We start from the raw sequence: 250,068 nt of genomic DNA on the forward strand, positions 1-250,068 counted from the left end.
GCTTTTGGTGCTGCCCACAAATAGAATGCGCCCCCTGAAAGCTTCTCAAAAATTTAATCTGGCCCCCTGGCTGGAAGAGGGACTCCACCCCCAATTTAGGCCTTGCAGATCAGTGGAGTGTAAAGTGACCAGATGGAAAGGAGGACTGAGCTCCTATACCTTTAACAGTTGTGGAGAAAAGGGGATTTCAGCAGGTGACATTTGTATACATGCATCACCTGGTGAAATTCCCTCTTCATCACAACATTTTAAGGTGCAGGAGCCCTGCCCTATTGATCAGATACAAAAGAGGGCAGGGCTCCTGCTGCTTTACCTGTTGTGATGAAGAGAGAATCTCACCAGGTGCTGCATGCATGCGAATGACACCTGCTGAAAGTCCCTTTTCTAGACAACTGTTAAAGATACAGGAGCCCATTCCTCCTTTCCATAAGGTCACCCTAGTGGAGTGTCACCACTTCGGTGGACAGAAGCTCCATTCTTTTTGCTGCATTGCAGGCAAGAATGGATCTCAAATTTCTTCTGGGCTAGAGAAGCAGTGATGGGAACAGCTTCTCCTGTTGGATTTCTGCCCGTTTTGCAGCCCTTAAAAGGCACCTGGCCTTAACCATCAAAAGCTGGCAATGAAATTAGTGATGGTGGTGGGTGAGGGAAGAAGGCAGCCTTTTTCCCAGGGAGCTGCAGTCTACACATCTCCTTCGTGGAACGAAGCCAAGCGAGTCAATATTTGAAAAACTGAACTGGTGGTTAAGCAAAGTCGGAATGGATTCTGAATCTCCTTTCAGAGAGAACGTTCTGGGAGATAAAGGCAGTAAACTCTGTCGCTCCATCCTATACTCAAGCCTCTGTCTTTCGCCCTCGAGCTGCGTCTCCCACGTTGGACTATCCCTGCAACTCAGCCATTCATGGCAGAGAAGTAAAATAAATACTACAAATTAGTGCTGGTCTCTCTTTGGCACCCAAAAGCGGAAAACTGATTTGCTGGATCGAACCAAGGTCCATCTAGTCCGGCCTGCGCCAACCTGGTGCCTTCCAGCTGTGCTGCACTACAACTCCCAGCATCCTCCAGCCAGGTCCAATCTGGCACACCTGGAGGCCAAATCCAGCATATCTGGGTTCTGCCACTGGCCCCACCCCCTTCCCCACCAATCACTTATCATTGGGTGGTTTCCTGGCTTATGTACAGGTCCACCCTCCCCATTCTAAAAAGTTGAAATGCCTCTCTCAATAGTTACTGCCAGCTAGAGCTTTAAGTTAAAATAGGCTGGTGTTGCAGGTATTTCTGGGGATATCTACCTGGGCCTTTTACTCCGGTTCAGCTGCACTCTGAAGGTGAGCATGGCAGATGACGTATACTCCTCTCCATGGCTAGTGTGCTTTTTCTTGCTGTAGAATCCGGGTTTCTTTAAACTGACTTTCTGACAGGTTTTTCCATCATGGGGGTTTTCAGTGCAGCTTGGTAGTCTATGCCCTGAACTGCCCTTGGTACAGACTGTTGGGAACAGCACTGCCTGGGGGAACAGGAAAGTTTCACAGTTACAAGATGGGGGATATTTGGCTCAGCAATACTACAAACGAGAAGGATCTTGGAATTGTTGTAGATCGCAAGCTGAATAGGAGCCAACAGTGCGATATGGCAGCAAGAAAGGCCAATGCTATTTTGGGCTGCATTCATAGAAGTATAGCTTCCAAATCACGTGAGGTCCTGGTTCCTCTCTATTCGGCCCTGGTTAGGCCTCATCTAGAGTATTGCGTCCAGTTCTGGGCTCCACAATTCAAGAAGGACGCAGACAAGCTGGAGCGTGTTCAGGGGAGGGCAACCAGGATGATCAGGGGTCTGGAAACAAAGCCCTATGAGGAGAGACTGAAAGAACTGGGCAGGTTTAGCCTGGAGAAGAGAAGATTGAGGGGAGACATGATAGCACTCTTCAAATACTTGAAAGGTTGTCACACAGAGGAGGGCCAGGATCTCTTCATGATCCTCCCAGAGTGCAGGACACGGAATAATGGGCTCAAGTTACAGGAAGCCAGATTCTGGCTGGACATCAGGAAAAACTTCCTGACTATTAGAGCAGTACGGCAATGAAATCAGTCACCTAGGGAGGTGGTGGGCTCTCCCACACTAGAGGCCTTCAAGAGGCAGCTGGACAGCCATCTGTCAGGGATGCTTTGAGGTGGATTCCTGCATAGAGCAGGAGGTCGGACTCGATGGCCTTGTAGGCCCCTTCCAACTCTGCTATTCTATGATTCTATGTGTACCCAGAAGTCAATTAAACTTGGCCGAGTACAGGGGCAGAGGGGGTGGGAGCATTCCCTCGCCTGTTGTTTTAAATATTCCTTGAGCATGGGAGTGGGGAGCCAGCCCTGTTGCTTTGAAACTGCGCTGCTGCAAACCTGTGCATAACTTCAACAGTTCTTAAAAGGGATCGCCTGCAAATGACCCTTGTTCTACCTGAGAGTAGGTAGCTGGTGGTAGTGGGAAGAGGCACTGGATAAACATGTATATTCCAAAGTCACTCTCCAATTGCACATCACTGACTGCGAAAGGCGGGGCGGGGGCGGGCAGCCAGCCCCCGCTCATTCGCTGCCCCACACCTTCACAGTTGATGACCTTCATCTCTACTCGAGACTCCGTCCACACCATGCCAAGCTTCCGCACCTTGGAGAGGCCCTTTAGAGTTCTAACTGGTTCTGCCTGAAACTTGGGAGCGCATTCACTGCCCCGTGGACATCGCAACCGCCAACCTTCATTGAGCCTGCTTGGTAGGAAGGAAGAGAATGAGAGTGAAAATAGGGCGTCGGAGAGAGACAAAAGGGGTGACCTACCCACTTTTTGGCTCTGGCCATGCTCAGCGCCAAGTTCCATATGCGACGACCCACATGGCGCCCAAGATGGGGCGGGGGGAAAAGAACAGCCCTGATCTACTGTGATGGCAGGAGTTCTCCAGGTCCCTACTAGAGAGAGGGTTTTCACATCTGCTGCTACCTGCTCCTTTTAATACTGGATACACCAATGACTAAGCAAAGCACATGTGCCACCAGTGACCTAAGGGCTCTCCCTTCTGAACATGGCAGTTCTGTTGAAGTCGCCCCTTCATTTTCAGTCGCTGCAGTAATTTATTTATTTACAACATTTATATACCGCTCCCCATTGAAAATTCAAAATGTACAGTGAACCGCAGCTGGTTATTAAGGAAAAGCTTTCTGGAACAATGACCTAAAGCTTCATCCCACGTACCTGCTTCCCTCGGATTATCCCCGTAGCGCTAAACTTTTGTGGTTGTAGTTTTTGCTACCGGGCGACAGCAATCCTTTGCATACCAGGAAGTGAGTTTAAGGGGGGAAATGTAAAAAAAAATCATAAAAAATCAATGGACGACCCAATTCAATTCAAATTTGGTATGCTTAAAGCTCTCCCTAATATCTATTACTGCGCCAATTTTGGTGTCTTTATCTTTAAAGCTTACTCAGATGTAAGCATTTCTTTAAAATCCTGCTCCTGTGCCCCGCTGGCGGCTCGGAAGATACGCTCAAAAAGTAGGGGCTAAATACGGCAAGTCTTTTGGTTTTATAGCACAATTAAGGCAAGATGCATGCATTCACAATCAAAGCAGATTATAAGGTGGAAAACTTCTGAGTCCTTTGCATGCAATTCACAGTGACTGCACAGTATAGCGCTGGTGTGATAAAGCTCATTTTCAGGAGGCACCGAAAGGAATACAAAGTTGGTGCCTGCCTGAACTCCAGAGGCAGGGAATTCCCTAGGAGGGGGCCCACCAAGCTGAAGGCTCTTCCCCTGGTGGACTCCAATCGGAGGATGGATCTATGTGAAACCACCAGGAGCAGGCCCTCGGATGACCTCAGTGACCGGGCAGGTTGGTAGGGGAGAAGGCGCTCTCTCAGGTATCTTGGTCCCAAGTTGTTTAGGGCTTTGTACACAACATTCTAGACTGCTTCTAGGATGTTTTAATCATGTATACTTTGTTTGGGAATAGTATGTGTTTTATATTCACTGTTGTTCCCCGCTTCGATCCAAGTGGAGAGGCAGGTAAGAAATTGATGATGATGATGTACAAGAACCTTCAACCTGGCCCGGTAGCAGATAGGCAGCCAGTGCAGTTCCCTCAGCAGAGGAGTTACATGCTGGAAAGGGGCAGCTCCAGACAACAGGGGGAGATCTGGAAATGGGGACCTTCCATCTGATGTCTCCTGTACATTCCAGTCATTTATGTATTTATTTATTTATTACATTTCTATACTGCCCCATAGCCGAAGCTCTCTGGGCGGTTCACAACAATTAAAACCACAATAAAACAACCAACAGGTTAAAAGCACAAATACAAAATGCAGTATCAAAAGCACAACCAGGATAAAAACCACGCAGCAAAATTGATATAAGATTAAAATACGGAGTTAGAACAGTAAAATTTAAATTTAAGTTAAAGTTAAGTGTTAAAATACTGAGAGAATAAAAAGGTCTTCACGAAAGGAGTACAGTGTAGGCGCCGGGTGGACCCATCTGGGGAGCTCATTCCACAGCCGGGGTGCCACAGCGGAGAAGGCCCTCCTCCTAGTAGCCACCTGCCTCACTTCCTTTGGCAGGGGCTCACGGAGAAGGACCCCTGAAGATGAACTTAAGGTCCGGGCAGGTACATATGGGAGGAGGCGTACCTTCAGATAACCTGGCCCCAAACCGTTTAGGGCTTTAAATGTCAATACCAGCACTTTGAAAGTCCTTGGAAGGAAGTGGGCTTGATTCACCAGGTCAGCTTCTCGCCGCAGCCTCGCCTGTTCCGTCTGGGCGACGTTGCAAAGAGCCTGACCTTCTGACCTTGGAAGAAGCCTGCATGGAGGGCCCGGAAGACCAGGTGAGAGCATGTGGATCAGGACCTGGGTGCCACTCATTGCCTCCTGTGGCTCCATTTGCTTCATTGCAAAGCTCTCAGACAACCGATCACAAGGAAGAGCTTTCGGCCCAGAGGGGAGAAGCTCCAGTTTGGCCTGAGCGCCGGGACGTCATGGAGCAAACAATAGAAAACGGCATTCAGTGAAGACTAGCAACAGCAAAAACTAATTTTAGGAATTGTGCGGTGGGATGAGCTAAGGAAGGGGGTTCTCCAGTAAGCGGACCGTTGGTGCTTCAACCTATCCGCCTCGCAACAAAATCGCCTTTCACAAGCTGGATAAAAAAGAGGCCCTTGTCTAGGAAAGGTAAACCTGGGAGTGAAGGAGCTGCACGTGTGTTTGAGAAAGGGGGAGATCTGGAAGTGGAGACGTTCCATCTGATGTCTCCCGTACATTCCAGCCTCCGCTCCAGGGCTGGTTTGGCTGCTCAACCATCCTTATAAGGATTCATAGAATAGCAGAGTTGGAAGGGGCCTACAAGGCCATCGAGTCCAACCCCCTGCTCAGTGCAGGAATTCACCCTAAAGCATCCCTGACAGAGGGTTGTCCAGCTGCCTCTTGAAGGCCTCTAGGGTGGGAGAGCTCACCACCTCCCTAGGTAACTGATTCCATTGTCGTACTGCTCTAACAGTCAGGAAGTTTTTCCTGATGTCCAGCTGGAATCTGGCTTCCTTTAACTTGAGCCCGTTATTCCGTGTCCTGCACTCTGGGAGGATCAAGAAGAGATCCTGGCCCTCCTCTGTGTGACAACCTTTCAAGGATTTGAAGAGTGCTATCATGTCTCCCCTCAATCTTCTCTTCTCCAGGCTCAACATGCCCAGTTCTTTCAGTCTCTCCTCATAGGGCTTTGGGGAGGAGCATGAAAATTCCCCAAAGAGCATCACATCGCAAGACAGATAAGTTCTCTTATTCCAGCAGCTGCAGGTAGTGGGTGGAAGAAGCCGAGCAGAATGAGAAGCGGGGTCCCTCAGCAACAACGGTGACAAAGCAAGAAAGGCAGCAGCTAAGCGCTAACGCAATTGCAACGGAGAAAGGCGAGTCTCTTCTCTTTAAAGCTGGGTTTGCCCCAATGACATATAAGACACAGAGCTACGAGAACTGAGCTTTCTCTGCCAAATCCTTCACCATTGCTTCTTTCGCCTAGGACAAAAAATAGGAAAAACATAGGCCAAGACCTCTGGGTGATTGGAAGTAGACCGGCAAAGATTTCACATTCCCAATTGCTTAACGGTAGCCCAATGAAAATAAATACATCTGCTTCGTTCTCAGCCTCAGTGTTCCACATCTGTAAAATAGGAAGATTAATAACCAAAGCTGTCTTTGATTGGATCTTTGTGAAGCTCTGCTGGTCCAGTATTAAAGTTGGGAGTTGGGATGCTTCTAGACAAGCCTTTATTCTGTAATTGCCCCACCTCATTCACAGAATTTTATGGGAGGGAAGGGGACCAACCAACATTGTCCTCAATCCATAAGCTGTGTTTCCCTCTTTTTTCTTTAGATGCACACACAGAGAGACTTAAAGAAGAAGAAGAAAGCAGTAGCTGCTAGGGGTGTGCAGAGTGGTTCTTCTTTGCCCCGAATTTCAGGGTGGAGCTCTGCTGAGTGAGCTCACTGCTGTGATTTCTGGAAGTGGTCCATCTCTCTGCACCGCCAAATCACTTATCAAAAAACCACTCCGTTTTCAAAGAACCATGCTATTTTCAGCAATGGGAATTAACAAAAATGCACACATCTCCATCATTTTTAGATAAAGAGATTATTAGTATTTATTGCATTTTTATACCGCCCAACAGCCGAAGCTCCCTGGGCGGTTCACAAAAACGAAAACCATTCAGAGTATAAAACAAACAGTATAAAAACATGATATATAAGATAAAACGTGGCACCCTGGTAGCTCTTAAGTAGGGCTTTAGTTGTGCCAACTTTAAAGCAGATCCCTTCATGCCTTGATTTTTAGGAATTTTTAAATTCCTAACACCTAATAGCTGTCATTTCCTTTGACTGGTAGCGCTCAGGAGCCTTCTGCCTGGGAGCAACCTTAGAATCCCTGATCTGTAATAACTCAGATGAAGAGTTGTAATTATACATATAAATACTGGTTAGGCCTCATCTTGAGTATTGCGTCCAGTTCTGGGCACCACACTTCAAGAAGGGTGCAGACAAGCTGGAGCGTGTTCAGAGGAGGGCAACCAGGATGATGATGAGGATGAGGATGAGGATGAGGATGATGATGATGATTTCCTGCCTCTCCCTCTGGATTGAGGTGGGGAACAACACTAAATAAAATATAATACATAAAACTATTTATTTATGTATTTGTTATTTATTTATTAATTACAGTTCTCTACCGCCCAATAGCCAGAGCTCTCTGGGCGGTTCACAAAAATTAAAAACATTCAAAGTATAAAACAACAGTATAAAACCATAATGTAAAATACAATATAAAAGCTCAACCAGATAAAAACAGCAGCAATGCAAAATTACAAATTTAAAACACCGAGTTAAAATTTATTTATAGACTGTTAAAATGCTGGGAGAATGAAAAGGTCTTCACCTGGCATCTGAAAGAATATAGTGTAGGTGCCAAGCGAACCTCCTTAGGGAGCTCATTCCACAGCCGGGGTGCCACAGCAGAGAAGGCCCTCCTCCTGGTAGCCACCTGCCTCAATGTCTTTGGCAGGGGCTCGTGGAGAAGGACCCCTGAGGATGACCTTAGGGTCTGGGCAGGTACATACGGGAGGAGGCGTTTATTTATTTATTTATTTATTACATTTTTATACCGCCCAATAGCCGAAGCTCTCTGGGCGGTTCACAAAAATTAAAACCACAAAAAACATCCAACAGGTTAAAAACACAATTACGAAATACAGTATAAAAAGCGCAACCAGGATAAAACCACACAGCAAAGTTGAATATAAGATTAAAATACAGAGTTAAAACAGTATAATTTAAATTTAAGTTAAAATTAAGTGTTAAAATACTGAGTGAATAAAAAGGTCTTCAGCTGGCGATGAAAGCAGTACAGTGTAGGCGCCAGGCGGACCTCTCTGGGGAGCTCGTTCCACAACCAGGGTGCCACAGCGGAGAAAGCCCTCCTCCTAGCCCTCCTCCTAGGCGTTCCTTCAGATAGCCTGGCCCCAAGCCGTTTAGGGCTTTAAATGTTAGTACCAGCACTTTGAATCGGGCCCGGACCTGGACTGGCAGCCAATGAAGCTGGAAAAGGACTGGCGTAATGTGGTCTCGTCGACCAGTCCCTGTTAGTAAACGGGCTGCCCTGTTTTGTACCAGCTGAAGTTTCCGGACCGTTTTCAAAGGCAGCCCCACGTATAACGCATTGCAGTAATCCAAACGAGAGGTTATCAGAGCATGGATAACTGTAGCTAGGCTGTATCTGTCCAGATAAGGGCATAGTTGGTATATCAGCCTAAGCTGATAAAAGGTGCTCTTTGCCACTGAGTTCACCTGTGCCTAGTTAAAAGAGCATATAAAACAAATACAATATTAAAGTAACAATCACAGCATCTTAAAATTCTTAGGTTTGAAATTCATCTGGGTAGGCCTGCCGGAAGAGACTAGTCTTAACGGCTGTCTTAAACTCAGAGAGAGCATTAAGCTGACGAATCTCCTCCGACAGGCCGTTCCACAGTCTGGGGATAGCAGAAGTAAAGGTCCTCTGGGTAACAGTTGCCAGCCTAGTTGTGGCTGACTGGAGTAAACCCTTCCCAGAGGACCTGAGTGTGTGGGGCAGATTGTATGGGAGAAGGCAATCCCACAGGTAACCTGGACTCAAACCATGTAAGGCTTTAAATGTAATAAACAACATTTTATACTTCGTCCGGAAACTAATTGGCAGCCAGTGAAGTGATTTTAAAGTTAGTGTAATATGGGCAGCCAGTGCAATTCCTTTAAGACTGGTGCTGTATGGTCTCTGTGAGATGTCAGAGATGCTTTAGGGTGGATTCCTGCATTGAGCAGGGGGTTGGACTAGATGGCCTTGTAGGTCCCTTCCAACTCTGCGATTCTATGATTCTATGATTGCTGGACATCAGGAAAAACTTCCTGCCTGTTAGAGCAGTACGACAATGGAACCAATGACCTAGGGAGGTTGTGGGCTCTCCCACCCTAGAGGCCTTCAAGAGGCAGCTGGACAACCATCGGTCAGGGATGCTGTAGGGTGGATTCCTGCATTGAGCAGGGGGTTGGACTCGATGGCCTTGTAGGCCCCTTCCAACTCTGCGATTCTATGATTCTATGATTCTATCTACTGGCCAGCAGTCTAGCTGCTGCATTTTGCAGTAGTCGTCTTCAAGGGCAGCCCCATGTAGAGTGCATTGCAGTAGTCTAATTGGGACGTCACCAGTGCGTGCACTACTGTGGCTAGGTTGTCCCTGTCCAGGAAAGGCCAAAGCTGGTGGATCAGCCGAAGCTATCCCCAATTACACAGGGCCATGGAGTCCATCTGGGCCTCCAGAGACAAGGATGGCTCTAGGAGTACTTCCAAACTATGCACCTGCTCCTTCATAGGAAGCGCCACTTCATCCAGAACAGGCTGCTAACCCAATTAACAAACTCGGGAACCACCAATCAGCTTGGGACCTCGATATTTGAGGGACCGCCTCTCCCTATCTATGCCTGCCTGAGACTTGAGATCTGTTGGAGGAGGCCTCCGTGTCCCACCGACACAAGACAATACGCTATGGTGGGACGAGGGAGAGGGCCTTCTCTGTTGTGGCACCCCGGCTGTGGAATGCCCTCCCCCTGGAGGCCCGACTGGCGCTGGCACTGGTTTCATTTCAGCGCCAAGTTAAGATACGGCTTTTTAACAAAGCCTTTGATGGCTAAATTCACCAAACCGGTACATAGTTTTAATTGCTTTTACTGCTTTTAAATTCTATACTGGTTTTAGCTTATGAATGATTTAATTTGTTTTTAGCTGTGTATATTTATTGTTTTATATTGTTTGTATTTATCGGTATGCTGCGCTGAGATCCTTGTGATATAGGGTGAGAGAGAGAGAGAGAGAGAGAGAGAGAGAGAGAGATTGATTCTGATAGGTGCTGCCTGCTGTTCCTTCTGCGGTTTCCTTGCCTGATTAACCATTGCATCATCGATCTTATTTCCCCCTTCAAAAACGTTTTGCCTGATAATTCCTCAATGTGTAGTCAACTAATAAGTTCTAACTGCCTGATGCCCTGGAGTTCCTACACAAGGTTGGAGGTTTCTCTAAAACAGCCTTCCTCAACCTGGGGCACTCCAGATGTGTTGGACTACAACTCCCAGAATGCCCCAGCCAGCTGGGGCATTCTGGGAGATGCAGTCCAACACATCTGGAGCGCCCCAGGTTGAGGAAGGCTGCTCTAAAAAAAACTGGGCAGAGCCAGCCTAGACTCGCTTTACAGCTGTACTGGTGGGATGGCTGGCTGTATCCCATGTGTGCTCTCCGAAGAGGGGAGGAGGGAAACGCTCCAACGTCTTAATCACCCACATGTTTATTTTAACGGTTTTTAATGCTTCATGTATGTATGTTCTGTGTTTTAGGATTTTAAATTTTGTGTACTTGTTTTTATCTCATTTTAGAATTTCTGTAAACAGCCCAGAGAGCTCTGGCTATGGGAGCGGTATATAAATTAAATAAATAAATAAATAAATAAATATTCCCATAGTACATAGGCACAGTTTCAAAGCAACAGGGCCGGCTCCCCACTCCCATGCTCAAGGAATATTTAAAACAACAGGCGAGGGAATGCTAACCCTTTCCATACTAATTTTTTTTAAAAAAACCAAAAGACAAAGAGGGGAATTATTGGAGGCGTCCTTTAACTAAAGCTCACCCAGAAATCTGCTTGGGAAGAACAGGTACCAACATGCTCTGGCCCTGGAAGCAAGGGTTTAAGAAAAAATGTAGGAAAATGGTTTAATAAATCCAAGAGGCTAGGAGGTACTGCCACCAAGTGGTCTCTTCTTGGAGGAGAGAGAGAAAGGAAAGGAAAAGGAAAAGGAAAAGACAGGAAAAAAGAGAGAGAGAGAGAGAGTGTACATTATGGACTTACATTATGGTAAGTCTCAAACCATGCCTCTTGACTATAAGAAAACAGAAACTGTTTCGCAGAACTAGCTGTTCCAGGCAAGTCTTTAATTCTAGTAAGTACTTGTGGTTAACCCTAAGTGTCAGCCTGTCAAAAGCAATCACTTTCAACACACGAAGCCTTTGGCAGAAAACGTTAGATCTGATTTAACAAAAATGCAGTTGCCCTGTGGGGGCTCGGTAAATGCTACGAAAATAGCCACTTCCATCCCACTGGGTTGCCCAAACACGCTCACGGAAATTGTCCGGTTGCTACGACAGAGTTGTGGACCCCATGCTTCTAGTCCCCTAAGCCAAGCTGCCTTTAAACCGGCCTTCCCCTGCCGGGCACCGTCCAGATGTGTTGGGACTGCAAGCTCCATTATCCCCAGCCAGCATGGTCCAACACAACTGGCAGGTGCTGCTGGTTCAGAAAGGCTGGTTTAACCAATTGCACAGAGATACATCAGTGCGCTCCGCGAGTCTCCAAAAGCATTAATGACATTTGATTAATTTAATTTCTTATAGAATGTAGAAACCATTCCACATCGACAGATATTGGTACGGTGTGTAAGAAACCGAAAAGCAAAATATAAAGTGTTACAGTAAAAGCAAATCGATGCTGTTTATCAAACTGCTTTGGTTTCATTGAACAGCTGGAGAGATCCGGCCTGGAAAATGGAAATTTTGGACGCGGTTTGCAGTTCGCACCAAAACGTCATCTCAGGAGGGATCCCCTCAATAAGTCACAGGAACCGTTCAGCGTTGGACGGCAAGCAAGGGACGCGATTTAGCTTTCCGATGCAACTTCAGAGCTTCTGAAATTACACCTCCCACTCTGCCTGGGTCACAAATCATTCCATTTCTAAATTTCTAATTGCTCAGGAGTAAGACAGCCCAGGACGGTGTGGGGGTGGCATGAGCTATGATTATTTATTTATTTATTTATTTAAAACATTTATATCCTGCCCTATATCATTAAGATCTCAGAGCAGCGTACAGATAAAAACATACAGTATTAAACAGTAAATATGCACAGTTAAAAACAAATTAAACCATGATTAAACATGGTTAAACCATGAGCTACTGGAATAAAATGAATCAGAATAAAACTTCCTGTTCAAGGGGAGCGGGAGCGTGCCTGCTTTGCATGTAGGTCAAACCCTGGCAGCATCTTCAGTTGAAAGGAAAAAGGAAAGGAACCTCTCGTGCAAGCACTGACTCTTGGAAGGACGCCAGCTTTTGCTGACATTTTCTTGGCAGGCCTTATAGCGGGGTGGTTTGCCGTTGCCTTCCCCGGCCGTGATTACCTTTCCCCCAGCTAACTGGGTACTCATTTTACCGACCTCGGGAGGATGGAAGGCTGAGTCGACCCGAGCCGGCTGCCTGAAACCAGCTTCCGCTGTGATCGAACTCAGGCCATGAGGAGAGTTTCAGCTGCAGAAACTGCTGCTTTACTGCTCTGCGCCACACGAGACTCTCCTTCAGTTGAAAAGGATCATGTAACTCCTGGCTCCAGGTGGATGAATAAGTCAGACTGGTATAAAATGATTTCCCTGTGTTCTGATCCCTCTCCAGCATGACCCAGGATTGGGAAAGTGGCTTGCGCAACTCCCGTGGAATCGCTTTCACCTTCGTTCTTGAATGGCTGAACCATGCACACACGGCACCCTGGCATGCACCTCTTTTGAAATGAAGGACGCTCCCAAAGCTGTCCGTTGGGCATTTGGAGGGGCAGGCGAAGAGCGACCATTCAAGAGACAGAAGCCTCCGGAGCTCATTAAACTAGGTCCATGATGCCTTGGAGCCTAGCCATGGGATCCAACTACATTCATTTATTTATTGCATTTACCTACCGCCCCATAGCCGAAGCAATCTGGGTGGTTTACAAAAGTTAAAAACAGTAAACATTAAAAACAAATATACACAGTTTAAAAACATAAAAAGCATAAAAACAACAGCATCCTTACAAAAACAGCTATTCTGGGGTCTGTTAAAAACAAACTCAGCATATGTTGTTAAAAGCTGTTAAATGCCTGGGAGAAAAGTCTTGAGCTGGTGCCGAAAAGATAACGACGTTGGCACCAGGCAAGCCTCGTCGGGGAGATCATTCCAAAATTGGGGGGCCACCACTGAAAAGGCCCTCTCCCTTGTTGCCATCCTTCGAGCTTCCCTCAGAGTAGGCACTCAGAGGAGGGCCTTAGATATAGAGTGTGGTGTCAGGAGAGGCGTTCCGTCAAGTATACATCTGTCTAGCCCAGCCTTCTCCAACCTGGTGCTCACCAGGTGTTTTGGATGTCAGCCCCATCCAGCATGGTCAATTGCAAGGAATTCTGAGAGTTGCAGCCCCAAACATTTAGAAGGTACCAAGACAGGGAAGGCGGCTATAGCCCACGCATTTCCTACACTGCACCTTCCTGATTTATTAACATAACAAGTGCCATGTTGGATCAGACCAAGGGTCCATCTAATCCAGCACTCTGTTCACACAGTGGCCAACCAGCTGTCAGCCAGGGACCAACGAAGCAGAACACGGTGCCACAGCAGCCTCCCGCACATGTTCCCCAGCAACTGGTGCACACAGGCTTACTGTTATGAATACGGGACATAGCACACAACCATCAAGGCTAGTAGCCATGGATAGGGATAAATGCCAAGTTCGACATTTAGGAAATAGAAACCAAAGGCACAGTTACAAGATGGGGGATACTTGGCTCAGCAATACTACAAACGAGAAGGATCTTGGAATTGTTGTAGATCGCAAGCTGAATAGGAGCCAACAGTGCGATATGGCTGCAAGAAAAGCCAATGCTATTTTGGGCTGCATAGAAGTATAGCTTCCAAATCACGTGAGGTACTGGTTCCTCTCTATTCGGCCCTGGTTAGGCCGCATCTAGAGTATTGCGTCCAGTTCTGGGCTCCACAATTCAAGAAGGACGCAGACAAGCTGGAGCGTGTTCAGAGGAGGGCAACCAGGATGATCAGGGGTCTGGAAACAAAGCCCTATGAAGAGAGACTGAAAGAACTGGGCATGTTTAGCCTGGAGAAGAGAAGATTGAGGGGAGACATGATAGCACTCTTCATATACTTAAAACGTTGTCACTCAGAGGAGAGCCAGGATCTCTTCTCGATCCTCCCAGAGTGCAGGACCCAGAATAACGGGCTCAAGTTAAAGGAAGCCAGATTCCAGCTGGACATCAGGAAAAACTTCCTGACTGTTAGAGCAGTACGACAATGGAACCAGTTACCTAGGGAGGTGGTGGGCTCTCCCACCCTAGAGGCCTTCAAGAGGCAGCTGGACAACCATCTGTCAGGGATGCTTTAGGGTGGATTCCTGCATTGAGCAGGGGGTTGGACTCGATGGCCTTGTAGGCCCCTTCCAACTCTGCTATTCTATGATTCTATAGCCTTCGCCTCCAGGAATTTATCCAACCCCCTTTTAAAGCCATCCAAATTGGTGGCCATCACTACACCTTGTGATAGCGTGTTCCATAATTCAACTATGCGCTGTGTGAAAAAGCCCTTCCTTTTAATTGTCCTGGATCTCCCACCAGTCAGCTTCATGGGACGACCCCCTTGGGTTCTAGCATTTTGAGAAAGGGAGAAAAATGTCTCCCTCTCCCATTCTCCATACCGTGCCTAATTTTGTACACCACTATCACGTCTCCCCTTAGCCTTGTTTTTCCAGGCTGAACAATCCCACCTGTTGTAACTGTCTCTCATAGGGGAGATGCTCCAGCCCATTCATCATTTCTGTACTTTTCCAGCTCTATAATACCATTTTTTAGGTGTGGTGACCAGAACTGTACACAGTATTTCGAAGTGTGGTCTTGTGGTAGTGAAGTCCATAGTTTAACTCTGCAATGCGTGAAGCCCTTCCTTTTCTCTGTCCTGAATCTCGCACCCACCAGCTTCATGGGTTGACCCTATTGAGTTCTAGTATTATGGGAGAGGGAGAAAAATGCCTCCCTCTCCGCATTCTCCACACCAGGCATCATTTTGTACACCTCTATCACGTCTCCCAGTAGCCTCTTTTTCCCAAGCTAAACAATCCCCAGTTGTTGCAGTACAGCTCCCCTATGAGGGAAGGTTACCATTTCCACTCCAGCCAGCACACCACTGCCCATGTTGGCTGAGGATGATGGGAGTTGCAATCTGGAGGGCACTGGCTTGGGAAAGAATGGGCTAGTCCTGCGGTGTGCTGCCCTACCTTCTCCTACTACCAGATTTCCCAAATGAATTGAATGGCCCGGATCCAGATTTCGGCTCAGACAAGCTGCACGGCTGGTCACTGTGGCGTTACACCCCACAAGTGAGTTCCCAAATGTATGTCTGCAGTTTGTAAGTCTGTGGGTTTTAGAATGTTGGCCTGAGTGGGCGGAGTTAGAATGTCTTGGGAGGGGGAGGAGTGATATATAAGGGAAGGACTGAGGGGATCGTGAGGGACTTTTTGAGGTCCTCTTAGAGCAGCCTTCCTCAACCTGGGGCACTCCAGATGTGTTGGACTGCATCTCCCAGAATGCCCCAGCCAGAGCTGGCTGGGGCATTCTGGGAGTTGCAGTCCAACACATCTGGAACACCCCAGGTTGAGGAAGGCTGTCTTAAGAGTCTTTAGTGCTCTCTGTGTTTAGGGTACTTAAGTTCTGGGAAATTTGAGGTTCAGGGTAGAGAGTGGTGTCTTTGGAGTGTGGTGTGCACGTAGCTGACATATATTAATCCATACAGATAATAAAGAAAGCTCAAGAGTGATTGCGTGAGAGAAAGGAAAGCGTGTATGCGAAAGGATTGGATGAAAGGTTTCAAAAACGTTTTTGAATGTTTTATTTTGAAACAAAGCTTGTGAACTTTTAAAAATAAATTGTAATTATTTTGTTTTTAACTACCACGAAAATCCCACGTGTGTTTGGCATTTATCATCTGACGTTTACACATTTAGCACCCACTCTGACAATCATTCACCTCAGCACATATAACTCACAGTGTTTTATTTTATATATTGAAATCCTTCTCCATTTTAAACCCCTTTTTCCACATAGTTTGGAGGAAGGTGGTTTTTATCCCTGGCCTCAGGCGTATCAAGCGGTGGTGCTTGGCTTGAGCAGGGAGTGTCCGTGGCCGGGTCTGGTGTTCAGAGCCTGTGTCGTGGCGGTCTCCCCTCCGCCACAACCAGCATCACTCCCGTGAACAAATGTGGGGCGCAACTGCGCTAGCAATGGGCCTCAACACTTCACAAAACCGCTTCCTCGCCCGCCTCCTTCACCCGTCCACCGCTGCCCACCTGGCAGCTCCCACAAAAGACAGCAACACCACGCAGCAGGTAGCGAAATATTTAATTCTCATAAAACAAGGGTTGGCATCAGCAGCAGGGCAGAACGAAACGAATCCTGAACCGCCCCCAATCCCAGGAGCCAACAGTGCAGAATGTGGGAAACGGTACACGGCGTGTGTGGTGGGAAGGGGCCAGGACTCAAGTGGAGACTCCGGTCTTTGTGGAACCAGCGAGAGGCAGGGCTCCCGCAGCGGGCGGGGAGGGAGGAAATTATGCTGGAGATCAGCTGGGGGGTAGCAAGGGGGGGGGACCGAGGAGAGCCGCCCAGGCCCCAAACGCAACACGTCACATCGAGATCAAAGGGGTTAACGAACAGGGGCCGCTGGCTGGCACTGCAGCCGCTGGTGTCTGTCCGTCCGCCCGTCCGCTGTGCTACCAAACCCAGGCAGTGTTCGAGGGGTGGGGGTGGGGGGGCTACAGGCGGGCCGCAGAAGTTTCAAGACAGCTTCACTACATATATACACACGCATAGACATAACTGGGGGAAGGGGAGGTAGGGGGAAAAAAAGGTAAGCTTTCATTTTCAAATCAGAAAAACTGAACTCAGTTTAAAGAAAATCATCAAATGAAGATGGGGGGGGAATTTGACATTTCTCACCCCACCGTGCCCTCCCCTCCCCTCGGTCAGGCCCTCGAGTCCAGGGCAGCTCAGTCCGTCCGTCCAGCAGATGCCTGAAGAACAGGGAAATAGATCTCCATCACCCACAGAAGCACAAATAGCCTAAACATCTACAGCTAGTCTTCCCCAACCTCATGCTCTCCAGATGTGTTGGACTATGACACATCTGGAGAGGCGGCGGCGGCTGGGGGCGGCTGATTGAAGCAAGCGCAGGAGCCCAGGGGAGGAAGGAAGGACCCAAAGAGGAGGCAGGCCGCCCCGAGGTCATCGTTGACCTGTTCAACTCCTAGAGGGGCCTTTAAATTTGGGACGCTCCCCATGACGACAGCATCTGGCCACTTCGGGGGGGGGGGCAGGCAGTGTCTTGATGCCGCTGCCAGCAGCCGCAACGGAAAAAGAGGAGCCCGCTAGGACGTGGGGCTGGAAACCCTGCTGGAGGCAAGTGCCCTTGGCCTGCTGCACAGCTCATCTGGCGGCGGCAACTGTGAGAGACCCAAGTTTGGGGTTCCTCCCCTTGACCCCCTGGAGTGGAAGGCAGCCACAGAGACATGGGGGCTTCCTCCCTAGGTGGCAAAGGCGCTGGCGGCCATAGTGGCACAGAAGATAAAAGGTCACTGGGGCACACCCAAGGACTGGTCCAAACAGGTATTGCCCCCCCACCCGAAGGGATTTTGCAGGAAAGGGCTGGGAACGAATGATTCCTGGCCAGAAAACCAGCGATAAAAAAGGGTGCCCAGATCGCTCGAACTTCAACCTGCCTTATCTGGTTCTTGCTCTGTGGCAGGGGTGGGCGACTTGTGGCTCTCCAGATGTTTTGGCCTGCAGTGCCCATCACCCCTAGTCAGCACAGCCAGTGGCGGGGAACATGGGAGTCGTAGACCAAAACATCTGGAGGGCCACAAGTCGCCCAACCTTTGATGCCACAGGAATGATTCCAAATCACAACTATGGAGAGAAAGGAGTCAGAAGTCCTCCTCAGTGTGAGAAACGGACCTGGCATCCCACCATGGGTTCTACTTTGGTGGATCTCATAGGACTCAGTCCGCTGGGCTGTTTTCTTGCCAAAACCCTGCAGAAGCGAACGGGCCGGGGGGTGTTTGCAAGCGAACATCCCGGGGGGCTTGGCCACTGGAATGCATCACCACCGTGTTCCTTCTTTTCCCCAGAGGGCTTTTACAAGGCAGGATGGAGAAAGAGGCAACTGCAGCCCCCGGGACTCTCGCGCGGCCACCAAATTCCAACACAAACACATTTTTTCTCCCAACAGTTATCGCAAAACCACTTCGCGGGGAAGTTGCCCTAATTCTCCAGACTTGGTGGGCCGTGCCGCGTCGTAGCGCCATGCGCAAACGCCCTCCTTCGCTGGGTTCCTCCACGTTTCCCCTTGCCAACCGACCGAGTCAGAACCAGTGCTTTGATTCGAGCGGGTGGCCAAATTTAACGGAAGAACGCAAGCCTGCCTGTCACGGCTAAAGACACATCAGCAGCAAAGGTCTTCTCTGGGGCCTGGAAGCCAAATGAAGGAATGGCTTTAAATTCAGCAACCGGGCCTAAATGAGGTTCTCCCTCACCCCCACCTCCCAAGTGTCTCCCTCCCTTCTGACTGCCTGTTGTTGGTTTGTGAAATTGTGCAATGATGCCTGGAATCGAAAAGCCAAATTTGTCCGCTGTTTCCCAGCCAACCGTCAGCCGCAGGCGCTAGGGAACATCTGGAAATCCTAGCAGGCTGGTGCTTGAACATCTGGCAGGGAAAGCACCAGCAGCTTAAGGCCCAATTCCTGGACCTTCACATCTGCGCTCCCTTTTGAGATGAACTTTAGCCCGGCAACTGGTGAGCTGCCGAGCCAAAGACCACCGCAGTCTCTGGTTGTTGCCGCTTCTGAATGCGTTGACAGATTCCCGAAGCGGTTGGCCCTGCACTGCTGCGAACTCATTTTTCTACTTTCAGGAGAAAGCGGTGGTGGTGGGGAGGTCTAGCTGAATCAATCTTGCCTTCTCTCAAAACACAAGAGACGGAGAAAATCAGGACGGACAAAATCGAGGCCATCCAAAATGGCAGCATCCCACATGCTAAAGAAAAACCAAACGAAACATTGGGGGCTGAGGCAGAGATGCTTTTTTCCCCCCAAGCAAAAGGTGTACAACTTTCGAGTTTGGCTGCCGACGCCTGGCGCTCGTCCGTGATTTCACAAAGAGCCGCTTGGAATGCCACAGCACGCTTCCCCGCCACGCTCAGCCCCGATCCAGGCAACGCGAGAGCTGCAGCCAGACGAAGGTGGGGAAGACGTAGGAGATCTCGCTTCGGACGAGTCTTGCGCCGATCAGTGGGAGTTGGATACCGAACCGGGTGCATGAGAAGGATACAGAAGACGCCGCGGTGGCCTCGGGGGCAGTTTTATTTACAACGGGAGTCGGTGCTGGGGGACCCTCGGGTTATTAACAAGCTGGGAAAACACTGCCGAGGGAGAGAAGGGAAAAGAAGGAGGGGGGGAAAGAAACAGAGACTGTCCAGGAAACTCTCAATAGAATTGTAGCGGCGCACCGCTGGAGTCCACCCTTTTCCGTGCATGATGCTCATGTCAACCGGGAAACATCTGCCCTGCCAGAGGCTCCCTCCCGCTACTGGAAGGACACAGTTGGACGCAACCCTTGGGGGCCTCCTCCTCCTCCTCCCCGGGCAATTTACATCACTGGGTCCCTGCTTCAGGGGGAGAAACGCTGTTCCAACCAAGTTACTTTTTTTCCCTTATCTGCTCTTTTTTGGCTGTACATTTGCATTTTGTATATTTTTGAATATTACTGTGATATTGATTAGTATATCGTTAAATATTGTTGTAGTTTTAATTTCTGTAAACCGCCCAGAGCACTTCGGCTATCAGGCGGTATAAAAATGTAATGAACAAATGAATGGTAAGAAGGCTGGCCCAAGGCAGAGAGACCACGATCCGTGGGAGGTGGCAGGACCTCCATCCCTCTCCAACAGCCATGCGATGCTTGAGCTGGTGCCCGTTTCTTGCCGAGCTGCTTCTGCAGTTCCTAGGTCAGGCATGCCAAACCCCTTCCGCCCGGGGGGCCTAATTCTATTTTGGGGGAGCGCTTGGCAGCCGCATTCCAACATTCCTTCAAATCTGCTCCAAGAGGTTCGGAGCAAATCTGGGGCACACGTGGGGCACATGTGTTCAGAGGGCAACAGGGATAGTCAGGGGTCTGGAAACAAAGCCCTATGAAGAGAGACTGAAAGAACTGGGCATGTTTAGCCTGGAGAAGAGGAGATTGAGGGGAGACATGAGAGCACTCTTCAAATACTTAAAAGGTTGTCATGCAGAGGAGGGCCAGGATCTCTTCTCAATCCTCCCAGAGGGCAGGACATGGAAGAACGGGCTCAAGTTACAGGAAGCCAGATTCTGGCTGGACATCAGGAAAAACCTCCTGACTGTTAGAGCTGTACGACAATGGAATCAGTTACCTGGGGAGGTGGTGGGCTCTCCCACACTAGAGGCCTTCAAGAGGCAGCTGGACAACCCTCTGTCAGGGATGCTTTAGGGTGGATTCCTGCATTGAGCAGGGGGTTGGACTCGATGGCCTTGTAGGCCCCTTCCAACTCTATGATTCTATGCAGGGGAGGAGGAGAGGGGAGTCCACCTGCGTAAGTGAACGTTCCCATGTCAACCACAGGGTTTTGAAGGCCTTGGGCAAGGCACACCCACCCACACCCATGGGCGCGCTCATTCAGTGGGTCTACCTTCTCAGCGCCACGGTCACCAGCTGCCTTCCTCCTCCTCCTCCTCACTGCTCCCACTTTGCTGCTTGGCAGCCAGAGAGCCAGCAGGCCAGGGCGCCTCCCACTCCTCCTTCCCACCACCTCCATGGTTTAGGCCAGAGCGAGAGGCAGGGTGACAAGCAGGCTGCAACAGCCAAGAGGAGGAGGAGCAAATGCCGGTGGGCCATTGGCCCTGCTGACCCTTGACCCTATCCCAGAAAAGGCGGCTCGCGCGAGGACTGGATCCAAATCACAGCTCTCCCACACTAGAGGCCTTCAAGGGGCAGCTGGACAGCCCTCTGTCAGGGATGCTTTAGGGTGGATTCCTGCATTGAGCAGGGGGTTGGACTCGATGGCCTTGTAGGCCCCTTCCAACTCTGCTATTCTATGATTCTATGATATAAGCCTCACCATTGGAATCCACCGATGGGTTCTGTAAACCTGTGACGGATCAAGAAAGTTGCCACTGCTTCAGCAACCTGGAAGAGAAGGAAAAGTAGCTAGAGGTTAAGGAGAGACTCCTGCTCCTCAATACACTCTCTCATACATCGCCCCCCACACAGCCCTGTCGGGTTTACAAAGCTAAAATAGTGTCTCAGACTCTGTTTGGAGCTCCAATATGGTTTCCACACTTCAAAAGTTCTCTTGAAGGAGTGCAACATCTCTACCTCAGGCTTATATTTGGAGTCCCTAGATGTGTTTCCAGTGCTGCCCTCAACTTGGAGGCTGGACTAAGTACACTAAAATGCCAAGCTTGGATATTCACCATACATTACTGGCTCCGCTGTCACCTAACGCTCACTTCCAACTCCTTGGTTACCAAAGTCCTGTTAGAACCCCCCGAATCTCACTGGTCTAGGGCAGTGGTGCAAAAAGTAACCTCAATAGGGCTATCCCCTTTTTTCCTGCTATCTCTGGACTTGGACAGCGCTAAACAGATCACCAAACAGAGACTACTGGATATAGACCACCAAGAGCTCCGGGGAACTGCCTGGGGACCATGTTCCCCCCAATCATTGGGTCTCCCAGTCCCTTCTTGCAAAGACGGAATGCCATACCTGGGTTGGTTAACCACTCCCAAATACAGGAAGGCATTCATCCTAGCAAGATTTAACGTCCTCCCCTCCAAGTTGCTGGAGGGCAGATATAAGAAAATTCCATCCAAAAACAGATACTGCCTAGGGGTGTGCATGGACCCCCCACTCCGCTTCACTTTCAGATCCGCCATTTTCGGATCGGGCCGCTCCGCCCCGCCCCCACTCTGCCTATGCTCACTCCGCTCCGGATCGGAGCTCCATTCCCCCCCCATAGGGGGGGGTTACCGGGCCCTGCTGCCATCACCTCCCATGCGGCGACGGCGGCAGAGCCGGGTAAGGGACCAAGGGAGAGGGGGACCTTACCTGCCTCCGTCCGCGGTCCGTCGCCGTCTTCAATTGAGCCCGCGGTTCAGACTTCCTGCTGGAACCACGGGCTCAATTGAAGACGCTGACGGACCGCGGATGGAGGCAGGTAAGGGAGAGGAGGGCGGGGGGGGGGGGGGTTACCGGGCCCTGTCGCTGTCGCCGCATGGGCGACAGCGACAGTGGCAGGGCCCGATAAACCCCACTTACCTTTCCAGCGGAGCTCCGGATCGAGGCGAAGGATCCGCCTTCACCTCGATCCTCTCCGCCATGCTCCGCTGGCCCCCCAATCCTCTTCGCCTCCGCCTTAAGGGCAGGCGAAGCCCCCCGCTCCGCTCCTGCTTCTCCGGTCCGATTAGAAGCGGAGCACATCCCTAATACTGCCCATGTAATAACATCGAGGTGGAATCCATTCTGCATGTGCTCTTCCATTGCAATTTTTACCAACAGGCAAGGAAGGACCTATTATGTCCTATTATGCAACGTCTCCCTGGACGATCCCCTGAGTCACTCCTGATTAGTCTACTTCAGGGCTCCAGTAAATCTACCACTGAGCAGGTGGCCAAATTCCTGAATTTGGCCATCCGCACCAGATCTCTTATGGATGTTGATTGCGCTTAAATCCACAGATTAGCAATTTTATTATCTATATATCCCTCCCTTTTTCACTATGCTAGGCCCCAATAACCCAATTCTGTTTCCTTTTCAGAAACCAACAAATAACAATCTAGTATCTTTAGTGGTTTTGTAACACTCCATCTTTTTTATCCCTACTTTGTACTGTTTTATATAATGGTGTATCTTCTTGTTTTATATTGGTCTGTTGACTGTAAATAAAGAAATACAATACACACAGCCCTGAGAATTTCTTGCTTTATATCTGAGACTAGAGCAGCCTTACCCATCCTAGAGGTGTTGGACTCCAACTCCCATTATTCCAATTGGCCATGGTGGCTGAGAATGATGGGAGTGGCAGTCCAACATACCTGGAGGGCGCCAGGTTGGGGAAGGCCGGACTACTGTATGTTCCCACGTGTTTGGGAACATGATCTTCAGCATTTCCTCAATCCTATAACTCCTCTTAGCGGAAGAGGAAATGTCTGTCGAGGCTGGTTAAGCAACGCTCCCCATGAAAGTGGCCGAGGTCCCCTTTGCATGGTCCAAACATGCGAAACACCCCCCCCCTTGGGTGTGCCCACCGCCACCACTCACTTTGTCCGGGGCGTCCTCATGGACAGCGTGGCCGCACTGCGGCAGGACTTGCATCTGGAATTTCCCTGAAAGTGGGAGAGAGAGAGAGAGAGAGCGCATGCCGTGACTCCCCAGAATCCTTTGCTCTAACGTTTTGGTTGGACCCCGTGGTGCACAGAAGCCTGGCAGGCAGCGTCCTGAGCTCAGGGCACTCTGAACACCAGGAGCAGCAAGAGTCCGCAAAGAAACCCACCAGTTGCTGATTTTGCAAGTTGTGGGAATTTGAACCATTTCTCCGACTTTTTTTCCAGCTTTTGCCAAAACACACCCGCAACCAAGGAACTTTGTAATCCAGGTTTCTCTCTGGCTTCTGAGATTCAGTAAACCAGCCTCCTTCCCCAACCCAGAGCTGATGCTGGCTGGGTGATGACGGAAGTTGTAGGCTATCTGTGCAGTCAAAGGGACCAGAACTTCCTTAAAGGATTTATTTATTTGCTGCTGATTATCCTCCTCCTCCTCTCCATTTTATCCTCACATCAACAACCTTGTGAGGTAGGCTGGGCTGAGAGTATGTGACTGGCCCAGAGCCACCCAGTGGGTTTCCATGGCCGAGTGGGGACTAGAACCCAGATCTCCCAACTCCCAGTCCAACACTGTAGCCCAGTGGTTCCCAAAGTGGGCGGTATTGCCCCCTTGGGGGCGGTGGGATTGCATAGGGGGGTGTTAAGAGGCAAAGGGGTGGCAGGGGGGTGCTAAGAGGCAAAGGGGTGGCAGGGGGGTGCTAAGAGGCAAAGGGGTGGCAGGGGGGCACTTGAGGTGGCCTTTTCCGAGAAGCGCCTCTCCAGAAGGTCTTAAAACCCAGGGACATTTTTATGGGAGAAGGTAGTTTGGTCCCAAGCCATATAGGGGAAGAATCCACACATGTATTAATACCGTTTAAGAAGAGTCCTTTTAACAGTGAATTGAAAAGTTTCAAAAGCACCAAAACGCTAATGAAAAGACATCCCCTGCTTGGTGTGCCCCGCCACGCCGGCTGCAAAACAGAGGCGTTCGCTCTCTTTTCCCTCCCTCCCTCGGCAAGCCTGCGGCAGGTGCTTCGGATTTTGAATAAATAGTCAATTAATTGTTACTGTTTTGAATTTTATTGTTATTATCTTCCTTAGTAAGTTGTTGAACACTGCTATTCTGAATAATGATTTTTATAATGTAGGGTAGGGGGCACTGGGCATGAGTTTGTGGAACCAAGGGGGCGGTGACCTGAAAAAGTTTGGGAACCACTGCTCTAGCCACTACGCCACTACGCCACACTGTACATGCACACTACACCATTTCTATAATGCCCAATAGCCAAAATTCTAACACACAACATGATAAAATGTAAGATAAAACCAGCCACAGTGGCATACTGGTTCGAGTGCTGGACTAGAACCTGGCAGACGCGGGTTCTAGTCCTCACCTATCCATGAAGCTCACTGGGTGACTTTGGGCCAGTCATTGACCCTCAGCTTAACCGACCTCACAGGGTTGTCGTGAGGATAAAATGAAGAGGATCATGTAAGCCGTGAATAAAACCAGAGTAAAAGCCAGCAGCTGTGTAAATATCTAAAAACACAGTGACGCATTTAAAAACAAAAACAAAGCGCTAAAAAGCGAAAATAAAAAAGGACTAAAAAAAATCCATTAAAAGGCGCTGAAACAACCACAACGTACGGTATCCACCAGCTACGGTGCCACCACCGAAAAGGCCTTCTCTTTAGTAGCCCCATTTGCTGGGGGCACCCAGAGGAGAGCCTTTGAAGGTCATCTTAAGAGTCCAGGACAGGATATATCAACCTTCCTCAACCTGGGGCGCTCCAGATGTGTTGGACTACAACTCCCAGAATGCCCCAGCCAGCAGATTCTGGGAGGTGCAGTCCAACACATCTGGAGCGCTCCAGGTTGAGGAAGGCTAGTATATATAAAAGAAGCCAAGGAGCTCAGCATGCATGACACATCAGGCAACTTTTCTACACTTCTACAGAATCACAATGCACACATGGGCCTATGGCTTAAAGACCTCTACCAGATAAGCAAAAGGCTCATCAGCCAGAGAGGACTGTAAATATATGAAAAACTAAAGGGCCCAGGACCAATTGCGATCATTTGAGCCTTGTGTTATATTCCTCTGAAACCCGTTGCAATCCAGAAAGATAACATGTTTTACCTTGCATTTGGCCAATGGTTAGATCCTTATCCAGTCTGTCAACGCCTAAAGATGATTTGGGGGGGAGGGGATAGAAGAAGGAGAAGGGGCAGATGGGGGTGAAAAACATATTAGTCTCAATTTCCTGCCTGGTGGGTGTCCTAAAAAGGGGTGCGGGCAGAGGAGAAACATCAAGAACTTACTGGCATTACACTATTATAATAAATACGGAGGGCAATGAGTGACAGAAGCGTCAGGGCCCAGATGTTTGTCCTTCGACTTCCAAATTAGAATAGAATCATAGAATAGCAGAGTTGGAAGGGTCCTACAAGGCCATCCAGTCCAACCCCCTGCTCCATGCAGGAATCCAGCCTAAAGCATCCCTGACAGAGGGTTGTCCAGCTGACTCTTGAAGGCCTCTAGTGTGGGAGAGCCCACAACCTCCTTAGGTCACTGGTTCCGTTGTCGTACTGCTCTAACAGTCAGGAAGTTTTTCCTGATCATAGAATCACAGAATAGCAGAGTTGGAAGGGGCCTACAAGGCCATCCAGTCCAACCCCCTGCTCAATGTAGGTGATCCTACTGCAAACCCCCACCCCTCCCTGTTTGTCGAAATCAACTTCCCAGATGGGCAGGGGGAGTGGAGTGACTCCCCCCGCCCCCGCCCTCTGCTGTGAGAACACCGACAGAGATCAGCTCACACAGATTCTGACGTTACTCAGGCCAAATAGGCCCAAAGACTTCCATTCTATTTCTAATTCAATCCTAGCTTAAAAACTGCGAGGTCCACTGAAGTGCCAAAACTATTCCCTGACAGTGCCGGAGGAAAGGCAGAACTCATTCCCCTGACATGGGGAGCGTGGGGTGGGTTTGACAGGGCAGAGCGTTTCCTGGACTTCATGCCAAGTGCTTGATGCTCCCTTGTTTGATTCTGCGGAGGTTCCGTATAAGCCTGTACAGCATCCCAGAGTGCAGGACAGGGAATAACGGGCTGAAGTTACAGGAAGCCAGATTCCGGCTGGACATCAGGAAAAACTCCCTGACTTTTAGAGCAGTACGACAATGGAACTCATGACCTAGGGAGGTTGTGGGCTCTCCCACCCTAGAGGCCTTCAAGAGGCAGCTGGACAACCACCTGTCAGGGATGCTTTTTCTGGAAGGCTGCTTTATAATATCATAGAATCAGAGAGTCATAGAATCGTAGAGTTGGATGAAACCTATAAGGCCATCGAGTCCAACCCCCTGCTCAATGCCGGAATCCATCCTAAAGCATACCTGACAGATGGCTGTCCAGCTGCCTCTTGAAGGCCTCTAGAGCTTTGTCAAAAGCTTTGCTGAACTCAAGAGATATTTATTTATTTATTTATTACATTTATATAGCGCCCCACAGCCGAAGCTCTCTGGGCGGTTTACAACAATTAAATATGACTTCCACAGCATTCCCACAGTCCACAAGGGAGGTTACCCGATCAGAACATGAGATCAGATTAGTCTGACTGGATTCGTTCTTGATAAATCCATGCTGGTTTCTAGTAATCACTGCATTGTTTCCAAGGTGCTTACAGACTGACTTCTTTATTATCTGCTCCAAAATCTTCCCAGGGATAGACGTTAGACTGACTGGTCTGTAGTTCCCAGGCTCCTCCTTTTTGCCCTTTTTGAAGATGGGGACAACGTTAGCCCTCCTCCAGTCGTCCGGCACCTCACCCATCTTCCATGATTTCGCAAAGGTAACAGAAGACGGGTGAGGTGCCGGACTGTTTCAAGATTCAGAGAGGAATCCATTAAAGATTTTGGATCCTAGCTATACACTGTAGTTCAGTACATGCTACACTGGATCAATAGTAGAGAAATCGACATGACCCCTTTGCTCTTACCAAAAAGGGGACTGGTACCCATTTTCAGAAATCAACCTGTAAAAACTCCTTTATTAAGGCCTATCCAATGGAATTTTAGGATGCTTTTAAGAATGTTTTTTAGGATGTTTTAACAATGTATACTATGTTTTTAATCAGTATTTTATGTATTTTATATTTACTCGATCAAAATGGAGAGGCGGGTAAGAAATAAATTTATTATTATTATTCCTCTGTCGACACAGGTGAGCAGAGAAGCCAGACCCAAAGAGCGAGACAAGCTCCCCGCAAGGAACAAGAACAAGGAGACACACCTACCGGCCAAAAGCAAGAGTTTGGGAACGGGGCAGTTGAGGAAGAGGTTGGACAGGCCCCGAAACCAGCCATCCCAGTACTTCTCCGTCTTCGCGAGTTCAATCCGCCACGTGTAGGCCACCTCCTTCTTGGTCTGCGAGGGGACAAAAAGATTCCTGCTTTGAGAGATGCAGCACAAAGAGCCACCGAGAAGCATCCTCGTTGGAATGTGCAGAAACACTAGCCTGGATCCCAGGGAAGAGAAGGGAAGAGCCTCAAAGAACAAAAAGCCCTACATGGCTACCTGCGGGATCCCCTTCTCCCGTACAATCTGCCCCGCACACTCAGGTCCATTGGGAAGAATCTACTTCAGTCAGCAAAGACTAGATTAACAACTGTTACCCAGAGGACCTTCTCTTCTGCTGCTCCCAGACTGTGGAATGGCCTGCAAGAGGAGACACGTCAACTTCACAGTCTATCAGCATTTAAAGAAAGCTACAAAGACTGATCTCTTCCGGCAGGCCTATCCAGTAGAATTTTAGGATACTTTTAGGATGTTTTTAGGATGCTTTTAGGATGTTTTAACAGTGTATGCTATGTTTTTAATCTGTACAGCACCATGTACATTGATGGTGCTATATAAATAAATAAATAAATAAATAAATAAATAATAATAATATTTTATGATTGCTGTTGTTCCCCGCCTCGATCCAATCAGAGAGGCGGGTAAGAAATAAATTATTATTATTATTAAAAACAAAAAAGGTGCAGAATCCACAAAAGTATTTATTATGGCCCAAAACCTCAATAGGTTTTCTGAGTACAATTCTCAGAAAAAAACTGCATGAAGCACACAAGCAAGAGTGCACACACACACACACACGCACACACACACATGGGAAGTAAGAAACGTAGCGAATGGGCCCTGAGGAAGCCCTGCCTTGGTCCATCACTCACAGCATTGTATTCTGGGCTCCTTTCACAGGCTCCATTCTTTTGCTTCTGGACGAGGCGCACAGGAAGTTGCCTTCGATCAAGGTCAGACCGTTTCGCCACTTTCATCCAAGGTTTTGGTAACCTGTGGCCCACCAGGTGTTTCATAGAATCATAGAATAGCAGAGTTGGAAGGGTCCTACAAGGCCATCGAGTCCAACCCCCTGCTCAATGCCGGAATCCACCCTAAAGCGTCCCTGACAGATGGTTGTCCAGCTGCCTCCTGAAGGCCTCTAGTGTGGGAGAGGCCACCACCTCCCTAGGTCACTGGTTCCATTGTCGTACTGCTCTAACAGTCAGGAAGTTTTTCCTGATGTCCAGCCGAAACCTGGCTTCCTTTAACTTGAGCCCGTTATTCCGTGTCCTGCACTCTGGGAGGATCAAGAAGAGATCCTGGCCCTCCTCTGTGTGACAACCTTTTAAGTATTTGAAGAGTCCTACCTGGCTGGGGAATGCCAGGAGTAGTAGGATTTTTTTCTGTCTAAACATGCAAGGGATTTCATCCTCACTTGTTCAAAAATACAATGGTCAACCAGGGCACATTTTTAGCCAATTAGAAGGCGTTGGAACACTCTAACAAAGAGAAAACCCTCTAAGGATTGCAGGCAAGTGCAAATGCACTGGAACAGAGCTGAGTCCAAGCCATGGCCTGACCCAAGGACAGGATCAGTCACAGAGGATGTATATTACCTCCATTATCAGAGGCAGTATATGCCTCTGAATCAGGGTGGATAAAAATCAATGATTTTTTAAAATTTAAATCAGTTTTTTTCTTAATAAAATGCTTTTTGAGGAAAAATCTATCTAAAGATAGTTTTCTATTTAAGATACATTATAGTCCAAAAGTGACTCATCATGAAAAAAGGATTAGTTTTTAATTATGTAGCATGAGACTATATATTCATGCAATGTTTAAATTCTTGGGTAAATGAATTCCATTAATCCATTCACAATGTCATGCTCTTCCAGAGGTTTCTGTAAGGTTATGGGGCAATTATTTCTATCTAGAAGATATTATCACAGCTGCTTGGCTTTACAGTTCTCAAAACGGTGAATTTGTGTCTGCAGGGATCACAATCCCATTGTTCCTTTGCAAATCTATGTACCCCTTGTAAGGAAGGGGCTAAGTGTACAAAGAATTGCTGTTTTTAAGAATTTTTATTCATTGTCTATTGTCTGTTATAGAATTGCAGAAGTACCGCTTATCTCTCCACCTGGCTGTGGGTGTGAGGCCATCTCCTGGCTCCGTCAAGGCGAGAGAAGTGGCCTTGGGGCAATTTGCATCTGTGAAGGGAAAAAATGGCCCATCCGGAGGGAGGGGGGGGGTAGAATAGCTGTGTGGCCATAAAAGTCTACCAAACGTGGGGCCTGGCGCCTGAGCTGAAGGACACCTGGCTGGGGAAGTATATTCTGTAACAATGTATTAGTTTTGCTGGTATTGGGGTTCAGGGTGTTATTTCTGTATCAATTTTAGTAGCTAATCTGATGAGATGCTTGCCTCTTACCCTTCCAATTTCAATAAAGGGTTGGGCCTAACCCTTTCAATTTGAGAGCTGTGTGCTTTATTCCAAGATCTGTGCAAAATCCAGTGGACAGCCGGTTTGGCTGAGTGTGGTTTCCTTTACACCCCTTACCCTAGGTTTCAAAAAATTCAATGAATAGAGTGCACTTTTTGGGGGGGGGGGAGGAAGTCACAAGATTAAATCGAGTCTTAATGAGTAGTGATACTCATAAAGACTCTGAACAAGCTGGAGCGTGTTCAGAGGAGGGCAACCAGGATGATCAGGGGTTTGGAAACAAAGCCCTATGAAGAGAGACTGAGAGAACTGGGCCTGTTTAGCCTGGAGAAGAGAAGATTGTGGGGAGACATGATAGCACTCTTCAAATAGTTAAAAGGTTGTCACACAGAGGAGGGCCAGGATCTCTTCTCAATCCTCCCAGAGTGCAGGACACAGAATAACCGGCTCAAGTTAAAGGAAGTCAGATTCCGGCTGGACAGCAGGAATAACTTCCTGACTGTTCGAGCACTACAACAATGGAATCAGTTACCTAGGGAGTTGGTGGCCTCTCCCACACCAGAGGCCTTCTAGAGGCAGCTGGACAGCCATCTGTCAGGGATGCTTTAGGGTGGATTCCTGCATTGAGCAGGGGGTTGGACTCAATGGCCTTGTAGGCCCCTTCCAACTCTGCTATTCTATGATTTAAATCAAATCCATCCTGCTCTGAATACTTTGTGGAACAGTAGCTGGAGGTTGCATATGTGGGCTTCCCGTGGGCAGCCGGCTGGCCACTGTGAGAACGGAATGCTGGACCAGACGGACCCTTGTGGTCTGATCCCGCAGGGCTCTTCTTACGTTCTTATCTTAACATGGTCTTGTTTGGCTCTGCATAAAAGGTGCAGGCACTAGAGAGATATTCAGACCACCCCCACAATGAAAACTACTGAAGCCACGAAGGTGGCCCACTTCTCCGCAAAGGCTCCTCACCTCTGCGTCATCGTCTTTCTTCCTCTTGTTCACAGACTCTCCGTTTTCATCTTCTTCCTCCTCCTCTTCCTCCTCCTCTATAATCCCCTCCACGATCGTCTTGGGGCCTCCGGGGCTTGCGGCTCCTTCACACCTGATATAAAAGTTAAAAAAAAAATTGATTCCTTTTCCATTTCAGTTGCAAAGCGAACCCCAGGCCATCACTTTGTGTGAGAACCCAACAGCCACAATGGGCTGCTCTCCTTCCCTCCTTCCACATCCGTGCCCAAAAACGGATGAGCTGTGGGGGTAGTTTAGAAGATGCAACCTACTCTTTGACTTGGCCCACCATGGAAACTCTGGCCGATTCAAGGTTTCGTATCTGTCCACTTTTCACGCTAGGGAGGGAGAGCGAGCGAGAGACAGAGAGAGAGAAAAGAGTTCATTCCGGGCTTCTCCTTTTGAGCAGAATTCAACAGTATTTATTTAGTGTGTTCACATCCCACCTTTCTGCCATCTCCCATTTAAGCACTGACTAGAACCCAGATCTGTTTAGCTACAGCAAGGTGGATGCCACCATATAACCGGTCACTGAGGTCATCCGAGGGCCTGCTCCAGGTGGTTCCACATAGATCCATCCTCCGATTGGAATCCACCAGGGGCAGAGCCTTCAGCGTGGTGGCCCCCCTCCTGTGGAACTCCCTGCCTCTGGAGGTCAGGCAGGCTCCGACCTTGTACTCCTTTCGGCGCCTCCTAAAAACATCGTTATTCCAAGAAGCCTTTCTTTAACATGCAGCCTTGGATTACTGTTATTGCTTCTTTTAAATTTTGTTTTAACTGTTTTTATTCTGTTTTCATTTTCATTTTACCTTGTACACCGCTCCGAAATTTTTCAATGGGGAGCGGTATATAAATATTCTAAATAAATAATAAATAATAAATAAATATAACTGTAGCAAATTTGATGGGTTCTATAAATTTGTTTCATACGTATTTATTACATTCCTATACCGCCCCATAGCTGAAGATGTGCACGAAGTTGCTGGTTACCTCCATTCAATGGCGTTCTCAATGGATTTGAATGTCTTGGGGCGACTCCGAAGGAAATTCTGCATGCTGTTCAAGGCATCCATGGCTGTACCTATAAACAAAAGTGGGGAGGGTCTGGCATTAAGCAAACCAGCATGTCCCAAGGGTCCTCTAAAAGCAAGGGGTGTAGAAATCTGCATAGCCGTGATGGTGAATGCACAACCTTGTTTACCTCAATCTTTGATTTATTTTTCTTTTTAAATCAAGGAGTTCCTAGTCCTCATGACTGAAGAGAAAAAAAAAACATCCTATGAACAAAGCTTTGGCTTCAGATGGAAGACAGTGTGAGGTTGAGTAGCCATTTCCAGTGACCCCTAATCAACATATTCAGTCTATGGCCTGATTCGCATGCAAAGACAACCCAGAGTACGGGTTGAATTGTGGGTTGTTGTTGAATTGTGGGTTATGTGTAAACCCTACACTATGGTTTAACTATGGGTTGTTAAGTAACAACCCATAGTTGTTACTTAACAACATTGTAACATCACACCAGTCCTTTTCCAGCTTCATTGGCTGCCAGTCCAGGTCTGGGCCTGATTCAAAGTGCTGGTATTAACATTTAAAGCCCTAAACAGCTTGGGGCCAGGCTATCTGTAGGAACGCCTCCTCCCATATGTACCTAAGTTCATCCTCAGGGGTCCTTCTCCGCGAGCCCCTGCCAAAGGAAGTGAGGCAGGTGGCTACCAGGAGCAGGGCCTTCTCTGCTGTGGCACCCCGGCTGTGGAACGAGCTCCCTAAGGAGGTTTGCTTGGCACCTACATTATATGCCTTTAGATGCCAAGTGAAGACCTTTTTATTCTCCCAGCATTTTAAGTCTATAAATAAATTTTAACTTGGTGTTTTAAATCTGTAATTTTGCATTGCTGCTGTTTTTATCTGGTTGAGCTTTTATATTGTATTTTATATTATGGTTTTATACTGTTGTTTTATACTTTGAATGTTTTTAATTGGGCGGTATAGAAATGTAATAAATAAATATATAAATAAATAAGTATGAACAATCCATAGTTCACAATCCAACAACAAACCATAGGTTCTCTTCCTGGGTTGTTTGTGGTCAACAACTCATAGTTAAAACATAGTGCAGGGTTTGCACAAAACAACAACCCATGATTCAAGCCATACTCTGGGTAGTCATTATGTGCAAACCAGACTATGGCTCTTGCATCTTGTTCTATTAAAAATATGCACACATATTTTCATGAATTAAGAGCAGCATACGTAGAACGGCAGCAGTGTCACTTGCGATTTTGGTAGAACCCCAAATCCCTTCCTACCACCAGGTACTCAATAAAGGGATTTGACATTTACCCCGAGCTGGAGGTGTTGGGGAAAGTGTTTTATGCTACAGCAGTTCACAAGTGCTTGCGAGTGATTCAGAGCATGACAGGCGCGTGGGTCAGAAACGGCAGAATTCTGTAAAACAGGATTTTACCAAGTCTCATACCCTTCCGTGATCAACTCTGAAAGTGGTGTAGGAGTGTCACCAGTGGATGTTGAAGCTCCACTGCACGTAGCAGAGAGCACTTCACAAAGTAACAGCAAAGCAGCCACCCACGCTTATGCTGAAAATTGCCCAGATATTACTGCAGAAGGCTAATGAAAAACAAGCCATTTAGGCTGCTATTCCATTCGTCCACTGCTGTTCTTCATGGATTTGATTGACTTTTTATGGCTGTTAAGTTTTTTATGATGGTTTTATATTGTAGGAGATTAAGCATTTTGGCTCACAAACCATCATGAGTGCCTGTTTCAGGACTGCAAGGCAGGACCTGCACCTTGAAAGAAAAACATTCATCCAATTTGTGAACCATCCATCCAAGAAAGCCGTAACGCTTCAAGCAAGCACGAGTAAAAAACCACCTTCCTAGAAACATATAACCAGAATGTCCTAGGTAAACCTTCCCCAAACTGGTACCCTGCAGATGTGTTGGGACTACAACTCCTATCATCCCAGCCAGCACGGCCATGTTGTCTAAGGATGATGAGAGCTGGTTTCCAACACATCTGCAAGGCGCCAGATTGGGAAAGGTTGGACAGTTGAGACAGAGAAAAATACTAGAACCCGGGGTCATCCCATGAAGCACTCAGGATACTAGAACCTGGGGTCATCCCATGAAGTTCTCATAATACTAGAACCCGGGGTCATCCCATGAAGCTCTCAGGATACTAGAACCCAGGGTCATGCCATGAAGCTCTCAGGATACTAGAACCCGGGGTCATCCCATGAAGCTCTCAGGATACTAGAACCCGGGGTCATCCCATGAAGCTCTCAGGATACTAGAACCCGGGGTCATCCCATGAAGCTCTCAGGATACTAGAACCCGGGGTCATCCCATGAAGCTCTCAGGATACTAGAACCCGGGGTCATCCCATGAAGCTCTCAGGGTACTAGAACCCGGGGTCATCCCATGAAGCTCTCAGGGTACTAGAACCCGGGGTCATCCCATGAAGCTCTCAGGATACTAGAACCCGGGGTCATCCCATGAAGTTCTCATAATACTAGAACCCGGGGTCATCCCATGAAGCTCTCAGGATACTAGAACCCGCGGTCATCCCATGAAGCTCTCAGGATACTAGAACCCGGGGTCATCCCATGAAGCTCTCAGGATACTAGAACCCGGGGTCATCCCATGAAGCTCTCAGGATACTAGAACCCGGGGTCATCCCATGAAGCTCTCAGGATACTAGAACCCGGGGTCATCCCATGAAGCTCTCAGGATACTAGAACCCGGGGTCATCCCATGAAGCTCTCAGGATACTAGAACCCGGGGTCATCCCATGAAACTCTCAGGATACTAGAACCCGGGGTCATCCCATGAAACTCTCAGGATACTAGAACCTGGGGTCATCCCATGAAAATGAACTTAAGAAGAGCCCTGATGCTGGATCTGACCAAGGGTCCATCTAGTCCAGCACTCTGTTCACACAGTGGTCAACCAGTCATCGGACAGGGATGAACAAGCAGGACATGGTGCAATGGCACCCTCCCACCCATGTTCCCCAGCTACTGGTGTATATAGGCTTAATGCCTCTGATACTAGCATTAAGATGATTGGTGGGAGATTCAGGATAGATAAAAGGAAGGACTACTTCACAGAGTGCAGAGTTAAACTACGGAATTTGCTACCACAAGATGTAGTGATGGCCACCAATTCGGATGTTTTTAGGCTGAGCGAAGGAAGATAGATGCTTTTGAACTGTGGTGTTGGAGGAAAATTCTGAGAGTGCCTTGGACTGCAAGAAGATCAAACCAGTCCGTACTCCAGGAAATAAAGCCAGACTGCTCACTTGAGGGAATGGTATTAAAGGCAAAACTGAAGTACTTTGGCCACATAATGAGAAGACAGGACACCCTGGAGAAGAGTCTGATGCTAGGGAAAGTGGAAGGCAAAAGGAAGAGGGGCCGACCAAAGGCAAGATGGATGGAGGATATTCTGGAGGTGACAGACTTGACCTTGGGGGAGCTGGGGGTGGCGACAGCTGACAGAAAGCTCTGGCGTGGGCTGGTCCATGAAGTCACAAAGAGTCGGAAACGACTGAACGAATAAACAAAAAGTGGTTTCAAATGTATGTGTATATTGCATTTTTTTGTGGTTTTTAATTTTTGTATATTGTTTTTGTGTTCTTATCTTATGTAAACTGCCCAGAGATCTTTGGCTATGGGCGATATACAAACTACTACTACTACTACTACTACTAATAATAATAATAATAATAGGGTTTAGAGGAGAAAGCTATCAATGGCTACTAGCCCTGATGGCTATGTGCCACCTCCACTAGCAGAGGCAGTAAGTTGCTGGGGAACATGGGTGGGAGGGTGCTGTTGCCCTCGTGTCTTGCTTGTGGGTCCCTGGTCAAGAGCTGGTTGGCCCCTGTGTGAAGAGAGTGCTGGACTAGATGGACCCTTGGTCCGATCCAGCATCAGGGCTCTTCTGATGTTCTTAAATGAGAGGGTCGACTGCTGAGTGACACTGAGACTTACCTTCCACTACATCAATCATGCACAGACCCAACAAACTGGGTATCAGATTGGATGCCGCTGTATGCACGGCGATGGCACCACCCATGCTGTGCCCAATCAGCATAATGGGCGGGGAGAGGTCTCCATACATCACTTCCACCACGTTTCCGACATCTCTACAAACAAAAGACACACAAGCAAGTTGACCCTTCCCATGTGTTTAAAGGTACAGGTCAGTACACGCATTGTATAATTTATGTTGCGTTGCATCTTTTATGCTGTAACTTTACTGCTTCAAACAATTTATTCTTCTTCTGGAAGCCCGAAGGCACCTGCGTTGGAAGTCAGATTTCGCACCCACTCCCCCCCCCCCCCACAACTCCTGAGACCTTGTAAGATGCCACCCACGCGCATCTACAGAGTTTACGGAATGCTCTTCCACAAGGGCTTCTCTGGCGCCCGCTGAGATCCATTTCAGTGCTAGGTAAATATCCTTTTATTCTGCCAGGTCTTTTAACAGTGAATTTTAATACCTGGTGATCGGATTTAGGCTGCATTTAAAGTTCATGATTTTTCTGTACTACACACACACACACACACACATACAGTATTTTGGCATCATTGTTATGACCCAACCTGTAGGGAAAGCTTTTGCAAGGGTGGAACAGAAATATCTAAAAATCCAAATAAATAAAACCTCCTGGCTCTAAGGATGAGGGATTTACTTTCTCCCCTGCCCCCCCCAACATGCAAAAGTTGTGATGATCAAGAAGCAGGTCTTTCCACATCGCTATCTTTTATCTGGAACAGAACTTCGAGTGTCGCCCAGTCTCTGGAACTGGTATGTTTGGATAATGCCTGTATCATGTGAATTACAGGTGAGCATTTCTGCATATCGCCAGCTGGTAGCCAGTGAGTGTGTGTGTGTGGTGGGGGAGCCTTTGCATATGGGATGTCCACAGGATCTCGGCACGTGCACAACGGAGGCAAGAGGAGAAGCGAGCAGGTAGTGGGTTTGCACAGATGGCCTCCCTAGGAAGAGAAGTGCCCCCTGCCTGCGTGAAGGACTCAGTCACCTTCACGCCTCAACCGTGTCAAACTGGAGAGCCCAGCTCTATATTGTGGACGGAAGGAAACATCTGGAGCGTGTTCAGAGGAGGGCAACCAGGATGATCAGGGGTCTGGAAACAAAGCCCTATGAAGAGAGACTGAAAGAACTGGGCAGGTTTAGCCTGGAGAAGAGAAGATGGAGGGGAGACATGAGAGCACTCTTCAAATCCTTAAAAGGTTGTCACACAGAGGAGGGCCAGGATCTCTTCTCGATCCTCCCAGAGTGCAGGACATGGAATAATGGGCTGAAGTTAAAGGAAGCCAGATTCCAGCTGGACATCAGGAAAAACCTCCTGACTGTTAGAGCAGTACGACAATGGAACCAGTTACCTAGGGAGGTTGTGGCCTCTCCCACACTAGAGGCCTTCAAGAGGCCGCTGGACAACCATTTGTCAGGGATGCTTTAGGGTGGATTCCTGCACTGAGCAGGGGGTTGGACTCGATGGCCTTGTAGGCCCCTTCCAACTCTGCTATTCTATGATTCTATGATCTTTAGGGGGGGTAGAACATTGCCTTCCAAACAGGCCGTCTCAAGGAGGGCTGGTCAACCCCAGAGCACGGCATTGAAGCTTAAAGTCTCAGACTCCTACATCCAACATTCAGACAATCCTGATGCAGCAGATTCACAAATGCGCGGTGAGTCATCCGCAGCCTTCGCCCACAGGCGAAGGAATAGCAGGGCAGAAGATCTCTCTCGGAATCAGTGAAGGAAGCTTGGATGCAATCCCCAAAAGCCCATTTAGGCAGCTATAAGCACTTCGATACACTTGTCGGGTCCACTCACTCAGCTTCACATCTACACACATGCGCACCGCAATCAGCACTCAATCAGCACCTCATGTGGCATCAGCGGTCGCTCTGAAAGTTTCCTCAAATTTCTCTGTGATGAAGGGCTTTCCTCAAAAACTCCACCGCACATCAGAACCCACCACATGGTTCTTGGGTTTTTTTTGGTGGGAGTTACGCAACAAATTAGTTAGAAGAACTTCAGTTCTAATTAAGGGGAGGGAAGGCGGGAGAGCACAGACACACACACACAGATGCCTGAGCTTAAAAAGACGCACATTTGGGAGGTTTCCTTAAAAGGGGAGAATGCAAGAGAAACCACTTCCCAGTAGCATCGCCAGGAGGCTAAGAGTGGGAGCAGCAAAGACCCCCGGCCAAACCCCACTTGGGTCAGAAGTTCACCCGCTTTAGGGGAGGCTGTTCTCTCAGATTCAGCCCCACGTCTCTACTATGGGGATAACTCTGGATGGGGAATGCTAGCAGATGCAGGACTTTTTCTGTCTAAACATGGACAGGATTGCACCCTAACGTGCACAGGACGGTTGTTAAGGATTCCTGCGATTATGTATGCAAAGCATTTGGAACACTTGACACTGGCTATATAATCCTACCACCAGTGAAAGACCCAGCAGGGACATAAGAAGAGCCCTGCTGGATCAGACTGAGGGATCCATCTAGTCCAGCACTCTGTTCACACGGCGGCCAACCAGCTGTTGACCAGAGACCAACAAAGCAGGACATAACATCATAGAATAGCAGAGCTGGAAGGGGCCTCTAAAGCCATTGAGTCCAACCCCCTGCTCAATGCAGGAATCCACCCTAAAGCATCCCTGACAGATGGCTGTCCAGCTGCCTCTTGAAGGCCTCTAGTGTGGGAGAGCCCACCGCCTCCCTAGGTAACTGGTTCCATTGTCGTACTGCTCTAACAGCCAGGAAGTTTTTCCTGGTGTCCCGCCGGAATCTGGCTTCCTGTAACTTGAGCCCGTTATTCCGTGTCCTGCACTCTGGGAGGATCGAGAAGAGATCCTGGCCCTCCTCTGTGTGGCAAACTTTCAAGTATTTGAAGAGTGCTCTCATGTCTCCCCTCCATCTTCTCCTCTCCAGGCTAAACATGCCCAGTTCTTTCAGTCTCTCCTCATAGGGCTTTGTTTCCAGACCCCTGATCATTCCTGTCAGGGATGCTTTAGGGTGGATTCCTGCATTGAGCAGGGGGTTGGACTCGATGGCCTTGTAGGCCCCTTCCAACTCTGCTATTCTATGATTCTATGATTCTATGATCCTGGTTGCCCTCCTCTGAACACGCTCCAGCTTGTCTGCATCCTTCCTGTATTGTGGAGCCCAGAACTGGACGTAATACTCTAGATGAGGCCTAACCAGGGCCGAATAGAGAGGAACCAGTACCTCGCGTGATTTGGAAGCTATACTTCTATGAATGCAGCCCAAAATAGCATTGGCCTTTCTTGCAGCCGTATCGCCCTGTTGGCTCCTATTCAGCTTGCGATCTACAACAATTCCAAGATCCTTTCCGTTCCCAGTCTCCAGTGGAGTCTCTCCACCAGATACAATCATCATACAGAGAGAAATGGGATCAGATGTGGGGCAAGAGACCCTGTAGACCATGCCGTCTTGGTCCCAAGCAGTCCAGTGGGTGGAAGAGAGAAAAAACACAACTCAGTCCTTATTGTAAAGCCAGATAACATATGCCCATACGCCCATCGAGGCAAATTCTCACCTTGACACAAGCACGGCAGGTTTGGACCAGCCAAAGACACGGCATCAAGATCCCAACCCTTAAACGCATCAAGTAAGGACAGGGGCCAGTTTACACAAGTGAAAAACTAATCCTTGGCATGTACCATTACAGTCGGCTGCAAAGCAGACATCTGAACGCTCTACTCTCAGATGGCTGGATCAGTATTCAGCACACAAAAGAAACCCTAACAAAGCAATCCGACAACTGCTTTACCACACAGGGAAGGCGTAACGACCAGCTCAGGGTCATGCGACTCGCCCCTCAAGCCTCACGGAAATCTTGCGAATTGAGGACCGGGGCGTGTCTAGGAGGCTTCCTTGTTGGACAGACCGAGCGCAACAAAGCAAGCATTGTGGAGGGACGTACTTGGACATCGTTTCTGCTGAGAGGTCATCAGGATTCCTCACTTTCGTCTCGCCTGCAAAGAGAAGCAGATCCGATCACACAGATGTAGAACGTTAACCGGCACACAAACCCACACCAGGACTTTTCTCTAGGTAGCCTGGAATTTATGGCTATGGGGTTTTTTTTTCTGCCCCGTACCCTGCAGGATGTGGCTCAACTAATACTAGGAAAGGCTGCACAAAGCTGCAATACCAACAGGCCCTTATCATCTATATTGCCTGGGAATGGATCACCTGCGTCCCATGGAAAGATCACAGCCCTGGCCGCTGTAGACCATGGAAACTGGTGTAACCTGGGCATTGTGAGCCATGCCTTGGCCACCTCCAGACGGAACAACAGCACTCCATGTGGGGCTGGCCCAAACCCTCCAGGAAGAATCCAACGGAGATTCTCAAGAGGCAGCTGGACAACCCTCTGTCAGGGATGCTTTAGGGTGGATTCCTGCATTGAGCAGGGGGTTGGACTCGATGGCCTTGTGGGCCCCTTCCAACTCTGCTATTCTATGATTCTTCAAATACTTGAAAAGATTGTCACACTGAGGAGGGCCACGATCTCTTCTCGATCCTCCCAGAGGATCGACACGGAATAATGGGCTCAAGTGACAGGAAGAGCCAGATTCTGGCTGGACATCAGGAAAAACTTCCTGACTGTTAGAGCAGTACGACAATGGAATCAGTTGCCTGGTGAGGTGGTGGCCTCTCCCACACTAGAGGCCTTCAAGAAGCAGCTGGACAACCATCTGTCAGGGATGCTTTAGGATGAACTCCTGCATTGAGCAGGGGGTTGGACTCGATGGCTTTGTGGTCACCTTCCAACTCTGCTATTCTATGATTCTATGTAGGGAGGGTACGAATCACCTCTGTTGAGAGCTCTGCACTGGTTCCCAAGGGGATCCCTGGCCAAACTCAAAGTGCTGGTTTTGAACTTTAAACCCCTAAATTGGGGATGGGGTCAATGTGCCCGTCCAGATGTTGCTGGCCTGCACCCCCCCTCCTCGCCCCTGGCTATGCTGGGCTGGGGCTGATGGGAATTAAAGTCCAATGACATCTGGAGGGCACACGTCACACACCCCTTCCCTGAATGGTCTGTTCAGCACTACGTTGTCCAGGACAGATGGAGGGTCTCCTTTGGCATGGCCCCATCACCACCCCCCACTTAGAACTCTCCATGAAGCGGTGCTCCAGGCACTGCCTCCCTCAGAGATGCAAAGCAGGGGAAGCAGCAGCCCATCTGCTCATCTAGCCTAGCATCGGCTACTCTTGTCTGGCAGCCGGGACTCTTCCACTGAGCTGTTGGTCCCTGTAAAGCAAGGGTGTTGAACCTCTTTCAGCCCACGGGCCGCATTCCATTTCGGAGAAGCTCTCGGGGGCCGCATTCCACTGGTGGGCGGGGCTGAAGGCAAAAAGGGCGGGGCCAAAACACCCGCATATTTCAGCTTAAAGCTCGTACGGCCAGTAACTTAGGAGATGCATTTCAGCTTTCTAGAATGGGGAAAAGGCTGCTTGGTCCCCTTCAGACGTTTTGACTTTAACTCCCATCCTCCCCAGCCAGCATGGCTATTGCTGGGGAAGGCTGCTGTAGAGCATATTTGCTTCACCATTACAACCTTCCTGTTTAGAAGGGCCATTGCTGGGACTTGCTTTACTGCTTTCCGTGTTTTGCAGTTTTAATGGGTGCTGCTTTTATTGAATTTTGTGCACATTTTAACTAGCTGTGTCTCAGGCACCACCAGGACCTGTGAGTGAATAGCAGCGGGAGAAGTATTTTTTTTGGGGGGGGGGGGATTTTAAGCCACGCTAGGTGGGGTTAAGACACCTCAAGATAGCGTCTTTCTCGTATCCATCGGAGAGAGCAATGGCATCATTCCGCAAACTCAAAATAGCGCTAGCGAAGTTCCACTGAACCTTTCTGTTGTGCAAATGGTTGTGCGGCAGAATCCAATTAAAATCCCATTTGCACAAGCGGGTGTGCATTATGCTTGTGCAACCTGTTACGCAAGCATAATGCACGACAGCTTGCACAAGCGTAACTTCAGCTCGATTCGTCTCTTGTGCACAGTTCAGAACTTAAGTTTCCACTAGCGCAACACCATTTGCACTAACAGGAGGACACAGCTGAATACGACCCTATGGTTTATATTCAAGATCAGCAGGGAGCCGGGGGGGGGGGGGCAGGGGGGGCACGCAAGTCTCCTGCACCAAAAAAGACTTGGGTTGTATCTGTTTTTTAAAAAACCTGCTTACCATGTCCTCTCAGATCCAGAGCCACGATCCTACACTGAACCCGGTTAATGATGGCGGACTGCAAGAGACAAAAACACACCGTTTGAAAAGTCTCTCTCTCTCTCTCTCTCTCTCTCTCTCTCTCTCTCTCATGCACACACACGCGAACCTTCACAGTCACCCAAGGGAGGGAGGAAGAGGCCACCATTCAGAGGGTGCTTAGGTCCTGTTGATCAGCTGAAAGAAGGGGACTCAAACAAAAGGCAAGAAGCTTAGAGCAGAATAGGGAGAAGGTTGTAAGGAATACGAATGAAGTAAGAGACCGGGACTGGGAGAAGGGCCAAGTCCCTCGGACGGCCTCCGGACTTTTAAGTGTCCAGGGTGGGGTGGGGGTGGGGGATGTCATGGGCTCTCTAAAAAGAAAAATGAGATGGAATGTGGGTTACCTTGCCCCAGTTTCAGAGACCAGAAAAACTAAGGAAGCATGCAAACCCACGTTTTCTCCCTGTATTTTTCGCATAACTTGTGCTGCAATTTTTACTACCGGGCTCGTTTTCCTGCTGCTGCTATAAAAAGGTAGCCAAGCACAGCTTCCAGGTTGCTGGAAAGCCTGTCGCACCCACGTCCACACACCCCTCCAGCTTCTGAGATTTCAGCAGACTTTGCCCAGGGCTTTTACTAAGCGTTTCTTCACAATCAGATGGGCTAGAAACTTTGGGGAAAGAAGATTAAGAGGAGGCTCTTCAGAAGAACATGAGAAGTGCCCTGATGCTGGATCAGACCAAGGGTCCGTCTAGTCCAGCACTCTGTTCACACAGGGGCCAAGCAGCCATCGGCCAGGGACCAACAAGCAGGACATGGTGCAACAGCAACCCCCTAACCCATGTTCCCCAGCAACTGGTGCACACAAGCTTATTGCCTCGAATACTGGAGATAGCACACAACCATCAGGGCTAGTAGCCATTGATAGCCTTCACCTCCAGGAATTTATCCAACCCCCTTTTAAATGTACATTGATGGTGCTATATAAATAAATAAATAAATAAATAAATAATAATAATAATAATGCCATCCAAACTGGTGGCCATCCCTACATCTTGTGGAAGTGAGTTCCATAGTTTAACTATGCGCTGTGTGTTAAGAAGGACTTCCTCTTATTTGTCCTGGATCTCCCGGGAATCAGCTTCATTCCCTGCCCAAGGAATACCACACACTGTAGGAGAGTTTGCGCTCCTATAGAGAAGTGCTGTACGTGCACAGCCCTGGTGTTAAGGTATTAGCACACAGCTCTAAAGGGGAGCATGGGGGTGGAATGAAAAGATGGTATATATCAGCTTTCCTCAGACCAGCACCATCCTGTCAGGGATGCGTTGAGGTGGGTTCTTGCACTGAGCAGGGGGTTGGACTTGCTGGCCTTAGAATCATAGAATGGTAGAGTTGCAAGGGGCCTCTAAGGCCATTGAGTCCAACCCCCTGCTCAACGCAGGAATCCACCCTAAAGCATCCCTGACAGATGGTTGTCCAGCTGCCTCTTGAAGGCCTCTTGACCACCACCTCCCTATGTCATGGGTTCCATTGTCGTACTGCCCTTATCGGCCCCTTCCAACTCTATGATTCTACATTTCTAAGGTCGGGGTGGGGTGGGGGAATACAGTAAATGCTGAACAATTTGGGGGGGGGTTTGGAAAAAAGGGACCCTACAGCTCCAGCAATGCGCGCTCTATGTCACAATGAGGCCCTTTTGAAAATAAACACACTGCTGAAAATGAGATCATGCTTTATTATTTGTTCCCGCCACCTAATAACATTTGCATAATGATGTTATTTTCAGCATCGCAGTGATTAAGTGGTAGTAATGCTGAAAGGCGGCTTTAAAAATAGGCCTTTTGTTCCAGGACAATCAACTGGGTTGCAAAAACAAGCGTTTCCAGCAGCGATGGGGAATACCTGCTGAAGGGCTCCAAAACTGAACAGCAGCCAAAAAGCTTCCAACGGAGAACGGCTGCTTTGACAGCCAAGACTACAATTGCGGGAGCAATTAGGGTTTTAAAACTTTGAAGTGTTCGAGTGCAAGGTACTAAACACTGTTGATGGAAAGGCAGGTCCTCAAGCGACTCAGGACTGCTCAATTAGCAAATGGGAGTATAAGGATTTCAGCAATACTGAGGAGCTGCAGGAATGTGTCCAAGGAGGCAATGAGAACCAGATGAATGGAATCTATGCAAGACATTTACAGTGTAATCCTATGCATGTCTACATAGAAAGTTGTCCCATTCAGTTGAATGGGGCTTATTCCCAGGTACAGGACTGCAGTCTTAGCTATTACAAGCAGCCCTACTGGATCAGGCCCCAAACCCACCCAATCCAGAGTGCCGTTCCCAGCATAAATCCTATGAAGAGAGACTGACAGAATTGGGCATGTTTAGCCTGGAGAAGAGAAGATTGAGGGGAGACATGAGAGCACTCTTCAAATACGTAAAAGGTTGTCACACAGAGGAGGGCCAGGATCTCTTCTCGAGCCTCCCAGAGTGCAGAACACGGAATAACGGGCTCAAGCTAATGGAAGCCAGATTCCAGCTGGACATCAGGAAAAACTTCCTGACTGTTAGAGCAGTACGACAACAGAATCAGTTACCTAGGGAAGTTGTGGGCTCTCCCACACTGGAGGCCTTCAAGAGGCAGCTGGACAACCATCTGTCAGGAATGCTTTAGGGTGGATTCCTGCATTGAGCAGGGGGTTGGACTCGATGGCCTTGTAGGCCCCTTCCAACTCTGCTATTCTATGATTCTAAGGTCGCTTTCTAATAAGTAGAGACTTGTCATTTGTAAAATGCCAGTGGTGGTGAGAATACATACCAAGTTGCTTCATTTAGTCAGACCATTCCGCCCAGCCTTCCTCAACCTGGTGCCCTCCAGATGCGTTGGAGTAAAACTCCCACCATCCCTGCTATGGTTGATGGGAGTTATAGTCAAACATATCTGGAGGACACCAGGTAAGATTAGCCTGAGACAGTCTTAACTTTGACAGTCAGGAACTTTCCAGGTTCTTTTCCAGCCCTGTCAACAGGTATCCTAACTCAAAGGGTGGGGGGCAACTTCTGGAACTCTGGGGAGGGATTTTCCCTGCCACCCTGCTCCACAGGCCTCAGTTTTACAACTTTTAAATAAAATTTTAAAAATGTAAAACTGCTGTTTTGCAACTGAATTCGGTGCCAAACCACTCCACATTGTTCAAAGCTTATATGCTAATTTATTTATTTATTTTTAAAATCCATTCTGTGGCACAGAGGTCAGCAGGGGCCGCGTGTTGCTCACCCCTGTTCTTACCGCAGATGCTGGTGGAGACCTTCTGCATTTAGAGCATGTGGCTCTACTCAATCCTGCCCAACGCATTTCCGCTGCCTTTAAAAACTAAGGCAGCTTTATCGTCCCGGCAAGTCACTCAACACACGTTGACATAATGATGTATTTCTTGGCGGTGATCAAGCCAAACGTGGATATTATTCCAAAAGAGAGTTTCCAGATTTAATTGGTTTCCATCACTGAGGATGTAAGCAGATTTACGACACTGGGGGAAAAGAAGTCCCTTCCATTCTGTCGCCTTTGTAAAAACTCTGGCCCACACCCTGGCTATCTTACCTGGTCTTCCATTGATCCACCTGGTCCCTCCCATTTCTCCAGCACTGTGTTGCCATAACCTCTTTTATTGCTCTGATCATGTGACGCCCATCCTTAAATCCCTGCGCTGGCTTCCTGTCTGCCCCCGGATCCAGCACCATCTCTGCTTCCTGACCTTCAGAGCCCTCCATGTGTCATGTTTCTCAAAAACCTCCTGCCTTCTTGGGAAATAATGAGGTTTGCTGAGTAATCTACAAAGCTTTATTCAAGCAAGAAACATCTCTTCCCACCTGAAGAGAGTCTAATCTCTAGGACCTTTCTTCTAGGCAAAACTATGCAAACTAAGCGAGACAATCAGAGAGACTAGTTCTGAGGCAGCTTCTGACGGGAGGCGAGCTAAGCTGACTTTCTCTCGCCTTCCTTTAGCTCCGCCTGTTTTAGCCTGCGGCGTACTCTAGGACTGGCTAGCCTCTCCGTGCTCTCTCCCCTTGGAAGAATGTTGGCTTCCCACTGACTGTGTATTATTTGCCTTGAGGAGATAAGCTCTGGAGAGAATTCACTCCCAGCTGGTGGAGCCCGTGAGAGCTTTCTCCCCCACTACAGGCTGGCCTGCTCCTGGCAACGACTCCTCTACTTCAGAGTCTGATTCTGATTGATCACCTGAAACACCTTATTCCAACCCAAAGGGAGCAGAGCTAGACATGACACTGTGGCCTTACCAGGCATACACACAGCTATCTCTCTCTGCCCTTATCTATCCCAATGCATCCCTGCCTGTGTTTTTTGCCCTCCCGGCTCCTCCACCGCCCAAAGGACTCTGCCCTTTTTCTCTTGCTGCCATGTCGGCTCGGAACAGCCTCCCAGAACACCTGCACAAGACCAGCTCTCTCCCTTCCATGAAGCCTGTGGCCCCACCTCCTCGCCCCCATGCCCTACTGTCACTCAGCCTGTTCCCAAGCCTGAGCTTGTGCAACTGCATATGTTTCCCCTTCCTATTGTTGCCTTAACTCCCCCCTCTCCATCCTCTGCTGTTTCCCGTGTGTCACATTATAGACGAGCCCTTTCGGGCAGGGCCTGTCCTCTTACACTCCGTGAAACACCAGGCACGCTGGCGGCTGTATATTGGGGATGGGCAACACAGAGGCCTGCGGATCACATGTAGCCCCCAGGGGGAGCTTTGCGGCCCCAGTGAGGTCACCTGCCTCTGTGGCACGGACCTCATTTGGCAGGCCAGGAGGGGTCAAATTGTGCTTGGAAACAAGGTGTCTGCCCCCCACTCATTTCTCAGTAGAATTGCTGGGAACACAGTTGTGGTTGGGGTGCAGTCGCAGAGGGGGTTGGGGTGCAGCCCCTCAAGGGTCCCAGGAATCCAATGCACACACCCCAAACCTCCAAAATGGCCCACTCTTGATCTACATAAAAAGCAGCAGCAATGACAAGGGAAACAGCATACTACTGGCAGCTTTACGTACAGTGAATACAGATTTACTTACAGTGAATACAGGTTTACTTATAGTGAATACAGATTTACTTACATTGAATACAGATTTACTTACAGTGAATACAGCCCAGGAGAGCGCGGAATGGCCTCCACCGTGTAGGAGCAGCAGGACGGGGCCCTCAGACCCACTCTTGTAAATTCGAAAAGTGTATGAACAGTTAAGGATATCGTAACCTTCGTCACGCAAGTCATTTCGAGTTCAGATGCAAATCACACTCTTGCAAAAAAGTATGGGCTCCACCCCTGAGCTGGGACCCCCATCTCTCACACAGCACGAGGCACACCGCAACAGCCAGGGCCAACACGTTCCCAGCCAACCCTCCATTCACAGTCCCCCAATCTCATCTTATTTATTTATACATTTTAAATCTTAAATCTATCTCCTGCTTTATCTTCAAAAAGAAACCAAAGTGGCTAATGAGAAGCGATTTTTAAAAAGTACTAAAAAAAACCAAACCCAAAAAGTAAAGACAGCAGCCAGCTAAAAAAAACCAAAAAACTAAGAACACTGAGAAGGCCATACCGTACATGCATTGGTGCAGGAGAGAGAGAGTGGATTCGGATAACACGATAACCAACAGTGGGTTAAATAGTCAATGATTGGCTATTGTATTGTCTGTCAGGACTTTTTCACACACCATGGTTGGTTATTTGGTCGAAATAACCAATGCAAATAACCAACGCTATGCAGAGATTATTGGAAGAACCGTTGGTTACCGTGTGATGTGTCGGGTACTGTTGACTGTTTCGTCACACACAGTTGGTTATTTTCGGTGACTACAGAATCCCCTGGCAAGAGTGACCAAAGTGGCAGCTGCCGCTCTAGTCCAGCCAGCAGAACTTGCAGTGGCTGATGGGATACCAACAGGAGGACTGTGGAGAGGAGAGAGGGCGAGGGATGTATCGATCAAACATACCGTTGACTAATAGTCAACTCGACGCTGGTCTTAATTTACACCACGGTTGATTATAACCATGTTGTGTGGGGAGCACACCCTCAAAAGTCAACTGTGGAGTTGACTATTAACCCATCATTGACTACTGAGTTTTCCGAACGCAGCCAAAGAGAGACTTTCCAAGCAGGTCAAAAGACTTGCTAGAATAGAAAAGCCTTCACTATTGGTGGAAGGCCGGTAGAGCGGGCGACAGTCAGGAGAGGGAATTCTAAACCCTGGGAGCAGCCACCTTCCATGTTCCCACCAAACATGCATCTAGAACTGGAGGGTCATGGAGGAGAAGACTGCCCTTATATGCGACCAGCATTTTTCACTGTAATCATTTCTGCAGCACGTCTACCATAGAGTGCTCTTTACAACGCCCATCCTTTCATTTGTGCTTTAGCACCGTTGAAAGAAATAACTCTAGAAGTCACGTCCCACAATCGCAACCAAATCTGTATCCCATAAGAACAAGACTATTTTCCACTCCTGCCTCATCATGAAGTCCGGTGGCCTTGTCTTCCTCCTCGTGGGGCTCCTTGCTGTCTGTACCATGATGCCCTCTGCCTCTGCCCAACGTGGGAAGCCTGGATGCTGCCCTTTCTATCCTGTGGTCATGCAACCACCTCGTCTAAAGCTCTGTACAAGTGATTCCAAGTACCAAGGTCGACAGAAGTGCGGCCCAGTCATGCGTTCAACGAAATGCGTAAATCCAGATCTATCATAGTGATGCAGAGCCTGAAACCCCCAAAGCATGTACAGTTTAGAGATCTAAACCAGGACCCAACATGTGAAGGCCAGCTCCATACACATTGACCCGCTCCAGCGCAACTCCCTCTCTGCAATAAAGTTATCCACACTTAAACAAAAACAGGACTATTTGATCACAAGGAAACACAGACATCTCTTCCCTAAAAACATGCCATCACCTAGAGATCGGACTAACAAGCCCCCAAATCTTTATCTTTGCAAAAACGCTGGGGAGAGCAAGGTTCCTCTGCATGAACCCTTAAAGAAAGGCATGGCCAGTCAACCGTGGCACAGGGAATACATTGGCTTCAGAGAATCTTAAATGCAGCTCTACAAATTCACAGTATTGCAAGCCCCGTTGCAGGAATGCTCAAACAAGAGGAGGGAAAGAGGATATATCCTTGCCGGAGTCGCTATCAACCACCACGTCCTCCATAGATTCGAAGTACTGGCTCCACGGGACTGGAGAATAGTCACGCTTCCTGCCAGGCCTGAAAAACAAGAATTGATGCTTCAATGTTAATAATAATAATAATAATAATAATAATAATAATAATAATAATTTATTTATTTCTTACCCGCCTCTCCCTTTGGATCGAGGCGGGGAACAACATTAGAACAGGAATCAATACATCTTAAAAATTCTTGATTTAACATTGATCTGGATAGGCCTACCGGAAAAGGATAGTCTTTAAAGCTGCCTTAAAATTACACAGAGAGAGTTAATTTTACGAATCTCCTCTGGCAGGCCATTCCACAATCTGGGGGCGACAGAAGAAAAGGTCCTCTGGGAAACTGATGTCAGCCTAGTCTTGGCTGACTGAAGTAAGTTCTCCCCAGAGGACCTGAGTGTGCGGGGCGGACTATATGGGAGAAGGCGATCCTGCAGGTAACCTGGACCCAAACCATTTAGGGATTTAAAGGTAATGACCAACACTTTGTACTTTGCCTGGAAACTAATTGGCAGCCAGTGGAGTGATTATGTCTCTCGAGGTACAAAAATAAAAATAAATAAATGCCTTTTGCTGAACGTAAGACAGCTCTTTAAAACAGGTTAGAATAGCAGCCTTGTGCTTGCCAGGAGCAAAAAGAAAAAGAAAAACCCAATGAGGAAGGAAGTGAGGGTCAACCCTCCCATTACAGATTTCATTCACCTGGGGGGTGCTTATGGTGAAGCCGTGGGATCTGTTGGGTCTAATGTCTGTGGGGTGGGCAATCCGCTCTGGGATTCAGTCAGAACTCTAAAATTGGATTGCTCCTTTTAGGGCCTGTTCAGACGACACGCTACGCCACAGTTAGGCCAATAACCCTTCTGCAGCAAATGGTTAGAGCACGTGTTTAAAATGCGGTTATGTAGCCACCACAATTGGGAATGGTTCACATGATACACTACGCCATCATGTTCAGCTCAAAACGCTTAACCACTGTGGCTTAGCATGTCGTCTGAACAGGGGCTTTGCATTTGATCTGAAGCCCAGAGTGGATTCATTGCTCCACTGAAATCACAGCCTCTAGGCCCCACTGCTGTGAAGTATATCATGCTCCATGTCAGTACAGCTTTTTCCTGCAAGGCAAAGCAGGTCCCCAGAAGGCTCCTAACATTTGTACTGCTGGACGGGCATGTCAAGCTGGCTTTTAAGTGGGCCTTTCATTTCCACTAGTTTTAAATTGCTGCCAGCTTTCAAATGGCATTCTGCCTTTAACAGACACAACTTAATCCTTTGTTTTCACACGGCAAATTCCAGAGGGGTAGTTGTGGTAAACAGTGGGGGCAAAAGCAACAGTCTCACGGGAACAGATTTATCGTGGCAGAAACTTCCGTGGGCCAGAGCCTCCGTTGTCACGTGCAAGAAAGCTGAGCCCTCAGTAGAACCGTCCTTCTTTTAAGGCACTTAAAAGTCACCGATGTCACTGAGAAGACACTGTCAACTCGCAAAAGAAATTCAGAACCACCGTCTGCTGTTACACATCAAATGGTCCTTAAAACCAACCTTTGCTCCAAAATGTCTGCTGCTATTAATCCCCTGATTATTTAAAATATTATAAAATAATAATAATAATAATAATAATAATAATAATAATATATTTATTTATTTATTACCTGCCTCGCCCCCTGGATTGAGGCAGGGGACAACATTACATACAAACACCACACAATACATAAAACTGATTAAAAACATATAAAACTGATTCAATATTAAAATAAGTCAAATATTTTAAAATTCGACAACGTAAGCCTGCAAGAAGAGATCCGCCTTTATAGCCTTCTTGAATTCGAAAAGACTATTAAGTCGACGAATCTTCTCCAGCAGGCCATTCCATAGTCTGGGGGCGACAGAAGAAAAGGTCCTCTAGGTAACAGTTGTCCACCTAACTTTGGCTGACTGTAGAAAATTCTTCCCAGAGGACCTGAGTGTGTGGGGCGGATTGTACGGGAGAAGGCGATCCCGCAGGTAAACAGGACCCAAACCATGTAGGGCTTTAAAGGTAATAACCAACACTTTATACTTCGCCCTGAAACTAACTGGCAGCCAGTGAAGAGATTTTAAGACTGGTGTGATGTGGTCACCCCTAGGTGTACCGGTGACCAAGATTTTGTTCGATTTATAACCAGAGGCTTATTCACAGCGCCTTGGGAGTCTTCCACAAACAACAACAAATCTATTTTCTAAATGCTTTACTCTACTAAAATTCCCCTTATTTAGACCTGCCACTAAATGCCTGCCCAATTCTCTGGAAGAATCATAGAATCATAGAATAGCAGAGTTGGAAGGGGCCTACAAGGCCATCGAGTCCAACCCCCTGCTCAATGCAGGAATCCACCCTAAAGCATCCCTGACAGATGGTTGTCCAGCTGCCTCTTGAATGCCTCTAGTGTGGGAGAGCCCACAACCTCCCTAGGTAGCTGATTCCACCGTCGCACTGCTCTAACAGTCAGGAAGTTTTTCCTGATGTCCAGCTGGAATCTGGCTTCCTTTAACTTGAGCCCGTTATTCCGTGTCCTGCACTCTGGGAGGATCGAGAAGAGATCCTGGCCCTCCTCTGTGTGACAACCTTTGAAGTATTTGAAGAGTGCTATCATGTCTCCCCTCAATCTTCTCTTCTCCAGGCTAAACATGCCCAGTTCTTTCAGTCTCTCTTCATAGGGCTTTGTTTCTAGACCTCTGATCATCCTGGTTGCCCTCTTCTGAACACGCTCCAGCTTGTCTGCGTCCTTCTTGAATTGTGGAGCCCAGAACTGGACGCAATACTCTAGATGAGGCCTAACCAGGGCCGAATAGAGAGGAACCAGTACCTCACGTGATTTGGAAGCTATACTTCTATTAATGCAGCCCAAAATAGCATTGGCCTTTCTTGCAGCCATATCGCACTGTTGGCTCCTATTCAGCTTGTGATCTACAACAATTCCAAGATCTTTCTCGTTTGTAGTATTGTTGAGCCAAGTGTCCCCCATCTTGGTTTCTATTCCCTAAATGTAGAACTTGGCATTTATCCCTATTAAATTTCATTCTGTTGTTTTCAGCCCAGCACTCCAGCCTATCAAGATCACTTTGAAGTTTGTTTTTGTCTTCCAGGGTATTAGCTATCCCACCCAATTTTGTGTCATCTGCAAATCTGATCAGCGTTCCCTGCACCTCCTCGTCCAAATCATTAATAAAAATGTTGAAGAGCACTGGGCCCAGGACTGAGCCCTGCGGCACCCCACTCGTTGCCTCTCCCCAGTTTGAGAAGGTTCCATTGATAAGTACTCTTTGAGTCCGATTCTGTAGCCAACTGTGGACCCACCTAATAGTTGTTCCATCTAGCCCACTTTTAGCTAGTTTGTTAATCAGAATGTCATGTGGTACTTTGTCAAAAGCTTTGCTGAAGTCAAGATATATGACATCCACAGCATTCCCACAGTCCACAAGGGAGGTTATCCTATCAAAAAATGAGATCAAATTAGTCTGACAGGATTTGTTCCTGACAAATCTATGTTGGCTTCTAGTAATCACTGCATTGATTTCAAGGTGTTTACAGATTGACTTCTTTATAATCTGCTCCAGAATTTTCCCAGGGATGGATGTCAGACTGACTGGTCTGTAGTTCCCAGGTTCCTCCTTTTTGAAGATAGGGACAACGTTAGCCTTCCTCCAGTCGTCCGGCACATCACCCGTCTTCCATGATTTTGCAAAGATAATAGACAAAGGTTCTGAGAGTTCTTCCGCTAGCTCCTTCATTACTCTTGGATGCAGTTCATCGGGCCCTGGAGATATGAACTCATTCAAGGAAATTAGGTGTTCTTTGACCATTTGTTTATCAATCTCAAACTGCAATCCTGCCCCCTCAACTTCTGCTTCACTTTTTCCAGGGGGGTCATAGACCCGCTTTTGGGAGAAGACCGAGGCAAAGTAGGAATTGAGCACTTCAGCCTTTTCTTTGTCGTCTGTTATCAATTTGCCATCCTCATTAAGCAGTTGAACCACTATTTCTTTCCTCTGTCTTTTACTACTCACGTATCTGAAGAAAGCCTTTTTATTGCTTTTAGCATCCCTCGCTAATCTCAGCTTATTCAAAGAAACACAAGAAACACAGGTTTGGGTTCTGGCAAAGCTTAACCCCAAAGGAATTCATTGCTGGAGACAAACGCCAAGACCCCATTTCCTGCATGCCCTCGGAGCCCTCACATTCCATGAACAGTATACTTACGGCAGCATCTTCCAACCAGGTACTGTCTTTAGGACTACAACTCCCATCATCCTCAACCTGCATGGCCAATGGTCAGGAATGCTGGGAACTGGGGTGGCACCCACCCTCTGGAGAACCCTCCCTCGTGCAGTTTGGGAGGCGGAAAACATTTATTTATTGCATTTTTTATACTGCCCAATAGCCAAAGCTCCCTGGCCAGTTCACAAAAATTATATCTTTAGATAATTATATCTATATAATATCTTTTAAACCTCTCCCGAAGACATACCTTTTTATACAGGCTTTCCTTGGTCTTTAAAGTAGCTGGTTTTATATTGCCTTTTAAACTTTTAATGTTTTAAATTTATACTTGTATTTTATGGTTTTTAATTCTGCACTGCCCAGAGAACTTCCGCTGATAGGCAGTATAAAAATGTAATAAATAAATAAATAAAGTGTAGTCCAAAACATCTGAACAGCAAAGGCCAACTTTAGTTATTGACTATTGACTATTTCTTCCCAACAGCTCTACTAATAACTTGCTTTGTCATAGAATCATAGAATAGCAGAGTTGGAAGGGACCTACAAGGCCATCGAGTCCAACCCCCTGCTCAATGCAGGAATCCACCCTAAAGCATCCCTGACAGATGGTTTGTCCAAAATGTTAAATCCAAGTATTTGGAGTCGAACATGTTTTTGTCTTTTGCAAAGCATTCTTTCACCGTTCTTTAAAGAGAAGAATAAGGATTTTAAATCCACCAGCCTGCACACTGTCTTGTTTTAATTGGCCTTTACTGTTTTAAAATTTCATATTGGTTTTAACATATTAACGGTTTAATTTGTTTTAGAATTGTATATTCTATTTTAAATGTATGATTTTATCTGTACGCCGCCCTGAGATCTTTGTGATATTGGGAGGGATATAAATGTTTTAATAAATAAAATTATCGTTCGTTCATTCATTCATTGATTATTATTGTAACATCCACATGCATCATCACAGTAATCCTTAACAGTGGCATAGCGATAGCACTTTTTTATGAGCAGGAACCCTGACATCATCCCCCACCCCCACCATACGCTTCCCTGCTTTCTCAGAGCTTAGTTGTGCAGTAGCTAGAGAGAAATGAATTTTTCCAGCAACAATATACTATTCCTTGTTGAAATGCAAAGTATTTTGGGATGGCTTGGTACCAAATGGGCAATTAAGACCCATTAGCTTTGCAAAAGACCTATTCCTCGCAGATGAAAGCTCCTAGAATTATTATTATTATTATTATTATTATTATTATTATTATTATTTATTTATTTATATAGCACCATCAATGTACATGGTGCTGTACAGATTACACAGTAAATAGCGAGACCCTGCCGCATAGGCTTACAATCTAATAAAATCATAGTAAAACAATAAGGAGGGGAAGAGAATGCAAACAGGCACAGGGAAGTGTAAACAGGCACTGGGTAGGGTGAAGCTAAACAGTATAGAACTGGTTGGTGTTATGGGTCAACACAGCTGGCTACAAATTTGGACTCTCCTTGGGCGTGGCTATGAGGACTGTCATGCTGATCACCTGCCTGCACTTCAACATCTACGCCACACTGATCCAAAAATAACCCTGAAAGGTAGACCAGTTATTACCCTTACATTGCAGGTGCAGATAAACAGCTGTGGCTGAAAAAGTGGTTTGCCTAAGCCACCTAGAGCAGTGGTTCCCAATTGGTGGTCTGTGGACTCCAGGGGGTCCGCATAACCCACCCAGGGGGTCCGTGGCACCATTCACATATTCACCATTCATTTCTGGAGTCCACTGACAACGAATTCCTACCAGAAGTAAAATATAACATCCCTGAGCACCTGCGTGATTTAGCGACTAGCTTCAGAGATTACTTCCCTGCACCTAATCCTGAAAACTCATGGAGAAGGAATCCTTTTGAATGTGGTGATGTACAACTAACAATCCTATCTGCGGAAGAGCGAGATGCACTTGTTGACGTGACTCGTGATGGTTCATTGAAATCATTTTTCAAAAAATATAGACTGGACCAATTCTGGGTGAAGGTTTTTCCTGATTATAAGAAGTTAGGTGAAAAAGCGTTGAAACATCAAGTTCCCTTTTGTTCCACATATCTTTGTGAACAAACATTTTCAACATTTTGTTATAAGAAGAACAAGCATAGAAATCGGCCCGATGTTGATCCAGATTTGAGATTAAAAGTAGGAAAGATTGAACCGGATGTGGAAGGGATTGTTTGGGACAAAAAGAGGCATGATTTCTCCCATCACATTTAGGTTTAGTAGCTGCTAGAGAGGTCATAATTTGTTCAATTGTAAACTAGACGTTAGTAAAATTGAATTCGTCTTTATATTCCTAACTAAATCATTGTCATTTTTGTGTGGTATATCACAAATATCACAATTCTTTTGGTCTGTTTTTTAGTATACCTAAAATCCTTTGCTTATTAGGGGCTACCCCTTATTTTCTCCAAAAAATTGCTTTGCACAGGTAACTACCATAGAGATAACAATTTTTGCAAAAGTAGGGGGGTCCATGGCCTGGCATTTGAAAAACAAGGGCCCCGCAGTATTTAGCTAATTGGGAACCACTGACCTAGAGAGTTCATGGCCAAGATGACATTTGAACCAGCTGCCACATAGACTCATTGGCTCAGTTCAGACAACACGTTTCTCTGTGCAGTGTGAAAACTCCACTCAACGGTTGAGTTTCTAGGCGACACACCCCACACAACCTGTTCTAACTCCACCATTGTGTGACTGTGGGCTACCTTAGAGTTGAGTAAAAGGCCACGCAACGGTTGATTGACAGTTCCTCCTCCCCTGGTCCTCCCAATGGTATCCCATCAAAAAAAAAGCAATGCCTGCGGATCTCCTAGAGTGGCGCTCCCTCCTTTTGCCGCTCCTGCCAGAGAACTCTGTAGCCAGTGGGAAAAGTCAACACAACGGAAAACTCCACGGAGCCCTCCACACAACACAATGGTTGTGCAGGAACTCTCCCCTGCACAGCGTGGATATTCTGCGTGGATTTTTTTTCCAAAAAAAAAGTTTTCCCGCCAGACAACACATTTCTCAACAGTGGTGTAAAGACTCCATCATGGAGTTCGAAAACCACCATAGAGAAAAGTGTTGTCTGAACTGAGCCATACTCTTAGCTACTCCAACTTCCCCCCCCAACTTTTAGGGTGGATTCCTGCACTGAGCAGGGGGTTGGACTCGATGGCCTTGTAGGCCCCTTCCGGCTCTGCTATTCTATGAACTCTTGAATTCCCCTGCCTCCCCCAGTTAATATCAGCCATTCTTGACTACTCTCGACAACAGGCTCACACAACACTCATCCACTCCTTGACATCGCATTGGGTTGTATCCAACGTTGAACTAACTTAAGGCCTGTTCTTTTCAACGACTCTACTCTAACCAGGATGAACCTTAGATACAACTCACTGTATTTGGCTAATAAGAGCTGGGCTCCCAGGACAGAGGCAACACAGCAAGCCGAGACGCCCCTGCAGTTAAGGGAGCCTAAAAGCAGAGGACACCAATAAATACACTTCTAAAAAAACACAAGATGCAGTTCTCAGGCAGATGCCGCACGTTAACAGAGAAACACTTAATAAGGAGTGCAGTGCCCAGAATAAGAGCCTTTCATGCCTGTGCTTGAATCAGACAATAGAAATAATGACAGATGGCAGCACAGAACTCCCACGGTCATCGTGGGACTGAACCCACAGAAGCCTAAAGCCGACGCGAACCTGTGCATGATTCTACTAGCCGAGGAGTGAGGAATCTGTGGTCCTCCAGCTGTGCCCCGTGCCCATGTTGGCTGGGCCAATCTGAGTTGGGAGCCCAGGTTGCCCATCCTGCACTAGCCACACAGCTCAAGTCTCCTAGACAGAGGGGTGTCCAGGGTAGAGTTGGGCGGGGCGAGCAGGGAATGATGGGAGATGCAGTCCAACACATCTGGAAGGCACCAGGTTGGGAGAAGGCTGAGCTAGGATTTCAGGGCGAGGATCTCGGCTTCTTGCAGCCAGATCTTCACAAACCTCGTCTGAAACAGCTTCAGCCACGAAGCCAGCTGCGCTGCCTACCTCAGGGTTTTCCCCTCCACAGCATCAACGGAACACGTTGGACAAGTCAGTGGCGCCTCAAGCAACAGTTTTACGACGCAGGCGAAGACCAGGATGAGACTAAGGCTGAGAGCAGCCCCGCCCTTGAAGGCGCCGCTCACTCCGGGAGATGCAGGAAGCCGGACGGACTGCACCCATCGCCAACCTGGTGCTCTCCAGAAGTGTTGGACTACAACTCCCATCACCCCCAGGCAGCACAGGCACTGTGGGACTGGCAGAAGCTAGCCAAGGCCTTGGATGGAGTTCTCTTCTGGTTCTGCTACCCAAGATCTCAGCTGGAGAGGACGGGGGGACGGAAACAGAGCGAGGGCCCAGCTTCTCCTGGGCTCACGTCTCCATCGTAGCCTGTTTCCTTCAGGGCCTCCATTCCTGCTGCTCTGGCAAACCACCAGCCAGGCACTCGCTGCGCGCCTCTCCTCCTAAACCTCCTGACACCCACACCCCTTCTTTTTCAAAGCGACCCACCCCACCCCTCCCATCCATGCTGACGCTGACTGAGCATCAGCGCCCACGACCTATGAAGGCATCTCCAACGTCAAACTCCCCCCCAGGCAGGGCCACCCCATATGCGTTGCCCTGGCAAAATCCCACCGCTGCACAGTGTGTGTGACTTGTACGTTTCTCTCTTTAGCTCTCTCGGTGACATACAAACACACACACACACAACCACTCTGCTGAGCTTTTATACGCTAGACAACACATTGTTACTACAAGGCATTCTTCAGGTTAATACTCTCACCCCTTCTCCTCTTCCCCCACCTTGACCGGGCAAGAAAGATGCCCTTGGCTTACACCTTCCGAAGTGAGGCTGGGAAAATAAGTCCCTGTGGCAGAGACAAGCCTCAACTTGAACTCCCTCCTGGGTGGCCTTCAGCAAGGGACTCTCCTTGCAACAGAGGGAGAGCAACATTTCTAGAGCACTTTACCTCATTCAAAGCACTTCACAAAGATGAGCTCAGTGATCCCCACAAGCCAACCAAAAAGAGAGCGCAGGGCCTTTCTGGTGATGGCACGAACCATGTGTTATCTCCAGTATTTGAGGCAGTAAGCTTGTGTGCACCAGTTGCTGGGGAACATGGGTGGCAGGGTGCTTTTGCACCATGTCCTGCTTGTTCATCCCTGGCCGACGGCTGGTTGGCCACTGTGTGAACAGAGTGCTGGACTTGATGGACCCTTGGTCTGATCCAGCATCAGGGCTCTTCTTACGTTTTTAACGCCCTCCCGGCTGAGACTCACCAACTGAGACTTTAAGGCGAAGCGTTTTGCCAAAACCTGGTTGTTTAGGGAGACCTTCAGCTCTCTTCATTTAGGAATGTGTTAAGCTAATTACCCTTTTTTTCTGGGCCTTCAATTTAGCTTCCGGGATTTTATGAATTCCTGTCTTGCTGACTTACGAAATTTGGGTGGGGGTGTTTGATGACATCAGTATTTTCTACCGATCGTTTAATGCATTTTGCAGGTTCGGTTTCGTTGTACAAGTATTTTATCGCCATGAGTCAGGTTTGAGTTCCTCTGGGTGGAGAGGTTATACGAACTTTTAAAATTAATAACAATATATAAATATGATAGCTTCAGAGTTATTTCTTTCTCTCTGTATTTCCATCTAAAAGAAGGGAAACACAATACTGGCCTACCTCGCAGGGTTGTTGTAAGCATATAACGTAGCCTTCCTCCAACCCAGTGGCCTCCAGCTGTGTTGGACTACAACTCCCAGAACGCCCCCCCCCCAGCTAGCCATATAGTCCAATACAATCTGGGGGGGGGGCAGCCGGTTGGCAAAGGCTGACGTAAAAGGATGGTGATATATGGAAAACGCTTCAAAGACGACCCTCCTTTGAAGGCTGTCCTCCCCACATAAAAGTCGGTGGAGGCCCCCACACTATTTAGGGTGGATTCCTGCATTGAGCAGGGGGTTGGACTCGATGGCCTTGTAGGCCCCTTCCAACTCTGCTATTCTATGATCCTATGGACCGATCTCCCTGACGAGGCTCGCCTGGCGCCAACGCTACTCACTTTCCGGCGCCAGGTTAAGACTTTCCTCTTTGCCCAGGGCAAATGGCAGCACGTTTTAATCACCCACATGTTTAGGGGTTTTTTTAATGGTTTTTAATGCTTTATGTGTGTATGTTCTGTGTTTTAAAATTTAATTTTTTTTATACTTGTTTTTTTATCTCAATTTTAGAATTTCTGTAAACCGCCCAGAGAGCTCTGGCTATGGGGGCGGTATATAAGTGTAATAAATAAATAAATAAATAAATAAATACGGGCTCTGTGACACAACCTCCCCCACCCACCCTTTTTTTGGGGGGGGATATCCCCCTACTCCCCCTCCCCCTCCCCTAGGTGCCCCCAGCCCCCCATTGAAGACAGAGACCCCTAAAAATACACCCAGTGAGGACCCCCGACCCCACCCCCCAAACCTCAATTCCACTCACACACCAATTCCCCTCATGGCTGCTTTGGAGCTACCCCCCCCAATAAGGACATCAAAGGAGCCCCCATTATTTTCCACAGTGACCCCCCCCAGCCCAGCCCAGCCCCGCCCCACCCCAACGTCCTGCCAGCCCCACCCCACTCCATATGGAGACCCCCTTGGGCGCCACCCCCTCCGCATGACGTCATCCCAGCTCTCTCCCCCGCGTCCGCATGACGTCATACCCTCACCCCCTCCCTCTCTGCCCCCCCTTTCCTACCCCATGCGCATCTTGGGCGGGGCCTGGCCGCTGCCCCCCGCAGGGCCCGGGGGTCGAGGGGGCAGGCGGCCCAGCTGCAGCTGCTTCTCCAAGGCGGACATGGCGAGGGAAACACGGGCCGGGAGAAGCGGGGCGGGGAGGACGCGAGCCCCGCCCTCCTCAGAAGGAGCCGCCAGCCTGCCGCTCCCAGCAGGCACTGCGCGCTCGCCGGAAGAGGCGCGGCACCACGGGAAATGGAGTCCTACGGGCCCACGAAAAGCATTGAACGGACGTTTACGGGTCTTTGGCGTAGACAGGAAGTGCTCGGAGAGCACTATGGGAAATGGAGTTCTCTTCAACTCCTGCTTGCCCGAAGGTATTTGAACTACGCGTGAGATGAGAGGCCGTGGTGACATAGAGATAGGAAACGTGTAGAGTTGCACCAAGCTTTCGTCAACCCCATATGTCAGACTAAAATTCTGGGGGATGCTGGGAGTTGTAGTCCAAGACATCTAGAGAACACCAGGCTGCTTCTTAAGTATAATTGGGGTGGGGGCGAACCTAAGGAGGGCAACCAGGATGATCAGGGGTCTGGAAATGAAGCCCTATGAAGACAGACTGAAAGAACTGGGCACGTTTAGCCTGGAGAAGATAAGATTGAGGGGAGACATGATAGGGTGGGCATTCCACAGTTGGGGTGCCACAACAGAGAAGGCCCTCTCCCATGTCCCACCATAGTGTATATGTGCTGTTCAATGACACCTGTTCCTCTTCCCCAGGTGCCTCCAGATGTGTTGGGACTACAATTCTCAGCATCCCCAACCACCACGGCCTACATTACAGGGCTGTGAAAGCCCACTCTTATACCCTGCGCTCTCCCGTCCCCCCACCGTCCCCCATGGGAATAATAACTTTGGACTGCATTTGCAAAATCACATATTTCCCCCACTCAAAAATAATACCTGAGCGTGAAACATCCCCTCCTGCCTTGGCTGCTTGATGGTGATGGTGGTGGTGGTGGTGTATTCGTTCAGTCGCTTCCGACTCTTCGTGACTTCGTGACATCATGGACCAGCCCATGATGGTGGAGGGAAACATAATCTTGGCCTCTGTCTATCCTAAGAGTGTTTAAATGTATATGTTTTAAATAATGCCACCTTGGGCAAAAGGCGGGATACAAAGGAAGTGAGGCAGGTGGCCACTATGAGGAGGACCGTCTCCGCTGTGGCATCCCAGTTGTGGAAAGAGCTCCTCAGAGAGGTCCGCCTGGTGCCTACACTGTACTCCTTTCATCGCCAGCTGAAGACCTTTTTATTCTCTCAGTATTTTAACACTTAATTTTAACTTAAATTTAAATTTTACTGTCCTAACTCTGTATTTTAATCTTATATCAATTTTGTTGCGTGGTTTTATCCTGGTTGTGCTTTTTATACGGTATTTTGTAATTGTGCTTTTAACCTGTTGGTTGTTTTATTATGGTTTTAATTGTTGTGAACCGCCCAGAGAGCTTCGGCTATTGGGCGGTACAAAAATGCAATAAATAAATAAATAAATAAATACAAAGAAATATAATAGTACTGTAATAATAATAATAATAATAATAATAATAATAATAATAATAATAATAATAATAATAAAAATTAAAAAAAAACATGGCTTCAAAAATAACCCGGAATTCTCGTATACAGATAAAAGAGATGCTCCTCTGCACTTTCAAGACCCACGATCTAACTTCTGACGGGCTTTCCGCCCACTGCTTCCCAACGTAAAGGAACTACCATAGTGATGCCAAGGGCTAGAGCGGCACTCCACGCTCCTCCCACGCAGAATCATAGCCTAAGGCGCTTACCAGTTTTTACCCGATGTTCTATACCCCTCTTCATTCTTCTATCTCTACGAAGCTGCCCGGAGGTTCGCAGCGCCTCGTGGGAGTCGTAGTTCCCAAGCGGCGTCTAGTCGGCCGGGCTTTCCTGCCGCGGTTGGCGCCGTTTTCCCAGAAGGCCGTGCGGTGGCGGCCGTTGCTAAGCAGCGGGAAGCGGAGCCGCTTTGGGCCTGGTGAGGAGGATGAAGCAGAAGAAGCTGAAGGGCGGCCCGGCCCGACCCGGCCCAGGCCGTAAACGGAAGGGTGAGTCACGGCGGGGCTGGGGGGCGCCCGGTGGAAGCCATGGGGCGCGGCGTGGGGTCATTCTTGCGGGACGGGGACGGAGAAGTGGGGCTGGAACCGGGCGGAGGGTTGTAAACACAAACAACAACAACGAAGCAACACACTACTAATATTCTGAAAAGTTTAACAGGGATATATAATGATAGGCAGGGCTATTATTAGGGTTTAATGCTTAATATTTAATAAAAAATATTTAAATAAAATAAATATTTATATAAAATAAAAATAATATATAAAAAGTAAATAAAAATCTTATATTTATTATTATTATTATTATTATTATTATTATTATTATTGCATATTAATAATCGTGCGTACAGTTGTAATGCTATGCCAAGTGACCTGGGAGTAATTTTATATTTATTTATTTATTGTTCCGCCCCATAGCCGAAGCTCTCTGGGCGGTTTGCAAAAGATTAAAACACTGAACAGTGAAACCGATATACAACAAGTAAAACCAGAAAAAGCATAAAAACAGATTAGATAATATCCATTTAATGCCATATTCAACTCAATGGGAGTTACTGCTGACTAAAATGTGGTTAGGATTGCACTGCTCATTATTGTTGCTGCTGTCACATGTATATCCCACCTTTTTTCCTGCACAACAACCACCCTGTGAGGAAGGTTGGGCTGAGAGCCTGTGACTGGCCCAAAGTCACCCAGTGGGTTTCCATGGCCGAGTGAGTGGGGGATTAGAACCCGGATCTCCTGGCTCCCAGTCAACACTCCAAGAGCGACTGCACCGTTCCAGCTGTTCACACAGTAGTTGCACGAAGGCTGTGGAATCCTCTTTCTTGGGAGGCTCGGATGACTCTCTCTCTTTCAGCCTTTAGGTCATAATCCTAGCACTCTTTTCTAGGTTTTGGGGGCTGTTTTAACTTGGTATTTTTTTTATTTATTTAAGCATTTTATGCCACCATTCAGCCAAAAAAGGCTCTCACAGCGGCGGCTTACAAAAGTATTTCTTGACAGTCCCTGCCCACAGGCTTACAATCTAAAAGACATGACACAAAAGGAAAGGGGATTGGGAGGGAGGAGGAGGAGGAGGAGGGGGGAAAGGAAAGCAAATTCAGGCACTACAATCTTAGTTGCAAAAGATTCTGCTGCTACAAACGGTTTTGTGCTGCTCTGGTTTTTAACTCGCAGTTCTTTTGTATTTTATTGTGATTATATTGTAAATGCTTTTAGTCTATAACGGTAAGCCGCTTCTGTGCTCTGCCACTTCTCTATAGGTCTCAGTGATATCTCGCCCTCGACCAGCTTGCCACCTCTTGTGGAAGGACAGCTGCGCTGCTTTCTGAAGCTGACTGTTAGCAAAATCTTGTGGATGGTTGCCAAGCCGCCCCCTTCCTGCCTCATCCGAGCCAGGTGGTGGGGAGAAACCTCAGACGGCACTGTCTTTGTCCCCCGGGATACCTCGCAAGCTGAGCAAAAGACACTTAAAACCACCACCCGCTACCCAGTTCGGTGCGGACCGAAACAGTTCTCCTCTTACCTGACAGGTATAGCTGGGTCTTTGATGTTTAAATATAGAGTTTATTAATTTACAGGTGGGCAAGAGACTGAAACATAAATGGTAGGAAAATGCCAGGAGCGTGTGCAGCTTCATAGAATCATAGAATAGCAGAGTTGGAAGGGGCCTACAAGGCCATCGAGTCCAACTCCTCCCCCCCCCCCCCCCATGACAACCAGTGTGCTTAACTTCGGGGAACAGGGCTCAAAGGATTCCTGGAGCTGCTTTATGCCAACAGTTTGTTCAGCCCACTGCTGCATACTCTGGCTGGCAGTGGCTCTCTGGTGTCTTCGTTCAGCAAATGTAGTGATGGCCACCAATTTGGATGGCTTTAAAAGGAGATTGGATAAATTCCTGAAGAAGAAGGTGATGAATGGCAATAAGACCTGATGGTTATGTACTACCTCCAGTATCCAAGGCTGCCTGTGTACACCAGTTGCTGGGGAACATGGGTGGGAGGGTGCTGTTGCTAGCCTAAATGGATCCTTGGTCTGATCCAGCAGGGCTCCTCTTTCTTTTTCTTTTTCTTTTTCTTTCCCACCCCTGCTACTTGAGAATCTGGAAGCTGCTGCATGAAATACATATCCAGTGCCCCTGACATCAAGCCCGTCTCCTTTAGATTGGGTCAGCTTTTCGAATGATGCAGAACAAACAACAAAATCATTTTGAATTGCTTGCAGATTGCTTCATTTCTATAGCTAATCAAAATTGCTTCTTATGGGAATGGCTGCTCTCAGCTTTTTATAAATTTCTAGCTCATTGCCTGTTAATTTGATGAGTGCAGCTGAGGGTCTGGAAACAAAGCCCTATGAAGAGAGACTGAAAGAACTGGGCATGGTTAGCCTGGAGAAGAGAAGATGGAGGAGAGACATGATAGCACTCTTCAAATACTTGAGAGGTTGTCACACAGAGGAGGGCCAGGATCTCTTCCCAATCCTCCCAGAGTGCAGGACACGGAATAACGGGCTCAAGTTAAAGGAAGCCAGATTCCAGCCGGACATCAGGAAAAACTTCCTGACTGTTAGAGCAGTACGACAATGGAACCAGTTACCTAGGGAGGTTGTGGGCTCTCCCACACTAGAGGCATTCAAGAGGCAGCTGGACAACCATCTGTCAGGGATGCTTTAGGGTGGATTCCTGCATTGAGCAGGGGGTTGGACTCGATGGCCTTGTAGGCCCCTTCCAACTCTGCTATTCTATGATTTCTTTGTGGGGGTGGGGAGGGCACATCCCTCCAATCCCGCCCATCACTTCTTGCTCCAGGCCCTGCATGGGGGTGGGTGGGGGGCAGCACCAGCTTCTTATTGCCATCATGTTGAATGTCAAGCATGCCAAAGAGATGGGGATTGAGGAATTAGCTTTTGCGTATAGGGTGACTTGAATAACTCTGCTGCTACTGCTTCTGTTGCATTTTGAGGTAAAAGTGTATACAATTTATTCATGTTTCGTTGCGAACTTGTCTAAGTCGGCCATTTTGTTGTTTGTTTCCTACAGATATGGGTGTTCTTATCCTGGAAGTCATGACCAAATCAGATCACCTCCCAATTGGACGGGTTCAAATCAGCGGGCTGGCACAGCTCTCTCCAAGCCACCCAACCAGTGGATTTTTCACCATTGTTTCACCAACTTCTGAAAAGATGGGGGAGCTGCAGGTAGCTCTGAAGACTTTTCCTGCTTCATGTTTATTCCTGGAGTCGTGCACGTGCTCCAAGCTCCACACATATTTTGGTGTGCTTGGATCACACACATTGTATGCAGATCACACAAATTGTACATAAATCCACCTGTGCCCGCAAGGGCAGCGGACACCCCTGTGTCCGGCCCTCTTGGGCACCAGGGGATACGCCCAGCAGATTTCAGCCCCATCTCTGGCTGCAGGACACAGGGGATGCAGATCCAGGCACAACTATTAACAGGGCTTTTAAGGGCCCCTTTCCCCCCTCCATTCTAATGGCCACCCAGAGCTGTGCGCATCTTTGTCCTTTCCCACGCTGCGCTAACAGTGCCTGCCATTAACGCAACGAGAAGAAATACACAATGTCCTTCTCTAACGGAAGGAGGAAATACACTGCTTCGGATACTGGAGATAGCACACAACCATCAGGGCTAGTAGCCACGGATAGCCTTCGCCTCCAGGAATTTCTCCAACCCCCTTTTAAAGCCATCCAAATTTGTGGCCGTCACTACATATTTTATTATTTATTGCATTTGTATACCGTTTGCTGCTTAGAAGCAGAAGCAGCCATTTACCCAGAAGCCTTTGCGGGCAGCCTTGATTTGCAAGCCTCCGGGCCGTACGCAGGTGTTTGCTGGTAATTTCCGGTACTGAAGTTGCAACATCGTTTATTGGAGTCAACTACAATAAAGTTGTTGCATGTTGTAATTGTCCGGTGGCTTTGAATGTGAGCTACAAATCCCCAATGCAATTCTCATTTGCCGCAAACTCACTAGAGGGGCTTAATTTATTTATTTATTACATTTTTATACCGCCCCATAGGCGAAGCTCTCTGGGGAGCTCATTCCACAGCTGGGGTGCCACAGCGGAGAAAGCCCTCCTAGTAGCCACCTGGCTCACTTCCTTTGGCAGGGGCTCACGGAGAAGGGCCCCTGTAGATGATCTTAAGGTCCGGGCAGGTACATATGGGAGGAGGTGTTCCTTCAAATAACCTGGCCCCAAGCCGTTTAGGGCTTTAACACCAAGTTAAAATTTATTTATAGACTGTTAAAATGCTGGGAGAATAAAAAGGTCTTCACCTGGCGTCTAAAAGCATATAATGTAGGTGCCAAGCGAACCTCCTTAGGGAGCTCATTCCACAGCCGGGGTGCCACAGCAGAGAAGGCCCTCCTCCTGGTAGCCACCTGCCTCACTTCCTTTGGCAGGGGCTCACGGAGAAGGGCCCCTGTAGATGATCTTAAGGTCCGGGCAGGTACATATGGGAGGAGGTGTTCCTTCAAATAACCTGGCCCCAAGCCATTTAGGGCTTTAAATGTTAATACCATCACTTTGAATCGGGCCTGGACCTGGACTGGCAGCCAATGAAGTTGTAGAAGGACTGGCGTAATATGATCTCGTCAGCCAGTCCCTGTTAATAGGCGGGCAGCCCTGTTTTGTACCAGCTGAAATTTCCGGACTGTTTTCAAAGGAAGCCCCACGTATAACGCATTGCAGTAATCAAACAAGAGGTTATCAGAGCATGGATAACTGTAGCTAGGCAATCTCTGTCCAGTTATCTCTGTCTCTGAGCTTCTCCCCATCTGCAATATGGGGACAATGGTACTGGCCTACCTTACAGGGTTACCGTAAGGATCACAGAATGAACACGTTCAAGCAATCTAAACACTCAGGTAAAACACTACGTAAATGCTAAATATTACAACCTTTTTTTCAGGTATCGCTGGTTTTGGAGCCTCTGTCTGAAACCTATGACAACAGTAGCTCCATCCCAAACACAGACGTGAGCTTCAATGTTGGTTTGTCAGCACAGGGAGCCAAAGAAGCAGCCGAAACTAGCCCATTTCTTGCCCCATCACAGCTCCACAGGCCACCCAGCACAAATATCATTGGAAGAGAGTCTTTGAACAGCAGCAGGGCCACTACACCAAGGTGATACAGTCTTCTTACGTTGATGTCATTGGGTCTTTTAAAAGCACAATCTGGCAGTGTTGTTTTTAAAAAGTTCAGGAATGCATTTATGCAGCAAGTCTGTCAGGAGAAGACATCCTGTTTTCACTTAAAAAGGCCTTTTGGGGGTGTTTTCAGCTGTTCTCATTTGGCGAGAAGGATAAATTCCACTCCGTTTCCCACCTTAAAGGGAAAGGAACTCAGCCATGGCCTTTTGGCTCTTTTGTACATGACACACATACCCTATTTTATTTATTTCTGTTTACAATATTTATATACCGCTCCCCATTCAAAATTTCAGAGTGGTGTACAAGGTAAAATAAAAACAGAATAAAACACCTTAAAATAGATTTTTAAAAGAAGCAAAATGAAAAATGTTGGTGGGGGCTACAAATAAGAAGTCTAAAGCTGTCATGGTTTCCATTGCCTCTCAACCTGTGAAGAATGAGCCTTGAAAAGAGTCCAAAACGCTTCCTGCTCATTTGTATTAATTTAATCTAAACAGAGGACAAGAATATGCCAAGTGGAGGTAAAGGCCAGGCTATCTGAGCGTAACCCTATATTGATGGAGACTAGATGACTCAGTGACAAGAGAAAGACATCTCCGCTCAAGATGGCAGGCTCAGAGCAAAACGTACACCCTTTGAGGAACAATGTGGAAGAAATATGTTCTATGGGTCCTTCATTTTTTAAAAAAATGTTGAGCTGGGAAAAGTGTAGAAAAGGGCAACTTAAATGATCAAGGGGCTGGAACAACTCCTCTACGAGGAAAGGTTACAACTGAGATTGTTTAGCTTGGGGGTGGGGAAAGGTAAGGGAAGATGTGATAACGGTGTTCAAAATTCTGCATGGTGTGAGGAATATGGATAGGGAGACATTTTTCTTCATAATACTAGAAGCTGTGGTCATCCCATGAAACTGAAAGCTTTAACTTTCAGTTACTGAAAGCCCCTGAAAGCTTTAATACTGTACCATATTCCCTATGTCTTTTGTCTGATTGCTCCCTTTGAAGAGACCAGGCCTTGATTACTAATCAATAAAGCGCTTTTGAACCCTCTGTCGCTGGAATGGTGGAGTCGTGCTTAAGGGCTGTTTGGATCTCGTCCTTGGGTGAAAAGAACATTGATCTAACAAAACTGATGGGTGAGAGATTCAGGACAGAAAAAAGGAAGGACTTCTTCACCCAGCGCAGAGTTAAGCAGTGGACTTCATTTCCATAAGATGCAGTGATGGCCACCATTTTGGATGGCTTTAAAAGGGGGGTTGGACAATTTCATGGAGGATAAGGCTATCAATGGCTACTAGTCTTGATGGGTATATTCAACCTCTATGAGAGGCAGTATGCTTATGTATACCAGTTGCTGGGGAACATGGGTGCTCTTGCAGTCATGTCCTGCTACTGTGTGAACAGAATGCTTCACTAGATAGGCCCTTGACTTGATCCAGTTCAGCTCTTCTTATGGTCTTATGTTCATTAACAGAATGGGACCAACTTGATTATGTTCCAGTATATCTGGATTGAAGAAGAGTAGCAGGTGCTAATATCTCAGAAAACACCTGCTCAGAATGCATTTAAAGCATGCCTTTGGGCTGGCTCGCATTATGGTCTGATTGCTTTCAGGTTTTGAACGTACAGATAGCCCATATTCCTCAGAAAAGTTTGTTTTACTCGGTGGACAAGGCCTGTGTCTGTCATGCATGGTGAAGCTCATCACTCCCCTTTCTAAGGGTCTTCATTTCACAGAAAGTTTTTTTTATTATTAATAATAATGCTTATATGCCACTTAATATGATCACATCTCTAAGCAGTTAAATGTAGCTTCAGCTACAATAACAATGCAAATCATATTTGCAAGGCATAGCTCCTCCCTCATTCACGCAAAGTCATGATTTCGATTCCACGAGGCTGGTCTCCCTGATAGAACTCTCTTTTCTTTAGCCCCAATGATGGCAGATGCTGTGGAAGCAGAGTGTGCACCTGAATGCAACTCAGGAGAGTGTCTTGACTCCAAAGCAGAGCGCCCAAGTGGTTCTGCAGTGGTTTCTGCTCAGTAGGGCCAAGGCGTCCTTGTTTCCTCTGCTCTGCAGTGCTTTGTGCTCTGAATGCACGGCTGCGTTTTCTGCCCCCAGCAGCTGTTGCTGCCTGTGTTTTCATTTCATCCATTTTGGGAGCTATTTCATAGAAGAGAGACTGAAAGAACTGGGCATGTTTAGCCTGGAGAAGAGAAGATTAAGGGGAGACATGATAGCACTCTTCAAATACTTAAAAGGTTGTCACACAGAGGAGGGCCAGGATCTCTTCTTGATCATCTCAGAGTGCAGGACATGGAACAATGGGCTCAAGTTACAGGAAGCCAGATTCCAGCTGGACATCAGGAAAAACTTCCTGACTGTTAGAGCAGTATGACAATGGAACCAGTTACCTAGGGAGGTCGTGGGCTCTCCCATGCTAGAGGCCTTCAGGAGGCAGCTGGACAACCATCTGTCAGGGATGCTGGAGGGTGGATTCCTGCATTGAGCAGGGGGTTGGACTCAATGACCTTATAGGCCCCTTCCAACACCCCTTGCCCATTGCAGGAATCCACCCTAAAGCATCCCTGATAGATGGTTGTCCAGCTGCCTCTTGAAGGCCTCTAGCGTGGGAGAGCCCATGAACTCCCTAGGTAACTGGTTCCATTGTCGTACTGCTCTAACAACCAGGAAGTTTTTCCTGATGTTTTTCCTGATTTCTGGCAAACTTGGAGGGGATGCCTTGATGTTTCAGCTAACTTACATCTTCTGTAATTTGATATTTCAGCAGTCGGTGTCCTAAACCGATAGCCAGATAAACCTGGTGCCAGGAAGGTGCCAGTTCCTTGCTTGAGAGATGTCATTTTACACTGCCAATTTTATTGTCCTCAATTGCCGCCGCCGCCAAAGTTTTTGCCTTCAGCTCTGCATGTTGTTCCTTCTCCGCTTCCAACACAATCATGCTTTAGAATAACGAATCAGGAAAATCAGCTTTGAATTAAGCGTTCTGGCATCGCTTGTCTTTTGAAATAGGGGAAAGGATCACTTGTACTTCCAAGAGAACTCCGAGAACGTAAAAGACTTTTCTGGGCCTCGGCATCACCTGATCCTGGGGCCGAGTGATTCCTTGACTGCAAATGATCCCAAGCAACAAGGATCGTTTCCCAGCAGCTCTGATCGTGAGGCTCAAGTTAGGTTAGCTGGGAGGAGTCCAAATCCAATCCGTGTTCTTTCTTGCAACAACCCAGCCACAAAAGATCTCCTTTCAGGTATGCATAGCTGCAGTTGTGTTTCATTTATTTATTATTATTTATTTATTTAGAATATTTATATACCGCTCCCCATTGAAAATTTTTGGAACGGTGTACAAGGTAAAATGAAAATAAAAACAGAATAAAACAGTTAAAACAAAATTTAAAAAGAAGCAAAAACAGAAATCCAAGGCTGCATGTTAAACAAAGGCTCCTTGGAATAAAGATGTTTTCAGGAGGCTCCGAAAGGAGTACAAGGTTGGTGCCTGCCTGACCTCCAGAGGCAGGGAGTTCCACAGGAGGGGGGCCACCACGCTGAAGGCTCTTCCCCTGGTGGATTCCAATCGGAGGAATCAAAATCTCAATTTCAATTTCAATGAAAGCTTTCCCAAAGACAACAGATGGATCTATGTGGAACCACCAGGCGCAGGCCCTCGGATGACCTCAGTGACCGGGCAGGTTGGGAAGGGAGAAGGCGCTCTCTCAGGTATCCTGGTCCCAAGTTGTTTAGGGCTTTGTACACAAGTACAAGAACCTTAAACCTGGCCCTGTAGCGAATAGGCAGCCAGTGCAGCTCCCTCAGCAGAGGAGTTACATGCTGGAAAGGGGCAGCTCCAGACAACAGCCGAGCTGCAGCATTCTGCACTAGCTCCAGCTTCCGGAGCAGCTTCAAGGGCGGCCCCACATAGAGCACGTTACAGTAATCCAATCTTGAGGTTACCAATGCCTGTACCACCGTGGCCAAGTTATCCCTGTCCAGGAGAGGCCGTAGTTGGCGAACCAACCGAAGATGGTAAAAGGCACTCTGAGCCGTGGCGGCTACTTGAGCCTCCAACGACAGAAATGGGTCTAAGAGTACCCCCAAACTACGAACCTGTTTAGGGCTGCTAAAAACCATTACTCCATTGCTGTCATGTTGCACTTCCTTGTATAAGACTGATTGAGGAATGAGTTGCCTGTAAACTGTTGTGCACAGTTTTGTTTTGAATTTTGGAGTTCACTCCTCGGCTCTCGTCCTCAGCCCTTTTGGATCAAGGCAACCGGCTCCGAGATGCCATGGCGGTGTCCGCAATGAAATCCTGTCTAGCGCCTGGTATGGAGCTGAACGCGGCTCATCCTCTGGCAAACCGAGACATCGGCAGACTAGCCGCGAAGTGAGTTGGGGTGGGTGGGAACGTTTGTGTCATAAACCGAGCGGTATTCAGCATGGATCAAATCACATTTTCCAGAGTAACTTCGTGCAGCAGTTCGATAAACAGACAAAGTAGTATCTCTTATTGGACCAACATCTGTTAGTGTAAGAATACACAAGCTGCCGGCATTATTATTATTTATTTATATAGCACCATCAATGTACATGGTGCTGTACAGAGTAGAACAGTAAATAGCAAGACCCTGCCGCATAGGCTTACATTCTAATAAAATCATAATGAAACAATAAGGAGGGGAAGAGAATGCAAACAGGCACAGGGTAGGGTAAACAGGCACTGGGTAGGGTAAAACTAACAGAGTCAATAAACTCTGCACTGGGCAGAATTCAAAGTGTGTGTGTTGGTACACACAACATTTCATTTCATACATGTGTGCATATAAGATTTAACTTAGGCCTTAGCTAGACCTAAGGTTTATCCCAGGATCATCCCTGTGCATCTAAATGACACACAGGAAATCCCGGGAACAGGCAGGGGCGACCCTGGGACGATCCCGGGATAAACCTTAGGTCTAGCTAAGGCCTTAGTGTGCATATGTACATTTATTATTTTATTTTATATATTTATTTATTTATTGCATTTATATACCGCCCCATAGCCAAAGCTCTCTGGGCGGTTCACGTAAGATAAAACATTTAAAAACAATATACAAAAATTAAAAAAACACAAAAACACGCAAAGTTCACATACCTTTAAATCCACTATATCAACTTTTGAAGCAATGAGCCAAAAAAAACAGACCCAGGTTCATTACATATTGCTAGACGCCTGGGAGGAAAGTCTTAACCTGGCGCCGAAAATATGGCAATGTCAGCGCCAGGTGGGCCTCGTCAGCAAGATTGTTCCACAGTTGGGGGGCCACCACAGAGAAGGCCCTCTCATTGCCACCCTCTGAGCTTCCCTTGGAGTAGGCACCCGGAGGAGGACCTTAGATGTTGAGCGCAGTGTTTGGGTAGGTTCATGTCGGAAGAGGTGTTCCGTCAGGTGTTGAGGTCCCAAGCCGTGTAAGACTTTATAGGTCAAAAACCAGCACCTTGAATTGGGCTCGGAAACGTACAGGCAACCAATGCAAGCTGGCCAGAGTGGGTCTTATATGCTCGAACTTTCTGGTCCCGGTTATCATACTATACTACCTGGCAGAGTCAGTTGATGGTCTGTAACCACCAGCTTGATTGATAACTAGCAAATAGAGGGAGAAAACGTGGAGGCAGTGACAGACTTTGTATTTCTGGGCGAAAAGATTACTGCAGACGCTGACTGCAGCCAGGAAAACAGAAGACATTTACTTCTTGGGAGGAGAGCAATGACAAATCTTGATAAAATAGTTAAGAGCAGAGACACCACACTGACAACAAAGGTCCACATAGTTAAAGCAATGGTATTCCCCGTAGTAACCTATGGCTGCGAGAGCTGGACCATAAGGAAGGCTGAGCGAAGGAAGATAGATGCTTTTGAACTGTGGTGTTGGAGGAAAATTCTGAGAGTGCCTTGGACTGCAAGAAGATCAAACCAGTCCATACTCCAGGAAATAAAGCCAGACTGCTCACTTGAGGGAATGGTATTAAAGGCAAAACTGAAGTACTTTGGCCACATAATGAGAAGACAGGATACCCTGGAGAAGAGGCTGATGCTAGGGAAAGTGGAAGGCAAAAGGAAGAAGGGCCGGCCAAGGGCAAGGTGGAGGGATGATATTCTGGAGGTGACGGACTTGATCTTGGGGGAGTTGGGGGTGGCAACAGCGGACAGAAAGTTCTGGCGTGGGCTGGTCCATGAAGTCACGAAGAGTCGGAAGCGACTGAACGAATAAACAACAACAACCACCTTTACTTATTTGGTACCATATTTTCAGAATGTTTCCTGAAATGGGAGAAACCCAAGGCCCATCTGCCTTGATATGAACTCAGGCTGCCTTTGAATTTTGATGGGAATCTCAGAACTAGCAAACTAAGCGGATAAATGTTTCCCCCCGCCCGCCTCGCCCCCCCCCCACAGCAAGTCCTGCAGTTTGTCCAGCCCACTGGCCCTATTGCTTGAATAAAAACTTGTAAATCTTGGTAATATATCTACTATTCTGTAGTAGACTTGGCGGGGAAAAGCAAAATGCTTAACAGCTAAGCCGTAGATCCTTTTTATTTATTTAAAACATCTTTATATATTACTCTTCAGGTGTCGGGATAGCATACAGCATAAAAACAAAACCAAGAAAATGCTAGGTGAAATGTTAAAACAAGCTGAAAGTTGCTCAATTAAATTAGTAGAATCTGTTAAAATGCCTTGGTAAATCAAAACATTTTTGCCTGGTAGAAAGGTTGGTGACCAGCAAACCTCTCCAGCTCTTGCACTTTAACTCTGCTTTTGCATTCTGTTGCCCCCACCCCTTGTCCTGGTTCATCTTTATTGGGATATCTGATCCAGGAATCTTAAAAACCTGAACCCCGTCCACGTGTCTGCTGTTCAAGACCCACTTCAGCCGCCGCTTGACTGCTCGGAATTTGATTTGCATGCTGAAAACAGAGCCATCCAGCTCTTGTTGGGCAGGTAACGTGAAATGTCGCTGCTGTAACCATTCTCAGACATCTCTGGAGGCGTTTTCTCTGTCTCTTTTCCTTTCTGAAAGGAGGCTGGCCGTATGCATGTTTAGTCAGGGGTAGGTCCCACTGAGTTCAAGGAGACTTACCTATTTATTATTTTCATGTATATGCCACCTTTTTTATTGCATTTATTTATAGAATCATAGAATAGCAGAGTTGGAAGGGGCCTACAAGGCCATCGAGTCCAACCCCCTGCTCAATGCAGGAATCCACCCTAAAGCATCCCTGACAGATGCTTGTCCAGCTGCCTCTTGAAGGCCTCTAGTGTGGGAGAGCCCACAACCTCCCTAGGTAACTGATTCCATTGTCGTACTGCTCTAACAGGCAGGAAGTTTTTCCTGATGTCCAGCTGGAATCTGGCTTCCTTTAACTTGAGCCTGTTATTCCGTGTCCTGCACTCTGGGAGGATCAAGAAGAGATCCTGGCCCTCCTTTGTGTGACAACCTTTTAAGTATTTGAAGACTGGTATCATGTCTCCCCTTAATCTTCTCTTCTCCAGGCTAAACATGCCCAGTTGTTTCAGTCTCTCCTCATAGGGCTTTGTTTCCAGACCCCTGATCATCCTTGTTGCCCTCCTCTGAACACGCTCCAGCTAGTCTGTGTCCTTCTTGTATTGTGGAGCCCAGAACTGGACGCAATACTCTAGATGACGCCTAACCATTGTCGTACTGCTCTAACAGTCAGGAAGTTTTATATCCCGCCTTTTTTCCTCCAAGGAACCCAAGGCGGCGTACGTAATTCTCCCCTCCTCCTCTCCTTTTTATCCTCACAACAACCACCCTGTGAGGTAGATTGGGCTGAGAGGCTGCAACTGGCCCAAAGTCACCCAGTGAGTTTCCATGGCCGAGTGGGGACTAGAACCTGGATCTCCCAGCTCCCAATCTGACACTTTAGCCACGACACCACACCTTTCAACCATAGAGTTCCCAAATTGGCATATGGTAGAACAACAAATAAACGTGGGAGTCTACAATGACAGCAAATTCTTTCGAAGTTATAAATAAACAGGTTAAGAAGAGAAAATTCAATATAAATCTCAGTGCAGAAAGGATCATAGAATCGTAGAGTTGGAAGGGGCCTACAAGGCCATCGAGTCCAACCCCCTGCTCCATGCAGGAATCCACCCTAAAGCATCCCTGACCGACGGTATAATCCACACAAACAAAAGATGAGGTGCCATCTTCTCAGATATAGGTCGTATATCTGAGAAGACTCAAAGTCAGCATTCATGTGATCAAGGCTTAATTTAAAGCCACACGTTGATCTTACCAAGCGTTTCAGCCCCATCTTACCTGGTCTTTAACTACTATCTGTCTTTGCACAACCTTATTCTTGCTACTTATTGTCATCCCCTGACCTCTGCCCACAATTCTGCCTTATCCATCTAACGCAGTGGTTCCCAAAGTGGGCGGTACTGCCCCCTTGGGGGTGGTGCGATTGCATAGGGGGGCAAAGGGGCAGCAGGGGTGTGCTCCAGGTGGTCTTTTCTGAGAAGCGCCTCTCCAGAAGGTCTTAAAACCCAGGGACATTTTTATGGGAGAAGGTGGTTTGGTCCCAAGCCATATAGGGGAAGAATCCACACATGTTTTAATACCGTTTAAGAAGAGTCCTTTTAACGGTGAATTGAACTGTTTCAAAAGCACAAAAATGCTAATGAAGAGACATACCCTGCTTGGTGTGCCCTGCTATCCTGCACTATGGAGAATGGTTCAGAAGCTCCTGGTTGCATTTCCAACATCATATTTGGTGGAATGTGGTTTTAGTGTGGTCTGCCTACTTCTTTCCAAGCAAAGAAATCCACTCCAGATTACTCAACGTGGTGATTTAAGACTCATGTTAAGTGACTTTAAACCAGACATTGGGAAACTGGTATCACTTCATCAAGCCCATCCATCCCATTAAGAATTTACAGAATAGTGAGGTACTCTACCCTGGTTACTAAATGGGATATCTAATATTCTTGCTAAATGACTATCAGACTTTGAAAAGATGATATCACTGGATCAAGTTTAATTGAATAAACTAAAATGAAATTGGATTTTGAATAAATACTTTTTTGAACGTTATTATTATCTTCCTTAGTGAGTCGTTGAAAACTGCTGTTCTGAATAATGATTTTTATAGGGTAGGGTAGGGGGCACTGGGCATGAGTTTCTGGAACCAAGGGGGCAGTGACCTGAAAAAGTTTGGGAACCACTGATCTAACGGATTGTAAGCACGCTGGACAGGGATTCGGTCCCTTTTTATGTTCTGTACAGCACCTAGCAGATTTGGTGCCAGATGGCTGGCAGGGTGGGTGGGAACTGAATGAAGTATTACTGCAGGTGTTTGCACACACACACACACACACACACACACACACACACGTTCGTGTGTGTCTATGTGTACGCACACATTTGCACATGTACATCTGTGTGTGCATGTATAATATGCACCTATAACTTTTTTCCCCTGTTTTTGCCCGCAGTTCTGATTTTTCTCCTGTACGGCTTTTGGATGGTACAGGCTCCCCTCCGGAATCTCTCTCTCTTGGGAGTGACATGTATGACAGTGAGCTGAATGACCCCCACTATGACCAAAGTCTGTTAGAGAATTTGTTCTACACAGCTCAAGTAAGTATCGGAGGCATGTGGAAGGTTTGGACGTGGTTTTATGATAAATCTTTCAGTGAATCAAACCCAGTTTACCACAGATCGACTTACTGGCATTTTTTACTAGCCTTTTTTTTTTTTACTAAGCTTATATTTATTTATTTATTTATTTATTTATTTATTTATTTATTTATTTATTACCTTTTTATACCACCCAATAGCCGAAGCTCTCTGGGCGGTTCACAAAAATTAAAATCATGAAGAATGTAAAAACAACCAACAATATTATTTATTCATGGCCTCTATGAAATGAACAACCATATTTTGTAAAGCTTCCTGCCCAGTCATCTCGAGAAGAACTTGCTCTCCAGTGGTGATCAGGGTAGTGACCATTTACAAGTCTGAGGTAGCCATAGCTGAAGGTCCCAGGTTCAATCCATGGCTTCTCCAGCTAGGAGAGAATCCTACCTGAAATTCCTGAAATTCTCTTCATTGGCTTCCAATTCACCTCAGAATCCAATATAAACTTCTCCTGTTGACCTACAAAGCTTTTCACTGTCTAGCTCCTTCCTATCTCTCCTCTCTCATCTCACACTATTGCCCCGCTCATGCTCTTCGCTCCTCTGATGCCATGTTTCTCACCTGCCCAAGGGTCTCTCCTTCCCTTGCTCAACTTCGTCCATTTTCTTCTGCTGCCCCTTATGCCTGGAACGCTCTTCCAGAACATTTGTGAACTACAAGTTCAATCGCAGTTTTTAAAGCTCAGCTAAAAACTTTTCTTTTTTCTAAAGCTTTTAAAACTTGATTTTGATCTGACTTTTATACTGTTCGTTTTACTCTCCCCTGTGCCTGTTTGGTGCATTCTCTTCCCCTTCTTATTGTTTTATTATGATTCTATTAGAATGTAAGCCTACGCGGCAGGGTCTTGCTATTTTATTGTTTTACTCTGTACAGCCCCATGTACACTGATGGTGCTATATAAATAAATAAATAAATAAATAAATAAATAGGGCTGCTGCCAGTCAGTGTCGACAATACTGGGCTAGATCGACCAATGGTCTGACCTAGTATAAGCAGTTTCCCATGTTCCTGTGACTTGTAAATGAATCGAGTCAGCACATGTCTTACCGAAATGCCTCAGGGCACCCTGCTTGTAGAGACAAGAACTGGGAGAGCCACTTGGTGATAACGGCACTGAAAGCATCCTTCGAATCCTGGTAATTGCACGTGCACAGTTTTAGATTGGTAAAACAGGCCATTGTGTGAGAGAAAGGGAGAGAAGATTAAAATCTTGCAGTGCTTGGAAGAAATTACTACCTCAAACCTTTACTGTCTCCATCTTGATTTCAGGGAAACTGTACCAGCCTAAATGGTAATTAAGTTGTCCGTTCTTTGAACGTTAAGTAGTTTTTTGTTTTTCTCAATCTCTTTTCTTAGAAGTCTGACAGCAGCTTAAGTGACTTCCTCAGCGAAGAGGAGGATGGTGTTTCTTCTGGGAAACTAAAGCGGTCACAGAACAGCAAACCTCAGAGGTCTCCAAAGGCTTTGGAGCCTAGCCCCTTGGGTCAGAAAGGGAAAGGCGTAGAGACGAAATCCAGGTAAAAGAATGAATATGGGCTCCATTTCATAGCACTGCCCTGAGCAGAGGGTTGGACTCGATGGCCTTAGAGGCCCCTTCCAACTCTACGATTCTATGATTTTTCTCTTGACACTAAAAAAGCTCTGTTCCAGTTCTGGCCTCATTCCCTAAATTAAGCCACACAGAATGTGCGTGTTTTTCAAAAACATGTGTTCCAAGTTTCACCAAGACGCTCCTTGTCAGTCTTTTCATCCGCTGGACGTTTCGCCAAACTTGGTTGAGAATTCCTGTTTCATTTCAGAAGCCATTTGGGAAAACAAAAAAGAGTTTGATCCTCTGACAGTACTGCAGGGCCCAGCCTTGTACCACAGTGAGTGATGTGCAGGCTGGGCCCTGCAGTACTATAAGGAGTTCAGTGCCACTGAACTCCTGCTTCTCTTCCCCATGTCCTGTTCCCACCATTACTTCCACTTTACTTGTTCCTGGCTGCTGCTGGGACTGTTTTTCCTTATGACGTTATGTATCGATAGGTGCTGAAGGAAATAATTCTCTTCTAAGAAGGCGTGGCAGTAAGAGGGCTGTAGATGCAGAGAGAAGAAGCAAAAGGGGGAATCTCTAGAACTTTGCATGGAAGCCTTTGCTTGGCAAAAGCTCCTTCTTGTCATTTTTGCTTTTCTGTTCTCCCTTTCAGCTGTGAAGTTTAGAAATATCCTTTTTTCAACACAGCGAAAGATGGTATTATTAACATGCCAAGCTCTGCGCTGGACAGTGAGCCCTGTATCATTATAACTATGATTCGTAGAAGATCACACTCGCATAGCATGGCTACTGCATGCGCAGATCTGTACAAGAAGGGAGCCTTGACTAGTGCAAGCAAACCCCTGTTGGCTGCAGCAATTAGAGAATCATAGACTAGTAGAGTTGGAAGGGGCCTACAAGGGGCCTACACCCTAAAGCATCCCTGACAGATAGTTGTCCAGCTGCCTCTTGAAGGCCTCTAGTGTGGGAGAGCCCACCACCTCCCTAAGTCACTGGTTCCATTGTCGTACTGCTCTAACAGTCAGGAAGTTTTTCCTGATGTCCAGCCGGAATCGGGCTTCCTTTAACTTGAGCCCGTTATTCCGTGTCCTGCACTCTGGGAGGATCCTGGCCCTCCTCTGTGTGACAACCTTTTAAGTCTTTGAAGAGTGCTCTCATGCCTCCCCTCAATCTTCTCTTCTCCAGGCTAAACAGGCCCAGTTCTTTCAGTCTCTCTTCATAGGGCTTTGTTTCCAGGCCCCTGATCATCCTGGTTGCCCTCCTCTGAACATGCTTGTGTCGCTCATAGGAATGCGTACCTATTTGTTTTGCTTTGCTGGAGCAAGGAATTCAAAATGGAGAGCAAAGTGACATGCAGGATTATGTTTTGTGTGCAACAATTTTAAATCAACCCTTCTTGGGGGGTGCATTTCTCCTTTTTGAGGATCTGCCTTAATAGAAGGTTATTTTAGCCTCTGCTCTTTTGTGTTTCTCTTCCCAGCAGTTCCCCTGGTAGACCCCTTGCTCTTCATGAGACTTCCATGGAGTCTACAGGGGAAACACAAGCAGTCAACTTGAGTCTCGACAGGCTGACAGTGTTGGGTCGGATCCATTTAGCGAGAGCAGTGGTCGAGAGCTTAAGGATCCCCCCTGAAGACGGCACTCAGAGCATCCCAGGCAAAAAAAGTTCCACCGGAAAACCACCTAGGCCAACATTGGCTAAAAAGAGGTACGGATTCCTACTTCTCTCACAGCAGGAGTCGTTGGGGTAGTTCTTTTCCTCTCAAGGCCTCAGGTTTTCACAAGAGGTAAGGTTTGATGGGCTTATAAACTCTCGTTTCTTTATTTATATTTTTATACTGCCCCATAGCCATGTCGAGGTAGCTAAGTTTCTCTTGTTAGACAGAAGACAGCTGGAAGATTTAATGTGCGGAGACACAGCCAAAGACAGCGAAGATAACCAGAAACCACAGAAGGCTTGAATTCTTCAATAACATTTACTGAGGTTTTAACTTAGGTTGATAAAAATATATTTACGGCATACATGGCACATAGCACAATACTCACAGCAACAGCACATACACAGGAGAGAAGAAAGGTATATTCAAACACTGGACATATATATACAACAGATTATCTGTACAACCAATTTAGCCACTAATTGGCAATCAAGTCACCCCACAAAATGGCCTGCCGAAGTCCAGGTGGTTGGCCTTGACATTTAACAGCATTCTGCATAATCTTCTTCTGTGGGCAAACCTAAAACTGTGGATAAAGGAAATCCTATCCCGGACAAGCCAAAACTTATCATAGAATCATAGAATAACAGAGTTGGAAGGGGCCTACAAGGCCATCGAGTCCAACCCCCTGCTCAATGCAGGAATCCACCCTAAAGCATCCCTGACAGATGCTTGTCCAGCTGCCTCTTGAAGGCCTCTAGTGTGGGAGAGCCCACAACCTCCCTAGGTAACTGATTCCATTCTCGTACTGCTCTAACAGTCAGGAAGTTTTTCCTGATGTCCAGCTGGAATCTGGATCCCTGTAACTTGAGCCCGTTATTCCGTGTCCTGCACTCTGGGAGGATCAAGAAGAGATCCTGGCCCTCCTTTGTGTGACAACCTTCCTGGGCGGTTCACAAAAATTAAGACCTCCAGGTACAGCTTAAAACAAGCCAAAGTGTAAAAGCTTAAACCTACAATATAAACGTTCCAGGTGAGATGCAGCCGTTAGTTCCGATTCTAGGCACCAATCCCCCTTCTCACTGAAGTCAGTAGTACAGTTCTTATGACCTTTCATGGAGCTGGAGTACACCCACTGTTTATTTGCATTAAACAACTTACCTTACAACTATCAAAGCTTAATACAATTAACCTATCTAATGTTTTAAACCCCTCCCTTATTCATAAGAGCCTCGTGTGGCGCAGAGCGGTAAAGCAGCAGTTTCTGCAGCTGAAACTCTCCCCACGGCCTGAGTTCGATCCCAGCAGAAGCTGGTTTCAGGCAGCCGGCTCGGGTCGACTCAGCCTTCCATCCTCCCGAGGTCGGTAAAATGAGTACCCAGTTAGCTGGGGGAAAGGTAATCACGGCCAGGGAAGGCAACGGCAAACCACCCCGCTATAAGGCCTGCCAAGAAAATGTCAGCAAAAGCTGGCGTCCCTCCAAGAGTCCGTAATGACTCAGTGCTTGCACGAGAGGTTCCTTTCCTTCTTTTCTTATTCATAAAGAACTTGTAATTATGCTCTTGGCACCAGTGCGCTCAGAATTAGCTGAGCGTTGGAAAGACTCAAAGGGCCCGACGGTTGCTGGATGGAAAGGGAAAGTGTGGGAGGTAGCCTGCTCTGAAAAATTAACTTACTATCGTAGAGTTTTTTCGGGCCAACTCAGCAACTACCCCTTTGTAAATATATGGTCTCCTTTTGTCAATTAATGGTACAGCAGGCTTACTTAACTCTCGTTTATTCGGTTTCCCTCTGACTGTAGATACTTGATAGAAATTTGTTTTGGTTTTGGCGAAATCGGATAGACAAATATTCTCTTTCTCTGTAATGCAAAATGTTATTTTTGTAGTTTAAAATAATTTTTTTTTAAAAAAGTAACCTATCAGCTTCAGACACGGATCTCGCCCAGCTGTATCTGGAGATACCAGGGACAGAACCTGGAATTTTTGCATGCAACGGCTGAGTAACTTGTGTTGATGCTCTGAGCACTAATTTCTAGTTGGATCAGTTTTGTTAAGAACAGTCGCTGAATCGCCCCATATGCTTTCTGCACTTCCTGTTCGTAGGACGTACTTTGTCGAGTATCACTTTCCAGTGGGAACCTCGAAGAATGGAATAGGACAGGTTGCCGTGACTACGGAAATAGTTCGGGTAGCTTCAAGTAAGATCTCCGGGGAAGGTAAGGCAGAATGGTAGAAAAGCTATTTGTCCTGAACCTTATTTCTATTGAATTTTAAAATGGTTTTCCTCAATTCCCGCCCCCCCCCCTTTTCTTCATCCTGGGAGTTGGGGGCAATGAGGAGAGGGAACATCACATTGGAGTGTTTTCATAAATTCACAACTAGAGCATCTTTTTAAGAATGTCCGACTTTTAATTATGGAAGTGTAGCAAAAAATAGCTCGTTCCCTGGTGTACCAAGTCCAATTCAGCACACAAGGAGGAGAGGAGAAGAAGTATGGGTCAAACGGCGTTTATTCTGCAGAATAAAGAGGCACCGGAGCTAATTGCTGCAAAGCATGTGCCTACCTCGCAAGGGAGGTAGCTAGGTGTTTATACACCAACTTCTCAGGCGCCACATACGTAGGCAGCCTTCTAACAGGAAATTTCTAGCTGTGGAAAGAAAGTACATGGAAATACATTTTCTTGGCAAGCATCTACAGTACTCACTGTTCCCTGGAGAACATTCACTTGATTTTGGTTATCTTAAGAATTTCATGGCTTCTCTTAGACATTTTGCAACATTTCCTTAGCAACTGAGCGTAGCAACTACCGTAGGTTACTCTGGTTCAGAGCTGGGTTCTTTTCCGACGTAAGTATTCTTTCATGAAAGATCCATTTTATTGTGAAATGCATGCCTCTCAAAGTAGTAACCTATGGCTGCGAGAGCTGGACCATAAGGAAGGCTGAGCAAAGGAAGATTTATTTATTTATTTATTTTATTTTATTACATTTTTATACCGCCCAATAGCTGAAGCTCTCTGGGCAGTTCACAAAAATTAAAACCATAATAAAACAACATAAATAAAACATAATAAAAAGATGCTTTTGAACTGTGGTGTTGGAGGAAAATTCTGAGAGTGCCGTGGACTGCAAGAAGATCAAACCAGTCCATACTCCAGGAAATAAAGTCAGACTGCTCACTTGAGGGAATGGTATTAAAGGCAAAACTGAAGTACTTTGGCCACATAATGAGAAGACAGGATACCCTGGAGAAGAGGCTGATGCTAGGGAAAGTGGAAGGCAAAAGGAAGAGGGGCCGACCAAGGGCAAGATGGATGGATGATATTCTGGAGGTGACAGACTTGACCTTGGGGGAGCTGGGGGGTGGCGACGGCCGACAGAAAGCTCTGGCGTGGGCTGGTCCATGAAGTCACGAAGAGTCGGAAGCGACTGAACGAATAAACAACAAATGCCTCTCAAAGATAACCAGACATTTTCATGACCCTTTTTTGTGAAATTTGACAAAGGGCACTGTGGCGTTACCCCACAATTGAGTATCCTGTATGCATCTGGATTAGTATGTCTGGTGTGTATGGGATGTTAGAACTGAGTGGGTGTGGTTTGTGATGTAATAGGTAGGGCGGGGGGGAAGGAGTATATAAAGGGGGAGGGTAGGGGAGGAGAGGGGATGTGAGAGTGTGTTGGGTGGTTGTTGGGAGCGGAGATTGGAATTGGTTGTGGAGTGAGAGGAGATTAATTGCTAGGGATTTAGGATTGGTGTGAGGGGAGAGAGAGAGAGAGAGAGAGAGAGATGGTTGGGGAGTTTGGATTAGGCAAGATTGGAAGCAGATTTTCATTTGAAGCTTTTAACATGACAATAAACTTATTAGTATTTTTTTAGCTGTCAATTACCACGTGTCAGCTTGGCATTACTGACCTGCCTCACAGTTATCAAACACCCTCACCAGAATATACCCACAGTACATTTAAAAACAGATCCTATGTTTAACCTGTTTCCCTCATAGCTAGGGGAAAGGTTTTGTTTAACCCACCTTCAGGTTTTCAAGTGGTGATGCTTGGCCTGAGAAGGGTTTATGCAGCGGGCCTGGTATAGGTATAACGTGGCAGGCACCTTTCAGATGACGTGGCATTTTTCCAGGTCCATAAACATTGTCCTCCTCAGGGCCAACGCTTTTCCGACCCCATTTCCGACAACTATTTTGAACGATAAGAAAATAGCCTATAGGTGGAGAAAGGTAGCAAAGCTTATAAAACCTCTGAAAAATATAGGAGACAGTCCGAAATAACTGGAATACATTTTTGTTGCAAAGTAAGGAAAGGCAGTTAAAGGATCGTGACATAGTTAAGAATAAGCCGTTATAATAAAGGTGAATAAAAATAGATTTTGAAGATGTGAGGAGAAGTAATAATTTGTTTAAGGGGAGTAAGGTAGTTAAATATTTAGCTAGAGAAAGAACTGATATGTATATTAATTTGTTAAATGGAAAAACAAAACAAAACTAGGGAAGGCATATTTTGCATCAAGTAAAAAAAACCCAATGCATCACTATTTTTGCCTCAAATAAGGTGCATTTGATGCAAAACAAGAATATAGAGCTACTGAAGGAAGTGACAGGACGAATAGGAGAGAATTAGCTATTAGCTTGTGTCCATGCTGTGAATATCAGCCAGATGCATTTTTTCAAGATGTTTCATGATATATTGTTTGAATTACAAGAGGAAAAATATGATCATTGGGGAGTTACTTCAATCATGTAACTAGTTCATGAATAGAAAGAATAGAGAATTGAATAGAAAACAAACAAATTTCCTATTGGGTTCCTGAATGCACTGAAGGCTTTTACAGAACGAGCTTCCAAATCGCGTGAGGTCCTGGTTCCTCTCTATTCGGCCCTGGTTAGGCCTCATCTAGAGTATTGCGTCCAGTTCTGGGCTCCACAATTCAAGAAGGACGAAGACAAGCTGGTGCGTGTTCAGAGGAGGGCAACCAGGATGATCAGGGGTCTGGAAACAAAGCCCTATGAAGAGAGACTGAAAGAACAGGGGCTGTTTAGCCTGGAGAAGAGAAGATTGAGGGGAGACATGATAGCACTCTTCAAATACTTAAAAGGTTGTCACACAGAGGAGGGCCAGGATCTCTTCTCGATCCTCCCAGAGTGCAGGACACAGGAAGCCAGATTCTGTCTGGACATCAGGAAAAACGTCCTGACTTTTAGAGCAGTACAACAATGGAACCAGTGACCTAGGGAGGTTGTGGGCTCTCCCACACTAGAGGCCTTCAAGAGGCAGCTGGACAACCGTCTGTCAGGGATGCTTTAGGGTGGATTCCTGCATTGAGCAGGGGGTTGGACTCGATGGCCTTGTAGGCCCCTTCCAACTCTGCTATTCTATGATTCTATGATGACTTTGGGTGGGTTTTGCACTCAATGTGAACAGATGTTAGTTATTTTTCAGCACTTCAGAACTGACAATTTATTTCTTCATGTGATGCTTCTCCTGTCCCGTTTTATTTCAATATTTCTTCTTTTGTGTAATTCCTTCTTGTGATGTCATAACAACTGTGAAATTCAAAGAATTTCTAGTTATGTTATTGTTGTTATTTAAAAAACCTGCCCCTTGACAAACAAATAGAAAGAAGCGTCTAAATTCAGATTTATTTGAATGTGGGCCAAAGCTCTGCCCTTCTGATGAAGGCTGCCATTTCCCCTTTTTCTTCACACACCTCCAGAAATCTTACACCCTTTCTTCTGTTGTTCCATCCTTGAAACATTGTCTGAAGGTCTCCTTTTCTCTCCCTTTATATCTGGCATCGATCCCTGTCAAATTCCGTTTACAGTGGTGAAATTTCAACAGCGGTACGTGTTCCCCGTTCACTTCAGTGGCTCAATGATAACACACTGGTGGAACTCGGACCTTGAGTTTAACATCTATGTGAAAAAAGGTGCACAAAGGAAGGTAATTATTAGACCCCCAAAAATGCTTTTCTGGATGAAGTAGATAATCTAGATCCATTTGAATCAGGCCTTCAACTTTATTATAGGTGTGAATCAGTTTTGGTTGTTGTTGTTCTTATTATTATTTATTATTTTATTCTCCCAGTATTTTAACACTTAATTTTAACTTAAATTTAAATTTTACTGTTTTAACTCTGTATTTTAATTTTATATCAATTTTGCTGCATGGTTTTAATTCTGGTTGTGCTTTTTATATTGTATTGTGTATTTGTGCTTTTAACCTGTTGGTTGTCTTACTATGATTTTAATTTTTGTGAACCGCCCAGAGAGCTTCGGCTATTGGGCGGTATAGAAATGTAATAAATAAATAAATAAATTACATTTATACCCCGCCTTTTTTCCTCCAAGGAACCCAAGGCGGCGTACATAATCCTCCTCCTCTCCATTTTATCCTCACAACAACAGCCCTGTGAGGTAGGCTGACCTGAGAGTGGGACTGGCCCAAAGTCACCCAGTGGGTTTCCATGGCCGAGTGGGGACTAGAACCCGGATCTCCCAACTCTGTCCAACACCTTAGCCACTACACCCCATGGGCTGCCTTAGTTTTAATTGTGTGCCTTCCTTCAATGATACTGGGCTGTAAACATGCTCTCAGCTTTGTTTTGTGAGCAGTTGGAATGTTTGAAAGATCCTGTACCAGCTCAGCCAGTTTTTGTCAAGGGGTTGTGGCGCAGAGCGGTAAAGCAGCAGTTCCTGTAGCCGAAACTCTCCCCACGGCCTGAGTTCGATCCCAGAGGAAGCTGGTTTCAGGCAGCCGGCTCGGGTCGACTCAGCCTTCCATCCTCCCGAGGTCGGTAAAATGAGTACCCAGTTAGCTGGGGGAAAGGTAATCACGGCCAGGGAAGGCAACGGCAAACCACCCCGCTATAAGGCCTGCCAAGAAAACGTCAGCGAAAGCTGGCATCCCTCCAAGAGTTAGTAATGACTCAGTGCTTGCACGAGAGGTTCTTTTCCTTTCCCTTAGCACCATGAACACAATACAATGCAGATCATGTAATGCTATTAATGGAAATGCATAACTCTTCCCCCGACCCTCCTTCCTTCCTCCGTCTGCAGCCTCAGCTGGCTGGCTCAGCAGCTTTTCCTCTCCGTGATGTAATTCAGTCTGAGCAACTAACGGTCAGCCACGAACTGCCTGTGAAAGAAGATGGTGTTCCAGCCCAGCTTGGGCCTTTAAAGGTACAGCACACACTTCTGTCCTGTTGTAAGTTTTGTCTCTCCTCTTGATGAAATACTTGGCTGTCTCTAGAGTCTTAAGAACATCAGAAGAGCCCTGAGGCTGGTTCTGAACGAGGATCCATCTGGTTCAACATCTTGTTCACATAGTGGCCAAACAGCTGCCTTAAGTGTGCAATGATCCCATATCATCGAACCATTCAGAATTTGTATCGATGTGGTTCTGGGTCAGAGGTGGGCCTCTAGATGATTTGGCCTGCAATTCCCATCATCCTTCACCTGCTGGCTAGAGTAGATGGCAGTTGTAGGTCGAAACATCAGGAGAGCCGCAGGTGGCCCAGCAAAGGAATTTACCTCAGTTTCATTGCTGGAATTACCGCTAGATGAATCCCTGCAGCTTTAGCGTTTGAACTTGGCTGGCAGCAGTTCATAGAATCATAGAATAGTAGAATTGGAAGGGGCCTCTAAGGCCATCGAGTCCAACCCCCCCCCCCCCTTGCTCAGTGCAGGAATCCACCTTAAAGCATCCCTGACAGATGGTTGTCCATCTGCCCCTTGAATGCCTCTAGTGTGGGAGAGCCCACATCCTCCCTAGGTAACTGGTTCCATTGTCGTACTGCTCTAACAGTCAGGAAGTTTTTCCTGATGTCCAGCCGGAATCTGACTTCCTTTAACTTGAGCCCGTTATTCCGTGTCCTGCACTCTGGGAGGATCCAGAAGAGATCCCGGCCCTCCTCTGTGTGACAACCTTTTAAGTATTTGAAGAGTGCTATCATGCCTCCCCTAAGTCTTCTCTTCTCCAGGCTAAACATACCCAGTTGGTTCAATTTCTACTCTAAGATGTAGCAGTAGCTTCACATTCTCCAGAACAGCTCTGCCAACCAGGGCCCCTGAACCTTTTGAAGCTGTGCTCCTCTCAGTTTTCTGAGTCATAGGGACATCAGCCCCACATGCATGAATCAAGGATGGGCACTTCCCATAAAGTTGTTCTCAGAGGTGGCTAAAGAATCAACCTGTCTCCTTACCTCCTATAATTGCTAGAAAAGCCTTGCATGTCTGACCCCTTCCACGGGATTCTGGAGCATCTTTCAGATTGCACACTCTGAACACACAGGCCACTGGCTAGCCTTGGAGGACCTCTCCTGCACTTCTAGTATATAGAGGTTTCAGCCTAGAGCACACCCAACACTCACCTGTGGGTACACAACAGAAAATAAGATCAGTAGTATTTAAATTTATTTATTTATTGCATTTCTATACCGCCCAATAGCCGAAGCTCTCTGGGCGGGTTTACAAAATTAAGTAACAGGCAAGCTCTTTTTCTGTGAAGCTTTTGTGTTGATCTTATAGAATCAAAGAATCATAGAATAGCAGAGTTGGAAGGGGCCTACAAGGCCATCGAGTCCAACCCCCTGCTCAATGCAGGAATCCACCCTAAAGCATCCCTGACAGAGGGTTGTCCAGCTGCCTCTTGAAGGCCTCTAGTGTGGGAGAGGCCACAACCTCACCAGGCAACTGATTCCATTGTTGTACTGCTCTAACAGTCAGGAAGTTTTTCCTGATGTCCAGCTGGAATCTGGCTTCCTTTAACTTGAGCCCATTATTCTGTGTCCTGCACTCTGGGAGGATCAAGAAGAGATCCTGGCCCTCCTCTGTGTGACAACCTTTTAAGTATGTGAAGAGGGCTATCATGTCTCCCCTCAATCTTCTCTTCTCCAGGCTAAACCTGCCCAGTTCTTTCAGTCTCTCTTCATAGAGCTTTGTTTCCAGACCCCTGATCATCCTCGTTGCCCTCCTCTGAACACGCTCCAGCTTGTCTGTGTCCTTCTTGAATTGTGGAGCCCAGAACTGGACGCAATACTCTAGATGAGGCCTTACCAGGGCCGAATAGAGAGGAACCAGTACCTCACGTGAACCAGTACCTTCTCGTTGAGTATCCCTTGCCAAGCTTCCAAGGCATTCCAGGGTTCTCCAGACCACAGTTTGGAAACCACATTTCTAGAAGGCTTATTTATTATTACGTTTTTATACCGCCCATCAGCCGAAGCTCCCTGGGCAGTGCACCATTAAAAACTATACAATACCATACAATAAATTTAAAACATTAAAAGTTTAAAAGGCAGTGTAAAAGTAGCTGCATTAAAAACCAGGGAAAGCCTGCGTATAAAGGTATGTCTTCAGGAGACGTTTAAAAGATAAGGTTGTCCTCTGAAGGGAGAGCAGGTAACCTGATCTGTCTACCTTCATGTGGCAGGTGGCATTGGAGCTTGCAGCTGACAACAAAGACTTCTCCAGCGCCCACGCCAGGGCAGTGAACGTGGCACTGCAGGCTCCTGTTTACTCGGTGAGGAGCCCTGGGGTGAAGTTTCCAGACGTTGGCAGGAGCAACGCCCCTGCTGAAAGCCCTCGTCTCTTGAAACAAAGCCATTGCCAGCTCTCAAAGAGAAGCCAAGAACCCAAGCTGGCAGCTTCAGAAAAACCCAGCCTGGATGTGGGTTGGGGGTCCATGCCGACCTCCGTGTCCCGTAACCTCCTGACCCAGTTGAGTGCATCTGAAGAGGAGGGCTTGCTGTTGCACGTCCTCCTGATGGTCCCGGAAGGGCGGGTCTTTGTTCCTCAAGACGCTGGGCTCCGCGGCTCTTGCAACGCGTATCTAAACTGCAAACTCTTCAGCACGGAAGAAGCCACGAGGTCTGCTGTCGTATGGGGAACCACGCAACCCACCTTCCATTTTTCCCAGGCAAGTGAAGGTTTTCCTTTTGGTGCCGTCAAAACCCATAGCTAAATTGTAAGAAACCGCCTGGTCATATTAGTCCTCACCACTTAAATTCCACTCTTTAAAATCACGAGATTGACCATCGTGAGGTCAGGGAACAAAATACAGATCCAGCACTTTGTATTTGCCTCCAGCTTTTAAGCAGAAAGCCCCCATATCTCTGTATTTCCAGGGGGCACCCAATTTTTCAGAGGCCAGAACACATCTTTGCTGCCCAAACCGTTCGCTTTGTGGCCAGCCAGATCCTCAAATAAGGTTGCCACTTCCTAGACGCAAAGGGCACTCAGGGTATGCCCAGGGGATTGTAAACAAAACCTAGAGAGTGATACAACATTAAGGTGTGAAATAGATCTTCTACAACTTACAGGGCAGCCTGCTACCTTTACTAAATATATAAAAAAACATTTAATTTTTGAAACCCATCAGCAAAGATTTTACTGCACCTCGATTAAAAGTGGGTAAGTGTGCTAGAGCAGGCTTCCCCAACCTTTTGCCTTCTAGATGGCTTGAACTACAACTCCCAGAATTCCTGACCATTGTCTATGATGGCTGGGATTCATGGGAGTTAAAGTCCAAATCCTCTGGAGGGCAGAAGGTTGGGGAAGGCTGTGCTAGAGGGTAGAATAAATTGGCTTGGTTGGGTCTACCTGGCCCAAAGGCCTCTGTTTTGCTGTGGGTTTTCTGTTTTATGTGTTGTCATCTTTATTTCAATCACTGTAGAGGCAAAACCAAGAACTTGGTCCCTGGGGGAGGTAATCTGGAGATGTGGACTGAGGTGTCATCAATATGCAGATGATACCTAGCTCTACCTTTCCTTTTCATCAAACCCAGATGAGGCAGTGGCTGTTCTGAACCAGTGCCTGGGCACTGTAATGGACTGGATGAGGTCTAATAAACTGAAACTCAATCCAGACAAGACAGAGGTACTGTTAGGGTGGTTCATCTGTCCGGCGAGGTGATGTTCGCCCTGTCCTGGACGGGGTTGCACTCTCCCTAAAGGATTGGGTCCGTAGTTTGGGGGTGCTCTTGAATCCAGAACTGTCACTTGAGGCACAGGTGAACTCAGCGGCAAAGAGCACCTTTTATCAGCTTAGGTTGATATACCAACTACGCCCTGATCTGGACAGAGATAGCCTAGCTACAGTTATCCATGCTCTGATAACCTCTCGTTTGGATTACTGCAATGCGTTATACGTGGGGCTGCCTTTGAAAACGGTCCGGAAGCTTCAGCTGGTACAAAACAGAGCAGCCCATTTACTAACAGGGATTGGCCGGCGAGATCACATTACGCCAGTCATTTTACAACTTCATTGGCTGCCAGTCCAGGTCCGGGCCCGATTCAAAGTGCTGATATTGACATTCAAAGCCCTAAACGATTTGGGGCCAGGTTATGTGAAGGAACGCCGCCTCCATATGTGCCTGCCCAGACCTTAAGTTCATCTACAGGGGCCCTTCTCCGTGATCCCCTGCCAAAGGAAGTGAGGCAGGTGGCTACTAGGAGGAGGGCCTTCTCTGCTGTGGCACCCCGGCTGTGGAACGAGCTCCCCAGAGAGGTCCGCCTGGCGCCTACACTGTACTCTTTTCGTCGCCACCTGAAGACCTTTTTATTCTTTCAGTATTTTAACACTTAATTTTAACTTAAATTTAAATTTTACTGTTCTAACTCTGTATTTTAATCTTATATCAATTTTTGCTGCGTGGTTTTATCCTGGTTGTGCTTTTTATACTGTATTTTGTGTTTGTGTTTTTAACCTGTTGGTTGTTTTATTATGGTTTTAATTTTTGTGAACTGCCCAGAGAGCTTCGGCTATTGGGCGGTATAAAAATATAATAAATAAATAAATAAATAAACTTTGTGTACAGGCTACTCTGCTAACAGTCTGATCAAATCTCTAGGTAACTCCTATTTCATTGACGTCTAAACATCTGGAGAGGCTGAAGAACAACGTCATGGTAATAGAGGCTTGGAATAAGGTGCACAGCCCTGGAGGGGACCGGCTGCTAGGACTGGTGAAACTCCCACTACATCAGTTCTATGTTTCATTCAGGTAAAGAGTCTTCCTTCATTTTAAATGTATTTATTTATTTATTCATTAGCCGAAGCTCTCTGGACGGTTTACCAAAAAAATACCTGTTTTTATGGCTTAAAATTTTGTATATTTGTTTTTAATGTTTGCTGGTTTTAATCTTTATAAACTGCCCAGAGAGCTTTGGCTATGGGGCGGTATATAAATGTTGCTGTTGTTGTTGTTGTTATATTTATAAACTGCCCCGTAGCCAAAGCTCTCTGGCCGATTTACAAAGATTAAAATGTTGAACATTGAAAATTGATATACAAAATTTAAAAACATAAAAGTATAAAACCAGACAACAGACAAGAACAATATACATTTAAAACAACTGTGAACTCTCAGCTAGGCCTAAATATAGATCTGGAGTCAATTAAGAAATTCAGCATATGTTGTTAAATGCCTGGCTAGTTTGTATATTTTCTTTTTCCAATGCTCTTGGAATTCTGATCATGCCCCCACAATTATATTGTTCCCCCCACCAGAGAGATTATGTACTTCCTATACTCTAGGGCTTTCTCTGTGGTGGCACCCCGACTGGAATGCCCTCCCCTTGGAGGCCCGATTGGCACCAACATTGATTTCATTTCGACGCCAAGTAAAAACATGGCTTTTTAACAAAGCCTTTGATGGTTTAACTCACTGGCACATTGTTTTAACTGCTTTTACTGCTTTTAAATTATATATTGTTTTAACTTGGATCATGGTTTAATTTGTTTTTAACTGTGCATATTTATTGTTTTATACTGTATATTTTTATCTGTACGCCGCCCTCAGATCTTAGTGATATAGGGCGGGATATAAATATTTTAAATAAAAAAATAATATACTGGTCCCAGTGACTCAGTTTAGGCTACAGCGCATCATCCTCAGTTCAGAGTCAGCAACGTGCCCAAAGCGCCATTCAGTTTGCATTCACGATTGGGTGGAGATTTAAACCCAGGTTTCTTGCGTCTGTTCACTGCATCACACAGGCTCTCCGTCAGATATTCACCACAACTCTGTTGAGTGCTAAAGCCTTGAAGACTCGCACCGCTCATCCCTATTAAAAGATACTGATTGCTTGGAAATAGTATGTCAATTTTGAAAAGAACATAGAATGAAAATATTCTGAAATGTCAAGTGCGCCACAGCCCCAAGAGCTGCTTGCCACGATACAGGCTCTGAACACCAGACCCGGCAGCAGCTACTCCCTGCTCAAGCCAAGCACCACCGCTTGATACGCCTGAGGCCAGGGATAAAAACCACCTTCCTCCAAACTATGTGGAGAAAGGGGTTTAAATGGAGAAGGAGTTCAATATATAACATATAAAACACTGTGAGTTATATGTGCTGAGGTGAATGATTGTCAGAGTGGGTGCTAAATGTGTAAACCTCAGATGATAAATGCCAAACAGACACGTGGGATTTTTGTGGTAGTTAAAAACAAAATAATTAAAATTTATTTTTAAAAGTTCACAAGCTTTGTTTCAAATAAAACATTTACAAACGTTTTTGAAACCTTTTATCCAATCCTTTCACCCATTCATATACACGCTTTCCTTTCTCTCACACAATCACTCTTGAACTTTCTTTATTATCAGTATTAATATATGTCAACTATGTGTACACCACACTCCAAAGACACCACTCTCTACCCTGACCCTCAAATTTCCCAGAACTTAAGTACTCTAAACCGAGAGTACTAAAGACTCTAAGAGGACCTCAAAAGTCCCCCTCAATCCCCTCAGTCCTTCCTTTATATATCACTCCTCCCCCTCCCAAGACATTCTAACTTCGCCCACTCAGGCCAACATGCTAACCTCACCACAGACTTACAAACTGCAGACATACATTTGGGAACTGACTTATGGGGTGTAACACCACACCGCTCTTGGTAGATCTGCCCTCCTTTCCCCCCATCTGTGTGTAGGATTTCCCTCGCTGCAGAAGATCCCCTGGAGCCGAAGGGCACGTGCTCCGTGGGGTGTTGGTTTGAACATACCATGAACCAGCCCTCTTATCCTGTCTCTGTCCCCTGCCTCTCCAGGGACCCCAAGATTTCCAACCTGTTGCTTCAGGCTCAGTACCCAGTGCTGGCCGTGGATGGCTCCGTGCCTGTGGTGGATGTCTTCACCGGCAGCAAAAGCGGGAGCCTGAAGGTCATTCTGGCCATGGGTTCCGCAGACCAGGTTGTGGCCCTGCAGAGGCTCAAGAACGAAGAAGGGGTGGCGCCTCCGGTTGGGCAGCGCCCTCCACATGCCCTGGACTCCCTTCCTGCGCCTCTTTCAAAGGTAATTCCAGGGAACTCTTGGCTGTCTCTTTGTCCCTGTAGAGAAGTGTTTGCTTTGGCTGCCTTCAAATACTAGAACTCCCTTTGGGTACAAATCACATAAATTGGGCTGTTTTGTGTATGGTGAGCAGGGGATTGGACTCAATGGCCTTGAGCAGGGGTTGGACTCGATGGCCTTATAGGCCCCTTCCAACTGTACTATTCTATTCTATTTATTTATTTATTACATTTCTATACCTCCCAATAGCTGGAGCTCTCTGGGCGGTTCACAAAAATGAAAAACATTCAAAGTATAAAACAACAGTATAAAACCATAATGTAAAATACAATATAAAAGCTCAACCAGATAAAAACAGCAGCAATGCAAAATTACAAATTTAAAACACCAAGTTAAAATTTATTTATAGACTGTTAAAATGCTGGGAGAATAAAAAGGTCTTCACCTGGCATCTAAAAACATATAATGTAGGTGCCAAGCGAACCTCCTTAGGGAGCTCATTCCACAGCCGGGGTGCCACAGCAGAGAAGGCCCTCCTCCTTGTAGCCACGTGCCTCACTTCCTTTGGCAGGGGCTCGCGGAGAAGGACCCCTGAGGATGACCTTAGGGTCCGGGCAAGTACATATGGGAGGAGGCGTTCCTTCAGATAACCTGGCCCCAAGCCGTTTAGGGCTTTAAATGATAACACCAGCACTTTGAATCAGGCCCGGACCTGGACTGGCAGCCAATGAAGCTGGAAAAGGACTGGTGTAATGTGGTCTCGTCGGCCAGTCCCTGCTAGTAACCGTGCTGCCCTGTTTTGTACCAGTTGGAGTTTCCGGACTGTTTTCAAAGGCAGCCCCACGTATAACGCATTGCAGTAATCCAAACGAGAGGCTATCAGAGCATGGATTACTGTAGCTAGGCTATCTCTGTCCAGATAAGGGCGCAGTTGGTATATCAGCCTGAGCTGATAAAAGGTGCTCTATGATTCTGTGTGTTGCTACTTGCCCCAAACATCTGAGATTGGGCAACCTAGTTGCTGTAGATGAGATTCCTGCCCTGCCTGCCTGCCCCCCACCATGCCTCCGTGCTTCCCTCTTCCACAGGGATTCCATTTTGTCTTAGATAGATAGTTTATTGCTCAGTAGCCAAACAGACTTTGCAAATAGATCAGACTCAAAACACAGAGCAACAGAGATATGTGTTTATGTGTCTTCTTTAGCCGTCAGACCGAGAACAGGAAGACCTGATGGAGCATGTCTTTGAGATCCACATTGAGAGTGTCAAAGGACTCACTCCCCTCCAGTCCACCGTCTGGGGAGAAGCTGACTGTTACGTGCAGTATCACTTTCCGGTTCAGGAGTTGGAATCCGACGTGCTGCGTGGGAAGGAGTTATATGAGAGCGGTAGGTTTGGTTTGTGGAAGCGCCGTTTGTCAGCCAGTCTGGTCATTGGTTCCTGAATGCCATTTCCAGCTTCTTAACTGAACTTGTGATGGTGATGATGGACAAATCTGTCCTTCAGCTTCATAAATAAATTGACAGTAACTGTCATGTCTAACCCTACTGCCCCTGTTTTGGGAGAAGATGTTTCAGGTAATCAATCGGAATCAGATTCAGAACTAGAAGACGGAGCGCCAGACACCAGCTAGCCTGTACCAGCGTGGGAGGAAGCTCTCACAGGCGATTCCCCAGCTTAGAGTCAGCCCTCTCCAGCGCTTATCTCCTCAAGGCCAAATCCTACACACTCAGTGGGAAGTGAGCCTTCTTCCGGAGGAGAGCGTCCCAACATTGATGGTGCTATATAAATAAATAATAATAATAATAATGCTAGGGTCCGCTGGAAGCTCAAATGCACGGGGTGGAAGGAAGGTGTGAGAAAGTCGGTTTGATTACACCAGAACCTGCCTCCGCACCAGGCTCTCTGAAGTTATGGGCGTTTGGGAAGAGGCTTCCTATTCTTCTTGAGCAGTTGTCTTGCTTAGTTTGCATAGTTTTGCCTAGGGGGACGTTTCCAAGAGGTTAGACTCTCTTCAAGGAGAAGAGACGTTTGTTACTTAATAAAAGCTTTGCAGATTACTTAGCAAACCTCATCATTTGCCTCCCATCGAAAGCAGGAGTTTTCCGAGAAACACGACAGTAACCATCAAGAACAGGAATAGACATGTACAATGTACACCATGTACATTGATGGTGCTATATAAATAAATAATAATAATAATAATAACATGGCTTATTAACCATTGGATGTGGAATTCCATAGGATGGAGTCACCCCCTTCCTATGGAATTCCCTGCCTCTGGAGGTCAGTCTCCTCCTGACAACGTCACTGTTCCAGGAAGCCTTCTGTTAATGACCAGTCGCGGTTTTATTTGGGCTTCGTTTCTTTTAAAAACATACTTTTAATGTGTTTTATTCTGTTTTTACTCTTTTAATCTATTTGTTCACTGCTGTGAAATTCTTGAATGCAGAGCGGTATATACCGTATTTCTTCGATTCTAAGACGCACTTTTTTCCCTAAAGTAACAGCTCTAAAAATTGGGTGCGCCTTAGATTCGATGGCGCCTTAGAATCGAAGAAATACGGTAATTACATTTGTCGAGTCTGCAGCGGGACAGGCGGGGAAAGAGGGTAGGGGGTGAAAAGCGAGAGAGAGAGAAGGGAGTGGAGAGAGAAGCGGGGGGGGAGAGGGGCAACGTCTCGGAGCATCTCAAACGTTGCCGCCGGGAGCCGGCTGGGAGGGACCCCAGCTCCAGCAGGCCAGCGAGCTTCCAAAGAGCTCGGCCTCACCTCTGTTAAGGAGATGGGAAGCGGAAGAATCACCTGAGCAGCGCTGGTTGGGCTCGCCCGCCCACCCCCTCCCGTCCGTGTGAATGGTGCAGACCAGCTTTTGAATGCATGTGTGGCTGTCCGTTCCCAGGCAGGGGACGATTGGTTCCTGCTTCCCATTCATGTAACCTGCCTCTATGCGTGTGCGTGTGGGTGCGCGCGTGTGTGTCTGTGTCTCGCTCGCTCCCTGTTCCTCTCCCCCTCCGCTGCGTGTATGTACCGTAAAATTGCTTTGCTGGCTGATTGGAGAAATTTATTTTTTCTTCGAATCAAAGATTTTTTTCCCGTTGGTGGCACTGAAATTAGTGTGCGCCTTAGATTCGATGGCGTCTTACAATCGAAGAAATACGGTAGATATTGTAAATAAATAAATAAATCCATGTTCTCATCAAGAAATTAAATGAAATCTCTATTGCTAAGAGCAATAAGCCATTACAATTTGATATAATTACCGTATTTCTTCGATTGTAAGACGCCATCGATTGTAAGACGCACACTAATTTCAGTACCACCAACAGAAAAAAAAAAAAAACCTATGACGCACCCCATTTTTAGAGATCTTTATATGGGGGGGGGGAAAGTGCGTCTTAGAATTGAAGAAATAGGGTAGAAAGGTAAAATACATCTAATTATATTAAACATGAGAATATAAAAATGCGGAGTCACGTTAGTATAAGTTAAGAGCTCCTTTATGGGGTACTAGACCAACATATATAAAGAGGGACAAATTTTTATCTCCAGATCGCCATTACAATACTTACAAATGACAACCAGCCATCTCATTGATGGTGGAATTGGAGTGTGGAATTTCTTCCCGAATAGCTTGTTGCCAAAACACTAGGTTGCCATCTTTCTGTTCCAGGGCACTGAGCTCTTTCACCTGAAGCACCGTGTGCCACACCTTTCTAGCTTTCCAGCTAAATTTAACCATGTAACCTTCACTTCCTGCACATCACTGTAAGCTCATCAAGAAACAAAGGGTTTTTTTGCTCCATTTCCTGAAGGGAAGGAAAATCAATGCTCCCGATGTTCCAAGGGGGTCGCGAAGAGATTCTCGATTCACAGGCAGGTCAGACCGTACCTAGAAACAAGCAAGGGGCCGATATGAATTGCCAAACGCAGATATAATGACCTGTTTCACACGACAGCTCACCGAGGCTTAATTTACCCACGGGATTTGTCGCGTTACTTATTTATTTATTTATTTATTTATTTAGAATATTTATATACCGCTCCCCATTGAGACATTTCGGAGCAGTGTACAAGATAAAATGAAAAATAAAAACAGAATAAAACAGCTAAAACAAAATTTAAAAGAAGCAAAAAACAGAGATTCAAGGCTGCATATTAAGGAAAGGCTTCTTGGAATGAAGATGTTTTCAGGAGACGCTGAAAGGAGTACAAGGTTGGTGCCTGCCTGACCTCCAGAGGCAGGGAGTTCCACAGGAGGGGGGCCACCACGCTGAAGGCTCTTCCCCTGGTGGATTCCAATCGGAGGATGGATCTAGGTGGAACCACCAGGAGCAGGCCCTCGGATGACCTCAGTGACCGGGCAGGTTGATAAGGAAGAAGGCGTTCTCTCAGGTATCCTGGTCCCAAGTTGTTTAGGGCTTTGTACACAAGTACAAGAACCTTCAACCTGGCCTGGTAGCGAATAGGCAGCCAGTGCAGTTCCCTCAGCAGAGGAGTTACATGCTGGAAAGGGGCAGCTCCAGACAACAGCCGAGCTGCAGCATTCTGCACTAGCTCCAGCTTCCGGAGCAGCTTCAAGGGCAGCCCCACATAGAGCGTGTTGCAGTAATCCAACCTTGAGGTTACCAATGCCTGTACCACTGTGGTTAAGCTATCCCTGTCCAGGAGAGGCCGTAGTTGGCGAACCAACCGAAGATGGTAAAAGGCACTCCGAGCCGTGGCGGCTACTTGAGCCTCCAACGACAGAAATGGGTCTAAGAGTACCCCCAAACTACGAACCTGTTCTTTCGGAGGCAGTGCAACCCCATCCAGAACAGGCAATGAGCCTGTCTCCCGGACTCAGGAACCACTCGCCCACAGGGCTTCTGTCTTGCCAGGACTCAGTCTCAGTTTATTGGCCCCCATCCAGCCCGTTACTGAGTCTAGGCACTGGTCCAGGACCCCCGTTGTGGCGGGTGTCTGCAGGCAACATATTTGCATAGCGCCTGTGGGCACCTAGCTTGTTGTGGCTTTTGTCGTGCGAACCTAAGCAGCAGGGGCTGTTTGAGGATTAGACAGCTTGGGCAGGTTTTGCTTTCCTTGAATCCACTGGCATTTGTCACTCTATAATCCTCCTTCTGCAAGTCGCCTGCTCTCGTCTTGTGGCCAGTGTAGTGCAGTAGATGAGATGTGGGACCGAGAACCCTATTAGTCATGAAGCTCACCGGATGCCTTTGGGCCAGTCACCCCCTCTCAGCCAAAGATGGGGATTGCTGCGAGGATGAGGTGGGGTGAATCCTCCATCTGAGCCACCCTGAACTCCTTGGAGGAATGGCAGCAGGAGATACATGTAAATAAATGTGGTGTCTGATGGCCTGTATTGCACGGTTTGATCTCTGCCCACCAGCCCCCAAAGTTTCCTTTGAGCCCTTCCTTAGGAAAAGGATTCTTGAAGAATGCCCAGGGCCTGTTGACACACTGGTACTAGGTCTGTTTTGGGTGTCGTGTGGGCTCTTGTCCCTTGCCCTGTGAATCTTTTACCAGTGTTGCTTTTCTTCCACAGGCCTTGAGTTAAAGCCTTTCCGCTCAGCAACTACCTTGTGCGTCCCTGACCCCACCTTCAACGACGAGCGTCATCACGCGTTGCTGATCCCTGCTGACGTCCCCGTCCAGCGGCTGCTGCTCAGCGCTTTCTCTGCACAAGGCTTAGCAGGAGGAGGAGGAGTCCAGTTTGAGATCTGGTGCAGGTATCGCCCACTGTGCTTCGCCACCTCCATCGGAAAGAGGGTGTGGCAATCTGGGAGGGCCAGACCGGGGCTCCAGGAGAGCTGAATTTGGCTCCTTGCCTGTGTTTCTGCGCCCCTGGTTTAGGACAACCTGGCTCCCCCACCCTCAGAAGTGTCAGTCCTGTAATCCTGGAGTGGAACTTTGAGAATTGCTGGTGGCTTATGGGGGTTGTAGTCCAACACATCTGGAGGACACCAGATGTTGGGGTAGGCTGGTCTAGCACTTGAGGGAGGGAATAGACTCTGCACACTTTGCATCCAGAAGGTTCCATTTCCCATCACTGGCATCTCTTGATAAAAGAGATCGGTGAGACAGACTGAGACTCAGGAGAAGCTGCTGCTCGCCAGAGTAGACAGCACTGGGTTAGAAGGAATCATAGAATAGTAGAGTTGGAAGGGGCCTATAAGGCCATTGAGTCCAACCCCCAGCTCCATGCAGGAATCCACCCTAAAGCATCCCTGACAGATGGCTGTCCAGCTGCCTCTTAAAGGCCTCTAGTGTGGGAGAGCCCACAACCTCCCTAGGGAACTGATTCCATTGTCGTACTGCTCTAACAGTCAGGAAGTTTTTCCTGATGTCCAGCCGGAAACTGGCTTCCTGTAACTTGAGCCTGTTATTCCGTGTCCTGCACTCTGGGAGGATCGAGAAGAGATCCCGGCCATCCTCTGCGTGAAAACCTTTCAAGTGCTTGAAGAGTGCTATCATGTCTCCCCTCAGCATTCTCTTCTCCAGGCTCAACATGCCCAGTTCTTTCAGTCTCTCCTCATAGGGCTTTGTTTCCAGACCCCTGATCATCCTCGTTGCCCTCCTCTGAACCCCCTCCGGCTTGTCTGCGTCCTTCTTGAATTGTGGAGCCCGGAACTGGACGCAGTACTCAAGATGAGGCCTAACCAGTGCTGAATAGAGGGGAACCAGGACCTCGCACCATTTGGAAGCTATACTTCTATTAATGCATCCCAAAATAAGACAACTAATATAACCTGGTATAAGCCAGGTTCCCTTGACTGGGGTTGTCAAGCACCCGGTGGACCACAGTCCCTGACTGCGGTGGGCTTGCTGCCACCCAGCAGAGCGGTCTAAGCCTTAAGAGAAGGCTTTTCCCTAACGTGTAAATGTGAATGCAGTTTACTTTCTTCCGTGTTCTTTCCTAACGACCCTTTGCGTCTCATCTCTTGCGCAGGTATTACTACCCTAATGTCCGGGATCAAATGGTCGCCAGGGGGACCTTGCCGCTGTCACGCCTGTGTGCCATGGTGACTATGCAGCAGCGGGAGGAAGTGGGGATCCAGACTTTTAGCCTGCCCTTAATCCCAAGAACTGAGGGCTCAGGGGAGCCCCATCCCCGGTCTTCAGGTAATTCAACATGTTGTCTTCTATGCTCTGGAGCCAGGAGCTTGTTTAGGAGGAGTTCCCTGTCAGGGTTGGATTTTCATTGTCCAGATTTTTGAGGCAACCAGAGCTGAAGCAAGTCTTGAGGAAGATTGCATGAAGCTAAGTCATTTCATCAGCCAGTGTCAAGGGTTAATTGACAGCTGGGGTATGGTGTGATTGATTGATTGATTCATGTGATCTGCTGAATCTGTACTTAAAGAGTGTCTGTACAGTATGTTTTTTCTCTCCTGTGTGATGTATTTCTGAACGTGTTACGTTTCGTGAGTATTGCCTATATGTCTTATTATTATTTATTTATTTATTTATTTATTTATATAGCACCATCAATGTACATGGTGCTGTACAGAGTAAAACAGTAAATAGCAAGGCCCTGCCGCATAGGCTTACATTCTAATAAAATCATAATAAAACAATAAGGAGGGGAAGAGAATGCAAACAGGCACAGGGTAGGGTAAGCAGGCACTGGGTAGGGTAAAGTTATATTCGTGTTTGCTAAACTTGCTGCAAGTGTATTATTCCTAATCCTGTGGAGCATTATTATTCCCGCTGTAAAGCTAACTCAGTATCCTGGAAACATCCGCTAAAAATCTGCTATCTGCAGGCTTTGCTTTCAACTGAGCTGTGTGAGCCAAAGAGGAGAAGTCAGTAGCTTCTAACAGTTTTTTCCAAGCTCAGTTTGTTTGCAATCCCTGACATTCCCAGTGGAGGGACGCGCCTGCAGGGCTCCATTTGGAACAAGAGGAATGACATGTTCAGGCCTTTTCCACCTCTGAGGCTCCCCCTTGAACGGGTAAACAAATTAGTGTTGAGGAGGCCTTCTCCTGGGAAAACTCGCAATACTTTGTAAAGAATAGCAGGCACAGAGAGGACTGGTAGAGCTGAGTAAGAGCCAGTGTAGTGTAGTGGCTAAAGTGTTGGACTGGGAGTTGGGAGATCCGGGTTCTAGTCCCCACTCACTCAGCCGTGGAAACCCCCTGGGTGACTTTGGGCCAGTCACAGACTCTCAGCCCAACCTACCTCACAGGGTTGTTGTTGTGAGGATAACGTGGAGAGGAGGAGGATTATGTACGCCACCTTGGTTTCCTTGGAGGAAAAAAGGCAGGATATAAATGTAATAAATAGAAATAGAATAAATAGTAAAATGTATCATCAACTCAGATGTTGCTGGGTGGTGGTTTTTTTTACTGGAGAACAGGATTCATGCAAAATTGGGTGACTGATCTTTTATAGGAACTGATTTCTGGCATTGCATCAGTATGCAAGGGGATGGATTTCACTGTACTTGATTTCAGGGTACTGTGAGTCTTCCTTTGTCTTCCTAGTGTTCCTGCACTGCGGGTCTTATTCCCATTTTACAGATGAGAAACAGAACGTCCACATTCCCATTATGTGTATTAATAGCCATTGGATTCCTATCTCAGTTGACTAACCTTGCTTGAGATTTCAAAGCAGAAAAGCTGAATATATATATATTTCTCTCTCCCCACCTCTCATCCCTTTCTCCAGGTTTGCTTGACGTGAGCATAAAGTACAGGCACTCCCTGAAAGTAGCTGAAGGCATCCTAGCGGCTCAGACGGTTTCAATTTCTGTTCAGATACACTTAGCAGCTGGTTTGCAGGCAGCAGCAAGGTAAGAAGGAACCAGAAATTATTTATTTATTTACTTACTTACTGCGTTTCTATACCGCCCAATAGCCGAAGCTCTCTGGGCAGTTTACAAAAATTATTTTTTTTTTTTAATTTTTATTCATTTTCAACACTATATAAACATAGATAAACATTTCCAAAATATAACTGAAACTAACACAATAAGAAAAAAAATACATCAAATATCTGCTGCATACATATTGAATAATTGTTGAGTACAAATATCAAAAACTATTACATATGCCTTATCACTCTACAACATCTTCATTCTTAACATAAATGTGCACCCCCCACCTCGGGATCATTCTTGAGTCCAAAATCTAATCATTTCTTCTGCTGGTGGTTTCCCACTTCCCTTAGTAAACACGAACACTAGGAACTGTTTCCAGATTCCTTCGAACTCATTTATTTTAGTTACGCCTTTTCTCCACTTAATATTACATGTCAGTTTATCATTAATGGCTATGTCCCATACTACTTTATACCATTCCTCAATAGAATATTCCCCTTGGATCTTCCAGTTCCTAGCTATCATCAATCGTGCTGCAACCAACAAACTCGATATCAGCTCTATAGTTCCTTTTCCACACTTTATATCTTCAAATAGTGACAGCAATGCTATTTTTGGTGTTTGTTCTATTTTCATTCCCACTATTTCTTCAATTTCTGAAAACACCATCTTCCATAATCTTTGTACATATTTGCATTGCCACCACATATGTAAATACGTTCCTTTTTCCCCACATCCTCTCCAACAATTTGCTGAATGTTGATCACTTATCTTATTCAATCTAACCGGGGTTAGGTACCACCTCCATAAAATTTTAAAATAATTCTCCTTTATTCTTACTGATAAACTTCTCAACACTCTTTGTTTCCATAGTCCCTCCCAGCTCTGTCGCCCTATTTGTATCTTCAAATCTGATTCCCAAATCATTTTCTCTGTATTCTCTCTAAACTCCTTCTCTAACAATATTTTATATATTTCACTCATTAATCCTTTTGAAACTATACTACTTCCTTTTCCTTTCTCCTTACTTACTACTAATTCTTCAAACCTCGTCATCTTTCTGCACATTCTATTATCTTTAATCCACTTTTTATTCCATTGCTCTAATTGACCATATTCTAGCCAAGATAGCTTCTTCTCCTTTAACAAATTTTCCATATCTTCTCTTGTTTTAATATCTCTTACCCAATCCTTTAATTTTATTTTATTTTTCTCTTTTAATATTTTACATAATCTACCCTTTAGATCCTCTGGGAAATTCTTTAACATTATTATCGGTGCTAAGGGAGAGTTGCTCGGAAGCAGCTTCCCTTTAAATTTACTCCAAATTTCCCATTGAGTCCTCAGGAGTGGATTATCTATACTTCCAACCCACTTTCTTCCTCCATCTTTAAAAAAAACATTCTCCAGATTCATCTCTACCTTACTTATAATTTTTTCTTCCATCCAATATAAATCTCCTACTCCCATAATTGCTTCTACAACATGTCTTAATCTATTTGCTACGTAGTATAATTTTATGTTTGGGAGACCCATTCCCCCCTTTTTTTGGCTTAGGTACCAATTATTTTTATTCACTCTTGCTCTCTTTTCTCCATTACAATATTTATTAATAATATTTTGCCAACTTTTTATCTCGGTTTCTGATATTTTTATAGGTAACATCCTAAATACAAAATTAATTTTAGCTAATATCTTCATTTTTATCAAAGCTATTCTCCCAAACCAAGATAAATTTAATCTTTTATATTTTTCCAATTTCTCTAGTACCTCCTTCTTTAACCTCGTTAAATTTTCCCTTTCTAAATTCTCTAGATTTTTTGTAATTTTAATTCCCAAATATTTAATCTCGTTCTTAACTTTCAATTCCATTCCCTTAACTTCCCAATCCTTTTCTTCCCTCTTAGTATAGTTAAACAACATCATCTCTGATTTAGACCAATTTATTTTTAACCCTGTAATTTCCTCAAATTCCCTCAACTGATATTTAATTCTTTCTAATTTTCTTAATGGATTCTTAATGGTCAATAAAGTATCATCCGCAAACATGTTTAGCTTTATTTCCCTTACCTCTCCAATTCCTTCTAATTCTTTATCCTCCCTTAGTGCCTTCGCCAAAACTTCCATAACCATTACAAAAAGGACCGGCGAGAGCGGACATCCTTGTCTTGTTCCTCTGGCTAGTCGTATCTTTTCAGTAAGTCCGTCATTTACCACCACTACCGCCGTATTTTGGGAATATAGCTGTTCTATTACATTTTTAAATTTATTTCCAAATCCCAATTTATCTATAATACTCTTTAGTGCCTGCCAGCTCACACAATCAAAAGCTTTAAAAATATCTAATGCCATAATACCTGCCTTAATATTTGCTTTTTTTATTACATTTATTACATTTAAAACTCTACCCACTAAATTATGCATATGTCTTCCTACCACAAACCCACATTGATCTGCTCCTATATATTCTGCCAAGAATTTATTTAATCGTTTGGCCATAATAGATGTAAAAATTTTAGCATCCTGATTTATTAAAGAAATAGGTCTATAAGAATCGGGATTAGTCAAATCTTTATCTGGTTTTGGGATCAGAATTATCACTGAATGTTCCCATGATTCAGGTATCTTCTCTCCTGATAATATCCTATTATAAAGTTCCATTAATTTTGGAACTAGACAATCTTTGAAGACCTTATAATATTCTGGACCCAAACCATCTGCTCTGGGCAGTTTACAAAAATTAAAACCATGAAAACCATTCAAAATATAAAACAAACAACAGTATAAAAGCATAGTATAAAATGCAATATAAAAGCACAACCAGGATAAAACCGAGCAGCAATGCAGAAATTGATACAGATTTTAAAACACTAATTTAAAACAGCAAAGTTAAAAACTAAGATGATAGAACTGTTGAAATACGGAGAGAATAAAAAGGTCTTCACTTGGCGTCTAAAAGAGTATAATGTAGGTGCCAGGCGAACCTCCTTAGGGAGCTCATTCCACAGCCGGGGTGCCACAGCAGAGAAGGCCCTGCTCCTGGTAGCCACCTGCCTCACTTCCTTTGGCAGGGGCTCGCGAAGAAGGACCCCTGAGGATGACTTAGGATTCGGGCAGGTACATGTGGGAGGAGGCGTTCCTTCAAATAACCTGGCCCCAAATAGTTTTGGGCTTTGAATGTTAATGCCAGCACTTTGAATCGGGCCCTGACCTGGACTAGCAGCCAGTGAAGCTGGAAAGGGACTGGCGTGATGCAGTCTCCCTGTTTGTCACCCTTCAATTTGTCGAATTTTGTTCTCTTTGCTAAGAGCTTTGGCCGACAAGAATCCTTCGCTCCAATATAGCGCAGAAATCGGAGTCAATGCCTACGTGTCGGTCCACGTCCCCTTCCTCCCCGAGGCAGAGAGGCGCAACACCCGCGCTGTGGCTCGTACGTTTTGCCCGGAATTCGAGCACCACACTGAATTCCCATGTAACCTCGTGGTCCAGAGAAGCAGCGGAGAAGCGCGTTGTCTTGGAGAGCTCTTGCAGCATTCGGAGATTGACTTCTCCATCTTCCACAAGAACCTGAATGCAGGTGTGTAAAATGGGTAGGTGGGGAATGTGATTTGGGCAGGAGACGTTCCCAGAATGTGTCCCATTTGACTGGCACAGCAGGGCCTTAGATGGCACCCTGACGGCACGCTCCAGGCCTTTCTATCCACCCAGTTGATGTCCTCTGCCACAGGTGGAAAAACAACTGCTTTTGAATGTTTGTTATAGCTTCTAGTGCAGTGCTTCTCAACCTTCCTAATGCCGCGACCCTTTAATACAGTTCCTCATGTTGTGGTGACCCCCAACCATAAAATTATTTTCGTTCTTCTCTACACGATCCATTGTCATGGGATGGTTTGCTAATGAAAATAATACATAACAATAGCTTTAATAATACAAAAGATGATACATGACATAGTTCAGTCAATACAGTTTCCTAAGACCATCGGAAATATGTGTTTTCCGATGGTCTTAGGCGACCCCTGCGAAAGGGTCATTCGACCCCCAAAGGGGTCCCGACCCACAGGTTGAGAACCGCTGTTCTAGTGTGTTAAGTGTCCAAGGAATGTCTTACTGTTTGAAGTGATTTGTTTTGCGACATAATCTGTTTAAAATAAATAAATGAAAGAATATTAATAACAGAAAACAACGTAGTGGTACGTCTACTAGGAGTTAAAAAGCAGCTAGGGTGGATGCTATTTTGGGCCTATTTTGCTATTTGGGGCTGCATTAACAGAAGTATAGCTTCCAAGTCATGTGAGGTACTGGTTCCTCTCTATTCAGCCCTGGTTAGGCCTCATCTAGAGTATTGCGTCCAGTTCTGGGCTCCACAATTCAAGAAGGACGCAGACAAGCTGGAGGGGGTTCAGAGGAGGGCAGCCAGGATGATCAGGGGTCTGGAAACAAAGCCCTATGAAGAGAGACTGAAAGAACTGGGCATGTTTAGCCTGGAGAAGAGAAGATTGAGGGGAGACATGATAGCATTCTTCAAATCCTTAAAAGGTTGTCACACAGAGGAGGGCCAGGATCTCTTCTCGATCCTCCCAGAGTGCAGGACATGGAATAACGGGCTCAAGTTAAAGGAAGCCAGATTCCAGCTGGACATCAGGAAAAACTTCCTGACTGTTAGAGCAGTATGACAATGGAACCAGTTACCTAGGGAGGTTGTGGGCTCTCCCACCCTAGAGGCAGCTGGACAACCATCTGTCAGGGATGCTTTAGGGTGGATTCGTGCATTGAGAAGGGGGTTGGACTCGATGGCCTTGTAGGCCCCTTCCAACTCTACTGTTCTAGGATTCTATGATCTCTTCTCGATCCTCCCAGAGTGCAGGACACAGAATAACAGGCTCAAGTTAAAGGAAGCCAGATTCCAGCTGGACATCAGGAAAAACTTCCTGACTGTTAGAGCAGTACGACAATGGAATGAGTTACCTAGGGAAGCTGTGGGCTCTCCCACACTAGAGGCCTTCAAGAGGCAGCTGGACAACCCTCTGTCAGGGATGCTGTAGGGTGGATTCCTGCATTGAGCAGGGGGTTGGACTCGATGGCCTTGTAGGCCCCTTCCAACTCTGCTATTCTATGATTCTGTGATTTGGGTCCAGTCTAGCAGTTACCATCTAACCAGCAACCAGCAACTTCTCAGAGCACCTTACAAATTTCCATTACTTTAAAAAAATATATGCATTTATTATATCCTGTTCTGTTGGTGGTCCAGTGAAATGATGTGTGTAGATTCAACTGCTGTATTAGGTCCTCCTGGTCCGTTCACTGGAGCCCTAGTTCCCACTGCTAAGGGATCAATATGTCCTTCATTACCTGGATTTTTATATGTAGTCACCTTGTAGCCTCTTCAGACGGAAGCATCTGGGTGGTTTGCTTGGCTCTGTTCAATAATGATAATAATATATTTATTTCTTACCCGCCTCTCCCTCTGGATCGAAGCGGAGAACAACATTAAATACAATAATACAATATAAATCAAATGCATAAAACTTATTAAAAGAGCATATAAAACCAATACAATATTAAAATAACAATCAGAACTTCTTAAAATTCTTAGGTTTAAAATTCATCTGGGTAGGCCTGCCGGAAGAGATTAGTCATAGAATCAAAGAATCATAGAATAGCAGAGTTGGAAGGGGCCTACAAGGCCATCGAGTCCAACCCCCTGCTCAATACCCTAAAGCATCCCTGACAGGTGGTTGTCCAGCTGCCTCTTGAAGGCCTCTAGTGTGGGAGAGCCCACAACCTCCCTACATAACTGGTTCCATTGTCATACTGCTCTAACAGTCAGGAAGCTTTTCCTGATGTCCAGCTGGAATCTGGCTTCCTGTAACTTGAGCCTGTTATTCCATTTCCTGCACTCTGGGAGGATCGAGAAGAGATCCTGGTCCTCCTCTGTGTGACACCTTTTAAGTATTTGAGTCTTTATGGCTGTCTTAAACTCGGAGAGAATTTTAAGTTGATGAGTCTCCTCCGGCAGGCCACTCCACAGCCTGGGGACGGCAGAAGAAAAGGTCCTCTGGGTCACAGTTGTCAGCCTAGTTTTGGCTAACTGGAGTAAACTATGACTATAGTTGCCAGATTGGAGCTTCAGCATGAGCTGTTGTACACCGTGTATGAACAAACAGCAGCAGAATAGCATACAATAGACAACCCCTGAGCATAGTGAATTACCTCCAGGAGTTGCCCTACAGTTCACTAGGGCAATCCTCTCCAATGCCATGAGATCAGGCAGAATGTATTTCACATAATTACGCAACTATTTGGGCGGGAAAGAAAAGACAGAAACGTACAACCATGTCAATAAAGTTTCAACGACTACAAGGACTGCTTCTAACTGTGCTTAGGGTAGTTTTCACCCATGTGGTTCCAATCTCTTGAATCCATCTTTAGAAAAGACCATTTCCACTAGTGCACAAAACTGCACCTTTTAAACCCCAGGCCGTTTTGATACAGTCGAATAGGATGGATCAAGATTTTATTTATTTTATTTATTTTATTTATTGCACTTATATACCGCTCCCATAGCCAGGGCTCTCTGGGTGGTTTACAGAAATTCTAAAATTAAGATAAAAACGAGTATACAAAATTTAAAATTCTAAAACACAGAACATACACACCTAAAGCATTAAAAACCGTTAAAAACCTAAACATGTGGGTGATTAAGATGTGCCGCCATACGCCTGGGCAAAGAGGAAAGTCTTAACCTGGCGCCAGAAAGAGAGCAGCGTTGGTGCCAGGCGAGCCTCGTCAGGGAGATCGTTCCATAGTCTGGGGGCCACCACCGAAAAGGCCCTGTCCCTCATTGCCACACTTCAAGCCTCTCTCGGAGTAGGCACCCGGAGGAGGACCTTAGATGTTGAACGTAGTGACCGGGTATATTCACGTCGGGAGAGGCGTTCCGTCAGGTATTGTGGTCCCAAGCCGTTTTAGATGTTAAAAACATTTAATGGAATGTTTATGTCATGCCCTCCATGTTGGTCTTACAGCTCCATATGCAACAAAAACTCAAAGTTCAAGGGACGAACTGCTTGGAGTTGTCAAGGTTCCAACCAGAGACCTGTTGATCAGAAGATCAGGTAAAGACACTGTGTTATTGTCCTGTAAAACTAACCCTCTCTATAATTCTTTCACGCCATTTTATTTATCTCTACCAAGTTATCTGGTGGATATACCCAACATTAAATTGAGGATAATCTTCACACAGGCAAGACTAAATGTTCTCCCTTTAGCAGTTCAGCTAGGACGATATAAGAGATTACCAATTAAAGATAGAGTGTGTGGATGTAGCGCAGTCTCTATCGAAGACTTGCTTCATGTTTTGCTTGAATGTCCTTTGTATAATGATCTTAGAAATATATACATTTCTCCTTTGCTAAAATCGCTGAAGGGCTCCTCATCACATGCTAAAGTTTGTCATTTGTTATCAGATGCAAAAAAAAATGTTTCTTTTAGACGCAGCCTTCCTCAACCTGGGGCGCTCCAGATGTGTTGGACTGCATCTCCCAGAATGCCCCAGCCAGCTGGCTGGGGCATTCTGGGAGATGTAGTCCAACACATCTGGAGCGCCCCAGGTTGAGGAAGGCTGTTAGAGTGTCGAAATTTTTAGCTAAGTCTATGCAGATACATTCTACACAATGCCTGAAGGGTTTGGATAGTGACCCCTTTTATGATGCTAGTTATTTTTATTGTAAACTGTTCTCTATTATTATTATTATTATTATTATTATTATTATTATTATTATTATTATTATTATTTAGAATATTTATATACCACTCCCCATTGAAAAATTTCAGAGCAGTGTACAAGGTAAAATGAAAGTAAAAACAGAATAAAACAGTTAAAACAAAATTTAAAAGAAGCAATAACAGTAATCCAAGGCTGCATGTTAAAGAAAGGCTTCTTGGAATAAAGATGTTTTCAGGAGGCGCCGTGTATAATGGCTAACTGCTTGTAACACAATAAATTGACTGACTGATTGACTGTTAACATTGGTGAACAGCTTCACCAAACAGCTTCATGATGAATTTTGTAAAAAATTAGGTTTCCCCCCCGCAGAACGTTAACACCTTTCTCTGTCTGTGCTCTATTAAAGGTATTAGAGGCTGGTACCCAATAACTCTTCCGGAGGATCTGGTGCCTTCTCGCTGTGAAAACGTCCTGCAGACTGTAGTTGGAGGTCTGGAGGTCTCTGTTACCTTTGCTCACCCTGGGGACCGAGAGCGCGTTCTGGATGCTGCTAAGCTTTTAGGCTGGAACTGGGAGGAAGCCCACGCTGAGAGTCTGCAGGACGACAACGAGGATGAAGGCCAACCTGCTCCAAAGCTTGTAACGGTTTCCGTTTCCATCCCTCGGCTGTGGCTGCCCGTGCAGTGCGTGTTACTTGCAGGACAGGCGCACTTAAATAAAAGTGTCTATTGCTACGTTCGCTATAAGTTGTACGATCAAGAAGCCACGTTGACATCCCTTAGCAGGCCCAGATTCGCCGAAGACCAGAAACACGTGACCGTGACCTTTAAGAAAACCGAACGAGTGGATCTTCATTGGAGCCAAGCGTTATTGTGGTACTTCGGAGAGGAGAGGTTGGAGCTCCAGGTGTGGCGAGCTTATGGGAACGAAAGCAGCACCGACAGACCGCTGGATTCGGACCGTCTGATTGGGTCGGCCTATGTGGACCTTGCGGTGCTTGGAGAGAGCTCAAGACGAAGGAGAACAGTGAGCGGTATGTTTACGAGCGACTTCAGAACCCGTCAGTAGCTGGCGGTCTTTGGCCCCGATCCAGTGGCTGCCATCCGCCCTGCTGTCTGTTCCGCTCTCCCCATCGCTGACCGTAGAATTTAATTGTAGCCCCGTTGGGCGTATTTATGTAGTGCACAATTGCCATCTGGAATTTGTTGCCATGCGTTTTGGTGATGGCTCCCTCCACAGATGGCTTTCCAAAAGCATTGGACCAATTCTTGGATGTCTGTGATACCTAAGAGTAGAACCAATCCGTCTTCAGAAGTTTGCTCTTCTGATTTATCCCATGCTGGGGCCAAACAAGCGCGATGACCATCTAGTAGGGTAGAAAGGGAACGGGGATACCGCCCACATCTTTCTATTATTATTATTATTATTTATTTATATAGCACCATCAATGTACATGGTGCTGTACAGAGTAAAACAGTAAATAACAAGGCCCTGCCGCATAGGCTTACAATCTAATAAAATCATAGTAAAACAATAAGGAGGGGAAGAGAATGCCAACAGGCACAGGGTAGGGTAAGCAGGCACAGGGTAGGGTAAAACTAACAGTATAAAGTCCGCACAACATCAAGTTTTAAAAGCTTTAGGAAAAAGAAAAGTTTTTAGTTGAGCTTTAAAACCTGAGCTGGAGAGGAGGCAGATTCCGGCTGGACATCAGGAAAAAATTCCTGACTGTTAGAGCAGTACGACAATGGAACCAGTTACCTAGGGAGGTTGTGGGCTCTCCCACCCTAGAGGCAGCTGGACAACCATCTGTCAGGGATGTGTTAAGGTGGATTCCTGCATTGAGCAGGGGGTTGGACTCGATGGCCTTGTAGGCCCCTTCCAACCCTGCTATTCTATGATTCTATGATTCTTCAAATCCTTGAAAGGTTGTCACACAGAGGAGGGCCAGGATCTCTTCTCGATCCTCCCAGAGTGCAGGACACGGAATAACGGGCTCTAGTTAAAAGAAGCCAGATTCCAGCTGGACATCAGGAAAACCTTCCTGACTGTTAGAGCGGTACGACAATGGAACCAGTTACCTAGGGGGTTGTGGGCTCTCCCACCCTAGAGGCAGCTGGACAACCATCTGTCAGGGATGCTTTAGGGTGGATTCCTGCATTGAGCAGGGGGTTGGTCTTGATGGCCTTGGAGGCCCCTTCCAATTCTGCTATTCTGTGATTCTATGAATACATCTAAGAGATTTATTTACTTCCTGCTCTTCAGCTGGCAAGATCTCGGAGCCGTTTATGATAGGGAGGAGCCATAGCTAGCTCAGTGTGATGAGAGCACATGCTTTGCATGCAGAAGGTGCCAGGTTCAGTCCCTGGCTTTTCAAAGTAGGGCGAGGAAAGAATCCTGCCTGTAACCATGGAGTGCTGCTGCCAGTCAGTGTTGACAATACTGGGCTAGATGGACCAGGGTTCTGATTCGGTATAAGGCAGCTTCCTATGTTCCTATATCAGACGCTTAGCCTAAATCCTCTGTCCCTGATCTAAGCACCCACCAGCTACAGAGTCTTGCTGCATTTAAGTGTGTGTGTGTGTGTATAAGTATGGAGGAGGCACTGATGTCCCTCTGTCCTTCAGTGCAAGCACATCTGGAGAGACTGAAAGAACTGGGCATGTTTAGCCTGGAGAAGGGAAGGCTGAGGGGACATGATAGCACTCTTCAAATACTTAAAAGGTTGGCCCACAAAGGAGGGCTGGGATCTCTTCTCGATCCTCCCAGAGTGCAGGACACAGAATAACAGGTTCAAGTTAAAGGAAGCCAGATTCCAGCTGGACATCAGGACAAACTTCCCGACTGTTAGAGCAGTATGACAATGGAATCAGTTACCTAGGGAGGTGGTGGGCTCCCCCACACTAGAGGCCTTCAAGAGGCAGCTGGACAACCATCTGTCAGGGATGCTTTAAGGTAGATTCCTGCAATGAGCAGGGGGTTGAACTTGATGGCCTCAGAGGCCCCTTCCAACTCTATGATTCTATAATCTTTAAGACAGTTCCAGGAGACTTGTAGTTCCAGTCTCAAAAGGCAAGAGTGTCTTTAAAATAGGACTTCAAAGTTGTGCCCTTCTTTCTATGCTGTTCAAACCCTTTGGGGAGTGCCTCATTTAATTTTAAATAATGATGATGATATAGCCCTGTGTTGTTCCAGTGATGTTGTTCCAGGCAGAAGGGCACAACCTCAGAAGGCCTTTGGCTTGTCTCTGCAGCCTGTCCTCTAGCTTAATCTCAGCATCCAATGTGACCCTAAGCGAGCTAGTTGGATCTTTGGTTTGGATGCGCTAAAATGTTGTGTGATGCAGATGAATGGGTGAGCATAGGTTTCCAACCCATGCTAGAAGTGACAAGCTGCAAATATCTGAAGTATTCCAATATTAGAAGTATTTGAGAGGCAGGGAAGGTCTCAGAATACTCATTTTTCAGTCCAAATGTCTTGGTGCGGTTTTGGAATTGCCCGTTGCTCTGGGGGGGAAAGGGTCATGAAAAACATGGGGAGGGGGCCTATCTCAATGATGGAACACAGGCTTTTCAGTGCAGAATGTCCCGGGACGAACAACTGCCATCTCCAGTTAAAAGGATCAGGTGCCAGGTGAGGGGAAGGACCTTTGCCCTAAGACCTTGGAGACCTGCGGGCAGTCAGAGGAGGCAATTCTGGTCTATCCTGTATAACAAACCACCGGGAGGCATGCAGGTCTAGGCAGTGGAAGCAAAATCTGATGTTTTGCTTTTATAAATTCCTGCAGCTTTTTTCTCAAAGGTCCTATGTTTTGTTTGTTTGTTTATTTATTTATTTATTTATTTATTTATTACATTTATATACCGCCCCCATAGCCGAAGCTCTCTGGGCGGTTTACAAAAGTTAAAAACAGTAAACATTAAAAGTATGCAAAATTTAAAAACATAAAAACAGCAGTATAAAAACAACAGTATCCATTTAAAAACAACAGTTCTGGGGGTCTGTTAAAAACCCAACTTAGCATTGTTAAATGCATGGGAGAAGAGAAAAGTCTTGACCTGGCGCCTGAAAGATAACAGTGTTGGTGCCAGGTGAGCCTCATCGGGGAGATCATTCCACAGTCGGGGGGCCACCACCGAAAAGGCCCTCTCCCTTGTTGCCATCCTCCGAGCTTCCCTCGGAGTAGGCACCCGGAGGAGGACCTTAGATGCTCATGTTGGGAGAGGCGTTCCGTCAGGTACTGTGGTCCCAAGCCATGTAGAGCTTTATAGGTTAAAACCAGCACCTTGAATTGGGCTCGGAAACGTATAGGCAGCCAATGCAAGCGGGCCAGAATTGGTGTTATATGTTCGAACCTTCTGGTTCCAATTATCAATCTGGCCGCTGCATTTTGCACAAGCTGCAGCTTCCGAACCGTCTTCAAAGGCTGCCCCATGTAGAGCCGCCCAGAAAGCTTCGGCTATTGGTATAAAAATGTAATAAATAAATAAATAAATAAATAAATAAATAGAGGGCATTGCAGTAATCTAATCTAGAGATTACCAGAGTATGGACAACTGAAGCTAGGTTATCCCTGTCCAGATAGGGGCGTAGCTGGGCCACCAACCAGAGTTGGTAGAAGGCACTCCGTGCCACCGAGGCCACCTGGGCCTCAAGTGACAGAGATGGTTCTAGGAGAACCCCCAAGCTACGAACCTGCTCCCTCAGGGGGAGTGCAACCCCATCCAGAACCGGTTGAACACCCTGCATCCGGTCAGAAGAACCACCCACCAGCAGCATCTCAGTCTAGTCTGGATTGAGTTTCAGTTTATTAGCCCTCATCCAGTCCATTGCTGCTTCCATTATCACAGGTGTCTTCCCCTTGTTCCAACGCAAGGCTTCAAACCTGTTGGGAGCCGCTGTGCGGGTTCACATTTCTGTGGCTTCCGCCGGCCCCCGCAGATTCGAACCTGCTGAAAACGGGAGCGACGGCAGCAGCGGCGAAAGTGAAGCAAATCGGAAGGTGACTGAACAGGACTTGGAGCTTCCCTTGGAACCCAGTGCCTCAGTTGTGGAAATCCTCAATCAAAAACCATCGGAGGAGGAGTCTCCTCCTGCAGTGGATCCCGAGAAGACGTTTGCTGCTAGCATCCTTGTGGAAAGAGCCATGCACTTGAGCTTAAAAGGTGAGCAAAACAGTCGAATTACTGGGCTCTGGAAATGTGTATACACTGATATCCCACAAAACGTGAATCTGAAGTTACACTTATGCATTTTTTTATTTCCCAACATTCGTTTCCAAATCACTGGGCAACGGGCACGTTCTTCTATTTTTGTTTTCATGGTGTTTAGACCTGTACTCCACCCTTCAAATGCATTATCGGGGGAGCTTACAATCAAACAGGATTGGGCGACGTGCAGCTCTAGGGTTGCAGGCGGCACTCGGCCCAAGAGGTCTGAACTGCCTGCAGTCGGTTCAGACCTCTAGCAGGAGTGACCTCTCCCTTGCCTGGCAGCCTGCTGGGCAGAAAGGAAGAGAGGGAGAGAGAAAAGGGGGGGGGCAGAAAAGAGAAAAGGAGTGACCTGCCCACTTTTGGCTCTGGCCGTGCCCACTGCTGGCTTCGGCCCCGCCCACAACCAGCATGTGGGTGCCAGCAGATTACTTATGAAGGAGCCATGGAAACCCACTGGGTGACTTTGGGCCTGTCACAGACTACCACATGGTTCAGTGATAGAACACATGTTTTGTAAGCAGAAGGTTCTGGGTTCATAGAATCATAGAATAGTAGAGTTGGAAGGGGCCTATAAGGCCATCGAGTCCAACCCCCCCGCTCAGTGCAGGAATCCACCTTAAAGCATCCCTGACAGATGGTTGTCCAGCTGTCCCAGTTGTTTTTAAGGAGTTAGGTAGCAGCAGGTGATGTGAAAGACCTCTAGCTCAGAGCTGCTACCAGTCAGAGTTGACTTTACTGGGCTACATGGGCCCAATGGTCTGAAGTGGTATAAGACAGCTGCTTTTGTTCTTATGAATGGATTTTTGACCGTGGCCCTACAGAGGTTTATTAGCACCATGAACACAGGGCCAGTGTAAGCAGCTTGCATGCCAAAAGGATGAAGTAGTGCTTGCCAAATGTTGCATCTGGTCTTTTTGGGAGCTGACTTCAGGGTTACTTGAACAAAAGGGTTGTTAACAACACACCCAGCTACCTAGACTTTGTATTCAAGAAGCTGCTACAGGAACGTAAAATGTTTCTTCCATAGGTTGTCTAAGGCACAGCTGTTTCCAGATGTTAGAGCCCACTGTTCTTCCCCTCGCCCCCACCCATATTGGAAATGAAAGAAACAAATTGTTCCTGCCTGAGCGATGAGAAATGAACTATGTTGCCGTCAGTGATACTGTCTAAAGGCTGAATTGCAGCATTCAAGCTTCATGTGTTTCCCACTTTGCAGAAGGATCCCTGGCTGGCTGAAACACGCTAGACGTTGTGTGACTTTCCCCCCCTGTCTAAACAGGCATAGGATTGCACCCTAAGGCTCTTTGGTTATTTTTAACTGCTTGTAATGTATATCCTGAGCTTTTTCGATAGAGCATGTTATAAATTGCAACAGGTAGGGAAGTCTGTTTTCAGTAGGGTATAGATGTGATGAAGTGGTATGCCAGCGCACCAAATTGGGTGGGAAAATTGGAAGTAAAATTCAGTGCCGGGATTTCAGTGCAGCCAATTTGGAAGGAAAGGATGCCAGGCAGAAGAGAATTACTCTCTGGATGTACCGCTGATCTGACCTTGATTCAGGTGCCGTCGTGCCATGAATCTTCTCCCACGCAGGCCATATTTTAAATGAGATTCACGTTCCACATTGTTTCAGTCTCTGAAGTAGCATTGAGGCCATTTCCCAGGGGATGACCTTGCTGTTCTATGCGGGGGCACAACAGCAATCTAGCAGACAAACTAGGTCAGTCCAATTAACTGATTAGCTAATCTCTTTTCTCTCAGACCTCTTCCTGTTTTTTGTGATAAACAGTTCCCACTGGGAACAAGCTCCAGCCTTGGCATAAGCTTTGAAACAGGTTATAATAACCAGGGCATTCTTTTGAGGAGGGGGGGGCTCTTCAGAGCTTCCACTCCTACCCCAAAGAACGATCAGCCTCTCTCTGGTTCTGTCAGACTCCTCCTAAAGGCCTGTCTTTTCGTGCAGAGGGCTTCTAAAACATCCAGCAGATTCTATTTTTCTGCAAACGTTAAGCAAGACTTAGACATTTGTTGTCTACGCTGAAGACAAATTGGATCAGGTCTAGCGGGGGGAGGGAATGTTATGGGCTCATTATTTTAGAGGAACTTGCCCCCAGACTAAATGGCAGAGTGCCACAGAGATCTCATTAATAGAATCATAGAATAGCAGAGTTGGAAGGGGCCTACAAGGCCATCGAGTCCAACCCCCTGCTCAATGCAGGAATCCACCCTAAAACATCCCTGACAGATGGTTGTCCAGCTGCCTCTTGAAGGCCTCTAGTGTGGGAGAGCCCACAACCTCCCTAGGTCACTGGTTCCATTGTTGTACTGCTCTAACAGTCAGGAAGTTTTTCCTGATGTCCAGCTGGAATCTGGCTTCCTTTAACTTGAGCCCGTTATTCCGTGTCCTGCACTCTGGGAGGATCGAGAAGAGATCCTGGCCCTCCTCTGTGGGACAACCTTTTAAGTATTTGAAGAGTGCTCTCATGTCTCCCCTCAATCTTCTCTTCTCCAGGCTAAACTGGCCCAGTTCTTTCAGTCTCTCTTCATAGGGCTTTGTTTCCAGACGCCTGATCATCCTGGTTGCCCTCCTCTGAACACGCTCCAGCTTGTCTGCATCTTTCTTGAATTGTGGAGCCCAGAACTGGACGCAATACTCTAGATGAGGCCTAACCAGGGCCGAATAGAGAGGAACCAGTACCTCATGCAATTTGGAAGCTATACTTCTATTAACGCAGCCCAAAATAGCCTTTGCCTTTCTTGCAGCCATATCACACTGTTGGCTCATATTCGGCTTGCGATCTACAACAATTCCAAGATCCTTCTCGTTTGTAGCATTGCTGAGCCAAGTGTCCCCCATCTTGTAACTGTGCCTTTGGTTTCTATTCCCTAAATGTAGAACTTGGCATTTATCCCTATTAAATTTCATTCTGTTGTTTTCAGCCCAGCACTCCAGCCTATCAAGATCACTTTCAAAGCCACCTAGAGCAGGAATGAAAAACCTCCAGCCCAGGAGCCAAAACCGTTCCACTTGGGGTCTTGGTCTGGCTCCTTTTCCCCCAACCTCTGATTTTGGGGTGGTTTCCTGCATTTTGCGCAGGTTTTTCTCAGCCATTCTAAAAAGTTGAAATGCCTCTTCTAAGGCTTTGCTTACTGGCAGGGAGAGCTTTAAGCTACAATGAGCGGGTAATTTGGGTCTTTGCCCCAGCCCCTTTTGCCCTGTGGCCCCCGAGAGCATCTCTGAAATGGAATTCAGACCTTGGCCTGAAAGGGGTTCACTACGAGGCCCAGGATACGCCATCAAAATAGCGTTTGCTTGTTTCTGCACAGTTGCTTCCGCTTCCAAGAGCCAAGTGTTTTGAGTGCAAGGACTGAGACAATGGGAGACATGAAATGCCTGGAGGCTGGGATCTCTTGAACTCTGAAACCGGGAAAGATTCGCCCTGGTGGGGTGCAGAGTTGTCAAGCAACTGTCCAGGGCGTTCAAACCCAGTGTTGGTTGTGGGGGTGGGCAGGAAACAAGGTCCTGCTTAAAAGGTTGTCACACAGAGGAGGGCCAGGATCTCTTCTTGATTCTCCCAGAGTGCAGGACACGGAATAACGGACTCAAGTTAAAGGAAGCCCGATTCCAGCTGGACATCAGGAAAAACTTCCTGACTGTTAGAGCAGTACAACAATGGAACCAGTTCTCTAGGGAGGTTGTGGGCTCTCCCACACTAGAGGCCTTCAAGAGGCAGCTGGACAACCCTCTGTCAGGGATGCTTTAGGGTGGATTCCTGCATTGAGCAGGGGGTTGGACTCGAGGGCCTTGTAGGCCCCTTCCAACTCTGCTATTTTATGATTCTATGAAGAACACAATGGTCAGTGCTCTGCACCAATGAGAACCTGCAGAGTGAGTGGAGCCAAAGATGAAACCCAGATAGCTCAGCTGATGATCGTGATTTTATTTTCTAGCACAGCAGGCACCACATCTGAAGGAGGGAGAGGAGAAAGCAGCCCCACCGTGTATTTGGGGCCATGTGCCTTCTGCAGTCAGATAGTAGAAAGGTAGAAGTTGGTACTGGGAGTAGAATTCAAACATCCATTTCACAAAAACCCAAATCCAGCACGTCACTGGCCCTTAACTCTGAAGATCAGTATGGGCAATGTGTAATAGTGAAACCTCAACAGCCAGAGGAAAGACGAAGCAGGATTTGTCTCAGTTTATTTATTTATTTATTACATTTCTATACCGCCCAATAGCCGGGGCTCTCTGGGCAGTTCACAAAGAGGTCAATGAGCTCCTTGAGAGTCAGTAAGAGATTCTAGCGTTTCCATTAGATGTGGTACTTAGAAATCATTTCCAGTTTTCCTGCTGCTGTAGATTATGCTATCTGTCACAGGCAAGTCGGTTTCCGGTGACTGGAACTCCCTTGTAGCCCTCAATGGCAACCCACATGGGGGTCGACATTGCCCGGGATCTTGGCGTTGGGATTCCCCCTTCAAGAATGGAAGTCATGACATGGACCCTTCTAACATTTATTTATTTATTTATTTATCATACTTATACCCCGCTCCTCAGCCAAAAAAGGCTCTCAGAGCGGCTTACACTTAGCAAAAAAGACAGTCCCTGCCCTCAGGCTTACAATCTAATAAAGACATGACACACAAGGAAAAGGAGTCAAGGAGGGAGGGAGGGAAGAGAGAGAAAGAGAGAGAGAGAGAGAGTCCAGCAGGAGCAGGCCCCGATGTTACTTCTGCCTGCTCCTGTCCTCTCGGTCCTTCTTCTTCCCCACAGGGCCAAGATGGCAGTTTGCCCGGGGGGGGGGGGGGAAGAGTCCAGCAGGAGCAGGCCCCGATGTTACTTCTGCCTGCTCCTGTCCCCTCGGTCCTTCTTCTTCCCCACAGGGCCAAGATGGCAGTTTGCCCTGGGGGGGGGGGGGAAGAGTCCAGCAGGAGCAGGCCCCGATGTTACTTCTGCCTGCTCCTGTCCTCTCGGTCCTTCTTCTTCCCCACAGGGCCAAGATGGCAGTTTGCCCTGTGGGGGGGGGGGGGAAGAGTCCAGCAGGAGCAGGCCCCGATGTTACTTCTGCCTGCTCCTGTCCCCTCGGTCCTTCTGACCGAGTCCTCACATGCCTTCCTATTAAGAATAAGCATCAGCTGGTTTACAGCCCTGTGCTGGAAAAAGCCCACAAGCAGGACGTGAAGGCAACAGCTTTCTCCCACTGTGGTCCCCAGCCACTGGTATTCAGATACATGCTCCTACTGATCCTGGTAGCCCATAGCCATCACGACTAGTAACCGTTATCAGGTAGACGTATCCTCCGTGAGATTAGCCCCATTTCTCCTGGAATTGCTTTTTGGCGAAACAAGCCCACGCGTGGGTTTGTAAACAGTGGGGCGTTGATATCCTCTGCTCCCATTCGTGGAGCCCAGCATTCCCCAACTTCTTGCCATCCAGATGTGTTATGAGAGGTGCCATCCAACACATCTGGAGGGGACCAGGTTGAGGAAGGGTGACACAGCTGGTTGGGAAGGGCTCAGGATCAGGTTGTTATTTTCACGCCGCCTCGTTAAAGTTCACCACCAAGCACAGCCATTTTATCATGGGCCTACTCCATAGTAGCTATTCTCCGGGAAGAGGCTTTGGTTCTTCTGTCTGTCTGTCCCTCTTTCTGTCTGTCTGTCCCTCTTTCTGGGGCTCTTTCTCTAAGTTACCTACAGTTTCAACACAGTATCTGACTCTCATGTTTCAGGGAGCCCTCTCACTGAACGTGGAGTAACGTCACCCAGTAGCTACGTGTCCTTCGTTGCCGCGGATGCTGATAACCCTGTTACCACGGAAGTGGTTGAAAATACAGATTCGCCTGTTTGGGGCTTTCAGCAGCAGACCAGGTACGTAAGAGGACCCTTGATGGGTTTGTCTTCTCAGAGTGGCAGTCTGCGCTGCCTAAGCGGTCAGTCGGATTAGCTCCCTTCCTCTGACAGAGCCTCAGCGGGGAAGAATTTCTCCCATCACGGCAATGGCAGCCATACTAAAAACAGAACTGTGCCATTACGTGAGTCTCCAAATCCCACCCTGTCACTTCTCCACTGCCAAGCCATGCTGGGCGAGAGCAACGTGCAGCAAAACAGCAGCTGGCAGGAGGAGAGATACTTCGAATCATAGAATAGCAGAGTTGAAAGGGGCCTACAAGGCCATCGAGTCCAACCCCCTGCTCAATGCAGGAATCCACCCTAAAGCATCCCTGACAGATGGCTGCCCAGCTGCATCTTGAAGGCCTCTAGGGTAGGAGAGCCCACCACCTCCCTAGGTAACTGGTTCCATTGTCGTACTGCTCTAACAGTCAGGAAGTTTTTCCTGATGTCCAGCCGGAATCTGGCTTCTTTTAACTTGAGCCCATTATTCCATGTCATGCACTCTGGGAGGATCAAGAAGGGAGGAAGGATCAAAGGAAGTGAGGCAGGTGGCTACTAGGAGGAGGGCTTTCTCCGCTGTGGCACCCCGGTTGTGGAACGAGCTCCCCAGAGAGGTCCGCTTGGCGCCTACACTATACTGCTTTCGTCGCCAGCTGAAGACCTTTTTATTCACTCAGTATTTTAACACTTAATTTTAACTTAAATTTAAATTTTACTGTTTTAACTCTGTATTTTAATCCTATATCAACTTTGCTGTGTGGTTTTATCCTGGTTGCGCTTTTTATACTGTATTTCGTAATTGTGTTTTAAACTGTTGGGTGTTTTACTGTGGTTTTAATTTTTGTGAACCGCCCAGAGAGCTTCGGTTATTGGGCAGTATAAAAATGTAATAAATAAATAAATAAATAAATAAATCCTGGCCCTCCTCTGTGGGACAACCTTTCAAGTATGTGAAGAGTGCTCTCATGTCTCCCCTCCATCTTCTCTTCTCCAGGCTAAACCTGCCCAGTTCTTTCAGGCTCTCTTCATAGGGCTTTGTTTCCAGACCCCTGACCATCCTGGTTGCCCTCCTCTGAACACGCTCCAGCTTCACTTTTCCCACAGCCACCTCTTTCCCCAACAGCTTTCAGCGCCCACCGCCAAGCTTCCAGATTTCTGCTTGGCGTAGGTGGAAGTAGACGGGGAAAGCAGTGGGCTTTTAGTAACAAAGCTTGCCTGTTACTTACTATTATTATTATTATTATTATTATTTATTTATATAGCACCATCAATGTACATGGTGCTGTACAGATAACACAGTAAATAACAAGACCCTGCCGCATAGGCTTACAATCTAATAAGTTGTAGTAAACAATAAAGAGGGAAGGAGAATGCAAACAGGCACAGGGAAGTGTAAACAGGCACAGGGTAGGGCAAAACCAACAGTGTAAAGTCAGAACAAACTCAATATTTGAAGGCTATAGGGAAAAGAAAAGTTTTGAGCTGAGTCTTAAAAGCAGTGATTGAGTTTGTAGTTCTCAAGTGTTCTGGAAGAGCGTTCCAGGCGTAAGGGGCAGCAGAAGAAAAAGGACGAAGCCGAGTAAGGGAAGTGGAGGTCCTTGGGCAGGCGAGAAGCATGGCATCAGAGGAGCGGAGAGCCCGAGCGGGGCGATAGTGTGAGATGAGAGAGGAGAGATAGGCAGGAGCTAGGCAGTGAAGAGCTTTGAAGGTCAGTAGGAGAAGTTTATATTGGATTCTGAAGTGAATTGGAAGCCAATGAAGAGACTTCAGAAGTGGAGTGACATGGTCAGAGCGGCGGGCCAAGAAGATGATCTTAGCGGCAGAGTGGTGGACAGAGACCAGCGGACTGATGTGAGACGAAGGAAGGCCAGAGAGAAGAAGGTTGCAGTAGTCCAACCGAGAGATAACCAGTGCGTGAACGAGAGTCTTGGCAGAAGAGACAGACAAAAATGGTCGAATCCTGGCAATATTATACAGGAAGAAACGACAGGATTTAGCTACTGCCTCGATGTGCGGAGTAAAGGAGAGCGAGGAGTCAAATATAAAGCCAAGACTACGAGCTTCCTTGACTGGAGTAAGCGTGACATCGTTGACAGTAAGGGAGAATGAGAGGTGAGGAGAAGGTTTAGGAGGAAAAACTAGCAGTTCAGTCTTTGCCATGTTAAGTTTCAAACGACGATGAAGCAGCCAGGCTGAGATATCTGAAAGACATGCCGAGATACGATCGTGAACATCTGGAGAAAGTTCCGGAGATGAAAGATATAATTGTGTATCATCGGCATACAGGTGATATTGGAGGCCGTGAGATTGAATGAGCTTGCCCAAGGGCAGCATGTATAGAGAGAACAACAACGGGCCAAGCACCGAGCCTTGCGGAACCCCAACTGAAAGGGGAAAAGAGGAGGACGAGGTGCCGTTAGCCGACACGCTGAAAGAGCGACCCTCTAGATAGGAGGCGAACCAGTTATAGACAGAGCCACAGAGTCCAAGGTCGTGGAGGGAATCTAAGAGAAGATCGTGATCAACCGTGTCAAAGGCTGCGGTTAGATCAAGGAGAATAAGAACAGAATAATGGCCTTTAGACTTGGCAGTAAGAAGATCATTGGTGATCTTGGTAAGGGCTGTTTCAGTGGAATGCAAAGGACGGAAGCCAGATTGAAAGGGATCCAGAGCAGAGTTATTAGAGAGAAAGTCAAGACAACAAGAGTAGACCAGACGTTCCAGGATCTTTGAGACAAAGGGCAAGAGGGAGACAGGTCGGTAGTTAGACAGGGATAGTCGATCAAGAGTGGGTTTTTTGAGAATGGGAGAGACTGTAGCATGTTTAAAAGCAGAAGGAAATGAACCAGAGGACAGAGAAGAATTAATGATGTGAAGCAAGGACGGGAGGATAGCGGGGATAAGATTAATAAAGACGCGAGAGGGAATCGGATCACGGGAACAAGTGGAAGGCTTCGATGAGCGCAGTATTTTAGACAGTTCATCAGCTGAGACCGAAGGGAATGCCGAGAGAGTTGAAGGAGGAGCTGACAGGTGAGGGACAGGAGCTGGAAGCGGAGCAGAGTTGGCTAGATCGGAGCGTATAGTTTGGATTTTAGCATTGAAGAAAGAGGCAAAGTCGTTGGCAGACAGGGAGGCGGGGAGAGATGGCGGATTAGGCTTCAGAAGAGAATTGAAGGACGCGAAGAGCCGCTGAGGGTGCCTAGCATTTGACTGGATCAACGTTGAGTAGTGCTGCTGTTTGGCCAGTGAAATGGCAGAAGAGAAAGAGGAGAGAACAAATTTGTAGTGGACAAAGTCCGCCCAGTCCTTGGTCTTACGCCACAGGCGTTCGGCTGCCCGGGAACAAGAGCGAAGGTAGCGGAGGAAAGAGGTGAGCCACGGTTGGGGTTGAGAGGGGCGAACTATCCGAATTGTAGATGGAGCAAGATTATCAAGAGTTGAAGATAAGGAGGAGTTAAAGGAGGAGACGGCTGAGTCCAAGGAGACGGCTGTGTAGACAGAAGGAAGAGAGGAGGCTAAGGACTGAGAAAAAGCCTCGTAGTTGATAGAATGCAGGTCACGACAAGGGCGAGAAGCGGGACGTGAAGGAGGGGGATTGTGAGTAATATTGAAAGAGACTAGATGATGATCTGACAGAGGAAAGTCAGCGATAGAAAAGTCCAGGACAGAGCAGTTCCGAGTGAGGACAAGATCCAGACAGTGTCCAAGGGAATGTGTGGGTGCTTCAGACCAGAGCTTAAGATCGTAAGAGGAAGATAAGGAGCGAAATCGTAGAGCTGCAGCATCGTGAGGGTCATCTACATGGATATTGAAGTCACCTAAAATCAGAGTAGGAGAGTTGTCAGAGAGGAGAAAGGACAGCCACGAGTCGAGATCAGAGAGAAATTTAGAGGATGAGCCAGGGGGGCGGTAGAGAACTGCAACCCGCAGTCGCAGCGGAGTGAAGAGTCTCACCACATGTGCCTCAAAGGAGGAGAAACAGTGTGAAGGTGGGATGGGAAGAGGCTGGAACTGGCACAAACTCGATAATAAAAGACCCACACCACCACCTCGACCCTCTGGGCGACTCGAGTGAGAGAAAGAGAGTCCTCCAAGAGAGAGGGCAGCAGAGATGGCGGTGTCATGGGCAGGAAGCCAGGTTTCAGTAAGAGCAAGGAGGTGGAGAGATCTAGAGAAGAACAAGTCCTGGATGACAGGGGCCTTGGAAGCAATAGAGCGACAGTTCCATAAGGAGCATGAGAAAGGCAGCTGTGAGGGGGGGAGACACCGAATAGGAATTAGGTTGGGAGAGATGAGCTTGGAGCGAGCCATGGGGAACAGATATGGTGAGAAAGGAATTAGGAGAAGAAATGGGGAGAGAGATAGCAAGTAGGCAGGGAAGTAAGACATGCGCAGGACGGGGTCAGCCAGAAATGGCCTGGCCAAGACCAGTATCAGGAAGCAAGAAGGTAGGTACAGTGAAGTGCAGACAGATGGGGTAAGTTAAGGCAGTCACATTGCCAGACTAATAGCCCGACCGTGCAGGAGAGCATGTCTTGTAGCAGAGGTGGTGAAGACCGGTCCGGGGCTGGGGTTCTACCTCTGAGGTAAAGAGTTCCGTTTGGCGGCTTCACGCCCACGGGAGTATAGAGCCCATGGGCTACACAGGTGCGTCTCCCACCCAGATCTGGATGGACTGATTGATTACATTTATATACCGCCCCATAGCCAAAGCTCTCTGGGCGGTTTACAAAGGTTAAAAACAGTGAACGTTAAAAGCAAATATAAAAATTTAAAAGCATAAAAACAATAATATCCATTTAAAACAACTATTCTAGGGTCATTTAAAAACTCAGCATACATTGTTAACTGCCTGGGAGAAGAGAAAAGTCTTGACTTGGCACCGAAAAGATTACAATGTTGGTGCCAGGCGAGCCTCGTGGGGGAGATCAATCCGTAATCGGGGGGGGGGGGGGCACCACCGAAACGGCCCTCTCCCTTGTTGCTGTCCTCCGAGCTTCCCTCAGAGTAGGCACTCGGGGGAGGTCCTTGGATGTGGGCCAGAGCCACAGAACAAAGAATTCTTGGTCACCTGTTTAAATTTCTTTGTCAGAAGATTCTTTGACATTTGGGCAGGTGGGATTGATAATTATACTTAAGCATGCACATGCGCTCTCTCTCTCTCTCTCTCTCTCTCTCTCTCTCTCTCTCTCACACACACACACACACACACACACACACACACACTAAAAAATCAGTGTAGTGTAGTAGCCAAAGTGTTGGACTGGGAGTCGGGAGATCCGGGTTCCAGTCCCCACTCGGCCATGGAAACCCACTGGGTGACTTTGGGCCAGTCACAGATTCTCAGCCCAGCCTACCTCACAAGGTTGTTGTTGTGAGGATAAAACGGAGAGGAGGAGGATTATGTACGCCGCCTTGGGTTCCTTGGAGGAAAAAAGGCGAGATATAAATGTAATAAATAAATATAAATAAAACCCACAAACGTATTTTTTTTTCAAAGCCCTTGATTTTGTGGCTGTTGAACATGTACTGTGATAAATGAGCTGCCCTGTGTGTTTCAGCTCTTCTACAAACTTCTGTGGCTCTTGTCAGCAACCTGAAGCCATTTTCCTTAACTAGAACATTTTAAAAAAGAAGAAGTAAGAACAGCCCTTAATTAGAAAGGCGCGGGGGCATGTTTTTGCACTCAGCCCCCCTATCAGACTGTGAGAATGGCCATTTGGGCCTCCTGGACAGATGCCGTTTTCAGAAGACAAATACTCAGATGCACTGATGGTTTCATGGTGAGCCGTTTGTGTTCTGAGACGTCACGGCAATGTGGCAAGGTCGATTGCTCTGGAAACGAGAGCATTTGATACTACTCTGTCCCCAGTAACAGCTGCCCTACACCTGTCAAGGTTAACCTATATCAGGGTCCACCCCTGAATATATCTACTCTAATTAATCCTCAGGGGCTTAATACAAAGCCATGACCTCTTCCAACCACAGGATGAACATTTTTGACTCTTTTAAGAGTAATGGGGCGGTGGGGGGGATGTTCCATCGCTCCCTGTAATAGCATACTGAAGTGGTGAGTGCTGGGAGAAAGGCAACCAAAGCACGACCAGGAATGAAGATGATGATGATTTTATTTCTTACCCGCCTCTCCGTTCGGATCGAGGCGGGGAACAAGAGTAAGTATAAAATACTGATGAAAAACATAGTATACATTTTTAAAACTCTTCAAATCCTTAAAAGGTTGTCACACAGAGGAGGGCCAGGATCTCTTCTCGATCCTCCCAGAGTGCAGGACACGGAATAACGGGCTCAAGTTAAAGGAAGCCAGATTCCGGCTGGACATCAGGAAAAACTTCCTGACGGTTAGAGCAGTACGACAATGGAGCCAATTACCTACGGAGGTGGTGGGCTCTCCCACACTCGAGGCTTTCAAGAGGCAGCTGGACAACCATCTGTCAGGGATGCTTTAGGGTGGATTCCTGCATTGAGCAGGGGGTTGGACTTGATGGCCTTGTAGGCCCCTTCCAACTCTGCTATTCTATGATTCTATACTAAAGGCATCCTAAAATTCCCCCAGGTAGGCTTGCTGGAAGAGATCAGTCTTCATAGCTTTCTTAAATGGTAAAAGACTGTTAAGTTGACGAATCTCCTCCGGCAGCCATTCCACAGTCTGTGGAATGAAAGAAGAAAAGGTCCTCAGGGTAATACCTCTCAGCCTAATTTTGGCTAGCTGAAGGAAATTCTTCCCAGAGGACCATCTGCCAGAGATGCTTTAGGGTGGATTCCTGCATTGAGCAGGGGGTTGGACTCGATGGCCTTATAGGCCCCTTCCAACTCTACTATTCTATGATTCTATGACCTGAGTGTGCGGAGCGGATTGTATGGGAGAAGGCGATCCCGCAGGCAGCCTCGACCCAAACCATGTAGGGCTTTAAAGTTTAAACCAAAACTTTATACTTCGCCTGGAAACTAATTGGCAGCCAGAGAAGAGATTTTAAGACTGGTGTACTGTGGTCACCCCTAGGTGTACCGGTGACCAGCCTGGCTGCTATATTTTGAACTAATTGAAGTTTCCGAACTAGGCACAAAGGTAGCCCCATGTAGAGTGCATTGCAGAAGGCGCACCTCGAAGTTACCAGCGCGTGCCCTGGTAAACAATGAGGGGAGAGATTGGCACGTTCCATGGATATCCAAGGTTTTTAAAAACATACGTAGGTTTGGTAGGAGAAACTAAGTCGCGGGAGTGGGGGGAACTGAAATGGTCCCAATGAGGATTGATTATGCTCAGTAGCTCTGGAAGGTAGACTGAACTGGAAAAGGAAAACAGGGTGAGGAGGGCATGGCTGGCCGGATCAGGAGCACTCTTTTTAGGGGCGGGGATATACTGCTTCTTATTTCAAGTCCCACTTGTTCCTTAATGCTATTATTTATGTAGACCCGTCCACATGCATGATGCTTTACATAATGACAGCAGAAAGGTAGGCCCCTGCCTTGAGCTGCTGACGGTCTAAAACAGTGGTTCTCAACCTGGGGCACTCCAGATGTGTTGGACTGCATCTCCCAGAATGCCCCAGCCAGCAGAGCTGGCTGGGGCATTCTGGGAGTTGTAGTCCAACACATCTGGAGCGCCCCAGGTTGAGAACCACTGGTCTAAAACTTGAGTGGAGGAAAATAGAGAAGAAGAGGAAGAAGAGGAAGAATAAGCACCCAACTCTGATTTTTAGGTTTAGTTTCAGTGTAGGCCGAGGTTGAAGGAGTTTTATGCAGATCCCAGATCTCTTGAGATCCTCTCCCCATACACCAAGAGGACCGACTAGCTCTCCAGATCACACGTTGGAATTGCAGTAATGTCTTGTCCTGCTACAATTTAGGTGTGCTTTTTGATTCCGTTCTTCTATTTTTTGCAGACTCTCCAAAGAGCTTCTGTTGGACCCGCAGCAAACGCTTGTGTTTAAAGTGTGGCATAAAGCAGGTATTGTCTCTCTAATCGCAGTCACCTCATCACAGGCAACTCCCAAACACTTAAGGGGAAATGTGAATAAATCACAGTATGCAAAGCACGACTTCTGCACCTTTTCGTCTCGCAGCTCTTTAAAAGCAGCCAACGTGAAGAGAGTTTGTACAGCTTTCCTCAATCTGGTTGCCTGCCAGGTGTGTTGGACTACAACACCCATAACCCCCAGCCAGCATGCCTATTGAGGAAGGGCTCTGTAGTTCAGAGATTGAGCCATGAAGCGGAACGCCTGACCTCTGCCAGGAGCTCAGCGGATCGCCCTCATCAGCTCATATAGAATCATAGAATAGCAGAGTTGGAATGGGCCTACAAGGCCATCGAGTCCAACCCCCTGCTTAATGCAGGAATCCACCCTGAGGCCTGAGGGGAGACATGCTAGCACTCTTCAAATAGGTTGTCACACAGAGGAGGGCCAGGATCTCTTCTCGATCTTCCCAGAGTGCAGGACACGGAATAATGGGCTGAAGTTACAGGAAGCCAGATTCCAACTGGAAATCAGGAAAAACTTTCTGGCTGTTAGAGCAGTACGACAATGGAATCAGTTACCTAGGGAGGTGGTGGGCTCTCCCACACTGGAAGCCTTCAAGAGGCAGCTGGACAAGCATCTGTCAGGGATGCTGTAGGGTGGATTCCTGCACTGAGCAGGGGGTTGGACTCGATGGCCTTAGAGGCCCCTTCCAACTCTACCATTCCATGATTCTGTGATTCTATGACTAAGACTTCGCTCCGGCCACTAAAAGTCAGTATGCAAGCTGTCCTGGTGGCCCACTCAGTTTGCCTGGCCCTGCTAGGCTCTTCCACAGGCTCGGTTCCTGCCCGGGGAGCCGTTTCACCTCAAACCTAACCCGAGGATTAACCCCACCCCAAACGTACCACTTTGACTTCCCTCCGGCCACTTAATAATGCAAGCCATTATTGTGGCCCGCTCTGTCTGTGCGGCCCTGCTAGGCTCTGTCATGGTACTGGTTCCTGCCCTGAGAGCCAGACCTCCTCCACCCTAACTCTAACCTGAGAATTAGCCCCAATCCTGACATGCTCCTGAGACCTTCAGCCACTAAAAGTCACTATGCGCGTCGTTCTGGTGGCCCACTCAGCCTGCCTGTCCCTGAACGGCGATGACCACGGGGACTCCCCTGCGCACAACTCACTTTGCCCATTTAGAGGGGGAGCAGCACACAGGGGGATCCCGCCGTTTCTCTCTGAGGCCGAGGCCAAGCTCTGGAGGCTCCGCACGCCAGATGTGGAACCCTGTGTAGCCCAGAACTTCCCCAGACATGAATTATTATTATTATTATTATTATTATTATTATTATTATTATTATTATTATTATATTTATTTGTATCCCGCCTTTCGCCCAATACTGGGCAAAGTTTAAAACCTACATTTTAAAACATAGGAAAAGAATTTATTTATTTATTTATTTATTTATTTATTACCTTTTTTTATACCGCCCAATAGCCGAAGCTCTCTGGGCGGTTCACAAAAATTAAAACCATCATAAAACAACCAACAGGTTAAAAACACAAATACAAAATACAATATAAAAAGCACAACCAGGATAAAACCACGCAGCAAGATTGATATAAGGTTAAAATACAGAGTTAAAACAGTATAATTTAAATTTAAGTTAAAATTAAGTGTTAAAATACTGAGTGAATAAAAAGGTCTTCAGCTGGCAACGAAAGGAGTACAGTGTAGGCGCCAGGCGGACCTCTCTGGGGAGCTCATTCCACAACCAGGGTGCCACAGCGGAGAAAGCCCTCCTCCTAGTAGCCACCTGCCTCACTTCCTTTGGCAGGGGCTCACGGAGAAGGGCGCCTGTAGATGATCTTAAGGTCCGGGCGGGTACATATGGGAGGAGGCGTTCCTTCAAATAACCTGTCCCCAAACCATTTAGGGCTTTAAATGTCAATACCAGCACTTTGAATCGGGCCCAGACCTGGACTGGCAGCCAATGAAGTTGTAAAAGGACTGGCGTAATGTGACCTTGCCGGCCAGTCCCTGTTAGTAAACGGGCTGCCCTGTTTTGTACCAGCTGAAGCTTCCGGACCGTTTTCAAAGGCAGCCCCACATATAATGCATTACAGTAATCCAAACGTAATAAATAATGTAATAAATAAATCAATAAATTAATTAATAAGTTAAAATACACAACAAAATTATGTCATTAACCTAGATGGAGGACCAAATTACTCTCCAAAGGCCTGCTGGGACAAACAAGTTTTAGCCTGCTTCCGAAAGCACATCAGGGAGGGAGCCAGTCTAGCTTCCCTGGGAAGAGAGTTCCACAGCACTGGAGCAACCACCGAGAAGGCCCTCTTCTCCCACGTTCCCACCAAGCGCGCCTGTGAATGTGGTGGGACTGAAAGAAGGGCTTCTCCAGAAGATCTCAAAGCACGGGCAGGCTCATAAGGGAGAAGACGGTCTTTCAAAAATCTAGCAAAAGTCCAGGCTGCCAGAGCAGTGCGGTCTTTGGTTTCTTTCCTAACATGGCCAAGTTCTCTTAGTCTTAGGCAGATTATTTGCGTTTTGGCGTTTCGATCCCTCTTCTCACTGCCATTAAACAGCATTTTAAAAGTCTTGAACAGGTGACATTTCCAGGCAAAAAGAAACAAGCGCTCTCCCCCATCCCACCCATCAAGCTCCATTTTTCCTTTGTTTCTTATATGTCCAGATCTGTGTGCCGGGCTTGTTTGGCTGTTACTCTACGCCCGTAAAGAACGAAAGAAAATCAAAGCATGTTTTATTTATTTATCTATATTTATTTAAAACATTTCTTGGCCGCCTTTCAGGACGGAAGCCCTCCCAAGGCAGCTTACAGCAATAAACTATTAAAACAGTTTAGATATTAAAAGCAGTAAAAATATAAACACAATAAATTAGCAATAAAAGATCACATTACGCCAGTCTTTTTACAACTTCATTGGCTGCCAGTCTAGGTCCGGGCCCAATTCAAAGTGCTGGTATTGACATTTAAAGCCCTAAACGGCTTGGGGCCAGGTTGTTTGAAGGAACGCCTGCCCGGACCTTAAGATCATCCACAGGGGTCCTTCTCCGTGAGCCCCTGCCAAAGGAAGTGAGGCAGGTGGCTACTAGGAGCAGGGCCTTCTCCGCTGTGGCACCCCGGCTGTGGAATGAGCTCCCCAGAGAGGTCCGCCTGGCGCCTACACTGTCCTCCTTTCGTCGCCAGCTGAAGACCTTTTTATTCTCTCAGTATTTTAACACTTAATTTTAACTTAAATTTAAATTTTACTGTTCTAACTCTGTATTTTAATCTTATATCAATTTTTGCTGCGTGGTTTCATCCTGGTTGTGCTTTTGATACTGTATTTTGTATTTGTGCTTTTAACTTGTTGGTTGTTTTATTATGGTTTTAATTTTTGTGAACCGCCCAGAGAGCCTTGGCTATGGGGCGGTATAAAAATGTAATAAATAAATAAATAAAATAAAATAAAAGCCAACGATAAAACTAGCAGCCATGGCAACAGCAGCAGTCATGTCAAGAGAAGGCCAGGGTAAAATAAGTTTTCAAGGCCTTCTTAAAAACCTGCAGTGACGGAGCACGGCGGTCCTCCAATGGCAGCTTGTTCTAAAAGTGTGGGGCCACTACAGAGAAGGCCCTCTCTTGTTCAGGAGTTTGGTGTCATTCTAATAGTGAAGATACACAGAAGGCCTTCTCGTGTGCAGGAGAAAGCATCCTCCTGCTTCCTCCAGGGTTCTCCATCCATCACTTGGGGCCTTTTAGGCAAACCTTTGCAGCCCTGTCCTCGCCAGGGCACCTCTTCCTGCCACTGCAAGTGCTCATTCTCCCACAATTTCAGATTCTGCCGTGTTAGCGAAGATTCTACCTCAACACCAGCAAATCTGTGCACTCCCAACAAGAGAATTCACCCTTGTCAACATTTCTTCAGTCCAAAATGCAAATTTCAGCTTACAGGAGGGGATGGTCCAATCAGTAGTCATTTATGTGCTGCCAGAAGGATGATCTGTTGCCTGCTTATTGATTAATTGATGATGATGATAATGATTTTTATTTTTATCCCCCTTAATGCTGGGCCTCAAGGCGGCCTTACAAAGTTTAAAACATATATTTTGGGGGTGGGGGGAACAAAACCATAAACGTTTAAAATACGCAACAAAATTATAAGACGTTAACATAATTATTTATCATTTTTAATCTGCTCAGTAAGCAAAGGTATCTGGGCAGATTACGTTTTCGCACCGACACCCATGGAAGATTGAATAACAGAAAGAGCGTTTCAAAGGAAAGCTGCAGGCGGTCTCCTTTCTGTGCCCTTGAATGCTCCTGAGCAATGCAAAGGAGAATATACTGGCCTGACTACGGCAGGGCTTAGAAGAGTGCTGCATACAAACAGCCCTGATTGTAGAACTATGTTCAGACAGCCTTGGGGCTTCCAGTTATTTCAGTCTCCACCTGGGGGCACTCGTGTGATCAGTTTGAAAAGTCTTATCCACGCACAGAGACCGTAATGCTGGAAGTGGCTGTGAAAGAGATAAAAGGGAGATGGCGAAGGATGAGAATGACAATACTCCTACCTACCGGTGGTGGTGGTGGTGGTGGTGGTGGTGGTGGTGGTGGTGGTGGTGGAGGAGGAGGAGGAGGAGGAGGAGGAGGAGGAGGAGACAAGCAGAAGAAGAAGAAAAAGAAGACAACAAGAACAAGAAGACAAGCAGCAGAAGAAGACAAGAAGAAGACAAGCAGCAGAAGCAGAAGATGACAAGCAGAAGAAGAAGAAGAAGAAGAAGAAGAAGAAGAAGAAGAAGAAGAAGAAGAAGAAGACAAGCAGCAGCAGCAGCAGAAGACAAGCTGAAGAAGAAGAAGAAGAAGAAGAAGAAGAAGACAAGCAGCAGCAGAAGAAGACAAGCAGCAGCAGCAGAAGAAGACAAGATGATGATGAAGAAGAAGACAAGAAGAAGAAGAAGACAAGCAGCAGCAGCAGAAGAAGACAAGATGAAGAAGACAAGATGAAGACGCAGAAGACGACAAGCAGCAGAAGAAGAAGATGACAAGAAGAAGACAAGCAGCAGAAGCAGAAGATGACAACAAGAAGAAGAAGACTACAAGCAGCAGCAGCAGCAGCAGCAGCAGAAGAAGAAGAAGAAGAAGAAGAAGAAGACGATGACGACAAGCTGGAGAAGGAGGAGGATGGTAGCCTGGTTGTCTGTCCCTGCAAGCATGCGATCCCTTGGAAGAGAGCCATCCAGAGCTATGTGTTCAGTAGGCACCTTTCCATTACACACCTCATGACACACTTTGGTCTGGATTGTTTAGACTGATTCTTGTGGGGTCAGGGTATGGATGGCTTTGTGGCTGTGAAACATTTTTGGATCCTTCCTTTCTCTGGTTTTTAGTGTCACCCAAAATATTGTTGTTGTTGTTGTTATTATTATTATTATTATTATTATTATTATTATTATTTATTTGTTACCTGCCTCTCCCTCCGGATCGATTTAAATATATAAATGTATTTATGTATTTATTTTTAAAATGTTACATTCCGCTTTTGTGTACAGCGAAGTGGTGTTTACATGGAGTACAGAAATAAAAGTCCAAATAATTAAAACAAAATGTAGGCAGAAGCAAGTCTAATGGATTGGGGCCAATGCAGCAGATCAGAAGCTTAGGCTATCAAACGGCTACTAGCCAGTGCCTCTGAATTGCCAGTTCCTGGGGAACATGAGTGGGAGGACGTGCCTTCGCGTTCATGTCCTGCTTGTTGGCTTCCAGTTGGGGAATCTGGTGGGATCCGACGGCTGGCCTGGACATGGGCCTTTGAGGCCTGAGCCGCCCCGACTCTTCTTATGCCCTCAAGCAGCCATTGCTCAACTGTCAAAGGCAGATTGAGAAAAAAGGAAGGTCTGTGGTTGTTTCTGAAAAGACATTCTGGCAAGGGTCAATCGAGCCCCCCCCCATGGGAGAGCAGCCGAAAGTATTGGAGACACAGCAGAGAAGGCCCTACTTCTTGTGGAGGCCAACCTAATCTCTACATAAGAGCCCTTGTGGTGTAGTGGCTAAAATGTTGGACTGGGAGTCAGGAGATCCTGGGTCCTAGTCCCCATTTAGCCGTGGAAACCCACTGGGTGACTTTTGGGGCGGTCGCAGACTCTCAGCCCAACCTTCCTCACAGGGTTGTTGTGAGGATTAAATGGAGAGGACGAGGAGGAGGATTATGTACACCGCCTTGGGTTCCTTGGAGGAAAAAAGGCAGGATATAAATGCAATAAATAAATAAGATGGAGCCTTTGACAGCATCTTCTGTCGTTCTGGGCAGGGTACAAAGAGGAGGACACTTTTCCAGAGTTAATCGAAGTCCCGTCCATTTAGGGCAGCCTTCCCCAACCTGGTGCCCTCCAGATGTGTTGGTCTACAGCTCCCATTGATTAAGGCTGATTAAGTGTTTTAAAGGTCAACACCAGCATTCAGCATGTTCTGCTCAAGCCAGGACCTTTTTTGCCTTGGCCTTCCTATTTTTAACCTTTTAGAGCTCATGAGTGCACAAGGCGAAGGTTTTTTACTCTGGCAAAACTACTTGGGTGTGAATTTAAACGGACATTTCCTGCCTGTCGTGCCTGATTTCTCACTCGGCTTTCCCTGCAGATGTTGAGCGAGTGATAGGATTTGCCTCGGTGGATCTCTCCCCGCTCCTCTCTGGCTTCCAGTTAGTCTGTGGCTGGTACAACATCACGGACTTCAGCGGACAGTGTCAGGGGCAGATCAAAGTAGCCGTCTCCCCCCTTGAGCATATAACCCACCTCAAAGAGGAAAGACAGGCAAGAAGCCGGACGAAAGCTCCAGGATCATCGGTACGTAGATTTCCCATTTCCTTCCAATAGGTCTCTGATTGCTGGGCTGACAAAATGACCCATGACTATTCCATTTTGGCTGCTTAAGGCTAATGCAGCACAGCTGTTGAAAACACTTGCATTTTCGGTCCAGTCTCTCTCTCCCTCTTTCTCACCCTGAGCTGAGGTGAGGTTTGGTTGCATATCATGGATATAGTCCATTTCAGCAGTCCCCAACCTTTTTGGCACCAGGGACCGGTTTCGTGGAAGACAATTTTTCCACGGACCAGGGGGGGGGGGGAGGGCGGTTGAGGGGATGGTTTTGGGAAGCCCGCCCCCCCCCCCCTCCAGTGTCCTGGCTTCGCTTCGGCTGGGTGGACCCAGCCAAAGCGAAGCCAGGACACTGGGGCGGGCGGGCGGCTTCCAGCTGGGCGCGCCGTTCCGAACCCGCCCACGCCAGCGTCCTCGATTCACTTTGGCTGGGCAGGCGAGATGGCGCCCCATGCTCAGGTACGCTAGGGTGGGAGTGGGGGGGTGAAAGCAGTTCACCTGCGCAGCCCGTTTCCTAACAGGCCACGGACCGGTACCTGTCTGTGGCCCGGGGGTTGGGGACCCCTGCATTAGGTCATTGCTCTATCAAGAGCAGCGCTGTTCTTGAGTACTGAACCTCTTTCAGCCGACTAGTAAACCTGTACTAGTCCTGATGGCTAAGTTCAGCCTTCCAGTATCAGAGGCAGTAAACCTGTACACACTAATAGATGGGGAACATGGGTGGGAGGGTGCTGTTGCATCATGTCCTGCTTGTGGGCTTCTGGTAGCTGGTGGTCCACTGTGTGCTGGACTAGATGGACCCTTGGTCTGATCCAGCATGGCTCTTCTTACGTTCTTATGAATTGGTTTTTTTAAAAATGCCCCGTATTTTTATTGTACTCTATTATTTCTGTTCATATAGCATTGACGTGGCCTATGGCTTTGAACAATAAAGATAAACAAACATTTGGGGGAATTCTCACTGATCCAGAGGTGCAGGAAGGACCCGCTTAAAAAAGAAGAAGACATAATTGCATATTAACAAATTCTAAAAGAGTTATCACAATTAGTTTGTCGCGTGATTTGTGCCACAATTGGTAAGCCTAAAAGTATCACAGGACCCTGTTCATATATATATGAAAACGTAGAAGGAAACCAGGTGAAACCTGTCATTGGGCCAGAATATGATGGCTGTTTCCAGAGCAGTTACACTGCCCGTTGTTTCAGCTCAGGGAAGATTTCTTGCAATTTCCCTCTTAAGAATATAAGAAGTTCCATGCTGGATCAGACCGAGGGTCCATCTAGTCCAGCACTCTGTTCCCACATGGGCCAACCAGCTGTCGACCATGGACCAACAAAGCAGGACATGGTGCAACAGCACCCTCCCACCCATGTTCCCCAGCAACTTATGCATACAGGCTTACGGCCTCTGCTACTGGAGGTAGCACATAACCATCAGGGCTAGTAGCCATTGATAGACTTCTCCTCCAGGAATTTATCCAACCCCCTTTTAAAGCCATCGAAATTGGTGGCCATCACCACATCTTGTGGTAGTGAGTTCCACAGTTGAACTATGCGTTCTTGATTGCGTTGCAGATTCTAGCGTCAAGCCCTTTCGCGTTCCAGGCAAGGGACTTGTATGCTGCGTTCCCCACCTACTCCACCACAGCCAGCGAAGAGCTTTTCAACTCTTCATTGAAGGGCGCTGATGCCACCAATCCTGAGAGGTAAGAGGAAATGGGAGACAGGTGGCCTTTCCCTACGGTTGACAGGAGCGGGTGGGGGAAGTTGCACCATCATTGTCTACTGCTACTGCTTTGTTCGGGGCTGTTGCATTTCCCCAACACTCAAATCTTCACAATTTTGCTGCTGGGGAATTGGAGTTCTCCCCTTCCCCTCCATCTTTGAGCATAGCCTTGTTCAACCTGGTGCCTTCCAGATGTCTTGGACTACCACTCCCATCCTCTGCAGACAGCATAGCCAATGGCTGATAGGAGTTGTAATCCAACACGTCTGGAGGGCACCAGGTTGGGCAAGGCTGCTTTAGCACAATCATTTCTATTGCGAGTATTATATGGTAATGTGATTGCACGAGTGTTATTGGCACCTATTGGACAGTGCCTATGCCATCAAGAATAACTAACAGCACTACTACTCCATTCTCCCAGTACGTACATTGTCTTGTAATGTTTGTTTTCAGTCTTGTGTGTCTGGCTAAACTTCTGTTTTATCTAGTTCTTCAAAGGCTGTGTTACTCCACCTCTCCTGTGCTTGAAACTTGCCCCATTTTTTTTCTTAATTATTCATTTTATTTATTTATTTCATTTTTATACTGCCCAATAGCCGAAGCTCTCTGGGCGGTTCACAAAAATTAAAACCATGAAAAGCATGAAAACAACCAACAATTTAAAAACATGAATACAAAATACAATATAAAAAGCACAACCAGGATTAAAACCACACAGCAAAAATTCATATAGGTTAAGATATAGAATTAAAACAGCAAAGTTTAAATTTAAGTTAAATTAAGTGTTAAAATGCTGAGGAAAATAAAAAGGTCTTCAGCTGGCGATGAAAGGAGTACAGTGTAGGCGCCAAGCGAACCTCTCTTGGGAGCTCATTCCACAGCCAGGGTGCCACAGCAGAGAAAGCCCTGTTCCTAGTAGCCACCTGCCTCACTTCCTTTGGAAGGGGCTCGTGAAGAAGGACCCCTGTAGATGATCTTAAGGTCTGGGTAGGCACATATGGGAGGAGGCATTCCTTCAAATAACCTGGCCCCAAGCCGTTTAGGGCTTTGAATGTTAGTACCAGCACTTTGAATCGGGCCCGGACCTGGACTGGCAGCCAATGAAGTTGTAGAAGGACTGGCGTGATATGGTCTCGCCGGCCAGTCCCTGTTAATAGGCTTGGCTGCCCTGTTTTGTACCAGCTGAAGTTTCCGGAACATTTTCAAAGGCAGCCCCACGTATAACGCATTGCAGTAATCCAAACGAGAGGTTATCAGAGCATGGATAACTGTAGCTAGGCTTCTTAACTAAAGAGTAAAGAGGTATCCTTAAAGCATCCCTGACAGATGGCTGTCCAGCTGCCTCTTGAATGCCTCTAGGGTGGGAGAGCCCACGACCTCCCAAGGTCATTGATTTCATTGTTGTACTGCTCTAACAGTCAGGACATTTTTCCTGATGTCCAGCTGGAATCTGGCTTCCTTTAACTTGAGCCCGTTATTCCGTATCCTGCACTCTGGGAGGATCGAGAAGAGATCCTGGCCCTCCTCTGTGTGACAACCTTTCAAGTCCTTGAAGAGTGCTATCAGTCTCCCCTCAATCTTTTCTTCTCCAAGCTAAACATGCCCAGTTCTTTCAGTCTTCTCTTCATAGGGCTTTGTTTCCAGACCCCTGATCATCCTGGTTGCCCTCCTCTGAACACGCTCCAGCTTGTCTGCATCCTTCCTGAAGTGTGCTGTTCAGAATTGGACACGGTGCTCAAGATGAAGCCTAACCAGTGCTGAATAGAGGGGAAACAGTACATCGTGCGATTTGAAAGCTATACTTGGGAGTACTTACTGAGGGAGGTTGTGGGCTCTCCCACACTAGAGGCCTTCAAGAGGCAGCTGGACAGCCATCTGTCAGGGAGGCTTTAGGGTGGATTCCTGCATTGAGCTATGGTCACTCCCTCTCACCAAAGCCATCCAAGAACCTTTTTAGCTGGGGATACCTCCCAGAGTGCAGGACACGGAATAACGGGCTCAAGTTAAAGGAAGCCAGATTCCAGCTGGCCATCAGGAAAAACTTCCTGACTGTTAGAGCAGTACGACAATGGAATCAGTTACCTAGGGAGGTGGTGGGCTCTCCCACACTGGAAGCCTTCAAGAGGCAGCTGGACAACCATCTGTCAGGGATGCTTTAGGGTGGATTCCTGCATTGAGCAGGGGGTTGGACTCGATGGCCTTGTAGGCCCCTTCCAACTCTGCTATTCTATGATTCTGCTTTGTTTTGTTTCTGGATGCCATATTCCCAAGGCATATTTGGCAAGCTAGAAAGGAATCAAAGGGGAAAGTGCAGATCTGATAAAGTAAGGCTGAAAGATTTGCCTGCGTTCAGCCCAGGCCAGATGTCCGCATGGTGTCAAAGTGAGTCTTTCCAAATCAGGAAGAGATCCTTAGTGGAACCAGTGTATGTGAGCTTTCCCAAATAAAATAACGTGGAGTTCAAGGGGCTTCTGTGTGTATGGTGTTTGAATCCTCTAAGGCGGGTGGAGATGTTAGGGGGTCCTTGAGCAAGAGTGAAGGAAGAAGAGACATGGACCCAACTGAATGGGAACCTTGTAAACTTTATGAATGGACGAGAAAAAGATGATTTGTATATCTGTGGATTAAACCAAGAATGTAGAAAATGTTAAGAGAGAAATTAGAGATTTGGATTTGACAGTGATCGAGTAAGAAAAAAATAACAACAGCATTGTTACATATTTTTGCCGGGGAGAATATTGGAAGAACATTTTATTTTTGTGTTTTGTGTTTGTTTGTTTTTGCTTTGTTTGATTTTTGTGGGTGTGTATGTCTGTATGTATTATATTTTGCTTTGTAGTGTCTTTTATTTATTGGTGTTTTGAAACAATAAAAAAGATTAAACCCCCCCCCCCCCAAAAAAAATAGAAGAGACATGGACCCGAGAATAACGACCCAATGTCTCTTCTTTAGCAGAACTGGATCCTCCATGTCCGGGATGCCTCGACATAAAGAGCACGTGCAGAACATCCGCCGATTCCACGAATCGCTGCAGCAAGTAGAAGGGACCACTCACCAGGTTGGAAGGCTGGACTCGCTGTCCCATTCCTCACGCAATTCCCTTCTCAGGACTCTCAGGTAAAGGCACAGGGCAGACTGCAGGAAGGCGACATGCGAGCAGAAATAGCCGCCGAGCAATGACGAAGCTCACACGGTTGCATTACATAGATGGGTTTTGCTCCTTTGCCCACTTTGATCTCCAGTTCCTTTATGCAGTTAGGGTGCATAGAGGGCTGTTAAGGCATGGGCTGTTTTGCAAAGTTCTAAAACAGACACAACTTTACAAGGTAAAATGGCACATGCGTTCATAGAAGTACAGCTTACAAATCGCGCGAGATACTGGTTCCTCTCTGTTCGGCACTGGTTAGGCCTCATCTTGAGTATTGCATCCAGTTTTGGGCACCACACTCCAAGAAGGATGCAGACAAGCTGGAGCATGTTCAGAGGAGGGCAACCAGGATGATCAGGGGTCTGGAAACAAAGCCCTATGAAGAGAGACTGAAAGAACTGGGCCTGTTTAGCCTGGAGAAGAGAAGATTGAGGGGAGACATGATAGCACTCTTCAAATGCTTCAAAGGTTGTCACACAGAGGAGGGCCAGGATCTCTTCTCGATCCTCCCAGAGTGCAGGACACGGAATATCGGGCTCAAGTTAAAGGAAGCCAGATGGACATCAGGAAAAACTTCCTGACTGTTAGAGCAGTACGACAATGGAACCAGTTACCTAGGGAGGTTGTGGGCTCTCCCACACTAGAGGCAGCTGGACAACCATCAGTCAGGGATGCGTTAAGGTGGGTTCCTGCATTGAGCAGGGGGTTGGACTCGATGGTCTTGTAGGCCCCTTCCAACTCTGCTATTCTATGATTCTATGATTCTTCAAATACTTAAAAGTTTGTCACCCAGAGAAGGGCCAGGATCTCTTCTCGATCATCCCAGAGTGCAGAACACGGAATCACGGGCTCAAGTTAAAGGAAGCCAGATTCCGGCTGGACATCAGGAAAAACTTCCTGACTGTTAGAACAGTACAACATTGGAACCAGTTACCGAGGGAGGTTGTGGGCTCTCCCACACTAGAGGCCTTCAAGAGGCAGCTGGACAGCCATCTGTCAGGGATGCTTTAGGGTGGATTCCTGCACTGAGCAGGGGGTTGGACTCGATGGCCTTGTACGCCCCTTCCAACTCTGCTATTCTATGATTCTACACCACCTTGGGTTCCTTGGAGGGAAAGAAGCGAGATATAAATACAATAATAAATAAATAAATAAAAATAGTTGGTGTGATAGAAAACTACGTTGTCCTTGATAACTCTTCCAGAAAAAACCTGAGCGAGCTGGATGAGATCCAGAGGTACTTCAACCAGAAGCTGACCAGGGCTCTCCCTGACGTGGGCGCTCCCCACAGAGAGAGGGATGAGCTCGACGCCGGTAACCGAAACCCTGCCTCCAGGGGGGTAGACTCAGAAGGGCATCATCTCTTGGAGAAGTCCAATCATCTGGTTTCTCAAGTCAGCAGCCTGATCGTTGGTGAGTTGGGACCCAGTGGAGGAGGGAGGGCAGAAGAGCGCCTTTCCTAAGAGCTGTTGAGCCAAACGTTCCTCGGAAGGGCTTTAGAGGAGGACAAGGGAAGTGGCTTGACAGACAGAGAGAGGCGGCTCCCGTCACAGGGAGACGCCTGGCGGAGGGCTCAGAGGAAGGCCTGGAGCAAAGAGGAGAGGTGCCCAGCAGACGCCCAGGGGCCAGTTTCAAATCCGGTAGAACAGGAAGCAGAAGTCAACTGCGTTTCCTGTTCCTGTCTGTCCCTCTCTTCCTGCAGCATCCAAAATGGCCCCGAGAAGCTGATTGAGAGAGGAGAAATGGGCATGGAGAGTTGATAAAGCCAGTGTGGTGTAGTGGCTAAGGTGTCGGACTGGGAGTTGGGAGATCCGGGTTCTAGTCCCCACTCGGCCATGGAAACCCACTGGGTGACTTTGGGCCGGACACGGACTCTCAGCCCAGCCTACCTCACAGGGTTGTTGTTGTGAGGATAACATGGAGAGGAGGAGGAGGATTATGTACGCCGCCTTGGGTTCCTTGGAGGATAAAAGGCAAGATATAAATGTGATAAATAAATAAACCTTGGCATGTAATTCGCAACCGCCACACACCTTGATCGCCAAACTGTTTGCTCCTGCTTTTCTGCCGCTGCTCCCTCTTCTCCATTAGTACTGTGAGACTGCTTGTGAGGGTTTTTTATTTATTATTTTATTTATTACATTTATATACCGCCCCACAGCCGAAGCTCTCTGGGTGGTTCACAAAAGTTAAAAACAGTGGACATTAAAAAAGTATACAAAATTTAAAAACCACCAGAAACGTAAAAACAACGATATCCATTTAAAAACAATAGTTCTGGGGGCCGTTAGAAAACAAACTTAGCGTTGTTAAATGCTGTTAAACGCCTCGGAGAAGAGAGAAGTCTTGACCTTTTACTCACACGAGGTACTGGTTCCTCTCTATTCAGCCCTGGTTAGGCCTCATCTAGAGTATTGCGTCCAGTTCTGGGCTCCACAATTCAAGAAGGACGCAGACAAGCTGGAGCGTGTTCAGAGGAGGGCAACCAGGATGATCAGGGGTCTGGAAAGAAAGCCCTATGAAGAGAGACTGAAAGAACTGGGCATGTTTAGCCTGGAGAAGGGAAGATGGAGGGGAGACATGATAGCACTCTTCATATACTTAAAAGGTTGTCACACCGAGGAGGGCCAGGATCTCTTCTTGATCCTCCCAGAGTGCAGGACACGGAATAACGGGCTCAAGTTAAAGGAAGCCAGATTCCAGCTGGACATCAGGAAAAACTTCCTGACTGTTAGAGCAGTACGACAATGGAACCAGTTCCCTAGGGAGGTTGTGGGCTCTCCCACACTAGAGGCCTTCAAGAGGCAGCTGGACAACCCTCTGTCAGGGATGCTTTAGGGTGGATCCCTGCATTGAGCAGGGGGTTGGACTTGATGGCCTTGTAGGCCCCTTCCAACTCTGCTATTTTTGATTCTATGATTCTCTAAAATCCCCCACGCCTGCCCCATGCGCTGCTTTTCTCAATACAGAAATGATCCCCTACGTGGGAGCAAAGTTTCATTGGAAATTACCCTGAACGCTCTTTCCCTTACTGATTGTTTTGTTTTTTAGCTATCACATCCCAATCTGGTTTCACGTGCTTGCTGTTCCCCAAGCCTTTTCATTTTCCTTTTAGTCTTGCTCTCGGTGGAATGCGTGCCAGTTTTACAATGCACGGAGGAAGTGAGGCTTCACCTCGTGACTAAACAGAGGCTTTCCTCCTCCTTTAAATAAATTTTGACGTGGCTGCAGGGTGGGGGGGAATACACGATTGCTGGGCGGCTTCCAAGACAACCGGACTTCGCATTTCCTCTTCTCAAGCACACGGGCAGCGTGTGCCCTTCATTCCCTTTTCACCACAACGTATTTGTTATTTTCTTTCTCAGCCAAATATGTATAAATAGTGTGTTCAGCTCTCTCTTTGGCCATAGCTCAAAGTCTAAAGGCAAGTTTGAGCAGGCTTAAGCAAGAGAAGGGGCCCCTGAGCAACCAGGATGATCAGGGGTCCGGAAACAAAGCCCTGTGAAGAGAGACTGAAAGACCTGGGCCTGTTTAGCCTGGAGAAGAGAAGATTGAGGGGAGACATGAGAGCACTCTTCAAATACTTCAAAGGTTGTCACACAGAGGAGGGCCAGGATCTCTTCTCGATCCTCCCAGAGTGCAGGACACGGAATAACGGGCTCAAGTTAAAGGAAGCCAGATTCCGGCTGGACATCAGGAAAAACTTCCTGACTGTTAGAGCAGTACGATCAGCCCTGTTCCCAGTCCACTTAATCTCTCTCTCTCTCTCTCTCTCTCTCTCTTCCCTCTTGGACTCCTTTTCCTTGTGTGCCATGTCTTCATTAGACTGTAAGCCTGAGGGCAGGAACTGTCTTTTTTGCTAAGTGTAAGCCGCTCCGAGAGCCTTTTTTGGCTGAGGACCGGGGTATAAATATGATATTATTTATTTATTTATTTATTTATATAGCACCAACAATGTACTTGGCGCTGTACAAAATATACAAATAAAACAGCGATACCCTGCCTAGAGGCTTACAACCTCTATAAATAATAAATAATAATATACGAAAATGGAATCAGTTGCCTGGTGAGGTGGTGGGCTCTCCCACACTAGAGGACTTCAAGAGGCAGCTGGACAACCATCTGTCAGGGATGCTTTAGGGTGGATTCCTGCATGGAGCAGGGGGCTGGATTCGATGGCCTTGTAGCCCCCTTCCAACTCTGCTATTCTATGATGAAAAATCCTCCGCTTGCATTTACCTCTAAGATGTTCTAGGCCTGGTACTGCACAGAGGTGCCTGCAAGCTACACGTTCGAATCTGGAAATCGTTTCTTCTGAAGTCCAGATCTCTTGGACTCTAGTGATTCAGGGGCAAGGAGAATTTATTCTGCCAGGAGAAGTTAGAATGAACCCCATGACCTCAGCCACCACTGCTGTCCTGTCAACTTTACATGAGACTGACACTTCATTGGTGCTGGTTTGGGGGGGGGGGGGGATAGAGCCTCTTCCAGGGGGGTGGGCAATCCTCCATGCCTGTGCATGGGACGAAATCGGATCGTTCAGCCACTTGTGATATCAGGATGCAGCAGAGGAGTCTGCTCACTGTGTCTCTGCATGACTCATTGTCCTGGACTTGCCTCTTTATAATCAAGAGGCAGGTTCAGAAGAGCAACCCTGAGAAGTACACGGGAGATGGCTACATTCTTTTGTTTTCACACTCAGAAAGTAAATTTATTCAGGCGTTAAGAATAGAATCATAGAATAGCAGAGTTGGAAGGGTCCTACAAGGCCATCGAGTCCAACCCCCTGCTCAATGCAGGAATCCACCCTAAAGCATCCCTGACAGATGGTTGTCCAGCTGCCTCCTGAAGGCCTCTAGTGTGGGAGAGCCCACCACCTCCCTAGGTAACTGGTTCCAATGTTGTACTGTTCTAACAGTCAGGAAGTTTTTCCTGATGTCCAGCCGGAATCTGGCTCTTCCTGTAACTTGAGCCCGTTATTCCGTGTCCTGCACTCTGGGAGGATCGAGAAGAGATCCTGGCCCTCCTCTGTGTGACAACCTTTTAAATATTTGAAGAGTGCTATCATGTCTCCCCTCACAATATAAATTGTGTTCCTTCATCAGACCTGCAGAACAATATAAAGAGAAATGCCGAAGAATCTTCAGGTGTTCACGGAGATGACAGCAGATGCCCGAATGCCGATGACGCCTTTCGTGGTGTCCTGGAGCAGAGCGAAGGAGCTGCCAGGACTGAGGTGCCCAAAGTTCTCCCAAGGAATGAACCCTCGCCTGCTTGTGTCGACCAAGAGCCTTTATTCCCTCTTGGGAACTCTCGTTGCGGAGGAGACGTGCTGTATGAATTCCTCGGCCGTGCCACCTCCCAGAGAGACCCTCCTTTATCTGCGCACTGCAGCCAGGGAGAGGAAGACGATGCTCAGTCCCACAGCGAGGAAGAGTATGACGAGGACATCATAGAACCCAGGACTCTGAATGAAATCACCACCGTAACAGACAGAACCAGTCCCTGGTCCAGCGTCATCTCTGAACCGGAGCTGGAGGCTGGCCAAGAGGCGGTGATGGTAAGGAATGCTGAACAGCTCGTGGGGACTGCTGAGCATTTACTTGAAGAGGGTAGTATCCGAAGCAGCTCCTTGTCCAATGTAACCCAAGAAGACCCCTCGAGCCCGCCTAGCACTGCTCGATCCAGCGATGGTCCCTTTGGAGAAGAAGGGAGTGCCGGATGTGTGAGAAGACAAGACCTTGAAGGTAGTTCAGAAGAGCTGTTTCATCCTGCCCCCATCTCCACTGTGGACCAGGCAAAGGACAGGCCTGTACATAAGCGAAGGTCGGATCAGGAAGCAGCACCGGCAATCCAGGGTGTAGGGGCTGAAAGAAAGCCGTTTGCTCCGTGTAGTGGGGGTGGAGGCTTTGCAACAGCTAGGGCCGTTGCTCCAGAGATGGGGGAAGGAAGAGAGGATTCACATGGCAGCTCCCAAGCTGAGGAAGGAGTCGATTCAAGCGGTGAGAGGCAGCAGCATTGTCCTGAACCTCAGGATACTACACAGCATGCTGGAAGCAGCTCTGATGAGAGTTACGAAGGCCCACCTGAAGAGCCGGGGAAGCCTCCGAAGCCCAGCGTAGTGCTGTATCCTTTTTCATCTAGTCCTTGTCTTTAGAATAATAATAATAATAACAACAACAACAACAACAACAACAACAACTTTATTTATTTCTTAGCCGCCTCTCCCTTTGGATCGAGGCGGGGAACAACATTAGAACAGGAATCAATACATCTTAAAAATTCATGATTTAACATTGATCTGGATAGGCCTGCCAGAAAAGGCTAGTCTTTAAAGCTGCCTTAAAATCACACACAGAGTTAATTTTATGAATCTCCTCCGGCAGGCCATTCCACAATCTGGGGGCGACAGAAGAAAAGGTCCTCTGGGAAACTGATGTCAGCCTAGTTTTAGCTGACTGAAGTAAGTTCACCCCAGAGGACCTGAGTGTGCGGGGCGGACTGTATGGGAGAAGGCGATCCCGCAGGTAACCTGGACCCAAACCATTTAGGGCTTTAAAGGTAATGACCAACACTTTGTACTTTGCCCGCAGCCAGTGGAGTGATTTTAATGTTGGGGTAATATGCTCACCCCTAGATGTACCGGTGACCAACCTGGCTGCCATATTTTGAACTAGTTGAAGTTTCCGAACTAGGTACATTGGTAGCCCTATGTAGAGCGCATTGCAGAAGTCAAGCCTTGAGGTTACCAGCGTGTGCACGACCATCTTCAGGTCTTCCGACTCTAGCTGGCGTATCAGCCGAAGCTGATGGTAGGCACTCCTGGCCGTCGCATCCATCTGGGCTGTCATTTGGAGCGACGGATCCAGGAGCACCCCCAAACTACGAACACAGTCTTTCAGGGAGTGTAGCCCCATCCAGAACTGGCTGACACACCTCCAAACCTAGGTCAGAGCCCTTGACAGCAAGCACCTCTGTTTTGTCTGGATTCAGCTTCAGTAAACATTGGAACCTGTCCAGGTGGGCTCTTCCTTTCACTTGACCCCACCTTGCTGCAGGCGCGGATTGGGAGACTAGCTCTGCTGCTGTTAAAAGTGATTAAAACCTTTAATAGTTCTTCTCAGTGTCTGGAATGCGCGAGGTTTCGGAGGGGAGAAATAATCCGTCTTCAGGAGCTGACGCTGGAAACCTTATTCTTATGTTTTGAATATTCTCCGGAGCCCTTTTCCCTTCTGAGCGTTCTGCTGAACGGCCTCTAATCAAAGAGTTGTGGCTCGTAGCTGCAAGTCTCCCCACAGAACGCTTTGATTAGAGGCAGTTCAGCAGAACGCTCAGAAGGGAAAAGGGCTCCGGAGAATATTCAAAATATAAGAATTATTTCTCCCCTCCCTCTCCCACCCTAGAGGCCTTCAAGAGGCAGCTGGACCACCATCTGTCAGGGATGCTTTAGGGTGGATTCCTGCATTGAGCAGGGGGTTGGACTCGATGGCCTTTTGGCCCCTTCCAACTCTGCTATTCTATGATTCTATGATTAAGAACTATTAAAGATTTTAATCACTTTTAACAGCACCAGAGCTAGTCTCTCAATCCGCGCCTGCACAGTGGTGCCTCCTTACCCTGCTAACTACACGCACGCACGCCTTGCTGCAGCCAGTAGGAGAAGACAGGCCCTCTCCAGGGCCGCGTCACACAGGGTCATGCATTGGCTATGTCTCGGTTGGACGACTGCAACCTTCTTCTCACTGGCCTTCCTTCTTCTCACATCAGTTCGCTGGTTTCTGTTCACCACTCTGCTGCTAAGATCATCTTCTTGGCTCGCCGCTCTGACCATGTCACTCCACTTCTGAAATCTCTTCATTGGCTTCCAATTCACCTCAGAATCCAATATAAACTTCTCCTATTGACCTACAAAGCTTTTCACAGCCTAGCTCCTTCCTATCTCTCCTCTCTCATCTCACCCTATTGCCCCGCTCGTGCTCTCCGCTCCTCTGATGACATGTTTCTCACCTGCCCAAGGGTCTCTCCTTCCCTTGCTCGGCTTCGTCCGTTCTCTTCCGCTGCCCCTTACGCCTGGAACGCTCTTCCAGAACGTTTGCGAACTACAAGTTCAATCGCAGCTTTTAAAGCTCAGCTAAAAACTTTTCTTTTCTCTAAAGCTTTTAAAACTTGATTTTGATCTGACTTTTATACTGTTAGTTTTACTCTACCCTGTGCCTGTTTGGTGCATTCTCTTCCCCTTCTTATTGCTTTATTATGATTCTATTAGAATGTAAGCCTATGCGGCAGGGTCTTGCTATATTATTGTTTTACTCTGTACAGCACCATGTACACTGATGGTGCTATATAAATAAATAAAAATAAGAAGGGTGGCTTCGTGACGTGGAAATAGCTCCTTAGCCACAGTAGCCAGAAGTGTAACCTTCACCCTCCACTCAGACACAGCATATTGGTGGCCATATTTCTTTTCTTTTCTTTTTTTTGCCACCTAATGCACAAGTGACTGGAGGCCGTAGCAGGAAAAGTGCCACAGGAAGGGAGATGGGTCTGGTTCAGGACCTCTGCGCCAGGCTAGAAGGGGAGCAGTGCACCCCACAAATGTGCATATTATTGCCTCGCAGATCGAGTTAAAGCTCATGCCTTAAGTCTCTGGCTAACCTTGCTGTGTCTTCTTGCAAACGCTATCTCTGTGATCATTCAAAAACAACCTTAATGCCTGTTTGTTATGGGTGGCAACACCCGTCCATTCCACTTACCAGTTTTCACTGGGAGGGAGGCATTATGTAACGTAAGACAAACCCACCTTACGTAAGTGACATCTTAACCCTTGGTTGAAGTAGGGCTGTTTGTCCTCAGTATTGCAAGTACTTGCAGGTAATAGAATCATAGAATCATAGAATAGCAGAGTTGGAATCGAGTCCAACCCCCTGCTCAATGCAGGAATCCACCTTAAAGTATCCCTGACAGATGATTGTCCAGCTGCCTCTTGAAGGCCTCTAGTGTGGGAGAGCCCACAACCTCCCTAGGTAACTGGTTCCATTGTCGTACTGCTCTAACAGTCAGGAAGTTTTTCCTGATGTCCAGCTGGAATCTGGCTTCCTTTAACTTGAGCTCGTTATTCCATGTCCTGCACTCTGGGAGGATTGAGAAGAGATCCTGGCCCTCCTCTGTGTGACAACCTTTTAAGTATTTGAAGAATGCTATCATGTCTCCCCTCAATCTTCTCTTCTCCAAGCTAAACATGCCCAGTTCTTTCAGTCTCTCTTCATAGGGCTTTGTTTCCAGACCCCTGATCATCCTGGTTGCCCTCCTCTGAACATGCTCCAGCTTGTCTGCGTCCTTCTTGAATTGTGGAGCCCAGAACTGGACGCAATACTCTAGATGAGGCCTAACCAGTGCCGAATAGAGAGGAACCAGGACCTCACGTGATTTGGAAGCTATACTTCTATTGGTTGAAGTAGGGCTGTTTGTCCTCAGTATTGCAAGTACTTGCAGGTAATAAAATTATTCCTTTCAGCCGAACGGCGTCCAGGTTAAAGCTGGACCACGATACTTTGATCCCATCCAGTACAGGTCCCCAGTACCCTTAAGGTTTCCCCACCAATGACCTCTGTCGCTCTTGTGGCCTTAAATATTCCGGAAGCCCCATCTTCAGAGCCATCAAAGCTGTCGTTTTCAAAGGGTCAGCTTTTGCCGCTATGGGGAATGCCAGAAAAAAATGACAAGGTATTGTTTTCAGATGATTTATTTATTCATTTATTTATTGCATTTCTATACCGCCCAATAGCCGGCGCTCTCTGGGCGGTTCACAAAAATTAAAACCATTCAAAGTATAAAACAACTTGATGATGCCAAGTTCTGCATCTCAAAGTTTGCATGGGGGAGGGGCCCGTAGCTCAGGTATAGAGCACCTGCTTTCTTTGCAGAAGGTCCCAGGTTCAAGGGACAGGTAGAAGGAAGGATCAGGTGGCAGGACTTGGGAAAACCCTTTCTCTGCCTGAACCTCCAGCGGTCAGGGCTAAGCTCCATAGACAAATTGTCTGCCCTGGCTGCCTTAAACTGGCGCACAGCACTCTTATAACTGAGGGAGGAGGGAATTGGGCGTTTACACAGTGACCCCCTAAGATGTGGGAGGAATTTAGTCCAATGAAGGGGGTGCTCCAGGTTGTCAGAAACTGCATAGCAGTTTGGGAGCTGGTCTGCCAAGGGTTCTCTTAGATAAGTGTAAGAATTATGATCTTCTGTGGCACACACACACACCCCTTTCTGGGCATGCCTCGGGACTCATCCTGACACAATAGGCATCCTTCTCGGAAGCTGGGTAATCCTGCTGCATTTGTACTCAGCCTTGGGAATAACTGAATGATCCAGGGCAGAAAGAGAGCAGCATTACTGCAGCAGAATCCAACTGAAAGGAGGCAAGACCAGAGCAGTGGATCATACAGAGACGCAGCCAATGGCCTCCTCTGTGGCTGTAGTGTTAACAGGAGCTTTCTTTAGTTGATTGGGAAATTATTGGCGCGTAGGCCATGGTGGACTAATAAGAGAAGCACACTGGTCTGGCTTTAAATCCCGTTCAGCTCCAGAAAGGAGGCAAAAGCGAGCTTCCTAACAAGTGCGAAATCAGGATGGGCTTTTTCGGTGCCAAATTGTACACCTTGCACCAGCGGGCCTAGTGTAGCCCACACAGCAGCTGCACAGCATCCATCCTTTTCCGTGATATATTTTTTTATTATTTTAAATCACATCCAACTTACAAACACACAGTACAAAAGAAAGAGAAACATACAAAGAAATAAAAACACACAAAACACATAAAAAACATACAAAGTTAAGATAGACTTCTGATTTCCTCCACAGCAAAAATATGTAACCGTATCTTCTCATACTCTATAATTACCCCCCAAAAAAGCAAATTTCCCCTCTTTTATCTTAAAATTTTCTTCTTAATCGTTGAATCCACAGATGAACGAGTCATTTTTTCTGGTCCCTGCAAAAAGTCTATAAGAGGTTTCCATTCAGTCAAAAGCATAACTGTTGACTTTTCTCTAATTATATAAGTTTTGCTGTCCCTGCCAGTTCCACCATCTTCATTAGCCATTCATCCATCGTAGGCAATATTGCATCTTTCCATTTTGGTGCATATAATAATGTATAAGAATCATAGAATAGCAGAGTTGGAAGGGGCCTACAAGGCCATCGAGTCCAACCCCTGCTCAATGCAGGAATCCACCCTAAAGCATCCCTGACAGATGGTTGTCCAGCTGCCTCTTGAAGGCCTCTAGTGTGGGAGAGCCCACCACCTCCCTAGGTCACTGGTTCCATTGTCGTACTGCTCTAGCAGTCAGGACGTTTTTCCTGATGTCCAGCTGGATAGAGTCCCATAGTTCTTTTTCATCAGCTCGTCCGTCCATTAACCCCAAAAGGAAGTATTTCCGCCATCCATCCTTTTCCAGGCGGTCTTGCGCAGGACCTCGCTTCAACCTGTCAAAGGCACCTACAGCAGCACATAACCCTGCAAGAGAAATAACCTGCTTCAGAGTTTCTTCCTTGACTCTGCCTTTCAGCTCTGACCCTATTGTGGTCCCCAACTTCTTCCTTCCGCCGCAAGATCTGGAAGCCTCCATGAGACTGCTCAGTATTTCTTCTTCTCCTCCTCCTCCTCCGTCAGCTTCTGCTAGTAAAGTAAGTATGGCCGCTTTCTGTTCTTCCCTCCCTGCCTTTCCTTTAAGCAAGAGCATAGACAAAAAGCCAGGGTTGCTGGGAGGGGTGGGGGCGTTTCCTGAAACTTAAGAAACTGACTTCCAAGTAAACACAGTTATACTTGGTCTGCCAAGGGAAAGGAGCTCTCCAAGGTATGCCGAGCCAGAACCGTTGAGGGCCTTGCTGGCAGGCCTGTGCATTCAGGAGTTCCTCCGTCATACACCACACAAGCCTGGAGTTCAAGATCAGGGGCAGGATTCAGCTTTCCCGGTGTTACATCCGGGGCGTGGGCGGCAGGGAGCTAGGCTGGGCCGCCGGGACCCGGAGGAGTGAGGTAGAAGAGAACACCGCACTGAAGCGGGATCAAGAAAGGTTCAGCTTTATTGGCTGTCACTAGTGTGGGCCAGGGCCAGAGCCAGAGGCCCCCTCCCGTAGCATGCAAGAGTTCAGAGGCACAGTTGAACCCGAGTCTGGGCCGAGCTGGAGCAACGTCCCAGAACCGGCACAAGGGTTCAGCACCACCTGCTGAGACAGAGGCAGAACCACAGCATAGTCCAGAGGCAGTCCAAGGGTCAGGAACCAGCAAGGCAGAGGCAAAGCGAAGTCCAAATGCAGTCCAGAAGTCAGGAACCAACAAAGTGTAGTAGAGGCAAAGCGAAGTCCAAAGGCAGTCCAGAAGTCAGGAACCAACAAAGTGTAGTAAAGGCAAAGCGAAGTCCAAAGGCAGTCCAGAAGTCAGGAACCAACAAAGTGTAGTAGAGGCAAAGCGAAGTCCAAAGGCAGTCCAGAAGTCAGGAACCAACACGATCAGGAATGGGCATAGAGTTTCACGGGACGCAGACCCAGGCAGCACAGGAACAGTGTTGCTGTGGCAAGGGTTGAGAGAGCAGTGCAGTGCTTAAATAGCTCTTACCCTGGCCCCACCCAGCTGGACTCCAATCACACCCCCTGCGTGTAGTTAGTCAGGGGCCTGAGGCTTGCAAACACCCCAGCAGGACAGGTCCTGACCAAAGACCTGGGTCCTGCAAGCACTCGGTACAGCATAGACCTGGGTCCTGCAAGCACTCGGTACAGCATAGATCCTGACACCCGGGAATATTTTTGCAAAAGCCAATGCCTAGGAGATGGGTTTGGATGATTGGGTGAATTCTTGAAAGCGTGGCTGAGTGGGGAGAGCTTGCAGAGGGGGGGGCGGTCTGTTGATCCAGGAGGTGCCATAAATAGATATTTGCTCTTCGTATAAATAACAGAGGGGAAAGGAGCGGAATCATGCAGAATAAAACCGATGTGTGCTAATAGGTCTGCTAATGGCTATCGGCTGTGATAAAGTAGCGGAACCCTGGTGCGCAGAGATTGATGTTTTTCTGAGTACCAGATATTTTTCTGATTGATATTTTTCTGAGAACAAGCCGTCTGGTCCCGCTTGTAATAATAATAACAATAACAACAATAAATTTATTTCTTACCTGCCTCTCTGTTTGGATCAAGGCGGGGAACAACAATAAATATAAGTGCATAAAATTGATTAAAAACATAGTATACATAGTTAAAACATCCGAAAAACATCCTAAAATTCCACTGCCGGAAGAGTTCAGTCTTAATAGCTTTCTTAAATGCTAAAAGACTATTAAGTTGACGGATCTCCTCCGGCAGGCCGTTCCACAGTCTGGGAGTAGCGAAAGAGGAGGTCCTCTGGGTAACAGTTGTAAGCCTACTTTTGGCTGGCTGAAGGAAATTCTTCCCAGAGGACCCCGACGGTGGAATGCCCTCCCCTGGGAGGCCCGATTGGCGCCAACGTGGACTGCATTTCGACGCCAAGTAAAAACATGGCTTTTTAACAAAGCCTTTGATGGTTAAACTCACTGGCACATTGTTTTCACTGCTTATACTGCTTTTAAATTATATATTGTTTTAACTTGATTCATACTTTAATTCATTTTTAACTCTGCATATTTATTGTTTTATACTGCATGCTTTTATCTGTACGCCGCTCTGAGATCTTAATGATATAGGGTGGGATATAAATGTTTTAAATAAATAAATAAATAAATAAATATACCAGTGACCAACCTGGCTGCCATATTTTGGACTAATTGAAGTTTCCAGGCTAGGCACAAAGGTAGCCCTCCGTATGTAGACGTGCATTGCAGAAGTCGAGCCTGTAGTCTTCCGGGGGGCATCTGGGCAGCTACTGTGGGAAAGTGGATGCTGGACTAAGGAGCCCCCAAATCTAATCCCGGCAGAGCATTTGCTGCGTCTTTAAATTGGCTTGATTTGCACCATTTGTACAAGTTGGTGTTTTCTTGACCCAGAATGTGATGGAGGGTGGAGTGACAGAGAGAGTGTGTGTATCAAGGCAGGGATGGATTTCTGGATTGAAGCTTTTCTTTCTTTTTTCTTCGCATTTTTATTGTGAATTTAACAGAACCAAACAAAAACGAAATCGTGAAAAAGAAAAACAAAGAAACATTACATATATAGGAATATCAACATTCCCCCCCCTATCAGATATAGCATTCAAAAAAAGAAAGAAAGAAAAAAGGAGAGAATTATGCATAGTTTTCAAGAAAGGCAGACCAAATATCCATGTATTTATCCACTCGCAAGTGGCGCCTATATAACACCTGTTCATATGCTGATCATAGAATCATAGAATAGCAGAGTTGGAAGGGGCCTACAAGGCCATCCAGTCCAACCCCCTGCTCAATGCAGGAATCCACCCTAAAGCATCCCTGACAGTCTTGAATGTCTCTAGTGTGGGAGAGCCCACAACCTCCCTAGGTAGCTGATTCCATTGTCGTACTGCTCTAACAGTCAGGAAGTTTTTCCTGATATCCAGCTGGAATCTGGCTTCCTTTAACTTGAGCCTGTTATTCCATGTCCTGCACTCTGGGAGGATCGAGAAGAGATCCTGGCCCTCCTCTGTGTGACAACCTTTCAAGTATTTGAAGAGTGCTATCATGTCTTCCCTCAATCTTCTCTTCTCCAGGCTAAACATGCCCAGTTCTTTCAGTCTCTAGAATCATAGAATCATAGAATAGCAGAGTTGGAAGGGGCCTACAAGGCCATCGAGTCCAAGCCCCTGCTCAATGCAGGAATCCACCCTAAAGCATCCCTGACAGATGGTTGTCCAGCTGCCTCTTGAAGGCCTCTAGTGTGGGAGAGCCCACAACCTCCCTAGGTAGCTGATTCCACTGTCGCACTGCTCTAACAGTCAGGAAGTTTTTCCTGATGTCCAGCCGGAATCTGGCTTCCTTTAACTTGAGCCCGTTATTCCGTGTCCTGCACTCTGGGAGAATCGAGAAGAGATCCTGGCCCTCCTCTGTGTGACAACCTTTTAAGTATTTGAAGAGTGCTCTCTTCATAGGGCTTTGTTTCCAGACCCCTGATCATCCTGGTTGCCCTCCTCTGAACATGCTCCAGCTTGTCTGCGTCCTTCTTGAATTGTGGAGCCCATAACATGCTGTTAAGTCCTAAGTCCATATAGCGCTGTTAAGTCCTAAGTCCATTGCATTATGGGAGGTGAGCATCCTTCCAGCGTGATAGTATAAGTCATTTAGCTGTCCTAAGGTCTCTGGATTGAATCTTGAAGTGGGAGGTCTGTGAATTGGGGACAGGTGAGTAAAATTGGGGCAGGCACTTCCAGAATGTCACATGTGACTCTTGAAATATCAGGAGCTGGCAGGAGATGTGGGCTTACCAAATGAGCTTAGAGCAAAACGCTTCTGAGAAACGAGGCTTAAGATTGCCTCTTAAAGCAGAGAGACCGCTAACAACTTAGAAAGAATCGCTGTTAATAAGGAATACAGCGAGAGGCATTGGGTTGTTCATTTATAAGTGCATGAAGGAACTTATTTCCTCTTGCTTCGCTGGCTTCTTTAGAATAATTTTCCGTAAAGCGTCAGGTGTTTGGGTTTTTTATAGTCTGTCACAGAATGTTGTTTACATCGAGCCCAGAAATCCCAGGGCCTGGTGTAAGTTTCACTGGGCAAGTGACTTATTGGCTGCCATTCCCAGAATCAAATCTAATGGGTTAGTTCCCCCCCTCCCTTTGGTTTATGGAAGGAAAAGGAACATTTGCAAAAGAAGAACATCTTGTTTGTGTAAAACCAGAGATAGAACCTTGTGACCCGAATGTAATGACCAGGACGTGATGTTAAATGTTAAATGAGACGGCCGCAGAATTTTCCTTATAAGGGCTTCCAGATTTTAAAATGGTGGGAGTGAGCCCAAAGAAAAGGGCAGCGCTTGGGAAGTAACCACGTAGAAACACTGAATCGGAAAGGCCTTGGTGGATTTTATCAAGCTCCCTAAATGGCTCCTTCTTACCTACGTTGGGATTCGCACTTTGGTTTTCCAGTTCATAGAGCATCATACTGGTTACTAAGCTACCATGCAGGGGCTTGAGTTAGGATTTTTCAAGATAATGGAATTTTCACCTGGCCCTGGATGTAGGAGCTCTTGGTTTGGGGTGGGTGCGAGGGGGTCCATGGCTACGGAAATCAAAGTGCTGTGTTCTCGCAAGAAGTTCACAGAGGGAAATCTTGAGGCATAGCGCTCCCCCACAACTATATTTTCCGTAACATAATGAATGGGGAATGTATGTATGGCAGGGTTCACATGAGTGCTTTGGTCCCACTGGAAAGAAATCCGGCCCTTCGGTTCACCGAGCACTTTCCCTTCCATTGAGCCAAAGCATTGCTCAAAGGTGCTGATCATAATGTAGAATATCTTTGCAACCCACGGCCAGCCGCCCCATCTGCCAAAGCTGCTATCAGTGTGCTGCAGCGTGGGAATGTCACAGCTCCAGCTCTATCCATGGGAATACAAGCTCCGCTTTGTAAAGGCAAATCCCTTCCTTGAAAGCCGTGCCCGTCTCGTTCAGTCTCCTTGGTCCTCTAAGCTGCCTGATGCCAGGTGCAAGCAGAGTGGTCTGCTGTCTCCGTTGTGCTACGCTTAGAAAATCCTGAGCGTGCCTCCCGGTTATCTCAGGAGAGAGCTGCAGTTTCGAGACCAGGAAAAACTAGACACAGCCTCTCGTCTCTTCCTCCTGCTTTTCTGGGAAGGAGAAAAACTGTGCGTTAATGCAGAGAGTCTTGAGAGTTCATAGGCAAGGCAAAAGTTCTTTTAAAAAGGTTTTTTGAAAAAAAACGGTATCAGCTGTTTGAGAAATTCTAGCGAGATGGTGTGTGCATTTTCGAGATCCCTTACTTTGTCCAAGGATTGCTGAAGCCCACCTGACCACCTCTTTTCTCTCCCCCAGCCTTGTACGTTTCATGTGAATTGTAAACCTCTGTATGTGGTTCAGGTCCCCTCTGAGTCCCACACAACACCAAAAGATGGGACCTGTAGTCACGGCACGCACGTTGTCCCTTCCCTACAGTTCCCAATTTATATAGAGCTCCCAGCCTCCCACAAATCCTTAGGCACTGGCTTTATGGCAGCCATCCCATTCCCTGCCTGCACATGATCACTCCTATTTTTTTAAAAAAAACAACGCCTAGAAGTTGCAACTAGAAATGAAAGCAAAATTTCCATTCTCAGCAGATTTGATTTTCATGGTAGAACGAGGGGCAAGTTCTCGGCTGATTCTTTTTTAAAACGAACAAACTGAAGAGGTCAAATTGTGTCACAAAAGCCCTTAGGCGTACTTTTCAGGGTGTGTTATCTGTGAACAAGGTCTTGTCATTGCAACAGCCGGTCTTCCTAGTTCCTTGGAAATTCACTCAGTTCGCTGGTCTCCCACCCAAACAAGCCCCAGGACACAAGATCTTTTAAAGCGAGCGGTCATAGCCACGTCTGTTGTTATCGCATTTGTATCCCGCCCTTTAGGCTGTCAGAGCGCCTTGCAAAGGCAAGAAGTAAGACAGCCCCTGCCCACAGGGCTTACATACAGTCTAAAAGCCATGGCATGAAAGGAAAGGAGGTTGGGAGGGTGGAGAGAGAAAAAAAGCAAATTCAGGCACTCGTCTCTTAGTGACGAAGTTCAGGTCATGCAGTTGGAGCTAAATACCGTGGAAGGGCTGTGCTTCCTCTTCAGTGGCGGTTGGTTGCGCGAGGGAGGAGGGGATCCAGGCGCGACAGAGGGTGCCTGCCTGTCTGCTGCTGCTTTTCACTCGTAAACTCTGTGAAGAAGCACGTGCTTTGCATGAAAATAGTTCCAGGTTCAGCCTGTGGCATCTCCAGTTTGAAAGGAGCAGGTAGCAAGGGATAGGAAAGGCCTCCCTCTGTCTGAGCGCTGCTGCCCTTCAGAGAAGACAATGCTCGGCTGGATGGAGAAATAGTCTGACCTGCTATAAGGAACCTTCCTATGTTCCTCCAGGCATTTCAGGGGCCCGTAGTTCCAGCAATCCCAAAAGGTAGGCAGGTTGAGTGAGCAGGCTCACTTCCCTTGCTTTGCCCAGCTCCCTGGCACTAGGTAGAAAGTCAGGGCTCCTGTGCAGTGTGTGTGGGGCGGGGGGAGCTGAATGGCTTTGCCCGTCTCTCCTGTGCTACACAGCAGATAGTTTTCTTCCATCATGGAGCCACTTCTCTGCTTCTTCACCCTGCAACCACAGGATGTGGTGATGGCCACCAATTTGGATGGCTTTGATAGGGAGTTGGATAAATTCCTGGAGGAGAAGGCTATCCATGGCTACTAGCCCTGATGGCTCTGTGCTATCTCCATTATTCGAAGCAGTAAGCCTGTGTGCCCCAGTTGCTGGGGAACATGGGCGGGAGGGTGCTGTTGCACCATGTCCTGCTTGTTGGTCCCTGGCCGATGGCTGGTTGGCCCCTGTGTGAACAGAGTGCTGGACTAGATGGACCCTCGGTCTGATCCAGCATCAGGGCTCTTCGTATGTTCTTGAAAATTGTTTCCTTCGCTACACTCCCCCCACCCACCCCGCTGGACCTGGGAGGCTCTTGTGCCTGAATGCTCCGCCTGCCACTTCATAGGGGCACGTCTCAGCTGCCTCAGAGCTCCTGGTTTCATAGAATCATAGAATAGCAGAGTTGGAAGGGGCCTACAAGGCCATTGAGTCCAACCCCCTGCTCAATGCAGGAATGCAAGAGCTGCCCTTCGGGAACATCTCCCAACCAGGACCCTTTTGCTCGTTTTTCTCTGGAGGAGCCCTGTTAAAAGTCTGCGGGGCGCCGTGAATTGCAGCCTTAAGGCACCAGGTGGCTGCCCGAGCTGGAGGCCAGCCGGCTTACTTATCTTTAAATGACCCAGAAATTGGAGGCCGGGCTCTTCTGGAACAAGCTAGACCCTGTCCGCTCGGCTCCAGCTCAATTCACGGCTCCGGTGTTGAAATAAGAAACATGCTAAACAATTCTCCGGCATGTCAAAGATACGGGAAGGTGGGAGACCCCCCACACCCACCCACACCGCGGCAGGCGGGCTCTTAGGAGAAACCTGCGCATGCACTTCTCACTTTGTATATCCCACATCGCTTGCTGACTGAAGCTGTACAGAGGTCAATGACACGAGCGCCGAGCCAGCTGAAGCTGGTTCCGCTTTCTGTAACTTTAGTGTTTAACAGCTGTTGCAGCGGCACATGCCCTGGGCAGGGGGGCAGCTGCCATCTGAGCACGCGCAAGAGCGTAGTCAGCACTTCAGTGCCCCTACAGATAATTTGAATAGGAGGCATATAAATATAATACCAGGGTCATTTGTTTGGATTTTTAACCCATCCTTTCAGCAATAGCTCAGGAGCGGTTGCAACTGGCTGATAAGGCCACCCAGTGTGGTTACCCCAAGAGCACTTGCTTGCTCTTAAGAATCATAGAATAGCAGAGTTGGAAGGGGCCTACAAGGCCATCAAGTCCAACCCCCTGCTCAATGCAGGAATCCACCCTAAAGCATCCCTGACAGATGGTTGTCCAGCTGCCTCTTGAAGGCTTCTAGTGTGGGAGAGCCCACCACCTCCCTAGGTAACTGATTCCATTGTCATACTGCTCTAACAGTCAGGAAGTTTTTCCTGATGTCCAGCCTGAATCTGGCTTCCTTTAACTTGAGCCCGTTATTCCGTGTCCTGCACTCTGGGAGGATCGAGAAGAGATCCTGGCCCTCCTCTGTGTGACAAACTTTTAAGTATTTGAAGAATCATAGAATCATAGAATAGCAGAGTTGGAAGGGGCCTACAAGGCCATCGAGTCCAACCCCCTGCTCAATGCAGGAACCCACCTTAACGCATCCCTGACTGATGGTTGTCCAGTTGCCTCTTGAAGGCTTCTAGTGTGGGAGAGCCCACCACCTCCCTAGGTAACTGGTTCCATTGTTGTACTGCTCTAACAGTCAGGAAGTTTTTCCTGATGTCCAGCTGGAATCTGGCTTCCTGTAACTTGAGCCCGTTATTCCGTGTCCTGCACTCTGGGATGATCGAGAAGAGATCCTGGCCCTCCTCTGTGTGACAAACTTTCAAGTATTTGAAAAATCATAGAATAGCAGAGTTGGAAGGGGCCTACAAGGCCATCGAGTCCAACCCCCTGCTCAATGCAGAAATCCACCCTAAAGCATCCCTGACAGATGGTTGTCCAGCTGCCTCTAGTGTGGGAGAGCCCACCACCTCCCTAGGGAACTGGTTCCATTGTCGTACTGCTCTAACTGTCAGGAAGTTTTTCCTGATGTCCAGCCGGAATCTGGCTCTTCCCGTAACTTGAGCCCATGATTCCGTGTCCTGCACTCTGGAATGATCGAGAAGAGATCCTGGCCATCCTCTGTGTGACAACCTTTCAAGTATTTGAAGAATCATAGAATAGCAGAGTTGGAAGGGGCCTACAAGGCCATCGAGTCCAACCCCCTGCTCAATGCAGGAATCCACCCTAAAGCATCCCTGACAGAGGGTTGTCCAGCTGCCTCTTGAAGGCCTCTAGTGTGGGAGAGCCCACCACCTCCCTAGGTAACTGGTTCCATTGTCGTACTGCTCTAACAGTCAGGAAGTTTTTCCTGATGTCCAGCTGGCTTCCTTTAACTTGAGCCCGTTATTCCGTGTCCTGCACTCTGGGAGGATCGAGAAGAAAGAGATCATGTCTCCCCTTCCCTGACCCCAGGGGGGGTGTGCTTGAATAAAAAGGGGGAATTAGTGGAGAGTTTCCAACAATCATTAAGAAAGGCCCTTTGACCCTGTGATTCAGAGCAAAAGACTGTGGACTATTGTGAGGGTGAACGGGTGGGAGGGAGCCTGCCTGCAATCCCAGCTGAAGCTGTGAAGGGGTTGAGAGGAGGCTGTCGAGAAAGGCTACGAGGAGCTGACAGGGCTGCAACTTGAGGATCCATTGCCGGAGTTCACAAGACCGACTGAGAAAGCCAGGGAACCGCTTTCTTGCAGGCCACCCTGTGTGGAGGTGTCCTCATAAACCAGAGCTGTGGGGCCAAATCTTCGCATTGAACAGGTCCAAATCTGTGCATGGACTATATGGCACACATTTGACTCCTGTTATATGCAGGCATTGAATCTTCTGGTTCAAAGAAGCAGCAGAGAAATGTGGTGTGGGGGGTGGAATAGAAGATGCTTAAACCCACAGAATCAAGACGAGATATAAAAGCAGGCTTGAATGGCAGCGGTTAACCAGTCAAGAATGTCCCATTTCCGTAGGCAGGCCATTCCGGTAGTCAGCGACCCTCAGGTCTCAGCATGCAGATTTGGGAGTGCGGCAGCAGACCTGCTAGGTAGGTGAAAGGCGAGATAGCTAGCTGCCCAGGTACTGAAGCCTCTGCCCCGCCCCCTCCACACCTGCTCCTGGCTTTGAAGCCAGGATGCTGGAGTTGGGGGGTGGGGCAGTGGCTTCGAAGCGGCGCCATTCTGAAGCCTCCGCCCCCAACCCCAGCGTCCTGGCTTCGAAGCCAGAAACGGCTTCCGGCCGGGCGGTGGCTTTGAAGCCAGGACGCTGGGGTTGGGGGGCGGCCAGGGGGGCGGCTTTGGAACAGCGCGCCCGGAAGCCGCTCTAGGAGAGCAGCTTCCGGGTGCGCCGTTCGGCGCCCTCCTTTGCTTGGCGCTCTAGGCCGCCGCCTGAGTTGCTTCTATGGCAGCACCGGCCCCGGAAGCAGGTGCTCCTACACTGAGCTCAGAGGGCTTTTTTGGTTGTAGCCCCCAGCCTTGGGAACTAGGGATGTGCTCCGCTTCTAATCGGACCGTAGAAGCAGGAGCGGAGCGGGGGGCTTCGCCTGCCCTTAAGGCGGAGGCGAAGAGGATTGGGGGGCCGGCAGAGCGTGGCGAAGAGCATCGAGGTGAAGGCGGATCCTTCGCCTCGATCCGGAGCTCCGCCGGAAAGGTAAGTGGGGTTTACCGGGCCCTGCCGCTGTCCCCCCGCCCTCCTCTCCCTTACCTGCCTCCGTCCGCGGTCTGTCAGCGTCTTCAATTGAGCCCGTGGTTCCAGCAGGAAGTTTGGGCCGCTTGCGGCCCAGACTTCCTGGTGGAACCGCGGGCTCAATTGAAGATGGCGACGGACCGCGGACGGAGGCAGGTAAGGTCCCCCTCTCCCTTGGTCCCTTACCGGGCTCTGCCGCCGTCGCCGCATGGGCGGCGATGGCGGCAGGGCCCGGTAACCCCCCCTATGGGGGGGGAACAGAGCTCCGATCCGGAGCTCCGAGCGGAGCGGAGTGGGGGCGGAGCGGAGCGGCCCGATCCGAAAATGGCGGATCTGAAAGTGAAGCGGAGTGGGGGGTCCGTGTACACCCCTATTGGGAACTCCCTGTTCCAGGAGAATTGTCTCTCCCACCCACCTCTCTGTCTTTCTTTCTCTCTCTCTGCTGGTATTCCACCACCACATGAAAGCCATGCCTGTTTTGTCATGCTTTTAGCTTCACCTTCTCCATGGTTTTGCCTGGCCCTCTTTTTGTGCTTTACCTGTGTCATTTTACCTACCATCTTCCCAGTTGAGCTATGGCCCCTTGCAGAGAGGGACCAGAGCTCAGTGAGATAGAGCACCTACTTTGCGTGCTGAAGGTCCCAGGTTCGATTCCTGGCATCTCTACGAAGGGCTGAAAAAAACCTGCCTGAAACTCTGGAGAGCTGTTGCTGCCAGTCAGTGTCGACAATACTGGGCTAGATGGACGAATGGTCTGACTCGTGATAAGACGTCTTCCGATGTTCCTTTAATTGTTTTGTTTTTTTGGCATTTCTTTTTTAAAGCACCTCGTTAACGTTAGCTGTCCCGAGTGTTGCATTTATCCAAATCCGGGAGGTAGAATATAAAACCTTTAAACCAATAAACTCTTTTAACGGAGGCCAGCATGGTTATGAGACAAGCCAGGGAGGCTCAGAAAGTAGAGCGCATGCTTTGCGTACAGAAGGTTCCAGGTTCGATTCCTGTCATCCCAAAGTAGGGCTACGGAGGAATCCTGCCTGAAACCCTGAAGGGCTGCTGCCAGTCAGTGCTGCCAGCACTGAGCTAGATGGGCCAGTAGTCCGACTCTGAACAAAGCAGCTCCTTGTGTCCCTAGGGTGACTTGTTGGCTCAGGGGTGGCCAAGATTTGAACTGGGGACTTTCCAGCTTTCTCTCAGCCGCTGTACTACATCAACCACAATGTATGATTGCAGGTTTTTGTACAATTTTGCTTCTGCAATTCATGGGGAGGGGCAATGAAGCCCTGCCACCACCACTTTCATTTGGCTTTTTAAAAAACATCAGCCACAAAAGTAGCCACCCACCCATGCCGCAAACCCTCAGTGCCTTTCCTTTTAGTAAGTAAGCACTTTGGGGGCTGTGCAGCTGTACCTCCCTTTCAGGGGGGCAGAAATGCCCCTTCTGCGTCTGCTGTGAGAAAGCCGTACAAATCTGCTTCCTTCCTGCCTCGCCCCAGACATTTTTGACAGCAGAAGGGAAACACTGCAAACATGTGCAGCCCTGGGAGAGGCACTTCGGATCAGGAAGTGAAAGACGTGATTGCCCTCTGTTATACAGGAGTCAACATCTGGCTCCCTCTGCTTTTAAAGTAAGGAGCAGGACAGAGAAACACTCCCTCTTCCGCAAGAAGCCCCAGTCCTGTTGGGATGAGATGTATTATTATTATTATTATTATTATTATTATTATTATTATTATTATTATTATTATTATATATTTAAAGGAAGTTACAGGAAGCCAGATTCCAGCTGGACATCAGGAAAAACTTCCTGACTGTTAGAGCAGTACGACAATGGAATCAGTTGCCTGGTGAGGTGGTAGACTCTCCCACACTAGAGGCCTTCAAGAGGCAGCTGGACAACCACCTGTCAGGGATGCTTTAGGGTGGATTCCTGCATTGAGCAGGGGGTTGGACTCGATGGCCTTGTAGGCCCCTTCCAACTCTGCTATTCTATGATTCTATTATTAATATTAGTATTAGTATTATTTATGACATTTATATACCTAGCTGAAGCTCTCTGGGAGGTTTACAAAGATAAGATTGGATTAAAAGGACTGAACATTAAAATCAATACACAAAATTTAGAAACATAAAAAACAGTTAACATTTAAAACAAATTTTAAATGCTCAGCCAGGCCAAAGCTATTGGAGTCAGTTTAATTAATTAATTAATTAATTAAAACTCAGCATATGATGTTGAATGCCTGGGAGAAAAGGAAAGTCTTAACCCGGCACTGAAAAGATAATGTTGGCGCCAGGCGGGCCTCATCAGGGAGATCATTCCATAATTGGGGGGGGCCACCACAGAAAAGGCCCTCTCCCTTGTTGCCGTCCTCCGAGCTTCCCTCGGGGGTAGGCACCCAGAGGAGGGCTTTAGATGTTGAGCGTAGTGTACGGGTAGGTTCATGTCGGGAGAGGCGTTCCATCAGGTATTGTTGTAGAATTGTTGTGGAACAGGAGCAGGGATAGAGGGGGAGTGATCCTTCAGTGGAAAGAAAAACACAGCAAAAGCAGGCTTTGTGGGCATGTGTAGAAAACCTTTGAGGAGACCAGAACTCAGACAAGAGGAAATTGTTTTGCTGGAAATGCACTTAAAACTGAAGCAATTGGTTTAACACACACGCACGCACCTCCAAACCCTATTGCCACATTACAGAGCTGGTCCCTGTGTCCTGAGCGGAAGTTTGGCTTTCTTCTTTTTCAGGCTGGAAGCGGTGGTGATGCTTCTGCTTCTGCTGCTGGGGCAATCCCTTACCGAAGGCCGAACCGTCACAAGCTGAGCATGATTCCAACACAGCTGCCAGAAGAGGAAACGAAAAGGATTGCTAGAATATTTTCTGCACAGCTCTCCACAAAACCATAGCAGAGGAATTAGACCCGAAGGATGCCCAGCAGCACTAGGCGAAACTGAAATCCCTAGCAAGGGCGGCAGCTGGGACTCACTGCAAGGACGGTCTTCTCTGAGCTCGGAAAGCCCAGAGCCAGCAGCCCCAGACCAAAAGCGATACACACACACACACACAAACACACACACACACACACACACCCTGCAAGCCCTCGTGGTTTGCGTGGAAGTTTTGCGCCTGAGAGAGAGCTGAGCCAGTTGTCTGCACACCAAAGTCTCGACACGCCCTCTTTCCGTGATGCCCATGCAATACCCATCCGTCCGTCTCTCCTAGAAGGACGCACGGAATTCGTTGGCTGAGCCAGGTAATTAGATTACGGGCAACGGCAGCAAGTACTGAGCAGACCGCCTGTCTTGAGTTCAGCTCTGGACTCCATCCTGTCTCCACCGCCTCCTGCATTTGGCTTCTCCTCCTATCCTGGGTTCTTCCGTTACTCTGGCAGTGTGGGAGCTGCAGTCGTGCCCCTCCTCCCAACATGACCAAATAAGGTGAAAGGCCCCTAGACCGTCCAGGAAGAGTCCCACAGAAGCAGCACTAGCCCAGCTTCCAAAAATCAGTGATCCTTTTAAGAGGGGCTACAGTATGGCCCAGTGGCAACCGCTATGCCCCTAACGAAGGCCTGAGCACCAAGCCCACAGCTGTAGTGACCTCTTTTCCACACAGCCCGACCCACCTTCCTCTCTTGCTTCAGGGCCCTGGGCACACCAACGTGCTTCCTTTTTATTGCCAACAATAACACCTCCCAGTCACTCCCTCTCCCTGCATCTCAGTCATACCTAGTTCTGTTTAAGGGGGCGGAAAAAACAAAGGCTAACTTAGATTTCTTCTTTGCTTTTTCACGCCAAGCAATGGAAAAATACCTGTTCGTATAGATACTCCTTTCCGAGCAGAAAATACATGGGCGATGAAAGCCTAGCGAGGGAGATGGACGTTGTCGTTTTGCGTTTCTTATCCTTGCAGTCCTGCGTGACTCAAGCCAGGATCTCAACCCTGAAGGGAGAAGAAAACCTTATTAGTTTTGCACTTATTTATTTGCTCAGGACTGTGGCCTCCACCCTAAGCACAGCTCTGATGTCTAGTTGGTTGCCCTGAAGCTCTACGGGGCTCTGAGGAACTTGCAGTATTTTTGCTCCATTCTCTCCGGTGTTGAGAAATGCTCTGCGATTGTGGGGATTTCTCCGGCGTCGGACAGAAAAGACCATCCTCTGTTTGCCAGGGGCACATCAGAGTGACCTATGCACATTGCTGGCTGTGGACTGTGAATAATATACTGATAACCAGGTTGTGCTTTTTGTTAAATACATGTGTGTTTTTTGTGGATATAAATTATTTCTTGTATATGCATCTATGATACTCGCTTAAAGTCATTCAAAACACACACACGTTCGGCCTCGAAAAGTTAACGGTCCCCAACGAAAACCACGCTAACTTATTTGTAAAGGGATGTTTGTGTTTTTTACACTTGTGATAGTCTTTTCTACAATAAAGTGGCATTTATATTTTTGTGACCTCAAGCCTATTTCTTCAATAATTGCATAATGTTTCATGCAATAGTCACTTTTTCTAATGCTGGAACTTCCTGGCGGGAACAGTAGATGGCCTGGAGTAGGAAATCCTCCTCCTGGGAATTTGGAGGAGGGGGGGTGTGGATTCAGAAAGTTCTGCTTGGTGCCCTGCCACACTGAAGAACCATCAGAAGAGCCCTGCAGGATCAAACCAAAAGCCTGATTGAATGTTCTATTCCCACAGTGGCCAATGGCGCGCATAGCACACACACCCCACTTTGTGTTCCCCAGCAACTTGGAAACAGAGGCATTCAACTTCCTTGAAAGGCCTCAAATCAGCCACTTACATGCTCTTATTCAGCAGGAGGGGGGACTGCAATGCTGTAGTAAAAATGACCACCGCTTCACGCAAGGTACTAGTTCCCCTCTATGCGGCACTGGCTAGGCCTCATCTTGAGTGTTGCGTCCAGTTCTGGACACCACACTTCAAGAAGGGGAGACATGATAGCACTCTTCAAATGCTTAGAAGGTTGTCACACAGAGGAGGGCCAGGATCTCTTCTCGATCCTCCCAGAGTGCAGGACACGGAATAACGGGCTCAAGTTAAAGGAAGCCAGATTCCAGCTGGACATCAGGAAAAACTTCCTGACTGTTAGAGCAGTACGACAATGGAACCAGTTACCTGGGGAGGTTGTGGGCTCTCCCACACTAGAGGAATTCAAGAGGCAGCTGGACAAGCATCCGTCAGTGATGCTTTAGGGTGGATTCCTGCATTGAGCAGGGGGTTGGACTCGATGGCCTTGTAGGCCCTTTCCAACTCTGCTATTGTATGATTCTATGACTACAGCTCTGCTGGCTGGGTATGATGGGAGTTATAGTCCAACATATCTGCAGGGCATCCGTTTGGGGGAAGGTTGCTGTATAATATGCTCACAGCCCAGCCAACTTCATTCTCCCAGCCCATGCAAAGACCAGCTATAACACTTGGCAGTTCCGTGGTGCCCATCCTTGGACCTCCTCCGTCCACAGACACCTTGTCCCAGTTCTTCGCTTCTCGCTCCCGCTACAGCTCAGACAATGGAGCAACTTAGATTTGCTGCCTCGACAGGCACGAGGGTGGATTGCGATGGTGACGCTATCCAATATCTTGGGAGTTTCATAAACAAGTGAACTGGATGTCCCCGAAACCCAATAAGGGGCTAGCAGGCCAAGCCTTAGTCACACCCATTCTTGCTTCTCAATGGCGAGGCCCTGATCCAAAGAACACCCTTGCAACACTGTTACTGGGAAAAGGAACAGATAAGCTATTTACAGTGAGAAATGCAGTGATGTAGCTACAGACATGCATCTTCCTCTTCTGCGTTTGTTGTCAGCTGTAAATTGACAGAACAAGCTGTTCTTCTGATTCCTCTCTCTCTCTTTCTGTACAAGCAGTAAGATCTAAAACAAGAGTTGGGTAGAAGGTGAAGTGGGGTCTACTGGCGGATCTCCAGGTGATTTGCAGTAGATCAAGGATTTCTGATCCCCAATTATTTAACAGCAGTAACAAGGACATGCCTGTACCCACCTAAGTTAGGTTGCTGAAATAGAGAGGACTTGGGGTAACCAGACATTAACTCCTGTGTAGAACATTTCTGAGCCCAGTTCAGTTCTGGTACTGAAAACAAATCCCTGAGCTCAGAATGTGCTCAGAAGCACAGTGTTCTTTAATTCTAGGTGCACAGGTGAGATCCAACATTATGCGAGCAGGGAGAAGAAGAGGACAGGAAAAGTCCTGTGTTCACGCAACAGGGCTTTCTCTTCTTTTCCTTCAACCTGCAGCTACCTGCCCCCCAAATCTGCTCTGGGGGTCCCCCAAACCTCTAGAGTTTTGATTAAGGGGCTGGAGCATCTCCCCTACAAGGGAAGGTTACATCAATTGGGATTGTTTAGCTTGGAGAAAAGGAGGCTAAGGGGAGACATAGAGGTGTACAAAATTATGCATGGTGGTCTAACGAACCTACCCCTGTCTTGAGTCCTCCAGCACCTGGTTATTTAGAGGTAGACTCCCTCTGCCTCAAGAGGTTCAACTCTTCTTATTGGGACAAATTGCCACTGAAAAGTTTGCCCTCAGGTATGCAATGCTGCATTTGCTCACTTTCCCTCGCTTTTCTTCCTTTCCCAGATTACCTGGCACTATACTCACTGCGAAGCTTTAGAATGCATCTCCCCTGTGAGGGAAGGTCACATCAACTGGGATTGTTTAGCTTGGAAAAAAGGAGGCTGAGGGGAGACATGATAGAGGTGTACAAAATGATGCATGGTACGGAGAATGTGGACAGGGAGACAGTTTCCCCCCTCTCTCAAAATACTAGAAACCGGGGTCATTCCATGAAACTGATTGGTGGGAGATCCAGGACAAATAAAAGGAAGTACTTCTTCACACAGCGCGTAGTTAAATTATGGAACTCACTGCCACAAGATGTAGTGATGGCCACCAATTTGGACGGCTTTAAAAGGGGGTTGGATAAATTCCTGGAGGCAAAGGCTATCCATGGCTACTAGCCCTGATGGTTGCGTGCTATCTCCAGTATTCGAGGCTATAAGCCTGTGTGCCCCAGTTGCTGGGGAACATGGGTGGGAGGGTGCTGTTGCACCATGTCCTGCCTTGTTGTTCCCTGGCCGATGGCTGGTTGGCCACTGTGTGAACAGAGGGCTGGACAGATGGACCCTTGGTCTGATCCAGCTGGGCACTTCTGATGTTCTTAAGAGTACATAAGGAGAGCCACCCCCTCCTTGTTCTGCTGATGGAAACTTCCATCAGCAGCAGGAGCGAGTTAGAAACCACTCTATGTCTTTTGCACCTGGCTTTGATTGGCGGATCTCGGTGGTGAATAATAATAATAATGATGATGATGATGATGATGATGATGATGATGATGTAAATCCATCGCACTTGAAATCTGCCCGCTCTAATTCTGGAGTCTTACCATTGATAATCATTTTGACTGCACTTTTGTGCAAGGGAATGACCATCAAACCTGGGGAGAGAGGTATTCTTAAAAATATATTTTATACAAATAATTTATGCTGCCATCCTAGGCACACTTAAATGCCTAGGAGCAAACCCCTGAAGAACATGGAGAGACTTACTTCCAAGTCAACACGTATAGGTTCACACTTTTAATAAAGTGTAAATATTTTTTTATTATAAAATTTCAACCAAACAAAATAAAACGGAAAAGAAGAAAGAGGAAAACATTATAGTTTCATAGATTTGAATATATCCATTTCAATGCATGCATATGAAATGTGTGTGAATAAGATACAACTTTCTAAGAACTATACATGAAACTCAACAAAAACAGACCAAATATCCAGATAATTTTCCATTTGCAGGTGAAGTCTATATACTACACATTCAAATGTTGAAAGCATCATTAGGTCTTCAATCCACTTCATTATAGGAGTTGATTCTTTATCCTTCCAATGTTGTAATATCAGTCTTTTAGCTGTCAAAAGGGCACAGAGAATCCATTTGTGTGCTAATGTCCAGGAAGCAGGAAGACCATTTAAGAGGATAATGTACATCAGTAAATATTAAAGAGTGTTCCAATACAAAGTTTATCTGTCTAATAGCTTCCTCTTCAAAAGAGGCAACTGTCAGCCATTGCCAAAAGAGTTGAGCTGCTGGCTTGCCTTTTGCTGGCTTAATTCTGTGAAAATGAAAAGAAACACCACATCTTCCAGAAGAGGCTGGTGGCCTGATGAATCTGCTCCAGGTTTTAGTCAGAACCGCTCAGAAGTCTAAAGGAACACCTTGGTTGGTGAAGCACCTTGCATCATAGAATCATAGAATCATAGAATAGTAGAGTTGGAAGGGGTCTACAAGGCCATCAAGTCCAACCCCTCCCTCATGCAGGAATCCACCCTAAAGCATCCCTGACAGATGGCTGTCCAGCTGCCTCTTGAAGGCCTCTAGTGTGAGAGAGGCTACAACCTCCCTAGGTAACTGATTCCATTGTCGTACTGCTCTAACAGCCAGGAAGTTTTTCCTGATGTCCAGCTGGAATCTGGCTTCCTTTAACTTGAGCCCGTTATTCCGTGCCCTGTACTCTGGGAGGTGCAGGACATGGAAGAGTTCTGACTGAAACCCAGAATGGATTCACCACCCCACCGTCATCTGGGCTCGTACATTTGCCCTAATGGCAGGGCCGTGCCCACACAGCTGCTCTGACAGGCACCACTACAGTGCATGGCCTGTGTGAACTATTAAGGGCAAAGGCCGCACAAATCCAGTTGCTCCCTGAGAGTCGTAAGGGGAGTCCTCAGCGTCCATCTTCCCGCTTCTCTAAATAGCAAAAGCAGGTGCAGCACAGTGACCCCTTGCTAAATTCCAGATTCCCGCAATATGTCAATGTCTATTTTTAATGCACCAACTGATAATGACCACAGAAGACCACCAGGCCTTCGGCTTACGAGGAAAGGCTGCGTGGAAGAGAACGGTTAGACTCCAGACTCAGCAGAAAAAGTCAGCGAGGCTGTAAGAGGTTTTCAAGGTCCCAAGTCAAGTGAGGACACAGCCCACCCTGAATTAGAAAGCGCAGCCTCTCCCTCTGGGAGCTGAGTGCCATCGTCTCCGTGCCAAGAAATCCTGTCCATGTCACATTTTCCTAGTTCTAGATTCGAACGCAGAACCCTGCCCCAAATTTACACTGGGTAACTTCCCACTGAACTGTGTTTCTGGATGCTCGCTCACCATAGCTGTTTGCATGTACACAAAAATGGCTTTGCAGGATCAGGCCAGAGCCTCTTGAGAAGCTCCAAAGCAGAGCAGGAATAGGAGAACCTCCCCTGTCTTGAGTCCTCCAGCACCTGATTATTTAGAGGTAGACTCCCTCTGCCTCAAGAGGTTCCACTCTTCCTATTGGGACAAATTGCCACTGAAAGGTCTGCCCTCAGGTCTGCCCAGCTGCATTTGCTCACATTTCCCTCGCTTTTCTTCCTTTCCCAGATTACCTGGCACTATACTCACTGCGAAGCTTAGAATGCACCTCCCCTGTGAGGGAAGGTCACATCAACTGGGATTGTTTAGCTTGGAGAAAAGGAGGCTAAGAGGAGACATGATAGAGGTGTACAAAATGATGCATGGTGCAGAGAATGTGGACAGGGAGACATTTTTCTCCCTCTCTCAAAATACTAGAACCCGGGGTCATCCCATGAAACTGATTGGTGAGAGATCCATTAAAAATAAAAGGAAGGACTTCTTCACACAGCGCGTAGTTAAATTATGGAACTCACTGCCACAAGATGTAGTGATGGCCACCAATTTGGATGGCTTTAAAAGGGGGTTGATTAATTCCTGGAGGAAAAGGCTATCAAGGGGTACTAGCCCTGATGGTTGTGTGCTGCCTCTAGTATCCGAGGCAGTAAGCCTATGTGCCCCAGTTGCTGGGGAACATGGGTGGGAGGGTGCTGTTGTACCATGTCCTGCTTGTTCATCCCTGGCCAAGGGCTGGTTGGCCCCTGTGTGAACAGAGTGCTGGACTAGATAGACCCTTGGTCTGATCCAGCATCAGGGCTCTTCTGATGTTCTTCTGTTCTTAATGTAAGCTCCTTGGGGCCGGAGCCTACAGTTTCATGCTTTGTACAGTGACGCTGCTGCTGTTGTTAATAGTTTGGTTTTTTTGCAGTTTACAGTAATATAGTGGAAAATACAGAGAAGCACAAGCCGAAGGTCCCTGGGCAGGGCACAATTAGAAACCATACAATACAAATATAAAGTTTAAAGTTTAAAAGGCAATATAAAACCGGCTGCATTATAGACCAGGGAAAGCCTGTGGGGAAAAAAGGTTTGCCTTCAGGAGGCGTTTAATAGATGTTATGTTTTCCGCCTACCAAACCGCACGAGGGAGAGCCCTCTGGAGAGGGTGGAGTCCAATGAACGGAACAGGGCTTGGATCTGCGAGGATCCATTTGTGAAACCCAGGTCTCCAAGGAGTTCCTGAGTTGTTTTGAGCAAGCCGCTCGCTCTCAGTCTCACCTGACCATCTGTAAAATGGGAACAACGGAGGAATACCTTGCAGGGTGGTAGTCAGGGCAGACACAGGGAGACTATAAATAGGGTGACCAACTGTCAGGATTTCCCCGGATTTGTCCTGGTTTTTGTTCTTTCCATGGTGTCAGGGGGGATTTTCTATAATTTTCAATAATGTCCTGGAATGACATACCTACCCCTTTAAGGCTGCCATTAGCATGGCAGGAGGGAGTGACATGCTTTCTTGAGGCACGTCATTCCCCCACCCCAAGCTCCAATTGAGGTCTTAAAGGGAAAAGTGGGTCATTCGTGGACATTATAGAAAAGGCCCCCATTGGAGTGGATGGTGGTGGTGCAGAATGAAATCCTTTCCCCTCCTCCACTCCAATCGGATTCTTTAAGGTGGCGGGGGAATAACGTACTTTCTGCAGGACTGAGAAAGCTGCTTCCCCACACACACACTAGGTGTCCTCTTTTTTGGTTTCCCAAATATGGTCACCCTAATTTTGTCAAACTCCCAGAGTGCAGGACACGGAATAACGGGCTCAAGTTAAAGGAAGCCAGATTCCAGCTGGACATCAGGAAAAACTTCCTGACTGTTAGAGCAGTACGACAATGGAATCAGTTACCTAGGGAGGTTGTGGGCTCTCCCGCACTAGACACCTTCAAGAGGCAGCCGGACAACCATCTGTCAGGGATGCTTTAGGGTGGATTCCTGCATTGAGCAGGGGGTTGGACTCGATGGCCTTGTAGGCCCCTTCCAACTCTGCTATTCTATGATTCTATGATGTTACTGGCCAACCTAAGGTGACTGAAGAGCTCTCCTTCACTCTCTGCCCGATTCCCACCCTACTCCGGCAAGAAATTTTGCAGGTCACATTGCACCTCCCTTAAGAGTCGTCCCCCCATAAATACCTCTGGTGTTTTTGCCAAAGAGGGAATTCAGATTTTTTTGCTTTGAAGACGTGTCTGGTGAAATGTTGGTGCCAACTTTAATCCACACACACCCCCTCTCATGTTGAATGAGGAAAAATGGAGGAAAATGGAGGAAAAACTGCACAAAAACTGGAAACACAGTTAAACAATGGGGTGGACAAAGGGAAGAGACTAGGGTAGGGTGACCATATAAAAAGGAGGACAGGGCTCCTGTATCTTTAACAGTTGTATTGAAAAGGGAATTTCAGCAGGTGTCATTTGTAGATATGGAGAACCTGGTGAAATTCCCTCTTCATCACAACAGTTAAAGCTGCAGGAGCTATACTAGAGTGACCAGATTTAAAAGAGGGCAGGTCTCCTGCAGCTTTCACTGGTGTGATGAAGAGGAGATTTCACCAGGTTCTCCATATATACAAATGGCACCTGCTGAAATTCCCTTTTCAATACAACTGTTAAAGATACAGGAGCCCTGTTCTCCTTTTCATATGGTCACTCTAGGCTAGGGGAAGGGGCTATCTGGGGAACCCCCAGAGGGCCTGAGGTTATGAACCCCTTCCCTAAGCAGAGGCATGTGTAGCGCGACCCTATGGAAAGGAGTACAGGGCTCCTGTATCTTTCACAGTTCCATAGATAAGGGAATTTCAGCAGGTGTCATTTGTATGCATGCAGCACCTGGTGGAATTCCCTCTTCATCACAACAGTTAAAGCTACAGGAGCCCTGCCCTCTTTTGTATCTGGTCACTCTAGTATAGGGCATTTCGCCAGGTGCAGCATGCATAGAAATGATGGCTGCTGAAATGTCCTTTTCAATACAACTGTTAAAGATACAGGAGCCCTGTCCTCCTTTCCATAGGGTCACCCTAGGCATGGGGAAGATGCACTCCAGCGTTGGGGACATGTTTGGTAATGCAAACTCAACCCACCCCACCAATGGTACATTCACAAAGTGGAAAATACCGGGTACATCCTGAGAATATTACCTAAATGTAAATAGCCCAGCTCTATTTTAAGCCAGTAGTCTGGGGGCGGGGAAGGGGGGAAATCTGTGTACTTGGACTGACTGACCCTGCGACACGATCTCTGTTTTCATCCGTCTGCATTCATCCAAAATGCCAGCCTGTCAGACCTTATAAATGGGGGCCCAGACAAGATGCCGAGTAGACTGCCAACAGATGCCTGAGCTGAACGGAAATCGGAAAACTCTCGCTACTGCTGCTGCAACGTTTGCTCTCATCGTCAATTTCTTAGCCATTTATTTACAGTATTTATATATCGCTTTTCAGCAGGAATACTCTCAGAGCGGCTCACGAGGAATTCAAGGAGATAATATCCGGGGCAAAGTAAGGAATGTTTATGTTCTTTGCTGTTGGGTGGGTTATTTGGCTGAATGATAAAATCTTCAGGCTAGAGAACAAAGCCGTTTTAATACAGGATACAATCTAAAGGTTTTACTATGTAGGGTGACCCTATGAAAAGGAGGACAGGGCTCCTGTATCTTTAACTCTGATGCCATGTTTCTCGCCTGCCCAAGGGCCTCTACTTCCCTTGCTCGGCTTCGTCCACTTTCTTCTGCTGCCCCTTACGCCTGGAACGCTCTTCCAGAACATTTGAGAACTACAAGTTCAATCGCAGCTTTTAAAGCTCAACTAAAAACTTTTCTTTTTCCTAAAGCTTTTAAAACTTGATGTTGTGTGGACTTTATACTGTTAGTTTTACCCTACCCTGTGCCTGTTTGCATTCTCTTCCCCTCCTTATTGTTTTACTATGATTTTATTAGATTGTAAGCCTATGTGGCAGGGTCTTGCTATTTACTGTTTTACTCTGTACAGCACCATGTACATTGATGGTGCTATATAAATAATAATAATAATAATAATAATAATAATAATAATAATTGTATTGAAAAGGGAATTTCTGCAGGTGTCGTTTGTATATATGGGGAACCTGGGGGAATTCCCTCTTCATCACAGCAGTTAAAGCTGCAGGTGCCCTGCCCTCTTTTAAAATGGTCACTCTAGTATAGCTCCTGCACTTTAACTGTTGTGATGAAGAGGGAATTTCTCCAGGTTCTCCATATCTACAAATGACACCTGCTGAACTTCCCTTTTACATGCAACTGTTACAAATACAGGAGCCCTGTCCTCCTTTTCATATGGTCACCCTATATTATGCAGGTGGTTGTAGGCCATTTCAGACCCTGGGCTGCTTACATCTCCCCCAGTAGGGTGACCATATGAAAAGGAGGGCAGGGGTCCTGTATCTTTAACAGTTGTATTGAAAAGGGAATTTCAGCAGGTGTTATTTGTATATATGGAGAACCTGGTGAAATCCCCTCTTCACCACCACAGTTAAAGCCGCAGGTGCCCTGCCCTCTTTTAAATCTGGTTACTCTAGCATAGCTCCTGCAGCTTTAACTGCTGTGATGAAGAGGGAATTTCACCAGGTTCTCCATGTGTACAAATGACACCTGCTGAACTTTTCTATGCAACTGTTAAAGATACGGGAGCCCTGTTACGTCCACAGGATCGCACTCCTATACTGTATTCTTAGGTGCGCTTACCTAGGAGTAACTTCCGTTGGACTCAATGGGATTCACTTTGGAATGGATATGTATAGGATTGCACTGTAACTCAGCTGTGCTTCTGCAATGTGCCCATTGTTAGCAGTTCTGTCCTGGGAGCCTTAAAAACAGGACACTGCAGTTTGAAGCTTACAATATTATTTATTTATTTATTTATTTATTTATTTATTTATTTATTTATTCATTGCACTTATATACCGCTCCCATAGCCAGGGTTCTCCGGGCGGTTTACAGAGGTTAACATCTCAGTTCATGTGCAGGCAACCAGCCCCACTCGCCTTTAATTCCTCCTCCCTAGAGTGCCCCCTGTATTCTTAGTCTGCCATGAAACCCAAGTAGCTAGTCCTCAGGAATAATGGATATAGAAGGGACCCATCATAAACATGAATCTAGAACAGTGGAGGCTGGTGTCACCAATGTCAGTGGGGTGGTGATTCCACTCCACTCTAAAAGAGCTATCCAAGTTATGAAGCAAAGCACTTTGGAGAGCTCCCTTAGGGTTCTGACAAAGCTAGAGTGGATTCATTGCCCCACCGACATCGGAGCCACCAGCCTCCACTGCTCTAGAGATGTTTTTCCTTGATGGGCATCCTGGTTATGATCCATTTTGTTTGTTCCTGCTCCCTGGTCCCATTATTATTATTATTATTATTATTATTATTATTATTATTAATTGCATTTGTATACTGCCCCATAGACGAAGCTCTCTGGGAGGTTTACAGCACTGGAATTCTATAATGCACACTCAAGATTGAAGACACCACTGTGTTATTCCCATCTTTGGAGCCAATAATTCTGTGCTTCTCCAACTTCCATAGTTATGTGCAAGGGGTGTGCCCGGTGTGCCCAGGCACACCCTAATGTCTGAAGCAATATTTATTTATTTATTACATTTTTATGCCGCCCAATAGCCGAAGCTCTCTGGCCAGTTCATAAGCATCTCAATCCTCCCAGAGTGCAGGACACGGAATAACGGGCTCAAGTTAAAGGAAGCCAGATTCCGGCTGGACAGCAGGAAAAACTTCCTGACTGTTAGAGCAGTACGACAATGGAATCAGTTACCTAGGGAGGTTGTGGGCTCTCTTCCACACTAGAGGCCTTCAAGAGGCAGCTGGACAACCATCTGTCAGGGATGCTTTAGGGTGGATTCCTGCATTGAGCAGGGGGTTGGACTCGATGGCCTTGTAGGCCCCTTCCAACTCTGCTATTCTGTGATTCTATACATCCCAGGTGACTTGGGACAAAATGCTGCTTGCTTTGACGAACCACCCGCTCACCCAGACATATTTCTGTGTCTTTCCACCATCTCACAAGTTCTGCCCTGCTCAGAAAGAGCAATTTCTTTATTTTGCATGTGAAAACAAAACAGGGTTGGAGTCGTATTTTTAGACAGACTTAGAGGAACTTAGATCTCACTCAGTTTAATATGTCTACCCTGGGATGACTAAATCCGGAAAACCAACCCATGGTCACCGCCATCGTCATCGTTGTGATCATGATCTTCCCCTTTCTTTGAATATGGGCATGACGTTATAATAGGAGGAGTTAGCAGGGAGGGGGAAGACCAAAGGAGCAGAGACCAGCTTTGCATCCTGGAAGCCCCTGGTTCAACCCCAGCATCTCCAGGATCAAACAGCAAGTGTTGGGAGAGACCCCCCTCCTCTGCCAGAACCCCTGGAGAGATGCTGTCGGTCCTTATAAACATCTGTAGATGGAATAATTTGCAAGGGGAGGCAGCTTCATATGTTCATATCAACACTCTACCGCTACATATAAACTGGAGCGCTGGGCTGAGAACAACAGAATGGAATTTAATAGGGATAAATGCCAAGTTCTACAGCTAGGAAAGAGAAACCAAATGCACAGTTGCAAGATGGGGGATACTTGGCTCAGCAATACTACAAGCGAGAGGATCTTGGGATTGTTGTAGATCGCAAGCTGAATATGAGCCAACAGTGTGATATGGCTGCAAGAAAGGCCAATGCTATTTGGGGCTGCATTAATAGAAGTATAGCTTCCAAATCACGTGAGGTACTGGTTCCTCTCTATTTGGAAATGGTTGGGCCTCATCTAGAGTATTGTGTCCAGTTCTGGGCACCACACTTCAAGAAGGATGCAGACAAGCTGGAGCATGTTCAGAAGAGGGCAACGAGGATGATCAGGGGACTGGAAACAAAACCCTATGAGGGGAGACTGAAAGAACTGGGCATGTTTAGCCTGGAGAAGAGAAGATGGAGGGGAGACATGAGAGCACTCTTCAAATACTTAAAAGGTTGTCACACAGAGGGGGGCCAGGATCTCTTCTCAATCCTCCCAGAGTGCAGGACACGGAATAACGGGCTCAAGTTTCAGGAAGCCAGATTTTGAGTGAACATCAGGAAAAGCTTCCTGACTTAGAGCGGTACAACAATGGAACCAATTACCTAGGGAGGCCGTGGGCTCTCCCACCCTAGAGGCCTTCAAGAGGCAGTTGGACAACCATCTGTCAGGGATGCTTTAGGGTGGATTCCTGCATTGATCAGGGGGTTGGACTCAATGGCCTTAGAGGCCCTTTCCAACTCTACGATTCTATGTTTCCCTTAGGTCTGGATCCAGTGAAAATTATCACCATCACCTTCTCTCAGGCTCATCTATCCTCAGCAAGGACAAAGCTGTTTCACGCTCAGCAGTCACAGCTTGAATGTAGCTTCAAAAGGCGTTCCTCTTTCTGGAGCTGAAACTCAAGAGCAGAATGGTTGGCTTGAAGCCCACGGATATTCCCCCATCAGCAACCATCAAATTTCTCAGCGCTGGGACGGCAGCGTGCGTGGCCGACCTCTGCACCTTCCCCTTGGACACGGCGAAAGTCAGGCTCCAGGTGAGTTTGGCCTGGAGGGGCATCGTCCCTGCCTCTGCTCTGGTGAACCTGGGGGAGGGGACGGGAAACCAAATTGACTTTGGGAACTGTAAGGCTGATGCGGGGAGGCCCATTTCGGAGTGCCGCCAAAAATGGGCACTGATAGCTGCTCTTGGTGTTAATCAAAGGTTCAGTTTAGAACCAAGTGGTTTAAGAAGTTACCACAACAGTCGAAAACTGGGAGCAGGAATCACTCCTCAACGTGCCTGCCAAGCAAGGATATAATAATATATTTTATTTATTTATTTATTTATTTATTACATTTTTATACCGCCCAATAGTCGAAGCTCTCTGGGCGGTTCACAAAAATTAAAACCATCATAAAACAACCAACAGGTTAAAAACACAAATACAAAATAGAGTATCAAAAGCACAACCAGGATAAAAACCACGCAGCAAAATTGATATAAGATTGAAATACAGAGTTAGAACAGTAAAATTTAAATTTAAGTTAAAATTAAGTGTTGAAATACTGAGAAAATAGAAAGGTCTTCAGCTGGCGACGAAAGGAGTACAGTGTAGGCGCCAGGCGGACCTCTCTGGGGAGCTCGTTCCACAGCCGGGGTGCCACAGCGGAGAAAGCCCTCCTCCTAGTATTTATATATTTGTGACATCACCCCCTCACACACCAGGCTTTGACGCGCACACCTCCCTCAGGCTAAGCACCACCACTTAAATATCTCAGGAAGGGGTAAAAAGGAAAGTATAACCTTTCCCTTATAGCAGAGGGAAAAGGTAAGGAGATTTGGAAAAGGCTTTTCTGTGAATATAGCAGGCTGGAGGTTTAATGTAAAGTGTTTATTTATGAACCAATAGAGCAGGAGACACAGCCAAACTGACACGTGGTTTTATGGTAGCAAAATAAAGAAAATGTTTATTGTAGCTTACAGTTCCTAGTTCCTTTGAATTATATTCCAATCCTGCCTATTCTGAAGAATACTGGTAGTAACCAATCTAATAATAACAATCCTTAGTCCCTATGATCTTATTTTCACTCACTCCTCACACAACTGCTGACGAGAAATCACTCCGCTAAACACATCTACCCTCCAAAGCCCATCATCCACCGAACCCCTCAGACCACTCAGCACCCCCTATATATAGACTCCTCCCCCTTTTCCACAGCATCATCAGGCCACACCCACTCAGTCCCACATTCCGCACTCTCTAGACATACTCACAACAGACATACCTAAGGGAATAGAAATGTGGGTAATGCCACAATATTTATTTATTTATTTATTTATTCGATCCAAAGGGAGAGGCGGGTAAGAAATAATTAAATATAGTAGTAGTAGTAGTAGTAGTTGATGTTGTAGATGGGTCCCTGTGAATGCCCTGAGTAACTGCCCATTACTCATAATAACCATCTCAATTTCTTTTGAAGATTCAAGGGGAATCAAAAGCGTCCAGGGCAGCGAAGAATGTCACGTACAAGGGGGTCTTTGGGACCATAACGACCATGGTGAAGATGGAAGGACCCAAGAGCCTCTACAACGGCCTCGTGGCCGGCCTCCAGCGCCAAATGAGCTTCGCCTCCATCCGCATCGGGCTGTACGACTCGGTGAAGCAGTTCTACACTCCCAAAGGGTCAGACAGTACGTTCATTGCCGCCGGAGACAAATCCCAGCTTCAATTATAAGCCAACGGCCCTGGAGGCTGGGCCCCCCGATTTCGGTGGGGCTGTGAATCCATTCTGGGTTCCAGTTGGAAACCACCAGGACTCTAAAGGACTCTAAAGGAGCTGCCGTCAATGCTTGAAAGCTATCCTTAAAATATGAACAGCATCTTGGGTGACTCTCTGGTTCTGATTGAAACCCAGAATGGATTCACAGCCCCACCAAAATCAGAGCCACCAGGCTCTATTGGCTGATGGGATCTGAGCTAGTGGTGAGCGACCAAGAAGGAGATCTTGGCGTTGTGGTGGAAAAGCTCGATGGAAATGCCGACCCTGTGTATGACTGCAATGAAAAAGGCAAACTCCATGTTAGGCATAATTTGGAAAGGAATTGAGTATAAAACTGCCCTTATACAAATCGATGGTGCGACCACACTTAGAATACTGTGCACGTATCTGGTCACCTCACCTAAAAAAGGATATTATAGAGCTGGAAAAAGTGCAGAAAAGGGCAACTAAAATGATCAAGGACCTGGAGTGTCTCTCTTATGAAGGAAGATTACAACAGCTGGGATTGTTTAGCTTGGAAAAAAGGAGGCTAAGGGGAGACGTGATGGAGGTGTACAAAATGATGCATGGTATGGAGAATGTGGAGAGGAAGACATTTTTCTCCCTCTCTCAAAATACTAGAACCCAGTGGGGTCCATCCCATGAAGCTGATTGGTGGGAGGTCCAGGTCAAACAAAAGGAAATACTTCTTCACACAGCGCAGAGTTAAACTCACTACCACGAGATGCAGTGATGGCCACCAATTTGGATGGCTTTAAAAGGGGGTTGGATATATTCCTGGAGGAGAAAGCTATCAATGGCTACTAGCCCTGATGGCCACCTCCAATATCAGAGACCGTGTACAGCTATTGCTGGGGAACATGGGTAGAAGGGTGCTGTTGCACCCAAGTCCTGCTTTTGGGTTTCCTGTGGGCAGCTGGTTGGCCCCTGTGTGAACAGAGTGCTGGACTAGATGGACCCTTGGCCTGATCCAGCATCAGGGCTCTTCTGATGTTCTTATGATGGGAATCTCATTCACAAACATAGGGCGCTCCCACCAACAGAACCATCCTGGGCTATTAGCAGCAATCCATCTAACAGTCAGCAGTGAAATGGTGGAGGAGATGGCAAAGGAACTGGAACGTGGTGGAGATGTAACATTGAGATCAATACAGAATAATCTATAATAATCTAATAAATGGCTTGGGACTGCAATACCTGATGGAACGCCTCTCCCGACATGAACCTACCCGTACACTGCGCTCAACATCTAAGGTCCTCCTCCGAGTGCCTACTCCGAGGGAAGCTCAGAGGATGGCAACAAGGGAGAGGGCCTTTTCGGTGGTGGCCCCCCGGCTGTGGAATGATCCCCCCCCCGATGAGGCTCGCCTGGCGCCAACATTGTTATCTTTTTGGCGCCAGGTTGAACGGCATTGAACAACGCTAGGTTTGTTCTCTAACGGACCCCAGAACTCTTGTTTTTAAATGGATACCGTTGTTTTTTATACTGTTGTTTTTATGTCTTTTAAATTTTGTATACTTTTAATGTTTATTGTTTTTAGCTTTTGTGAACTGCCCAGAGAGCTTCGGCTGTGGGGCGGTATATAAATGCAATATTTATTTATTTATTTATTTATTTATTTATTTATTACACTTATATACTGCACCCATAGCCAGGGCTCTCTGGGTCGTTTACAGAAATTCTAAAATTAAGATAAAAACGAGTATAAATAAATAAATAAATAAATAAAAATTATAAATAATAATATTAATAATAATTAATTAATTAATTAATTAATAATATCTCTGTCTCTCTCTCTGTCTCTCTGTCTCTCTCTCTGACTCTCTCTCTCAGATGCCAGCATCCTCACCCGGTTGCTTGCTGGCTGTACCACCGGAGCTATGGCTGTAACTTGCGCCCAGCCTACTGATGTGGTTAAAGTGCGCTTCCAAGCACACATCAGGGTGGTAGGTGGACCCAAGAAGTACAACGGTACCGTAGACGCCTACCGAACCATTGCTAGGGAAGAAGGAGTCAGAGGCCTCTGGAAAGGTATAGCGTCCCCATCCGTTCCTTTTCTGCAGCACCCGGAGAGCCATTGGAATCCACCTTCGGGGTCAGGGATCTCCACCATTAACCCTTTGCTTCTCCCCTTCCTTGCAGGAACTTTGCCCAACATCACCCGCAACGCCATCGTGAACTGCGGCGAGATGGTGACCTATGACCTCATCAAGGAAGCGCTGCTGAAATATCAACTTATGACAGGTAAGGAGACTTCCTCGCCCAAAACCCTCGAAGGAAGCTTCTAGCCTAGGTCTGCTCAGGGAGCCAGTTGTGCAGTCTTAGAGACTCTGGAGCCTCCGGCCGTCTAGCGTCTTCAGGGCAGAGGCAAGACTGGAACCAGTGACCCAGTCCCGCTTTGAGGACTGCAGCAAATACGAAATGTACAGAGATCAGGAATGGCGAAGTATTTACAGGTTAAGGACCTGTTTGGAAAAAGAAGAACAGTAACAGAGGATAAAATATCAGAGAAACAACAGGGAAAGCAAACTAACTGTTTGCTCATTTTACTGGTCAGATTGACCCTAATTAAACAACACGCTAAGCCACGGTGGTTTATTTTATTTATTTATTTATTTATTTATTTATTTATTACATTTTTATACCGCCCAATAGCCGAAGCCACCACTGCCAAGCGGCCCCCGAGACCTCCTCCGAAATGAAATGCGGCCCTCGGGCTGAAAGTGGTTCAACACCCCTGAGTTAAGGGGAGTTTGAGAGAATAATCGTGGAACAACAATGCCAGAACCAAATCGGGAATTGACGTGGTCCAAGCAGCTGTTAAGAACCACGTCAATGTAAAAATCCGTTATTAAGCTCGTATATAGGTGGCACCACGTGGCGGGGAGATTACACCACGTAAACCGAGAGCCGTCACTGAAGAGAATGTCATTGTTTATTTATTTATTGCATTTATAGCCCACCTTTCTTCCTCCTTGAGGAACCCAAGGCAGCGTACATAATCCTCCTTCTCCTCTCCATGTTATCCTCGCAACAACAACCCTGTGCGGTAGGTTGGGCCGAGAGTCTGTGACTGGCCCAACGTCACCCAGTGAGCTCCCGTGGCTGAGTGGGGACTAGAACCCAAATCTCCCAACTCCCAGTCCAACGCTCTAACCACTACACCACACTGGCTCTCACCACACGCATTCCAGGGGAACAGTGATTCATGTGTGTCGGAAAAGCTCTCTAAGGCAAGAGTTCTCCCGATTTTGGCTGCCGCAGACCTTTAACTTTTCGCGTCCATCCGTTGCCACCAACAGACAATTTCCCTTGCCATTTCGTCGCCGCCTTTGGAGCTGGTTTCTGCGCGACGGTGGTGGCATCGCCTGTGGACGTGGTCAAAACGAGATACATGAACTCCAGGCCAGAACAGTACAAGAACGCCCTGAATTGCACGCTGACCATGGTGCTGAAGGAGGGACCCACCGCTTTTTACAAAGGGTAAAGGAGATTTATTTATTTATTTATTTATTTAAAACATTTATATCCCGCCCTATATCATTAAGATCTCAGAGCGGCGTACAGATAAAAACATACAGCATAAAACTGTATAAAAGTAAGTCTTACTTTGCCAAGGGCAGTTCTCTGTTTTGGAGAGATGGCAGAGGAGTGTCCTCTGTTTTCAAGGCATCCTGTATTTGATGGGCGGTCCAGTCCAGCTCCGGTTTAAAGTCCATGAACCCTAAGGAGGGAGAGTAGGCCAAGATTTTGAAGTTGCTCACCATCAGTTAGCCCCTGGAATGCAGGCTGAGCAGGCAGACAGGTCCCCCAGTCAGTCTTCTTCACTATGGTGAGATTAATTAATTAATTGCATGTTTATACTGCCCAACAGCCAAGGCTCTCTGGGCACTTCACAATTAATTCATTTCATTGATCATTCTTCTTTCTGGATTTGCACCTGTACAGAGATATTTGCATACGCCAATGTTACACAAATCGATCGCCTCCTTTTTTGTGATGCCGTTCCTCTTTTCTGGCCACGCGCCAGCGGCCCACCCTAGCAAGAGTCTCACTGGATTTCTTTCCTTCCCCCCCAGTTTCATTCCTTCGTTCCTGCGGCTGGGATCGTGGAACGTGGTGATGTTTGTGTCTTTTGAGCAGCTGAAAAGAATGATGGTGCTGGCCCAGGTAGCCTGGGAATCCCCGTTCTGAAACTGCACCTTGCCTCCGGGACGGGAAGGTGGATCACACCAGGGACTCCCCGAGAGAAACACAGAGGAGGAAAACGCAAGAAGCAACTTGGGAGGGGATGTTTTTACGAACCTTTGTTGTCGTGGCGGCAAGATGCAAATATCAATTATATTAATTGCTTCGATATGGGTTAGATATGGCCCCAACGATGCATAATACTTAAGCTAAGAAAAAGGAGGCTTTAAAAAGGCACCAGTGAGGCCCGTCTGCCAAAACAACTGAAAAAACAAACCAATGGGGGATTACAGTTGGACTCCGATACCCACTTACTCCGAAGGTTCATCCAGATTTGGAAAGGATATCGCATGGATAGGTCAATAGATTCTAAACGATGGGTAAATATCAGTACATATATTCAACAGTGAATCTGAGTAACACTGTATTGTTGTTCTGGAGAGAAGGGAGGGGTGTGTGATTCACTCAGTCTTACTCCAGAGAAAGCTGCACGGTAATAGTAATGATGTAGTAAGCGGCAATTACTGCAGCCGAAACTCTCCTCACGGCCTGAGTTCGATCCCAGCGGAAGCTGGTTCTCAGGCAGCCGGCTCGGGTTGACTCAGCCTTCCATCCTCCCGAGGTCGGTAAAATGAGTAACCAGCTGTGACTGGGGAAGGCAATGGCAAACCACCCCGCTACAGAGTCTGCCAAGAAAACGTCAGCGAAAGCAGGCGTCCCTTTAGGAGTCAGTAATGACTCAAGTGCTTTGCACGAGAGGTCCCTTTCGTTTTTTTTCCTTTCCTTTTTAAAAATAAATAAATAAATAAATCCCAAAGTGGTTTACAAGATAAAGTCATGATCAAATACAATAAAACCAGTTGTTCAAATAGTAAAAGAATGATTTTTTTTAAAAAAAGTAATAAAATCTCATTAAAATGACCGGGGGTTGCTGACAATGCTGGCAGTCAGGGGAATGCCTGGGCAAAGAAGTGTGTCTTCAGTTGTTGGGGAAAACATGCTGCACTAGGAGCAGTGGAGGCTGGAAAGCGTGTCATTCCCCCCTTGCCATGCTAACGGCAGCTTTAAAGGGGAAAGCGTGTCATTCCTGGGCATCATAGAAAATTACAGAAAATTGCCCAGCACCCAGGATACAACAAAACCCGGAGAAATCCGGGGAAATCCTGACAGTTGGTCAGCCTAGGGGCATTGTCGTGTCTCTCAGAACGCTCGTACTTTCGATGGGAGGCAAAAGATAAGGCTTACTAAGTAATCCACAAAGCTTTTATTAAGCAACAAATGTCTCTTCAACCTGAATAGAGTCTACCTCTTTGAAACGACCCCATAGGCAAAACTATGCAAACTAAGCAAGACAATTGTCCGTTCAAGAAGAGAAAGAAGTTACTTCTCGAATGCTCGTAACTTCAAAGCGCCTGGTGTGGTGGTAGGTTCTGGCGTAATCTCTCCGATTTTCTCACGGCTTCTTTACGCGCCGTGCATTTCAGCTTCCTGCGGATCCTGGCATCAGTTAGTGTTTCGGAACGCTCGTCCCCGGAAGCACACTCACCTCCCACTGAGTGTGTAGGATTTGGCCTTGAGAAGATAAGCTCTGGAGGGGGCTGACTTCCAGCTGGGGAATCTCCTGTGAGAGCTTCCTCCCCCACTGGTACGGGCTGGCTGGTGTCTGGCGCTGCGTCTTCTAGGTCTGAATCTGATTCTGATTGATTACCTGAAACACCTTCTCCCGAAACAGGGACAGTAGGGTTAGACATGACACCGATCTGTGCTTATAGATTACCTTTTCCCCAAGGCTAACCCAAATTCTTTTCTCTCTTGTCTAGAGATGACATCCACAAATCAAAGAGCCTGCTCAAAACCAACCTGCTGAAATCCTGCTAGCAAATGAACTCACACTGTTTAGAAAGATAGATTGTATGAAAAAGCAACACCTCTCTCTCCCTCTCTTTCTCTCTCTGAGATCAAAACCCTTCCCATTTTTACAGTGTTCCCCCCTCCAATATATTGTTCTATTTTGCAGAATGCCTCTTTGAGATTTATATTGACATCACTTAATTCAGCAGCTGTCTCAGAATTTGGCTTTTTTTTTGCTCCAGCAGAATTTCTTATAAAATAGTATTTATTTATTTATTTATTTTAAAAAAGATTTTTTTGATTTAAAGAAAACAACCCTTCCCATATCATTGGGGCATCTTTTTAGTCAATCAGAAATCTCTGCAACTGATGAATCACTGATTAATTGAGTGAATCGTATTACCCATTTTATATACAATTCACCAGCTAGTTGATTTATTATTATGGCTTTGATAGACCCAGAAGGACCGCAAGGAATCCTGCAGCAGATACATCAAATGCGCAGGCATGTTTACGTGAATGCAAGTCTCATCGAACTCAATGGGGCTTCCTTTCTAGCGTATATCCTCAGGATCACAGATTTAATTCCCTGATTAAAAGCCAGAAAGTTGAACAAACTTTAAAAAACCAATCATATGCTAGTCTTATTATTTTTGTGACCAAAGCAATTTGTAAATTTTAGTTTGAAGCTCTTACTGTCTGCCACTGGTCATCAGTAGAGCCATTCCAACCTGTTAGAATGAGGGGAAAGTTACAAAAGTTTGTCCCCCGTGCTATTTAACATATACATGTACATGCGGTCATCCGGAGTTTTGGAGTGTGCTGTCATCAGTACGCTGATGACATGCAGCTCTACTTCTCCTTTTCATCTTCATCAGGTGGGGCTGTGGATGTGTTGAACCAGTGTCTGGCCATGACAATGGACTGGATGAGGGCTAATAAACTGAAACTCAATCCAGACAAGACTGAGATGCTGCTGGTGGGTGGTTCCTCTGACTGGATGGGGTGGGGTTCAACCGGTTCTGGATGGGGTTGCACTCCCCCTGAAGGAGCAGGTTCATAGCTTGGGGGTTCTCCTAGAACCATCTCTGTCACTTGACACCCAGGTGGCCTCGGTGGCATGGAGTGCCCTCTACCAACTCGGAGGGAAGCTTGGAGGATGGCAACAAGGGAGAGGGCCTTTTCGGTGGTGGCCCCCCGACTGTGGAATGATCTCCCCGATGAGGCTCGCCTGGCGCCAACATTGTTATCTCTCAGGCGCCAGATCAAGACTTTCCTCTTCTCCCAGGCATTTAAAGGCATTGAACGCTAAGTTTGCTTTTTAATGGACCCCAGAATTGTTGTTTTAAATGGATGCTGCTGTTTTTATACTGTTTTCATGTCTCTGATGGTTTTTAAATTTTGTATATTTTTAATGTTTACTGTTTCTAGCTTTTGTGAACCGCCCAGAGAGCTTCGGCTGTGGGGCGGTATATAAATGTAATTAAATAAATAAATAAATAAAAGCTGTGAAACAATCCAATGATTGGTCTTTGGGAAAAGGGGGTGTGGCTACGGGAAGGGTGTGGTCTAGGGGACCCTGGCGGGCTGCATAGAACCTGGATCTGAGGTTCTATGCTCTTGTCCTAGATCTATAGTCAGTGGAGGCTGGTGAATCAGCTCCGGATTTCAGTCCGAACAAACCAGAACTCTAAAGGAGCTATATAACACGCTTCACATCTTGCTTAGCTCATTTAGAGTTCTGACTGAAACCCGGAGTGGATTCACAACCCCACTAACTTCGGAGCCACCAGCCTCCATGGGTTATAGTAAGTACAAAAGACACATAACAGACACATGTCTGGTTTTGTTTGTATTTTATGCTTTTTATGGTTTTAAATTTTGTATATTTCTTTTTAATGTTCACTGTTTTTAACTTTTGTAAACCGCTCAGAGAGCTTCGGCTCTGGGGTGGTATATAAATGTAAATAATAATAATAATAATAATAATAATAATAATAATAATAACAACAACAACCACCACCACCACCACCACCACCACCACCACCACTTTGAAACATTTGAAAAAGCTCTTGACAGCCTTGTTCCCAGTCGGTTTTTATTTTCGCAATGCATAAGATGGTTTGTCAATGGGGAAAAGCAGCATTTGCATTTCATACAAAGGCATCCGGATCACCAGAAAAAAATAGCACAGAAAATATAATCATGGTCTAAAAACTTGAGTTGCTCTGTCTACTCTCTGATTTACAAGAATTCTGTTTAACTAGGCTGACCCTATGAAAAGGAGGACAGGGCTCCTGTATCTTTAACAGTTGCAGAGAAAAAGGAATTTCAGCAGGTGTCATTCCTATGCATGTAGCACCTGGCGAAATCCCCTCTTCATCACAATAATTAAAGCTGCAGGTACCCTGTCCTCTTTTGTATCTGATCAAGAGGGAAGGGCTCCTGCAGCTTTAACTGCTGTGATGAAGAGGGAATTTCACCAGGTGCTGCATGCATAAGAATGACACCTGCTGAAATTCCCTTTTCTATGCAACTGCTAAAGATATAGGAGCCCTGCCCTCCTTTCCATAGGGTCACCCTAGTTTAACTTGGGTGATTCTGAAGTCAGAAGAATCTTTTAATTTAAGAGTGGTAATGTTTTTTCTGAGCCAAACATTCCCAAAGATTAAAAAAATCTCATTCCGTGTGATTCATTAAAGTACCGTGACCCTATGGAAAGGAGGACAGGGCTCCTGTATCTTTAGCAGTTGCATAGATAAGGGAATTTCAGCAGGTGTCCTTTGTATGCATGTGAAATTTGTGAAATTCCCCCCTTTATCACAACATTTAAAGCTGCAGGAGCTAAACTAGCATTACCAGATGCAAAAGAGGGCAGGGCTCCTGCAGCTTTAACTGTTATGATGAAGAGGGGATTTCACCAGGTGCTGCATGCATACAGATGACACCTGCTGAAATTCCCTTTTCTATGCAACTGTTAAAGATACAGGAGCCCTGTCCTCCTTTTCATAGGGTCATCCTATGTTTCCCCCCACCCTTCACTTTGTGGACAAAAAATTGGTGGAATCCATTGGCTGACTGGAGGTTTTCTTTATGGCACTTCATAATAACAAATTATATTTAGGGAGCAACCCTGAGCATGTTAAGACAACAAAGTGTCCTGGCCAGGGCATGCTCGTAGTTGTAGGACTTTTTCCTGTCTGAACAGGCATCGGATGGCATCCTTAATCTCTTTTCCATATCCCAAAGGAAGTACCATCTATACAAAAGGGGGAGATATGAACAGGTGGGGGAGAACACCAAGATTTGAAGAATTACAATCTTTCATGGGGAGGAGGGAGAACCGACCCAAAATAACCCAATAAGGAATGAGCGTGCTCAACGTGTCCCAAATGCCTATTCTTTTTATTTATTTACAATGATAAACAAACATGTTGAATTTAAAACTAGATGTCGACAGAGGATACTGCCTTTAATGTTTTCTAGGGTGACCCTGAGGAAAGCAGGACAGGGCCCCTTTATCTTTAACAGTTGTATTGAAAAGGGAATTTCAGCAGCTGTCATTTGCATGCATGCAGCACCTGGTGAAATTCCCTCTTCATCACAACCATTAAAGCTGCAGGAGCTATACTAGAGTGGCAGGATATAAAAGAGGACAGGGCTCCTGCAGCTTTCACGGTTGTGATGAAGAGGGAACTTCACCAGCTGCTGCCTGCATACAAATGGCAGCTGCTGAAATTCCCCTTTCAATACAATTGTTAAAGATACAGGAGCCCTGTCCTCTTTTCCATAGGGTCACCCAAAGTAAAATGTTCTGGCAAAGAAAAGGCTTTCTGTATCAGAGCCAAACTCCAGAGTCGGTGATGCAACCCCATAGAACCAAAGGTATTTTTTATCTGAGTAACACTGTAATAAAACCAAGGGTTCAGTCTTCTACCCACTTACCTGGGAGGTTAGCCCCTTTTCATAGAATCATAGAATAGCAGAGTTGGAAGGGGCCTACAAGGCCATCGAGTCCAACCCCCTGCTCAATGCAGGAATCCACCCTAAAGCATCCCTGGCAGATGGTTTTAACACACTAGGGCTTACTTCTGAGTAAACACATATAAGATCAGTCTGTTGGTATTTATATAGCCAAAGTGTTCAACGAGATTTTCTCTGTACTACCCAAAAATAACCCTGAAAGGTATTGATTCCTTCATAGACAAAAGAGGAATTGATTTTTGTGAACCACCCGGAGAGCTTCGGCTATTGGGCAGTATAAAAATGTAATAAATAAATAAAATAAATAAAATGAATAAATAAATTGAAGCAGTGAGACTGTGGCTTTGCCAATCCAGAATACAGCAACAGATCCTGGCCTGCTGTTATTCTTTTATTTAGTAGTCCTCTCAATCCAAGGCAACGTTTGTTGTTGTTTATTCGTCCAGTCGCTTCCGACTCTTCGTGACTTCATGGACCAGCCCACGCCAGAGCTTATCAAACTAACAACCGATAAAAGCAGCAAAAATCCAGTGGCATCAGGGATCATATTTCTTAAAAGGTCTAGGGGAAAGAAAAAGGTTTTTTTACCTGGCACTGAGAAGATAACAAAGTAGATGTAGCAGTGTTTCCAGGTTCAGCAAAATTTCATAATTCTACTGAAATATAAACCGACTTACTGATTGTCTAAGGAAACATCCACTGAGACTCATCGACCAACATTTGGTGGTGTACTTTTGCAAAATTATATGCATGTAGAGCTTCTCTACATGAGATTTATTGCATGCTCATGATTGGCCACTCATTAAATTTTGTGGGTCCTTTACATGACACCATCAACCTCCAGTGTGTCTCCCACACTTTCCCCCCGTAATCTCCCTTTTTTTAAAAAAAGGAAATAATGCAGTATTTTAAAAAATCACAGGATTAATTCTGCCACTAGATGGAAAGTTGCCCAGATGGAAAGTTTTCAATTACAAATCACATGGCCACTGTTGGTTGCCATCTTAAGGGGCTGTATTTAATGTAGGGTGACCATATGGAAAGGAGGACAGGACTCCTGTATCTTTAAGAAAAGGAAATTTCAGCAGGTATCATTTGTTTATATGGAGAACCTGGGGAAATTCCCTCTTCATCACAGCAGTTAAAGCTGCAGGAGCTATACTAGAGTGACCAGATTTAAAAGAGGGCAGGGCACCTGCAACTTCAACTGTTGTGATGAAGAGGGAATTTCACCAGGTTCTCCATATATACAAATGACACATGCTGAAATTTCCTTTTCAATACAACTGTTAAAGATACAGGAGCCCTGTCCTCCTTTTCATATGGTCACCCTACTTACATAGACCCCTCCTCTGATTGGAGTCCACCAGGGGAAGAGCCTTCAGCGTGGTGCCCCCCCCCTCCTATGGAAATTCCCTGCCTCTGTAGGTCAGGCAGGTGCCAACTTTGTATCCCTTTCGGTGCCTCCTGAAAATGTCATTATTCCAGGAAGACTTTCCTTAATGACTAGCCACAGTTCACTGTACATTTTGCTTCCTTTAAAATATATTTTAAAGTGTTTTTATTTTATTTTATCTTGTATACCGCTCCAAAATTTTCAATGGGGAGCAGTATATAAATATTGTAAATACATAAACCGCTGCATAGAAAAGGGTGTCATTTATATGCCTGCAGCACCTGGTAAAATTCCTTTTTCATCACAGCAGTTAAAGCTGCAGGAGCCCTGCCCTCCTTTTCATATGGTCACCCTAGAGGTGCAGGATTTCTGCAGTCATTTAGCTGCCCAGTGGTTACAGGTGCAAAGGATGAGAAGTGCAAAAAAGGAGGGGCTTTGGCTAATTAGGAGAAAGCCATTGACAGCTGCATAAAAAGTGCTTGTGAGGAAAGATGGTGTAAGAAGTTTGCAAGGGAAGATACTGGGCCAAGGTGGCTGCATCGGGATATGGTAAGGTGGCCAAGAAAAGCAGTGACTTAAGGGGAATGGGAGACTTCAGATGCCACAGGGCTCTGCTTCTGAACTTGTTGGTAATTTCAGGACTTGGCCATGTAACATATAATGAGCCAGTATGGTGTGGTGGCTGAAGTGTTGAACTGGGAGTCGAGAGATCCAGGTTCTGGTCCTCACTTGGCCATGGAAACCCACTGGGTGACTTTGGGACAGACTCTCAGCCCAGCCCACCTCACAGGGTTGTTGTGAGGATAAAATGGAGAGGAGGAAGTTTATGTATGCTGCCTTGTGTTCCTTGGAGGAAAAAAGGCGGGATATAAATGCAATAATAAAATAAATAAATAAATAAATAAATAAATATAATGACGCATTGGGGGAAGAGTGTTTCTGAGCATGTGCAATTTCCAGGGGGATAGTAGCTCTGCTAGTCTGCTGTAGGGAAGGCAACGAAGAGTTTTGCAGGACTTTAAAGGCTACGCAGTTCATTATCCGGTCCACTTTGTGTTATGCTGAGTTAGTGGGTCTCTTGTCATACACATATGTGGCAGAACCACGCAGGGGTGTGTAGAAAAAGTGCAAGCAACGAAGTCAGAGGAAAATAGATGGGCAAAAAAAAACGGCGAGGTGATGTTTGCCCTGTCCTGGACGGGGTTGCACTCTCCCTAAAGGATCGGGTCCGTAGTTTGGGGGTGCTCTTCGATCCAGAACTGTCACTTGAGGCACAGGTGAACTCAGTGGCAAAGAGCACCTTTTATCAGCTTAGGCTGATATACCAACTGCGCCCTTATCTGGACAGTGATAGCCTAGCTACAGTTATCCATGCTCTGATAACCTCTCGTTTGGATTACTGCAATGCGTTATACGTGGGGCTGCCTTTGAAAACGGTCCGGAAGCTTCAGCTGGTACAAAACAGGGCAGCCCGTTTACTAACAGGGACTGGCTGGCGAGATCACATTACGCCAGTCCTTTTACAACTTCATTGGCTGCCAGTCCAGGTCCGGGCCCAATTCAAAGTGCTGGTATTGACATTTAAAGCCCTAAACGGTTTGGGGCCAGGTTATTTGAAGGAACGCCTCCTCCCATATGTACCTACCCGGACCTTAAGATCATCTACAGGGGCCCTTCTCCGTGAGCCCCTGCCAAAGGAAGTGAGGCAGGTGGCTACTAGGAGGAGGGCTTTCTCCGCTGTGGCACCCCGGTTGTGGAATGAGCTCCCCAGAGAGGTCCGCCTGGCGCCTACACTGTACTCCTTTCGTCGCCAGCTGAAGACCTTTTTATTCACTCAGTATTTTAACACTTAATTTTAACTTAAATTTAAATTATACTGTTTTAACTCTGTATTTTAACCTTATATCAATTTTGCTGCGTGGTTTTATCCTGGTTGTGCTTTTTATATTGTATTTTGTATTTGTATTTTTAACTTGTTGGTTGTTTTATGATGATTTTAATTTTTGTGAACCGCCCAGAGAGCTTCGGCTATTGGGCGGTATAAAAATGTAATAAATAAATAAATAAATAAAAAAATAAATAAAATACATGAACAATCGGGTTAAAATTTTAAACGTCTGAAAGGTACAGGCAGAGTGCTTCTTCCTTTCCGCTGTAGAGCCAGCAAAGGCGATGTGGAGTCCAGATTCTGGGAATGTAGTTTTACAACTGTGCTTTAAATAATAATAATAATTATATAGGGCCCAATCCTAGGCATGTCTGGACAGTCAAAAAAAGTCCTACAATTCCCAGCAAGCCCCAGACAGCTGGAGCATGCTGGGAGTTGTAGGATTCCCCCCCCCCCGTCTAAACATGCCTAGGATTGGGCCCTGAATCACACGAAACAGGTGTGCTTGGAGGGGATGATGGTGGCCGATGGTCGGAAGAGGATGTGCAGACGTGTAGGCTTCCCTGTCCGGGAGCTTTCTCTCCCCCCCCCCCCCCCCGGTTCCTGCAAATGGGTCTCGATCCCCTTTCTCTAGAGCAGTGGTTCTCAACCTGGGGCGCTCCAGATGTGTTGGACTGCATCTCCCAGAATGCCCCAGCCAGGCTGGGGCATTCTGGGAGTTGTAGTCCAACACATCTGGAGCGCCCCAGGTTGAGAAAGGCTGCTCTAGAGGAATAGGCCCTTCTTTGCTCCTTTATATACACTAAATAACACCGCCTGTCTATGGGAGGCACTCTCCAGACCGCTCGTGTTTACTCGGAAGTAGACCGTACTAAATCAAACGAGCCCTCCCCCCCCATCATGTACTGGGCTCAGGGATGCGACCCGAGTCTTCGCAAGTAAACGGCACTTCCTCGGGAGTAAGCCCGTTTTAACTCGGTGGGCTTTCTCGGTCCGGAATGAATCCTTAGTCGGTGTGTGTGTGTGTGTGTGTGTGTGAAATGAAAAAAAAATAAAAAACGCGCTCTGTACATGCTCCGAGGAACAGCCGCTCTCGATCCCGTTGCGGGGGCGCTTTTTTTCCATTCTCCCACCCCTCGGCGTCTTTTCCATTCCCCAGCGCCAGATCCGTTCCGCTCCGTGGCCGAATCCTGCCGGCGCTTAGCGCGCTCAGCTCTCGGTAGGGCCGCCCCCTCCTGGGGCCGCCCGAGGGCGAGGCGAGGGGCGGCGCCGGCGCTATAAGAGGCGGCCAGCGGCTCTCCCGGTGCTTCTTTCGCCCGGCTGCTGCTCGCTTGAGATCTCCTGCGCTCATCCCGTCGCCTCTGGCCGCCCGCGCCCATCAGCCGCCTTTGCCTCCCTCGCGGGTACTTAGTTCTCCCCCTCGGTATAAGGTGAGTATCTGATTTGGGTGGGTGGATGGGGGGTCCTCTCTCCGTGTCTCTCTCTCTCTCTCTCTCTCTCTCTCTCTCTGTGCCTCTCCCCCACCCCACCCCCCAATTCACCTTTCCTTTATTCTTCCCCACCTGCATCCTCTTTCTAGACCTTTTCCCCGTGGTCAGGTGCTGTTCTTGGGGTGACCTACCTGGGAGTTTCGTTTCGCCTGATTTTTTTTGGGGGGGGGCTCCCTCGTTTCTGTATATAGGGCCTGATCCCATTTCTCGGGGGGGGGGGGCTTATTATTATTATTATTATTATTATTATTATTATTATTAATTTATTTATTTATATAGCACCATCAGTGTACATGGTGCTGTACAGAGTAAAACAATAAAATAGCAAAACCCTGCCGCATAGGCTTACATTCTAAGCCTACATTACATTTGCTCCTCTACCTTTGTATGCATGTTACAGGCAGAGCCAGATTCCAGCTGGACATCAGGAAAAACTTCCTGACTGTTAGAGCAGTATGACAATGGAACCAGTGACCTAGGGAGGTCGTGGGCTCTCCCACCCTAGAGGCCTTCAAGAGGCAGCTGGACAACCCTCTGTCAGGGATGCTGTAGGGTGGATCCCTGCCTTGAGCAGGGGGTTGGACTCGATGGCCTTGTAGGCCCCTTCCAACTCTGCGATTCTATGATTCCCCAACCGAATGCCCTCCAGATGTCTTGGACCACAACGCCTATCATTTGGCTGGCTGGCTGGGTTGTAGTCCCTCACGTCTGGATGTCATCCAGTTGTGGGACCGGGGGGGGGGGGAGGGGGCGGGAACTGCATTAAAGACTATTGGCACATCGTTTTAACTGCTTTTATTGTTTTAAAATTATATATTGTTTTAACTTGGATCATGGTTTAATTTGTTTTTAACTGCATATTTATTGCTTTATACTGTATGCTTTTATCTGTACGCCGCTCTGAGATCTTAATGATATAGGGCAGGATAGAAATGTTTTAAATAAATAAATTGTGCACAGTGGGTGGGTTAAATCTAGGTGCTCCTAATCAGTTCCTTTTGAGCCCCTTCTCTCCCCCCACAAATATTTCCTTCACCTCACTGATCCTGTTTCCATCACAGTCCCTGCATTGCACCTGCAGAATGCATGCCACCTGCTTCTCTGTCTGCCATTTCCTGAGCTGGGGCGGTCCCTTGGCTTCTGGCTAGTCGATGTCTGCTTTCCTGTGGGGGCTAGTTTTCTCTTTTCTTAGGCAAGCCATACTGCAGTCCGGAGCCCTCTGAAATAGGTGTGAAATCTATGGGGATGCTGTCCCATGCCAGAGCCTTAATAATGGGGTACCAATCTTTGATACTTTGCTGCCATTATAACAGCCCGCCCACCCCACTTCCAGTCTGTGTTCCTCCTACGTGATTCTCCTTCTTTGTCACATCCAGACCCTCTGCCACTATACAGCCGATGCTTAGGAGTCCTCTGTCTCAGAGGGGGAGGGGGTCCCCAGTTCACGCAAGAGAAGGGGGGCTATGCCATCGTAACCCCTCTCTCCTTCACACACTCCCAGTATGGCTTTCGATTAATTTCTGCCCGTCATCGTCTTCTCTGTGTACACCCAGCCTGCCCCAACTTGGCGCCCGCCATATCGCTTGGACTGCAATTCCCACCATCCCCAGGGCTGGGGGAGATGGGAGTTGTAGTCCAACACAAATCTGGAGGGTGGCAGGTTGGGAAAGACTGGGAACTCTGTCTTTCTGGTGTTAGCCGCAAAGGGCGGCTGCCTCCTTTGGCGTGTTCAGAGATTATCTCTTCTAAGCTCACCAGAGATGCTTACACAGGGCCAGACAGCTGGTCCATCTAGCCCAGACCTCGGAGGTTTCAGGCCGCACTGAAGATACCTAAGATACCACGTAAAATACCACAAACAGGTTTCATCAGGCGGTGTTGTTTTTTAAAAAAGCAGAAATCTTCTCCGTACACGTTTTAAAAGCATAAGTTTTGAGATGTTCCGTTCTAAGATGGCTGAGTGTTTTGTCCTAAAAACACAGACATGGAGCACTACACTGGTGTACGCTCCATTCTCACTAGTGGAAGCAGACATGGGGTTGTCTACCTGAAGTTCTGTTCCGTTTAAATGGGTCAACTCTTAAGTAGGGATAGCACTGAGTATCGCCCACGGTAGCCCCTGAGTTTCACACCAAGGCCTAAAATGGCAGCATAAGGATTTAGAGAACTGAGTCTGCTTTTCGTAATTTGGCACAGAATCACTTTTCATAGAGTCATAAAATGGCAGAGTTGGAAGGGGCCTACAAGGCCATCGAGTCCAACCCCCTGCTCAATTCAGGAATCCACCCTAAAGCATCCCTGACAGAGGGTTGTCCAGCTGCCTCTTGAAGGCCTCTAGTGTGGGAGAGCCCACCACCTCCCTAGATAACTGATTCCATTGTCATACTGCTCTAACAGTCAGGAAGATTTTCCTGATGTCCAGCTGGAATCTGGCTTCCTTTAACTTGAGCCCGTTATTCTGTGTCCTGCACTCTGCAAGGATCGAGAAGAGATCCTGGCCCTCCTCCGTGTGACAACCTTTTAAGTATTTGAAGAGTGCTATCATGTCTCCCCTCAATCTTCTGTTCTCCAGGCTAAACTTTCCCAGTTCTTTCAGTCTCTCTTCATATGGCATTGTTTCCAGACCCCTGATCATCCTGGTTGCCCTCCTCTGAACACGCTCCAGCTTGTCTGCGTCCTTCTTGAATTGTGGAGCCCAGAACTGGACGCAATACTCTAGATGAGGCCTAACCAGGGCTGAATAGAGAGGAACCAGTACCTCATGTGATTTGGAAGCTATACTTCTATTAACACAGCCTAAAATAGCATTTGCCTTTCTTGCAGCCATATTGCACTGTTGGCTCATATTCAGCTTGCGATCTACAACAATTCCAAGATCCTTCTCGTTTGTAGTATTGCTGAGCCAAGTATCCCCCATCTTGTAACTGTGCCTTTGGTTTCTATTTCTTAAATGCAGAACTTGGCATTTATCCCTATTAAATTTCATTCTGTTGTTTTCAGACCAGCACTACTTCTCTTTCCTCTTTCCCAGATCTGCTACCATTTTAATTGCTTTGCATAGTAATTGATGTGGGGTTTTGTTCCTCACAGATTACTGGATGCATCTGTTACACTGCAAAAAACAAAAACAGACCCACACGCCGAAGGACATAGGAGGAAGCTGCCTTAGGCAGAGTCAGCCCTGTGGTCCCTCTAGCCTGGTATTGCTGACACTGACTGGCAGCAGCGGCTTGCCTGGGTTTCAGGCAGGAGTTTTTTCCAGCCCAACCTGGAGATGTTTCTGGGAATTGAACCTGGGACCTTCTACCATTGAGCTACAGCCCCTCCCTAACCTAGGGTGACCCTATGGAAAGGAGGACAAGGCTCCTGTATCTTTAACAGTTGCATAGGAAAGGGAATTTCAGCAGGTGTCATTTGTATATATGGGGAACCTGGTGAAATTCCCTCTTCACCACAACAGTTAAAGCTGCAGGAGCTATACTAGAGTGACCAGATTTAAAAGAGGGCAGCTTTAACTGCTGTGATGAAGAGGGAATTTCACCAGGTTCTCCATATATACAAATGACACCTGATAAACTTTCCTTTTCAATACAACTCTTAAAGATACAGGAGCCCTGTCCTCCTTTTCATAGGGTCACCCTACCTAACCCCAAATCCACAATTGGGCAGTGACTTTATTGAGACCAACCAAAATGCTACAAAAATAGCATGCAAGCTTTCAAGTCCTCCAGGCTGGCTTATGCACAGAGCAAGGGATGGAGGCAAAACAAAATACATAAATTAGGCTGGGCGTTGAAGCCATAATAAGGTCTACCTTTGCAGCTTGATTTTTGCCCGATTCTGCCCACTTCCTCGCCCCACTCCAGGAATGTGGCGTATTAAAGTTTGCCATGACCTGTTTTGCCCTTTCTGATCTGATTGCAGATGACTTCTGGGCTCGTAGCATCGCTCAAATTCCATAAGGATGTGTATGATCTTGTTTGCTGACAATGCAAATCGTACGTTGTAAACTATGCCAAAGGCTGGCCCAGGATGAAACGAGCCGTCCTAATGTGCTCTTGCAAAAGCAGGGCTGCCTCCTGCAAAGGAGATGATCCTCTTAATAAGATAGATCCTGCTGTTACTTGTTCTCTTAATTTATAGTGGCAAAGTTCACCGAAAAGGATTCTTATCTGGGGGCAATTGGGTGTTTCCTTGTCTCTGCCTTTTATTAGTATCATGAAGACAGCCATTAATTTCTGTGCTGCTTCTGCTTGACCGACAATCTGGTGCCGGTCTAAACGGGTTTCTGTCACTAGCGACTGTTGGATGCAACGAAGTGTGAATGCAAAGTGGCTTTGAATGTAAATCAGGGTGTGGGAGAGGCTGGATGTGGCTTTAGCATGAGCTGACGTCTTCGAAGTCTGACTTTGCATCGCTTTTATCTTCCTGGAAATAAAAACCTGAGCAGATGGCCTACATTCAAACCTCTCTCTCTCTCTCTCTCTCTCTGTGCCCCTTTGCCTCCACAGGATAAATAGTATGATTATTAGGTGTCGTTTTTCAGCCTGTCTTTCTATGGCAAGTAAAGGGAACCGGATCGTGGGGGCGTTGAACAACTTTGACGAACGGGACACCTTTAGAGAATCCTGATCAAACTGCCAGCATCCTGACATACTTGAATAAGGTAACCATGGCTTTTTATAGGTCAGGTCCAAATGACAACTCTGTGCACCTGTCTGGTGCTGCCACTGACAAGTCTGTGTGTGTGTGCCGCGATTCGGCACAAGCATGGAAAATTGGGGTGTTGGGTTCAATACTAAGCATCGTAAGAATCTGAGCTTTTTTTTTTTTTTTAAAAAAAAAGGAAGATAAGCATTAAGTTTCTAGTCCTGGTTGTTTCTTTGTGAAGATGTGTTTAGATATGGGTGAAATCTAGAGGTCTTGCTTTAATACAATTTCTAGGGGTTGGGGTGGGTTTCATCACCTGCATGGGTGCTTCCAGATTAGGCTATTATTGTGCAATTGCCCCAATTCATTCATAGAGTTTAATGGTCAATGAAATAACATTGTCTTCTGCTTTGTAACCCTCTCATGTTTTTCCAGTGCTTCTTTTTTTCTTTGTATACACACACACTGTTAAGGAGGGAAAGAATCAATAGCTGCAGAATATTCATAGAATCATAGAACAGCAGAGTTGGAAGAGGCCTACAAGGCCATGGAGTCCCAACCCCCTGCTCAATGCAGGAATCCACCCTAAAGCATCCCTGACAGGATCCCATATCTTTTCCCTTTGCATGAATACCAAAAGTGGGAGAAGAATTATGCAAAGGAATTATTAAATAATATCCTGAGATGGGAGTTGACCAAAGCCACATGTTTTACTAGTCTGAATATTCTGCAATGCTAGGAGTACACTGGGCAAGCACATAAATGGATCTCAGAATATTCTGAATATCTTTCTTTCCATTTTTAAAAAGGGAATAAATGTCGAGTCTCTGGGATGCAAAACTTGATTTTAAACTGTGTAGTTAAGGTGACCATATGAAAAGGAGGACAGGGCCCCTGTATCTTTAACAGTTGTATAGAAAAGGGAATTTCAGCAGGTGACATTTGTATGCACGCAGCACCTGGTGAAATTCCCTCTCCATTGCAACAGTTAAAGCCACAGGAGCCCTGCCTAATGTGACCAGATACAAAAGAGGGCTCCTGCAGCTTTAACTGTTGTGATGAGGAGAGAATTTTACCAGGTGCTGCGTGCACACAAATGACACCTGCTGAATTGCCCTTTTCTATACAACTGTTAAAAATACAGGAACCCTGTCCTCCTTTTCATATGGTCACCTTAGACAACACCTATTGTGATCTTCTTAGCCACCCCAGCTGCTGTGAATATTTGCTAGGTGGGGAAGGGTTTTTAATTGCTTTTGATTATCTTTTTGTCAACCGCCCAGAAAGTTTCGGCTATTGGGCGGTATAAAAATGTAATAAATAAATAAATAAATAAAATTTCTCCATGGAAAGCACAACAACTTGAACAGGCATTTGAACACACTCACCATAACTTTTGCAGAATGAAAAATTCAGTATTTTCTTGGCAGAGGATTAGCTTGGTACAGCTGATGTGTTTAATCTTGTTTACGAACTGTGGGTATATTCAAATAGTTATTTCACCATACTGATGTGATCTTTGGCTATGATCGTTAAACCAATTTCATTTCCTTGCTAATCCTTCTAGTTCCTTGTTCTCAGCGAAACGCTGAAACCTTTGGGAATTATAAAGCCAACGAATTTCATTTCCTTGCTAATCTTTCTAGTTCCTTGTTCTCAGCGGAACACTGAAACCTTTGGGAATTATAGAGCAATCATTCCTAGCTATTACGGCGTCCTTCTCAAACCATGCATGATTGCCCCTCTGCCTCGTCCCATTTCCTTGGAAAGTGCCCTGCGAAGACATGAGCGAGGTTTCTAAGGCCATGTTGTATGTCATGGCTTATACACAAAATACAATTGGACCATTGCAAAATCCTCTTTTTGAGTGCTTTAACTTTCCTCTCTATGCTAAATTGTGCCAAAGAAGAGTGGAGAAAGTGGGAGAAGAAATTGGATGGGAAAAGGGTGGTGGAAAAGAAGTCCCATGGTTTGCTTAATGCTCCGACAACTGTGGGGCTCAACACCCCCCTCTGAAGCTATTTGAGTGAGTGAATGAATATATATAGAATCTTATGTAGTCTCTTGTAAGGGGGTGGGTGGAAGGGCTGTTTTACAGATGACTAATAGATGGTTGAGGGGCCCATCCTCCTGTGGATGCTAAAATAAATTGCATTTAGAGCCATTTAGTGGCTCTGTATTTTTCTGCTCATTGGGAAAGCCATAAAGCTCTATAGGAAAGGCTGCTTCGGCCTCCCACATAAAACGGTGACTCAGCTGGGTTTCAGTTATTGCTGACTCGGTTTGAGCAGCGTAGAGATAACCCAAGGCCATCTTCCGTGATGCAGAACCTTTCGCAAAGGTCAGTACAGCTGCAGCAGACGTCCTCTAAGCGCCAGGAACCAAGCGGCTATTGCGGGATCTTAAGAGGGGCCGGATTCTAGCGTGGCACTCTTGACGCGGCCTTGAGTTTGCCTGCATTAGCGGGAGAGTTTTGCCCATGTCGTACTTCTAGACAGGTGGTGGAATGTATGTGAAAGTAGCCAAGTCAAAGAAAACTAGGTGGATATTTATTTATTTATTTATTGCATCTTCCCTAAATTTGCATTGGGAAGCTGTTTCTTTTCCCCAGCCTCTCATTTCATTTGGCCAGTGTCTGTATTGCCCCCTCACTCAGTGGAGTGATGCCTCTGTGTATATTAGTTCAGACCAAGACAAGTGGTGTCTCTGCCTGGAAAAACAAGCACTTGATACCAGGCGTGCCAGGAGTTTTCCGTGGTACGTGCAGAGGTAACAAGGCCAACATCCCTGTGAGCCAGGTCAGACTGAAATGTTGCCTCGCCCTAAAGCGGGGGTGCAGAACCTTTTCCAGCCTGAGGGCCGTGACCTGTTTTTGGAGAAGCTCTCAGGGGCTGTGTTCCAGTGGTGGGAGAACTCAAAGGCAAAAAGGGCCGGGCAAGGCAAATGCTATTTTGGGCTGCATCAATAGAAATGTAGCTTCCAAATCACATGAGGTACTGGTTCCTCTCTCTTCAGCCCTGGTTAGGCCTCATCTTGAGTATTGCATCCAGTTCTGGGCTCCACAATTCAAGAAGGACGCAGACAAGCTGGAGCGTGCTCAAAGGAGGGCAACCAGGATGATCAGGGGTCTGGAAACAAAGGCCTATGAAGAGAGACTGAAAGAACTGGGAATGTTTAGCCTGGAGAAGAGAAGATTGAGGGGAGACATGATAGCACTCTTCAAATACTTAAAAGGTTGTCACACAGAGGAGGGCCAGGATCTCTTCTCAATCCTCCCAATGTGCAGGACACGGAATAACGGGCTCAAGTTAAAGGAAGCCAGATTCCGGCTGGACATCAGGAAAAACTTCCTGACTGTTAGAGCAGTACGACAATGGAATCATACCTAGGGAGGTTGTGGGCTCTCCCACACTAGAGGCCTTCAAGAGGCAGCTGGACAACCCTCTGTCAGGGATGCTTTAGGGTGGATTCCTGCATTGAGCAGGGGGTTGGACTTGATGCCTTGTAGGTTCCTTCCAACTCTGCTATTCTATGATTCTATATGGAAAGGAGGACACGGCTCCTGTGTCTTTAACAGTTGTATTGAAAGGGGAATTTCAGCAGGTGTCATTGTTCTGCATGCAGCACCTGGTGAAATTCCCTCTTCATCACAGCAGTTAAAGCTGCAGGAGCCCTGCCCTCTTTTGTATCTGGTCACTCTAGTATACCCCCTGCAGCTTTCACTATTTATTTATTGCATTTTTATGCCACCCAATAGCTGAAGTTCTCTGGGCGGTTCACAAAAATTAAAACCATTAAAAATACAAACCAAACAGTATAAAAGCATTGTGTAAAATGAAATATTAAAACACAACCAGGATAAAACCGAACAGCAATGCAGAAATTAATACAGATTTAAAATACAAATATAAAACAGCAAAGTTAAAATTAATTTGATAGACTGTTAAAATGCTGAGAAAATAAAAAGGTCTTCACCTGGCGTCTAAAGGTATATAATGTAGGTGCCAAGCGAACCTCCTTAGGGAGCTCATTCCACAGCCAGGGTGCCACAGCAGAGAAGGCCCTAATCCTGGTAGCCACCTGCCTCACTTCCTTTGGTAGAGGGTCATGGAGAAAGACCCCTGAGGGTGATTGTAGGGTCCAGAACCCTGTTGTGATGAAGAGGGAATTTCACCAGGTGCTGCGTGAATACAAATTATTATTATTATTTACATTTATATAATGCCCCATAGCTGAAGCGCTCTGGGTGGTTTGCAAAAGTTAAAAACCGTGAACATTAAAAACAAATATACAAAATTTAAAACCATAAAAAGCATAAAACACAAATAAAAACAGACAATATCTGTTTAAAACAACTATTCTGGGATCAGTTAAACTTAGCATATGCTGTTAAATGCCTGGGGGAAGAGAAAAGTCTTGACCTGGCGCCGACAAGATAACAATGTTGGCGCCTGGCGAGCCTCGTGGGGGAGATCATTCCACAATTGAGGGGCCACCACCGAAAAGGCCCTCTCCCTTGTTGCCATCCTCCGAGCTTCCCTCACCCGGAGAAGGCACCCGGAGGAAGACCTTCGATGTTGAGCGTAGTGTACAAATGTCACCTGCTAAAAGGTACAGGAGCCCTGTCCTCCTTTCTATAGGGTCACACTAGGCAGGGCCAAACCCCCAATACCAACGTATTGTAGCTTAAAGCTCTTACTACCAGTGCCTAAGCTTCAAGAGACGTATTTCAACCTTTTAGATTGGGGAGAAGTACAGCAGAAAATCCGATAGACCACCAAGTTCTCTGGGGGCGGCAGGCAGGGCTGGTTTGTCCCATGGGCTTGAGGTTCAACACCCATCCTTTGAAGCATCATAAACAAAAACGGAGATCCTTCAGGTTACTTAAAAACCAACCAACCAGCAATCTGGAGTTCCTGTTGCTGGGCTTTCCTTGCTGTGCATACAGGGCCTAAACAACACGTGACTTTTAAAAGCCGAGATGACGATGCTCTTTTTCCCCATAAGTCATGCGCAGGCCTTGGCAAATGTGGGTTTTGTGGCTGGGCTAGCTGTTGCTTAGCAACGGGCAGTCGGGAGGAAGTTGCACCCTTTTTGACATATGTCGTTTCTGTCGCTAGGGCAACGGACCTGACGCTGAGCATCGCTTGTAAATAGGGTGTGGGGAATCTTGGGTGGCTCTAGGGAGAGGAAGTGGGGGATGCAAAAGTCTTAAGCGCACTGACATAGCGCATAGCCCTATGAAGAGAGACTGAAAGAACTGGGCCTGTTTAGCCTGGAGAAGAGAAGATTGAGGGGCGACATGCTAGCACTTTTCAAGGACTTGAAAGGTTGTCACACAGAGGAGGGCCAGGATCTCTTCTCGATCCTCCCAGAGTGCAGGACACTGAAGAACGGGCTCAAGTTAAAGGAAGCCAGATTCCAGCTGGACATCAGGAAAACCTTCCTGTTAGAGCAGTACGACAATGGAACCAGTGACCTAGGGATGTTGTGGGCTCTCCCACACTAGAGGCCTTCAATAGGCAGCTGGACAACCATCTGTCAGGGATGCTTTAGGGTGGATTCCTCCATTGAGCAGGGGTTGGACTTGATGGCCTCAAAGGCCCCTTCCAACTCTACTATTCTATGACTTCAGTACCAAACTTTGCCTTCTCCTGCCTGGCACCTTGGCCATGCTGGCTGTGGATGCTGGGAACTGTAGTCCACATTCTCTAATTCAACAGCGTGGCGAACTGTCTGTGCTACTGCGTAATGAATCAAGTGCCTGCCCCTGAACAAAACCACTTTACCTCCTATCCAAATACTTTTTCGAAGGTAGTGTCCTGCCTCCTCCAACATGTGCCGTACGATGTGGGCTATAATGTGGCGTCGTGGATTTCCAAGGCACCGGCAAAGAGACTAGTCAGACGCTAGCCACAGCTTTATTTTCAGCAGCAAAAGAGATGCTCCTTCCTCAGCAATAGACATACCTAATCCCACAATGTTGCAGGGGAAAAGAAGACACTTTTTGCTCCCTGTGTTGTGATTTGCAACGGCGCTCCGGAATAGCTGCAAAGGGTGAACCTTGGACATGCAGCGTCCTTGTCTTCTCAGAACTTGGTACTTGGGGGCGAAGGGCAAAAATCCTGAGGGAATCCAGAAATGGGGTGGGTGTCAGGAGCTGCAGCTGAAAGACACTGCAGAAGGACCTAAGGATATATTGAACCCTTTTCTTTTTTTTAAGTATATAGCAAATATGGCTCGGACGCATTTAAAGTTCAACTTCTTGGCAACCTTTAAGCAAGTTAGAAACCTGCTGTGTGACACAAATGCGAGCCAAGAGTGAGGCTTCCTACACACTGTAAGCCAGTGGAGGCTGGGGTCTCCGATGTCAGTGGGGCGTTGAATCCGAGCGGATTCACCGCCCCACTGACATCAGAGCTCCCACTGCTATAAACATGAAAGTGACAGACCTGCTGTCCACAAACACGTGCAGGGCGCACGTGGGTGTGCCGTGATTGGGTCCTACACCCTGTCGAGTGTACACTTGGCAAACCCGGGTTTATTATTCTGTAATGTGTGAACCGGCCCTGAGGTTATGATGCTCCTTCCAGAGTGGCTGGCGCTGTGGTTTCTGATGTAATTATACGTAGTTGGTGGATTTCCTGTCTGTAGGAGGGGTATTCCTGACATACCTGTTGTTGCTCTGCACTAAAAAAAAGTATGGATCAAAGTCGTAGGTGTAAACGGCAGTGACTTTTTTCTTTTCTTTTTTTTCATGCGATGCGGTCAATGTTCACCTGTACGTCTCGGGATCTCGAGTAAGAAGGATTTTCTTCTTTCTCCCAGACAGGGGCAGAGTTCACTTCTCTCATCTTTTCGCTACATTAGCGCCCAGCAGTTTTCTTTTGCTGCTTTTTTTTTGTCCTTCGTCTCACCCATAAAACCGGCGAGAAGCTGTCAAGATGGTTGGATTCAAACCCACCGATGTCCCTCCGACGGCCACTGTCAAGTTTTTGGGGGCTGGGACAGCTGCCTGCATCGCAGACCTGTTCACCTTCCCGCTGGATACGGCTAAAGTCAGGTTGCAGGTGAGCTCCTGTAGTTGCAAACCCCCGCCGGTTGCTTTACACATAGGTGTACATAGAGATGTGAAGGCCTGGAAAAAAACCGGAAAAATTCAGAAAAAAACCCGTTTCCCCCCCGTTTTTTCCCAAAGCCCTTTTTGGTTTTCCCCCCGATAAATTGGAAAAAATGAAAAAAAAAATGAAGAAAAAAATGGGTTAAGGGATGTTTTATTTTAGCATGATGAATAAAATGTTTAAGACAAGGTGTTCAGGTATTTACTTCTCCAAATGATTTCTAAAAACTGTGCAGTATCAGATTATTACAAGGTCTGTGCACCGAGGACAAGCAAGTCCTAGGTTGCAAACTGAGACTACAACTCTCAAATGCAAGAGGAAGATGCATTTCTGCCTCTAGGGGGCAGCACTGCTATGGAAGCAGAGACAAACTAATACTGATAGCTATAGGTCAGAAAATGAGTCTGATTAAATTTCATGCATATTCATTGAATCTTGGTGTCTGTGTCCCCATTTTTCTCAGTTCTTTGTATGGGAATGGGGGCTTTATGTCTTGATACTGGAGGACTAGCAGAGACATAAATAATTTTCTTTGTTACTAATGGTGGTGGTTTCTTCAGTTGTTGTTTTTTTAAATTGTGTTTTGCCTGCTCCTCATAAACTGGCAGAACCAAAGAGGTTCCTTACAGTTCAGGTGTTCCTAACAGTTCAGGAGCTTGTAGCTCCATTTGTTACTCCAAAAAAGTAAAAAAAGTAAAATAAATTTGTAATAATTGTTTGAATACACTACTTTTAATATACCAAATGTAATAATTTTATGCCAAACCAACTTGGACATAATTTCATTTTATGTTCCTAAAGTAACAAAGTGACTTTTAATCTGTAAAAAGTGCTAATATTCCATTATTTCAATTTTTCCCAAAATTTGTTTTTTTTCCCGGAAAAAAACGTGAAAAATCCCATTTTTTCCATGGCTTCAAATTTTCCAGAAATTTTACATCTCTAGGTGTACATCAATACAGCATCCCCGCTGGGCATTACCTGTGACTTTCCTGTCCCTTCATGTATAGCCTACACCTCTCCTTCTCCTTACAATGGAATGGTGTAGGGAAACGTTTTCCATCTCAGGGCTGAATTCCAGTTTGGGAAAGGTCTGGGGGGCGGCCCGCACAGCTGTTCCATCTCTGGGCAGGGGCCAAAGGCAAAAGAGGCCAGAGGCCAAATGGATTCTTACTGATTTTAAGCCTACTCAGTAGTAAGTGGGACAAAACGTTAGTGTCTACTCATAAATGAGCAGGCCTGAGTCACTGAGCAACATTTTCAAGTAGAATCTCAAAGATAAAGTGTCTGCTGGTCTTCTCTGAAGTAAGCAGGATAAACCCCCTGCATGTCTACTCAGAAGTAATCAGGACTGCATTACTCAGCAGTGCTGAAAAAAATCCCACATAGCAAGCCTACTCACAAATAAGCAGGAAAGTCTCTGCATGTTTACTCAGAAGTAAGCAGGACTGAATCAACACAACTCTTTGGCAGGTGAAAGCTCTTATCTCTGATCCCTGGCAATGGAGGGGATGAGACTTTGGGAAGAAGCTGGAGGGCTGGATGGGGCCCACGGGCTGGAGATACCCCAACTTTTATCTCCTTTTTTTTTTTTTAATAATCAAGGTTAAGAGGTGGAGTGTATTCTTCCCCCACTCTCCTGGACGGAACCCGGATCGCCTCCCTTCCACCACAGGCCTCTGACGGGATGGTGTGTGTGAACAGGGCCCCAATTCACGCCAAAGTCTCTTTCTCCTCCCACCCACCAATTCTCTCCTGTGCAGATCCAAGGAGAAACCAAACGGGCCATGTCGGCCAAAACCGCCGAGTACAAGGGGGTCTTTGGCACCATGGCCACAATGGTGAGGAACGAAGGGGCCCAGAGCCTCTACAACGGCCTCGTGGCCGGTCTCCAGCGGCAAATGAGCTTCGCCTCCGTCCGCATCGGGCTGTACGATTCGGTGAAGCAGTTCTACACCAAGGGATCGGAGCGTAAGTTTGGCACTCTGCTCTGGGGTTAATTGCTATAGGAGAGGTGCCGGGGCTGCAGCCAGCGCAGGGCCATATTTTCTGACCCCAAAGCCCTTCATCATAGAATCATAGGAATCCACCCTAAAGCATCCCTGACAGATGGTTGTCCAGCTGCCTCTTGAAGGCCTGTAGTGTGGGAGAGCCCACAACCTCCCTAGGTAACTGATTCCATTGTTGTACTACTCTAGCAGTCAGGAAGTTTTTCCTGATGTCCAGCTGGAATCTGGCTTCCTTTAACTTGAGCCCGTTATTCCATGTCCTGCACTCTGGGAGGATCGAGAAGAGATCCTGGCCCTCCTCTGTGTGACAACCTTTTAAGTCTTTGAAGAGTGCTCTCATGTCTCCCCTCAATCTTCTCTTCTCCAGGCTAAACATGCCCAGTTCTCTCAGTCTCTCTTCATAAGGCTTTGTTTTCAGACCCCTGATCATCCTGGTTGCCCTGTCTGCATCCTTCTTGAATTGTGGAGCCCAGAACTGGACGCAATACTCTAGATGAGGCCTAACCAGGGCCGAATAGAGAGGAACCAGTACCTCACGCGATTTGGAAGCTATACTTCTATTAATGCAGCCCAAAATAGCATTGGCCTTTCTTGCAGCCATATCGCACTTAAACCCAGCTTAAACTTAGCTTAAACCTAGATGTGTAGGCTGGCTGTGCCTACTTCGTGATAAGAGGAAATGCTCTCTGTACTCTTCCAGAGGTACCTAGAACTGAAAACTGGTTCTACGTTTAAACATGGAGGAGCCTACTATCGCCCTTGAGCTGTTCTCTTGGAAGCTGTTGATTTGGTGGTCTAATCTGGCCATTGCTGTCTCTGCTTACTTCTGGTAGCAAATTCCAGAAAGTGAGCTGCTGCAGTCTCCAAGCATTTATTTTATTTATTTATTGTATATTTACTTATTGCGAGTACACATAAATAGCCTTCCTCTGGGTCTGATCTGGGTCTGACAAGAACATCTCTAGTCCAGCCCTTCTATTCACCAGATGCCTACTTGAATATGATATTGCTAGAACCGTAAGGGAAAATCAATGTTGCAGAGTAAGCTTTTCTGTTGCAGAACCTACTTCGATCTGACAAAGTGTGCTACCTCCAGTATTCGAGGCAGTAAGCCTGTGTGCCCCAGTGGTTGGGGAACATGGGTGGGAGGGTGCTGTTGCACCATGTCCTGCTTTGATGGTCCCTGGTCGACAGCTGGTTGGCCATTGTGTGAACAGAGTGCTGGACTAGATGGACGCTTGGTCTGATCCAGCATCAGGGCTCTTCTTAGGTTCTTAAAGTGGATCTAAGTCTGTAGTACTCGGTTGGACGACTGCAACCTTCTTCTCACTGGCCTTCCTTCTTCTCACATCAGTCCGTTGGTTTCTGCTCACCACTCTGCTGCTAAGATCATCTTCTTGGCTCGCCGCTCTGACCATGTAACTCCACTTCTGAAATCTCTTCATTGGCTTCCAATTCACTTCAGAATCCAATATAAACTTCTCCTATTGACCTACAAAGCTTTTCACGGTCTAGCTCCTTCCTATCTTTCCTCTCTCATCTCACCCTATTGCCCTGCTCGTGCTCTTCGCTCCTCTGATGCCATGTTTCTCGCCTGCCCAAGGGTCTCTCCTTCCCTTGCTCGGCTTCGTCCATTCTCTTCCGCTGCCCCTTATGCCTGGAACAATCTTCCAGAACATTTGCGAACTACAAGTTCAATCGCAGCTTTTAAAGCTCAGCTAAAAACTTTTCTTTTTTCTAAAGCTTTTAAAACTTGATTTTGACCTTACTTTTATACTGTTAGTTTTACTCTCCCCTGTGCCTGTTTGGTGCATTCTCTTCCCCTTCTTATTGTTTTATTATAATTTTATTAGAATGTAAGCCTATGCGGCAGGGTCTTGCTATTCTTTTTTTATTATTATTTTATTTTTTTATTTTTTTATTTTTTTATTAAATTTTTATTCATTTTCAACACTATATAAACATAGATAAACATTACCAAAATATAACTGAAACAAAACACAATAAGAAAAAGAAAAACATCAAATATCTGCTGCATACATATTGAATGATTGTTGAGTACAAATATCAAAAACTATTACATATACCTTATCATACTACAACATCTTCGTTCTTAACCTAAAAGTGCACCCCCCACCTCGGGATCATTCTTGAGTCCAAAATCTAATCGTTTCTTCTGCTGGTGGTTTCCCACTTCCCTTAGTAAACACAAACACTAGGAACTGTTTCCAAATTCCTTCGAACTCATTTATTTTAGTTACGCCTTTTCTCCACTTAATATTACATGTCAGTTTATCATTAATGGCTATGTCCCATACTTCTTTGTACCATTCCTCAATAGTATATTCCCCTTGGACCTTCCAGTTCCTAGCTACCATCAATCGTGCTGCAACCAACAAATTCGATATCAGCTCTATAGTTCCTTTTCCACACTTTATATCTTCAAATAGTGACAGCAATGCTATTTTTGGTGTTTGTTCTATTTTCATTCCCACTATTTCTTCAATTTCTGAGAACACCATCTTCCATAATCTTTGTACATATTTGCATTGCCACCACATATGTAAATACGTTCCTTTTTCCCCACAACCTCTCCAACAATTTGCTGAATGTTGATCACTTATCTTATTCAATCTAACCGGGGTTAGGTACCACCTCCATAGGATTTTAAAATAATTCTCCTTTATTCTCACTGATAAACTTCTCAACACTCTTTGTTTCCATAGTCCCTCCCAGCTCTGTCGCCCTATTTGTATCTTCAAATCTGATTCCCAAACCATTTTCTCTGTATTCTCTCTAAACTCCTTCTCTAACAATATTTTATATATTTCACTCATTAATCCTTTTGAAACTATACTCCCTCCTTTCCCTTCCTCCTTACTTACTACTAATTCTTCAAACCTCGTCATCTTTCTGCACATTCTATTATCTTTAATCCACTTTTTATTCCATTGCTCTAATTGACCATATTCTAGCCAAGATAGCTTCTTCTCCTTTAACAAATTTTCCATATCCTCTCTTGTTTTAATATCTCTTACCCAATCCTTTAATCTTATTTTATTTTTCTCTTTTAATATTTTACATAATCTACCCTTTAGATCCTCTGGGAAATTCTTTAACATTATTATCGGTGCTAAGGGAGAGTTGCTCGGAAGCAGCTTCCCTTTAAATTTACTCCAAATTTCCCATTGAGTCCTCAGGAGTGGATTATCTATACTTCCAACCCACTTTCTTCCTCCGTCTTTAAAAAAAACATTCTCCAAATTCATCTCTACCTTATTTATGGTTTTTTCTTCCATCCAATATAAATCTCCTACTCCCATAATTGCTTCTACAACATGTCTTAATCTATTTGCTACGTAGTATAATTTTATGTTTGGGAGACCCATTCCCCCCTTTTTTTGGCTTAGGTACCAATTATTTTTATTCACTCTTGCTCTCTTTTCTCCATTACAATATTTATTAATAATATTTTGCCAACTTGTTATCTCGGTTTCTGATATTTTTATAGGTAACATTCTAAATACAAAATTAATTTTAGCTAATATCTTCATTTTTATTAAGGCTATTCTTCCGAACCAAGATAAATTTAATAGCCGAGGGAATTATTGTCATGTAATGAAAGCTAAAATAAAAACTTTTCAGGAATTCTATCAGGAATTGTATAAGGGTAAAGAAAGTCAACAAGAAAAGGTGGAGGAGTATATTGGAAGGTTTATAAAGAAGGGAATAAAATTAGAATATAAGGAGTTAATGGAGTCAGTAATAACTCAAAGAGAAGTTGAAGAGGTTATTGATAAGTTAAAAGTTGGTAAATCACCGGGAGCAGATGGTTTGGGTCCAGAATATTATAAGGTCTTCAAAGACTGTTTAGTTCCAAAATTAATGGAACTTTATAATAGGATATTATCAGGAGAGAAGATACCTGAATCATGGGAACATTCAGTGATAATTCTGATCCCAAAACCAGATAAAGATTTGACTAATCCCGATTCTTATAGACCTATTTCTTTAATAAATCAGGATGCTAAAATTTTTACATCTATTATGGCCAAACGGCTAAATAAATTTTTGGCAGAATATATAGGAGCAGATCAATGTGGGTTTGTGGTAGGAAGGCATATGCATAATTTAGTGGGTAGAGTTTTAAATGTAATAAATGTAATTAAAAAAGCAAATATTAAGGCAGGTATTATGGCATTAGATATTTTTAAAGCTTTTGATTGTGTGAGCTGGCAGGCACTAAAGAGTATTATAGATAAATTGGGATTTGGAAATAAATTTAAAAATGTAATAGAACAGCTATATTCCCAAAATACGGCGGTAGTGGTGGTAAATGACGGACTTACTGAAAAGATACGACTAGCCAGAGGAACAAGACAAGGATGTCCGCTCTCGCCGGTCCTGTTTGTAATGGTTATGGAAGTTTTGGCGAAGGCACTAAGGGAGGATGAAGAGTTAGAAGGAATTGGAGAGGTAAGGGAAATAAAGTTAAACATGTTTGCGGATGACACTTTATTGACCATTAAGAATCCATTAAGAAAGTTAGAAAGAATTAAATATCAGTTGAGGGAATTTGAGGAAATTACAGGGTTAAAAATAAATTGGTCTAAATCAGAGATGATGTTGTTTAACTATACCAAGAAGGAAGAAAAGGATTGGGAATTTAAGGGAATGGAATTGAAAGTTAAGAATGAGATTAAATATTTGGGAATTAAAATTACAAAAAATTTAGAGAATCTTGAAAAGGAAAATTTAACGAGGTTAAAGAAAGAGGTATTAGAGAAATTGGAGAAATATAAAGGGTCTTGCTATTCTATTGTTTTACTCTGTACAGCACCATGTACACTGATGGTGCTATATAAAGAAATAAATAATAATAATAGTAGTAGATGTTTTATGCCAAAATCAATTCCTTAATATTTAAGGTGCTGTATAAGAATCTCCTTGCTGGGTCACTACTAAGACTGTATTCAGATGTAACAACAAAGCATTGGTTAATTAACTACGTTATTATTTCCAAAATCATTATAACATCACTTTTTAAGAAGGGGTTGCCTGTGGCCGAATCTGGCCTGCCTCGGGTCTCAATCCGGTCCTTTGAGCCTCTCTGGAAGACCTGCACCCCCTTTCCCTGGTCCCGCCCTTAGGTTACTGGCTGAAATACGTTGGTGACGGTGTGTGTGGTTTTGTATTTTAGCCCCACCCCTTCCATCGTTGGCCTTGTCTACCATTGGACAGCTTCTCTGAAATGGAATTTGGCCCTTGATCTGAAATAGAATTCAACACCCCTGTCCTAAGCAGGGTTTTAAATATCAAAACACCATCAATTAATAAAGAATTAAAACCGAGGCCTTAAAATCAAAAGGAACAGTTAAAAGCCATAGGGTTTTTTTTAATATATTAAAAACCAAGCGGAATAGGGATGTTCTCACTGCCCACCTAATACCACCAGGAATAATGCTAATCTTGCCTTCTTTGGGAGGGAATTCCTGAAATGGGGTGCTACCACAGAAAAGGCCCTGTCTTGCGTTCCCACCAACCAAGCTTCTTTGGGTGATAGTACTTATAACAGTGCCTCCAAAGATGATCTCCGTCTAGGGGAAGGTCCGTATGATTACAGTTCTCTGTATTTGGACAAAATGTGGACACTTTGGGTTTGTTCTGAACAGTGAATGGACATTTGAAATTTGCCTCCTGCACGAGCAGGGTGAGTTTGAGCCTGAGAGTAGCTACTGGTTGTGCACAACTGAATGTGCTCTTCTCGATCCTCCCAGAGTGCAGGACACGGAATAACGGGATCAAACTAAAGGAAGCCAGATTCCAGCTGGACATCAGGAAAAACTCCCTGACTGTTAGAGCAGTACAGCAATGGAATCAGTTGCCTGGTGAGGTTGTGGCCTCTCCCACACTAGAGGCCTTCAAGAGGCAGTTGGACAACCACTTGTCAGGGATGCTTTAAGGTGGATTCCTGCATTGAGCAGGGGGTTGGACTCGATGGCCTTGTAGGCCCCTTCCAACTCCGCTATTCTATGATTCTATAAGCATCCGTTTGGTCCAGCCATGGTAGAATCTGGTTTGTTCACACCGGAATGATCGTCTGGATACAAACACTTGCGGAAAAGGGATGAGATGGGCCCCAAAATACTGAGTTGAAGTACAAGTGAGCAAGGTTGCTAAGCGATGCTGAACTTTGTGACTTGTTACAAACTCTGCAGAGCAAACATGTTCTGCATAATTCTGCTTCTGCTCAGTCCGGAGGAGGGAAAAACGGGCTGAGCCTCTTGGCTGCTGGGAACCCCGCTCATCAATTCCCACACCCCCTCCAGCTGCAGGGTTTTGCCAGGCAGTTGCCCCATATACTTCCAAGCCTATCCACACAGCCCTAAGGGCTAGAAACTTTAAAATCAAAGCTGCAATTTCTCAAGAGGACTAGCGCTGTTCTCAGTCAGAAATCCCACACGTGCGCAGTGGAGTCTTGGGATACAAAGTCCTCGTGTGCCTGAGGCCGCGCCTTGGAAGATGCGTGTGAGGCAGACTCGTAAATAGCCGTTTACCTGTGGTGAGTAAGAGTTCACCGTCAGGTAACCAGGCAGAGAATGTTGCAAAAACGGCTCGTTCCCTGGTGTACCAAGTCCAATTCAGAAAACAAGGAGGAGAGGAGATGAAGTATGGGTCAAACGACGTTTATTATGCAGACTAAAGAGAGACAAGAGGAGGGCAACCAGGATGATCAGGGGTCTGGAAACCAAGCCCTATGAAGAGAGACTGAAAGAACTGGGCCTGTTTAGCCTAGAGAAGAGAAGGTTGAGGGGAGACATGAGAGCACTCTTCAAATCCTTAAAAGGTTGTCACACCAAGGAGGGCCAGGATCTCTTCTCGATCCTCCCAGAGTGCAGGACACGGAATAACGGGCTCAAGTTACAGTAAGTCAGATTCCGGCTGGACATCAGGAAAAACTTCCTGACTGTTAGAGCAGTACGACAATGGAACCAGTTACCCAGGGAGGTGGTGGGCTCTCCCACACTAGAGGCCTTCAAGAGGCAGCTGGACAACCACCTGTCAGGGATGCTTTAGGGTGGATTCCTGCATTGAGCAGGGGGTTGGACTCGATGGCCTTGTAGGCCCCTTCCAACTCTGCTATTCTATGATTCTATGAAGTATGGGTCAAATGATGTTTATTATGCAGAATAAAGAGAGACAAGAGCTAATTGCTCCCAAAGCCTGCGCCTACCCCGCAAGGGAGGTAGCTAGGTATTTATACATTATCTTCTCTGGTGCTGCATGCGTAGGCAGCCTTCTAACAGGAAATTTCTAGCTGTGGAAAGAAAGTACATGGTCTCTGTTCTTTTGGCACGCATTTACTAAAAGAGATAGTTACTCACTGTTCTTTAAGAGAACATTCACTTGATTTTGGTTATCTAGGAATGCTCTAGCCCTCTCCCAGATATTCCAACTTTGCCAACTTCTCCTTCGCAACTACCAAAGGCTTTGCAAACTGGAATGCAGCCAGTTCTTCTCTTTAGGGTATTGATGCACCTCAAACCACCTCTCTAGGTGCATGTGGGCAGCTCAGATTTGGGGGAAGTCTTATTAGCATGACTTGCTTAAGGTAGAGGAAGAGAATGTCCGGCCCACAGGGGCTTCCTGGGTTCCTCCAGGTGGCAAGGTGGGCCTCTGAAGTGCTGCCCCCTGGTGGAGTCCCCGCAGTTGACTCAAATCTGTTATTTCATTTCTGCGGGAGGTTGATAGGCTGTCTGTGTTTGGTTTCTCACCACCCCGCTGTCTCTTCTTGACTTTGGCAGATGCTGGTATCGGCAGCCGTCTCCTGGCGGGATGCACCACGGGCGCCATGGCTGTGGCCGTGGCCCAGCCCACCGACGTGGTGAAAGTCCGGTTCCAGGCACAAGCCCGAGTGGAGGGGGCCCGGCGGTACCAGGGGACCCTAGATGCTTACAAGACTATTGCAAGGGAAGAAGGGTTCAGAGGCCTCTGGAAAGGTTGGTAAAATGGGGGGGGGGGTCGGGGGGGGGTCGGTGCCTAAAAGGGGCTGAGAGGAGCCAGGCTTTGAGGTCTTCATTTCAGAATTGCTGGGTTTGTTCAGAGTTACAAAGAGATCTTTGAAACCTGCCACCCTCTTTTAGGTTGGGGTGAGCCGAAAGTAAATCTACAGATGTTTTGGACTTCAATTCCCAGCATCCCTGGCCATTGGCCATTGCGGCAGGGGCTTTGGGGAGCTGAGGTCCCAAACATCTTGAGCAATGCCTTCTGCCCACCCTTGTTTTAGATGAACTCATGAGAACCGAAGCGAGCTAGGGGTTTGTGTGTGTGTGTGTGTGTCTGTCTGTCTGTCTGTCTGTGTCAGGTACTCTGCTGAAGGCTGTCTTCCCATGACTACTGAAAGGTTGTCCTTTGCCAGACCCTGGATCTTTGCTGAACTTACAGGGGAGAAAGGTGTGTGTGTGTGTGTGTGTGTGTGTGTGTGTGTGTGTGTGTAATCCAAAACCACATCCTCTGATGCCCCCTACTCAGTTTCCCTGTTCAGACAACATGCTAAGTAGTGAAGTGAGAGAAAGGGGCGGACCGTGTCACTATCTGTACTCACATGTACTACAGAGGTAAGTGAGATATTATAAAAACTTTTTAATATACTGATAAGTTACACCAATTCCCCAGAATTCAGGTATACTTCCACTGTAAAGCTGTATATTCTATCATTAAAAAAGCACCGACAAGTACTCAAAGACCATTTAGAAAACACTTAAAAATCAAAACACTTGAAGACCATACGCGTTTCGACCCCACAGAGGTCTTCTTCAGTGGTCACATGAACTATATATGCGCATGAAAAAACGAAGAATTATTTTCAAATTGCCATTGCCACTAGATGTTACAGTCACTTGCCTTTTGGAATGGATAGACTGGGCTACTATATTTTAGCTAATATCCAAAATTTGGAATGAGGCTGCATGTCCTAACTGCTAATATGGTATTTTGTTGGCAAGGGACCTCTTTTCAGTAGCAAGGCTAGCACCATTTGCACTAGTATTCTCACATGTACTTCTGTTTGTTAACAGGAAGCTGTTTTCCTTCACTTGGACATTCCACTTCTGAAACTTTTTTTTGTCATAACATAGTCCATCTAAGACTCGCTTCATTTACCCGGCTGAAGCAAAAATGGACTCCCCCCTTTCTATCTATGCTGCTAGAATAAACATCTATTAATTCTCCCAGATCACAAAATCTTCAGCTCCTGAAGGTTAAATATATGTCTGCATAGTGTGTAGTTCTGCCTTGAATCAACTGCAACGGAAAGTAACCATCATGGTTAAGCATTTTGAGCTAAACATTATGGCTCAGCGTGTTGTGTGAACCAAGACTTTGTGTGTCTTCTGAACTATTCCTAACCATGGTGGCTACGTAACTCCAGTCAGCCGCAACTAGACTGGCAACTGTTATTCAGAGGACCTTTTCTTCTGTCACCCCCAGACTGGAGGAGATTCGTCAACTTGACACTCTCCCGGAGTTTAAAACAGCCATAAAAACTAATCTCTTCCGGCAGGCCTACCCAGATGAATTTTAAATCTAAGATTTTTAAGCTGTTCTGATGGTTATTTTAATATTGCATTGGTTTTATATTCTCTTTTAATTAATTTTATGAATTTGGTTTATATTGTACTGTTGTACTAATGTCGTTCCCCGCCTCGATCCAAAGGGAGAGTTGGGTAAGAAGAAATAATAATTATTAATAATAATTAATAGTAGTAAATAATACATCCTCACTAGCCATTTGCTGCAAATGGTTAGTGACTTAAGATACCGTATTTCTTAGATTCTAAGACGCCATCGATTCTAAGGCGCACTCCATTTTTAGAGATGTTAATTTGGGGAAAAAAGGGCATCTTAGAATCAAAGAAATACTTCCCTCACCGCCCAGCCAACCTCCTCTCCCCCCCCCTCCGTGCTTTCTTCTAATGGTTGTGTCCTTTTCTTTTTTCCCTCTGTGAGAGAAGAAACTGCCGTTTGCGCGGGAAGAAGGGGGGGCGTTGAAACAAAGAGTAAACTTAACTCTCCAGTCCCGCTCTTTACTTGTCTGTGCACCAGGGGACGACGACACGCGAGTAAGTCCCATGGAAATTGATGGGACTTACAAATAAATTTGCCTAACAAAAAACCAGGCGCTTACCCTCCCAGCTCCTCCTCGCTCGCATGGCTCGCGGCTGCTGCAGGAGCTTCCTCTTTTCCTCTTACCATATTGCTTCGATTCTAAGACGCCATTGATTCTAAGACGCACTCCATTTTTAGAGCTGTTTATTTAGGGAAAAAAGTGCGTCTTAGAATCGAAGAAATACGGTAGTAGTGCACGCAACTTTGAGACTCAACTTGTGCCTAGTCCGGAAACTTCAACTAGTTCAAAATATGGCAGCCAGGCTGGTCACCGGTACACCTAGGGGGGACCACATCACACCAGTCTTAAAATCTCTTCACTGGTTGCCGATTAGTTTCCGGGCGAAGTATAAAGTGTTGGTTATCACCTTTAAAGCCCTACATGGTTTGGGTCCAGGCTACCTGCGGGATCGCCTTCTCCCATACAATCTGACACACACACTCAGGTGCTCTGGGAAGAACGTCCTTCAGCCAGCCAAGACTAGGCTGACAGGTATTACCCAGAGGGCCTTTTCCTCTGCTGCTCCCAGACTGTGGAATGGCCTGCCGGAGGAGATTCGTCAACTTAACAGTCTTTTAGCATTTAAGAAAGCTATAAAGACTGATCTCTTCCGGCAGGCCTATCCAGTGGAATTTTAGGATGCTTTTAGTATGTTTTTAGGAAGTTTTAACGATGTATATTGTGTTTTGATTAATATTTTATGTATTTTATACTTGCTGTTGTTCTCTGCCTCGATCAGGATGAAGAGGCGGGTTAGAAATAATAATAATAACAACAACAACAACAACAACAACAACAACAACAATAATAATAATAATAATAAGGGCTAGTGGCTTAACCATGGCTTAGCATGTTGTCTGAACAGGCCCAATTTCAGCTAAATCAGTGTGTGTGTGTGTGCCTTTTAACATGTAGTGTTCTAATGCCAGCGTTGCTCTGTGTTCTTGGAGCTCACTCCGCGTGGATCCCACTCAAACTGTAGGGCTGGAACCTTCCTGTAAACCAAACAAAATATTAAAGTTGAGGGTTACCAGGGTGCTGAGTTCTTCTGTCTGAATTGGTGCTGGGCAGCTTGCCCAAAGTCAGAGGGACTGGGTAGCTGGCCTGTGAGCTTGGCTTTCCCCTCCTTATCTAAATCCAGTGTTGTGTCCACTACCAGCAACATAAGTGCCATGACCTTTCTTGTCATTGACTCCGGCCCGTTCCGCTTTTCTAAAGGCCCGATGTTTTCTCTCCCTCCCGCGCTCTCGTTTAGGGACTGCCCCGAATATCACCCGGAACGCTCTTGTGAACTGCACTGAACTGGTGACCTATGACTTGATCAAGGACTTGCTTCTGAAATACAACCTCATGACAGGTAGGGATGATGGATGGCCTGGGACTCGGGTCTTTGAGCGGATTAAAAGTGTGTTCCTTCTGATGTGGTACAGCCCTTGCCATAGAATCATAGAATAGCAGAGTTGGAAGGGGCCTACAAGGCCATCGAGTCCAACCCCCTGCTCAATGCAGGAATCCACCCTTAAGCATCGCTGACAGTCTTGAATGTCTCTAGTGTGGGAGAGCCCACAACCTCCCTAGGTCACTGATTCCATTGTCGTACTGCTCTAACAGTCAGGAAGCCCTGCCCTCTTTTATAGCCGGTCACTCTAGTATAGCTCCTGCAGCTTTAACAGTTGGGATGAAGAGGGAATTTCACCAGGTGCTGCATGCATACAAATGACACCTGCCAGGGTCCCAGGGGCTGTGCCTATAGAATAGTGGAGTTGGAAGGGGCCTACAAGGCCATCGAGTCCAACCCCCTGCTCAGTGCAGGAATCCACCCTAAAGCATCCCTGACAGATGCTTGTCCAGCTGCCTCTTGAAGGCCTCTAGTGTGGGAGAGCCCACAACCTCCCTAGGTAACTGATTCCATTGTTGTACTGCTCTAACAGTCAGGAAGTTTTTCCTGATGTCCAGCTGGAATCTGGCTTCCTGTAACTTGAGCCCGTTATTCTGTGTCCTGCACTCTGGGAGGATCGAGAAGAGATCCTGGCCCTCCTCTGTGGGACAACCTTTTAAGTATTTGAAGAGTGCTATCATGTCTCCCCTCAATCTTCTCTTCTCCAGGCTAAACATGCCCAGTTCTTTCAGTCTCTCTTCATAGGGCTTTGTTTCCAGACTCCTGATCATCCATAGGCCTATGCCAAATGCAGCAGGGATCCCTTGTCTGAAGGTGTGTGTGTGTGTGTGTACACACGCATCGCTCTTTGGGGGAAAGCTTACACGAAGGGTGTTGGATCCATTTCATAGAAACTCTCAGGGTCCGTCTTCTCCTGGTGGACCTAAAATCCCAAAATCACAACCGGTTGCGACATTGTCCCCCTTTTCCATGGGGCGGCCTTGCCCAACTCATGCGCCCGCCGCTTTTCTCTCTTCCTTGCGCAGATAACCTCCCGTGCCACTTCACCTCTGCGTTCGGAGCTGGCTTCTGCACAACTGTTATTGCCTCCCCTGTGGACGTAGTGAAGACCAGATACATGAACTCTGCCCCCGGCCAATACGGAAGTGCCGTCAAGTGCGCCCTCGCCATGCTCCGAAAAGAGGGGCCCCAGGCTTTTTACAAAGGGTAAGCGGCGATCCTGTCTGCGGTGCGTGAGGTTGCTGGGACCTGGGGAAAAGGGTGCAAAGTCACAGGCGTAAACTCTGGGAGGAAAATACTCAGGACGTAAGGATTCAACACATGCGCGCGCACAAACATATATACATGTGGTTAAATTAAAGAATCACCGTCCATATTTATTACGCTTGGACAAGGTGGCTATCCAACAAGTTTTACCGATCAGGTGAGTGGCATCTAAGTAGGTGGGCCCTTTTCTCACCTGGTTGGGCTTGTAGATGGACTACAGCAACCTGGGAATGTTTGGAATTTTGAGACAGCGTTGTGGGCATTCTCAGGAAATGGCTGCCATGGGGTGGGATGGGTGGGGAGTTGGCCAGTCACAAAATGCCCGTGTCCCAGAGGGCCAAGCAGTAAGGCCAAAAGAAAATAAACTTGCCTGAGAAACTAAGTGCAAGGTAGAAATGGGTTCTGAGGTTAAAAAACAACAAGCCCTTCTTTGAATCCACGCCTTTTCTCTCCCAACGCCCATTTCACAGAAGGCAAAACGAATGGGCTCAGAGTTCAAGTCCTTTGGCCAGGCAACTGAGTCCAGGGCAGGGGCGGAGTGTGAGCTCCAAATGCCAAATCACGCAGTCACCCCCCAAAGCACAACAAAACAGCCACTTCACAGAAGGCCAGCTCAAAAGCCCTCGGCAACTCACCCCCCAAGCTCAGGCAACTGCACCCCCTGCTCCACGCCACCCCCTGAGAAGTCCCTCTCCACCCCCAGCTTACCCTTCTGTTTATTTTCTGAGAAGGCTTGTGGGACTCACCTGGTGCTCAGACACGTTCTTGGAAATAAAGATGGCAACCTCCTAGTTAGTTTGTTCTTTTAATTTCTAATTTTAAAAAATAATCAGGCAGGGCAGGGCGTCCGGCAGGTGCACCACATTGGGGGATCCCAAGGCTAGAGAGAACCTTTTCATCACCTTTGGGCTAAGAGACTGGTCTAACGAAGTGTGAATTGCAAAGGGAGATTGTGCCGGCCATCGGAAGGGTTCCTGTTTTGCGGATCATCTGGAAACTCAGGGAAGACACGCCATAGTCTTAAGTGGGATCGCCTTCTCCTATACAGTCCGCCCCGCACACTCAGGTCCTCTGGGGAGAATTTACTTCAGTCAGCCAAGACTAGGCTGGCATCAGTTTCCCAGAGGACCTTTTCTTCTGTCACCCCTGGATTATGGAACAGCCTGCCGAAGGAGATTCGTAATATTAACTCTCTCTGTGATTTTAAGGCAGCTTTGATGACTAGCCTTTTCCGGCAGGCCTACCCAGCTCAATGTAAAATCAAGAATTTTTATGATGTGTTGATTCCTGTACTAATGTTGTTCCCTGCCTCGATCCAAAGGGGGAGGCGGGTAAGAAATAAATATATTATTATATTATTATTATTATTATAGAATCATAGAATAGCAGAGTTGGAAGGGGCCTACAAGGCCATCTAGTCCAACCCCCTGCTCAATGCAGGAATCCACCCTAAAGCATCCCTGACAGATGGGCTATGGGTGCGAAGGCCGTGTTTCTGGACACTGAAAGGCTGCTTAGGATGCAGTGGCCTCCCCAGGTCCTGGCGGGCTGGTTCTTGCAATTTGATGGTCCCATCCTGCCCTCGCTTGATGTAATTGCTGAGGTTTCCATTTGTCCTGAGGGTCTAACCACAGTTCCTTTTCCTTGCCTGGTCCCCTTCCAGCTTTACGCCCTCGTTTCTGCGGCTGGGATCCTGGAACGTGGTGATGTTTGTGACCTACGAGCAGCTGAAGCGTGCCATGATGGCAGCCCGAGGGTCTTGGGAGGCCCCCTTCTGAGCCTGCGGATGGGTGCAGTTGACCGATCTCGCTCATGCACAATCCCTCGATTTGGATTCTGCCTTCCCTCCTCCACCCCGCGTCTCCGAATGACCTCCCCTCTGTTATTTAAAACTACTTTTGTCTTAACATTTGTGGCTTCTAGTGTGTGGTGAGCCAGGAGCCCCTGGCTACTATTTCTTTTTCTTTTAGTGATGTGTTTTTAATGCGTTATTGTCCAGCCTCTCTGCGTTTTCCCCTTTTAAGAGTTGCGGCTTTGATAGAAGCGCTTTATGAAGTTCTGGAGAATTGTAGACCGCAGGGGCTCGATGTGCAGAAGCTTCCATGCAACCTCCCATTCAGCTTTTAGGTATACACACACACACACACACACATTTTAAAAACACAGATTTACTCTACTTAAGGTGCTGGGATAAAGGCTATAGAAGAGACAACAGTTGGCTAGTTTTCCAGAGCTGTTTTTTCCCCCCATAAGGGAAAAAAATGCTGAAATCATGCGTCACAATAGTCTGGATCGAAGTAGACAGGCCGAGATGCAATCTGGATAATGCAGCCTTTTCTAACCCAGCGCGCTCCAGGTGTGCTAGACTACAACTCCCATTGTCCCCAGCCAGCGGTGTTGGCTGGGAATGGTGGGAGTTGTAGTCCAGCACATTTGGAAGGGGCTGGTTTGGGAAAGTCTGCCCTATAATGTGATTGGGGATGGGGATTTAAAGCCCTTTCCCACTCAAAAGTATTCCTTTTCTTCTTTTTTTTTTTTAAAAAGCACCTCTCCCCACCTTGGGAAACCCAGAGGCTTCTCCCACGCACCTTTTGCGTGGCTTCCTTGCTAGGCAAACTTGAGCTATCACACCCCTAAAAATTGCTTACGATGAAACCATCGAGTGGAAAAAGCTTTCTGTGTTTTGTCCTTTGACCCAGGCGTGTACCTGCGGAAGCATCTACCTTTTGGAGGTGCATGTACCTTTCTGGAGACCTTTTGGCTATGTCAAAAGCGGTCCTTCGTGCAACACAGTCGTAGTAGAAGGTGCTTTTTTAAGGAACTGAGCTGGGTGGCCCTGAGGCTTGGAGCGAAAGGTTAGACCCTCACAGCTGGCATCCCAAAGCGGGGTGGGGGCAAATTTGAGAGCTGAGCTCTTGAGGAGCCCAGACCTGTGGAGGCGATGAAGAGCGAGGATGCACACGCAATTGCCTGCAGAGATACTGTGATGGGTGTCTGTGACGCAGCTGACACGGATATGGGTGCACCTTTCGAGGCCCCCAATAGGAAAACAATTACTGTGGGGACCCTCTCACGTTGCTCATTTGTAACTCCAAGCTTGCTGGCCAGCAGCGTAAGAAGGAGGGGGCTGTGATCCGTTCTCCTGTTGTGTTCTCCCCCACAGAGAACACAACAGGGACCCCAATCTAGCTTGGGCAGAAGGAAATTCCACTTGCTACAGTGCAGCCTTCCACGGGCTGGCACCCTTCAACTGTCTTGGATTACACTTTCCATCATCCCCAGCCAGTATAGCCATAGAAGGGTTTAGGTTGGAGAAGGCTGCTCAAGTGGCTGGACGGGGAGAGGTGAACCATCCTTCTGGGCTTGAAAGTCTTACAGTGGCGGGAGGTTCCTCTGGCTGGCCACCCAGGCGGACCTTGTAATAGGTGTGTGTGTGTCTCCGATATTCCATATTCCTGACCGTGTTTGGGTGTGTGTGTGTGACCATCAGCAATGTTCTGCAGAGCTTGATGAAGTTCTGGACTGGTCATGCCTGTAATTTTTTTCAAAACTTTAAATAGAGAAAATGCACTCAAGAGGCTTTTTATGTATTACTTTTCTGCGAAGCGGTTTGTGACGGTGCGAAGCGGTGATGGATTCTCTTCCTTTTTTTTAAACAAAAGAACGTTTGTTTTGTGCATGTCTGTTTTTTTAAATAAAGCTCAACTAGAAAGCTCAACTTCTCTGGTCAGTGCAATTTCTCTCCCCACCCCGCTGAATTGTCTATTGCAGGTTTCCCCAAGTTGTTGCCTTCCAGATGTTTTGGACTACAACTCCCAGCATCCCTGACCACTGGTCACACTGGTTGGGGATGATGGGAGTTGAAGCCTAAAACATCTAGAAGGCAGCAGATTGGGGAATGTGCAGTGTAACTTCAAGCCAGCATGGGTGTACCTGGATGAATCATAAACCACCCAGAGAGCTTCGGCTATGGGGCAGTATATAAATGTAATAAATGTAAATCATAGAATCATAGTAGAGTTGGAAGGGGCCTCTAAGGCCATCAAGTCCAAACCCCCACCCCCCGCTCAATGCAGGAATCCACCCTAAGGCATACCTGACAGATGGTTGTCCAGCTGCCTCTTGAAGGCCTCCAGTGTGGGAGAGCCCCACACGGAATTCTGAATTCACACTGATGTCTGAATTCAGATATTAGCTAGATTGGGGGCCCTGCATTACGCTGTCCTGTGGAAGGATCTGACTTTTGTTCTATGGGGTCTAACACCAAGTATGAACCCGATCTAGTAGTTGCAGGGTTTTGAGTGGCCCACAGACTTAAGAACACTTCATATGTGGTTGCAAGCCACAGGGGTCAGTTTAAAAACCCAAAAGTCCCGAGAGAAATGCCTTGATCCAGCAACACAGGTCTGTGCATGGAAGCAGCCCCCTGCATGCTCCTCTCCATTGGGACAGTCCTCTTCACGAGTTGGATGCCTCCTTTGAGGGAAGCCTGCCTGTAATCCCCCCTATAATCCGTAGCAAAGGAGGAGGTCTGATACGAATAAAATAGATCTTTTTATTTCTTGTGCAGGAGTCAGGGAAACGACAGCACGGCCACTCTGGCCACAGGTGCTGGTCCTCACGTCAAGAGGGCCTCCCTCAGGAGATCCTTCTTGGCCGGAGTGAGCCGTGCAGGGAAGAGGATGTCGAAGTACATGATCAGATCCCCCTTGCAGGTGGGGTCCCTGGACAACGGCATCCCTTCTCCGGGCACGATTTTGAAGTACTTTGGGCTGTAAAGGCAAGACAGAGGCCAGAGTCAGGAAGTGGGAGAAGAGAGGAAGCTCAGGTGACTTCAAGACAAAGCGGGAGAAGAGAACCGCTTCGCTTCGCTATAGCCACCTACTCTTGCCCTCCAAATGTGGGACCGCAACTCCTCCATCTTTCCCAGGGAAGAATGAGGGGTGTTGCAGTGTTCCCCAGCCTGGGGTTGGGACCGTGCTACATGAAGAACAGTTGCCGCACCACTTTCCCAACTGAAGTGTCAATTTTCATGGCCACTTCCACGACTCACTCATTTCTTTTCCTTTTGTATGCAGGATGAGAGTCTTATCTGAGGCTGTGATCCTAGGCACACTTACATGGGAGTAGGGCTGTCAAAGGAATCCATTTGTGGGATGGAAGAGCTTTCATCAGCTAGCAGCCCACCCCGCCCCACCCCAGACTTCGTTCCATTTTCCGCTAACTGTCCCAACATGTTCAGCAGCGAGTTGGGCCAGTTAGCAGATTTTCCCTATTTTTCCATCGGCGTGACTAATGGACACAATTTGCACGAATTATGCAAATTTGTGCAAATTTCAGCTGCGAATTCTGCGAATCTATTTGCGCAAATTGTGGCGCGAAGCAAAAAAAAGAAAAGCTAAACCATGCCAAGAGTTTGGGGGGAAACCCTGGCTTGGCTCATGAACATAAGCGGCGTCACGCAGGCAGCGGAAATCGGCTGAGATCAAAAGAGCTGGAATTCTAGACATGGACATCCCTACGTAGGAGTAAGGCAGACTGAGCTTGGGGGGGGGAGGGAATTCAGCTTCTGGCTTGTGGTCTAAGGCTACGATTGCGTGGCTGCAAGGCCTAGCAAGGCCTCGTCCTCCCCTGAAACGGCGGACGGCCCTCTAGAACTCCTCAGCCAAACGCCCTTCAAGGCGGCCCCGTGATGGGGCTGTGTTGCCAGCAGTAACTACGGAAAGGGCTCTTCCTTTGCCTGGTGTTTGCTTTTCCTTAGTTGGCAACCATGCCTCCCCCTTCCCCGTTTCCCGGACAAGGGCTCCGGGGGCCACTCACTGGACAATGTCGTTGATGGGGATGTTGAGCAGTCTCTCGTCCAGCGTCCTCACGTCCACATTGCAGCCAATCAGAGCCTGCGAGACACGGTCGGGGCTAGGCTATCGTTCCCTGCAGTTTTGATAGCTGAGGTGCGATTAGGTGGAGGGTTAAAAGGGGAGGGTTGCTTGCTGCTTGCACCCCAAAAGGCTGGCTTTTGGCAGAGTCAAAGCAAAGAACCCTCTGCTCTCGGCAGAAGCCGCCCGCCATGTTTCTGCTGGGGGTGCCTCTTGGTTGCAAGCAGGCCAAACCCATCGCTGGGATTCGTGCAGGGGGGCGACATGCAGCCTCCTTGGAGAAAGGGAAATTCTGAGTCTCTGCAGCAGGGGTGGCTCAATCATAGAATCATAGAATAGCAGAGTTGGAAGGGGCCTACAAGGCCATCGAGTCCAACCCCCTGCTCAATGCAGGAATCCACCCTAAAGCATCCCTGACAGATGGTTGTCCAGCTGCCTCTAGTGTGGGAGAGCCCACAAGCTCCCTAGGTAACTGGTTCCATTGTCGTACTGCTCTAACAGTCAGGAAGCTTTTCCTGATGTCCAGCTGGAATCTGGCTTCCTTTAACTTGAGCCCGTTATTCCGTGTTCTGCACTCTGGGAGGATCGAGAAGAGTTCCTGGCCCTCCTCTGTGGGACAACCTTTTAAGTCTTTGAAGAGTGCTCTCATGTCTCTCCTCAATCTTCTCTTCTCCAGGCTAAACCTGCCCAGTTCTTTCAGTCTCTCTTCATAGGGCTTTGTTTCCAGACCCCTGATCATCCTGGTTGCCAATGATGCGGCGATGCCCAACGCAGAGAGAAGGGAGAATGATCCATCCCCAACAGAGGTGGAACTGTAGGCAGCCGCGTCAGGCCCACCATGGTGACCTCTGGCTGGAGGGCGGCTGCCTGGCCCAGGTAAGACCGGCTAATGGGCATTGTAGTCCCGTACGTCGATGGCAGAGTTAGAGTGAAATTGCAAGCCAGCCTGTGTGGTTGGGGAAAAGGAGGCCAACACCAAGCGCTGGAGTTCTAACGAAAAACAAAGGAGTTCCTGCAAGCCTAAAGGTTGCCCACCTCTGCCGTCGGGGTGCGCTGGACCCCTTCCCAATTTTATTAAGGATGGCCTTGCAGCAAATGGCATGTCAGGCAATGCAAAGCATTCTGGATGGAGTAAAGGGACACTCAGGGAGGAAGTGGGTGGGCCAGGGGCCAGGTGGCCCTTTCCACGGCTCCTCCGCGGGTTCTCAATGCCTCCCTTACCTTTCCCAGAGGGAGTTTAGCCGTGTAGATCAAATTGTCATCCTCTCTTTTAAACCTGGGGTGGAGCTTCTCCTTTACGATGAAGATGATGTCCGCTGGGATAATATTTGGTCCCTAAAATAAAGGGCATTAAGAAGCCCAAGGGGGGGAGGGAGGAGAGCTCAGGCGGGCCTGCGTCCAGGACTTGGGGAAGGGCAGGAAATGGGTCCCCCCCACACACACCCGGTTAAGAACATGGGAACAGCCCTGATGCTGGACCAGACCGAGGGTCCATCGAGTCCAGCACTCTGTTCCCACAATGGCCAAGCAGTTGTCGATCAGGGAACCACAAAGCAGGACATGGTGCAACAGCACCCTCCCGCCCATGTTCCCCAGCAACTGGTGCACACAGGCCTACTGCCTCGGATACTGGAGATAGCACATAGCCATCAGGAATCGTAGCCACTGAAAGCCTTCTCCTCCAGGAATTTCTCCAACCCCACTTTAAAGCCAGCCAAATGGGTGGCCATCACCACATCTTGTGTGAGCGAATTCCACAGTTTAGCTCTGCACTGTGTGAAGAAGTCCTTCACACAGGGCGTTTCTCCATCTGGGATAATGCTACATCAGTTGAACTTCCACCAGCTCTTATGTGCCGCCTCTAAGTTAAGCCTACAGTAGGAAGCAGTATCACTTAAAACAGCCTTCCTCAACCTGAGGCGCTCCAGATGTGTTGGACTACAACTCCCAGAATGCCCCAGCCAGCTGGCTGGGGCATTCTGGGAGATGCAGTCCAACACATCTGGAGCGCCCCAGGTTGAGGAAGGCTGACTTAAAAGCTGCTACTGAGAGACCAGTGGGCCAGGAGAACAAGAAAACCCATTGCCTTACCTGATCTCCCTCTTCTTGAAAGGTAATCTTGGTCCCTTGTTTCCACCCTGGCTGTACATCGATCGTGAGAATCTTATCTTTAATCGTGGACGCGTGGCCATCGTCGTTCATCACCTGAGAGATTTAGAAAGCAGACATAGAAAGCCCCAGATTTGGCCAAGCCGGCTAACAGGGAAGTTTTAATGAAACGGAGACTCTTGGGGTAACCACCCGGGCCGTAACGTATAGTACAGTAACCCGGAAAGAAATCTTAGGAAGAAAGAAGATACCTAAAATGGTGTACATATGGTGTACCTGAAGGAACGCCTCCTCCCATATAGAATGATAGAATAGCAGAGTTGGAAGGGGCCTACAAGGCCATCCAGTCTAACCCCCTGCTCAATGCAGGAATCCACCCTAAAAGCATCCCTGGCAGATGGCTGTCCAGCTGCCTCTTGAAGGCCTCTGCCCGGACCCTAAGGTCATCCTCGGGGGTCCTTCTCCGCGAGCCCCTGCCAAAGGAAGTGAGACAGGTGGCTACCAGGAGCAGGGCCTTCTCTGCTGTGGCACCCCAGCTGTGGTATGAGGTCCCTAAGGAGGTTTGCTTGGCACCTACATTATATGCTTTTAGACGCCAGGTGAAGACCTTTTTATTCTCCCAGCCTTTTAACAGTCTATAAATAAATTTTAACTCGGTGTTTTAAATTCCTAATTTTGCATTGCTGCTGTTTTTATCTGGTTGAGCTTTTATATTGTATTTTATATTATGGTTTTATACTGTTGTTTTATACTTTGAATGGTTTTAATTTTTGTGAACCGCCCAGAGAGCTCCGGCTATTGGGCGGTATAGAAATGTAATAAATAAATAAATAATAAATAAAATCTGATGTAAACAGCTAAGCACTGGGTCTTGCCTACAAGCACTGTCCGCTGCTCTTGTTATTAATATGGCGCCAATCACTGTGAAAGGCATTTTATGGTCTCTAATCCAAGGAGCTTACAATCTAAAATCTGATGCTGAGGAAGAGAAGCGAAGGCAAACAGGAGGAAAATCTCCGTTTATTTCATCTTTGCCTCCTTTGGCTTCATTTCAATGGGAAAAGGTTAGTGTTGAAGGAATAACGGGCTCAAGTTAAAGGAAGCCAGATTCCAGCTGGACATCAGGAAAAACTTCCTGACTGTTAGAGCAGTACAGCAATGGAACCAGTTACCTAGGGAGGTTGTGGGCTCTCCCACACTAGAGGCCTTCAAGAGGCAGCTGGACAACCATCTGTCAGGGATGCTTTAGGGTGGATTCCTGCATTGAGCAGGGGGTTGGACTCGATGGCCTCGTAGGCCCCTTCCAACTCTGCTATTCTATGATTCTATGAAAAGATGGGGCATCCCACGGGTGGTCAGGTGGATAGTGCCAGGGATAAAAGGCAACAAGGGAGAAAAGGGGTGGGGCGTCGTTGGAGGGAGAAGGAAACCTTCGGATGGTGAAGCAAGAGTCACGGGGAGGGATGCAAGGCAGGAGGGGTAAGGAGGCAAGGCCAGGAAGGGTAGGGTGACCATATGAAAAAGAGAACAGGGCTCCTGTGTCTTCAACGGTTGTAGAGAAAAGGGAATTTCAGCAGGTGTCATATGCATGCATGCAGCACCTGGTGAAATGCCCTCTTCATCACAACAGGTAAACGTGCAGGAGCCCTGCCCTCTTTTGTATCTGGTCACTCTGAAGGCAGGGCTCCTGCAGCTTTAACAGTTATATTGAAAGGGGAATTTCAGCAGGTGTCATTTGCATGCGTGCAGCACCTGGTGAAATGCCCTCTTCATCACAACAGGTAAAGCTGCAGCAGCTATACAAGAGTAACTAGATACAAAAGAGGGCAGGGCTCCTGCAGCTTTAACTGTTGTGATGAAGAGGGGATTCCCTTTTCTCTACAACTGTTAAAGATACAGGAGCTCCTGTCCTCGTTTCCACATGGTCACCCTAAGGAAGGGTGTTTCCAAGGAGTCTGCGCTGCATCCAGAAAGCCGCTATAACGATGTCATGAGTCTCCCTCCCTCCCTCTCTCCTGCGCACTCACTCACACAGAGGGGCGTCATTAGAATGGTCCCCAAATCTGGCTTTCCCACCTGTGGCACTTGGAACATTTTCGCACAGAATCGGCGCCTTAATGTGGCTGTGAAGCTTCTTCCTCCCTGGCCCCGGAGTTTCTTTCCTTACCCTGCGCGAGATCTTGATTTTCTTGGTGCATCCGTAGAACAAGTCTTCCAGGGAAAGGTAGAGATCCCGCTCTATGGGGGGGTCCTGCTTCTTCATCCCCCTTCCTCGCAGGCCCCCAAAAGCCATGTTCACTTCACCTCCTTCTCCAGTGTAGAACTCTTAAGCCAGAAAAAAAGAAGGATGGTGGCGGGGATTTTAAAAGAAATATGGGGGGATTTTTAAAAAGTATGGGGGGGAATTTTCAAAAAGTATGGGGGGATTTTTAAAAAGTATGGGGGGTTTAACAAAAGTAGGGTGTTTTTTTTTAAAAAAAGTATGGTTTTTATTAAAAAAAAGTATGGGGGGATTTTTAAAAAGTATGGGTTTTTTAAAAAAGGCATGGGGGGATTTTAAAAAAGTATGGGGGATTTTAAAAGAAGTATGGGGGATTTTAAAAAAGTATGGGGGGATTTTAAACGAAGTATGGGGGATTTAAAAAAATGGGGGATTTCAAAAAAGTATGGAGGGATTTTAAAAGAAGTATGGGGGATTTAAAAAGAAGTATGGGGGATTTTAAAAAAACGGGGGATTTAAAAAAAGTATGGGGGATTTTAAAAGAAGTATGGGGGATTTTAAAAAAGTATGGGGGATTTTAAAAAAACCTATGGGGGATTTTTAAAAAAGTATGGGGGGATTTTAAAAGTAGTATGGGGGATTTTAAAAAACGGGGGATTTTTAAAAAGTATGGGGCGTTTTAAAAGAAGTATGGGGGATTTTAAAAGAAGTATGGGGGATTTTAAAAAGTATGGGGGATTTTAAAAAACGGGGGATTTTTAAAAAGTATGGGGGGATTTTAAAAGAAGTATGGGTTTTTTTAAAAAATGAGGGATTTTAAAAGAAGTATGGGGGATTTTAAAAAATATGGGTGTTTTTTTAAAAAATAGTCACTAGCTTTACTTTATAAAGTATGTTTTCTTAGTGCAAAATAAGAGAGTTGGAGGATGAAACGTTTAGCAGTCCTGAACCTCTCAAAAAAAAAGAAAAAGACTGAAGACACATCACTGCTCAGTGTCAGAAAAGAGCAGAGTATGTTGCGCTTCCTCTTTGTGGTGGAACATTCAAGGCAGCTTTTAGGGTGTACCTCCGAAGGAAGTTATTTGGAAACAGGTATACATCTATCAGTGAGACACCCCCCACCCCCACCCCCACCCCCACCCCCAAAATAAACCCCACCATAAATCCCACCCCAAAGATCTTCATTTAAATATTTAAACACTGAACTCAGAAGAAAGTCCCACTGAGTTCAATGAGGCTTACTCTCTAGTAACCAGCTACAGTAGCCTTCCCCGACCTGGTGCCATGCTGTCTGGGGATGATGGGAATATATATATATATATATATATATATATATATATATATATATATAAAACGCTTAGGTATGTTTCCGTAAAGGCTTCAGCTGATACAGGTTGCTAAGCAACAGTAACAACGTGTAACGTCAGCTGATACAGGTTGCTAAGCCCCTCGCCCGACTCCTCCGGGCTCTCCAAAGTAATCCTACCCCCCTTTCTGCCTCTTCGCTCCCCCCAACCCCACGAAGGGGGCAGCGCCACGGTCTGGAGCATGAGCGAGGCATGGCCGGGGCCCTTGGTGGCCGGCCACTCGCCTGCTGCGGGCCTAGGCCCCGGCCAAATCTCAAGCGAGCTGGGCAGGCGGCCCAAGGCTGACAGGAGCCCCGGGGAGAGGGGGACACCTGCTCCCCCTCCCCCGACCTCCCTGCCCCCCAGGTCTGCCAGACGGCGCTGTATCATGATATTTAATTAATAAACTTTAAGATATGCTACAACGGCGTGTGTTACGCCGGGTACAGCTAGTTGTAATATAATACATCTAGAGGGCACCAAACTGGGTTTATTTTATTGTTGTTTGTAACATGCACACACACTCTCTCCCCAAACACACCCATGTATGTATGTATACATACCGAGGCCATAAAAAAAGAGGTTTTCTCCACTTGCCTAAAGATTGCAATAAAGGACGACAAGCAAACATAACCTAGGAGAGAGTTCCATAGCGGAGAGAGGAAGAGGGAGATTGTGGGCTCTCCCACACTAGACGTCTTCAAGAGGCAGCTGGACAACCCTCTGTCAGGGATGCTTTAGGGTGGATTCCTGCATTGAGCAGGGGGTTGGACTAGATGGCCTTGTAGGCCCCTTCCAACTCTGCTATTCTATGATTCTATGAGAGTCCTGAGGCCGGATGAGACCCAGGGTCCATCTAATCCAGCATTCTCGTCACACAGTGGCCATGCAGCTGCCCCAACGGGAAACCCACAAGCAGGACATGAGTACAACAGCACCCTCCCGCCCATGTTCCCCAGCAACCGGCATTCATAGGCACATTACCTGTGATACCAGAGGCAGCAAAGCTCAGTTCTCAGTAGAGGTTAACCTCATTGCTGACCACAGCAGGGGCACCTAAAGTAATACTAATTCTCCCTTTGATTTGCACCCGTGGGGAGCTCCATCAGACGAGGGTTTCATTGCACGCTCGTTACTGGGCACTCATGGATTGTCACGGGTCCCTCTCACAGCACTGTCTGCCTCCCGCCCCTCCTAGCCTTCTTCGCACCACAAAACAACAGCCCAGTAAGTCCGACTTATTTTTAAAGACGGAAGTTGCCACTATCTGCTGCTGCGTGCAGGAGAAGCAGCGGGATCAAAACGGCCCACTGAATGGGCCACGCGCACGTGGTTTACTTCCTCTTTCGAAAGAGGAAGTAATGGGGGACAAATGCGTGGGCGGAGAAGCGACGGTAAGGAAACGCGATTTCCCCCTGCATGATGACACTCGGAAAGATTTGTTTTCAATCTCCCCCCTCCCCCCCCCCCACTGGCTAAGGAAGTGACCCCTTGCGGCTAATCCTGATCGGAAGAGTTTTCAATCCTGTAGGAGTTACAAACCCAGGCGCCTGCGTTGCTTCGGGCTGCAGCAATTCCAGCTGGCGTTTAATAGCCATGAGACAAACTTCCTGCTGCTTCTGGAAAGATCCATTAGAGATCTGCTGCTGGCCAGAGCAGACAATTTTGGACTAGATTAACCAGGTAGGAAAGATCCGAGAGGAAGGAGATATTCTGAGCATCCGTGGCCCTTCGGCTTACCGGCAAAGGGGTTGTCTCCTCCGAAGAACTCCCGGAAGACTTTCTCTGGGTTTCCATGGAACACATAGCCTTCTGTCCAGGGGGTGTCAATCCCAAACTCCAAGGGAATCCCTCCTTTCAGGCCTTCTTCTGCAAATTTATCGTAAATGCTCTTCTTCACCACTACGGAACAAGGAGACACCGTGCATTTGGTCACGGTAGCGGGAGTTTTAGGGGGCATTCAAATACTTACATGGTAAAACGGCATTTATTATTACAGTTATTTATATAATAAATAGTAAACAATCTGGGATCTGTAAGAGATTATTTGGAGCGGGGGGGGGGGAAGCGGAGGATTATCGGTGTCGTGTTTCCAAGCCCTCCTGCCGAGGTGCAAGACAATAAAGAGGCCTGCCAAGTAATCCACAAAACTTTATTCAGCAAACAAATGTCTCTTCACACCTGAAGAGAGCTTAAACATGAGGAACTTCCCCTAGGCTAAAACTTGGCTACCTAATTGGCTACCCAGTTCTGGGCTCCACAATTCAAGAAGGACACAGACAAGCCGGAGTGTGTTCAGAGGAGGGCAACCAGGATGATCAGGGGTCTGGAAACAAAGCCCTATGAAGGGAGACTGAAAGAACTGGGCATGTTTAGCCTGGAGAAGAGAAGATTGAGGGGAGACATGAGAGCACTCTTCAAATCCTTAAAAGGTTGTCACACAGAGGAGGGCCAGGATCTCTTCTCGATCCTCCCAGAGTGCAGGACACGGAATAAGGGGCTCAAGTTAAAGGAAGCCAGATTCCAGCTGGACATCAGGAAAAACTTCCTGACTGTTAGAGCAGTACGACAATGGAACCAGTTCCCTAGGGAGGTGGTGGGCTCTCCCACACTAGAGGCCTTCAAGAGGCAGCTGGACAACCATCTGTCAGGGATGCTTTAGGGTGGATTCCTGCATTGGGCAGGGGGTTGGACTGGATGGCCTTGTAGGCCCCTTCCAACTCTGCTATTCTATGATTCTATAATGGAGACAATTGTCCTTTCAACAAATGGGAAGGTCTTTTCACTGAGTCCCTTACACTTCAGGGAGGATTCTTCTGAAGAAGACTTTGGTGAGAAGCTAGCGGAGCTGATTGCCTCTCGCCTTCTTTGAATCTGCGACGGATTCTGAGATCAGTCAGCTCTGAAGTCCCTTCCCCCTCTGAGGATTGCTGAGTTCCCCCAGACTCTGAGTAGTCAGCATTTTCGTTGATAAGATATGGGGAAGATTCATCCCTGGCTGGTGAAGAGCCCGGGAGAACCTCCTCCCCTGCTTCCTGTGTAGGTTGGCACATTTCTAGTCGTTTCTTCTGGTTCAGAATCTGATTCTGATTGATAGCCTGAAACGCCTTCCCCCACACTAAGTGGAACAGGCCTGATCATGACCATCAGCCGCTTTTCTTATCATACATACACACACACACACACACACACACAGGTAAAGGTTGAAATGCAGGCACTCATCGTGACAGTCCCAGTAGCCACACACCCATGGAGGGACGAAAAATGCAGGCTGCTGTGTTGTCCAAAATCAACAACCCAATTCTAGCCCTTTTCATGTCCACCAGGAGCAGGTCTTTTCCCAAAGCTAAGGGATTTTAATTGCCCATTCTGGACCAAGCCACCCCGAAACAGGGAAAAATATAAGGGGAAATTTATTCCCCCCACCCCGCACAGACCATGAGGATTGCAGCTCAGCTTAAAGGGAACAGGGAAGTCTGGCGGAGGCGCAGGTGATCTCAGCATCCCTCGTAATAAAAAAGTGCCGGTGCTGCGTCCCCATGAGCCCTGGTTCCACTACACCACTGCACACATATTACACACGCCCCTCTCTGCCTACCCTTCATGATTCCCCTCTGCTTCCTCTGTTCTGTCTTCTCCACACCCCACCCTCACAAAAAAATCCATTTGTCCACTTTTTGCAGCATAATTCCACACACATTTTCTCTGACACAATCATAGGAAGTTCAACACACATACATGCAGGCACACAGGCCCATACAACTGTGCATGCGCACGACCTCATTACAAAAGTGTACTTCAAAGGCGCCCTACACAAGTAGACCACTACTACCACCAACAGCCATGACGGCTTTATCCCTGTAGTTACTCGAAGGAAGGGCACTTTTATCCCATACTAAGAATGCTTTTCTTCATTATTAGGCTAACAACTGTTACCCAGAGGACCTTTTCTTCTGCCGCCTCCCCAGACTGTGGAACGGCCTGCCAGGAGAGATTCGTCAATTTAGTCACCTTGCCAAGTTTAAGAAAGCCATAAAGACTGATCTTTTCCGGCAGGCCTACCCAGATGAATTTTAAACCTAAGAATTTTAAGATGTTGCGATCGTTATTTTAATATTGTAGTGGTTTCATATTCTCTTTTAGCCAGTTTTATGTATTGTATTGCTGCATTTAATGTTGGTCTCCGCCTCGATCCAGAGAGAGAGGTGGGTAAGAATTATTATTATCATTTATTACATTTCTATATCACCTCATAGCCGAAGCTCTCTGGGCGGTTTACAAAGATTAAAAAGATTAGATTAAAAAGACTGAACATTAAAAAGCAATATACAAAATTTGAAAACAAAAGCAAAAAAAACCAATTTTTTAAACACTCAGCCAGGCCCAGGCTTGTTTTGGAGTCAGTTAAAACTCAACATATGCTGTTGAATTGCTGGGAGAAAAGGAAAGTCTTGACCTACATTGATGGTGCTATATAAATAAATAATAATAATAATAATAATAATAACAACAATGTTGGTGCCTAGGCTTCATAGAAACAGAGAATCATAGAATAGCAGAGTTGGAAGGGGCCTACAAGACCATCGAGTCCAACCCCCTGCTCAATGCAGGAATCCACCCTAAAGCATCCCTGACAGAGGGTTGTCCAGCTGCCTCTTGGATGCCTCCAGTGTGGGAGAGCCCACCACCTCCCTAGGTAACTGGTTCCATTGTCGTACTGCTCTAACAGTCAGGAAGTTTTTCCCGATGTCCAGCTGGAATCTGGCTTCCTTTAACTTGAGCCCGTTATTCCATGTCCTGCACTCTGGGAGGATCGAGAAGAGATCCTGGCCCTCCTCTGTGTGACAACCTTTTAAGTATTTGAAGAGTGCTAGCATGTCTCCCCTCAATCTTCTCTTCTCCAGGCTAAACATGCCCAGTTCTTTCAGTCTCTCTTCATAGGGCTTTGTTTCCAGACCCCTGATCATCCTGGTTGCCCTACTAAATTATGGAACTTCCCATCGGGGAGACAGTTCCATAATTGGGGGTCCACCACAAAAAAGGCCCTCTACCTTCTTGTTGTTGTTATTGTTGTTGTTGTTATTATCTTTCTTGCTTATGGCGGTTTTTCCAGACGGACATGACAGGCATTGCCAAGTCATGCTGTCTTTTACAGATTCAAGAATTTCCTGACAATTGAGCATGTTTTAAGTATGGCCGCATTCTGGATGTTGGTGTGGATGCATTTCGGTAGGCCGAGTTTCTGAAGGTTTTCTGTATTAGTTAATTCTTTCTTTATCTATTAGTCTTTGCTAGGAATTACAAACAAGATTCTCTGCACTCTCATCAAACTACAATTCCCAGGATTCTTTGGGGAAAGCCAGGGCTGATAAAGTGGTATAAATATAAATGTGACTGATCCAGAATAAGGTAGCTTCCTATGGGCGTCTCTAAATTAAGGGAAAAAACCACAGCCTTACAAGGCTTTTTTTTCCTCAGGTCTTTTTGCATTCACTATGGGCATCTTTAGATGGTGACAGCATGATTTGTAATTGAAAACTTCCCCTCTGGGCAATGCTCCGTAAAGTTCAATGAAACCCTGCCATCTAGTGGCAGAATTAATCCTGCGATTATTTTAAACATTGCATTATCTCTGTTACTGTTTTTAAGCAAGGTTACTGGGGGAAAGTGTGGCAGACGTCCTGGAGGTTGATGGCATCATGTAAAGGACCTGCAAACTTCTGTGAGGGGCCAGTCATGAGTGTGCAATAAATCCCTCATGGAGAGAACCTCCAAGTCCCCTTAAGTGTCCTAACATCACATCTGCAGAGGTCTCCTGGTTTGCAGGTCCTTCTCCAATGCCGCACAGAGCACCAGGATGAAAAGAATCCCCTCCTACTTACGATCGCTCAAGACATCGTAGGCTTCGGCCAGCTGCTTGAACTTTTCTGGTGCCCAGGGCTCCTTATTCTTAAAAGGATGATACTTTAATGCCAACTTCCGGTAACTGCAAAACACAAAATGGGGCTGAAGCCCTTGAGTGGGATTAGGGGGAGGAAGTTCCCCATTTGGGAGAACTTCTGGAAATGGAATTTGGCCCTGTGATGGACTACAATTCCCATCAGCGTCAGCCAGCATGGCCATTGGCTACAGGAGTCCAATATGTCTGGAGGGTGCTGGGTTGGGGGAGGCGGTCACAGATGGTCTAGAAACTAACACAGGCCTGCAGAACCTTTTTCAGCCCGTTTCGAGGAGTTCTTGGGGGGGGTGCGTTCCAGTGGTGGGTGGGGCAAAAGGGGTGGAGCCAAACAGTTCCAGCCTATTTTAGCTTAAAGTTCTCACTGCCAGTAACTAAGTCTTAGGAGAGGCATTTAAACTTTTTAAAATTGGGGGGGGGGGGTGCAAACTCTGGGAAATTTCAAAACGATTGGTGGTTGGAGGATAGGGGGAGGGGCCGGGGGAGGGGCCATCTGGAAAACCAGGGAAGGCAAGAAGAGGAACACTGGAGGGCTGATTGTGACCCCCTAATCTAATACATGGGCATATTTTCACACCCGCCTTGGCTATACAAAATGCAAACCCTATACACACACACGCACATCACACCCATACACATATCATAAATATGAGCAGCCACATCTAAGGCCTGGGGAGTGGAGATTCTCTACCCCACCCCAGAGCCTGCAGTAAATGCTAAAGCATCTGGGCTTTATTTATTGCATTTATATCCCTCGAAGGTGCCCAAGGGAGGCATACATAATCCTCCTCATCCTCTTCATTTTTTTTTATCCACACACCAACAACCCTGTGAGATAGGTTAGGCTGAGAGTCCGTGACTGGCCCAAAGTTACCCATGGCCAGGTGGGGACTAGAACCTGGGTCCAATAGTCTAATCCCCAACGATCATCACAGAACCAGAGAGCTTTGGCTATGGGGCGATATACAAATGCAGGGCTGGGCAGGGGGTCCTCTTGCATCATTTATTTATTTATTTATTACACTTATATACTGCCCCCATAGCCAGAGCTCTCTGGGCGGTTTACAGAAATTCTAAAATTGAGATAAAAACAAGTATGCAAAATTTAAAATTTAAAAACACAGAACATACATACATAAAGCATTAAAAACCGTTAAAAAAATTAACATGTGGGTGATTAAGATGTGCCGCCATATGCCTGGGCAAAGAGGAAAGTCTTAACCTGGCGCCGGAAAGAGACCAGCGTTGGCGTCAAGCGAGCCTCGTCAGGGAGATAATTCCATAGTCTGGGGGCCACCACCGAAAAGGCCCTGTCCCTCCCCCAAGATCATCTCCCCCAAGTCTTCATAAGTCACCACTGCCCTTAAAAAAGAGTGTTGTCTTGCTTGTGTAATGATTTACATTATTATTACTTTATTTCCAGTGAACATGCAAACAATGCCAGCTGTGCCACTTTCTAGAGTCGGAAGACCTAAAGACGGTCGTGCACGCGCTGGTAACTTCGAGGCTCGACTTCTGCAATGCGCTCTATATAGGGCTACCTTTGTGCCTAGTCCGGAAACTTCAACTAGTTCAAAATATGGCAGCCAGGTTGGTCACTGGTACACCTAGGGGTGACCACATCACACCAGTCTTAAAATCTCTTCACTGGCTGCCAATTAGTTTCCGGGCAAAGTACAAAGTGTTGGTTATCACCTTGAAAGCCCTACATGGTTTGGGTCCAGGCTACCTGCGGGATCGCCTTCTCCCGTACAATTCGCCCCGCACACTCAGGTCCTCTGGGGAGAACTTACTCCAGACAACAAAAACAAGGCTGACAACTATTACCCAGAAATACAACTATTTCTTCTGCCGCTCCCAGTTTGTGGAATGGCTTGCCGGGAGAGATTCCTCAACTTCCAGAATTTAAGAAAGCCATAAAGACTACCACCCACTTGAATTTTAAATTTGCCTTTTAATGATGTGCTGCTTTTAGTGAGGTATTGGTTTAAAATGTTTACATTTTTAACATTTTAACAGCATTTAACAACATTAAGTTTGTTTTTAATGTTGTTTTTTAAAATGGATACTGAATTGTTGTTCTTTAAAATGGATACTTTTTTTTTAAATACTGTTTTTATGTTTCGGATGGTTTTTTAAATCTTAAGTATGCAAGATTTAAAAAACCCATCAGAAACATAAAAACAGTATTAAAAAAAACAGTATCCATTTTAAAAAACAACAATTCTGGGGTCCATTAAAAACAAACTTAACGTTTTTAAAATGGATACTCTTTTTTTTAATACTGTTTTTATGTTTCTGATGGGTTTTTAAAATCTTGTATACTTTTTAATGTTTACTATTTTTAACTGTTGTAAACTGCCCAGAGAGCTTCGGCTGCAGGGCGGTATATAAATGTAATAAATAAATAAATAAATAAATGAATGAATGTTTTAATTAGTTGTATGATGTTTGCATTTGTGTTGTGCCCTGCCTCGATCCAGAGGAAGAGGCGGGTTGTTGTTATTATTATTATTATTATTATTATTATTATTATTATTATTATTACCACCATCACACAGAGCCCCAGAAATCTGTGGTACCTTAGATTAACAAACATATTATGGCAGAAGCATCCATGGACACCGTCCACTGCTTCAGGGTCAAACAACACACAACACACACAACATATAACATCATATGTTATATATGTCATTAGGGTGACCCTATGAAAAGGAGGACCGGGCTCCTGTATCTTTAACAGTTGCATAGAAAAGGAAATTTCAGCAGGTGTCATTTGTATATATGGAGAATCTGGTGAAATTTCCTCTTCATCACAACAGTTAAAGCTGCAGGAGCTATACTAGAGTGACCAGATTTAAAAGAGGGCAGGTCTCCTGCAACTTTAACTGGTTTGATGAAGAGGAAATTTCACCAGGTTCCCCATATATACAAATGATACTTGCTGAAATTCCCTTTTCTATACAACTGTTAAAGATATAGGAGCCCTGTCCTCCTTTTCATATGGTCACCCTAATATATGTGTAATGCATGAGGTGTTTTTTTTTCAGCTCCCTCCCCTATATTGAAGGTGTGTGTGTCCCATACTTGTGCATAGAGACCCTTCACATCCTGCCCAGTATCATGGGCGCTATGGCTTGTTGTGGATGTCAAGGGCAGATCCCGACGACCCCTTTCACGTGTATTTTCAAGGTGTTGTGGGGTCATGTGAACACTCTCTCCATATATATATATATATATAGGGAGAAACAGGCATAAAACACGTAGGGAGATAGATATTCACACATTCCTCTGACATACATACACATATAAGGTATAGCATGCCAATGACACCCGAACACGCGTGTTATGCATACACACGTACAAAGTACACGCGTAAGCTAGGTAAGTACACGCTAGGGCTCCCACCCCACCCGGACCCAGGGCTCACGCCTTCTTGATGTCGGCATCTTTGGCGCTGCGGGTGAGCTCCAGCACGGCGTAGTAGTCCTGCCCCATCCCGGCGGCGGCGCCGGCGGCTCCTTCTTCCCGGCCCCGGCGGCCTGCTAGGCCCTCCCGTTGCTATGGACGCCGGCGAAGGCCCCGGTGCATGACGGGAGTTGTAGTCCTCCCTCCCCTGGGTCTTCTGGGGACTCAAAATGTAGTTTATAACGCATCTTGCAGACCTTTTTTGGGGGGGGGGGGGCTTTTCCCTAAAACCACCTTCTCCAGGCTGGCTGGGAATGATGGGAATTGCAGTCCAACACTTCTGGAGAGCACCAGGTTGGGGGAAGCTGCACTAAAGCGCCTTTGTGGTATAAAGCAAAACTTTTCTGTTTGTAACTAAGACCTGTTTATTCAAGCAGGCTCTCGGCGAGGAAAGCCGGTCTGTTGGGTTGGATTCTGGTTTTGTTCCGGTTATTGCTGCGTTTTTAATTGTGTTGTAATGCATTTGTTACTGTTTTATTAATTAATTTATTAATTACATTTCTATACCGCCCAATAGCCGGAGCTCTCTGGGCGGTTCACAAAAATTAAAAAAACATTCAAAGTATAAAACAACAGTATAAAACCATAATATAAAATATCATATAAAAGATCAACCAGATAGAAACAGCAGCAATGCAGAATTACAAATTTAAAACACCAAGTTAAAATTTATTTATAGACTGTTAAAATGCTGGGAGAATAAAAAGGTCTTCACTTGGCGTCTAAAAGCATATAATGTAGGTGCCAAGCGAACCTCCTACAAGGCCATGGAGTCCAACCCCCTGCTCAATGCAGGAATCCACCCTAAAGCATCCCTGACAGATGGCTGTCCAGCTGCCTCTTGAAGGCCACTAGTGTGGGAGAGCCCACAACCTCCCTAGGCAACTGATTCCATTGTCGTACTGCTCTAACAGTCAGGAAGTTTTTCCTGATGTCCAGCCGGAATCTGGCTTCCTTTAACTTGAGCCCGTTGTTCCGTGTCCTGCACTCTGGGAGGATCGAGAAGAGATCCTGGCCCTCCTCTGTGTGACAACCTTTTAAATATTTAATAATAATAATAATAATAATAATAATAATAATAATAATAATAATAAATTTATTTATTTCTTACCCGCCTCTCCCTTTGGATCGAGGCGGGGAACAACATTAGAACAGGAATCAATACATCTTACAAATTCATGATTTAACATTGATCTGGATAGGCCTTTGAAGAGTGATAGCATTTGAAGAGTGCTATCATGTCTCCCCTCAATCTTCTCTTCTCCAGGCTAAACATGCTCAGTTTTTTCAGTCTCTCTTCATAGGGCTTTGTTTCCAGACCCCTGATCATCCTGGTTGCCCTCTTCTGAACACGCTCCAGCTTGTCTGCGTCCTCCTTGAATTGTGGAGCCCAGAACTGGAGGCAATACTCTAGATGAGGCCTAACCAGGGCCAAATAGAGAGGAACCAGTACCTCACGTGATTTGGAAGCTATACTTCTATTAACGCAGCCCAAAATAGCATTGGCCTTTCTTGCAGCCATATCGCACTGTTGGCTCCTATTCAGCTTGCGATCTACAACAATTCCAAGATCCTTCTCGTTTGTAGTATTGCTGAGCCAAGTATCCCCCATCTTGTAACTGTGCCTTTGGTTTCTATTTCCTAGATGTAGAACTTGGCATTTATCCCTATTAACTTTCATTCTGTTGTTTTCAGTCCAGCACTCCAGCCTATCAAGATCACTTTGAAGTTTGTTTCTGTCTTCGAAGGTATTAGCTATCCCACCCAATTTTGTGTCATCTGCAAATTTGATCAGCGTTCCCTGCACCTCCTCGTCCAAATCATTAATAAAAGTGTTGAGGAGCATTGGGTCCAGGACACGTTAACTTATCGTTATTAGCCATATCCCAAACCTCCTTGTACCATTCTTCTATTTGATAGTCACCTTGCTCCTTCCATTTCCTAGATACCGTTAATCTTGCTGCTGTCAATAAATTTGTTATTAAATCTTTAATAGCTTGTGTGCAGTTAACCGTCTCGTAAATTGACAACAATGTTATACTTGGACATACCTCTAACTTCATCCCAATTATTTCATTTATCTCCTTAAACACCATTACATTTCTATACCATCCAATAGCTGAAACTCTCTAGTTATTAATACCTGTAGTATGATAAAAAGAATGGAACTGAACCTGTTGATGAATTTCAGCACAGCAGCCTCTAATTTCCCTTCGACATTTCTTTGCTCTACAGTGGCCACTTCAAGGTCAGTGTCCTGGGAGCCTGAAGTATTCTGCCACCGTTCTTTCAATATTACTATTTCCAGTATCAGATTTGTATGCATTTATTCTTTACCATAGCGACTGGCCTGTTTGCCCTGTGTAGGATGCAGAAGGGCATTGCTGGCGGAAGAAGGCATAGATCACAATACTTTGCCACTGTAATTGCGCTCTGCTCAGCCTGCCAGCAGCATCTAGAACACCTTTGTGTCTCTGGCCCAAATATAGGGGACGACATAGTTCTCTACGTTTATACTGGTCATCAAAAAGGGGCTTCCGGAAGGATTCCTTTAGCGACCTCATTAGTAGCAATGTTTGGCTGCCTGACGCTGATGGATTTTTTGTTACCTGATTTAAACAAATGCATTTTATAGGCAGTGACAGACTTTGTATTTCTGGGCGCAAAGATTACTGCAGACGCTGACTGCAGCCAGGAAATCAGAAGACGTTTACTTCTTGGGAGGAGAGCAATGACAAATCTTGATAAAATAGTTAAGAGCAGAGACACCACACTGACAACAAAGGTCCGCATAGTTAAAGCAATGGTATTCCCCGTAGTAACCTATGGCTGCGATTGCTGGACCATAAGGAAGGCTGAGCGAAGGAAGATGGATGCTTTTGAACTGTGGTGTTGGAGGAAAATTCTGAGAGTGCCTTGGACTGCAAGAAGATCAAACCAGTCCATACTTCAGGAAATAAAGCCAGACTGCTCACTTGAGGGAATGGTATTAAAGGCAAAACTGAAGTACTTTGGCCACATAATGAGAAGACAGGATACCCTGGAGAAGAGGCTGATGCTAGGGAAAGTGGAAGGCAAAAGGAAGAGGGGCCGACCAAAGGCAAGATGGATGGATGATATTCTGGAGGTGACGGACTCGACCTTGGGGGAGCTAGGAGCGGCGACGGCCGACAGAAAGCTCTGGTCCATGAAGTCACGAAGAGTCGGAAGTGACTGAACGAATAAACAACAACAATTTATAGGACTACAGTGTTTACGGCTGAACAAATCCACAAAAGCTATGTACTGCTGATTGTTGTATCATTTTGCAGCATTCATCTTATATAAGTGCATATTGCTGACATTTAGTCAATGGCGCTTTTATGATTTTGTGCTGACCCTATTTAAACAAACGACTGGTTGTCTGACTACATGTACAAAAAACCCCAACCCTTTTCGTATGAGGGATCACTCCCAAGACCCACCGCCGCCCACTCTGTTCTAGGTTGTTGATGTCTCTTCAGCAGTTATCGTGTTTGTTTGCTGTGCAACAGCTTTGCCCTCTGCCGACTTAAAAACCAGGAGGCTGATGGTTGTTTGGGGTTGAATTGTACTAGGGAAACGTGATGGCACTTCACTAAAGTCAGCACACATGAGAAATAGCAGGCTATGAACTACACGGTGTTTTAGTGTCCTGGCACATCTACAAAGCGCACGAGAGACAAGGCGCACCCGTTCCCCACTTTGGGGTTGGGTTCAGATTTAGACACACTTGTCCCATCGATTTCAATGGGTCCACTCTTCAGTATTCGAAGCAGTAAGCCTGTGTGTACCAGTTGCTGGGGAACATGGGTGGGAGGGTGCTGTTGCACCATGTCCTGCCTTGTTGGTCCCTGGCTGGTGGCTGGTTGGCCCCTGCGTGAACAGAGTGCTGGACTAGATGGACCCTCAGTCTGATCCAGCGTGGCACTTCTTACGTACTCCAAGAATGACTCAGCCTCCCCTTTCCCACAGTTCAGCTCGTTCAGCAGCATCCGCAAATCCTCTGGGTAGCATTTCCAGGGAGCAGGAGGGGCTGCAAGGCAGAGGTGTCCACTTCTGCCAGCTGTTGCACCTTCTTAAATCTGGATCCAACCCGTCATAAGAGTTCTTTACGTGCCCTCCTTTTAGATTCTAACTTCCAGGAGTTTGGTCTTAAAGACAGTAAGAGGTTGTAGAATTTAGTCTTACGGTTTTAGCGACTTCATTGGATTTTATAAAGTTTTAGTTGGCTATTTTGTCTCTTCTTATTTTGTTGTTATCTGCTCTGTGTCTTTTGAAATAGACAAATTTAGATCAATAGAAATACATTGCCAATTGCTTCAGCTCTATCCAACAGCAGCAGACAAAGACTGCAGACCCCACAAGCTAGTAATTCTGCCAACCCCCTCAAAGTGATTTACACACACGTTGTTAAATAAGAAGGGGAGAAACTGTCTAGTTTCTCTCTACATCTCTTTCCCACCTGCCAAGGCACCTAAGGATGGAGACAGATCCTGGT

The 250,068-nt window shown here is 46.8% G+C and overlaps 5 protein-coding genes across 7 annotated transcripts; 3 read left to right on the forward strand and 2 right to left on the reverse strand.

Moving 5' to 3' along the window:
- Positions 1–16,691: 16,691 nt before the first annotated feature.
- PPME1 (protein phosphatase methylesterase 1) lies at positions 16,692–60,820 on the reverse strand. Its single transcript, XM_063127273.1, has 14 exons — positions 60,696–60,820; positions 49,588–49,682; positions 47,559–47,650; positions 42,406–42,463; positions 40,124–40,175; positions 36,130–36,284; positions 32,106–32,196; positions 31,388–31,453; positions 31,077–31,209; positions 27,622–27,751; positions 25,469–25,513; positions 23,287–23,351; positions 21,086–21,153; positions 16,692–19,369 (listed from the first exon to the last, which is right to left on the reverse strand). Exons 1-14 carry the CDS (start codon positions 60,794–60,796, stop codon positions 19,351–19,353), a joined length of 1,170 nt encoding a protein of 389 aa, XP_062983343.1. The 5' UTR covers positions 60,797–60,820; the 3' UTR covers positions 16,692–19,350.
- A 1,911-nt stretch (positions 60,821–62,731) lies between these two features.
- Positions 62,732–167,595, forward strand: C2CD3 (C2 domain containing 3 centriole elongation regulator). The gene is made up of 33 exons (XM_063127307.1): positions 62,732–62,799; positions 64,074–64,343; positions 65,849–66,006; positions 67,744–67,958; positions 71,019–71,254; positions 72,258–72,390; positions 74,863–74,985; positions 77,506–77,650; positions 79,067–79,227; positions 80,728–80,955; positions 83,011–83,123; positions 86,743–86,861; positions 87,977–88,099; positions 90,351–90,836; positions 92,769–92,920; positions 94,971–95,214; positions 96,416–96,599; positions 100,756–100,939; positions 102,160–102,332; positions 103,878–104,001; positions 107,337–107,605; positions 111,054–111,143; positions 112,161–112,787; positions 116,605–116,919; positions 122,700–122,838; positions 130,770–130,834; positions 137,497–137,702; positions 139,308–139,438; positions 142,411–142,575; positions 143,811–144,019; positions 147,712–148,732; positions 154,171–154,288; positions 167,340–167,595. Exons 1-33 carry the CDS (start codon positions 62,739–62,741, stop codon positions 167,496–167,498), a joined length of 7,146 nt encoding a protein of 2,381 aa, XP_062983377.1. The 5' UTR covers positions 62,732–62,738; the 3' UTR covers positions 167,499–167,595.
- A 9,581-nt stretch (positions 167,596–177,176) lies between these two features.
- UCP3 (uncoupling protein 3) lies at positions 177,177–189,321 on the forward strand. 2 transcript variants are annotated; one of them, XM_063127279.1, is made up of 8 exons: positions 177,177–177,338; positions 181,163–181,436; positions 182,863–183,073; positions 184,997–185,194; positions 185,306–185,407; positions 186,466–186,646; positions 187,243–187,731; positions 189,172–189,244. In XM_063127279.1, the coding sequence occupies exons 2-7, from the start codon at positions 181,311–181,313 to the stop codon at positions 187,355–187,357; spliced, it is 933 nt and encodes a 310-aa protein (XP_062983349.1). In that variant the 5' UTR covers positions 177,177–177,338; positions 181,163–181,310; the 3' UTR covers positions 187,358–187,731; positions 189,172–189,244. The 2 variants fall into 2 exon arrangements, with proteins under 2 accessions (XP_062983349.1, XP_062983350.1); XM_063127280.1 differs by lacking the exon at positions 187,243–187,731 and having other exon boundaries at positions 189,172–189,321.
- An 8,493-nt stretch (positions 189,322–197,814) lies between these two features.
- On the forward strand, positions 197,815–228,196 carry LOC134399296 (dicarboxylate carrier SLC25A8-like). Its single transcript, XM_063127281.1, has 8 exons — positions 197,815–197,900; positions 202,472–202,626; positions 209,439–209,680; positions 211,495–211,702; positions 219,546–219,740; positions 223,164–223,265; positions 224,333–224,513; positions 226,237–228,196. Exons 3-8 carry the CDS (start codon positions 209,555–209,557, stop codon positions 226,349–226,351), a joined length of 927 nt encoding a protein of 308 aa, XP_062983351.1. The 5' UTR covers positions 197,815–197,900; positions 202,472–202,626; positions 209,439–209,554; the 3' UTR covers positions 226,352–228,196.
- Positions 228,197–229,142: 946 nt separating this feature from the next.
- On the reverse strand, positions 229,143–245,706 carry DNAJB13 (DnaJ heat shock protein family (Hsp40) member B13). 2 transcript variants are annotated; one of them, XM_063127873.1, is made up of 8 exons: positions 245,512–245,706; positions 242,008–242,111; positions 237,866–238,027; positions 234,726–234,883; positions 232,541–232,654; positions 231,671–231,784; positions 230,394–230,470; positions 229,143–229,345 (listed from the first exon to the last, which is right to left on the reverse strand). In XM_063127873.1, the coding sequence occupies exons 1-8, from the start codon at positions 245,577–245,579 to the stop codon at positions 229,192–229,194; spliced, it is 951 nt and encodes a 316-aa protein (XP_062983943.1). In that variant the 5' UTR covers positions 245,580–245,706; the 3' UTR covers positions 229,143–229,191. The 2 variants fall into 2 exon arrangements, with proteins under 2 accessions (XP_062983943.1, XP_062983946.1); XM_063127876.1 differs by lacking the exon at positions 237,866–238,027.
- Between the last annotated feature and the right edge of the window lie 4,362 nt (positions 245,707–250,068).

This window comes from Elgaria multicarinata, chromosome 5, assembly GCF_023053635.1.
Source record: "Elgaria multicarinata webbii isolate HBS135686 ecotype San Diego chromosome 5, rElgMul1.1.pri, whole genome shotgun sequence".
NCBI classification, from domain to species: Eukaryota; Metazoa; Chordata; class Lepidosauria; order Squamata; family Anguidae; genus Elgaria; species Elgaria multicarinata.

Excerpts from the sequence above, each read along its gene's own strand:
- PPME1 (XM_063127273.1), bottom strand. The coding sequence starts at position 60,796 with ATGTCCGCCTTGGAGAAGCAGCTGCAGCTGGGCCGCCTGCCCCCTCGA. Across the intron at positions 49,683-60,695 it reads CCGCCCAAGATGCGCATGGG|GCCTGGCAGGAAGCGTGACT; the intron begins GTAGGAAAGGGG and ends CTTGTTTTTCAG. Across the intron at positions 25,514-27,621 it reads CAAACTCTTGCTTTTGGCCG|GCGTTGACAGACTGGATAAG; the intron begins GTAGGTGTGTCT and ends AATCATCTTTAG.
- C2CD3 (XM_063127307.1), top strand. The coding sequence starts at position 62,739 with ATGAAGCAGAAGAAGCTGAAGGGCGGCCCGGCCCGACCCGGCCCAGGC. Across the intron at positions 90,837-92,768 it reads CCACCTTCCATTTTTCCCAG|GTAACTCCTATTTCATTGAC; the intron begins GCAAGTGAAGGT and ends TCAAATCTCTAG. Across the intron at positions 92,921-94,970 it reads CAGTTCTATGTTTCATTCAG|GGACCCCAAGATTTCCAACC; the intron begins GTAAAGAGTCTT and ends CTGCCTCTCCAG.
- UCP3 (XM_063127279.1), top strand. The coding sequence starts at position 181,311 with ATGGTTGGCTTGAAGCCCACGGATATTCCCCCATCAGCAACCATCAAA. Across the intron at positions 181,437-182,862 it reads CGGCGAAAGTCAGGCTCCAG|ATTCAAGGGGAATCAAAAGC; the intron begins GTGAGTTTGGCC and ends TTTCTTTTGAAG. Across the intron at positions 183,074-184,996 it reads CACTCCCAAAGGGTCAGACA|ATGCCAGCATCCTCACCCGG; the intron begins GTACGTTCATTG and ends TCTCTCTCTCAG.
- LOC134399296 (XM_063127281.1), top strand. The coding sequence starts at position 209,555 with ATGGTTGGATTCAAACCCACCGATGTCCCTCCGACGGCCACTGTCAAG. Across the intron at positions 219,741-223,163 it reads GTTCAGAGGCCTCTGGAAAG|GGACTGCCCCGAATATCACC; the intron begins GTTGGTAAAATG and ends GCTCTCGTTTAG. Across the intron at positions 223,266-224,332 it reads GAAATACAACCTCATGACAG|ATAACCTCCCGTGCCACTTC; the intron begins GTAGGGATGATG and ends TTCCTTGCGCAG.
- DNAJB13 (XM_063127873.1), bottom strand. The coding sequence starts at position 245,579 with ATGGGGCAGGACTACTACGCCGTGCTGGAGCTCACCCGCAGCGCCAAA. Across the intron at positions 242,112-245,511 it reads GATGCCGACATCAAGAAGGC|TTACCGGAAGTTGGCATTAA; the intron begins GTGAGCCCTGGG and ends TGTGTTTTGCAG. Across the intron at positions 234,884-237,865 it reads AGGAGACAACCCCTTTGCCG|AGTTCTACACTGGAGAAGGA; the intron begins GTAAGCCGAAGG and ends TTCTGGCTTAAG.